The sequence below is a fragment of the Rhinolophus sinicus genome, chromosome 13, assembly GCF_057876585.1.
Source record: "Rhinolophus sinicus isolate RSI-liver-muscle chromosome 13, RSI-T2T, whole genome shotgun sequence".
Lineage (NCBI taxonomy): Eukaryota > Metazoa > Chordata > Mammalia > Chiroptera > Rhinolophidae > Rhinolophus > Rhinolophus sinicus.
The window spans coordinates 8,677,054-8,962,704 of NC_142513.1; the positions used below are offsets into that span (position 1 = coordinate 8,677,054).

At 47.0% G+C, this 285,651-nt stretch overlaps 8 protein-coding genes and 2 long non-coding RNA genes across 22 annotated transcripts in view; 4 read left to right on the forward strand and 6 right to left on the reverse strand.

Moving 5' to 3' along the window:
* Window positions 1-10,626: 10,626 nt before the first annotated feature.
* On the reverse strand, window positions 10,627-12,903 carry MOCS3 (molybdenum cofactor synthesis 3). Its single transcript, XM_019726085.3, has one exon. The coding sequence runs from the start codon at window positions 12,901-12,903 to the stop codon at window positions 11,527-11,529; it is 1,377 nt and encodes a 458-aa protein (XP_019581644.3). The 3' UTR covers window positions 10,627-11,526.
* Window positions 12,904-13,014: 111 nt separating this feature from the next.
* On the forward strand, window positions 13,015-33,448 carry DPM1 (dolichyl-phosphate mannosyltransferase subunit 1, catalytic). Its single transcript, XM_019726086.3, has 9 exons — window positions 13,015-13,387; window positions 16,193-16,292; window positions 20,735-20,768; window positions 22,349-22,425; window positions 22,510-22,535; window positions 24,577-24,672; window positions 27,525-27,593; window positions 30,421-30,535; window positions 31,458-33,448. The coding sequence occupies exons 1-9, from the start codon at window positions 13,227-13,229 to the stop codon at window positions 31,560-31,562; spliced, it is 783 nt and encodes a 260-aa protein (XP_019581645.1). The 5' UTR covers window positions 13,015-13,226; the 3' UTR covers window positions 31,563-33,448.
* Window positions 33,449-33,830: 382 nt separating this feature from the next.
* On the reverse strand, window positions 33,831-35,859 carry LOC109444578 (uncharacterized). Its single transcript, XM_088789486.1, has 3 exons — window positions 35,238-35,859; window positions 34,842-34,916; window positions 33,831-34,166 (listed from the first exon to the last, which is right to left on the reverse strand). The coding sequence occupies exons 1-2, from the start codon at window positions 35,857-35,859 to the stop codon at window positions 34,843-34,845; spliced, it is 696 nt and encodes a 231-aa protein (XP_088645612.1). The 3' UTR covers window positions 33,831-34,166; window position 34,842.
* ADNP (activity dependent neuroprotector homeobox) lies at window positions 35,380-68,545 on the forward strand. Of its 5 annotated transcripts, none has more exons than XM_074317461.2 (4): window positions 35,380-35,512; window positions 56,456-56,568; window positions 58,326-58,418; window positions 63,075-68,545. In XM_074317461.2, the coding sequence occupies exons 2-4, from the start codon at window positions 56,461-56,463 to the stop codon at window positions 66,180-66,182; spliced, it is 3,309 nt and encodes a 1,102-aa protein (XP_074173562.1). In that variant the 5' UTR covers window positions 35,380-35,512; window positions 56,456-56,460; the 3' UTR covers window positions 66,183-68,545. The 5 variants fall into 5 exon arrangements, with proteins under 5 accessions (XP_074173562.1, XP_074173565.1, XP_074173564.1 ...); XM_019726087.3 differs by lacking the exon at window positions 35,380-35,512 and adding an exon at window positions 37,532-37,697; XM_088789073.1 differs by lacking the exon at window positions 35,380-35,512 and adding an exon at window positions 38,681-38,699.
* An 8,508-nt stretch (window positions 68,546-77,053) lies between these two features.
* On the reverse strand, window positions 77,054-130,506 carry BCAS4 (breast carcinoma amplified sequence 4). The gene is made up of 5 exons (XM_019726091.3): window positions 130,258-130,506; window positions 116,830-116,901; window positions 107,644-107,745; window positions 104,340-104,474; window positions 77,054-77,584 (listed from the first exon to the last, which is right to left on the reverse strand). Exons 1-5 carry the CDS (start codon window positions 130,435-130,437, stop codon window positions 77,462-77,464), a joined length of 612 nt encoding a protein of 203 aa, XP_019581650.2. The 5' UTR covers window positions 130,438-130,506; the 3' UTR covers window positions 77,054-77,461.
* An 18,547-nt stretch (window positions 130,507-149,053) lies between these two features.
* PARD6B (par-6 family cell polarity regulator beta) lies at window positions 149,054-165,585 on the reverse strand. The gene is made up of 3 exons (XM_019726092.3): window positions 165,114-165,585; window positions 160,385-160,607; window positions 149,054-152,059 (listed from the first exon to the last, which is right to left on the reverse strand). The coding sequence occupies exons 1-3, from the start codon at window positions 165,177-165,179 to the stop codon at window positions 151,230-151,232; spliced, it is 1,119 nt and encodes a 372-aa protein (XP_019581651.1). The 5' UTR covers window positions 165,180-165,585; the 3' UTR covers window positions 149,054-151,229.
* Window positions 165,586-168,458: 2,873 nt separating this feature from the next.
* LOC109444583 (uncharacterized) lies at window positions 168,459-188,211 on the forward strand. Its single transcript, XR_016018149.1, has 4 exons — window positions 168,459-169,442; window positions 173,642-173,748; window positions 183,338-183,509; window positions 186,914-188,211. It is a non-coding gene; the product is annotated as an uncharacterized LOC109444583 (long non-coding RNA).
* Window positions 188,212-195,585: 7,374 nt separating this feature from the next.
* RIPOR3 (RIPOR family member 3) lies at window positions 195,586-260,787 on the forward strand. Of its 5 annotated transcripts, XM_088789074.1 has the most exons (24): window positions 195,586-195,603; window positions 195,918-196,292; window positions 233,640-233,758; window positions 241,272-241,418; window positions 242,602-242,680; window positions 243,939-243,992; window positions 245,273-245,296; window positions 245,585-245,638; window positions 246,287-246,436; window positions 246,616-246,679; window positions 247,002-247,045; window positions 247,192-247,317; window positions 247,398-247,543; window positions 248,225-248,354; window positions 249,391-249,960; window positions 252,572-252,702; window positions 253,652-253,775; window positions 254,417-254,552; window positions 255,188-255,349; window positions 255,925-256,086; window positions 256,586-256,788; window positions 257,924-258,007; window positions 259,201-259,291; window positions 259,737-260,787. In XM_088789074.1, exons 2-24 carry the CDS (start codon window positions 196,290-196,292, stop codon window positions 259,835-259,837), a joined length of 2,904 nt encoding a protein of 967 aa, XP_088645200.1. In that variant the 5' UTR covers window positions 195,586-195,603; window positions 195,918-196,289; the 3' UTR covers window positions 259,838-260,787. The 5 variants fall into 5 exon arrangements, with proteins under 5 accessions (XP_088645200.1, XP_074173982.2, XP_074173983.1 ...); XM_074317882.2 differs by lacking the exon at window positions 195,586-195,603 and having other exon boundaries at window positions 195,668-196,292; XM_074317881.2 differs by lacking the exons at window positions 195,586-195,603; window positions 233,640-233,758 and having other exon boundaries at window positions 195,667-196,443.
* LOC109444585 (uncharacterized) lies at window positions 216,333-237,323 on the reverse strand. Of its 4 annotated transcripts, none has more exons than XR_016018153.1 (5): window positions 236,846-237,323; window positions 233,597-233,866; window positions 227,383-227,617; window positions 222,918-223,084; window positions 216,333-221,658 (listed from the first exon to the last, which is right to left on the reverse strand). It is a non-coding gene; the product is annotated as an uncharacterized LOC109444585 (long non-coding RNA). The 4 variants fall into 4 exon arrangements; XR_016018150.1 differs by having other exon boundaries at window positions 227,383-227,702; XR_016018152.1 differs by having other exon boundaries at window positions 229,709-233,866.
* A 568-nt stretch (window positions 260,788-261,355) lies between the features above and the next one.
* PTPN1 (protein tyrosine phosphatase non-receptor type 1) overlaps window positions 261,356-285,651 on the reverse strand; it is a 61,800-nt gene continuing 37,504 nt past the window's right edge. The window contains exons 2-9 of one of the 2 annotated variants that reach the window (XM_019726094.3): window positions 283,134-283,224; window positions 280,189-280,289; window positions 277,147-277,245; window positions 271,477-271,614; window positions 268,817-269,026; window positions 268,301-268,462; window positions 267,702-267,925; window positions 261,356-265,345 (exon numbers count right to left, since the gene is read on the reverse strand). In XM_019726094.3, coding sequence (XP_019581653.1) covers window positions 265,159-265,345; window positions 267,702-267,925; window positions 268,301-268,462; window positions 268,817-269,026; window positions 271,477-271,614; window positions 277,147-277,245; window positions 280,189-280,289; window positions 283,134-283,224 — 1,212 coding nt within the window. In that variant the 3' untranslated portion in view covers window positions 261,356-265,158. The remainder of the gene's footprint in view (window positions 265,346-267,701; window positions 267,926-268,300; window positions 268,463-268,816; window positions 269,027-271,476; window positions 271,615-277,146; window positions 277,246-280,188; window positions 280,290-283,133; window positions 283,225-285,651) is intronic. The other variant, XM_074317887.2, reaches the window with a different exon arrangement.

Genomic DNA, 285,651 nt, shown 5'->3' on the forward strand with positions numbered 1-285,651 from the left:
TCCCCAGATGTAAGAAGGTAAGGCCGTGGTGAGAGTCTTAATGCTGAATTTCTGAGCTCTACCCATTCAAGGCCGGTCTTCACTTTGCATTAATTCTGGCCAATTTCGCTTGTGCTTCCACGCAAAAGACTGAGTCAACCAGATTGCAATTCTTACAGCCCGATGAGCTGGGGACAGCAGGCCCTAGCTAGAAAAGTATAAGGGGGTGGGGGGTGGGAGATGAGGGTAAGGGGGATCAAATATATGGTGATGGAAAGAGAACTGACTCTGGGTGGTGAACATACAATGGGATTTATAGATGATGTATATCCAGGGTCATCTCACCCCAAGATCCTCAACTTAGTTCCATCTGCAAAGATCCCATTGCCATAGAAAGTCACATTCGTGGGTTCTGAGGGTTAGGACTTAGACATATCTTTCTGGGAAACACTATTCAGCATACTACAGACATCCAGGGAATTATTCTGAGTGAAAAAGAGCCAATTGCTCAAGGTGACATACTGTGCAACTCCATTTACATAATATTCTCGAAATAACAAAATGATAAGTGCTTGCCAGGGGTTAGGGATGGGAGAGAGGTGGATGTGGCTACAAAAGGGTCCCTGGCGGGAGCCTGGTGATAATGGAAGAGTTCTGTATCTTGACTGTGATTCTATGAGTCTACGCTTGACAGAATTGCCTAGAGCTGCACACACACATAAATAAATACATGTATCATAGGTGAAATCTGAATAGACCCTGTGGATTGTATTAATGTCCTTTCCCTAGTTTTGATAGTGTAACATAGTTATGCAAAACAAAAACTTGGGAAGCTGGGAAAGGGTACATGAATTCCCTGCACATTTTTTTTCACCACTTCCTATGCATCTATAATTACTCCAAAATAAAAAGGTTTTTGAAAAATAATTTTACTTACTCGAAGTTAGGTTATTGCAAACTATAGCTTCTTTCTTCGAATAAAGAATAGACCAAGGCAATTTTTCTTTTCATAATTTTTCATCAAAAACTATTCCATAGCCCAATAAAAATCCATTTCACTTTTGTTGTCCAAACAGAAGGAAAGTCATTTCTGGACATTTGATTTCTGGAAATTTCTGGAAATTACATGATGGTTCATTGATATTTCTAAAGGCCTGTCTTAATGGTTTTCATATCATTCTCCTAAAGCTCTGCCTCTGGGGGCATCTTCCATGTGGGTTTTCCTTTCACCCTTGTCTGCCATCTCCTGTAGTGCCTTTGGGGATTTCAGGTAGTTCTCCAGCATCTTGTGTGTTAGCCTTATGAAGTCCCATATCTTTTGTGAGATTTGCCATAGATTTGATTCTCTGGATGACTGTTGTCAGTCACTCTGTTGCTGTCAGATGTTCCCAGCATCCAGCCAAGTAAATATGACGGCCAGGAGCCGCGATGGGCATGAGAGGGGATTTGTTTCTCCCTGGCCATTTCATGACTGAAGAAGTTCGTGTTAGGAAGACTTCTGCCTCCCTATGCAACATTGTGGCTGGGGGGCCCAGATTTGGAGGGAGGAGTCCCAGCAGAATACTCTGTGCTTTCTAAGCGCCCAGGAATAAAGTTCCAGAAGAGAAAAAGTTCCAGTTTCTGGCATGCAGAACAAACTGGAGTATTTAGGGGGTACACAAAACGTCTTGCAGTCCATTCGGATAAAAAACCTCTATGTACAAAGACAAATAATATTCTCGATTTCTCCTGTTAAAAAGTAAGTCAAAACAAAAACAAGAAAGGAAATCCCAAGCTCCCATGCAGGTCCTTCACCTGTGAAACATGCCAGTGTTTCAGCTGCCAGAAGCATTTGTTTAAATGCTTTCTGGGGACCTGCTGAGTGTCAGGTCATAGGAGAGAGGTGAGTGAGAGGAATGGGTCCCTGAGACAAGAATCTGAGTACAAGTTGTTGATTTGGGAGGAGATCCCAGGAAACTCCGGGAGAGGGGTGGAGGTGTGAGACAGGGAAGGGGAAAAACGGGGTTATTAATGGGTAGGTTGTCACTGGGGCCACCTGGAGCTCGATCCCACTGGGGACCCCTGAGAGACTGAAAAACACACGTCAGAGTTGTCTCACTCTAGGTGCCGGAAGATGGGGGCATTTATCCACCAACTCCTGTCCATCATTGGCTGGGCGCTGCTCTCCCAGCATTAACTTGCTGCATTCCTGTCCAGTTCTGCACACAAGCACAGCTTGAGGACCCGTTTTCCATTACCCTTAAAATAAGATCCAGACTCCTCGCCATGGCCCACTGTACCTGCATGATCTGGCACCTGCCTTCCTCTCCCTCTCGTTCATTCTACTCCAGGCTTACCTGGCTTTTCTTGGTTCCTCCAACTCAGGACGCTCTTTCCAGCCTCAAGACCTTTGTACTTGCCGTTCCCACTGCATGGAATGCTCTTTCCCCATCTCATTTCCTGGCTCCTGCCATCTCCCCTTCATACCTCTCACCTCAAATGACCCCTTATCAGAGGTCTTCTCTGGCCACCACCCCAGCCATTATTCACTTTTCATAGAATCACATTGTGTGATTGTATATTTGATTGTCATCTCTCTTTTCCACTAGAATGAGTTTGTACGGACAGAATCCAAGTCTGTCTTGTTCATGGCTATATTCCAGGCACCTCTACCCACCCATTCATAATGCACGTTAAATAGTTCTTGAATGAATCAGTTGTGTTACTCTGACATGACCTAAGTGAATCTCCCTGTTGCGTGTCCTCTACTGATAAACACACAGGCTCTAGTTCTAATAAAGTGGATGCAAACAGCCTGGAAACATGTGCCTTTGCACTGGGGATAGATAGGCAGATGTTTCTCTACAAAAGGGTGGACACATGAGACTAAAATATACAGCAGCTGTTTGATTAATGAAATGGTCTTAAGAGCTTTTCTATAAAACTTTTCTAATTAAATCTTCCAAAGAGTCTTTCTACGTAACTCTTTGGAAGAGAAGGCAAAAACAAACACAAACTTCCAGGGGTAAAGCGGGGAGGCTGCTTGCCGTCCCTTTCGTTGAAAACGATGAAGGGAAATATGACAGTGTGAGAAAGAATAGGGTACCATCCATTAGCAGTTCTTCTCTATTATTAGCAAACTAATTTGTGATCTTGGCCCAATAGATTAATTTTTAAGGTGGTCAAATTCAGCAGACATTTTCCTTTTTACTGTTTTCTCTTTTTCTTTGGATGTCAGGTGCACATAATTGGATTAATCGTAATGGTTTGTCGCAGATTCTCATTATTGGTTGTGCATGATCTGTCCTATTTATTAAGTTATTTTTAATTATGTAACATTAGCCACAAACTAACCGCTATCAGATGGGTGTGGTAACGTGCATCTAACCACATGGTTCCCCTTTCCATCCCCTCCCTCCTCTCATCCAAGGTCACTAGATCCCGAGTCTTGTGTTCAACTTTTCTTTTTTATATCGTGTTATTACATGTGAGAGTTTCTAATAGCAAAACTTCACAATTGGCTTGGACCTGGAAAAGTGTTAAGAGCTGAAGCCATCCAGCTTTCAGATATTCAACCAGGGAGAACCAATTGCCATGATATGCTTGTTTTCAAGTCAGGAAACACAAACATGAAATTATAAACATGTACACAGAGACTCTTAAATAAAACAAGTCTATACAACCCATTCATTGGGAATAAGGAACGTGTATCCGACACATCTGCACTTAGCTAATGGATGGTCTAGGTGTCCCACACGCCCTGACTCCAACCACCTACTCTGAAAAAAAAAAGACCAAAAGGCCACACTGAAGTGAGTCTGACCCCATCGGGAGACCATCAATAATGGACCACCGGGATACGAGCCTCATTATCCTGGTAATTCATTCTGCTCACAATGTCTCACCACGGCTCCAAAGAAAAAGGTTTTCTGAGGACCATCAGGACACATGAAATACTTAGGAACAGCTGAAAAACTCGCCCCTTCTACAACAGAACCTTTTCTAAAACGCTATCCAGGAACAAGAGAGCCTAATTCCACTTTGAGACCAAGGCTCCCTGACAACGAGGCTATTTCAGGGAACGCTATTGTTGGCGAGGACGTATAAGAGGAGCCTATGAACAAGAGACAGTTCCCTTTATCTCAGAGCTGTTGAAGGATTAAATGAAATAATGTAGGTGGGAAAGGGCTCTGTAAATTACATGTATAAAGTTGTAACATGAACACCCGGCAAGCAAGCCACACATCCTAATTATCTTGTATCCCCAGAACTTGGCCAATGCCTGGTATGCAGTAGATTTTCAATAAATGTCTGAAGAATGAACTAATTCAAAACTCTTTTGCTGAGGAACACAGATTTTTTTTCCCCCAACGTGGTTTTTCTGAACCATATACTTCAATAAGAATGAGACTATATAACTCAATAGAAAAATGAGCTAAGAATAAACAGCATTTTTATTTGAAGACTTTTAAGCATATGAAAAACATGTAAATTACATGTATAAAGTTGTAAAATCAACACCCGGCAAGCAAGCTTACTTATAATAAAAATATAAATAAACACAATGAGATTTTTTTTTTTAAACCTTCAGAATGGCAAAGATCTAAAAGTTTGAAAAGACTATGGAGGCTAAGGTGTTGGGAAATAGCCTTTCCTGCATAAATATTAAGCTATTCTTTGAAGCACTATTACTAATAGCAAAAAGACTGTAAAAATCCTAAATGTCCTTCAATGGGGAAACTGATTAAAGAAACGGTAGAGCGTGTATGTAATGGCATTCTAAATGTTGGTTAAAAAGAATGAACTGATAGCAAGTGGAACAGTAGCCAATGTAGACTACTTTTCTAAAAAACCACAGTGTAGAAACAGTGTAAATACCACTTGTATGAAAATGGTATATGTACACATAGGCATGGATAAAAACAGAATAAGGCTGGTTAGAGAGAGTGTCTCTGGGAAGGGAACTGAAGGAGTGGGAATTAGGAGTGGAACGGAAGACTCACACCTTCTGTAGATACTATTTTTCATATTTAAAAATTTTTGATTTTTGAAATAATTCTACAGTTGCAGAAATAGTCGAGTTGCTATATGTCCTTCACCCAACTTCTCCTAATGTTTACATCTTATATATAGCCAAGTAAGAAATTAACTTTGGTACAAAACTGTTAAACTACACTACAGACTTGGTTAGAATTTCCCCATTTTTTCCACTGATATCCTTTCTCTGTTCCAGGATTTAATCCAGGATGCCACATTGTATTTCATGTATATATTTCCAAGCTGTAGGATTTTACCATAAGCATGAATTACTTTTTAAAACTGAGCATTTTTTTTCATCTAAATGTATGACTATCATGTTCATATGGTATTAATGCTTCAAAGGCATGTTTTCCTTTTTAAAATTAGAAGTTAATGTCTAAAAGGATAAAAATCTCTTTTTCAGGTAATCATTATGAATCATCTTCCAAGTTTTTTTAAAACTTAAAACTTTTTTATAAACTCCATTTATCACACTTTTTTCCTGCTGTTATTACAGGTTCATTTAATCCAGCCTAAAACACCACAGATGCAACCTTCCAAAAGAACCATGTATAAACTCTCATTTTCATCACTTACACTGTTCCATCTTCACTCTGATTATCGATTTGACAGGTACATTTTTCTAAGAAATGACATTCGATCACCAATTCATCAAAATGCTAGGAGAAGCCAAACGTAGATTGACTGATATTTCACCTATCACCCAATTCCAATTTTTCAGCCTTTTGAAACATATTAATCTCAAACCACTTTACATGATATTAAATTTCCACCTAAAATGATTAGCCTATAAATACAGCATAAGTGAAAAACAAAATACAGGTGTTAAACAAATTGTTAAAACTGCTTTAGGCTTCCCTTGACACTCAGTGACCTCCATGTCCACTAAATGAAATAAGACCCAAATCGTGGGTTTTTTTCTGATTAAGTCTAAAGTCTTCATCCAGACTATGGGTATGTTTTAGTTGGTAAACAGTTTCAGAATTTTTAAACTTGTATTCCCCATTTAAAAATTAGATCTTACACAAAACTCCAACTGTTCAGATTTTCTTAAAATACTGCAAGGTTTGCCAACACTCCTGCATGGCAAAGTTAGCTGTGTGGTAGCTTTGGATATGCCAGGCACCCTCCAATTCACCATGGTCCTTAGCTGCTCATCCTGACTCATTTCTTTATTTAACTAGCCCCTGTAGGGATTACGTTTGCAAATCCCTTTAAGCTTTATGCAAAAGATATTTAATTATTGTTCAGTATGTCATCAAGAGAAACTTGTCATCTGAAAGTCCTATTTTCCTCCACAGCTCTCAAGAATACCAAAAAGGGCATTTTTATACTTATCAAAACCCTCTCGAGGTGGTAGTGCCTGCTATATGCACACCTCTTTTGTTTTATCTTAAGACCTAAGATAGATAGTGCCCTTGGTACTCAATGATGCAATTGATGGTGTGTGCGTGTTCCGGAAAAGCTATAAATTTGATGGAGAGATGGATTGACTACCGTGCTTCCCCCAAAATAAGACCTAGCCGAACCATCAGCTCTAATGCATCTTTTGGAGCAAAAATTAATATGACCCGGTATTATGCTATTATATATTATATTATATTACATTATTATATTGTATTATATAAGACTGGGTCTTATATTAAAATAGGACCCGGTCTTATATTTTTTGCTCCAAAAGATACATTAGAGCTGATGCTCTGGCTAGGTCTTATTTTCAGGGAAACATGGTAGGAAGCAGCACGGAGAGAGTGAAAAGTGGACAGATTAGAACTGTATTTGATGGAAGAAATTGTTTGCAAGTGTAGCTTGCTCAAAAACTGCAAAGGAGGCTGGGAAGCAGTCTGACATTTTCACCCTGCCAGCAAGGAAGGGGTGGGAGTGGGGAGGCTGTTGGGTAGACAACCCAGAGTCTACCCCAGGTGACAACTAAGTCAAGGTTGTAAAAACACTGCCTCCCTTGCTCTTACACATAGCAAGCCTTGCTTGAGTTGTATTGTACGTTAAGTCAACTATTTCAACTCACCTGCCCTTTTATCTGTTAAATTCCAATTTGTGTCAGGCCTCTCTCATCTGGAAGCACTGGGTAAGGAGAATACTGCTAAATAAAAATCATGCCCAAAACATCTTCAGTTAGTGTCGCCCTACTCTGGCACCTTTTTAACCAAGGTGTCACCAAGAAAGGAAATTTTAAGATATAAGCCTTTTTTCTTTCCTTACCTTCAGCAACTTGTTCAACAAAACACCTAGATAATGCACAACTTGTTGTTTTTCACTTTTTGATAATCCACAACTTGTTGTTTTTCACTTTTTTGAAATTTCAGGTTTCACTGAAATCACAGTAGGTGTCAATATGTAGGACTTTATAGTAAACTATGTATCTGTACAGTTATATCTAGATTTCTATCTATCCTATTTATCATCCAAATTCTGGGCTAGTTTAGCTTTTCTCTCACATCCTGAGCAGTTCAGAAATTATAGTTCATCGAAAGTATGAATTAACCCCTTTTCCCATTTTATTTTCAAAATACTTTCCCACTCCTGCACCACAGTAATTTTCCTAATATTTCAAACGAACTCCAGAATTATCCTGCAAGTCAGGTACATGATTTCAAGTGATTTACTATTTCCTGGACAGGGCCACCTCATGTTACATATGGAACCCTGAGAAGGTTCAACCTTTAAGAGCAAGAAAATCTTTTCTTGGTTAAACTGGGTCATGTACCTGACCTCAGGCCCTGAGGAAACCCTCTGGTGCCATGGAAGGAGCAGCTAATTAAAAATAAACAAGCTTAAATATAATATATATTATATTCACAATAGATGTAATATTATATATAGATATATAGCTGGATATAGATATATATCCTCCTCTCCCGTGGGAACTCTCAGACTTACTGCCTTTTTTTTCATACTCCCCCTCCTTGGCAACCCTTTTGGTTACCAGCAGTGACTCCTTATGTTAAGACTTTCGTTCTCGCTTGCCTTGACCAGTGGCTCATTACTAACTGGACACTACCTCTGTGACACATTCGAGTCAGAATGCTCCCAAGGACTTCACTCTGAGGTTCCTCCCCTACAGAGAAATCTGCAACCCAAGTACATCAGAGTACATTTCTATTGTAACACAAACACAAGCTCTATTCGTTCTGTGATTATCAGGGTGTAGTTTTTCAACAAGGAAACATATAAAACTATTACAAAGTTTTCATTGAGAGTCAGCACGGTGCTTAGGGCACTGGCTCTTCAGCCAGACCATCTGGGTTCAAATCCAAATCACATAGTAAGTGCTCAATAAATGTTAGCTGTAATTTTACTTGGAATAAACACCAAATTCCTATTATGGTCTATAACCTGCATGATATATTCTGTCTCTCTCTCAAACCTTACCTTGTTCTACTTTCCTCAATTGTTCACAACCCAACAACTTACCTCTTGATCATTCCCAGTTTATATGCCTCTGGATCTTTCCACTTCTTTTTCTCCCAGTATGGGATGTTCTCCCAGATTGAACTGGCTCCTCACCATTCAGTTTTTGCATTTTTCAACCCTTCTCTGAAGACGTTTCCCCTAATTAACGTATCCAAAACAGCTCCTCCTTCCCCATGCCAAAACATTAAGTGTGATTTCTTTTATAAACGCACTTATCATTAATTTACTTGATTTGTCCCCCATCCCCCCCTTTTAATTGTAAACTCCATGACAACAGGAAAGTTCTTATTCATCTTTATCCGAGAACTTAGAATGGTAACTGGTACACTTAAGGCACTTATCATTTGTTAAAAGGGAAAAAATTACCAAGTTCAAATCCCATCTAAATGTAAAAAACCTAGCCACAATCCCCAGAGAAAAAAAGGATTTCAAAAAATAAAATGATCTGGGTCCATTGGTAGATAACCTGTCATATTCTTGATCCTGACAGCCCATCTTTTGAAAATTCTTTCACTAATTGGAAAAAATCGCAGATTATGAGTTTTGCCTCCCTTTTGTAGCTGTCAGAACTCAAATTTTCAGCTGCTCTTGCAGCTAGAATGTAGGCAAGTGACTAGGCTCTACCTGCAAGACACACCCTCCTCAGACTCAGAAAAGAATATAAAGGGACGCTGCTTCCTGCCCCCGGGCTGTGGATGAAGTGTTGGGCTTTCTGGGCGAGCAGTGGGGCCAGGCCAAGGGAGATTAGCAAGGCTCTGCTGGCCATTTCCTCTAGCACTAGACAGGGCAACACAACACAGGCCGGTTCTGTGCATGGTTTTTGGGCTTCGTTCCTGCAAGTACAGCCTTGGGTCTGTCGCCAATGACAACCAGTTTTGCAGGAATTATCAAAACTGCCAAACTGCCTAACTTTAAGGTATTAGTCTTTACGATAAGAAATAGTTCCTGTCTGTCCACTTGATTGTTTCCTGATATGTATCAGAGCCAGCTTTGGTCCTGGGAATAAGACACAGGCCAGCCATCTTTGTCCGCCTCTCCTGGTCTCAGTCATTTATTTCCACAACTCCCTGGGAGACGCAGTTATAAGAAACCTGCACTATCTTTATAATAGAGAAAGGCCTATACTTATTCAAAAAAATGAGTTAACAATGTTTCAGTTAAAAAGTGATGACTGGGGCCGGCGTGGTGGCTCAGGCGGTTGGAGCTCTGTGCTACTAACACCGAAGGCTGCCAGTTCGATTCCCACATGGGCCAGTGGGCTCTCAACCACAAGGTTGCCAGTTCAATTTCTCGAGTCCCGCCAGGGACGGTGGGCTGAGCCCCCTGCAACTAGCAACGGCAACTGGACCTGGAGCTGAGCTGCGCCCTCCACAACTAAGACTGAAAGGACAACTTGAAGCTGAACAGCACCCTCCACAACTAAGATTGAAAGGGCAACGACTTGGAAGAAAGTTCTGGAAGCACACACTGTTCCCCAATAAAGTCCTGTTCCCCTTCCCCAACTGAAAAAAAAAAAAAAAATGATGACTATCCTAACTAATACCATCTATTCATAATAAAACGAAAGTCCATACCAGAGCTTGCAAACTGGTAAATCTGATCTGCAGAGGGTTTTGTCTGGCCCACAATGCTTTTAAGCTTCTTTAAAAACTTGTAGCCAGAGATACAAAGATTTCATTTACATCTGTGATTTCTGATGATTACAGGCCTGCATGCAACAATCAGTTGGAGTAGTGGCCTCCTTTTGACATGGCATTTCCTCTTCAGTTTGCCACTGAAACAGACTCACATACCAAATTTCTACTTTTCATTTGGTTGTATATATTGGAAATTGTGCAGACTAGATACCATTTCATGAAAAATGTTAGTTAAGAAACATAAAAACACCTACATTTTTTCACTGTTATAAAATACTGGAATAAAACAGATTAAATCAAAATAAAAAAGGCAAATGTTTGGTGGGTGTCGTTTCAGTCACACAGGATGGGGGGTTCTGGGATCTGCAGCACAGCATCTGCAGATGGTCGACAATATTGTACTGTGCACACTTGGAAATTGCTGGGCGACTGCTTTTCTTTCATGATAAAAAAAAATCAATGTAATTCACTACATGAACAGAAGAGAAAAAAACTAAGCACGTTATTTAATACAAAGAAAGCATTTGATGAATTTAATGAAAACTCTTAGCAAACTATAAACAGAAGGAAATCTCTTTAATCTGACAAAGGGTGTTTATCCACAGTAAAGCAGCAACAAGCAATACTAGTCAAATAGTCAAAGTCTTCCACCTGAGATTGAGAAGGAGCTAAGAATGTTGACTAGTTCATTTTAATTCAATATTGCACTTGGGGTCCTAGCCATACAGTAAAGCCAAAAATAAAAAGAACAGATTGGATAAGCTACGGACTTGGACATGAAGATTCTAAAGCAAGTCAAAGCACAGTGTACAGTTTAGAAAATGTTCCATGTGTACAGCATAGTGCAGCCTGAAAAAATTAACTGTGAGAAAAAAAAATCAGCAATTTATAAGAGAAACTGACAGACTACACAGGTGATTTCCTTTATCTTGCTAACCTGTAAACATTTCATTTTGATATTCATTCAAAATATTTAACAGAATGGTCACTTCCTAGATAATCAGAACAATTTACATTTTAAACACTTATTTCTACGGAATACATTCTATCATTTGTAGAAGTAAGACCCAAAGAAGGTCTTAGTAAACAACTGATCTTAAGCGTATCTCATCTGTGATCAAGACGGTATAAAGTTTACAACAACTTAATTCTCCAGGCATAAAACGGACAATTTAGAGAGCTTTTTGATTGGGGGAGGTGGAAAAAAAGCAGGGCAGGCAAATGACCTGCAGTTTAAAACACAAAATCCTGTCACATTATATCTCACATGTTCAAGACACCCTCCATCCAATAAATCACCATTAAGAAGCCTCTTATAAAAAGCAGTCCGTGTATTCACAGATGTTACAGACTCCCAGTCTTTTCTGTACATTACTGAAAAAAATAATAATAATAATTATGTTTAAGGAGCTACGGCAATCCACATCTTTCTCTGGTTAGACTGTGTGTACCAGCCGCCTCAGTACTGCGGAAATGTTCCATCGATTTTGGCAGCCCAGGCCATGAGGCCCCCCACAACGTCCTGAACTGTGAGAGAGTCTAACTCTTGCACTGCTGTCACGGACTGCAGGATCTTCACGGCTTTCTGGGAGTCATTGCCCAGTTTGCAAATCACATAAATGGGGAGAACTCCTCCGTCCTGCGTGCTTTGCTTCCCTTTCTGGATTGCTTCTCCTAAGAGTCTCAGGCTGCCTGCATCCCTCTGCTCCAAATGTTTCAAAGGGATGTGTAGGGCATGCGGCAAACGACAGATGTCCACTTCCACTTGAGGCCTGACGTCCAGCAACAGGTGGGGTGACCCAGAATCCAGAAGTCGCTTATAGTCCGTGACAGAAATCCGCTCCTCCGGGCTCAGCAACTGCAGGGAGAGGCACTTATCGGTGGCCGAGGAGCCACAGAAGGCTTCATAGTCCTGCAGGTCAGTCACAGTGGGCCGCTCCCCACAGGCTGCACAGTCTGGCCTGCGGCTCCGCAGCTGAATACAGCGGAACCGTCCTCTGAAGGCATCAAAGAGCAACAAGCTGCCACTGTACGAGGGGCCCAGACCTGCGGCGATCTTCAACACTTCCAGCGCCTGCAGGCAGCCCAGGATCCCAGTTACAACACCAAGCACCCCGCCATCCGCGCAATTGGTCACCGTCTCCGCTGGAGGTGGCTGCGGGAACACGCAGCGATAGCACGGCCCGCCGTCATAGTGGTAGACGGTAATTTGGCCTTCGAGGCGCAGCGCGCTGGCCGACACGAGAGGGCGGCCGGCCAGCACACAGGCGTCGTTAACCAGGTAGCGAGTGGGCACGTTGTCAGAGCAATCAGCCACCACGTCATAGCGCCGTACCAGGTCTAGCGCAGTGGCTGGCGTAAGCGCCTGAGCGTAGGGCACGCACTCCACGGCCGAATTGAGACGACGCAGCGAGGCGGCGGCCGAGTAGACCTTGGCCTGGCCGGCCAGGGCCTCGCCGTGCAGCACTTGGCGCGCCAGGTTGCTCATTTCTACCACGTCGTAGTCCACGAGACCGAGGCGGCCGACGCCGGCCGCTGCCAGGTACTGCGCCAGTGGGCAGCCGAGCCCACCGCAGCCCACGATTAGCACGGACGCGGTCGCCAGGCGCAGCTGTCCGTGCACGCCCAGCTCGGGCAGCACTAGCTGCCGGCTATAGCGCAGAATCTCATCTCGGGACAGGGAGGTCTTCGGCGGCAGGGGCGACACCGGAACCAGCCGTTCTGGCTCCTGCTCCGCCAGGAGAGCCGCCGCCAGCCGCTGCTTCAGGGCACTCAGCTCCTCCTCACGCTGGGCAACTTCAGCCTGCAAGGCGAGTACCTCCTCCCTGGCAGCCATGGCGGCCTCTTCCGGAAGGGGTCGTTAAAGGCATTTCCGTTTCCGGTTTCCCGTCTCCTAGCGACTGGAATAAACTAAAGAACTTTATGGAGCTTTGGAAAAGTGGATACGTAGATACGTATTTCCTGAAGTACCCTTAAGATTCAACTTGAAACATGCATGAGGCCTAAATATTTCCCATGGAGCCATACAAAGGGCCTCAGGAGAACTAGCTCTCAGCCACACAGGCCATTCCCCTCTTCCCGAACTTGGTACGGTCCGACTCCTGACTTCGCGCGCCCTGTCCCCGTCATTCCGCTTCCGGCGTCTCGCGCAGTTCCGCCATGGCCTCCAAGGAAGCGAGTCGTACCCCTCCGAGGTCTCGGCGGGAGCCGGGTGGGCGCGCCCCGCGACAGGACAAGTATTCGGTGCTTCTGCCCACCTACAACGAGCGCGAGAACCTCCCGCTCATCGTGTGGCTGCTGGTGAAAAGCTTCTCCGAGAGGTACGGTGCCCGGACGCCCTCCCCGAGGAATGAGATGAGCTGGCTTCCCTGGCCTGGGTGTCGGCCGTTGGCTGCGCGAGGCAGTCCTGCCCGGCCTGTCTTCGTCTGGAGGGGGAAACCTTGGGGAGGAGGCCACCCTGCGAGGGAAGCAGAGGCGGATGGTTGTAGGGTTCCCTCCGTGTCTCGGGTTCTCCTTCCTGTCCTTGGTTTTTGCCAGACGCGCCTTTATCTTAATTATGCACGACTCGGTCTCCCCCAGCCCCCGCCTTCCCGCCGCCTTTTTCTCACGGGGTGGCCACTCTTACTGGGGCGACGCTGTGAGCCTGACCTCACTCCTCCCTCTAGGTGGTCAGGATCTGCGGCCGGGCGTCCCAGCGAGCACGCTCACTGCCGCCCCCGTGCCGAGTGCTTATGTAAGCGTGAGGTTTGGCGTCTGGGTTAGGAAGCCGCTGTGGGGCTGGGACAGCCTTTCTGGAGAGAGCAGAAGAGCAACTTCTCTGATCACCGGTGGATGTTTGTTGTGGTCGTTAGTACCTGGGCGCTTAGAGTTTGAATTTGAAAGTGTTGATACAATTTTTTTTTTTTAACTTCAGAAAATGCTGGAATCAGTACAAAGTAACTTGTTGTATGGTTACATTGATGAGACTGTGTTGTAGAGAAGGTCTTCCTATATCAGCACATACAAATTTAGCAAATTATTTTGGAAATTATGTACTATGGCTGTTGTAATTTATCTAACCGGGTCATGTCAACGAACACAGATTATTTCCAGAGTTTTTTAGTGTGTTGTTGTTTTTTTTTGACTTTTGCTTTACAAATGAGAACGGGGAACTTTGTTCACGCCACATTTTGCAGCACTTAGAAAAGTATTTGACACATAGTGCTGCTTTATTAGGTCGATGTTGCAACAGTCATACTTTTGCTAGTATGCGGAGGATAAAGTCTTGATGGTGATATTGCTGGATCGTCAGAGATGTGCTTGAAATTGCTAGTTATTTCCCAATTGCTCTCAAAAAAGACGGTACCCCCGTAGGACTCCAGCGTTCTTCAGACACTAGTGTCCCTGTTCTGCCACTGGCCAGTGAACCTGGGCATTATTAAACTTATCGTTGGAAATGCTAATTGGTGAAAAACATTCCTGTTTTGATTCTATTCCTTCGACTGAGATAGCTATCTTTTCATACATAGCTCTTCAAAAATTTTTTAGATCTTTTCCTCGTTTTTAGTTTTAGTTACCTTTTTTTGATTTCTACAGGCTCTTCCCCATTTAGAGAAATTGTCACGTAGCTGATCTTGTTCCCATCTGTCTTCTGATTCTACCATACTTTTTGCTCTATTTTAAAATATTTTATGTAGTGTAGTTTATCTTTTTATAGTTTTTGAGTGGATTTTCCCCACCTCTTCTGCCGCCCCCACCCCACTTCAGTTCAAGCGGTTGTTTCTCAGTCTAGTTGTGTGGGACACAGCTCCCTGGCCCAGGCTGGTGTTATGAGCCTTGCGCTCCCCCCGGCTGAGGCAGTCAGTTGCTGGTCATTGGTTGGCCACTCACGGCAGCTCTCGCCGGCTGCCAGCCACTCACACTGGCTGCCAGCCCTGAGTGGATTTTTTTTTTTAATCAAAATGAAATTTAATGAAGGAAACAACTTCTTTTTAGATGCAGTCAAATTACCTAATGTCAGCTCAGCTTGATTCCTTTAAGCTACCTCACCTTAGAGCTCTGTGGGTGCTTTGAAATGGGAAAGGGGCAGTAATTTTGCATATGAATGACTCCTGTTGCTTATGAAGTTTATCTCTTTCAGCACATCAGCTAGAAACAACATCTTACATGTTTTGGCTTGTAAAGCACGTGCCCAAATTTAAGGCGCCGTGGGAAGCTAAAGTCTGTCTACTCTAGAGGATAGGTTGAGTCTAGCTTTCTGGCAAGTTTGCTGGGGCTCGCTTTCTTAAGCCTATAACAGTGGAATGTTTTCTGGGTGATTTCTTTGCATGTTTCTTAAAGTAGGACCAAGAAGAAACTGAATGTTGTGTGGTGAGGGTTTGGCTGGCCTCATTTTCTTTCCCTTAAGTTTCCCAATAAAGTTAACAAAAAGAATGTCTTTTAAGGGGGACTGGGGACAGACATGACAGTGATCACGCGTACATCCAGCTATCGTGTTGGCTTATTTCTAGAGTAGAAACCATCACGTGAAGATAATGGAGAGCAGCAGAAAGGTGTTAATTTTGAAATCTTTTGTAATTCTGTGCTGTTTCTTTTTATTTGATAGTGTGGGTACAACTATTTGAAATGGTAAAAGATTTATGTCACCATTCTAAAGTGGGTTTTCTTAAGGGTAAAATTAAATCAGATTTATTCCTATGTTCTTTATATCTATTTGGGATTAAATTAAAAAGAATAATCACTCAGGTACTCAATCGATATGAGCTATCTTTTAAATATACTTTTGAAATTATAACTAAGATTTGATATTACGGTTCCACAATTCCATTTCCAAAGTAAATAAAATTTCATATATCCTATTATGTGTGCGTGTGTAAAATTACTGATTTTTTTTTTTAAGCTGGAGAGTATGTTTTCTGTGTGAGAATTTTTTAACATCTCAGGACTGTATAATAGCATTTTCCAGGAACGTGCTGAGTTTGGAGATGAAGTACTGAATAGCTGACATTTCATTTGATAATTGAAGTTTTCTTTAGTGATTACAATGGCAATAAATTTCCACTACTGATGAAGAATGAGTAATTTAAAAATTATTTTTTAATTCAAGAATACTGTCTCCAAACAATACATATTATTTTATTTTTTAGTGGAATCAACTATGAAATTATAATCATAGATGATGGAAGCCCAGATGGAACAAGGGATGTTGCTGAACAGCTGGAGAAGATCTATGGGTCAGATAAGATTGTAAGTCATGTGAACATTGTTCTGTGTTACCAGTTGTGTTTCATAGGGGAAAAATGAGAGATGAACAGTGCTTAAATTCAGTCTGTTTGTGAAACTGAAAAGATAAAGAGCAACTTACACGCCAGGGATTTAGAGGCATTTTTCATCGTGCTTGAGGTTTTACATCTTTTTGATATATTGGATCAGTAGTAATGTTACAGCAAAATAGTAAGTCTGGATGAACACTGTTTTTATGACTGATTCTACAGATGATAAATTTTCTTGAAGGGCAAAATTAAAGCATGATATTGAATTGACAAGGAATATTATAGGACTAGGTTGCAGTTGGTAATGTGTGTCTTGATCGTCTTGCTCCCTTTCTCTAGATATTCTCGTACTTTCAGTAGAGAACACTGCCTGCAGCTAAAATCTTATAGCTGAGAAAGGTGACTTTTTATGTGAAACATGAGTGATTTTTTAGAGTACTTGGCATTTTTTTTTTTTATCTGTAGAACAGTCTTGTGGGGGTAGATTGACTTTCTGAGTCTTAAACTTTAGGTTTTCCCACTGGACCTTGAAGCCTGTTCATCTGTGGGAGTAACTTAGGCAGATGTAGAGTTCATTTTATAATGGCTTCATAATCTTTATTTTTGGTCACTGACTTGGATTTTAAAATGTTTGAGCATTCTAGTGAGCTTGACTTTGGCTAAGTCTTGGGCCAAAGGCATATAATTAAGTACAGATTTAATTAGAAAACACATTATAGGCATTGGATCTTGTAATACGCCAGTTTCTCAGTCTTGGCACTATTGACATTTGGGACCCAGTAATTCTTTGCAGTGGGGGGCTGTCCTGTATGTTATAGGATGGTTAGCATCCTCCCTGGACTGTGGCCACTAGATGCCTGTAGCTACCCTCTTCCCAGTGTGGCAACCAAAAATGTCTCTGGATATCCCAAAATTGTTCCCTCCTCCCAATAGAGAACCATTGGCATGACTATAAAGAAGTCTCTTGGAGAAACTTGATTGACATTTGCGTTTCAAGAAGTGGCAGCATCATAAAAATATGTCACTGGGTCCAAATATTCTTGATTAATCTAAATAATGAAAGGATTTCTATTTAGTTGGAAGAGATAGGTATTGGTTGGTGGAAAGAGTTTAATTAAGGGAAACGTGTTGTTCTTATATACATGGTCAATCTATCCTATATTAGAGATTCTTTCTATCTCACAGATGAGCATCTCACAGAAGTGCTCACACCTCCAAACCGCTCTGACTGTCTCCTGCTGTGTAGACGTACAGGAGACACAAAGTGGACAGATTTTCAGCCTTCTACCATGACTGCCAATGATGCCAGGTTCACATCTTTGGCAAGAGTTCCCCAGTTTCTCTTTTAGAATTTCTGGGTCACGGCCATTGATTCACATATATGTGTATAGAATTCTCTTGAGTTATGTGCTGCCTTTTAATTCGGGAACATCAAGCTAACTTTTGTCGTAGAAGTTCAGCAGAGGTGTAATTGATTGATTGTAGGGAATGCCTACTGAATTTACCTTTGCAGATTCTAAAACAACATGTCCTCAGTGGGTTCCATTTTTCCCCATCAACCCAATAAAATTCAAAATTATAAGAAAAAATAGCATTTACTTTCATGATTTCCCTGTAGTACCAGGAAAATTTCCTGTTTGTTCATTATTTTATGACCTTTAAATCATTTAAACTAGAATTTTTTTTTCAATGTCAGGCCTTGCCAGGGTGGCACTTACTTGCTTTTAAGTGACATGTATGTCTAGTTGAGGGGAAAGACGGAGAAAAATAAGTATTGAAACTCTCTGTGGTTGCGGAAACTGAGACAAGAGGATTAATTCACTTCCCAAGGTCACACAGCTAACTAATAAATGGCAGAGGTGGGCGCATAGAAAACTTGGAGGCACAGATTCCGAGCTGTTAACAGTGGTTACAGGGCAAGGAGATTAAGATTGTAGAGGGCTTACAGCTTTCTGTGTTGAATACTTGTATTGTGTTTGGTTTGCAGTTTGTTTTGTCCCCCAATTTGAGATTGGATAAGATCTTGGACAGACTGGCCCAGCAGTTTTGCGCAAATTATTCTTTACCAGTATAACTCAGGTACTAAGCATTGAAAAGAGACAAAGGGACAAAGAATGCAATAGCGCCAGAGGCCATACCTTCTGGTGGTTGACACTGTCAGTTTCATACTCATCTTCGTTGTCATCCTTGCCGTTATTTACAAAATTATTTATGGTTTAGGTGGCTTTGGTATGCTTACTAAAGACTGAGGTGGGTCAAAGGTCGCAGCAGGAAAGGACAAAAAGATGGAGATGGTTTTGTTCACATTTACATCTGTGTAGTAACATGTTCATTGCTTTTAAATCATCAAATATAAATGTAGGATTAAAATATTCTGTTTATCCCCAAACACCAAAATATCTCTAACAAAAAGATCAACACCACAATCAGATAATTTGTGAAACAAGAACTACAAGTGGCTAAAAGTGAAAAAATAATGAGCCTCACTGATAAAGAATTGCGAAATAAGAGTACAATTAGCCTTTCTTAGCTGTAGATTGTCTTATTTTCTTCTTTTCAGTTGTTTTTGAGAGTATGGGTTCACTCAAATACTGTTGATCCTAGTCCAAAATGATACAGTTTTTCTGCAGTGTTATCAAGGTTTTCTGTGATAAAAATTTTTACAAAAGTTTTTTATCAAACAAAGTATAGTGTCACATGAAGTAATTCGTTCGTAAGCAGCTGTGTTGTGGTGAGCGCACTTCAGAGCCTGTGCCCAGCAGCCTTGCACTCCCTTCCTGTGAATTCCCTGCTGTTCTCATGGCAGCGCAATGAGTTGAGCTCCGTTGAGTCCCTCACTGCCCGGGTCACACAGCAAATTAACAGGGTGGCTTCGGAATGAGGAGGCCAAAAAGGCGGGTGGTGAAATTAAAGAAAGGTTAAACACACTGAAGGAAACCAGGCGAACTTTTCATTAAGTAAGACCTAAACAAGTACATTCTTGGTGTAAAATGTAAACGTTACTAATTAAACTGAAGTTGCTTTACATGAGCATTTCCTGATCTGCAATCCCGTCTCTTCCGCAGGGTAAGACCCGGTCAGCAGTTTGACTTGTTACCTCAGACCTTTTTGTGCATATATGTGTATGCGTCTAATCTGTAGAATTAGTTAAATGTGCTGGTGGTGTTTGTTTTTAAACAGAAATGCAACCTTCCTGTACCATTGTTACTTTTTAGTTATATCTTGGAGATCTTTTGTAACCAAAGAACCTCATTCTTTTAAATGCTCCATAGTAGCTATCATATGCAACATTGTTTCTACTTTATATAAACTTCGGAACATTCTGCAAGTTATAAATAACAGAATTATCTTTTATTTGGAAAAAAGATTTCAGCTGAATGTTGCAGCTGAAACATAGAAAATCTAAAAACGTTAAAAGATTGGCTTTTTCAGGGCAGATATCAGATGGGATTAGTATTTTGTCAGTAACTATCACAAAATCAAATAAAATCTGACATCTTTTTTTTTTTAAACCTGACGTCTTGTTTGGTTTTGTTCAGCGAATTGTAATTAGTATAGATGATTAATCGAATGTCTTGCTCTCTATCTAAGAGCTTATTGGGCAGGAATGTGTTTTATCTATCTTTGTTCCTCCCCAAGACCTAGAGCAACGTGCATATCAAAAAATTATCCTGGGTCACTTGACCTGAATATGCTTTGTTTAGAGATGTGCAGTCTGAGGCAGCCTGCTTATACCCTGGCAAATGCAGAAGGGGACAAGATATCCTTAGTAGTGCATCCACTTGAGCCTTGTTCCTCAGAAACTTAGAACAGAGTCCAAAACTTGGCTTTCTACTTTCTCAGAAGTTTTCAGAAAAAAAGAAAAGCAACTAAGTCAAGGTTTATATATGAAGCAAAAAAAAAAAAAAGGTCGACTAAATAATTAAGAAACTGTAAGGAAAGAGAAAGAAGTTAACACCTTGTCATTGGGCCCGTAGAAAATGAGATGCGGTCATCCAAGCATGAAATCGAGATAAGTTGATGGAGGAAGAGTGATACCAACATTTAAAATCACAAAGGGAAGTGAGAAAACAAGTCTAGCTACCAAATATTCCAAGAAGGTATAGAATAAGTGATATTGTTTACATATTGTTTTCTGCATAGCACCAAAAAAAAAAAAAAAGAAGTTTAAAATTTGGCTTTTATTGTGAGGTTGGTGAAAGAATACTGCTTTTTCCTTAAAAACTTAAATTATTTGATTTGTTACTAAGCGCTCTTTTTTTACTTTGGCAAAAAATGTTCGGTGTACTCTGCTCTAAGGTCTAAGAAATGCAGTTATTTCTGTTAAAATGAGTAGCACTTACATGAATAAAAATAATTTTTAATAGTCAGATTTTTTACTCTTTGTGTCACAAGTGTTGTTTCTTATTCTTACAGCTTCTGAGACCACGGGAGAAAAAGTTGGGACTAGGTAAGCAGAATCTCTCATCCTTTATACCTGCTCCTGGCCTTGGTAAGACGATCCAGTGTGTATTTTCCTAGTTTGGAACGGGGCCAAAATACAGTAACCTCCTGTGATGGTTTTTAATGATTTTAATGACATTTAAATGACTTGACTTGAGTTGCCTGTGTCAGTCAAGGCCCACTTGGGAAAACAGAAACCACTGTAAGTCTTTCAATATAGGGAATTTAATACAGAGACTTTGGTTACACAGGTGAAGGAATTGCTGAGGAGCCAAAGGGAACAGTGAGGCTGCTCAGAGATTAGTAGTAGCTAGAGGTTCCTACCACCCCAACAAGGAGCAACAGTAGGAGATGTTGCTTTCAGAGTCCAGGAACCAGGCTGCCCAGAGCGGTTAGAACCATGGAGTTGGGGATGACCTGGCAGGAGCTGGACCACGGAGCATCTGCCGTCAGTGCTGGGAGGCAGAGGGAGACAGGAGGACACTGAGACTGTCCCCTTCTCTCGCCTCAGGCTCTTCCCCCTCTGCCTCCCGAAGCTGTTTGGAAGCCAGATGACAGGAGAACCTGGGGAATAGGTTCCCTGCAGTGTGGAACAGGGTAGGGACCTGAGGGCAAACGTCTTGGAGCAGAACACTGCCTTAGCTGTAAACCTTTGAACAAGTTCTTTAAGTTATGTTTTAAAAAGTTACTCTTTATTTTTTTAAAAAGACAAAGCTTTTCCAGCTTTTAAACAGAGAGAGTTATAGAAAATCTCAGATGAACTCAGTTGTTCTGAGGTGAAAATCTGAATGCCTTTGTTTCTGTTGTTAGTCACAGTTGCTTATGTTAAGAATTGGTATAATTTCACTGAAAAATTGGAGGGAGCATAGAGAAAGCACAGTTCTTAAAAGTCACCGTCTGCTGTCCTGAAGACCATCAGTTCCCTGGCATCATCAAATGTTCTGCATCTGAATCCAGAACATTCTTTGGGATTGAAATAATCTGGACACTGCCATGAAAGCAACCAAGAATTACTAACTGGTCAGTTGTATATCCAAAAAGCTCTGATAGAAACTTCTGAACAAAAGAAGTTAGAAGAGAGCAGCCCTGCCAATAAGCTACTGTGGTGGTTTGGGGCTAGAAAATGCAGGAATCCCCAAATCCTGCTCCTGACCAGTCACCTTCCTTACCAGGTCCCTGAGGAACTTTGGGCATGAAAGATGGCTGAGTAATTGCTAGCTGCACCGTAGGCCCCAAATATCAGAGTAGTGCTCTAGTACCCCGGCTTCCTACAGTGTAAAAGACAACTCACGGCAGAACTTTTCATGGAAATGGGCCAGGAGTGACGGGAAGAGCAGAAGCAGGGACTCTTGTTAGGGAGGGTTCCAAGTATCAAAAGACGGCGTCTAGGACTAAGGTGAAATGGGAGATGACGAATGGGATTGAGAGATGCTTCTGACTGAGAATAAGCAGTATTTCATTATAGTTCAAGATCGCCTTTAGAGGACTAGGGCATGCTGAGTGCTTAACAAGTTCTTCTCTTCAAATGGATATGTAAGCATTTCTGGTGATTTTCTTTAGTGGCAATAAAAATATTTTCATTTTTAGGAACTGCATATATTCATGGAATGAAACATGCCACAGGAAACTACATAATTATTATGGATGCTGATCTCTCACACCACGTAAGTGGTATCTTGCTTTATTAACAATTTATAATAGTCTTAGCCTATTTTACTGACTTACTGTTTATTCTTTCTAAATTTCAGCCAAAATTTATTCCTGAATTCATTAGGTAGGTAATTCTAATATTTGAAAAAATGATTCAAATCATTTATTTTATATTGATTCTGAACCTATTTTCATTTTTCATTCTTCATTAATTAAAAATGAACATACTATTTTGTTTGCTATCAAAAATAAAACCAACGTATAGATTTGAGACTGATGAATATATACATATATAACTAAATGATGTATTTTAGGAGCCCTAAGGGACTGGTCAACAGATAAGTCCTTTATGTAGCTCCTTCCAGACGACAGAGAAAGGTGCCTGCGTCGTAAGGATAAACCCCATAAACAAGTAGGCTTTGTTACAGGAGTGCCAGAGTGGTTCATGTTCAGGAGTCTGTCAACGTAATGCATTTAGCACATAACAAAGACAGCAGTGTGATTAAGTCTGTAGATGCTAAAAGGCATTTGATAAAATTCACTAGCCATTTCTAATAAAAACTTTAGAAATAGAAGGAAACCACTTAAACATGATAAAGATGGCCCAGTCCTAATACAGACATCTTATTACATGGTGGAAGGTGGAATCACTTCCAGTAAACTCATCAAGATAGGCATATTAGCTACCATTAAACATGGAGATTTTAAGTAACGTTGTAAGACAAGAGTTTAATATAAATAGTGGTAAAGGATACAAAATTATATTTATTTGTAAGTGATGTTATATTCTTAGAAAACCCAAGAGACCGCAAAACCTCTCAGAATAATAATTTGGGAACTGTTCTAAATATAAACTAAATATACAAAAGCGAAGTCAGATCATGTCACTCCCCTATTTCGATCCTTCAGGGAGTTCCATTAACACTGCTGTCCTTGCCCCTCAGACCCTGCCTCCCTTTCTGAACTTACCTTGTACCTCCCCGCTTTGCAGTCTCTGCTGCAGGCATACTCCTTCCATCTGCTCACAGTGCTGTGTTCTCTTTGCCTGCAGTGCTCTTTTCCTGCTCCTTAGTGGCCAACTTCTCATCCTTTGATCTCTGCATAAAGTCATCTCAGAGATACTGTCTCCGCTTATGTCTCCAACACACAAAAACCCCTTTGACCTGATAAGAAAGTGGAACCAGTGGAGTAGAAAATGGGTGAAAGATACAGGCCACATGTAGAAGAAATCCAAATGGCTCATAAACTTAAGATAGTCACCCTGGGGCATAGTCAAGGAAATGCAAATTAAAATAATTATGTGGTACTATTTTATTACCCATTAGTTTATCAAAATTAAAAATTTACAGAGTAATACACCCAGTACCAATAAGATGGTAGAAAACAGACACACTTAAATATTGGTAGAGGAAGTGAGTTGCTACAGCTTTTTTAGAAAGTAATTTATGGTGAGATCCATTAGAATTAAAAACACTCATAAAGCTGTATTTTAGCAATTCCATTATGTTCCGCTTTGGGTAGTCTCCACACCGTTTATAAGAATGCTGCAGCACTGTTCACTGTGGTGTGTTGTTGAGTGGGTCCCACTATGGAAACCAGCGTAGGAGTATATGGGGTCAGTATTCTATGGAGTATTTTTGCAGCTATTAAAAAGAATGAGAACATTCTCTGTTGACTTGTAGGGATGTCGATGATTCCATTATGTGTATTGTTAACTGACAGCAAGTTGCAAAATGAACTACTTTGGATTCCAATTTTGTAAAGCAACCCAAAACCCTAGTGGGGGTGTGTATCTTTATCTTTCTGTAAAGAAAGAGGAAGGTCTGGAGAGTTAGCAGGCTGTTTTAGCATTGTTTGCTTAAGGGAGCTGAGAACAGAATGGAGGGGTGTTGGGGAAATTTATAATTTTCTTACTACATTTTAGGATGGTTTCACATAGTGCAGTCAGCAAATGTACTGTTTTGTAGTTTTAAATATTAATAAAGGAAAAAAGAATCAGGTTTGAAAACCTTTGAAAGCTCTCTCAGTAGTATAGTTCATCTATTTTCTTGGCATTGTTTTTTCTATGCAAGTCTTAAAAGTTCTGTTTGTATATGAGTAGCTCATGAAAATAACTATTAAATGCTCAATAGCTTTTTCTAATTGACAGCTAATTTATTCTACAGGAAGCAAAAGGAGGGTAATTTTGACATTGTCTCTGGAACTCGCTACAAAGGAAATGGAGGTGTATATGGCTGGGATTTGAAAAGAAAATTAATCAGGTACATATGTGCCATTTCTCTATTTTTTAGTGTAACTACTAGAAATATGTTTATAACAGGTATATTTGGGTTAAATTACCATGCAGCCTTGGGATTTGTGGGTCAGTGTAATTTCAAATAAATATTTCCAGGTAGCTTCCTACCCACAATATTTCCTGTGATTAATTTTATTTTAGCTATTTTCACTAAGGAAAAATCAGCATATACCTTGAACCTTTGTTAGAAATGGTGTAATTCAGGACAAGTTTATTCTACTAGACTCTCAGCTTTGATTTTAAGTGAACTATTCATCTATATTTTTTAACTATATAGGTAGTTTTTTTCCATATGTGTGTGTGTATATATATATATTTTTTTTATCATTTTCAGTAAATAAGACATCTCATGATTTCAGCTTTCACTAAGCAAAATAAAGTGGTGAGGCTTTGGAGTCAGAACTGGGGTAAAATCTTGATTGTGTCATTTAATTACCTGTATCACCTTGCATGTTTCACCTTTTCTAAGCTTTACATTCGTCATCATAAAATGGAAATAAAACCTGTTTCAGTTTCCTATTTCTGTGTAACAACCCTCCAAAAACTGAGGAACTTAAAACAATGATTCATTATTTCTCACAACTTTGTGGATTAGCTGGTGTTTCTGCCAACTGCACCTGGGCCCATTCGGAAGCTGCACCTTCCAGCTTCCTTTAGCTGGAGGGTCAGCTGTGCTAGAAGGTCCAATGGGGCCTCCTCATTCATTCGTCCAGCAGTTGGTATTGGTTGTTGGCTGGGACATCTCAGTTCTGCATGTGGCCTCTCACCTTCAGGAAAGCTAGACCAGCTTTACATGTGTCCCAAGGGCAGCGTCCAAGAGTACCAAGGCTGCAGCAGCAAGGCCTCTTGAGTCCTAAGCTCTGGGGCTAACAAAGCATTAATTCTTGGTCAAAGCAAGCCCTAACTAAAGGGGTGGGGAAATAGAGTCCACCTCTTGATGCAAAGACCCGCAAAGAATTTTTCACCATTAGTATTTTTCTCACTGTGTTTCTTTTGAAGATTTTGTTAAGTTAATCTCAGTTTTACCTCTTTAACTGTGAACCTTGGGCAAGTCGTTTAAAACATGTTAAGAGTCTCAGTCTTCAGAGAAATGAAGGGGTTGAATAAAACTGGTTTTCAATCCTGCTGAACTTCGGAATCATGTAGGGAGAAAATTACACACAACTGCTCCCTATTCATCGCCCCTTTCTCACGCAACACACAATGCAGACCGTTTGCTCTCCAGAGGTGGGACAAGAAGCATGAGTATTTTTCACAGGCTTCCCAGCTGATTCTGTACTGCAGTCAAGGTTGAGACCAACAGTGATCTCTGAGGCCTCTCAATTTGGTCACGACAGCTATTATTTAAAATGAGGGAGCCCCAGCCAGAGACAATTTACAACTTTCAGTTGGCTCATCAGTTGTGTCTGTCATTAGCTATTAATGTCTGTACTGACTTAGAGTATAAACTCCTGAGAAAGATTGTTACCACTTGCTCAAGGTGTTATTTATGTCGTCCAGAACCAGAATTTGAACCTAAGTCTGACTCTTGCTGCATTTTTAAAGATCCCACTTTAAAAATACCTTAAATAGATGTATAAATACATACCAAAACACGCACATTCCTTTGATTAAATGCATTTTGGAGGGGTAAACTATGTCCGGGGTTTGTTTGTAGCTATTAAGCAAATTGAGGGGGGACACGTTTTTGTTAGCCATTATCCATTTTTGACAGCCATTACCCTGAAAGTATTGGTGTTTGGAAGCGGGGCCTTTGGGAGGTAATTATGTTTAGATGAGGTCCTGAATGTGGGGTCCTCATGGTGGGATTAGTACTCTTCGTAGAAGACCAGAGAGCTGGGCTTCCTGCCTCCCCCCACCCCCTATGTGAGCACAGCAAGACGGCAGCTGTCTGTAAGCCAGGAAGAGGGCTGGTACCAGGAACCAAGTCAGCAACACCTTCATCTTGGACTTCCCAGACTCCAGAACTGAGAAATCATACCTGTTGTTTCAGCCAGCTCACCTGGTATTTTGTTATAGTAGCCCAAGCTGACTACCGTGTTCCCCCGAAAATAAGACCTAGCCGGACAATCAGCTCTAATGCGTCTTTTGGAGCAAAAATTAGTATAAAACCCGATCTCATATAATATAATATAGTATAATATAATAATATAATACTGGGTATAAGACCGGATCTTATGTAATATAAGATCTATATTATATTAAGATCTATATTACATAAGATCCGGTCTTATATTAATTTTTGCTCCAAAAGACGCATGAGAGCTGATTGTCCAGCTAGGTCTTATTTTCAGGGAAACAGGGTAAGTCTCGGAATGAATATTTGGTCAATTTCCAGACATTGCCAAAAACCAAAACCCTCTCCCACTTGCGCACCTTCTTTAAGAAATAAAAGGTGCCATTTTTATGTAGACTGACCTAATACCTACTTGAAAGTCCTATCCCATTGTGCTTATTAGAATCTGAAAAGAAAACTCCAAATCTCTGATCTCTTTTGCTGGCTGACTGATGTTCTGAATTCTAAATGATGGCTATTGGCAAATACACCAGTAAAAAAATCTGTTATCATTCATAGCTAAACTTTGAAAGAATGTCATATTCAATGAATAAAACTCCCTATTTTCTGAACAATCAGAAATGTCAGATCTCCTTTCACTGACTAAAAATTTCCTTGTTCTACAGAATGAACATTTTTGTGAAATAGTGTTGCATTTATTTATAAAATTAGTGTAGCATTTTTAGTACTCTGCTCTTGGATGTGTTTCTCTTGTTTAGAAATGGTATTTATAAAGAAAATCTGATTGTTGTATTTGACAGCCGTGGGGCCAATTTTGTAACTCAGATTTTGCTGAGACCGGGAGCATCTGATTTAACAGGAAGCTTCAGGTACAGTGAAAACGTGTAATTTTATATTTTCTACTATTTATAACTTCTTGCCTAAATTTCTTGGCTTTACAATGGCTTATTTTAAAGAAATGCTTTTCATTTCTACCCCATTTTTTGTTCTGGAACATTAAAAAGAGGCAGACTGAAGTTCTTTAGAAGCTGCTGAGGAAGCCATAAGCCTCATCTTAAGCAAAATAATTGTGCTTTTTACAGAGCACCGTGGAAGGCAGGGCTTAGGTTAACGTCTAATGATCAGACCCTGGGGTTGGAGGCCCTGGGCCCACGGTGACCAGTCCCTGTTCATCCTGCACGAGGCCTCACTGGTGACGTGCTCCAAAAAACAGCACCACTTCTAGGAATTCTCTGCACTTTCTATGAATATTTATAGCATTGTCTCTACAGAAAAGTTGAAACTCTTTAATGTTTATGTAGAATTTTTTTTGGTTACCTTGGTCTCCATATGTTTTTCATATTAAAAAAAACAAAATTCTTGTTTAATTGGGACAAAGCCTCCTGCTAGGTCTCTGGGGTTTCTTAATTTTTGTTGTTCTTGTTTAATGTGAGACTTGCTATAGTAGATGAACTGTTTTCCATGACCATGCCAAATGACTAAAGACTGCCAAATTCTTTTTATCTCTGAAACTATAAAATGTTTGTTCATCTATTTTAAGGCCCAAACCCTATGCATTAATAATTTATATTAGTTGATATTTGCTTTTTCCACTAAATGTTGATTCTTCAGTCCGTCGTTAGAATTGACACACACCAATTAGGAGCTGGCTGTTGAAGGTAACTACCATGTTTCCCTGAAAATAAGACCTAGCCGGACAATCAGCTCTAATGCATCTTTTGGAGCAAAAATTAATATAAGACTGGGTATGATATGATATGATATATGATATAAGACCGGGTCTTAACTTATATTAATTTTTGCTCCAAAAGACGCAATAGAGCTGATGGTCCGGGTAGGTCTTATTTTCAGGGAAACACGGTAGTATTTGTAGGACAGCTGTAAGTCTGTTAAATATCAGTTCCAGAGATGGCAAGACAGAAGTGAAGAGAGAAATTCTTTTTAAATGTCCTTACTTGGTAAAATGAAAGTACTTATGAGCCAAGAACAACAAAAAATGAAGAGAGGAACCATCACAAATTAGAGGTCAAATAATGAAAATGAAGCCTCTCTAGAATTAAAATGTAAACTTATTAGAAAGCAGAATTTGGTGTATAAAAGACAGATTGGGGCCCATAAACACATCCCCTTAGTTCCGCACTTCAAAGCAAAGGAATAGAATGTTATCTGATTAAGATCGCTGATTGCCTTGGAGCAACAATGCAGAGAATACTAACACTCACAACATGTCTACAGAGGGAATGGCCAGTGGGCTTCACAGCCACAGGTCTGATGAGTGAATGAAAACCCTGGGTGGCTTCATGGGTTGGGGAGATAGGGGCCTTGCTTTTAGGCCTGGTTCACCTAGTTACTTCATCAAAGGGCCCTTTCACCTATTGAAAGCTCTGCAGATGCTTTTAGAAAAGCTAAAGGGTGATTCATTTTAAATCCAACAAATACTTACTGCATGCCAAGCATTGAACAGTAAAGTCCCTGTCCTCATGGAGTTTACACATTCTAATGACAAGAGATGACTACATAAAATACATGCAGCATCATGTGGGGAGTGTGCTGTGGAGAAAACACAGCGCGGAGCGGAATGGCCAGGGTGCCTCACAGCCGCCATCAGAGTCCTCTCACTTCAGATATGTTCTAAACTTGTTCTTTTGAATTCTTAAGGAACTTGTGTGGGCAAAAGAATGCACACACTAGTCCACCTCAGGTTCTCTAAGGAATGTGCTTCTGTTGTCTTATATTCACTTAAAAGCTTGAAAAGCCAAAAGGCAAGGTGGCCTTAGAGGAAGCCTGAGGGGGGGGAAATGTGGGTTCCAGGTAAAATCCTCGGGCATTGTAGATCCAGGTGAACTTAACTCCAAAGAGAACAGTTAAACCAAAATGCCTCTCCTAACTTGCTCTGAAAAGGGGACGGGAGGAGACTGCTACCTTCCTACTGACTGAGACTGATTTTGGGGGCTTTTTGTTGTCGCTGTTGTATTTGTGTTTTGTTTCACTTCAGTGACTGAAAATGGGCTGTGTTTGGTCTGCAGTGTGTCTAAAGCTAGGCTGCATATTTGTCCATTATAAGTATCTAACTGGGACCTCGATTGCTGATATCTGTGTCCCACCAGGATGGCCTCAATCCTGTGGTGCCAGGTTCCTGTCTTAACCTAGCTTAACCAGGTTCATCCTGGGGAGACTTCGTTTATCCCAGGAATTTATTTAGTGGGCCTTAGGAAATAGAAACTCACCATAAACATTTATGAGGAAACACTTGTTGATTACTAGGTTCTTTCTTGTCATCTAATTTATATTGTTGTTTCATCACCTATCACCTCTATTATTCCAATATTTGAAACAGTTTCTCTTCTTTCAACTTTAAAAGTAAATTTTGAGAAAATTTAAAAACTCAAACAATGAGTCGTTGTGCTTCAAATGATCCAGTTTACCATATTTTTATTTCTGATAGTATGGTAGAAAAATAATTCTCTAAAAGATGCTAAACTCATTTTCAAAATTGTTCTAAATTATTTACAAAATAGTTCATGACCTTTCTGGTTCAGGACAAATGTATCATGTCTACTATGAGAACTTTTCAATATCCAAATGGCTACTGAAAATTTTAGGTTTTAGAAATACCAGTGAACTTTTTGAAAGGTCAGGATACATGTAGGCAGGTGTATTGACTCAGGTGTTCATACATATTTTGATTTTGTACAGGTTATACCGAAAAGAAGTTCTACAGAAATTAATAGAAAAATGTGTTTCTAAAGGCTACGTCTTCCAGATGGAGATGATTGTTCGGGCAAGACAGTTGAATTATACTATTGGGGAGGTATGCAATTGATGGTAATTAGTGTGTTGTATTCCTCATAAAGAAATAATAAGGTTTAGGCTTTGGTGATAAAATGTTTAACTTTCAGAACTGCTAAGTAAATTTGGAGGGCTTCCAGTTGTTTAGAATTTGTCCATACACTAAAGAGTGAACAATCACATCCCTTTCAAATTAATACATTTGACCTACAAGATTTAAAACAGTAATGGAAGGTAGCATTCCCTTTTAAAAATTTAAAAGTTACTGGTACCTTCTCCATCCTTGCCCTTCTTTCACTCAGCATTCTGGGATGAGTTGATTTGTTGCTTTTCCTCTTGCCATACAACAGCCACCCTACTTTAAAATGGATGATGACACCCATTGCCCATTTCCTATGAGTAAGTGAAAAAGACAGGAATTACGGGGGGCAGGGTCTGTAATATTTACAGCTAGCTAGTGAACTCCGGGCAGACTCTCCTCGTTTAACACTAAAACTCTTATGCAGAGCAAGAAATAGCTAACTAGAATACCACTTCTCTTGTGGAAATTATAAGATTTTTAACTTAATACTAAAACATAGTGACAGCTGAATTTGATGGACTAATGAAAAAAATTAAGTGAAAGGACATTTTACTTTTGGAGTATAATTTTTCCTTGAAATGCAGTCTGAAACTTGGGTAAACCAACTTAATCTGCAGGATCAATACTCCTCAAACAGTTGTCGATTTGGTTCATATGGTCTAGTTTTAGGTGATAAAATGCATGTTTGAAGACTTGGAGGTGTAACAGTTGCTGTAAGAGCCCCTAGTTCTGAACTTAATTGAAGGACTTGCTGTTGTAGGACTAATCTTGTTTCTGTTGTATTAGTAATTTTTGTATGCCTGCTATGCTTTCTTTCTAATATTTTTGAAGACTGACTTAATGTATTATTTTTTTTAACTAGGTTCCGATATCATTTGTGGATCGTGTTTATGGTGAATCCAAGTTGGGAGGAAATGAAATAGTCTCTTTCCTGAAAGGATTATTGACTCTCTTTGCTACTACATAAAAGAAAGTTATGTATTTATATTATGTTCATTTCGATTTAAACATAACGGAGGCCTGGTTGCTGAGTTTTATAATATGTACTCTTAGAGCAAAATCATAAGGTAAGGTAAATTTCACGCAAATCTTTTTTCTAAAGAAACTCCATTTTACATGTCAAATTAGAAAAATGAGCAGTGTTCGCAATTTTCGTTTACATTTTGCTGTATTAAGACCTATAAATAAATGTATATGGGGTTTTTGCCTAAAACATTGCTTTCGTAGAGTATGTGAATGCAGAATTTATTATGGGAGGAAGATTTTGAAATATTCTTTACAAAAACGATTCATAGCTCTTTAGCAGATGTCAGAATAGGAATGCTAATTATATTCATGAAATATTATATGACTTTCTGTATGAACTGAAAAAGCAATAGACATCTCTGCCCTTTCTTTAAAAATGAACCTCAAATTTCTTAAATGGATAAAACAGTACATTTAGAGCATAATTTTACAATTTGGTTCTTTGTAGCTGTTGAATTGCCGAAGCTATTCATCTGTCAAAGCAGGTCTTTAAAATACATATTGTGAATTAGAAATAACTTGACAGCAGTTGATAGCACAGCTGCTTTTTTTTCTTCTGAGCAATAACTTCTATCAGTAAGGGAAAATATTGATGGTATTAAAACATAAACTTCAGTGGCTCGAGTAATTTTAAAACATCTTACAAACTATGTAAAGATTTTGTTCTCAAAATATTTGTTTTCATATTATTTCAGGACCCTCAACATCTTTACTAACAAGACAAAAATTCTTTCTCTATAGTTCCTCTCTGTTCAGAAGTGTTCTGACAGTTAAAATGCAGGTTAAGTTGTTCAATAAAGCCAGCGCAAATATTCTGTTTGCCTTGTCTAAAGTAGGTATTTCAAAAAAGATCTGTTTCTAACTAGCATGTTTTTGGATCATGCAGTATCTTTTACATTTTTGGGTAATACATACTGTGAGCAAATAAGTTTAAGATCAAGTTGACTTTCCTTTCCAAGTAAAAGGAAGAAGCATCTCTTAAGTTATTTAATAAGCATATTTAGTGGACAGTATTCCTAATTACTACACTTTTCTGGCTTAATTTAGCTGCTAAAGTCAAGAAATTTAAAGTCTGATTTTTCCATTTGCATTTCTAACAGATCCTACCAGAAATGAATACCAGAGTATAAAACCTTTGGTGTCATTTTGAACATTACCTGTTCCATTGTTGAATCCACAGGACACATTCCAATAAGAGCCTCTACTATTATTTATTTCCTGTTTACACTGAGCTGGGTGGCAGCCCACCAGGTACTCAACTTCCTTGGGGAAGCAACTTCTCTCATTAACTAGAAAATTCATCACTGTTCAATGTAAAATTAGTTTTAAGTGAACATAATAGTAATACAATCTTTTTTTTCTTTTTTTAAGTGTTTAGAATCTATTCTTTTTCATGTAAACCAGAAGTTCAATTTTCATTGTCAAGTAGGTGTAGCAGAGATGAAGTAACTATTAAATACCTCAGAGAACCCACTGTGACTATTGCTTTCTCAGACCTCACTCGAGTTAGATACCTTTTGCCTTTTTAATCTTTTTGGTTCTTATTCTTACAAAACAACACTATCACTATTGGAATTTACAGTAAAGAAAGTATTTGAGCATTGAAGACTTTCACCATTTGGAAGTTATTTAGAAAAGAATATTGAACTATTTAGATTCATTTTTGTAGTAAATGTGGTGACTTAAACACTGTAAAATCATTTACATGTGAATCCAGCATCCCTTTTTACTTTGTAAATGAGGCCAAGGATGAAATCCAGATGTTCTCTCTTTGTATTTGTGTTATCACTGTATGAAATCTAAGATAAAATTATTTTGCTTATTTCATATTAGCTTTTGCCTGTCTTCTGCAACATGTAATTTACAGTCTTCATCTTTGTCTCTAAATCAGATGCTTTGCCCCTCCCCCCTTTTACAGTTTTTTTCAGCTTTTGTTTTCCTTTGAAATACTGATTTGGCTTTTAAGGATATTATTTTATCACAGTTTCAAAAATTAATGGAATATTGTGTTTGTTGGATGAAACAGCTTGTTAAACCTGCTAACTGAAGGCAGTAGGCATTGAGATACATGTAACCATAATTTGTACTATTTTTCAATTAAGATTCTTTAGGGATGTTAAGTATGGTTTGAAACTATGTTAACTTGAAATTTAGAGAAACAGCAAAGATAAGTGTGTTTACAGAGCACATCTTAAGAAAACAGGCTTGGTTAATCCTTCACAATTGGCATTTACTACTTTTCAGTATGTTTAGTCAATGATACACTCTCAGATGCATTCTGCTATTAAAGGTGGGTTTGTTATCTCAACGTGTTGGTTGGGGTTGCCTACATTTACAAAGGCAAACTGCCTAGATGCTGTCTTACGCTGTCAGATTGTGGGAGCACTGAAAGTGACTGTCCCTGGGACTAGAGTCACAGTGTGTTTGTGGGGTAGGTCCATTGGCAACACCATTTCTCATCCTTAGGCTTCACCAGCCCAGTGGCCTCAAGGCGCTAGGGATCCCATTCGTTTTCTTCAGGCCAAAGAGAAGAGCCCATCACTGCCTTGGAAGAATGTCAAGTCTCAGGGCAACAGCCTGCCTTCTGTAAAACACAGACCCTGCCCACTGAACAGCCCACCCTACCAGGAAGGGGTCAGGTATCCATGGGGTAGTGTCTCATCTCAAGTCGGTGTGTGAAGCACGAGGCCCTCACACCTCATTAAGGCCAGGTATCCCTGCCGGCCGCCGCTGCCCAGCCCGTGAGAGCCCTGGCCGCGCAGCACGTGGAGCCGCAGGGCTGCCCGCTCGCCCCCTCCCGCCAGATGTAGTCCAGGCCCAGCTGGGCCCGCGCAGGGATCCCCAGCACGGCCACCTGACTGAGTGCAGGGCGTGCTGCGGCCCTCTGCTTGTGCCTCCGCCGCCGGCGCTGCGGGCAGAGGAAGGCGCCCGCCGTGCGCACGGGCCCTGGAAGCGCACTGCGGCCATTATCCGCGGCGCCTCCTAGTGGGTCAATGGCAAATTGTCCAGGTTCTCGCGAGAGTTCCCCCTCACTGGGGATTATATAATTTCCCTTAGGCAGGGTTAGGGGTGTCGGTGCCACCCTCCCTCAGGAAAAGTTAGGTGCAAGCACAGGAGAGCGAGAGAGTTGTGCCTGGGGGACATGTGGGGAAAGGGTACTGTCCCCCACTGCCCCCCCACTTCGCTGGACAATGAGTCCTTATGCTAATGAGGTACTTACGTCACTTCCGCTCTTTCTCGGCCGCCATTTTGGCTAGGGCAGGTTCGGGGACTCGCTCCGAGGCGCTTGTATTGTCTGCTGAGGGGAGACGCGGGATCAGCCCCCTCCCCCGCCCGTTGCCGCCGCCGCCTCCGCCGGCCCGGTCTCCCCTCCGCCGCCCGCCGGGATCCATGAGCTGAACTCCCGCCCCTCGGCCGCCGCCATCTTGTGCCCCCTCCCCCTCCCGCGGGCAGCGCTAAGGGGGATTTTGGCGTCTCCTCAGACACAGCTCCCTCTCTCGGTCCCCGCAACTGAGGAGCGAGAGGAGCGCGGCCACCGCCGCCCGCCTGCCCGCGCCGGTGAAGCGGCCTCTCCCACCCCCTCCATCTCGTCCCTCCGCCCCTCCTTTGTCTGCACCGCTCGACGACGCTGCTGCCGCCGCCGCCCGCGCGGGGACTGGAGGGAGCCGCTCGCGCCGCCGCCGCCGCCCGCCGCTCTGCTGCGCCCGCCGCGCCCCCCGGCAGCAGCCGCGGCCGCGGCGCGAGCCGGAGCCCGACGAGGCCACCGAGCCAGAGCGCGACGAGGCCCCGGGCGCGCCCTCGCCGCCGTGCCGCCGCCATCCGCCCGCCGCCGCCGCCGCCGCCCGGCCCCCGAGCACGCCGGCCCCGTGCGCGCCTCGAGGCCGAGTCAAGGTAAGCCGCGCGCGGCCCCGCGATCCGGCCCTGCTCCCGACCCTCGGTCCGCGCGGCTCCCGCCGAGCCGGCCCCGGGGGCGCATTGTTGTTTAGCTTGCCAGCCCTCCAACCACACACGCTCCTTTGCACACTCCGGGGCGGACGGACCGCCCGCTCCGTGCGGACCGCTACCCGGCTCTGCTCCGGGGGCCAGGCGCCTCCTCCTGCAGCCCGACCCCCGTTCCCCGCCCCGTGAGCCCGCGGAGGCCACCAGCCAGCCTGGCCACCGGAGCTTTTGCCGCTAATGGCATCTCCCTCCACCCCGCCCCCAGCAAGAACCGAGCTTCTCCCATCCCTGGAACTCATCCCTTCCTCCCGCCCCCCTCAACGAGTCCCCCACGCACACCCCCAGTGCCTGCGACGAGCCTCCTGCCTGGTCTACCCACCCTTGGCTGGGGTGGGGGGGAGGGGGACAGAATGGGGGGCGGGGAGCATGCATGGCACGGAGTGAAAGTCTTTACCTCTCCCGTGCAATCTTTCCTCCCCAACATGCCAGCTCCCCTCCTATCCTGACCACGGAGTCCACCACCACCCCTTCACTCAGTCGCAGCTGCCTGGTCAGCACGACCTCTTAGAATCATTGTGCACCCCAACTTTGCAATAAGATGGTAGGAAATGGAAATCCAGAACGCTGCAAGAAGATTTTCTTTTTAATGCAATGAATGGGAAGTACTTCTTTGAGCACCCTTTTATTCACCTCTTCTTTCCTCTGGGCTGCCTGCCTGCCTTCCCCTCCCCACCCCCAACCTGGATGTCTGTCTGCTGGAAAAGGCGCGATTGCTTCTCTTCCTCTTCTGCCCAAGACCAGGCGCTAAGGTCTAATATCCTTTTTAGCCACACACATGCCCACACTAAGTCTTCTTGATGTTCTTGCATTCACCAATTTCTCTGGACAGTTCTTGTCATAACCCCATTTCTCAGACAAAGGCTTAGGAGGGAAAAAGAACCAAACTGTTTCCTGTGCTTGCCATTTTAATGCTGTCCATCCACACACACCCAATTCCTATTCCTGATGCTTCTCGTGCCAGTGCCTTGAACCTTCAAAATGAAAAAAAAGAAATCTCCTGGGTAGCTTGATACAGTTTCTTTATAAATCTGCATTGTGGCTTCTGGTTTATGGCCATGAAGAAAATACCAGCCCCCACCCAAAATGCACCGCAGCCAAGTCGGCTAAAGGCGATGAGTGTTGGAGTCAGTAGGGGGCGCATTCCCTGCACTGGGTAAGGCTGCAGAGGGGGGAAGGGCCCCAGAGCTAGAACAGGATGTGCTTCACAGCGCCTTCTACAGACCATGGGAAAATGGGCCCAGCAAGACACATTCTGCACTCTTAGTTGGTGAGCTGACAGCAGCAACATGGCGAAGGATTAAATGAGTCAAGAGCAGTGATTTTTATATCTTTAAAAGAATCCAACCTACACTTTAGAAGTTCTGTCTTTTTACTTTTTCCAAACTGTTGACTCCAGACAATCCACATTTGTTCTTCACGAATCACCTTGGCACATCCTTGGTACACAGATTTCCCCTTCTCTGGAATTCTTCCACCCTTAAACTTTGAATGTGTCACCATATCTTTCCAAGGTCAGATGGTAAAGGGGAAAGTTGAAAGCCCGAGTTTGGGGTATTGCCGATTACCTCCCTTCTTCATGGCCCAAATCTTTCCAACTCTTGGAGAGTTAATTATTCTTGAGGGATGTTAGTGGGGTAGTAATTTTCATAAGCCTGTAGATGGGTGTCATGATTTGCAAAGCCTTGTTGGTAAACATCAAGCCCATGTTGAGTTCTTCATTGTCAAACTCAACAGAGTTTATTGTAAAATTTTGTTTCCTTCCAACTTTGGACTTGTAATTACCACTCATTATCTCAGTAGCCAACCACCTTTGCAAAAGTGTTGACACTGGTCTTCTGTGAGCACCCACCTTCTTAGGGTGTGTTGATTTCTATAGATTTTACTCCTCTTGTTATTTCCATAGGTGTGAGATGCACAATGCGAAACCTAGGCCCCAGCTTTTGCACCATGATGCACAGGGTTGTACTTTTTGTACTGAACTGATAGGTGGCCTAGTGGTTATGCCCTGTACTACCATTTTGAGGATCTGGACTCCGTTCCTGCTTTGCTCTTTGGACCACATTGTCAATTCACACCGGTGGGTATATTCATTTTGGAGGGTGGGAACTGCAGCAACAGGGAAGCCAGAGATTTCCTCCTTGGTCACCACCAAAGCCAACACTTCCAAAATTTCAGCCTAGCCACATTCCTCAAGGAACCGGTTAGAGCTGGTTGCAGTTGTGGGTTCTGAACAGAGAAATGACTTATGGCTTAAGAGAGAAACTTTAAATTGCTAATATTGTTTTAATAATTTGCATTCTGCACTCTTGTATATAAACTATGTTAAGTTTTCTATTGTGTTATTTTGATGATCTAATCGGAAGAGTTGTTAAGCTTCTAAAAAACCTTAAAGATTCTCTGATCAGAACAGGCTTTTCCATGAACATGTACTTGCTACCAAAGATTGACAGTGGTTGTTGATACTTAAGGATATTTTTAAGACTTTGTTACAAGTATTTTATATAGATACACCAAGATCAATTTATGGGAAAATGAATGGATGTATATTTTGAGAATGGGTGTATTTTTTGATACATAGTTAACCAGTTAGTGCTTAAGGGAGAATTTTCATTGGACATTTGCTATCAAGTAACATTTTGGTGAGTGAACAGGAGGCAGTTTGGTTCAGGTATTCCATTAGAGACTTAACTGTATTGCTTTTGCAATTATTTAATAATTGCAAGAATCGTATATTTAAATGCTTGTGTTTGTAATTTTAAATACTTAGTATTTGTTAAACAGATATGATTTTGACCTGTATTTGGTCTTTGATGTACAGTACATGAGTTTTTAAATGAGTAATTTGAAGACAATTTCTTGTTTGAGATGAAGTTTCTGAAGCTTCTTTTGTTTGTTTAGCAAATTATACATAAGATACAGTGTTAACTGATGTCCGTAGTGGTAATAGCCATTTTCCCCTTACAGGAAAAGTTGCTGTGAGCTCTTAGGAAAGCATGTATTCTACAGTTTCAAAGATTTCCTGGTTTTGACACTCAAAAAAAAAAAGGTGAAACAATTGGGCTTGAAGGCTGGAATTTAGGTAAATTGTGAGAGTTCATTAAAGTATAGTAAAAAGCCTCAGTTAACTAGATGGTGGGGTATGGGTATCCTGCTTAATTGAACTTGAAGTAGAAATTCCTTCTTTATCTTGGTTCTTGTTGACAGTTTCTTAAGACTGTCTTACTAGAGGTGCTCTACATTGAACTAGCTAAATCTGTCGTTTGGGTTCTTATAGTCTCTGTACAGAAAATGTTGGCGATTGGCCTCGCCCTACCTATCTGGAAGTCATTGGTTATAAACATACCCACTGTGAATTTGTTTTGCTTAAATTTTCTCTTTTTTCCCTTAAACCAGAGTGTAGGAAAAGTTCTAATGCTATTTATGTTAAAATTAACCATCAGCATGTTGAACAAATTAAGTTAATTACTCTTATTTTGAAGCCCCAATCTCAAGAGTTGATAAGCTTCTAAAAACTTTATAAAGTTTCTCTGATCAGAACCGGCCTTTCCATGAGTGTGTACTTGCTGCCAAATAACCAACCCAGTAGGGTTTTATCAAGTAAAATAGCTTTTGATTTTCATTATAACATACACGCATGTATTATTTATATTTGATTACTAAAAGCATCATTATATAAGATACACTACGAGTTAAATAGTTGCTTCCTTGTAACTATAAATTTTGAAAAGTGTGTTAAAAATAATTCTTAGTATTTTGAAATTTTAAATACTCAGCAATCTGTTGATATATTTAAGATATACACATGTTGGCTACACATTTATTGACAATTAGTTTAATAAGGAAGATAGAGCTGTTCTGTTATAAAAGCAAATAAGGATCAATAGAGAAGAGATAAAATCTTCAGAATTTAAGTGTATTTTTCTTTTGAGAAACACAAGAATTGCATAAATTGTAATAGATCTTGGCAGACTAATTCCATTAATCAGGGTTTGTATGTATGTACACATAAAATACATTCTGCTTTTTTAGAGTTGGAAATGTAAGTGCAGAGGAAAACATCAGGATTAAACATTATAAGGTTTTTTTAAATAACCTGTTTAAATCTTAGTAAAATAAACTTTTTAAAATGCTGTGGAAGTATTTGAAAATTGACATTTTTATTTGATAAGATTAGAAGCTAATTTGTAGTTTACACTAAGATGCCCAGTACTATTGCATAATAAGCTCTTGTTCATCCTCGACTTCCAAAGGACTTTCGCTTTAAAACAATGTCATAAACTTTGTTATGTCTTCCAGAAGGTAAAATACTTTCCATGAGAGTGTAACTTTCACTTACTTGCCTAAAGAGACATGAAGATTAAGAAAAATATTGTTCCCCTATGTGAATAATTTAATTACAGTTAGATTCACAGAGCTTGATGTGTTGTTATTGGCATCATATAAACTTAGTTTTTCGTCCTTTAGTTTCGTAAGAGCTTGAGGTATTAAATCTGAAGCAAATGCCGTATTTTACTGATGGGCATCACTGTCAGTTGCACATTTTATGTTGTTAGTTTGGAAACTTGGCATTTGAAACTGTCATGAACCAAAGCCCTACACTAATTAACTGAATTGTTATTTTGAATGCAGAAGCTGTTTCTTGTTTACACATTGGCACTTTCCACCTTGATTGTTGAGACACTTTATAAAAGAAACCATCCATGTTTTGTCCAGCATGAGTGGCCATAGTTCCTCTGTGACTTCATGGGTTTTTATTGCCTGTTTGCCTGATCCTGTTACTTAGAAAGTGGTAGGAAGGATGATGGTGCTTCCTCAGTCTCTCCCGGGCTTAGTACTCCTTACACCTCAGCTTTGTACGTGACCTGTATACCTTTGATATCTGCCAGGTTAGGGGTGAGCTTCAATGAGATCCATATTCTGCTTCACTGGGAGAAGGCTCCCCTCACATGTTACCAGGCTTCTCAAATTGGGACAGCGTATATATCGACTTGATTATATGGAGCTGTGTGTAAATTTGTGTGTATATATATGTATATATATATACACACACATAGTCACTGATAAAATGTGAGCGAACTATGTAAAGTGCCAGTTTTGATTGGAAGTGCACATTTTTATTCTATTAGTGTAAAATGCAAAATTCTTTGCAATTTTTCTGTTCCGGGTTCCTTCATCTCCACGTGTGTGTTCACTGCTCTTTGCCTTTAGTTGTTCTTTGAGATGCACTCATAAGCTGCCTTGGTTTTACTGATCCCTAGCATTGTTCTAAGACAGCAGTGAGAGAAATCCTAAAATCTTAAGAACTTCAGCAGTGTTCCAGGAAATAAAGGTTTGGAAATTAAGAGGAGGGCATAAAATATTTTTGATAAGAGTTCACAAAGGGAAGACTGCCCTGAACATATATTGCAGTTTAAGATTTAACTCAAAAAACATGCGCATAATCTATAAGAAACTCACGCTGTTTGACCCGCCCTTAGAATTGAAAATAAATCCCTACATGTCCTAATTCCCTCTCCAGTAAGAGTGTGTAGATTTGTAATTGAGTCGCTCAGCTTTGGGTTGTGTTTATGTGACGTTTCTCAGATGACTTGGTTGGTGCCTTTAATGAGGATGAGCTGTCAGTGTGAAAGGCCCCCTTGCTGGCCTTTATGGTGTTATAAAATACTACTGCCAGCTTGCCCGTTTTGTTTTCCAAGTATCTTATAAACCATTCTCAATTCTCTCAGGACTGTCCCTGTTTCACAAGTAGGGAAATGAAGGCACTACCACATGCAATGATGAAGTGAGCCCGGGAATATGTCTGGGCTGGTTCCCAGGCCTGTGCTTGGAACACAGGCGTTTATAATGCTCCTGTGAGCTGTTTGATTAATGAGGGCTCAGATGAATGCTTCATAACTTCGTAGTGATGTTTTGTGCTTGTATGTCAGCTAACACCCAAGGATCCCTAATGGGCTCCACAGTTAAAGGAGCGAGCTAGCCATACCCCAAGACAGTATAGATGAAAATTGTGTTGGTGGCAGTGAGTTGAAGTAGCATATGTCTTGTTTGAAATTACTTGTATAAGGATCAAAAAAGAAAATTTTTATAGGGTCCCATTGCTTTTCCCAGTATTTTAGTTAGGGCAGCCTTGTTCTTTCTCCCCTGTGAGCAGTTATTTTTGCTTAGACAGATAATTGCTGGCTTTTGCCCTTCTGCCATTCTGAATGCTTTATACTCCATGTAAGAGCTTGTGTAAACCTGTGCTTCCCTTGAAAACCTGTAAAGCTTTCCTTTTCTGGTGAAAGCTGGCAACAATTGAGAGCCTGTATGAGTGGTCTTTTTTGAAACCTGGTGTATCTAAAGAAACTTCTAAAAAAAGAAAAAGAAAAGAAACTTCTATCTAGTAGAAATATGGCAGAATTTGTCAGATTTTTAAATTCGAGTTGTCAGTTTAAGTCAACAATTAGAATTCTTGCTCTTTTGAAAGAGATGAACTGAGACTGGAAGTGTCCTAAACACAGGGAGTGCTCAGTTCTTGTTCAAGATCAAGATAGACTTAAAAACAAGAAAAACAAAAATAAAACTTCTCTGCAGAAAATGTAGCCATCAATTGTCAAAACCTGCTATAAGAATAATGTTTTTGCTACAAAGAATAAATGCTTTGGCTAACTAAGCCTTGACTCTAGGAAATGATTTAGGAAAAACTTAAGATGATGATTTAAATATGTTTTTTATTTTTCAAGAATGATGAAAAAAATAATTTCTCATTATGGGAAAATTATTTCTGAGTAGTTTTGCTAGAGTGTAGAAAATTTTTTAAGGGGTTGAAAATAATGTACCTTTGTCTTATGCCATATGGATGCAAAGACCAGCAACATGCTTCTGAAATGATTCCAGAGGACTCTTAGGCCCACTTGTGAATTAATTTCCCTTTTTCACATTTCTCTTAAGCCAGGTTTTCCACCTGTATTGACAGCAAGCCGCGCAGAGCCTGTGGCATTCTTATGTAGGCAGCAGAGTGCTGAAGTCACTCCCCATGACACGGCCCTGCCTTGCAGGAATGCCTATTTCAAAAGGAGTAAATTGGGAAATGCTCCCCATCTCGCACTCCCTAAAGCTAGATTGCGATGTTAGAGATATTCTCAGTCTTTTTTTCTTTTTAAGCAGTGAAGCGTCTTTCCCCCTTTCAAATAAAATTTTATGTGAACTCTAGTAGATAACATCGATTAAAGGTTAGGGGGCCACACCTCTGGTTGCAGTTGTTCAGCTTTCATCTTTTCCCTCAGGCATCATCTCCATCCGTATACGTATCTTATAGTCTCTCAGCACTCTCAAGTATATCCTGAGAACCATTGGTTCCCTTGGTGTTCTAGAAATGCTCATATTGACAGCTAGGATTCTTGTCTGAAATCTTAAAGTAACAGGATAAGCAGCAACATAATAGCATTTTCCAGTTGTAGGCACTAATCTTTTAGTCTGAAAGTCTTAAAAAAGGAATGACCCACATTTTTTTAAAATAAATATGAAGAATCTAGATCATACCTTTGTTTCTACATCACTGTAAATCACCTCAGTTTATTTTGGGTATTTGCAGATGTTCTATTGCATAAGCATTTTAAGTGCCACAGCACCTGTAAAGTTAAGACTATGCTTACTGTATCTAACATGAATGGTTCACACAAATGTATAAAAATCCTCTATGTATGTACGTTTGCACATTATAATGTGTACAACAGAAGCAAGTGTATGGCAAACATCTGATTCTCAGGAATAATAATAGTTCATGCTTTTTAAAAGATTTTACCCTGGTGTGAACTCAACAATTTTTGAAGTGATTATTCCAGTACCTGATCTAGTTTAAGCTATTAAATTGGTGCAAAAGTAATTGCGGTTTTAAAAATAAAATTGCAAAAACTGCAATTACTTTTGCACCAACCCGATAATAATGATAACTGCTTTTAAGCATTAACTGGCATCATCTCATCTAATCCTTCTGACATTTAAACAGTAGTGTCCTTTTGGTTGTACGATAAAGAAACAGATCTCCAGAGGTTAAGTAACGTTTTTAGGGTCACAAAGATAGTAAGTGGCCGAGCGAGTATTTGAACACAGATCTGCCCAGCTCTAGGGCTGTATTCTTGATCACTACATCATACTATCTTTCAGCAGAGGAAAGCTTTACTGTGATATGTCACCTTCTTGTTACAGAAGTTTGAAGTGAGGAGGTCAACATTTTTACCTCATAGGTCAAATTTTTACCTGATAGGTCAGCTAAATTTTTTTCCATGGACACAATTTAATCTTATTTGGAAACATAAATTTTGATGTAGTCTGTAGGCATCACCCTTGAACCTTTTTCTCCTTCCTTTTGCTGTCACTTCAGTATCTTATACCTAAGGCTCTGGTGATTTTGCATACCTTTCAGACTGAGTAGGGCTGAAATGCGTGTAGTCTTTTTCTGTACTGCTAGGTACTCTAGAATCACTTAAGTTTTACAAAACTAGAGAATAGTTGAACTTCTCATTAAAGTAACCCCAGCTGGATTAACTCTGTTCAGTTAAGGCAGAGTTAATTGGGGCCTTTGACACTGACAGAGTGATAAACAGTGGGTCCTCGAATAATGTCATTTCATTCACTGTTGTTTCTGATGAGATGCCGAACGAACTTAACTCTTGTTTATATCAGTCAGCCTATGGTAACATTGGTTTCTTTATACGTCGTTTCACTGCAGTTCCAAGAACCTATCAACGATGACTTTAAGTGAGGACTTTCTGCGTCCCACTGTTCCTGGCCTCTTGGAGTGGAGCAGATTTGCCAGGAAAGTGAACTCTCTGCTAAGACTTTTTTTTTTTTTTTTTTTTTTACAGACAACAGTTTGGGGGCCATTAATATGTTACATTGAGTCACTGTTTAATGTTGTCCAAAATGGTTTGGAAATTTGTGAAGGCCTTCAAAGTTGTTCAAAGAAATCTAAACAGATGCTTAATATTCGTAGTTCTGGCAAAGAGACCCATGAGTAACAAATGCCTCTAATTTTGAACCCACACTACCCTGCTGATAAAATTGCAGGCAAACCTTATCTGGTTCCATATTCACTACTATTGCCTTCAATTTTCCAGTAGCCACATTTTTAAAGTTTTTTATTTATTTTTAATTGTAGAATATACATAACTATCATTTTAACCACTTTTTAAGTGTACAGTTTTGTGACATTAAACACACTCACACTGTTGTGCACCCTTTATCACGTCCATCTCCAGAACTTTTTTCGTCTTGCAAAACTGAAACTGTACCCATTAAACAATAACCCCCATTCTCCCCTCCCCTCAGCCCTTGCCAACTACCCTTCTTTCTGTCTCTGTGAATTTCACTGCTTTTAGTGTCTCATGAGTGCAATCATACAGTATTTGTCCTTTTGTGACTAGCTTTTTTTCATTTAGCATAACGTTTTGGAAACATCTGTTTCCAGTAGCCACATTTTAAAAAATAAAAAGTGAAATTTAACATTTTAGCCCAGTTATATCCACAGTATTGTTATTTTAACATGTCAGTATTTTTGAAGAGGTATTTATGAGATACTTGTTTTTTTTAATACTAGACCTTGGAAATCCTGAGTATATTTTATACTTAAAAGCATATCTCAAATGGGCAAAGGACTCGAAAAGACATTTCTCCAAAGATGATACACGCAAATGGCCAATAAACATAGGAAAAGATATTCAACATCACAAAGCATTAGGGAAATGCAAATCAAAACTACAATGAAATACTACCTCATACCCATTAAGATGGCTACCATAAAAAAATGTGTGTTGTGAAGCTGTGGAAAAATTGGAATTCTTGTGTACTGCTGATGGACTGTAAATGGTAGAACTGCTATGGAAACAGTTATCATGTGATACGACACCAGGGTCTAGAAGACTCGTGTACAGCCATGTTCATAGCAGTATTATTCACTATAGCTAACAGGTGGAAGCCACCGAGGTGTCCATGGATAAGCAGGTGAATGAATAAGCTAAATATGCAGACATGGTGCAGAATATTAATCAGCCTTAAAAAGGAAGGAAATTCTGACATACAAACATCTGACCATTAAGTTCACAGATTTGTTGGAACGATGTTGCTAACTTTTTTTGATATCAGGGATTTTGATACGAATTTGTATCAACTGGACAGTTAACCAAGTTGACTATTTGGAAGTGCTGAAAAGGGTGTGTGATAAACTTAGACGACCTGAACTTTTCACCAACAATTCATGGCACTTGCGTGACGACAGTGCACCAGCTCCCACGGCACTGTCTGTGAGGGAGTTTTTAGCCAGTAAACAAATAACTATTGGTATTGGAACACCCTCCCTACTCACCTGATCTAGCCCTCAGTGACTTTTTTACCCGGAGAGAAAGGAAATATTAAAGACATTCTGATGACATTCAGGACATCAAGGATAATACGACGATAGCTCTGATAGCCATTCCAGAACAAGAGTTCCAAAATTGCTTTGAAGGGTAGACTAGGCGCTGGCATCAGTGCATAGCTTCCCAAGGGGAGTACTTCGAAGGTGACCATAGTGATATTCAGCAATGAGGTATGTAGCACTTTTTCTAGGATGAGTTAGCGAACTTAATTATCTATCTATAATATGGATAAACTTTGGGGATATTATGCTAAATAAGCCAGTCACAGAAAGACAAATACATTATGATTTCACTTATAAGAAGTACTTAGTCAAAAGCATAGACTAGAATGGTGGTTGCCCGGTGCAGAGGGGGAGGGAGAAATGGGGAGTTATTGTTTAATGGGTATAGAGTTTCAGTGTAAAAGATGAGAAAAGTTCTGGCAGTGGATAGTAGTGATGGTAGCACAGTATGACTAATACTGAACTGTACATTTAAAAATGGTTTGGTAAATTTTGTTAAGTGTATATTACCACAATATAAATAAAATTATTTTAAAGCATATCTCAGTTCAGACTAGCCACATTTTAAGGTTAATAGCCTTACTGGCAAACACAGTTCTTAAAATAAAAATGTATAAAATTTTCAAGCAACTTTGGTTTTCTTCCTGCATGTATAAACAGTGAAATACATAGATTCTGTTTATTTTAAAAGAAAAACAAATCATAGGTGCATAAAAATCTGGAAGGATAAATATTACCCCAGTGTTAACTATTGTCTTTACATAAAATTAAGTTATTTTATGTTTTTGCCTTATATTTTGTAATCTTACACTAGGTCTAATAGCTTTTTTTGGGGGGGGGGTAACAGCTTTACTGAGAGATAATTCATATACCATACAATTCACCTATTTAAAGTGTACAATTAAATGTTTTTAGTTTTTAGATATTCAGTGTTATGCAACTATCACCGGAATCATTTACAGAATATTTTTATCACCCCACAAAGAACCCAGTAGCAGTCACCCTCTATTTTCTGCTCTAAATTCTGTAGCCCTAGGCAACTTGAATCTGCTTTCTGTCTCCTAGGTTTGCCTTTTCTGGGCATTTCATGTAAATGGAATCATACAATAAGTGGCCTTTTGTGATTGACTTCTTTCACTTAGCATAATGCTTTCAAGGTTCATCCGTGTTGGAGCATGTATCAATATGTCATTCCTTTTTATGGCTGAGAAATATTCCATTGTATGGATAATACCACGTTTTATTTATCCATTTATCAGTTGAAGATTTGGGTTGTTTCTCCTTGGGTGTTGGGTGTTATGAATACTGCTGAGAACGTTCATGTACAAATTTTTGTGTGGACCTATGTTTTCATTTCCCAATTGCCTATGTAACAAAAACGAAAGGAATTTTATTTGGGAAAAGGAACTGAAGAGGTTGTTCAAAGCTGACTAACCTCCTGCCTACCCCTGCCCTCCAGAAAAAGAAAAAAGATCACCAAAGCCTCTGCTTTCCCAAGCAATTTTCAGAATATGCTTTGAGTCTTGATAATGGGAAGATGATAAAGGAGAGACATATAGCATACCTGTTTTTTGAAAACCTGTTGTTTTATGTAAGGATACCAAGGTTGTGGATTTCCTTTTGCAAGATACTGCAATTACAATTTGGATAGAAAGATGTGTTTCAGATATGACTAGTGAATGTTGGCAGCCATGGTGATTTCACGTAAGAGGACTTTAGAGCAAGTGGTCTCAGAGCTGAGTTGTTGCAGTTCTCTGGATGGAATAGGGCTGTCTGACCTGAGATGAGTGTGTATTCTTAGTCTCTGTATCACCACTTGAGCTGGTTTGGCTGAACTTTTTTAAGGTCACTTCAACCTGTGGTGTTGAAGCTCTGGCACTTTTGGGTGTATGTATATAACATGCTATTGTTTGTTTGTAATGAATGTCAGATCACAGCTTCATCTTTGTGGGTAATGAGGGGAGTAGTGCGTCCTAGATCTGGAGATGACCTTGAGACCCAGCTTTGTCCTTGACAAGCTGATCATCCTTGGACCAGTTGCTTTACCTCAGTTGCTAATCTGTAAAATAAGAGTTTAGAATAGGTAACCCATGGGTTCTTTGAGTATTCAGAGTACTGCTTTTTCATAAAATTGCAGTTGATGTTGTGATTTGGAATGTGAATCTCAATTTCTTGTCTTTCCTAAGGACTGTACTGGATATTCTTTTTCATTTTGGAATGAGAATGCTCATGCCCCTTCAATTGAGGGGCACTTAAAAACTGTTGATAGTTACTTCTCTTCTAACCAGACATGGATTGAATACAGAGTATCTGTCTTTCTCACCAGCTGAACCAGCTAATGCTGAACATGGCAGCACATAGGCCAAAAAAAAAGATTTTGGTTGATCAAACGTATGAAGTGGCTGCCACCAACACAGATGCATCTTTTAGGAGGATTAATTTAAAAATAATATCCAGAATTAGAGAAGTGTTGTCCCACTTGACTTTCTGCTTGTGTCACACCTGGAATAACTGCTTACTCAGGACATCAAAGAGATTGACAAACTGGAGCCCATCCATTGGTGATTGGCTTATGCGAGAACAAGGAATTGTGAAAAGATTGAGCATGGTTTACTTGGGAGAAGGGGGAACACTTGGGCGGGAAGGAGGAAATATCTTAAAAACTTGAAAGGCTGGCTACGTGATTCAACTTCTATAGCTGAGCTGAGAGTTGTGGGCAGGTTACAAAATGTAAATAGTAAACTTGTGAACTGAGCTGTGGGGTTTCTATAAATTCCCTCACTTGAGGGGACCAGGCAAAGAGATAGTCTCTTAGAGCAGGGTTGTTTGTGGAAGGGATTCATTCACATGTTTATAGAAAGTGGCCCAAAGTATTCCTATGGCCAAGTGTTTCTGTACAGGATGCTGTATTTAGATAAATATACTCACTTTGCCTTCATAAATAGTCTACCTACCAGAGAATTCACTATGAAAATTATACAGAATTTAATAATTGATTTGGTTAAAAACTTGAAGAAAATCAAAGGTTTTTTTCTTTTCCTGAAGTGGAGGCAATTTTGTGTTTGACACTTAATGAACTGGGTTTCTTTATTATCGAACAGGAAAGTAAAAGTCAATGCAGTTAGTAGTGAAGAAGAAACCAGACATAGGTTACGTTTCCTGCCTGCTTGTCTTCATTAACAGTGTTCCGGTGATTCTCCTAAGCAATATACGCCGTGTTCACGTGTAGCTTTTGGTATAAGTATGTCTTCACTTGGCAAAGTACTTTCTCTTTCCAATCCTCCTGGACTTTCCTAATGTCCCCTTTTTTAGCCTCAACACTGCTGCACATTTTCTGGTAAGATTGAGAGAGGAGACAACTAAACTCTTTTCTTACCTCTGTCATGCTGCACAGTTTTATCTGCTAATCCAGAAAGGCATTCTATGCCTGTAGATAATCAGACAATTACTTGTTCTGTAGTATTTGGGACTGAGGAAGAGAGCGGCAGAAGACAGAGCTGCCTTTTTATGAGGAGCTTCTGGCATATGGAAGGTCTTTTACCCGAATTTATAGGAAATTGAAAGATCAGCCGCTTCTGTTCAAGACCGTGTTTTAGAAAAAGATTGAGTAGGCTTGCTTCCAGACTGAATGTGGGTTCTGGGCTCTCCATGTGCTCACTTGTTGGAGGGTTGTTCCCGCATGGCTTTACAAATATATAAACCTTTTTACAACTGGTTTAATTTAAAAGTAGGATTTAGTGACACGCTTAAAAGCAAATAAGACGTCTGTTTTCACCACTTCAGATTTCAGGAAAGATAAGCGTTATTGGTTATAAAAAGAGAATAGTGTTTTATGATCACTACAGTTTTACTCTGAGTGATATTGACAGGTATGAAATCTGTCGCTGAGGAGGTGGGAGGGAAAGAGAGTGCATAAATATGGGAGTGGTGTTTTCGTTCTGCCTAGTTTTTATCTTATGGGTCCGAAATGTTCCACAGAGACATCACAAAATCAGTTTTTTAAAAAGTACCATCATGGATAACAGTAAGTAACTGATGCTTTGGTTCTCTTCATGAGAATCTTCTTAAAATGCTTAGCTTTTTAGAAAACAACATAACTTAACATTTCTTCAGTTAGGTTGGGAGTTTAAAGAAACTTCAAATACCTGACTCTTAAACCTCCAATCTAGGTTATAAAATTTTTTATGTAAATACTCATATCAGCATTAATTGGAGGACAGTTGATGCTTGAACAACATGGGTTTGAACTGCACACGTCCACTATACACAGATTTATTTTTCAATAAATATGTACAGTATTGTAAATGTTTTTCTTAAGATTTTCTTAATATTTTCTCTCACTTTCTTTTAAGAATACAGTATATAATACATATAACACAATATATGTGTTACTCGACTATGTTATCTAGTAAGACTACTGGTTAACAGGCTATTAGTTAAGTTTGGGGGGAGTCAAAAGTTATACTTTGATTTTTCAACTGCACAGGGCGTCAGTGCCCCTAACCCCCTCATTGTTCAAAGGTCAACTACCTATACTTTGTTTTAGTATCAAAGATCTGAATTTCTTAAATATTAATTTGGGTTGATCAGGTTACCAAAACTGAAATTGTTTATATTGTAGTTATTTTAATGTCTTCCTAATTTTTATTAACTTAGAAAACACAGCAGCCATTTTCTTCACTGGTAATGGCATCATTTCTAGCCTTTGCTTTTTTTTCTCCATCCCGGTAAAAGATATTCCCAGAGAGACTATATTTATCTTTACAGCTTTAATGCAGAAATATTTAAAAGACAACATCAAAGTATAAACTATGTTCTGATCCTTGTGCTTACTGTGGGCTTCTTATAACCATGTTCTGATCAGACTAATTTTATTTAGGGGAGATTTTCACTAAACTGTTGGAATTCTGCCACACCTATCCAACTTCCTATTTTGGTTGATTGCCCACTAGGTCCAGGTTTTGTTTCAGTAGACTGCCACCTTGGCATAAGTCTGTATTATGAGCTTAGTTTAAACAAGTAACTATTTCAAGGAGATATTTGAGGGCAGAGAATTTTTTCTTCCTTTGTTCATTTAAATCTGAGCCCCTCCACTTTTATCTTTTTTATATTTCAACTAAGTTTTCTTTAAAAGCAAGAGTCTCACCTCTGGGTGGTGGGGCAGGGTTGAAAACCACTGGTATAAGCAGCTTATGTTTAGGTGTCACCAGGAAGGAGTGTAACCATCCTTGTATAGCTCTTTGTACATTGTCAGAAATGTGGGTTTGCATTCACTAATGTAACAACTGATACATTAGTTGTCACTCTGGTATATGTTCAGATTTCAGTTCCCAGATATTAGAAAGTAGCGGTTATACCAGCAGGTGATGGAAACTAGGACACATGATCATATTTACTTTGTATTTCCTGGCATGTTAAATTGACACATTCTTATTAGGAACTTGGGAAATACCATATAAGAATGCATATTAAAAGTATGAAGAATTGTATAGTGGAAAATGTCAAGCTAGATCCACACTTGCAGTAGCTTAAAACATTATCTAGAGAAGTTTGATTTGGAAGCTTTTTTTTTTTTTTCTCTTTCCTGGGTTGATTATCAGTGCCTGGTCAAAGGTTTAAGGTTGGGTTTTATTTTGTTTTGTTTTTTGTTTGTTTGTTTTACTTTTTGATGGCACAGTTACAGATGCTTTTCTGCTACCCCTAAAAATAGTGACTAAATGATGCCACCTTTGATTGGTGGCTTTGCAGAGGGACTACCATATAGAGAGAAGCCCTGCTGACTCTTGGTGTGTTGGGTCCTGCAGACCTTGCCTTGAGCCTGCTAAACTAGCATTGCCATCTGTTGGGTTTCCCTCCATCTTCCTGACCCAAAAGATTCTGAGTACACCTGACTAGATCCCAGACTTTTGGCAGAGCTGGGTTTTTTTCATAAATGATTATAATTATGTTTCTCAGTTAATGACCTCTTTGCTTCAGTCAGGTCCGCAGTTATTGATGTTGTATCATCTTCCTTCCCCCATACAGATTCAGCCTACAGATACTTCCTCATGAGACAGGCTCGCTCTGCCTTTATGCTAACCCTCTTGGTACTTGGAGTAAAGGAGTATTTTTGCTTTTGGTATTTGGAGGGGAAAGAGGTGCATGTATTTGATCAGTCTTACGTGTATATATTTGTATGGTTTTAAATCATCTGTACCCTAGGGCTACAGTTCGTAGATTTTTGTTTTGGTCACCTGACTCTTGCTTTCTTAAGAAAGCATGTGATTAGGAGTTTGGTCCAGGATTAGTAAAACTTCAATGTTTTGGCCCCAATCAGTAGTGTGAGTATAATTTGCAAAGATTGATAGGAAAAAGGAGTGTGGCTGAATCATTCAACAATAAATTTAAATCATTCTGGAAAAGTAATTGTTTAAGTCTAGTTCATCAGGTCTTATATGCTTACCAAAAGTTACTTATCTTCAATTGTTAATTAAACACTTGCAAATGTTAAACTGTTATTATTAATGGGCTGTTGAGCTTTCCCCAAATTCTTTTAGCATTTAGAAAGTGTTTGACTCTTTCCATATAGTGTTTTGTTTTTGATTAATGAAACCAGGGGCCAGAGCATCTTCCAGAATAACTGTATCTTCCTGTCAAACTCCTATTCTTCCTACTAGACCCAGTTCACAAGTACAATTATTTTGCGTGAAATTCTCCATCTTCCCTCTTACTCACTTTGTCTTCTATGTCCCACTATAGGTCTGACTTTAGGTGACAAGTGACATGAACCAAAGCTTAAGCAAAAATGATCGTGTGTGTTCTCGTATTTCTGAAAATTCACAGGTGGGCGTGGAGGCTCTTTCAGGCACAGAGTGCAGCTGGATTGAGGACCTTACGCAGTGTCAGCAGGACTCTCCTTCCCTCTGCTTTCTCCATGTGGCAGCAGGTCCTGCCTCTGCTTGTCAGCATCGCTGGCAGCCCTGTTTGAATCCCATGTCCCACTCTGTACTAACAGTGTCTACAGAGATCGAATACTCTAATTGGCCTACCCGAGTCGTGTACACTCTGCTCTAATGGACGAAGGGCCTCCTAACTGACTGCACATCAGTAGCGGCAGGAGTGGGTCCAAGGGAAGTTGGGCAGGCAAAACAAACACGTGTGTTCTTTCCTCCCGGGACCTCGTGCCGACTGCTCTAGATCCCATCCCCTAGAGTTGGTGGAGGGTTGAACGGGAAGAACTGTGTCCTGTTTATCTCTCTATTCTAGTACATTGACTGGCAAAGTGTAGGTGCTCTGAAAATGATTGGTAAACAGATGAACAATGATACTGTTCTATTAAATTGGATATTTCCCCTTTTTTATGCCATGAGCTGAGAGATTACGTATGGTTTGGCTGCAGGGAGCGCTCCTTGGTATTGGAGTAATGGTGCTGCCCTTGTGAAAAATAGCCAGCCTGCTAGCCACAGCTACTCGAGAAAGGACTAGCCACTTGGGGACAACTAATAATTGTAAATATTCTGTTTTTAGCTCTCTTTCTATTCAAAAGTAAGGAAACTGGCAGTTGATTTCCTGTTTACTCTGTTCTACCCTTTAGTTACTGAAGGTATGGACCCTTCGTCTAGATTCCTAATTCAAAGGGTTTTTAAGGAGTGGGGAGGAGGTGGGGTAATTCTTGCAAAGGTATTTAAATAAGAATCAAATAGATAACATTAATGAACCCTGGAGCCAGCAGTTAATTTGAAGTGGTTTCTTCACAGCAAGCAGTAGGGAGTTCTTTTTCTTATCACCCATAATAAGTCTAATGTTGACTGATAAAAGTTTGTTGGAGGCTTCCTTTCAAGGAACCTTTGGCTTGTTACTACCATAGGAAAAGCTCAAGAGAGAAACACAAGAAATGGTGACAGTAGCCCTTTCTGGGAAGGGGAGCTGCTGTGGCTGTAGAACAGGAGTAGGAGGGAGCTTTCCTTGCTTATAGTCCTGTACTGTGTGCCTGTTTTATATACTGAGAAAATTGTTTAAAGAAAGAAAAACGCTTTGTAAATGTTTTTGAGGTCGGTAACACATACTACGAATGTGTTATTCCAGCTCTAGATGAACACAATATTGGAAAAGGCCTCCATCAGCAAATACATAGAGAAGAGGGCACCTCCATCTGGGAAAGGGGGCAGATGATAGAATTCCCAAGGTTATTAGAAATGTCGTGAAGACAATTACAATCTTAGACTGTTCTACTTCTTTCAGTGTAAACTTTGGTTCCTCCTAGTTGCTAATCACAGAACAAAGAACCATTTTTTTATACAGCATTTTCCAATAAGCAGTGTCACTATTTTATTTATAAGCCTTTTAAACTCAGCCTAAATAAGTAAACTTGAGATTTACTCTGTGGCAGAAATGTCACTTTTTATATTATAAACTGTAAGTTTCTTGTCACGAAGCTCCCTTACGAGCTTACTCACATTTTCAGAGCTGGGTGGATAAATTGCGTGCCTGCCGTGCGCTGAGGTGCTTCCTTTGGAGGTCTTCACACAACGTTGTTAGTTAGCCGCGGGTAGGCACTGAGAATGCCTGGTATTTTCCATAGGAAAATTGGTTTTCCTTTATCCTGAGCTGCAGTTTGACTTCTTTGGATGTTTTCTATATAGACTGGTGGTTTTGATGGTGGCCATGTACCCAAATCTTTGTGTATTTGTTTTGCTGAGATGTTGGGCTGCTTATCCAAGATACTGGGAAAATCAGTAATGGTTGCCTCCTGGGCACATCTCTGCTCTGAAGTGAAGCAGGATTAACTTGAAAAGTTCCAAAAGAACTGGATTTTGGCCTCCAGAGAGTTTATGAAATGAATGGAGAAACAAGATGTCTCTTCTCAGGCTTGGGTGTCTGTGGCATCCATTTTGATGCCTGGTCTCTTCATTTGATGACCTGGTTTGTGGAACTGTTTTATTGAGCAACTGATTAAAAATTTTCTCTGGTTTAAAATTGTTAATCTTTTTGATGGTTTAAAACAATTTAGCAATCAAATTTCCATAAGGAATAATAAATTTGGTCTTGAATGCACATCAATTTGTATCAGAAATGACTTCTAAGTCTGCTATTAGCTAAATGTTACACAGGTTACTGGGTGGCAGAGAGTACAGAGGACACTGTCCCTAGTCACGTTTCATAGCTAGCAGGAGTTCTGCCTTAAAGATGAAAAGGCTGATAAGTGTTTTTCTCAGTGAAATACATTTCTCTTTTGGCCTCAGTTACACTTTGGTTCTTCATATAGAATATTTTGAGACGTCTAAGTTCTGGTAACATCTGGATTCAGAATTTCTAGGAGTTATTGTCTGTTTTGGTAGGCTTCACCCTTTTTTTCTTCCCGTTTTATATAGTTAATGTTGACTTTTGGCTTAGAATGATAAATGAGGTAATGTGACATCTTTCTACTTTGGGATTGACTTTTTGATTGTGGTTTATAAATGGTAGGGTATTAAAGAGTAACAGCCCTTATTTATTAGAAAAGCAGATTTGCATGTATTAAATTTTAATTCCTGATGCGTTTCTTTTTGCCTTTGCTTTTGGTTTTTAGAACTACTCTATATTCTGTAAAATTTAGATTATTAAATTGATGATGACTTGTTACCATACTTTATAAGAAACGTTTATGCTCTTATTGGACGCCTTATGAATTCTCAACCACCCAAGTTTTACTAATTTTATTTTTTCAACCTTTGTTTTTAAGGAACTTGGGGAAAGTGAATCTAAATTTCTTCTTTGGTATATTAGGTCATTTAAATAATCTTTCAATTCCCTCACACACATACATTTTTTCATTTTTAAAAGGATCCCCAAAAATCTATAATAATTACCATTATTTGCCCTGGTGCTGAGTGCCCAGCTTTCCCCTTCTCAGCATTCATTCCATGACTATAAGTGAATGCTTTTGCCCAGGTATGGTGCTCGCTGAGGGGCAAATTACACAACTGTTAGTGTCTTTAGTTTGAGTAGTATACAGAAACTTTGAAGAATGTTTAAGAATACCATAGCAATGTGCAGGGGAGTTCCCAGACAACAAAAGCTGCTTTTCCCTGGCACTCAAAATTCTGTGGTAATGATGCGGAAGTGGTGAGCATTTTCTGTTTTCAGAGGTTCGACATCACAAGGAGAAAAGCACTCACACTTGATTTTAAAATAATCTGTTGGTATTATTAACCTAATTCTTAACTTTAAAAGTTCATCAAAAATTTAATCAGAATTGTGCCAGATTAGATTCATAGCCAATCTGTAACATAAAATGTCCTGTTAAAAATAGAAAAGATCGGAGAGTACTTATTTTGCCTACCTGCTTTAAGTATTCAGAACATGCTAGATACTCACCTTTTTTGTGAGGTTGGGCCAGGGTTTTTGATCCATCAGTGGAATTAGTAAATATTACAAGTTGTACATGTTTTGACTTGACTTAAAATTTTTTTTTCCAATAGAAACTATGTTCCAACTTCCTGTCAACAATCTTGGCAGTTTAAGAAAAGCCCGGAAAACTGTGAAAAAAATACTTAGTGACATTGGGTTGGAATACTGTAAAGAACACATAGAAGTAAGTAGCATGTCATTTTTTAATTTTAACATAACTCAGCTTTTGATTGGTTACGTTGTGTCAGAGGCCAGGATGGTTAATTCTTAGGCGTGATTCTTAATTTTGACCACAGCATTAGCTTCACCAGAGCTTTCTGAATTAGCCTAATTGTTCCCATCTCCCTAAAATGGGCTTTTTCATCTTCGCATCCTGAAGCAAAAGCAGTTACCATTGAGGGCCTGCCTACTCATATCAGACATTTTACTAGATACTTTAAAATTATCTCTAAATTCAAATCCTTAAAACAACACCTTGGGGTGGGGGATGCGTAGGAATTCTTACCTCCACTTCACAGATTAAGAAAATACGTCCACCTCACAGCTAAGCATGTGGCAGGCAGGGTCTGTCTGTGGGACTCCAGAGCCTGTTCTCACTCTGACATACCTGAATGTTCTGGTTGACCTTCTGATTGCTGAGGCCTGGTGGTTTGGGTGCTTGTTGTCTCTTTCCTTGGGATTTGAGCATTTGTTGGCCCTTTTGACCCATCATAGGCTATTATCTTCCCCTTGTATAACAGTTTGGACTTGACAAACTGTTTCTCTAGCCTTCGTAGTCTATGAGCTGGGTAATAGCCCTGTGGGGTTGCCAGTGCGTTGGTCTCCTTTTTTAGGTCTCGTTGCTCCAGGTCTTATGGTTAGTTGATCAAAGCCTCTGATTGAAAAGAAATGCTTAAAACTGTTTTCCCCACTAGCCTTTTAGTTCCAGCTGGTCAGGGACCATAACTACCTTGCCCATCTGTGTACGCCCAGCACAGGGTGGACACATATAGGCACTTAGTAAGCAGTTGGATGGAATTGAAAGTAAAAAAGCAATTTGCTCATTCAACAGGTTTTCTTTTCCTTATTACCACTAATAATAGTCTAGGGGTTTATCACGTAGACTGAAGCTTCTCAAACGTGGGCTTCTCTCTTAGCTGTCCCTAGTGTGGAAGTTCACTCCACTCCCTCTCCAGCCCCTCAGGTTCAGGTAGCTCTGCCTGATGAAACAGTCCGTTCACACTGCACTCAGTGGGGTAATCGTCTCAAGAATAAATAATGCAAATGATGAGGTACTTTTTCTATCCTGTATTTGATTTGTTCCTCCCATTATTATACCCATTGATTGTCCCACACTGAACTGTGAACCTTTTAGGAGCAAGGGGAATTATACCCTAAGACTTCATATCTTCCTAGCCTGGGGGGAAGCAGGCCATTAAATTTTTATATAAGAGTATAAATTTAACATAATACTGTTTCTTTAAATAGTTTTCTTCCTTTTGGGGTTCAGAAGTCCTGTGTTTTCTTCCCAGTCCAATCCCCTGCCCCACCCCCAATGTTATTTATTGCACAAAACCGGAATATCACATGCGTAGTGCTGTAAGCAAACATTACGGTCCGTTCTAATCCTACAACTGAAGAGTTACAGTACTCTGACGAAGGGTACTTATCAGAGTATGTGTTAGTATGGGGCTCAATTTTTTATTGAATTAGAACCGTCAGCGTTTTCCTTGGAAACCTGTCTAACCACTAGGGGAATGTTTGGTTGATACAAAATGTTCAGTGCGACTTCCATACGCCTTTTTGTATTTCCTCAGAGCCTTACGGCTCCTAATTGAGTTGTCGGTGGGGTTGGTTTTCCGGTACATCACTCTAACCCTAGTTAAGAGATAGGATATATATGTAAGGTTGGGTAGAGTTGATACCACTATGTTTTTGTAAACTTCTTTCACTGTTTTCTAGGATTTTAAACAGTTTGAACCTAATGACTTTTATTTGAAAAACACTACATGGGAGGATGTAGGACTGTGGGACCCTTCACTTACAAAAAACCAGGTAAGTGGCACAGGAGGCTTCCCCAAATGGCAGCATCCCTGGCATACGCCCTTCTCACCTCTATCTAGGCCTTTCATAGTGATGGATTGTTTGTAGGCAACAACCTAAAGTGAAAAATGTCAAAATTAATTAGTCTTGCGCCGCATGATGTTTTCGTCAATAGTGGGACTGAATATACAGTGGTGGTCCTATACGATTATCATGGAGCTGAACAGTTCCTGTTGCCCGGTGATGTTGAAGTTGTTGTGAAGGCAGTAGCGTAACACGTTATTCTCATGTTTGTGGCGATGCTGGTGTAAACAAACCTGCGCTGCCAGGCGTGTAAAACTACAGCATGTACAGTTACATACAGTAATAGTCGATGATAATAAACAACTGTTACTGGTTTGTATGTTTGCTATACTTTTTATTATTTGAGTGTGTACTTTCTACTTACATAAAAAGCTTTCTGTAAAACAGTCTACTGTATTACACCAGCAGCAGCCTCATACATCTGTTTACAGCGTCTCTTGCTTGCATCATTTTCTCTTGTGCTTGATTTAATCTTGTGTTGTTTTGTTGTTCATCGTGGCCCCTTAGTATACAAAATCCACTTCTAATGTTTACAGTAAGAGGCCACATTAAGTGATTGACCTGGAAACAAAATTAAGAGTGATTAAGGACTACGAAGGTGAAAGTCTGTGATAGTTATTGCTCGGCAGTCAGGCATGTCCCACTCCACCATAACTACAATCTTAGAGAACAAGAACAAAGTGCCTGAAGCTGTTAAAGCACCTGCTTCATTGAAGTCAACGAGACTAACAAAATTTCGAGAAGGGCCTATCTCAGACATGGAGAACCTTCTAATAACCTGGATTGAAGACCGCACAGCACCATGACGATCATGGCCAAAGCAAAATGTTTGTGATGTTGAAAGAAAAGGCTCAACCCAACTACAATGTTGAATTTACTGGTAGCTCTGGGTGGCTTAAAGGATTCAAGAATGAAGTGAGTGGTAAGTCTGCAAGTGCTGGTGTGAAGGCAGCTGAAGAATTTTTGGAATCTCTAGATAAGCTGATTGTGGAGGGAAATTACTTGCCAGAGCAAATATTCTATATGGATGAAACCTCCCTATTCTGGAAACAGATGCCTGAAAGGACTTTCATCCATAAGGAGGCCACATCAGTGCCAGGTTTCAAGACTTCTAAGGACAGGACAAACTGTTGTTTGAGGGCAGCGTTGCAGACGACAGTGTGAGAAACCCTTGTGATCTGGCACAGCGAGCAGCCCGGGTCTCCAAGCATAAACTCTGCCATATACTACAAGGGCAGTGAGAAGTCATGGAGGCCCCAGCTCTTCTTCCAAGATGCCCTCCTGAATTGTTACATCAGCGAAATGGAGAAGTACTGTGTGGAGAATAACATACCTTTCCAGATTTTGCTTTTTGTTGGTAATGCTCCCGGACACCCTCCTTTTATTGGGGATCGTCATCCCAATAACAAAGTGGTGTTTTTGCCGCCAGTCACCACCTCTTTGATCCAACCAATGGGTCACGGAGTTATAACGGCTTGTAAGGCCTCCTGCCTGTGGAACGCCTTTGCCCAGGCTGTTGCTGCATCTGAGGAAGACACTGACCCAATTCTGGAAGGATTATGATATCTATGACTGCATAAGAAACTTGCCTGGGCTTGGGGTGATGTCAGCCCAAGGAATGTATGAAAGCATTTAGAAGAACACACTCAAAAGGTTCGTCCATAATTTCAAACGATTTGCCAAGGATCAAGAGGTCGCAAAAATTCAACATGGTGTGGTTGAGGTGACAACTTTAATCTGGGTCTGGATAAGGATCACATTGAGGAGCTTCTAGAAGTGATTTCTGAGCAGTTGTTAGAACTGGAACAGGAACACATAGCTGAAGAAAAGGCAAGAAAAAAGGAAACTGCAGGAGAAGAAAAAGAACCCTCAAGAAAATTCACAATGAATGATTTGGCAGAAGCTTTTGCAGACCTCTGCGCACTCCATAAAAAGTTAGAAAGTGTGGACCCAGACACCGAAAAGTTCTCAGTAGTAGAGGAATATTCATGGTGGCATTATCTGCTTAGAAGCAAATCTGTAACGAAAAACACAAACAAACCAAGCAAACCACCATGGACATATTTCTGAAAAGAGAAACACCTCCTCAAGAAGAGCCTCAGGGCAGGTCTTTCAGAGGGTGTTCAGAAAAAGGCTTTATCACCATAGGAGATGACAGCTCTGTGCATGTTATTGCCCCTGAAGACCTTCCGGTGGGACAAGAGATGGAGGTGAAAGACACTGATATTGATGATGATACTGACCCTGTGTGTGTCTTCATGTTTAACAAAAAAGTTTTAAAAGTTAAAAAAATTCAATAGAAAAAAGCTTATAGAATTAAGGATATGAAGAAAAAATTTTTGTATGGCTATACAATGTGTTTGTTTTAAGCTAAGTGTTATTACAAAAAGTCAAAGTTCTAAAGTTTATAAAGTAAAAGGCTACAATAAGCTAAGGTTAATTTATTGAAGAAAAGATATTTTATAAATGTAGTGTAGCCTGGGTGTCCAGTGTTGAAAAGTCTACAGTAGCATACAGGAATGTCCCCAGCCTTCTCACTCACTTGCCTCTCACTCACTGACTCACCCAGAGAACTTCAGTCCTGCCAGCTCCGTTCATGGTAAGTGCTCTATATAGGTGTGCCGTTTTTTTTATCTCCTATACCATATTTTTACTGTACCTTTTCTATGTTTGGGTATGTTTAGATACATAATACTTAACCATTGTGTTAAGATTGCCTGTAGTATTCAGTACCTGACATGCTGTACAGACTTGTAGCCCAGGAGCCACAGGCTAGACCATACAGCCTCGGTGTGTAGGCAGCTGGACCATCTAGGTTTATGTAAGTGCACTCTGCGACGTTCGCACAACAAAATCGCCTTACGATGCAGTTCTCCGAACGTATCCCTGTTGTTAAGTGACACATGACTATATTTCATATTTTCTTAAGTGGCAGAGAAACCTAGGAAGAACTTTGTGTCTTTTTTGTCATTGGATAAAATTTCAAGTGTAAAAATTAGAGATTTTGTTACTTAAAAGTTCTGAAGCCCATTGTATACCAGCAGGCCACACACCCCCCTCCCCCAAGTGCTTTGGCTTCTATTTCTAAAATGTTTCCCCCAACATTCTGTTCATCTAGGTTATCCATCATTTTTCTGTGTCTGTGTTGCAATCCTTGTTTTTTCTGGAGAGAGGAGGATCAGACTTCTTCCATTTAAGTTTTCTTATTTTTCTATGTCGATGTCACCCAACCTCCATGAGGGGAGGGGCTTAGTGGCTCTGTAGGATAGCAGTGACAGAGAGGTATAACTTCAGTTTTTACAGATTGGAATTAAAAACAATATCGACTAGTCCAGCGTGCCAGCAGTGCCAACAATATCATCAGGTGAAGATATGACAGAAAGAGGGAATAAGTAGGTGGTACTTCCTTTGCCACAGGGAGAAGTGACTGTCACTTCAAACTTTACTGTTACCTATTTCAGTGATTGTAATTCTGGGTTATTGATCTATTCATCTATCAAAGCATTCTTGGCAAGAAATTAGTACTTTTAAACTCTACCTCAGAAATGTGATAGTATAGTTATCTGGTTCTTTCTGATTACTACCCCAGGAAAAAGTATTAACCTACAGGCTTACAGTACAGAAGCTTTCCAGTGCGACACAGTGTTCAATTTTATGAATCCCAAAGCCTCTATTCTAACACGAAAGAAGGATTGAGCTTTAAGGAAGAGCAGAGTATCTCATTTTGATTCAAACCAATATCTAAAACAAAGTAGGTTTCTAGGGAAAAGAGATCATCTCTGGCCAACCTTGTGTCTCACCTGTCTTCATCAAAGGACCAAGTACACGTGTTAATGAGCACAATTCTGGAAGTTGCTCTTTGATACCAGTATATTCTGCAATGCTTCATTGGCTTTTTAACACCATGCGCTCCTTACAGTCTGTAGGACATTTTCTTATTTAACTTCTTAATTTAAATCAAAGAATACTTCTTTTGGAACTGCTCTTGCTTGAGAAGGAACCGCATGGCTTGTAGAAGGTGGCCTGCTTTTCAAATCAGTAGTTTTTTGGTCAGCAATGAAATCTGAATACTGCACTGTTTGATCAGAGGGGGAAAAATGAGATTTTTGAAGATGTGCCTTGTTTCTATGAAAATTTTTCCATTGATGGGAAGGATAAAAGGTATAAGGTATATATTTGATTGCCTAATTGTACTACGACATTCTGGGCCCTGAATTTTACTATAAGCCTTCCTGATTCACAGAGTGAAAGTGATTACACATAATTTATTCTTGTTGTTTCTAACTAGAATATTTGTCTTTGGTTTGTCTAAAATTAATCATCTAATGTGACTCTGGTCTTTTCTAAACACTGAGGAGAACTTACTGAGTTTTTTATTTACACTGTAGGACTCAGAAGTATTTAGTTTAAAACAGCTTTCTCATTTGAGTTTATATTTCATACATTTATTTTGCAGAAGAAATTCATTAATTTCAGTCCTGAAAAATAACATGTCTGTTAAAACAGAATGTCTGGACAAAAACCTATAACCTGTCATTGCCTATCTGAGGTGGCATTCTGATTCCAGTTTTTTCTTTTCTTTAGGACTATCGGACAAAACCCTTTTGCTGCAGCGCTTGTCCATTTTCTTCAAAATTCTTCTCTGCCTACAAAAGTCATTTCCGGAATGTCCATAGTGAAGACTTTGAAAATAGGATTCTTCTTAATTGCCCCTACTGTACCTTCAATGCAGACAAAAAGACTTTGGAAACACACATTAAAATATTCCATGCTCCGAACGCCAGCGCACCCAGTAGCAGCCTGAGCACTTTGAAAGATAAAAGCAGAAGCGATGGCCTTAAACCTAAACAGGCTGATAGTGTGGAGCAAGCTGTGTATTACTGCAAGAAGTGCACTTACCGAGACCCTCTGTACGAGATCGTTAGGAAGCACATTTACAGGGAACACTTTCAGCACGTGGCAGCACCTTACATAGCAAAGGCTGGCGAAAAATCACTCAATGGTGCCGTCCCCTTAGGCCCAAATGCTCGTGAAGAGGGGAGTATCCACTGCAAGCGATGCCTTTTCATGCCAAAGTCCTACGAAGCTTTGGTACAGCATGTCATCGAAGACCATGAACGCATAGGCTATCAGGTCACTGCCATGATTGGCCACACAAACGTGGTAGTACCCCGCTCCAAACCTTTGATGCTAATTGCTCCCAAACCTCAAGAGAAGAAGGGCATGGGACTCCAATCTAGAATTGGTTCCCTTGCTTCCGGAAACGTCCGGTCTTTGCCATCACAGCAGATGGTGAATCGACTCTCAATACCAAAGCCTAACTTAAATTCTACAGGAGTCAACATGATGTCCAATGTTCACCTACAGCAGAACAACTATGGAGTCAAATCTGTAAGCCAGGGCTACGGCGTTGGTCAGTCAATGCGACTGGGTCTAGGTGGCAACGCACCAGTTTCCATCCCTCAGCAGTCTCAGTCTGTGAAGCAGTTGCTTCCAAGTGGAAATGGAAGATCTTATGGGCTTGGGTCAGAGCAGAGGTCCCAGGCACCAGCGAGATACTCTCTGCAGTCTGCTAATGCCTCTTCTCTCTCATCAGGCCAGTTAAAGTCTCCTTCCCTCTCCCAGTCACAGGCATCCAGAGTATTAGGTCAGTCCAGTTCCAAACCTCCTGCAGCTGCCACGGGCCCTCCCCCAGCCAATACTTCCTCAACTCAAAAGTGGAAAATATGTACAATCTGTAATGAGCTTTTTCCTGAAAATGTCTATAGTGTGCACTTCGAAAAAGAACATAAAGCTGAGAAAGTCCCAGCAGTAGCCAACTACATTATGAAAATACACAATTTTACTAGCAAATGCCTCTACTGTAATCGCTATTTGCCCACAGATACCCTGCTCAACCATATGTTAATTCATGGTCTGTCTTGTCCATATTGCCGTTCAACTTTCAATGATGTGGAAAAGATGGCGGCACACATGAGGATGGTTCACATTGATGAAGAGATGGGACCGAAAACAGATTCTACTTTGAGTTTTGATCTGACATTGCAGCAGGGCAGTCACACTAACATTCACCTCCTTGTAACCACATACAACCTGAGGGATGCCCCAGCTGAGTCTGTTGCTTACCATGCCCAAAATAACCCTCCAGTCCCTCCAAAGCCACAGCCAAAAGTTCAGGAAAAGGCAGATATCCCTGTTAAAAGTTCACCTCAAGCTGCAGTGCCCTATAAAAAAGATGTCGGGAAAACCCTTTGCCCTCTTTGCTTTTCAATCCTAAAAGGACCCATATCTGATGCACTTGCACATCACTTACGAGAGAGGCACCAGGTTATTCAGACGGTTCATCCGGTGGAGAAAAAGCTCACCTACAAATGTATCCATTGCCTTGGTGTGTATACCAGCAACATGACCGCCTCCACTATCACTCTGCATCTGGTGCACTGCAGGGGTGTTGGGAAGACCCAGAATGGCCAGGATAAGACGAACGCGCCCTCTCGGCTCAATCAGTCACCGGGCCTGGCACCTGTGAAGCGCACTTACGAGCAAATGGAATTTCCCTTGCTGAAAAAGAGAAAGTTAGATGATGATAGCGATTCACCCAGCTTCTTTGAAGAGAAGCCTGAGGAGCCTGTGGTTTTAGCTTTAGACCCCAAGGGTCATGAGGATGATTCCTATGAAGCCAGGAAAAGCTTCCTGACAAAGTATTTCAACAAACAGCCCTATCCCACCAGGAGAGAGATTGAGAAGCTGGCGGCCAGTTTATGGTTGTGGAAGAGTGACATTGCTTCCCATTTTAGTAACAAGAGGAAGAAGTGTGTCAGGGACTGTGAGAGATACAAGCCTGGTGTGTTGCTGGGCTTCAACATGAAAGAATTAAACAAAGTTAAGCATGAGATGGATTTTGACGCGGAGTGGCTGTTTGAAAATCATGATGAGAAGGATTCCAGAGTGAATGCTAGTAAAACTGCTGACAAAAAGCTCAACCTTGGGAAGGAAGATGACAGTTCCTCTGACAGTTTTGAAAATTTGGAAGAAGAATCCAATGGAAGTGGTAGCCCTTTTGACCCTGTTTTTGAAGTTGAGCCTAAAATCCCTAATGATAATCCAGAGGAGCACATACCGAAGGTAATTTCTGAGGATGCTTTAGAATCTGAGGAGAAGCTAGACCAAAAAGACGAGGATGGTTCAAAATATGAAACTATTCATTTGACTGAGCAGCCAACCAAACTAACGCATGACGCTTCTGATAGTGAGGTTGACCAAGATGACGTGGAATGGAAAGATGGTGCTTCTCCATCTGAGAGCGGCCCTGGTTCCCAGCAAGTGTCAGACTTTGAGGACAACACGTGCGAAATCAAACCAGGAACCTGGTCCGATGAGTCTTCCCAGAGTGAAGATGCAAGGAGCAGTAAGCCAGCTGCCAAAAAAAAGGCTACCATGCAAGGTGACAGAGAGCAGTTGAAATGGAAGAATAGTTCCTATGGAAAAGTTGAAGGGTTTTGGTCCAAGGACCAGTCACAGTGGAAGAATGCATCTGAAAATGATGAGCGCTTATCCACCCCACAGATTGAGTGGCAGAATAGCACAATTGACAGTGAGGATGGGGAGCAGTTTGACAACATGACTGATGGGGTAGCCGAGCCAATGCACGGCAGCTTAACCGGAGTTAAACTGAGCAGCCAGCAGGCATAAGTGCCGGGTGCTCTGGCATCAGTGACGTGCTGCAGCCTGGAACTCGGCTCTCCTTTTAGTGGGACTGCAAAGCTCTGTTCTAACTGGTACTACCTTCTGAGTGCTGGGTCATCAGGCTGTAGGGACATGTGGCCACTGCAATCCCAATGGTTATTTCTATGACACGTGATTGGCTGATGATCTTACTTCCGAACTTGCTGTGGCAGACAGTAACTAAATGTGAGTAAGCTCGTGGCTCACGAATGCACATGAGGAAAAGCAGAGGTTTATTTTATCTGCCTTCTCAATATTTCTTTCCCTCTGTAAAATGTTTGGTTGGATGTCATTGAGAAGTGTTATTCTGATTCACATGGTAGTGTAGGGCCAACATACAAGCTACCAGTCCAATGTGTATAGTAGACTTTGGGGAAAATTGATTTTTTTCATGTATTCATTCTGAATAGTTGAAATGTATATTTGTACAGTCTTTTAGACCTATCCAAGTGATGCTTATGATATTGTTATTGTGTACCCATCATAGATTTGTTTCTTTTTTTAGTGTTGCCCTTGCTGTGTAATAAACGCTATATCTAGTTTACCTAGCAAAAGCTTGAAATTATGCTAGTATGAACTTTTGGACAGACTTAGTTTTTGCACATAACCTTGTACAATCTTGCAGCAGAGGCCAGCCACATAAGATATATATCTGGACTCTCTTGTATTATAGAATTTTTCTTGTTCTGAATATCCCTGACATTACAGCTGACAAAACAAAAACTGGTATTTCAGATCTGTTCTCTGAAATCTTTTAAGCTAAAATCACATGCAAGAATTGACTTTGCAGCTACTAATTTTGACACCTTTTAGATCTGTATGAAAGTGTGTTGTGTTGAAGCAGCAAACCAATGAGTGCTGCATTTTGGATATTTAGTTTTATCTTTAGTTAAACGCCACCTGGTGTATTCATTTATACCATCTAATATATGACACACTGTTGTAGTATGTATAATTTTGTGATCTTTATTTCCCTTTGTATTCATTTTAAGCATCTAAATAAATTGCTGTATTGTGCTTAATGTAAATATTTGCTTTATTACACATGACAGTTCTGTGTGTCCATTATGTCTTGTGCCAGTTGATGCCGTGGCTCTTTCATCAGAGACGGAGGCCACAGCCACGGAGGAAACTTGTGGAAGACCAAGGTCTGCCGGTGGCATAAAGAGTGCTTTCTCCCAAGGCACCTGTTACACATTCTTTTGGTTTTGTTTGGTCTTTTTCCTTTTTAACTGCTAAAATAAACATCCTTGAGTTTTTCAGTTCCCCTTTTGTTAAGGAGCAGAGCCTGCTTATATATGTAAATGTCTCAATGATAAACAGATGTTAAACATAAATTGGCATTAATTTGCAAGCAGAATCTTAATGCCCTGATGTTCTTTCTTCTAAATGAAGTAAATGTTAGTTTTCACCTTATAATGGGAACAATTGTACTTACTAAACAGTCAACTACTCTCTTTTGTTATAATTCTTACCATCTTGCTATTAAGAAAAAGGCTTTGGAGATCACACGTTTGGAGGGCTTTCAAGGTGGAAGAAGCTGGTATATTTACTATGCATAGATGCCCAAGAGCACCTCGTCCTAAAGAACAGGAAGTTACAAGATGGCCAGTTAGGGTGCTCTCAGCAGTTACAACAATGATGGGATCTCCCTCTGATCCTTGCAGAGGGCAGGGGCTGGTCCGTCACCTCCCAGGTGGCCTAAAGAGTTAGGAAGTGGCTGGTTTCCGTAATTTCTCTTTCCAAAAGATTTGTCTTGTTAATGCTTTTGTTACCCGAGAGGAGAAATTTGACCAGCCTTCCCCTAAAATGTTGGGCTACTCAAAAACAATACAGGAGAAAGCGCAGGAATCGAATCTTCAGGGTGTTAGGGGCTGGCGTGGAGCTATTCTGTTCTATAGTTAGGCTATAAAGTTCTGTGAACACCAGCTAATATTTAGGACAGGATGTCCCCAAATACCAAATCAGAAAAATGTGTTGAGAAGGTCTTTCTCTTACTTGAGGATAGTAATACCAGCTAAAATTGAAGCCATCTCACATTTGTTTTGAAATTTTACTCTGCCTAAATTAACAGGTGGGAAGAACGTGGCCTGTGCTTAGGAGTCCCACATGGAGTACTAATGAGAGACTTGTGCAAAACAGTGTGTGGGGGGATTCCTGGTTGGACATTGGAGCCGAGACATGGGTATGCGTCCTTGCTAAGGTGGTGGGAGTGGACCTTGTTGGCATTCAGAAAAGAGTTTAGCCACCTGAGAATTGGAAATGAAGATTCCCAAATAGAAATGTTGCAGAGCCCTAAAAGTGTCTCAATAAAAGCCATTTTAAAAGAATCTGTTGCTACTGTTTGCTTTTGGAATAACCTGAAAATAAAAGCTGTGGCAAACGGCCACTTTCTAATTAGAGAATGTAACTAGCTTGAACAGTCCTGTAGATTTTATCGAGGAAGAACATAATTCCGGAGAACTTTCCTTTTTGCCCTTCAGATTTTCTTGTGACCGTGAGTTCCCGAGTCAGACCGACCAGCCCTGGTTCCCCTTGGTGCACCGTGTGCAGCACTGTCTGGACCATCTTTGGTTCCCTGTCATTAAGCAGTTCCAGGGTTCCTATCACATAGCTTTGTCCCCTCTTAAGATCCAACTAGAAAAGGATCTCATAATTTATTACCCTGTAGTTCGTTTGGCCCACGTGCCTGCCCATTTGTAAAAATGCACACGATTTCAGAAGAGAAAACGAGTATCAGGTCTGAATGATCTCGACAAGCTTGGGGCGTGCCCTGTCTGAAACACTTCCCTAGAAGCCATTAGACTTGCTATCGCCAGGTGGGTACTGCCACAGGGGGTTGTTCCCCTATCTTGAGTGCAGGCTACTGCTACCAAACCCCCTCCAGATGGGGCCCCCAAATGATCTTTGGGTGACTGCCACTAAAGCTTGAGGACCACTTAGCTTAATGATGGACTACACGTTACTCAACAGTTTAGTAGGACTTAATGAACGTGTTGGGTTTCACAGCTTCAGGTGAGCCTCCTGCCCCTGCCTCCCACAATGGTCATAGCCTCCCTTCTAACCCACCCTGTTTGCTCATTGGGTTGGGACCAACTGCAGACATGTTTCATCAGGGTCGTGTAAAAACTCGAATCCCCAGAAGACAAAAGGAAAAGGCTACTCCCACCATTTTAAAATGGTGTTCCAACAAATCAATTGGCCATCGTGAGGTGTCCTAGAAAAAGACTCAACTGAGATAAACTTGATAGTCAAGCTAGAAAATAAAAACAAGGTGTTCTACCAACTACTGAAAGTTGCACTTGAAGGCATCCAAACTTGCTCCAAAGGAGGGTCACCATTTAGTAATGCTTTGCATCCTGCTCCTTTTCCATCAACTTACTCCACTTGAGCATTCACTAACTTGAAACTAGTGCAGTTACAATGTAGACAGGGGCTGTGTTCAAAAATCAGCATGTAAGGTGCAAGTTGCATATCCTAAAATGTAAGGCACCATTTCAAAGTGCTCCAGCTACGGAAGACAGGAGAAGGAAGATGCTGGTCATTTCCAGGACATGCTCTGAATGGAATAAAGGGCAGAATCTTCTGCTCTATTTAAATGAGTTTTTGCAAGTGAGTGCATTTTTCAGAGTACAATGTTCATCTGTAATACCAACCCCTCCCCCCACGCTCCCCAGTACACCGGAACTTAGGCGTACGCCCACCTAAACCCAAACTGGTTCTGGTAATAAAAACCTTGCTGTGCCTTTATTAATGTCTTACTACGAAGTGAAGCAAAATGGGTATCCTAGTAGGCAAATTGTTCACCTTTTGGAAACTGATGAGGCAAGAGACTAGAAATAAAAGGGCTTTTCCAGTGTACTTGATGTAAGCACTGTACTGGCTGCCGCGTCTCTAGACGGGCAGAACGTGACAGCTGTGGAAGTGAAGCAGCCGTGTGGAAGTCCAGGAATTGAAAGGACAGACCCTGCCTTGGAGACTGCTGCCTGGCTTGCTGGTGGCCACATCTGCCAGCACAACTAGGTGGCTCCCCTGAGAACGGAGCTTAGAGCGGCTCACACAGCCCTTTCCTCCCAGGAGGGGACATCAGGCCAGAGGCTTGATTGGTCACCTTTCCTAGGAGTAGGACCTCCTTCCTGAGCACTGCCTGGAGCTCAGCACACAGCCCGAGCGCATATTGACTCGAGTACTTCCTCAAGTTACTGGGACCGGCCGTCGCTGTGGGGCTGTAGGGCACTACATCTCAAGATCCTTCGAGTCTTCAAATCAATCCTGCTACTCCCCCAAATAAAAGTCCTATACAGGGAGGATTAGCTCCCGGTTTCAGGACGTAAAGGTGCAAAGAAGCTGGCGTGTCCCAAGATGCCAGCTGGTACAGGGAGATGCCAGCTTGAGCCCAGGCTGTGTGGGTCCACAGCCACCAAAATTCCCAGCCACACTTGGCTCAAGACTCACCTCCTAAGAAAGCCTCTCTCTGCTATGAACGCAGACACGTGAGCTCCCGTCTCCAAACCAGTACATCATACTTTCCCTGACACAGCGTTTCCAAACCACACTCATTCACGCTGCCATCTTCATCATTTTTGCCACATCTGCCTAACAACTGCTTTACGTACTTAGTATGTTTCAACTCCCTCTTTTTAAAAAGGGGGGGGGGCTGTCTCTACAAAAAAGAGACAATCAGCTCTATTTGCCACTAATGAAGGCATCCATAAAAGCAAAGACAAGACAGACAAAACATGATACTACATTTTGGCCACCTGTGATTACTTGCCGAAAGCTGTGAGCTGAGACTTGCTCTGTTTGTTAAAAAGGAAACTCGGGCACAGGGCACACCAGCATCAAAATGCAACTTTCTCCTTGGCCCAGGCAAGACTGAAGGAATCGGATGAGCCTTATGTCTCAGGGACTTGTGTGACCTAATGCATGCAGGTGGCACTGAACTAGCAGTTACGATATGGCCCTGGCCTGAGCTCTGGCTCAGAGTGCTTTCCAGGAAGGAAGTCTTTGCGATTACCTAATTCTCTTTACCCGGCTTTAGACTCCTTTTTTATGAAATAAGATTCTCACTGGCAGGTAACAGGAATTCCAATTCAAACTGGGCTTAATAAAGGGGACGCGCAGGTAACCAGTGGTGCCTGAGTGGGGCAAGCTGCTCAGTGACACCAGCAAGGGCTCAGGTCCTCTGTCCTGTCCTGACACCCATGTGGTCACCTTCATCCTAGGCAGGGGCCCTGGTGTTCGTCAGATGCTTCCATTCCCCTTCCCTCAGAGAGTGTTTCCCTTCTCTCACCATTGAACTCGAGTCCTAAATGCAGACCCAATGAAACCATTCCAGAACCAGTTTCTGCGGCCGGGGGGCTTAGGCCAGAGCTCTTAGTGAGTCTCTGAGCTAGAATTACGTTGATCGGCTTAGATCAGTCCACACCCATCTCTGGAGCTGCAGTGGAATCACTTCAAACCAAACCGGAAACCAACTCAAACCCAGCTCCACACCCCACTCAGGAAGGCGTGAGACAGACGTGGAGGCCACTCCACTTTTCAAATGAAACCTTGTGCCGTGTGGAAAACGGAAGGAAGGTGCAGGTGTTAGGACTGAGAAGAGGTAGCAAATCCTTGAAAATCTCTTGTCTGCTGTTCCCTGAAAGCACTGGACTCCAACCCTGGGCACATACAAAGTCACCTGGGAAGCGTTAAAACCTGGCCGTGCCGAGGACCCTGCCCACAGGGCCTCTGCTGTGACAGTCGGGAGTGACTCAGCTGATTCCAGTGGCAGCCAAGACTGAGAACCACTGTTTCAGACACACACCAGGGAACAGCAGGAGCCTTCCCCGGTTAATGTCACCAGTGATTTCCTGTGTAAGGCCATTTTCTCTCTTTCTCCCACTCAACAAACACCAGTGGGACAGCCTAAGCACCCCCATCTCTACTCTCAAAGGTGTCACCTGTGTGTAGAAGACAATTTTATGCGTGCAAGCTAGTCCCCTAATGTCTCCACGGTTCACCGGGGGACAACGAGGAGACCATGGGCCCAAACAGATAAACTTGACTCCCTGGCTGGTCACCACTGCAGCCACACTTGGCTCCTGGATGTGCCAACAGAAGAAAAGCACATACCTTGTTCTCGGGGCGCTCCACCACGTCTCCCTCTCCTACGCCTCGGGTCCGGCTCTCCCAGAACAGTCGTGCTGCTGAGATGCTGCTGCTCCATTTATAACGGAGCAGCTTCCTGGAAGACCCAATGAGGAAGTCCTTCCAGGTGAAGCGACCAGCCTCCAGCACTCAGGCTGGGCTGATTTGGTTCTTCAGGGGAACCATGTTTATCCTGACCAAATGCATTTGTCCGCTCTCCTTAACTCCTTCCTCAAACTCACATCTTGTGTAGCCAGCAGAGCACCCTCACCGGAAGTCCCAGTGAAGAAGACAGAGGCCAGCCTCCAACCCCACAGCCCCTACCCAGTGGCTTACAAGCCTGAAATGCATCCAGCTGACGATTACTTATGAGAACTTTGACGCTTTCGAATTGACAGCACGCTCATAGGACTCACAGAGTCAGCTGCAGAGTCAGAATTACGTTGAATCCTTCCAAACCCAAAGATGGTTGTGTCTTGACCATAAGACAAAGTGGGATTTTGCTTTAAGATGGGGAGGAAAATGCCTTGATGCGCCCACCTGCCTGGGTCAACAAATCATCTCGAGAGAGTAGGTAAACGTGTAAGTAGACACCTGTGGGGGGTGTCTGCTTAGCCTCCAACCCTCCTCTCTGAGAACTCCCCTCTCCACCCCAAGAAGAGCTTTTATCATGATGCAGGATTTTGTCAAATGCTTTTTCTGCATCTTGAGGTGATCGCGTGGTTTCTGACCTTTATTAATAGGGTGTTACACTGTTTGACTTTCAGATGTTAAACCAACCTTGCATTCACAGAAGAGCTCCTACTGGGTCGTGGTGTGGAATCCTTTTTGTATATTGCTGGACTCAGTCTGCTAATATTTTGTTGAGGACTTTTGCATCTATATTCACAACAGATATTGATCTGTAGTTTTCTTATGATGTTTTTGTCTGAATTGGCATCAGTCACTCCCAAAAGGAGAGCTGTGGAAAGCACACACTTCTATGGTGAGATTCCACCCCCTGTCCCCAGGGAATTTGGGATTGGGGCACAGGGATGCTTGCTCGCCTGCCAGTGGCTTGAACTGCAGTGACCATGCAGCTGCCATCCTCCACCCAGCTGCATTTCTTCACATACCCCATATCCTGGGAGTAAATTTCAAGGGTCTCAAAGGCAGATGCCCGCAGGGACCAAGCAAGTAAAATAAATTAGTGAAATAAGTTGGATACAAGAAAAACCTGGAGAGCGTGGCCCCTCTACAGTGACTCAGCTTTAGCTCACGGGTGCCTTACAAGAAAGAGAGCCCCGTATTGCCAGATATTCCCGTTTTTGAAGAGAAACTGGGAATCAATTCTTTATCTAGAATGCCCTAATCTTTAACTGCTGGCAATTGATTTTAATTGAATTTTTGAAAAGGCAAACACCAAGACATCAAAAAGTATGCAAAATTAAAAAGTAAAAAGCCCACTTCTCACCCAAAATAGATATTCACTGTTCTCAAGTTTCTGTTCATCCTTCCAGAGAATTTTAATGCCTTTCTTTCTCACACAGATGGCATATCGTGCACCTTTTTATGCATTTTGGCTTTTCACAGCTTGGTGGTATTTCCACACCAATTCATAAATGGCTCCTAATCCATTTTTACAACTTCATGAGATTCCATCCATCCATGTATATGTGGACTGTCCCATATTGATAACTGCCCCGTCCGTATTGATGGTCACTTGCGTTCTCTCCAATCTTCTCCTATTTCAATGCACGATGAATCACCTTTTGCACTTACCATTTCTCTCGTGTGTGTATGTTGGGAGGTTAGATCCCTAGGGGTGGAATTACTAGGTTCAAGGGTATATACCTTCCTAATGTTGATAACTATTCCATGACAATGGTTCCCCACCAATGTATGAGAATGCACATTTTCTTCAACATTTCATCAATGGTGTCATCAAAAGATTTCATTTTTGCCAGTCTGCTAAGTGAAAATTGAGCAAATCTTGTTTCATACCTACTGGTATAGATTGTGGTTGACTATCCTTTTCAAATGTTGAAAAGCCCTTTGCATTTTCCTTTCTGTGAAATGCCTCTTCACATCCTTTGCCCATTTTTCTTTTTTTGTTTTTTCTCTTACTTCTCTGTAGGAGCTGTTTCTATATTAGGGAGATTATCCCTTTGTGATACAAGCTGCAAATATATATTTTCCTGTTTGCCATTTGTCTTTTTGGTCATTTGCCTTTTGAATTTGCTTAGGTTTTTGTTTTGTTTTGTTTTGTTTTTGAGGGGGGTGAGTTTTGTTTGTTTTTGCCATGCAGAGGATTTAAAATTTTTTAATATAATTTTATCTATCTTTTATGGCTTCTGGATCTTGTATGATTCTCTAATGTTTCTGTCCCCTTATAAATTCATTTTATACATTTAACTCCTCCTTAATCCGTTTGGAATTTTGGAACGGTTCCTGGTGTACAGAGTGAGGTATGGAACTCACTTTATTTTTTCCAGATGGTTACCCAGTTGTCTCAACATGAAAACAATTTAAAAACAGTTCAGGGCAAACCACACATTTCTGTCAACCTGTGGGCCATCGTCTGGAAACCTCTTGCTTTGACAGACATGGAGTTCACATCCATTGGGGAAGTGGGGAGGTGATTGACCGAAGGACCTTGCTCTTGTGAAAACTCGCAATGGCCTTTGTACTGGCATCACCGTCCAACAAAAGCCACAAAAGAAAGAAGCTTGCCCTTTTCTAGGCTGTAAAGTGACTGTTGCAATGCGCTCTGGGGCCTGCTCGACAGTAGTCAAGGCTTTCATTTGCTTCACAAGGACTTAAGTCAGGCACTTGCTTTAAAGGGGATGCCTGTCAGGTCAGCTGGCACGAGGACAGTGTCTCCAGAATCCCAGCAGCTCAAAGGACCGAGGTCGGGAGTTCCTGGCGGGCTCTGTGTCCTGGCTTTCCCTTGCTCAGCTGTCCCCAAGTCTCCCTAAAAGTTCATTGTTTGGCACTGCAACTCCCAGAGATCTTGGGATGGCCAATTCTAGTTCATTAGTCACCTTTTCCTCATATCTCATGCAACCTCACTGACGGGGGCGGGGGCTAAAAGAATCCACGGACAGAGAAACCCAGACAGAGCTAGTTGGACTTTTGGCAGCTCTCACTCTTCATGACTTGTTCTTACTCTGAAATTTAAGGACAATTCCTAAGTCTCTGCTGTTGAGGCTCTTAAATGCCACAGGTCAGCTGAGAAACACAGCCGGGTCACCATAATAACAGCCACGTCCTGTCCAGTGCCTGTTGCCAGGCCCTGAGCCAAGCACTCATACAGGTCCTCTCATTTCCTTACAACAACCCAACAGGCAGGTGCCATTATTCTCTGCATTTTACTGAGGAGCAGGCTGGGCTCAGAGAAGGTAAGCGCCTAGCCCAGGGTCACACAGCTGAGGCATGCAGGAGACGATGGTGCCACCAAGACAGGCTGACCTCAGAGCCTATACGCCCTTAGCCTCCGTCCTGTGGGTCTCTATTTTAGGACACTTAAGTTGCTGCGGCTTGGTGACAGGACCTTCCCTTTCACTTCTCCCTGGTTCAGGCTCTGGAGGGAGATGGGAGCCTGGGCTTTGCCAGCAGCCAACATACACTCGGCCTCCCGGAAATTGGTGTCCTCCCCACTTGTCTCAAAAATTAACTTTCCACAGAATCCTTGCTCTCCCTGAGCAGACTGGGCACAGTGAGTATCTGGCCTCCTTCACTAAAAACAGTCCCGATCAATACGACGCAGCCATGAGAATGAACGACCCGCAGCTCTCGCCAACAGGGACACCCCCCCACAGGCACAGTGCCAGCCAGGGAAGCCAGACACAAAGGCGACATACTGTGTGTGCGTCTCCCACTCACCCTTCAGTCCATAGAGGGCAGAAGCCAGCGACACCACCTGCACTGATAGGGGTCAGGGGCGCTGGCCTGGGCAGGGGGTGGGGCACTGCCTGGAAGGGAGCACGAGGGCTGCTGGGCGCTGACCACAGGTTTCGTCGTCTCTCCATCTGGGGGAGGGTTACTCAGATGTGTTCAGTTTGTGAAACCTCGGTGAACCATCCACGGAGGTGCACCTTTCTGTATGTACATTAGACGTCCATAATTTAAAATAATTTATAATATAAATCTTTTATAAAAGTTTACAGAAACTACCTACACAGAAAAATGTCGGCTCTTCTTGAAACCAGGGTTTCACCACTATCTTTTAATTCTAAAAATTGTCCTAATATTGGCAAGACTCAACTTCTGGCTGCTGTCCTGCCTGATATATTAGTTAGATTTCCTTGAAATTCTAATGCAGGTCTGCAGGTCAGGGGTGTGTGTGTGTGTGTGTGTGTGTGTGTGTGTGTGTGTGTGTGTGTTTCTTGGCTCTGTGAGGAATTCCAGAAAAACTAGAAATAGCCATTCCTAAAATGAGGACTATGGACTTTCAGGATAACAGCAGGAAACTCATCTGCAGGAGAAGAAATGAAGGCAAACACACCTTTGAAGCTGGGGAAGTCCTAAGGACCCCTGCATGCCTGCTGGGAATCTAAGCCACTCCTCCCCCGGCAGGTGCAGGCCAGGGGCTTCATCAGGAGCAGATTCCCAGGGGCAGGCTTGTCCAGGTGACAGGAGGACCCTTCAAGGAAACATTTACACAGCATAAAAAGCAATAGGTCATCAACGTCTCCCCACCCCCATTCTCACACCCAGACCACACATGACCTCTTGACATCTTTATTGACACAATTCATAGGCCAGTGGGCACTGGGGTTTGCAGACAAACCATCCAACACGGATGGATGCACCTGGAGCCACACAGCCCGGTGGCACCAGGTGAGTCCCCCATGATTCCCATGCAAAGCCCTTCAGAGAGAAAGTCCCCCCTGTCCCTCAGGTATAGTGACTTGTCAGACCTGACCACCTCATCCTAAAACACCAGGCAGGCCAAACGTTGGTGGGAAATGCCTTCCCCAGCTCCTCCCGGAGGCACTGCCACACGTGGGTTCCAACTGCTTCTCCAAGCCCCGTGGCCTCACATGAGGGAGGAAATTCAGCAAACAAATTGACAACAATAAATAATATATGAAAAACAAAACCCGACGTCTGTGATGGCAGGACTGCAACGCTCACAGACGCTGATGGCCTTTGGGGGTCTGGGGAGCTGCCTTCCCGGCGTCCACAGGAAAATAATCCTCAGTCCTGTACAACGTGGGCAGCTTATACGTCGGGGGCGTCGGCGTAGACAGTTTCTGGAATGACAGAAAACGGGGTGCCCTATCAGCCATGGGACTCCACTTGCTCTGTGACCCAAGAATTCCAGTTGGAGGAATTCATCCTACAGGCCAGTCGCACATGTGACTAAAAACTGGGTGACACTTTGGCAGCTGTGCCTGTGAGAGCCCAGGCCGCCTGCCTGCGGGGAGCTGGGCCGTCGAGTCGGTCCTGGTCCTGGATGGAGCACTTGCAGGTGTAGCTACAACAGGCAGACCCGGCTCTCACAGAGAATGGCTGAGAAAGTAAGGCGCACACGTGAGCAAAGGGGCCCGTACACCTGCAGGCATGTGGCACAGGCAGCCCTGCAGGACCCTCACCGTGGGAGCCTGGGCACAGAGCCTACTGCTGGGAGAAGAAGAACCGGGGGGCAGGCTGATTCTTCTTTCCCTCAGGACCCATCTGTGCTGCCTGAAGTTTATGCCAGATACATGTGTTACTTAAAAAAAAGAGAAAAAGAAGAAAAAAGAAAAAGAACCATTTTAAGACGTGCTTACTTATTTCTGGTGTGGATTTTGTTGAGGGGAGTTTCCATCAAGCACCCCTTCCTGAGCTCTAGTTGGCAGAACCCTCCAGGCTACATATGCATTTCGAGGAAAAACCACCTCAAACTTGGCCCCACACGGGAATCTCTTGGGAGAGTTATGAAAGCTTGTGCCCAGGCCCCGCCCTGAGTCTGATGTCTTGGGTCAGGGGTGTGGCCCCGGCATCAGGGTGCTTCCAAGCTCTCAGGCAACGGTTCACGTAGAGCCAAGGCTGAGCCCAGTGACTTACCACCCGGGGGAGGGAGGGTCTGCCAGGCTGTGGGACTGGGGCTCCATGGTGAACCAGCAGGGGCATGGGCAGGTATGTGGGGCTCACAGGGGTGCAGAGGGAGGTTTCTGTATGTCTCTACCAGCTACCCACTGCCCTGCCCCTCACAGCTCCAACTGTTCCATGTCCTAGGCCCCTGTGGCACCTCTGGCTGAGACCCGGCTCTGGCCCAGCCTGTAGCTGCTGTCACAGGTGCCAGGGCAACTAGCCCGTGGGACTCCAGCCTGTGGTTAGACAGCGTCCATCCTGTCAACCACTACCTCACTCAGCGCCCGTGCCCGGCCAGGCCCTGTTCTGTGCGCTGAGGACACACCTGCAGTCCCAGCCACCATGGGACTTGCCATCTGGTGGGGACACAGGAACCACAGCACCATGGGACGAGGGCTATTGGCAGGAGGCACAGAGGCCTACAGAACCCAGACGGAGGGTTCAGGGAGCCACTGAGGAGCTCACCCACCCTGTGGGACAGATGGGGTTCCAGGCTGCAGACTGGCGCTCTGTGGCACACTGGTCACTGAAACCCCTCCATCTAGAGTCGGGTCAGTGTGTGGACAGGGACGAACTGAACCCAGGGCCAGGTCAGCTGGGCTCTTGAGACCTTGCTAACTTCCTAGGAGACCAAGGAGCCATTGAGCCAGTAATTGGGTGAGAGAGAGAGAAAGAGAGAGAGAGAGAGAGAGAGAGAGAGAGAGAGAGAGAGAGAGAGAGAGAGAGAGAGAGAGTAATTGGATATATGATTTAGAAAGAGCAGAACAGAGAATGGACTGGAGGGAAAGAAGGAACCAGGGAGGACGCTGTTGCAGATGTCCCTACAGTCGAGAACAGCTGGGTTTAGGGTGGGAGAGGAGAGATTCTAATGTCTGAGCCCCAAAGCCCTGAACTCTTTGCCCACCAAGCCCTCTCTGTTGCAGAAGAAAACTATCAAAAGATTTTAAATAAGGCAGAACGTGGTCAGGTGTCCAGGGAGCACATTCCTCCCTGTGTCACCACCGCACATCGGGAAAACCAGGACGAGCAGTTCACGTTGGCCAAGGGGCCAGCCTCACCACAGGATAAACAGAACATTCGATCCACTCAGCCCTGCACTCAGCCCACCTCGGCTCAGCCCACGGGGGGATCTTTGGGACATAGGCCTTTCCCACCTTCCCCCCCACAGCACCTTCCTGAGCTGCATCCCACCCCGCAGATCAGACACAAGTCCTCTGACAGCACCAAGACCAGAACACAACTGGGAAATGAGCCACAAGGTACATACACCTCACAGCCAGGAGGATGCAACGTGTGGATGACCCATGGTTTTCAATGACCTTCACCCTGTTTCTCCATGGCCGTGTCATCTAGAAAACACAACATTCAAGTGAATTATGGCAGTTCAAAGACCAGCTCCCTCATCCTGACACGAGGCTTGGGGGCCAAAGAGCATTTTGCGATCCTGGAAAGACAGGTTTAGGACCTGAGCAAGGGGAGGGGCCCATGAGGTCCCCAAAGGTCAGAGACCAGGCCAGGCCAGAGACAGGGTCCCAGCCCAGCAGTCCTGGGGCTGCTGGGCGACATCCTGACCCCCCTGTTCTTTTTGAAGTGATTCTACCAACAGGGAAGGGGACTTTGCCTCCTCCCTTGAGGAGACAGACTTCCAAAAAAGGAGGACAATCAGTATAATTATGACGGAACCAAGGAGAAGTGGTCAGAAGAGATTTTTAGCAGCTTTAGATGTAATCATGTCTTTAGTTCCAGTGAGATCTAATGCAAGAAATGGTGGCGTCTTTCCTGGGGATGGAAGGAAACATCACTCCTGCCTTCGGAGAGCGAGGAAAAACAGGGTTGCAGGAAGAGGGGAGCCCAGCCAGATGGGACTATTGGGTTATCAAAGAGCTGCTTGCACGTACACTATGAAAAGAAGTCTTCACAAGGAACCCACAGGGGCTCATGAGAACAAGCCATTCCGAACAAGCTCGCCCTCCCTTTTTGAAAGGTTCCCCAGCCTGGATGATGAGAGAAAGGCTGGGGAGGCTGGGGAGCTCCATCTCGGCCCTGGACCAAGCCACTGACATCTTGGAGCACGTGGAGAAATGTGGGAAAGTGACTCACAGCTGGTTGGAGCACTGGGCCTGGAGTCAGCCATGGAGCCACAGCCTGTGACGAGCCAGCGGGCTCAGAATGTGGCCCTTTTAGCCCCAAACTGCTTTTGGAGAATGGGTGGGTGTGGGGTGGGCGTGTGCTGTTTCTGCCTGTCCAGCACCCACCTCCCCTTCTGGTACCTGCATTTTGATTTCCCTGTGGGATCACTCCTATCAGCTCCCATCCAGGCTGCTCTCCCCACCCCACCCTACCCCATGGCTAAAGGAGGGGTGAGAGGAGGCCTGACCTTCCTGAGCAATGATTGGTCTAGGGATAAGCATGTGATCCAAGTGAGGCCAATGAGAAACAACCTTGAGTCTTGTTTTTGAGACAGGGAGTTTCCCCGTCCCAGGTTCCTATGAGGGTGGGCCACGAGCCTCAGGGCCACTTCTGCCCCCACACTGTGGGGCCTGCCTGAGCAGGACGCCAACCCAGGGAAGCAAAGTTGGGAGGTGGAGCAAGACAGAGACCTGACAATATCATCTGAACATCTGAATCGAATGTTGCCTGAGGCTAGAGTTACCCTGGGATTTTTCCTGTTCTGGAGCTGTGGCATTCTCCTTGCTTCAGCCACGTTGACTGGGTTGTTGGCACTTGCAACCAAGAGTCCGGCTGAAAATGAATTATAAACCCACAGTGGTGCCAGTGAGCACTCGGAAACCAGCCTTTGAATCAGCAGGTGGGGGCCGACCTGTGAGGCTGAAAACAGCCCGGCACCCCAGATGCTGCCGGGAGAACAGAGCTGCCGCATGAGAGGCCAGGCCCCACCACAGGCACACTAGGAGGCCGTGGAAAACCAGCCCTGCCACAACCCTCTTCTCTGGATTCTCACGGCGACCTGCAATGAGAGGGGTCATCCCCATCTCAGAGGTGGCAGGAGCCAGGGAACCATGCAGCTGGGTCCATTCAGGCCTGTCTGGCTCCATCACCCCACAAGGCTCTTGCCACTGACTCGATTCCTGGAGGACAGAGCAGGAAACCCAAACCCTTGAGAATCTCAGGGGACTTCAGAGATCGCCACCTCCTAACCCTCACCCTACAGCTGTTACTGAGTCCCCTTCTAGGGGCGGCCGGGTAAGCAAGGAAGGGTGTCCAACTCTGGGCTCCTGCCCAAGTCTGCAGGCAGGAAAGTTCCCCCAGCTCAGGACAGGATGGGAGACCTGGAAACCTGATACTGCAAATCCAGGGCTCTGCCACAGCCCCTCCCTCCCTCCGCCCCCTTTGTCCCCTCCCCCAGCTCAGAGTCTGACTGCTGGCCTCTGCCAGAGGGACGTCTGGGCGCTGGGCCGGTGTGCTGCCCAGGTCTACCCCCACGGATACACCTTCCTCACTTCCACCCTGGGTGCCCGAGTTCCATCCCCCACAGCCCACACATCACATGCACAGGAGCGTTGTGATGTTTTAAAAAGGAATTAACTGCACGCATGTGAAAAATCAGGACATTTCCCATGAAAACCAGACTGCCAGCTTCTCTTGGAAAATCGGATGCTCTGATCCCTCTGGGCTCACAGCCCTTTGTGGCCCCAGGTGGCCGAGCTGAGAAGCAGCAGGGGCTCTCCTGTGGGCCACCAGCCCCACCAGGCCACTTTACCATTTCTTTAACCTGCCCTCCAGCAGTCTGCACCCCCAAGCAGTTCCTTTTCTGATAAAGACCCCAAATGGCTGCTGCAGCATGTGTTTCCAGAAACTCCCCCACAGACTCTTGTAAGTCCTGGCCCACCTTCTTCTCTGTCTAGCGAAGCCCCAACTGGACAGCCATGGTCCTGGCTACTTTCTGTCCAGGCCAGGGAGAGCAAACTTGTGAAGAGCCAGACAGTGAATATTTGAGGCTATGCAAACCCTGTGGTCCGTGGTCTCTGTCACAACCACTCAACATGGCCCATGTAGCACAAAAGCAGCCACAGACAAAAAGGAAATGAATGGTATGGCTGTGTGCCAATAAAACTTTATTCACAAAGATGGGGGCAGGCCAGATTTGGCTTTAGGCCATAGTTTGCCCCTGAATTAAATCTGACTTCCTAAATAGAACAAGAACTGCAAACCCTCCCCTCTATCTCCCATACAAGTGGGCAATGAGTAATAGGTCAGCAGACACAGGCTGCAGGATTCAGGGCCAGGCCTGCTTTGCTGACTGTCCCCAGGCCTGAGTGGTATTTGCTGGCTGCTCTTAGGCCATCCCTGCAACTGCAGCCTGTCCTGGCTCACCCAGCATCCCCTACCCTCAAAGAAGCAGGTCACATGACTGCCCCACTCACAGGCTGGCTCTGAGGTTCCACAGGGCCAGCCAAACGGGCTCTGAGGCCCCAGGCTGATCATGTGCAGAAGCCCCGGTGCCCAGACGCCCACCCTCATCCCCAAATCATCAGGCACCCCCAGCCCCAAGAGACTTGGGAGAGGCCCTTCCCACTGAGAAAATAATTACATCTACTGTGCCCCAGGTCACATACATCATCTCTGACCCCCATAGCATTCCTTTAAGATAAGAGTTTCTCATCCTCTTGAGCCTCACTTTCCTCTCTGTAAAATGGGGATGAAACAATCCACTTCTCAGAGTCCTGCCTGGAACACAGCAGTGAGGCTGGAGCTACTGCAGCCACCTTGGGACCATGAGGGTAAAAGCCACATGCTAAGGATGGCCGAGTGGCCTCAGTCCCTGAACACTTCCTTGAGAAGACCCATGAGCTCAACTGGCCACCTCGGACTTCTTGTCACATGAGGAAAACACACAAACCCTATTTGGTTAAACCACTTTAGTCAGGTTTCTGTGACACAGACGAACACAGCCTGACTGACACATGCTGCTATTATTCTCATAATAGCAAGTTGCCCATGGTCACACAGACAGTAAATGGTGAGAGCCAGGACTCAAACCCAGGTTGTTTAGATAATGGGATAATCTCCAAAGAAAGTAAAAACTGCTAGATGTAAGAACAAGCAGACAGGAGGAGATACAAATCTCAAAATAATTCCAAAAGGTACAAAAGAAATCCAAGTAATGTATGTATTACCCCTGCCAGGAGCTGGAGCCTAACTGCTGCCCCACCCCTCGCTGAGTGGGGGCAGAATTTGGTGACTTGCTTCCAAAGGTAGAGTATGGAAGGTGGGCTGAGGAGAGTAACTGCCCAGCGGAGAAATCTGGCCAGCACTCCCTCGGCCAGGTGGTCAGGCTTTCATCAGTGCGATGTCATGCTGCCAGCATGTCCCCCGGATGTGATGTGATGAGAAGGGTACTTCACTTCTATGGTCCACCTCCCCAAAACCCATCCCAGTCTAAACCACAAAAAAAGTCAGCCGTAATCGAGGGATATTGTAAAACATACCTAACCAATGTTCTCAAAATTGTCAAAGTCATGCAAAACAAGGAAAGTCTGAGAAGCTGTCACAGACCCAAGGTGGCCAGGAAACATGATGACTAAATATAATATGGTTGAATAAACTGCAGAGCTAATTAATAGCGAGGTATCGATGCTGGGCCCTTAGCTGTGACGATAAAGTAAAAATAAGATGTTAACAATAGGGGAAGCCGGGTGAGGGGTATGGGGGAAATCTCTGTATTATCATAGCTACTTGTCTCTGATTCCAAAATAAAAACATTGGATTAGGGGGAGGGTGTGAGAAAAGCGAACAGAAGAAAAGGCTCTGGCTCTCTGCAGAGACCAAGCCCCCAGCCTCTCTTAAATCAACCCCAGTGACTGAGTGGTGAGCATTTCCTGAGCGCCCCGTCCATGGCGCACTCTGCCAGTCCAGCACCCATTCATTCTCACAGCCACAGAGAGACGCACGTGTCCATAGTCCCATTTTGCAGAAGAGGAAATTGAGGCTCAGAGAGGTACTTGTCCAACATCACCCAGCTAGGCGTTGGCAGAGCTGAATTTGAACCCAGGCCCACCCTGCTTCAGGATGTGCGCGGCCCCAGCACGGAGCCAGGACACAGGTGGCCCTGTGGCTGAGCCCGGCTGGGGGATGAGCTCTTGTCCAGGACTGAGGAGGTCCCTTCAGCATCTGCTTTCCGACACAGGACCCTCAGGAGCACCCCCTTCCAGCTCCCTCAGCGACCACAAACTGGTGGCCTTTGGTTAGCATCTGGCCCGCAGACACGGCGGGTTTGGCCGATGCAAATTTAAAAATGAGTAAGCTGCCAACATGGAGGAACTGGGATGTTTCAAATAAATATCGAGTTCCTATTTCTCTTGAACAGCAGAGCTATCTGGCCACACTGGCTACGTCCCTGCGGGGTGCAATGAGCTGGTCCCTCTAGACAGGACAGTTGCTGTCTGGTTTGCCACTGAACCCTGCACGGTCTGACTCACTCATCCACACGACCAGCGGGCATCTGAGCTGGCAGTGGCTCCAGGCTCACGTCACGTTGCTCAGACAAGTCTCCATGGGCTTTTGAGGGCTGGACGGAGAAGGCTTTGCTTCCAGTCCCGTGCCTTGGGCCCCACGAGGTGGGAACTGCCAGCTTGCGGCCACCGCCAAACCCAGCGGCTGCTGCCTTTTACCTACGGTCTCCTCTGGTGCTCACAAGAGCCTAAGAGGCAGGGGCTGCCATGGTGCCTGTTTCATGGAGAAAGCTCAAAGAGGACAGGGGAGGGCCTGTGCCAGGGCCACACAGCTGGTACAAGTCAGAGCTGGGACTCAAACTGGCTCTTCTGAGCTCCTGGCACCGGCCCCCTGCCAAGGGTCAACCCACACGACCTCCCCCTTGGTCCCTCTGGCTCCTGCCTCAGGGCTTTCTGCACCTCAGGCCTGCCTGGCTGTCCTGTCTGTCTGCTCCAGGGCCCCCAGTCTTCCAGAAAGCTCTGACAGCTGTAAGCAGAGCCCCTCCCATCTCTCTGTAAGCAGCCCCTGCGTGTCCGCCCTGCCCTCAGGGTTGAGCTGGCCAGCCTCACGATGCCTGCTTGAGAGTAGTCCCCCTTCCCCTCAAAACCCTCCTCCCCAGCCTGGCCCCCAGCCCCAGCCTCTACCGGCCTGATGACCACAGCAGCTGGTGGCAGTGGGAGGCTGAGGCCCTGGTGACAGAGGAACAGATTCGGGGGCTCTGAGTGGGAGGACCCCAGCAGCAGGAAAAGCTGCTGTAATCTTGTTATAGGCAATGCTGACCCTGGCAGCTGCTCTAGAAGGTTCTCGGATCCCCATGGATTCTGCTTTTAGCTGGAGGAAAAGCGTTAACATGGAAACCAGCAGAGGGGGAGCCCTCAGAAGTTCTGCCAAGATGCCGGCTACTAAATCCAAACTCACACATAGTCAGGGAGGAGAGACAGGACCACCAGGCAACTAGGTCTGTCTGGGGGCCCCAGCTCCTGACTCAGAGTCTGATCTCTCCAACCTTGGCCCCTCCTCCCTCAGGCCCTCTGCCCTCTCTGCCCCACCTCCTGGGGGGCGGGGTCTGACTTCTCTCTAGTTGATGGCTTGCACTGGAGTCACCCTGTTTGAACACCAAGGCGCCTGGGTTTTTCTTCTCATCACACGGCCACGGGTTGCAATTGTCTGATTACAGACAAGATATATTTACATGAATATATTTAATTGAGAACCTGCTACGTTCTGGAGACCCAAGTCTACATAGGTATCACAAGCCCTTTTACAGACGAGGAAACTGAGGCTTTAGGGGTTAAGTGACCCCTTGCAAGCCCAGCTGCTGACCAGAACCTCTATCCACCCAGGCTGCCCAAACCGGACACCTGGGCGTCACCCTCGACTCCCAACTGCAACATCCAACCGTCCTCAATCCCTTCTGCTGTTTCTTCCCAAGCCCCGTCCCCATGGCCACTGCCACCCTGTGTGTTCCCCCTCTCAGCCTCTGCTCCTGCCCCGACCCATTCTCCACACAGCAGCCTGAGTGATTGTCCACAGAAACAAATGGGACCCTCTGCTAAGTACCTCCTTGTAGTGAGACTACAATCCGCCTCCTGGACTGGTCATCAGGCCCTGTCACCGGTCACCAACGGGCAGTCGTCAGGCTAAACCCAGACCAGAGGTGTGTTCCCTGCGGCCTCCACTTGGCTGAGTTTCTTTATTAATTAATATCGTTGCTTTTGTTTGCTTGTTGGTTTTATTCTCACATTTTAAAATGAAATGCCATTTTTCTTGAAAAATGGATTTCAAGCTTCTTTTTAAACGTCTAAAGCCCTGGCATACTGGGCAGAGACGACAAGCCAGCGCTGAGCAGTGGCCTCCCCTGTACAGGGGACGTGTACTCTCGTCCCCTCAGAGCTAGAGGTTTTCTACCCCAAATCCACATGATCCGCCGCCCTCTAACTCCACCTGTCACCTCCCATCACCCACAGCTTTCCCGCTCAGGGCCCGAGCCTCACCAGGGTCGGTTCTGACTTGGGACATTTTTACCTGCTGTCCCCCATCAAGGCTGTTCTGCCAGGTATTTTTGTGCTGGTTCCTTCCTTCCTTCACACCCTGAGGGACTCACAATCATGGGTGTCACCGTCCCTCTTTCACTGCATATACTTTGTTTACCTTTTTTCATGGTTACTACCAGTCTCCACACCAGGCTGAGCTTCAGGGGGACAGAGCCACAGCCCTGGCGACAGCCAGAGCCTGGCACACAGGAGACACTCAGGTGATGAGAAACGCGTGGGCTCGAGTCTGCTCCATGCCCCAGGTGGAGCAGAAGGGTCTGGGGGCTGGCTTCCTGCCAAGTCAGCCTCAGGAGCCCAAGACCAACCAAGAACCATCGCCTCCAGATAAGACCACCTGCAGGGTTAGTCGTTCTGGAGTCGCTGGGTGGCTCAAGGTTGGTAGCCCTGCCCTGGCCAAGTCTGTGACCCACTATTGGAGACACAAGGTCACCTAAAACGAAAGCACACGCTAAAAGCAGTGTGCTCCCCTGGCTGGGAGTCTGGAATAAAAAATAGGTGTGAAAGAAAACTGGTGAACTCCAAACAAGTCTGGAGTTTAGTGAATATTCTAGACCAATGCTGGTGTCTTGGCTTGAGGACGGCCGTGGTGATATAAGACAAGGACCATGGAGGGTACTGAGTAAGGGTCCCTTGGGGACTCTGTACTGTCTTTACAAGTTTTCTGCAAATCTACAATTATCTAGAACAGGGGTGGCTGGTTAGCTCAGGTGGTTAGAGTGCGGTGCTGATAACACCAAGGTTGCCGGTTCGATCCCCGCATGGGCCAGCATGAGCTGCGTGCGCCCTCCTTACAAAAAAATAAAAACAAAGTAAAATGATCTAAAACACAAAGGTCATTTAAAAATAAGTAAAGTGTATCCACAGTAGCATACGCAAAGCAGAGGCAACAACACAGATAACAAGCTATTAAATAATAACGGAATCAACATCATCGATAATGACAGCAATTAAACCTTACACGATCTCAATTACTGCTCACGACACCCCTATGCCGAGGATATGACTGTAAATCCCATTTTATAAATGTGACGACTAAGGCTCCGCGGGCTTAGAACTCACTCAAAGCATGATGCGTACAAGTGACAGACAGAGCCGGCCTCCTGGCATGCCACCTGTGGTCACACAGGCCCAACGCCTGGTCTCATGCCCCGCGGTCACTGTCCTGAAATTCTTCAGAAGCTTTGCAAAGGGGTCTCGCATTTCCATTTTGCACTGGGCCCTTCAAAGTCCGGAGCCGGATGTGGTGACAGAGCTGGGTTTCCAACCGGGCCCTGTGTGTCCCCAGGGTGGGTGTTCTCCATCTGGCATCGTGCCTCAGACAGATCACACATGGACAGCATGGGGAAAGCACTCCCGGCTGAGAAAACACCGTGGGGCGAAGTGGTGGCAGGAGCAGGGGTGGGATTGGGGGGGCGGCCTCAGTGGATGGAGTTGGCTGGAGCTGGCACTGACCCACTCTGGGCACAGAGCAGGAGAAGGAGGGGTCGTTCCCAGCACAGGCAGCAAACCAGCCACCCACACCCAGCCGCCTGCTCAGTTCAGTGGCCTCCTTGTCAAACGGAGATGACAAGGAGATTCTGCCCGGGTACCCTGCCACCAGAGTCCCACCTCCTGGTGGCGTTCATGAGCCCACACCAACAGCTGGCTACTGTCACACCGGAGTGTCCACTTCTCACTCTGAGGCTGGTTATCAATAGACTCCCTGGAGGTTTTGTGGGCTGGCCTCAAAGGTGGCTGGCTCCACAAAAGAATGTTGAAAATAGCACCAATTAAGCTCTGGGAAGCAGAAGGCAAACAGACACAATCAACTGTTTTGTCGGGGTCCCTCACATGGGCAGCCGTTCTCCATTAAATAAACAAGCCATTCGGGCAAAAACAGAGGCATCCAGCAGAACCCGCAGGTGATAAGGAGTGGCCTGCAGCCCCCACCCCTATCCCACGCCAATGCCCAGGCTGGAGAATGACTCTTCCCAGGGCTCAGCAGCCACCTCCGGACAGCTGGACGAACCTGCTTCAGAGGCGAGGCCCAGACTGTCACCTGTGCCCTTTCTCCCCCGTTCTAGGCGTCCAGGCCACCCTGGGAGCCTCTTCTCCACCTAACCTTTCCTCAGACACAGGTGCCCTCAGAGCTTCTGTCTGGGAACACGAGCAGCCAGGCTGTCCTGCTCCACCACACGGCCTGCACGCTGGTCTGTGAGCCTCGGATGGCTACCATCCCCACACTGACTCCATCCTCACGGCCTGGTCCTTCACCAGAGGCCCTGGGCACTCATCTTGCCCTCATGTGCTGACCTGGTCTGATTAGGACATTTTATCCATGGGGCCCCTGAGAGTGAATGACCAGGGATGGTTTTCAAGGTCTGAGGAATAAGATTTGAGTGAGAGAGAAGGACAAAGAGGGAGAGGTGGAGAAAGCATGGTGGGAACAGAGATGAAGATATGAAGAGAATCAGAGACAGGAGACGGAGACACAGAGAAAGGTGGATGCGACAGAAGGGAGACAGAAAACAACATAAGGAGAGAAAGAGGAGAGAGAGAAAGAGAGAGGAAAGAGAGAGAATGTAAACAAGATAAGGGGGATTCAGAAAGAGAAAATAGATGGAAATAAGGAAGGGGAAATGGAGAACAGTGAAAAACAGAAATGGAGGGATGAAGCGGGGGGAAAATGAGAAAATAAGAGAGAAAAGAAGAGGGAAGGGCTGAGTGGCCTTGATAGAAAAGTGAGGTGGGCCGGACAGAGGGTGGGAGGGAGGGCACAGGTTGGGGACAGGAGACAGAGGTGAGGAGACTGGTGGGAGCTGGGTGCCTAGGTCCATAGATTCAGGGCCGCTCCAAACCCAAGCCAACTCACTGCACCTGGCAAGGACACGAAAAAACTCCCTCCTCCCCCCTCCACCTCCTGCCAACCTCATCCCTTTGTCAAAGAAATAATATTCTTAAAGGACAAAGGCCATCCCATCTCAGAAGACAGGTCAGTCTTTGTTGAATGAACTCCATCATCTGGGGACCTCTCGTCTAACCCTCTACCCAGGACCTAGCCGCTGGCCTCAACAGGGCCCCAGCCCTCCATGGCTGCAAAGAGAGAAAAGGGGAGGAAGACAGATGCTGAGCACACTCCCCCTCCCGCCAGCCAGGCCTCCAGTCCCCTGTCAGCCCCACGCCACCAGCAGGGACCTCATCCTGCTCATGGGCAGCTGTATCCCCTGTACAGCACTTGGTACGCAGTAGATGCTTAATCAATACATGCTTAGTCATCGACCAGGAACCCCTCTGCCTCCCTGGGCAATTTCATTTAGCCTCAGGGCTACAGCCACTGGCTCCACGCTGGCCTGGCGGCCTCCAGCCCTGAGCCCCACCCTCGAATCTCCACCTGGGGCTCCACCTGCAAAGGCAGCGGGATGGACTCTCTCCATTCTTATAGCAACTTGGACAACTCTCCAGGGAGTTCTACAGCACAAAAGGTTACATGCTGTATGATTCCATTTATAGAACATTTCTGAAAGCCAAATTGTAGCAATGGAGGGCAGATTAGCAGTTGCCAGGGGTTGGAGGAGGGGAGGTGAAAGTGGAGACACCGAACCTAAATAAAATAAAATTGTATAGGACTGATACCACTGTATGGAGCTTAAAACACACAAATGAGTACAAGTCAAACTGGGGAGAGCTGAGTAAGATCAATGGATTGTATCCATGTCAATATCCTCGTCATAATGTTATATTATACTTTTGCAAAATGTTACCACTGGGGGAAACTGGGCAAAGTGTACAAGGGATCTCTTTGTATTATTTCTTACAACTGAATGTGAATTCACAATTGTGTCCATAAAGAATTTCAAAGACACGCACACACACACACACACACACACACACACACACACACACAGAACAGACCATGTTTCCCCACCTCCACCCTGGCCACCCTCGTCCATGCCACCAGCATCTCTCCCTGGACCATCCCATCAGATCTAACCTCCACCTCACACACCCAGCATCTTCCTCCACACCAGCCAGACGCAGGGCACAGCGCATCCCAGAACCCTCCACGGTGGAGTCCCTGCCCTGTCCCCACCGCCTTCTCCATCTGCTCCCCCCACCTTCACCTCCCACTCCAACACGCCACACACTCAGGCCCCAGACACCTATGTACTGTGCTCCTGTCACCTTCCCAGTAAGGCCTTCCCTGATCCCCTGACACGCCCCCCTCCATTTCCCTGGCCTTCTTCACTTTTCTTTCTCCTCTGTGGCACGTTATATATTATACTAGACCATCATTCAGGGACATTCTCTGTCCTCCCTGGGTTCTGAGAATCTGAAACAGCGCCTGGCTCATATGGGTGAGTCGGTGATAAGTATTTGTTGAATGAATGAATGAATGAATGACAAAAAAAGAGGGGAAGAGAGTGGCTATTTGGCATCAAAGGCGTTAAGCCCAGCCCAGGGGCTGGGGAAGGACGAGGTAAAGGGCTGGGGTCACACAGGTGGCAGCTCCTGGAGCAGCCAAGGAGAATGTGGGGGGAGGGAGAGGTGGTGTGTGAGCACAGAGGGGGGATGGGCGGGGCTGTGTCCAGGCACAAGCTCGCCAGGTCTCCAGCAACAAAAGGGAAGAAGCCCAGGCCATGCCATGCAGCCCACCCCACCCCCACCCCACATGCTCTCAAGAGAACAAGAAACGGGTTGGGAAGCATCCCAGAGGCCCAGGGGCCAAGCTATGGGGCTTCCCACCATCTCTCTATCCATACCCTCCCCCAAACATATGACTCACACTGCTTGTGGGAATGAGGGTGGGAATAGAGGTGGGGGTCACAGATGTCCTCAGATTTGAACTTGTGACATCTGCTCCAAAGCCCCACATGGAACGGCCAGCACGGAGCACAGGGTCCCTTCGTTCAGCACAGGAAACTGTATCCCATTTCCAAACCCTCAGATAGCAGTGGTCCTTTCTAGCTGGGTGCCCTTGGCAAGTTACTTAGCGTCTCCGTGCCTAGGTTTTCTCATTTGAAAACAGGGCTAGGGTATTCTGCCCATGTAACTGCCAAGTGCTTAGAAAACAGTAGTGCTCAACGACTGCTGGCTAATTTCATTATTATTATGGCCCCCAGAATTCATTTTCTTTTTAAATGCCACCATTAGCTTGCGAACAGCCCAAGTGTACAATTTCATAACATTGCATTTTTTAGTATTAAATTCATTCAGTTCCAAAACATGACCATTTAAACGAAGTCACAATTGTGGGAGCCAATTCTAGTAGAGCTTTGATTTTTAATCACAGGAGCTTCAACAATTCTAAATGCCAGGAAATCGCTCAGCCACCAAGCAGCATGGCTCACCTATCAGTTAGGGCACGTGGCTCACATGAGGTGCTCAATAAATGCCCGCTGGTCAGATAGTGACACAGGTTACAGGAGGCGGCACTGGGCACAGACACGGGCAGCCAGAGCCACGAGCAGCCTATGGTTTCCCATTTCTCTCACAGCAATGACTACTGCCATCTGAGCCCCTCCTGGCCACCCCGTGCCTGCCCCCCCACCACACCCCACACCCCCACACACTCTTCAGACCACTGCCTGAGACCTCTGGAGCCAGGTCTAGGCCAGAGACCGGAAAGGAAAAGTCGGACCTGGGGCCGCAATGCTGGGATCCCCTTTCCAGGTCACAGTGGGCACCTCCCAATCGGGCTCACGGATGTCCAGCTGTGAAACAGCCCCCTCCCTGCCCCAGCTTCTCGCTCCATTTAAAAGCCAGCGTTACCCCTCTCCAACTGGGTTCCCGGGTTAATTATTAGGACTCTCCAAGTAACGGGAACTTTGGCCTTGACTTTGGGTCTGGCAACGTGACAGAGTGTGATGGTATCAGCCAGACCAGGCACCTGGATGAATTTACTGCTTAATGAGACGTGGTTTATTTTCCCAGCAGAAAGCTGACCATGGACGAAACCAAGCTCAAGAGCTTTCTAGGCTCCTTGGGCATCCAAAGGATCACCCTTTCTCCAGACGTCCCAACCTCAGCCGCAGGTGTCACTCGGGTACCTGTATTCATGAAGGACGCACCTGCGCTCATCACATCACCCCAGAACCTGAGATGGCTGATTGAATCTGCCCACCCTCTGCCCAGGCCACCTTCACTCAGTGACAAGCCAGTGCTAAATGAGGCCTGACAATTATGTTCGCGAACTTGTTGCAACGATGTTGCTAACCTTTTTTGATATCAGAGGGATTATTCATTATGAACTTGTACCAAACTGGAGAAACAGTTAACCAAGGTTACTATCTGGAAGTGCTGCAAAGGCTCTGTGAAAAAGTTAGACGACCTGAACTTTTCACCAACAATTCATGGCTCTTGCATCATGACAATGCACCAGCTCACACTGTATTGTCTGTGAGGGAGTTTTCAGCCAGTAAACAAATAACTGTATTGGAACACCCTCCCTACTCACCTGATCTGGCCCCAATGACTTCTTTCTTTACCCAAAGATAAAGGAAATATTGAAAGGAAGACATTTTAATGACATTTAGGACATCAAGGGTAATACGACGACAGCCCTGATGGCCATTCCAGAAAAGAGTTCCCAAATTGCTTTGAAGGGTGGACTAGGCGCTGGCATCGGTGCAGAGCTTCCCAAGGGGAGTCCTTCGAAGGTGACTGTAGTGCTATTCAGCATTGAGGTGTGTAGCACTTTTCTAGGATGAGTTCGTGCATAGTTGTCAGACCTCATACCTCGTGCCACACAGTTCCCTCCCAAAGTCCCTTCCTTACCTACGTCACTGACTCCCCCGACCTGTCTTCTGTCTTTCTCTGTCCTTCACAGAAGTCAGAAGCACGCTGCCCTCCTTATAATTACCAGCTAATTGCACCTGCCTGTGAGTGTTACTTTTTGGGGAGGCCGGGAGCTTAGGGAGGGACCCAGTATCACCATTTCTTTGTCCTTTGGTGCCCAACTCATGGCTGTTATCATTAACAGCTCCCACATACCAAGTCACCTACACACTAAGCATGTCACCCTGGCGTGCACACAGGTACAATGAGGACACCAGGTCTCCAAGGGGACAGTGGGTGACGCCCGTGCCACCCAGCCAGTGGACACAGACCAGACTCAGACCTGATGGTCCTTCCACACAGATAGGTGGCCCACTGGGGCCCACAGCCATCTGAGGAGGGAGGGGCCCTGATGAGAACCCTGAAGGCAGCAGAGGAGATGAAGGGGGAGGGACAAAAGGGAGTGGGGTGCACAGGGAGGTTTAGTGACTGTGTGTGAGACACAGGGAGACAGACAGGCATAGACGGAGACCCAGAGACACATGGAGAGAGGCAGACATATGCAGACGAATGATTCAGAACAGGGATCCAGGCAGACACACGAGGAGACAGAAACTGGCAAGGGCTGAGATCTCCATGCGGCGGGGACCACAGCCTGTGTGGCCCCCAGGGTGTCACATGAACATGTGGTCCATGGTCGGGAGGACCCGGAAGAGGGGGACTTGGAGGGGACCCAGGATGCCCCAGGGCCTGTCCCCTGAAGACCAGCATCATCTGAGACGTGGCCTCAGGCAGGACCTCTGCTGAGGGGCCCCAGTGCAGAGCCACCCCCTCAGCCAATCCAGCCGTGGTCCTGGTGTGAGCAGCATGGGAAACTGGCCCAGGGAGGGGTGGGGGATGGCGGCTCAAGGAGCAGTGAGCTGGTGGGATGGGTGGTGAGATGGGTGGTGGCTCCACATAAGCCCACGGGTGGAGGAGGAAAACCATCAGCCCCTCAAAGGGAGCTTTCTACAAAATGATCCCAGCAGCCGATACTCACTTAGCACATGCTGGGTGGGTGCTGGGATCTGCCGAGCACCGTGTGAAGACCTGGTCATGCTCTGGGGTCGGGTAACAGGGACATCTGGGCTGCGTTTCTTCCCTCCCCCAGCTGACAATGCGCAAGTGATCTCCCCTCTCCCTGCTCAGCCGCTCTTGCACAAAATGGGGCCAGTGATGGCAGAACCTACTGCTAAGTAAACGAGGACAGTGGTCAGCCCCAAGGGCCTAGCGTGATGCCTGCTGTGAAGGGAGTCCTGGCTCTTCCACTCATGGTCTGTGAGCCTCGGCACCCGGCACAGTGCCCACAACACAGTAGGTACCGGAGAGAAGTTCGCCAAATCAAGAAGGAATCATGCACGTTTCAAACTCTCAACTGGATCCCAGGAGGCAGGAGCACTGCTCCCCCATTCCACAGGGGAAAGGTGAGACCCTGTTCCAAGATCGTAGAGCTAGCAAGCAACCCCGCCAAAGTACACACCCAGAGCCGTCGGGCTCCAGAACCCAAGCTTTCCTATATTTTTAAACTTTTTATTCTGGAAATTTTCCATATGTATAGGAAATGTGCAAACGCAAACAGGAAACAATGCTGAGCGCCACACAGTACTGCCCAGTTTTGGCAATTATCACACATCTGGACCAGTGGTTCCTAACCAATTTTGCCCCCAAGGACATTTGGCAATTTCTGGATACCTTTCTGGTTGTCATAACAGGAGGCGCCTAGTGGGTAGAGAGCAGGGATGCTTGTAAACATCCTACAAAGCACAAGACTGCCCCCACCACAGAGAATGATCCGGCCCAAACGTCAATAGAGCCGAGGTTGAGAAACCCTGGTCTGAGTCCAAATTCTCAACTACTCCTTCTCCGAATGCTGCAGGCACCGGTCTACACTCCCATTAGAAAGGGGGGGTGGGGCCTGCATTATCACACGGAGAACTGGGAGGACAGAATCTCTATGAAAAGTGACCTTGGAGTGACACTCTGGTTAGAAAAGGGGGCTCTAGATGCTGCATTTGTCGACATGTTGCATAAGACTGAGAAAATACTGTCTGGCTCAAAAAGTAGGGGTGCCTGAGGGAGAGTATCTTGGGGGTTGAGGGCCCCCACCAACCACCTTCCTTGGCACTGCATCCATGGAGCCAGCCCTGGCCATTGGACCCTTCACATCCTAGGTGATGCCCCCCACCCCAAACGAGGAGACTCAAATGGCCAGACTGGGCCGAGAAAGGCAGGTGCCCCACCCAAGCGGTTCATGTTCTGGGCTCTGTGAGGTGCTGTCCAGTGGCTGCCACACCCGCACTGGGACCCATGTGGCCAGAGTGAGCTGCCTGAGCAGGCTGGGGTCACAGGTTCCACTTTCCAACGTCCCGCAATGGACACGGAGCAGCTAATGAGATGCTGGCGGTGAAGGCTAAGTAGGATGGCTAGCCACACAAGCCATGGACAGGACTGGAGCCAGCCATGGTCCTCAGTTCAGAGTCCAATCCTGCCTGCTCAGCGTAGCCCCCCACTCGAGTTCTCAAGGCCAATCCCCCACTGTTCCCTCCCTCCTACCCTCCCTCCCTCTCTCCCACCCTCAGGAAACAGGCATTGGATCCATGCCCACGCCACGAACCAGGCTAGGCACTAATTCACCACAGAGCTTTGCCAAGGCAGAGATGGAGGCCTGTGAGCCGACAGGCCCCCCGAGATTTCCGTGAGCCTCTCAGATTTGTCTTAAAAATCCACTGATTTCACATACAAATCTACATCCTCAATCTCTTTTTTATGAAGAGCAAGGTCAGGCCATTCTGAGCCTTTATTCCTGGCTGGAGTTGCGGGAACCTGCCTTCTCTGCTGGCCACAGTCCCCACCTAGCCCCTTTGCCTCTCCCTGCCTGATCCTGGTGAAGACTTGACTTCCGATGCCTGGGGCACGAAGATTGTGGGGCTCTGGAATCAAACATGCCACTACCTGGCTAAGTTAAAATGTTCTAACTTCTGTGTGCCTCAGTTTCCTCATCTGTAAAGTGGGAATGGAAATAGTCAGTGGGCATGAAAATGAACCAAGCTAGGGCAGGTCAAGTGCTAGCATGTGTCAGCCCAAAGAAGAGCCCAGAAAACTGTTCCTGGTGGCATCATCGTAAGTAGTAAGTCAAAGACAAGACAGTCCCTACTCCTGAGAAACTCTTGGTCTGGGGCAAACAGGTGACCCCACAGTGACTACTCCTGCAAGGTGCTGTGTCAACAGGGAAATGGACAGGGGGTTGGGGAGCCCAGAGGAATGTTGCCTGGGGAATCCAGGCGGCTTCCCAGAGGTGGTGACATTCCTTTGACTTGGCCTTGAATCATGAGTAAACATTACCAGGCAGGGAGCAGGAAGGGTATTCTAGGCAAAGGGATCAGTATGTGCAAAGGCCACAGGCAGTGTCCACCAGCTCCGGGGACGGCAGAGCCCAGGCTGAGGACACTGCTGTCACAGTGATGCCCCCAATGGTGGCAGTGTTTGCGAAAGGGTACACTGAGTGTGTCCCACCAACCAGGGAGAAGCTGGAGCGCTCCCATGTAGGCCTCAACAAACAGGGCCCCCAAATAAAAGCCCCTCCTTATCAAAAGGAACTTCCTCCCCACACACCCTCAAAATCTCAACAAGAATACACGGCATTAAAAAAAAATCTGGTTCCCAAACCAGCTTGCCAAGAGCCCTCTGTCCTGCCCAGCACGCATGCCACCGAATATCCATTAATGTGTGAGTGCTAAGTAACTGCTGGGAGCCATTCAGTGGGGGCTGGTGAGGGGGGTGCTGGGGACCAGCGCCACTCAGCCCTCCATTGTCGCATTAATATTTGCCATCTGCTCATGTTGCATTTTTACCGCAAGGGATGACGGGGCAAAAGGAGAAGGCGCCATGGAACCTCCTCTGCCTTCTTTGTGTTGGTGCCTTGCTGGTCTCCACTACAAGATAAAGCCCCAGCCAAGCCTGCCTCCTTCCGGGAGTCAACCTCCAGGGGAACTGGGCAGAGGGAGGGGGAGGCGGCCCAGCCGGGCAGAGCCTTTCTCCTTCCCTCCCTCCCTCCCTCCCTTTCCGCTGAGCTGGGCGGGTGGGGAGGGAGCTGGGGGGGCACAGAGGAGGAGGGGAGGAGACGCCAAGCCTGGCACTGAGGACTCCTGCAGGCCAGCCTGGGCAGGGCAGCTCCGCCCACAGCCTCCATTACCTCCATGAAAGCCCTTGAGGCAGCCCCAAGCCGCAGGGAGAGAGACAGGCGTGGACACTCCCTCCCAGCTCTCCAATGCCTGGAGATGGCCTCCGGAGAAATCTGGAGAGGCCATCAAGGGCCAGGGAAGTCATAAGAGTATCCGTTGATTCATATTTACCACGCACCTACTATGTGCTCCACCTGGGTAGGAAACTCAAATACCCACAGGTAAGAACTGAGAATGGGTGACCTGGGCCAGATGGTGGCTCGGCAGGCATGCTGCTCAGGGGCCCAGACCTCTGCTTTTTCAAGAGAAGCCAGAAGTACAGATTCTTACGTGAAATTTGCTTTTTAATTCAAATGAAATGAATACATATCCCAAGCTGGCCAAAGAATACATATTGATGGGGTAGATTTGGCCCAAGGTTCTCCAGTTTGCAACCTTGGCCACCAAGGCTGTGGTCCCTGCCCTTGGGAAGATCATAGAGGGAGGGGAGAGACACACTGAGCAAGGTCAAAGCTGGATCAAAGCCTGTATCTGTCACTTATGCTGTGTGACCCTGGGCAAGTGAACAGCCTTCTCTGAGTCTCAGGTCCCTCCCTCATGAACTGGAATAATAACACCTACCTCGGGGACTGTTCTAGGAAGTTGGAACAGGGCACAGAAAGCCCTTCATGTACATGCTCGATATAACTACAATAGTTGGAGCAATATCAGATGTTCAATGAAATTGCTGGCCATTAGTCCCGCTGCTGCTAAGAGCTGAAGGCTCCTGCTTGGACAAAGAAGTGAGGGAGCTGCCTCTCCCCTGTTCCTTAGTCCCAAATGCCTCTGAAGGTGTGGGCCTGTGGGGTACAGGCCATCAGCCTAAAATCCAGAGCTGGGGAGTGTGCTGGGTACGACTCACAGGTGCAACAGATTTTTCCCACAGTGTTTAACATCTAGGGGGAAGAATCCCAAAGAGATGTCCAGCTTCTTTCCCCAAATAGGAAAATCTGGCTATACTTGGCCCCCATCTCTGTAAGGCCGCTGCCGGTCCACGTCCATCTCTGCAATTCACCACAGTCCGCACCACTCTTCCTGTGTTACACCTGGCAGACACACTCATTTATGTTACCAGATCGCCCTGTGGGCATTTGTGGGGTAAACAGGTGGACCGAGCAGGCCCAAGTCCAGGCCAGGCCACAAACCAAACCCCCAGTCCGCCTGGCTCTGTAAGGATGTCAGGACTTGGCCCCAAGAGGTTTTGGTATTAGCCAAAGAGACTTCCTTGGTTAGCACCACACTCTTATCCATCAGGAAAATTAATCAAAATGACACCTCATGAACAAGATGCTTTGGCTCGGCAGAAAATAAACAGTGGTTTAAACAAATTAGCAAGGCTGTTCCACGCCCCTGGGCACACGTGCCGAGGGGTAGGCCTGGCACAGTCAGCAGTATACCCATGGCGCTCACCAGGCCTGGGCCAAGGGGACACGGCCACCCCTGATGGTCTCCCGAGCCTTTCCAAGGCCTGTGGCCTGCGTGACTAGCTCCATCTCACACTTTCACTTCTGCACACATCTGAGATCATCTCCATCTGAGACGCCACAGACCCTCTGTGTATAGGCGCGGGGCTGACAGCCACCTCCTCGGGCATGATCTCTGGGACTCAGACCCTGGTCCAGGAGACCTGTCCCCTCCCTCACCTGGAGCCTCTTTTGTCTCTTCTGGTTGGGCAAGGGCCCTGAGACCCTGAGAGGCAAGGATAGCAGTGAGCTCAGGGCACAGAAGATGTTTCCAGGCTGAGGAAATACAGCCCTAACGACTGAACTCTGAAGCCTGAAGGGCACCCACGCACCCTGCTCTGCTTTCTCGTTCAAGTCTCAGCAAGACAACGCAGACCCTGAATGCCAGCCTTAGCTCGGGCCAGAGCACGAGCCCTGGCAATGCTCCAGGCAAAGCAAATTCGATCAAGTCACTCCCCTCTATGAACCCTTCCATGGCTCCCCACTCTCCTTAGCATAGTCTTTAAGTTCTCTGCGTGGCCCGAGGCGCTGCCCAATCTGGCCCTGGCCTCATGTCGTCCCCACTCCCCCCCCATCACTCAGCCAACCCACTTGGACTTCCTGCTACTCCTCAAGCAGCGGGCTGGGTCCCACCTCCGAGCCGTTGCGCTTGAGGTTCCCTCTTCTGGGAGCACCTGTTCTTCCAACTTGAGACTGACTCTTATTCATGACCCAGGTCTCAGTTTACATGGCCTTTCCTAAGAGGTCATCCCTGATCCTCCTCACAGCAAGCCAGGGCCCTCTTTAGAAACGACTGTCTACTGACTTTCCTTAGGATTGGGTTGTTGTCTGTATTCTCCCACTAGACACAAGCTTCCTGAGGGAAGAGATGACAGCTCTCTCGCCAGACAGTATGGGATAGAGTCAAGAATGCGGGTGCATACCCTCATGCCCAGCCTTTTGACCTTGGGTAACCTTTCTGTGCCTCAGTTTGCTCACCTATAAAATGGGGATAAAATGGCCCCTCACCCATGGGGTGTTGAGTTGACAACAGTGCCTGGCCCTGCAGGGCTGGCTCTGTGTCACCACTACCACGACACTTGCTCACCGCTGAGCGATGAGGCATTCTGTCTTGTACCAGGACATTCTTGACAAGCAAAGCTGGCTTTTCAGTCCCAGCAACGCTCAGAACCCTCCTTTGGAGACTTCTGGAGTCTTTTTCTTCCCTTGTATTCCCACTGCTTTAGTGGAGGCTCTCGTCACTTTGCATCAAACCCAGACCAGTTTTCTAGCGAGCATATAATTGTGCCCAGATCAGCGGACAGGTAAGCTCTCTGAGGCTCACAGCAGCTCCATGAGCTGCCCACAGTCACACAGCTAAAAAACGTCACAGTGAAAGAGAAGTACAATTCTTAGTTAAAATCTTAGAACGTTATAAGGATCAATGGAAAAGCACAACCAAAATCTTTGCTTATATGTAGTGCAGCATGAAAATGTGGACCTTTACCATGAAAACATGCACATTTTGGTATCTGGGCGCTGAGGGCCCAGGACACCAGGCTGGCCCTCCCTCTGAGGACTGACCACAGAGCTCTCAGGCAGCTCAGCTGGGCTTGGGCTGGGCTTCAGGGGAAGCTCGTCAGCAGGTGGTATACGGGCGTCCCAAGGCCACCCCCTCCACGGCCTCCTAGGGCCAGCCCAGGCCACAGCCAGCACCCAGTCACAGGGACAGGTGTGTCTGGGTCCGTGTGCTGGGGCAGCGGGTGGGGGTACCCTGCCCCACTTAGCTGCCCCCCACCCTCACCACTACATCTGCAGAGTGAGGAAGTAAAGAGAGAAAGGACGGAGGCAAGGAGGGAAGGTGGGTCTGGCAAGGCAGAAAAAGCAAGGACCAATTTTCTCCCATCCCCCCAAAGGGCCCCTGCCCAGCTCCAGGGTCCCCACCCATTCCTGACTCTGGGAAGACCATGGTGGGGGCAGCGATGTGTGGCCTATTTCCTTTGGGGAATGGGCTTCCAGGGGAGTGGTGTGGCTCACACCACAGGGACAGGACCCATTGCTAGCATTCCCCTGGTGCCAGGCGATGCCCAAGAACCCCTGTCCCACCCCAGCCTCCACTCCACAGGAGCCTTGGAGGGCGGGTGGGGGCAGGCGATGGAATCTGGGTTGTGAGGAGCAGCTTCTCACTACTGCATGGGGCAGAAGGGCTGCTGCAGACTCTCTGAGGGTGATGGCAGTGGTCAGTGAAAGGCAGTGTCCACCTCAGGCCGGCACTGAGGGGAACTGACTTGAGACAGTGTGAAATCCTGGCTCAGGGAAAGTCCAGATGCAAGAAACACAGAACCATCTGGGCGTTCTTTGAGGACTCCACCCCCTAGACAGCAGTTCCAGTTGTTGAAACCAGACACAGGAAGACCTGGCAGAGCCAAGCGGTACAAAGCGCTGGCTCTGGGACCAGGCCTCACAGGTTCAAACCCCAGCTCCACCGCTTCCGGGTGGGCAAGCAATTTGACCCTTTGGCACCTCAGTTTACCCAACTGCAAAATAGGGATGATGACGAGACCTACTTCTCGGGGTGAGGTGTAAGGTGCCTGCAGAGTCAGGGCTGCAACACAAGCCGTGAAGACAATGAATCTAGAAGGTACCCTCAGCTAGCACCCTAGGGGCATGTGGAGCCCTGGAAACCCCCAGGCCTACACACACACGTGTGTGTGTGTGTGTGTGTGTGTGTGTGTACACGCTCACCTGCACCGTCTGCCCCAGACAAAGCCCTCCTGGGACTAAGATCAACATGCCGGGGGTACAGAATGACTCACCACCCCTGGCTGCAGCGTGTTTCCTGGAACAAGTCACCACAGGTAGGCCTGGGGGCCCCGCGTCTGGCAGAGATGAGAAGGTGCAGGTCCTGGCACGTCCAGCCACACCCTGGTGGGATCCTGCTGCAGGAGGGGGCGGGGGAACCCCAGTTCTGGAGCCCCATGGGCCTGAGGTCCAACCCTAGCACTGATCTCAGATACGTGACTCTCCCTGTCCAGGCCTTGGTCCCTGCCTCTAAATGGGGACACTAGTGCCAACCACATGGGGACAATTGTGCAGATCACCCAGCAGGCCACAGGCAGCCAAAGTCCCCTGACCTTCCTCCCCTAACGTGCTTCTAAAGGCATCAGTGGGCAGAGCACTGTGTGACTGGGGCACTCCTAGACACCCAGGAACAGTTTACCATAACTCCAGGGAGAGGCGGACAAAGGGAGCAGCTCATGAGTTCACTGTCATTGGAAAGGAGAAAGATTGCATTTATCCAGAGGGGGCAATCCCAGAGGGTTTCTCAGAGGAAGTAGTATTAACTTGGGCTCTGAAGGATCACTAGGAGTTTCTAGACCATAAGATCTGCGAGTCCACTGTCTAGCTGTTACTGCCTTGGGCAAGTTACTCACCTTGAGGCAGGCAGGTGAGCAGCGCATGCCTCAGGCGGGTATAAGACAAGATGGAGCAAAGGGTCCTGGCAGGGACTAGAGAGCGAAAGCCCAGTTAGGTATCACCAGTCACGTTGTTTAAATAACATTGGCTGGCCAAACGGAATGAATTCACACATGCCAAGTTCTGTCTTGGGCTGCATGAGCACAACCCCTGAAACTTTCTACACTTCCATTGCCTCATTTGTCAAGTGAGAATAATGTTACTACCCCACGCACATGAGGACTGGAAAAGGTAAACGAGTCAACACACAGGAAATGCCTAATGCAGTGCCTGGAACACTGTAACCACTCCACACATGAGCCTCTGTGGTAACACAAAAGGGAGATGTGGGAGCAGACAGGAGGAACAGGGGGAACACAGCAGCAGAGGGGGGCCCACAGGAGAGCCCAGGAATAGTGAGAGACCCCACTGGGGCCATAGGGTGGTCGGCTGGGCAGACATGCCCGGGACAGGTCAGCCAGGGCTGCAATCCAGCCTTGTCACAGCAGGCTGTGTGTTCCCAGACAAGTCCCTTCACCTCCCTGAGCCTCAGTCTCCTCATCTATAAAATGAGAGAGATGGTAAAAGTGCCTTCTTCCAAAGATTAGTGTCAGAATTAGATGCCATATAAAACAGCACACAGAGCACTTAGAAGAGACCTAACATAAACCATCATTATAATTATCAAATACAGCCTAGGACAGGGTTTCTCACACTCAACACAACTGACATTTAGAGCTAGATAATTCTCGGTTGTCGGGGGCTGCCCTGCACATTGTAGGGTGTTTAATAGCATCCCTGGCTTCTACCTGCTAGATGCCAATAGCACCCCTCACCTCCAATTGCCAACCAAAATGTCTCTGACATTGCCCAGTGTCCCCTGGACTAGCGGGTCAGCACATGATAAGTTGGAACAACAGACATGGTTTAAACACTAGAAGTCTTAACTGCAGGATGAGTCTTGCCTCAGTGTTTCCATCAGTAAAAGAGACACAATGATCCTTCCTTTTTTACGAGGTGGTAGGGAGAATCCAGGAAGCAGAGATGGAGGCAGGAGAGGCCTTTGCAAGTCACAAAGAGCCACACACAGTCTGGACACCCCACCACTGTCCCCAGGCCCTCTGGTCTGCAGGAGGGTGACTTGTGCCTTGGGAAGGAGGACCTGGTCTGAATTCTGGATCTTGCTCTGAGCACGTCCTTAGGTTTGTAAGGACAGGACAGGAGGGCAGGTTCTGTTTCTGCTCAGATGGCCCACACCACTCAGCAAACAGCAGGCGCTCAATAAATGGTGGATGAATAAGTGAGCAGTCACAGCCCTGAAACTCAAAGCTCACAGCAAGAAGAGGTGCCCAAGGGAGGGACTGAGCCACCCAGCCACCTGGGCCAGCCCTTCCCTGGCCAGCCAGACACCATTTCCTGTCTGCAGAAATGAGACATGCCCTTTGAACTCTCATTTCCTGAGCCCCTCTCCCCACTCCAGGGCCTGGGAGGAGGTGGGAGGTGGAAAATACTCACGTTCCTGAAGGAGGGGAGCCCAGCGGATCCCAGCCACCTCCGCAGGGCCTGTGAGAAAGGCCCGTGGTCCCTCTCAGCCTGAAGCACGTGGTCTTCCAGGAAGGAGACATGGTGCCCCACCATCTTGACGAAGGCCTGGTGGAGAGAGGGGAGAGTGGGGGTGCCGCATCTGCCACGGACTGGAGCACATTCCTGGCTGCGCTCCCTCGGCCAGCAGAAACACCAGGCCCTTAATCACAATCACTGCCGCCAGCGGGCTCTTGGAGAGGTCAGGCCTGCTTAGCTGGGAGGTCACCTTCAGGAACCCTGACTGACAATGACAGTAACAGCTCCCACTGGTAACCAGGCCTGACCAAGCCTCTACTTGTGTCCTCCCATACACTCCCCATAGGGACCCTGGTTTATAGAGGGAAGCCAAGGCTCAGAGAGGTTGAGTCATCTGCCCAAGGTCACACAGCTCTCTCTAGTCCTCACTCTCCACAGGGCCTTTGCACCAGCTCTCTCCATGCCGGCAGCACCCTTCTCTCTGTCCTTGATGGGATGAGTGCTGCTCATCTTTCAGGTCCTGGATTGACTGTCCCCTCCACAGAGAAGCCTTCCCAGACTACCTGATTGAATACAACCCGAGTCACTGTGGAGCCACCCAGTTTTCTGTCTTCTTAGCCTTCCTCGCCCTCTGAACTTCTTTCTTGTGTATTTATTCACAGTCGACCTCCCTCTAGAATGTGAGTTCTGAAAGAGCAGGTGCTGAGTCAGTGTTGTTCACAGGCCAAGACCAGAGCCTGGTCAGCTAGAAGGGGTTCAGCTGGATGGTGAATGTATGCACACATGAATGAATGCATGCATGCATGCACGAATGAATCAATGCATCCTTAGCAAAAAGACACTGGATGAACCCAAGATGGCGGCATTGTTGTGCCATTGCCACGCCAGGGCTCTGGCAGGAGCAGAGGTGAAAGGCTGAAAAAGCCACATCAGGGGTGTGTGTGTGTGTGTGTGTGTGTGTGTGTGTGTGTGTGTGTGTGTGTCTGTGTGTATAGGGTCATGGGCTGGAAGCTTCCTCTAACCAGGGCTCTGGCCCTAGAGCTCAGAGGCCTCACTCGGCCAGCACATCTGGTTGTAAAACACAGAAGAAAGTCCTGCGGTCCCCTTCCTCCAGCCGATTCCAATTTTACGCTCCCTGCGCTAATACCAGTCTGGTGGGGAGTGAGGCCGCGGAGGAATGCGCGCTCATGAGGTCTGACCAGCTTCCAAAATGCTTGCCAGCAAGGGCAGGCCGGCCCAGCCAGGCCAGGAGAGGCCAAACCTGGGCTGCCCTAGCCTGCAACCGACTGGAAGAGATAAGAGACAGGGGACACACATGCATGCATCCCCACAGATGGGGGCTGGGGGACAGAAAGAGTGTGACAGCTAATCATAGCCACCCTGGTGGATGGGTGTCGGGAGTATGGGAGTATAAAATAAAAATTCTACATATTTTTCACTACAATGAAAATGTATTACTTTTATTATCAGGAAGGAAAGAGGGAAGGAGGGAGGAAAGGAAGGAGGGAGGGAGGGAGGGAGGAGGGAGCACTCACCTCCCTCTAAATCACCCTCGGTAATTGTGATCGACAGAGTGACACCCCTCTCCCCCAAAGATGTCCATGTCCTCATTCCCAGAACCTGTGAATTTATCACCTTACATGGCAAAAGAGACTCTGCAGATGTGATTAAGGATCTTGAAATGGGGAGAGGATGCTGGCTCATCCAGGTGGGCCTGCTGTAATCCTAGGGTCCTTATAAGAGGGAAGTGGAGTGTCAGAATAGGAGAGAGGCTGGAAGATGCTATGTGTTTGCAGGTTTTGAAGATGGAGGAAGGGGCCATGAGTTGAGAAGTGCAGGCAGCCTCCAGAAGCTGGAAAAGGCCAGGATGAGGATTCTCCCCTAGAGCCTCCAGAAGGAACCCTGCTGACACCTCAACTTCAGTCTGTAAGACACATTTTGGACTTCTGACCTCAGCAGCTGTCAGATAATAAATTCATGTTTTAAGCCACCAATCTGGTAATTTGTTATAGTGGTCAAAGAAAACTACTGTGGTCATGCTTTGTAATCGTGTCTCTCCTGCTGGAATATGGACGTAGATGTATCTGTCTTCACATTGTGAGGGCCCCGCAGTGGCACATAGTAGGCCCTCAAAAAATGTTAGTGGACTGAATGCTAAGGAAATAATTGGGCTTCAGAGCTGGGCTGACCCAAGCAAGGCAAGAACCAGGACTGCAAATGCTCACTTTTCCTCCCTTTCAAATGTGGAATAAAATTCAAATGAATCAGCTATTCCAAGGGCAAAGTTTTAATTATACTCCTGCCTCACTCTCTGCTGACAAGAATGCTAATTCCTTGCTAACTCCAGTGCCAACTGCGATGCTCCTTTCCTCTGTGCTTCAGAGGGGCCCCCGTCCCCTCTGTCCAGGTGACTACCATTACATTGCAAGTTCCTCCCAGCCTCCGGTTCTTTCTCTGTGCAAGGAGCCAAGATCCCAAGCTGAGAGCCCCAGTTCATTTAAGAGCTTAGGCTCCAGTGGATGGGAGCTGAAATCCCAGCTTCACGCCTTCGCCATGTGACCCTGGGTAAGTGGCTCACCTCTCCAAGCTTATGCTCCTCCTCTGGGAGACGGGCAGCGAGGGGGCAGATGAGATACCTTGCAGCTTATCCCAGTACCCACACAAATGACAGATGGGGAAGATGAGTCAGCAGGGAGGCAATGGGGCATGGTGGGGCTTGTGGGGAAGCAGAAAGCACACACCCCACCTGAGGGCAAGAATACAGCCCAGGGGTTGGAAGTGTTCTATTTCTCAGTATGGGTCATCTTCACATGGAGGTTTATATGTGTAAAAGTGCACTGAGCTGCCCTGAGCTGCAAACTTAGATGTGGGAGTTTTATGTATTTATACCTGGAACAATAAACAAATGAAAATATTCGGTTGGTGCAAAAGTAATTGCGGTTTAAAAGGTCAAAAACAATGACAAAAACGGCAATTTCTTTTGCACCAACCTATTATTTAAAGGGTTAGCAAAGCTTCTGAACTTCCAAAAGCAGCTTACCATTCCGATTTTTTTTATAGAAAGCAAATGGGATGCTTTACATAAATGCACATTTGTCACATTTTTTAAATGTCGTGTGAGGGTCGACCCCCTTTTGCTACTGACCCCTTCCACTGAGTCGAACGCCTCAAGGCCAGGTTGGCATCTTGGAAGAGAGGACGCAAGAGCCAGAACAAGCCCACAGGATCTCACACAGAAAGCGCATGAACCTGGACGCACCTCCAGCTGGTCCACTTTGGTGTAGATGCCACGCATTTCTGTCACCTTGGCCTTAAGGAGTGGGATGTTTTCCTCCAAGATCTGTGAAGTGTCACTCCTGATCTGCAAGGAAAAAAATATCCCATCAGGCCCTCTGCGCCCTCCCCACGACCGGAAGCCGCCTGCCTGCCTTTGGGCTCAGTCAGGGTCTGCAGCGACCTCGCTGATGGTCAAGGCACTGAGTGGCATCCTGCCCAGGGACAGGCCCAGGAGCAACCCAGAGTCCCAGGTGGGGACTCACACCCCCACCTCTCAGGACCCAGACCCACCCAGGTATTATGTACTGAACCCCAAATTGTTTCCCCGCAAACACCCAACAACACCCGTCCCAAACTAAGTATCTTCATTTTCTAAACTACTGAACTGGATAAAATGCAAAGACTCAAAACCTCTAAACCAAAGTCAAGGTGAGTGGAGTTTGCATCACCCTGGAATTAATAATACCGACGAGTAAATAACAATCACTACCATTAAGAACGAGAGGGTGCTTCCTCTGTGCAGACACTGCCGAGACCTTCCCGGGCACCATGCGTCTCATCTCATGTTCAATTTCTTCTGCTTGGAAGGACCCCCAAAGCAACTAGGAACATTAGGAAGCTACAACTTTCCCTTGTTCACTGAAATCGGACACTTAAGCCTCCATTTTCTTTGAGCTAAAAAGACCACGCCCAACCCTTCAATGTGAGAGATTCCATTTCCATGTCACCAGGTCCTTCCCTTGCAGAGAGGCGCTACACACACCGCTCTCAGATTCTAGGAGCATCCAAATCCCCTGGGGGGAAGCCTGTCAAATGCTGATACCCAGTCCCCTCCGAGCCTGGTCTAATTTGTCTGGGGTTGGCTGACAATCTGTGTTTTCAGCCAAGTTCCAAGGCTACGCTGGAGTGGGGGGGGGTGGGGGGGGTGGACGGTGAACAACCAGAGAAATACCAGTGAGTACACTAGGAGCTGGACTCGGGACTCAGACTGGAGTTGGAATTTAGCTATATTCACCATGAGCTGTGTGACCTTGGGCAAGTCACTGCACCTCTCTGAGCCCACTTTTGCTTACTTGGACAGGAAAGCAATTACGATGGCCCTGGCTTCCGTGGCATGCTGTGAGGATAGGACGTTTGGCAGAGTGTTTGGCATGGTGTGTGCAGGCAGCTTCTGACAGGGTCCTCAACAATCCCTGCCTCCTGGTGTTCATGCCCTTGTGTGATCTCTCCCCTACACTGTGTGCTAGACCTAGAGACTAGCTTCTAATGAAGAGGAGTCAGCCAAAATGAGAGCTGTCACTCCTGAGACTAGGCTATAGAAGACTGTCCCTCTACCTTCCTGGCGGTCTCTCCCTCTTGCCCTCTCTCCTGGTCCCGGGCTTGGATGAAGCAAGTGGCCATGTGGCTTGGAACTGACGGTGACTTCCAGCCAACGACCAGTAAGGAACTGAGCCCCTCATTCCAATGACCCACAAGAAGCTGAATCCTGCCCAGAACCACTGACATGTCTGGACGTGACTCTGCCCCACCTGAGCCTGACCAACGTCCTGACTGCAGTCTGAGAGAGACCCTGGACCACAGGACCCCCCGCTGGGCTGCTCGCAGTTTCCTGACCCACCGATCACTGTGGAATTCACTACGTTGGGGGTAATTGGTTATGCAGCAATAACTAACACAGGTGATAACTCAGCATGAACCTCCAATTTTAAAAATAGTTTTGAAAACTACCTGTGTTTCCTCCTCTTTCTGGCTAAGTAGATGAGACTTCTTGGGGTTTTCCTGGAATTCTGCTCTCACCACCCTTCAGGATTCCATCTCCCTCCTTGCTCTTGGTTTCTCAGAAGCCACCCCATAGTCCTGAATGTCTAAAACCACACACCTCCCCCTGGCTCCCCGTCTCTGGTCATGGCACTGCCATCTCCCCGGAACCTGGCTCCAAGCCCACTGTCCTGAGGGACACTCCTTTCCCTGGTCCTCACCCCATGAGGCTGAAGATGGGTCCTGAGAGGGTGGCATCTGGCTCAGGCTGCCTGGCTTCAATCACTGCCCTGACATCCCTGTGCCTCAGTTTCCTCATCTGTAAAATGGGGATAATATTAGTGCTTCTCTTGAAAGAATGCTTTGGGGATTAAGTGGGATCATCTATGCATGTGGCCCACAGATATACCTGATTCGGCTCACAAAGTATTTTCATTTTTAAATTTGATTTAATTCCAAACTTTAAAATTCAAAAGGGGCTCCTAGGAGAAATGGCTGATGCTAGGGCTGGGGCAGGAAACATGTAAAAGCCTGGAGCATCTTGTAGTGCCAGAAAGTAAGGAAGCGTTTTAAAAAAATAAAGGATGGGAGCATGTCAAAAGAACACAGGAGTCAACCTGAAAGAGCCAAATGGTCAACTCTGGAACAATCTGAACAAAACAAATGATGTAATATTGGATTATAAGCCAAAGCATAAAATGAAAACACACAAGTCTCATAGGAACAACTGATTGAACAGGCAATGGAGTGGGGGACGTGGTAATGTTACTGAGGAGAAACCTGTCCAAGACTGACACCCCAGTGACGGCCTGTGGGTGACAGGTGTCCCCGAATACAATGTGATGAGAAGGCACCTCACCTCTGTGGCATTCTCTCCAGAAACCCATAAGCCCCGTCTAACCACACACACAATAACCACCAGACAAACCCAAACTGAGGAATCGTCTATGAAATACTTGACAAATATTCCTCCAAACTGCCAGTCACGAAAAGCAAGGAAAGCCTGAAACTGTCCCAGACTGCAGGAGACTAAGGAGACATGACACCTGAATGCAATGTGGTACCTCAGATGGGGTCCTGGAACAGAAAAAGGACATTAATGGGAAATTGGTGAAATCAAAATCAAGTGTGGAGTTTAGTGGGTGGCAACGTACCAGTGCTGGGTTCTTAGCTTGGACCAAGGTATGTGGTGACGAAAGATGTTAACAAAAGGAGAAACCGGATGAGGGGATATGGGAAGTCCCCATACTAGCTCTGTAACTTTTCTGTAAATCTAAAACGATTCCACAGTAAAACACATAAATATGGCTTAAAAGTATCGAAGTGATTTAGTCTGGATTTACAACTTCCCTGAAGAGCCAGCAGCTTTGGCAGCACTGGGCCAGTGACCCCCCAGGTCCCAAAAGCTGGGCTGAGCAGCGGCTGTCCCCTCCAGATGGGACATGAGTTCTCGGTTTCCACAGCCACCACGCCTCCCGAATGCCTCACCCTATCCCCTTGACTCCCGCAGGCACCTGCACTTGCTACTGTGACAGGGAAAAGTCCTCAATGTCCCCTTGTTTCCCCAAGGCCACATTTCTAGTGAGAACCCATCTCTCAACAAGGGTAAACTCAGCAGAAATCGCCATGATGCAAAAAAGGAGCGAGAACTCATGGCAAGGTCTGAACAGAGTGGATCAAATGCAATCTTTTCTTTCTGCTAATTTCTAAAGAAACAAATTGGTGGGGTGGGGAGTGCGACTTGGGAGGGATTAGGCTCAGCAACCCACAGGAGACACAGGAACGCTGTAGGGAGGAGATTTATGGAGCACTCCCCGGTCCTACCTAAACCTGCAGGGAATACAGGAGCAGGGTCTGTGGGCGAGCGAGAAGGCCCTCTATGAAGAGGCTTCTCCACTAGCTGAAATCGTAGGCAGTGGGGAACTAGATATACCTGCCCAGAAGGCAGGCTGCAGACATTGGGCGGGGGGAATAGATGGTAATCCTTAGGGTCTGAAAAGCCCCCAAACCTTTCTCTTGGTCCTTCCATGGGATGGGAACCGTAAGGAAAAAATGAGGGTACTTAATGCAGGCTGAGTCAAGGGGGGCATGATACCACTACCCACGAGCAGTGACCATGGGATCATATTGTAAAGAGGAAGTATTTTATCTTCAATCTTATTTTATGGGCAACGAAACTGAGAAATATTCAGAAAAACTAAATGAGCTGGCCCAAGGTCACAAAGCTACAAAGTAGGACATGTGAGGTTCCAAGCTAGGTTGGTCTGAGGCCACCACCCCCAAGCACCAGAGGTCTGCAGACACGTTCTATTGGGCCCACGCAAAGCCAGCCTACATCATGTCTAAAAAAAAGAAACACACACACAACCAAGTTATATGCCAAGTCTAACATTAAGGGATATTTCCCCTAGAGACCCAGGTTTCTGGCTACTTGTAAAAAAATCAGACACCTTGTCAGACTGAGCCCACATTCCATGCGGCAACATCAGCTAGAGCTGGGTGACAGCGGCCCCCTTTGTTCAGCCACAGTCCCCACCACTCCCTAGAGTCTCTCCAACATGGCGTGCGTGGACACCCCATGCACTGTTCTTCCTATAGGGGAGTCAAAGGAAAGCAAGCCATTTCTTTTCTCACACCCAACCCACTACGCATCATGACGTCAAAGGCCATCTGAGAACATGTGTTTCATACTTTACTGAGAAGAGCAAAGAGATATCAGTGAGGAATCAGTGCTTTTTGAGCCCCTGCCAGGACGAACCACCCAGCCAGGTTTATCGGCCTGGGGACCTGGCCGACCCTTCCTCAGCCTGCTCTCCCCCCACTTCCCAAGCTGTTCTCTGGAGCCCAAGAGTCTGAGCAGCGGATGTGGGGGTTATCACACAGCAAAGATGGCTGTCGAGGATGATTCAGGGCCCCCAGGAAGGAGAGCCAAATGCACTTGACCCAAGAACACACACCAATGCCAAATGCAACTGCTGGGCTGAGGCCAACAGGAAATTTTCCCCATTTATGTGAGCAAAGTAAGAGTCTGCTCCCTGCCAGAAGGTAGGCCCGAGGCCACTGGGGTTTCAGAGGGCCCGGACAAGCTGCCCAAACCCCAGAGGACACTGAGTTGGAAGGCCTTACAAATCCAGTTTCTGTGGATCACCTCGTCAGTGTCACCACCCTCTGGTGCTTCAATACTGATGGAAATAACGTCAGTAGCTACCTTGTAAGGGTCACTTAGTACATAGCAGGCACCGTGCTAAGCAATTGTTTTTAAGTGAGTATAAGTGACATACGGTAAAGTGCCAGGCCTTAAGTGGACAGCTTGATGAATTTGTACATGTGTTTACATTTCTGTAACTACCACCCAGACCAATGTACAGAGCACCCCACCACCCCATCAGGCTCCCTGATGCCTCTTCCCAGGCACGACACCCTCCACAGCTAACCACTCTCTTGATGTCCATCACCTTGGATTAGTTTTGCCTATGTTTGAACTTCATATTGAGGGAAATTTGTAGAATATATTCTCGTGTCTGGCTTCTTTCAATAACCATCACGTTTGCGAGATCGTTTTGTAGTTGTGCACATAGTTCATTCTTTTCCATTGCTGTGCATGAATAAACAATGTATTCACCCATTTCTACTGTCAGTGGACATTTGGGTTGTTTCCAGTTTGGGGCATCATGAACAAAGCTGCTCTGAACATTTGTGTATGAGTCTTAGTGGGCACTTGTTTTCATTTCTCTTGAGTAACTACCTAGGATTAGGATTGCTGGGACGTACGGTAAGTATATGTTTGACTTTATAAGACACCAACTATTTTCCAAAATGTCTGTACCTTTTTGCATTTCCACCAGCAAATGAATCAGAGTTCCAGTTGCTCCACCTCCCTGTCCACACTTGCTATTGTCTGTTCTTTTCATTTGGGCCACATCCCTGACTCACCTATTCCCCACAGTAGCTCTTTAGAGACCAATACCACTGGTAGTGGGTTAAAGATGGGCTCCCGTTCTTTATGTTCCTACCATGAAGAGGCGGGGTCCATGTCCCCTCCCCTGGGATCTGGGTGGGCTATGTGACTGCTTTGACTGAAAAAATATGACAAAAGTGACATTGTGTCAATTTCCATATGCAAGCCTCCAGATACTGGCATCGTCTGCTTCCTGTCGCTCTGGCGGCCAGATCGCCATGCTATGAGGCACCCCAATGTAGCCATGCAGAGAGGCTGCATGGAGGAGAGGCATGCCAATCACCCTCCCAGCCCAGACATCCGACAAGTAAGAGAAAGAGCCACCTTGGACATCCCCAACCCAGCAGGTGCCATAGGGCTCAGACGAGCCACCCTCTCTGTGCCCTGCCCTGGCCCACATCATAAATGAGTTGTTGTTTTACACCACTAAGTTTTGGGGTAGTTCAATGCAGCAACAGATAATCAGAAACATTACCGCCATTTTACAGAGGAGAAAATAAAGGTACAGAGAAATGACGTGCTGTGCCCAAGGCCCCACAGTGGGAAGAGTCAGAGCTTGAAAGGGAAGCAACTGGCATTAGTCTAAGGTCAAACCAGGTCGCAGGCACAACATAGTGAATTCCAGTCACAGAGAGTGATCGAGGACAGGCCGGCAGTGAAGTTAATGCATCAGACGGAAGCTGGGTTCTCATTTCTAATAGCCTGATTTTATCAGGAATGAAGTGGCTTCTCTCAGACCTCTAACTTGATCAGTGTTACCCAAGGCTATGGCAGGGACCCGGGGACAGGGGTCTATGATGTGATATCATGTCTCCAAAAGGGTCCCATACAGCCCTGGCTTGTATCAAAAAAGAAGAGGAGGTCCCCAGCCAGGAATGAGAGCTGGATAGCCCTCTCTGTGCTATGGAGCCCATGATACCTGGGCTCAGATACACCAGGTAAGCTAAGCATCAGCTGGGGCCCAGAGGACCCCCTCATTTAAACGGCATCAGCACAGAGCATCAATGTAGGGGCTGCAAATTCAAAATGCCTCCAGGGGCCACAAAAGTAGTGCCCTAGACACCCCCATTGACTTGCACAGAAACGGGCTGAGACAGTCTTCACTTCCATGGGAAGTGTACTCTCTTCGATTTCTTGAAACATGGGGCCCTCTGCGTCTGGTTTTATTTGCCCTCTTTCAGTAGGGCCAAAAGTACAGAGAAATGTTCTCTGCCATAAAACACACGAGCACACGATGGAGGTACCTGGCAGGTGGTTGTGGAGTCTGAGAGGCACCCACGGGAGCAGTGGGGAAGGTGGCAAGCTGGACAGCACGTGTGCTGCCCACAGTGGGTGGCCACCATGCAGCTCTGACACATACCGGCCAGGTGGGAAGAAGCACCGAAGGGTGGGGAGCAGATCTTTGTTTTTCTAAGAGAAGCCAGAAATCCAAATTTTTGTATATGACACAGGACAAAGGTCAGCAGTTAGTTCCCCTTTGTCTCCCAGAAACATCCCATAGCTGCAGGCAGGACCGGACCTATGGGTCACCTGTGTATGACCTCAGTATTAAAATCTTTGCATAAATGCATCTCCAGGTTTTGAGTTCAAAGAGAACCTTCCTGACGCTGCCTGCAAGCTTGGGCCTCCTAGCAACACAAACACTGACTTCCCAGCACAGGAAGCCTTGGAGGTTTTCAAGGCAAGCGTGGCCTGGGCCCCTCTCTGCCTGCCCAAGGTGACTCCCACCCCAAACTCTCTTCCTGGTAAACAGTGAGTCTCCATGCACACGAGGATGGGCTAGGACTTGATAACAAAAATGTCCCGGGATCACCAGTCCATGCCATCTTTCTGCCTACGGGTCCTCACTGTCCAGGCCGTCGCTGGCATTCCTTTTCTACAGGCCAGTCCATTTGCCTGGATGCCCGCCCTTCCCAGCAGCTGAATTCTTTCTGCTCCTCCTTCAACCCCCAAATTAATCACCACCTGTTCTGCAAAGCCTTCCCAGGCAGAATTTAACGCCTCTGCTCTTCAATTTTTTTTTTTTTAAGCAAATAAGGCTTAGGATTATGTGCCCAGTTTCTTCTAGAAGTTCCTTCCATATCTTCCAAGCTCCTTCCCTCTTTCCCTTTTCAAGAACCTCCACAGCCTCCCTTTGCACCTGAATACACCATCATGACAGTATTTCAACACTGGATGACAGTGACTGGTACACAAATCAGGCTCCCCCAACGGACTGGGGGCTCATGGGGGACAACGGGACCCAATCAGAGAACATGGCCAATGTTTGGTGATGAAGAAAGGACAGTCTGGGCTGTTCAAAGTCTGTCTTGTTACCCAGCTCCTACCTGGACCCCCATCTGAACTGCAAAATTGGCTTTCAAGAGAAAAGGTCTTTGTGGGAATGGTTCTGCGTTGTTCACGGCTGTGTCCCCAAGGCTAGTCCAAGGTAGGTCTGTTGAATGAATGGGGATGACATGATGCCCATCACACTGGGTTGCTTCACGGGGAAATGAGATGATACAAGAAACGCGCTTTGTACGGTGCCTGGCACAAAGCAGATGTTCACTAAACATCTGGGGCTGCCATTACTGTTTATCCCTTGGGCTCTCGCAAACACCCCTCCAGACCTTGCTTCTCAGGGTCACAAATCTACATCACTGGGCCCAGCCAGGCTTCCCCCACTCCACAATATGGAGTTGTCCCCTTTGGCCTTTCAGGCAGAAGCCTCAAACCCTGGTTGCTGGGAAGTTCCCTTTAATAAGTTTGGGAACGTCCAGAAAATTCTGTCATTGCTCCTTGGGACCTCCCCCTTGACTGGCAGCAATCCTGGAGTCACCAGGATCTAGAGGAGATTTCTAGAGGACTTGGAGGGAGCTCTTGTCTTCTGGGCCCAAGGCACCATCTTCCACATTCGTCCCCACCCAGACAAGAGGATTTGATCAACCCTCTCCAAAAAAATAAATAAATAAAACAAACAAACCAGGGTAAGAGGCAAAAGCAGAGAGAGCAAAAGGATTCAGGAAGGAACCCAATGCCAAACCCCGCCACGGGCTATGGCCTGGGCAAGAGGCTTCTCCTAGGCCTCACAGGCCTGCAGCCATTTCCTGGCTGTCTCCATGTTTGCCTGGTGAACTGCGCAGAGCTGAGAAAAGTTAAATATAGTCTTAGCATCCCCGCTGAACGGCTCCCTGCATCGGTGCCCGAGAGTGCCACCTGGTGGCCCACGCCTGGCTCCTCTGTGGAATAAAAACCATCTCAAGGGGAAGGACATTGTCAAGATGGCCGCCTCAGGAAGCCTTGGTGTTGAGAGTGTGAATGAGGGTGTGAGAGAGAATGCGTGTGAGCAACCGCTGGCCGCTGCCCCACTCCTCCTGGTTACTAAATCACCACCAAAATGGCTTCCCCAGAACACTCCAAGAAGGGCCTGGAGTCTGGCCTGGGTCTAAACCCACACCTCAGGCAGACACTCACCATGTCAGTCAGGCTGCAAAACTCTTCCAGTCTGAGGAGCATTCCCTCGATGGTCTCTTCCACCTCCTTCGCCTGGAAAGAGACAATATCCTGGAGATTAGCAAGTGGTTTCCAGGGAGACAAACGCCCTTCATTTTTCTTTTTTTAAAAGCAAACGAAATCTTAGGATTATCTGCCCAGTTCTCTCAAACCTCCTTTCCCTTTTCAAAACCTCTCATTTGAAAGAGTGATAAGCTGGCAGCAATCTTGATACCTGTGTACAGAGGACTGGTTAAAACCACCATGGACCATTGGTCTATGCAGTTTTCAAAAGAAACGAGATAAATAAATACCAACAGGAAATGACAAAGCTACCTTTACCATCCCTGTTGTTCAGATGAGGAAACTGAGGCTCAGAGAGGTGAGGTAACCTGCTCAAGATCACACAGCAGCCAGTGATGGGGCCAGGATTCTCATGTAGTTTTGAGTCCATGGCCTTAAAGCCTGCTCTTAAAAACACCGAGAAATAGTTCCTAAGAAATACCATGGAGAAGAAACACAAGTTGTAGAAGATGTCGAGTATCAACCTATCCTTGTAACACCACCAAAATACGTACGTGGTCAACAGACAAAGGCCTGCAATGATATGTACCAACCTGCTAATAGTCAATATACTTACACTAAAATATGATTCATTGTTTATCTGAAATTCAAATTTAACTGGGCATCCGGTAGTTTCTCTGGAAACCCTATTCACGGTGCTTACTTAGTCCTGGGGAGTAGGGATTGGGGGAGGGGTCTGACAAGGGAGGCTTGAAGGTTTTATGTTATTTGAAGGGTCCAAAACTCAAAAGTTATCAGGGCCAGCCATTAACATAAATGAGGGGAGCAGGCCACCGGGGCCTGTGGTGATCTGAAAGTGCTTGCCCAGTTCTAGCGCAAGTAGCCACTCAGGAAACAGGCTCAGGGGTGTCAGATCCTTCCATTTTTCAAGAGAAGCCAGAAATTCTAATGCTATGGGAAATGTCCCAATTTTTAAATAGTGGCACAAATTAAAGAAAAAAAAAATTTTTTTAACACTCCCTGGGCCAAGCAAAACATGAACGTGAAAAGGTCTGCCAGTTTATAACCCCTGCTTTAATCACTTGCGTAAAAATAAGCTTGAACTTTTTCCTACCTCAAGTATGTATAATTTTCATGGCTTATAAAATACCTGCATTTCTTCTTCTTCTTTTTAAATTACCAGGCATGTAGGAAGAAACTTCACCTAGACCATGAACCACTTTCTCTGGCTTACCAGGGCAAATTATTCTGCTCCAGGCAGGCAACACCGGACATTTCTGGGCAGGCCTGGTGCCCGCCGTCCCCCCTCCCCCCACACACACCTGAATGTTCCCCTCACCACCCACTTGTCCCCTGAGAAATGTTTATACAGTGTCAGAGCCTACTGCTTGCAGCCCCAGCCATCGCTTCCACAACAAAATAAACGACTGCACACACACACACACGCACACACACACACACACACATCTTTCTGGCTAGAATATAAATAGTACCCAGTGGCAAATTTAAACTCTGGAAGCTTCATCTCACAGCTGGGACTATTTCTGTGCCCGAACGGGGGAGGATTGACAGGGGAAGGCGACCTCAGTGGCGGGAGGACTGGGAACCACACAGGAAGTTCTCCCCACCCCTAAAATAAAATCATGGTAAAAAAAAGTCCTTGATGCACTCAGGCATAAAAAAGGAGCCGAGAGACCACTGAGGTGGGAGGGGGTTGGTCCTTCCTCCTGATGTGAAGGAAATGATAGCAAGAGATGGGAGAGGAACACAGGTGCGGAAGACCCCCTTCCAGAGCTCGGGTGCAGGCAACGCAGACCCCACCCCAGCTGACAGGCTGCCTCCTCCCCAAGGCGTGCCTGAAGCTCTCTGCTCGTAGGAAGCAAATCTTAACCTTCCCCAGCATGTGCAGAAAGGAAGTGAGTCAGTCCTGGGTTCAAATCCTGTCTTCTCTTTGGCCAGCCACGTGACCTTAACCCAAGGGCTTAACCTCTGCGCTCTGGTTGGTTCCCTGTGACAGGAACCACCACTGGGGGTCCTGTTAGGAGGTTAACAAGACATCATCAGTGTGGCCAAATCATTTAGTACAGTGCTGACACACAGTAGATGTTTAATAAGAGGTTGCTTTCTATATCTTCCACTGGACCATAAAAACAATGGCAAATCACTATATATATGGATTATCTCATTTGATTCTCAGAACCCCATCCAGTAGGTACTGTAATTTCCCCCTTTTTATGGATTGAGAAGCAAAGGACCAGAGAGCTTACGTCACTTGCTCAAGGACACACAGCTCATAAATACTGAAGCCAGATTTGACCCTGAGCGCTCTGACTCCCAAGCTGAAGTTTGCAACCACCAAGATGCTCTTTGGGGAGGAGGAATGCTCTTTGTTGCTGCTTGTCAGCTATGGCCTCCTCCTGGTACCTAGGGCAGTGCCCCAAAGCAGGAGAGAGCAAAGAAAGCGTTGGCTGACTGTCTGGTCAAGACATTCCCAACCAACAGGAAGGAGCTCAGGAGTAGCTACCCCTCCAGGCGCACAAACCATTCATGGCACAATTTTCTCTCCAGATAATCCCATAAGTGGCCTCAGAAATCAGAGTCCTACAGGCTGCAGCCCACACACCTTTTCCACCAGCCCATAACAAAAATGAATGCCCTCGCCGTCCTTTATAACTCCCTGGGCACAAATTGTCCCACTCTGAGGGCAAGGAAGCAAATAGCTCACTTTAAGTGACATTCAGGGCATGACAGGTGGACATTTCTTTTTAACACGTATGAATCATGACATTCACTCTCTTTTTCCACATCCCCCTTCCCCCCAAAGTGCCAATCCAAGCTTCCCAGTGGCATGACAAAAAACCAAAAAGGGGCTGGCCCCAGCCCACCAAGGGACTGGCACAAGAAGACACAAAACGACCCTCCACCCACAGTCTTCTCCAATTCAACACATGGAAACGCCACTGTCCAGGTGCTCAGGCCAGATGCTGGGGGCACCTTTGACTTGTCTTTCTTTCTCACCCCCACTCCATCCAATCTGTATGTAAACCCTCTCAGTTCTGTTTTCAAAATGTATTTCCAATCCCACCGCTTCTCTCCACCTCCCTCACAACCATCTGGGCACCCTCCTCTCTTTGCTGAGACTGTCGCAGTGGCCTGCTCACTGGTCCCCCGCTTCCTCTTTTGCTCTTTTCCCATCTATTCCTCTGAAAGATCCTGTTAAAACCAAAGCCCTCCTCAGCTCAAAAGTGTCCCCTGTACCACTAGGATGGCTATGACTGCAAAAGTGGAAAACAGTAAGTGTTGGCAAGGACGTGGGGCAACCGAAACCCTCACACACTGCTGGTAGGAGCGTGAAAGTGTGCAGCTGCTGTGGAAGCCAGTCTGGCAGTTTTTCAGAAGGTTAAACATAGAGTTAGCCTCTGATCCAGCAGGATATCCGAAATAATTGAAAACCTACGTTCTTAACAAAAACTTCTACGTTATTCACAATACACAAAACGTTAAAATAACTCAATGTCCATCAAGTGATGAATGGACGGACAAAATGTAGTCTATTCGTACAATGGAATATTATTTGGCAATAAAAATGACATCCTGACACATGCTACAACATGGATGAACCTTGAAAACATGCTGAGTGAAAGAAGCCAGACACAAAAGTCATGTAGTACACGATTGCTTTGATGTGAGTGTCCAGAAGAGGCAAATGCAGGGAGACAGAAAGTATATTAGTGGTTGGCTCTCCCTAAGGGATGGGAGGAGGGGGCAATCGGGAGTAACTGCTAATGGTTATGGGGTTTCATTTTTGAGTGATGGAAATATTCTGGAATAAGGTCACGGTGATGCTTGTACAACACAGTAAATGTACTAAAAACCACTGAATTAGAATACTTTAAAGTGGTCAATTTTAGGTTACATGAATCACATCTTAATTTTTTAAAAAAAATCATCCCCTGTTCTTCACTTCACTCAGTAATGCCAAACGGAGGCCTCCCAGCCTCACGCCATCTGGACCTTCCACCTCCTCTGCAAGCTCATCATCTACTGCTCACTCCCCCCCAACCACACCACATCCTCACCCCAGGGCCTTTGCACTTGCTGGCCCCTTTACTGGTAAAGCTCATCCCACACTTCCTTTGCTCAACTGTCTCTCCTCAGACAGCCCTTCTCTGAGAGCACGCAGCTCCCCTACCACTCCGTGTTCTGCTCCAATTTATCTGTCTCTTTAGTTTCACCACCAGCAAACATAGTATGTATTTTACTTGTTTCTTCTCATGTTCCGCCACCAGAATGAAAGTTCCTGAAGGGCAGGGGTTTTAGTCTCTTTTATTCATTCACCTTTGTACTCCCAAGGCCTAAAACAATGCTTAACACATAGTAGGCGCTTGTGTTCCTAAAGATGACCCTCCAACAGCCTCCTATCCTTTATACCTTTGCACAATATGACTTTTCCACTTTGCCCATGAGAAGCGGGGGATCCATTCTTCCCCACCCCTGAATCTGGCTGGGTCCGTGACTTGCTTTGACCAACAGAATGTGGTAGAAGCAACGCTCTGTGACTTCTGGGTCTACGCCTCAAGAGCGTTTGCAGCATCTCATGAACCCTCTTAAAAGCCTTCGGCCATGTAAAGAAATCCAGGCCACTCTGCTGGAGAGGCCACATGCAGGAGAACTGAGACGCCCCAGCCGACAGCACCAACTGCCTGACATACGTATGAGTGACACCACGTTGCCCCTCCCAGTGCAGCCAAGCCACCAGCTGAATGCAGCCGCATGTGTATGCCCAGCCAACACCATGGGGGCAGAAGGACCGCTCGGATGAGTCCCCCACCAGCCTGCAAAATCATTCGCCATAAAATGGTAATTGTTTTCAGCCACTAAGGTTTGGGGTAGTTCGTTACCTGGCAATTGGTAACCAATATTCATTGCAGGAAAGAAAGGAAGGAGGGAGGGAGGAAGGAAAGAAAAATGAGCCAGGGGAGGGGCAAAAAGTATACTCTCCTGGAGGACAGCGGCCTAGAGTGCTGTGTGGACTACATCTCGGGCCAGCTCCGTGCCTCAGTTTCCCTGTTCAAAAACTGGGGGGAAACAATCCTCAGACTGTCTCTGTCTCGAGATAAAAGCTGAGGAGGGTCAGCTAAGTAATTTCTCTGGGTTACTCTTGGTGAGATGCTGTACCCATAAAAGACATGACTGTAACTTGGGCCCTACTAGGATCTCCAAACTCAAAAGGACAGAGAAACTAGGCAGAAAATGAATGCAGGAAAGTGGGCCACGCTTAAGAATACGTTTTCTGCACACTGCTTATTTTCAGTTTCCCACTTCCGACAGAGACGTTTTACTTTTCTCTAAGAAACACAGCAGCACAAGCAAGACAATCATGGTAGCCGGGCAGGGAAACACCAGGGAGGGGTGGGGCCTGTGGCAAACAGGAGACCTGTTTCCCCATCTAAGGAGGGCGGCTGCTACTGGGTTCCAGTGGATGGTTCCAGGGGAAAACGTGCTACACCTGTTTTGTTCAAGAAAAATGTTGATCCAGATATTTACGCGAACCCTCCCAATTCAAAAGTGTTCAAAACTAACCTGAAAATTAAAAAACACTACGATGGCCACACAAACCTGTCTGCGGGCTAAACGGGGCCTTGAACCTCTGGCCTACTGGTGTCTTTTAAAACACAAACATATATGAAATGTCCAAAATAGGCAAATCTATAGAGACAGAAAGTAGATTAGTGGGGGGCTCGGGGGAGTGAGAGCTAAGGGGAAGAGGGTTTCTTCCTGATGAAAATGTTCTAAAATTGACTGCGGTTGATGGTTGTGCAACTCTGAATATACAAAGAACCATTAAATTGTACACTTTAAATAGGTGAATTGTGTGGTATGTAAATTGTATCACACTGATGCTGTAACACACACACACACAAACATACACACACAGGAGACTTCTAGAAACCACAAGGTCCTCAGCCCAGGCCAGGAGCAGGGACCCAGAAGACTTGCACTTTTATTGCAACATTTTTAGAGAGGCCAGACATCTGGATTTCTATGTGACACTCCCACTTGTTAGAAGTTGGCAACTACTTAGCAGTTTTTAAATCCCATCACTGAGCCAGCCAGAGGACACCCATTTACAGCCACATGCAGTTCCAGGGTGGCTTTTGGGCATTTGGGCAGCACCAAGTTCTGCACCTGCCCCAGGCTTCCTCCAGCCAGGCTGGGCCGTGAGTACGTGACAGGGGTGAAAATGAAATGGGCCCCTGCACCGAGGGACCTGTCCACACACAGGGCACGTAATTAGGGATGGCACCTCTTCCCCAAAAGCACACATGGTGGCCCCCTCAGATGACAGCAAAAGCAAAGGTCTTTTCAATGTCCGATGTGGGTGTTTACCCTTCCACCAGACTGACGGGAGACAGAAAAAGCAGCCTCACCCCTGCGCACAGGGTGATAGGGCTGAAATGATGGTAGAAAATACTGGGAGCTGGGACAAGCCACAAATGAAGGGATTCTCTAAAGGGCCTTGTGCTGGAATTGTCAACCAGGAAGGACCTGGCACGTTAGATGATAATCCACATCCCAAAAGGGGGGCACAGAATGCCTTCCTCCAGGCCCCCAAAGCAGGGTAAACAAGAGTTCCCATCACCCTTGACCTTGAAGTTTGAAAGTCCAGAAAGGGCTGACCACTCTACACTACAAGAAGGTTAACTTGGCAGCAGCAACCAAAAGTTAAAATGCACAAAGCCTTGGACTCAGGAATTCCCCCACTAGGTTTCATCCCGCAGACATGACGTGCACAGACAAAGGCAAAATGATGTGCCCACAGAGAAACTCATTGCAAAGACTTTGTGACAGCAAAAGACTCCACGTAATCTAAATGCCCATCAATAGAGGAATGGTTACCTAAATTATAATTCGGAAAGGCAATAAAATTCTGTTTAGCAGCAAAAATAATCGGGCAGCTCTCTGTGCACTCATATGGGAAGATCCCCAAGACACACTGAGTGAAAAAAGCACGATGCAAAAAGGGGAGGGGCGCGTGGCGGGGGAGGAGGGGAACCTGTCATGCCTGCCCCCAGAAGTGGACACAAACCTGAACAGCAGTGACCTCTGCAGAGAGCAGCAGGGGCCTGAGCACACAGGCTAGGAGGGGCTCACTCATCGCTCTCTGGCCACTGGGGTCTTGGGATTTTGTAGCACATGCATCCCTTTTTATTTATTTTTAAAGCAAACCTTATTAAAAAAGCAAAACCAACTCCAGTTTTAGAAGAACCCACAGGTCAAACTTCTGCCACACTTGCACCAAGGAATAAGTTCTGGTCCCGTAAGAGAACCAGTGGCTCGTTTGGACCATGCGTTCGTTCGGCAGCTGTGTTTTGCAAACAAAAATCTGGAATCTCTGGTTGGTCAGAAAGCTAACACGGGACTTCCAGGCCTACAGGAGGCCAGGCTGGTGAGTGAAAACTCGTGATCTTCAGCACCAGTGAAGGGCTGACGTCGTCCACTGATAAACATTGTCAGTCCCCGGCAGCTTCCCACTTGCTCTGTTTGAGCGCCCTAAGGACAAAAGTGCCCCACCCGCACTCTCACCTCCCAGAGCCTGGCACAGTGCCTGCACCTAGTACCTGCTCAGTAAACATCTGTAGAATGAATACATGAATAATCGTAGCTAATGTCCCCAAAGCGCTCACTATGGGCCAGACCCTGCGCCAAGCATTTCCCATGGATTAGCTCACCCACCCACAACCACTGTATGAGATGAGACAAGTCAAAGAGAGGCAGTGAGCACAGGGCCGAGATCTGAACCCCGACATGTGGCTCCAGAGCCCACATCCTCCCACCACTCAGCCCGCCTGACCAGGGGCAGGAGGGTTGGGGGTCCACACATCAGTAAAGGATGTTTCTTCAAATGATACATAGAGTCACTCAGTACCAGGCACCGTGGACACAGCAGCAGGCAGGACAGATGGGGTCCTGCCCCATAGGGCTGCCACTGGAAGTGGGGCATTCACAGAAGTGGGGCAGATCCCACTTCCACTGATAGGACCTGTGTGATCTCAGGCAGGTCAGGCCAGGTGTCCCCAAGCAGGCTGGGCATCAGAATCACTGGGAGGGTGTTGACAAGCCCAGATCCCCAGGCCTGGACCTCCCTCAGACGTGTCCCCACAAACAGTTTTCCACCAGCAGCCACAGTGATTTTCCAAAAGACTAATCAGACTAGGTCACTCCAGGCTTAAAACCCTGTGGAGAGCTGTTTGAGTCCCAGCACCCAGGTGGCACCCATAGCAGTGAAATCAGAGTATCCAGGGGTAGGAGCCAGGCATCCGTTTTTTTGTTTGTTTTGTTTTGGAAGATCCCCAGATGACTCCAACATTGGCAAAGTTTGGGAACCATGCCCTGTGTCAGTGCATTCAAACTCAGCTATACCCCACTCCACCCCACCCCACCCCATTCCACCCCACCCCACCCCACCCCACCCTAGCCCTAGAGATTGATTTAACTTCATCTCCTATATACAGATGTATGAAATCGAGGTTTTTTGCCTTTTTAAGTTTTCACGTACACCGCACACAACTCTGTGTGTCTTGCTTTTCTCCCTTGACGCTGGAACTGGCAGGGAGTGGCGCGTTCAGAGCTGACAGGCTGCCGCCGCAGCCGGCCACTGTGCTGAAGCATCGCTGTGAGCAGCCCCTGCAAATGGGCACTGGGGTCGTTCCCATGAATCGGAACCTGTCTGCTTTAAAGCTTCTCAGCTGGTGCTGAGGGTCAGCCAGACTGGGAAGCTTTAGCCAAGGTTCCGGGCTGACCCTCCCCCAAAGCAGGCTCATCCTGTGCTAAGAGGCCAGGATGGCTCTCTCCACGGCAGGTAGGAAGACAGGAACTTCCTCCTGAGGGAGGCCAGCCCACTTTGGCCGGGGCCTCCCACACCCTGAAGGCTGATTCAGGGGGCGTGGCCAGCTGAGTCCGTGTCCACCTGACAGCCGCATCAGCGGTCCCCCTGCTGTCACGCCAGCCCCTCCAACACAGTCCAGCACTGCAGACATAAGTCCATAAATCTGATGTCATCTTCCCCTGCTCATACCTGGCTGGCTCCTGCTCAGGCCTCCATGCATGACCCCAGAATGGGATCCAGACTCCTCCCCAAGGCCTCAGGTGCTGGTCCAGTGCCACCCACTCTCCCCCTTGATCACTGAGGTCCCCCCCAACTCGGGCACCCCCTCATATCTCCCCTGTGGCCGTGCACATGCTGCCAGATCTTTGCCCTGTGGCACCTTCTCATCGCAGCCCCTCAGGTGTCTCCTTTATGTCCTTTATCACAATTTAGTTACTCTGATCATTATTACCCTGCTAATCCCCCGACTGCCATGTCAGTCCTCCAGGGCAGGCACCACACCTGTCTCAATGGCCTCTCCCTGGTTGGTGCCCAGTGCAACGCCCGGCACACAGCACGTCTGCCATGAAGATCTGAAGAACAAATTAATACAGAAGCACAACTTAAGACAGAGTACACTGTGCCCCGCTCTACCTACAGACTCCTAATCGAAACGCCCAAAGCTTGAATGCCCAAAGGGGACCAGCAGGTCACAAGGACACGACATGTGTGGGGGACTAGGGGTTCCTGTGGGCACATGGTGTTTGCCAGGTTGGAATTCATAGAACATTCTTTGCCTCCACAAAGAAACAGCCTCTTCTACATTTTTCTTGAAACTCAAGAGCATCTTTGGTTAATTTGTTTTCCTATTTTAGTCCAGACACATGGTTTATAGAAATCGTTCCCTTTCCTCTTATGACGACTACAGGAAAATCGAAAGTTCGAGCACAAGGGTAAACGGTAACTGAAACCAGCCTCAGTACGGGGGAGACAAAAGGGAAACGTGGGGACTGTGGCAAACAGGGTAAAACTAGGAAACACAGACCTAGGATTTATCAGACTGTCCACTATTTTAAATAATCAAGAAACTCAGGTTTTGCATGAAAATTCTCCATTTTAAAAACTCTGTGGATTGAACCAATCACATCAGAGTGCTGGATTCAGCCTCGGGGCCACCAGTTTGTAAACCCCACATGTGGTTAAAAGACCCAGGTCCCCCATCCTTCTCTGCTCACTCAAGCAAAGACCCTGCAAGTGAGAAAGTTCTGGCTTCCTTTATTTCTTCCATCTAGGCCGTTAACCCCATCTGTGGGCCATAACTGTCCTGTGTCCCAGCACAGGCACCAAATGGAATTCTGAAAGAACCTGCTGAGGAATTCACCCGTGGGTGGGTATCAGTGCTCGGCCCTGCGGGAGCACCCTGAGCTCACCTCCTTGTAAATCACAGGCCACCAAGAGGCAAACATCTCTCTCTCTCCCTGCTACCTTGAAACAGCTTCCAGAAACCCCCTCGAAACTTCCCCCGAAAGAGGAAGTTCAAACCAGAGAAAGAGAGAAATCAAAACACAAAAAACCTGGTTGGACAAAAAAGCCCATGGGCACTGGAACTAGTAAAACATTCACCTGCCAACCAACCTCAATACACTGCCCTTCAGGGGCTCCTGGATCCTGGGAGACAGAGCGAAGTCCCAGGCACGGCTTCTGCCTTCCTCACTAACTACATCTGCCACTGCTCCCTCTTCTGTCTGCTCCTTTTCTACCCTGAAGAACACCTGCTTTGTCCCACTTGCAAGACCTATTTCTTCTGCTTGAAATATTTCTCTCCTCCTTCTCAGCCAACTCCTATTCATGCTTCAGGGCTCAACCCAAAATGATGCTGCCTCAGGGAAGCCCTCCCTGATCACACCCAGACAGGGTCAGGGTCCCTATGCTATTCACCCTCCTGGATCCTAGATCTGTTCTTCCTCTTCCCTGCACATTTCCCCATGGTTACTACTCGGGTCTCAGCTTCCTCAGAGAGGCCTTCTCTACCCCTTGTCTCACAGACACAGATACCTGCTATCACATCACCCCATGTTATGTTCTCCACGGCATTCATCACAAGTTAGAGGTTTTGTGTTACATGTTTATTGTCCCATGAGAGCAAGGCTCTGGTGTGTTTCACTGCTGTGGTATCACCAGTACACTGCACACAGAGGGGCTCGAGGTGTTGAATGAAGCAGGTCCACTTTGCCAGGAACCCCAGCACACCCCTAAGGCTGGAATGGGCTGGTCTGAGACTCCTACTGCTCCATTTAACAGCTAAAAGAGCTCTTATGAGAAGGGCTGATGTGGGAGGGACCTGCTGCCCAGGCCTGTTCCCAAACCAGACCTCCCTTCTCCAGCTCCCTTGCCCATCTACAAACAGCTTCAGCTCAGGGACCTGCTAATGAATTAAGCTTTAAGTAGAGGCTGTAAATGACTCTGCTGTAGCAGATTCTGCTTCTTTTGGTAAATAAACTTCAGTAAGTGCTCTACATGGGTTTATTGCCGAACGGAGCTACAGGGAGCGGGGCTCTTCATTACAGCTCTTACAAATGAGCGTGAGCCAACCCGTGTCTGAATTAAAGAGAGCCCAGAGTGAGAAAATGAAGCTAAAGCACACAGTTTCTCTTGCAGGCTGTCCCTAATAGAGACAAACTGAAGCTGAGGTTTAGCCACTGGGCACAGTGACATCTCCCTGCTGAGAGCAAGGGAAAGAAGGAACAAGAAAGACACTCAGGTTTCTTAAACCAATGAAAAACTGCAGACAACCCAAGTGCCCATCCCTGGGGCCGTGGTTCCTGAGTTACAGTACATCCATAGGATGTCCCTTATTCCTGGAGGGCCTCCGTCTTCTCAGCTATAAAACCGCCACGAAACCTCCTAGCCACTGACTCACTGCCAGGATGCAGTGTCACATTATCCGTGACCAGAGTTCTGCACATTGCCGCACACAGCCCGTGCCCAGGAAACGGGAGTCATTATTATTTGATTGTGGGATCCTAGGAAGGCAAAGAATCGTGCAGACCTACACGCGCCCTGACAAAAGCCACCAGCTTCATATGCCTGTTGGGCACTTAAAATGTGGGCGGTCCGAGCTGAGATGTGTTGTAAGTTCAATAGGGAAAACCTGATTTGGAAAACTTAGTTCAAAGAAAAGGATGGAAACATCTCATTAAGTTTTCTTACACTGAGTCCATGTTGAATTGATATACTGGATACTGTTATTTGAAATACATTGAAACTAATTGCACCTGTTTCTTTTTCCTTTTTTTATGTGGCTTCTACGGTAGAACATTTAAAATGACATGAATGGCTCATGTTTATGGCTCAGATTAGATTTCTATTGGACACCTCTTACAGATACATTCTGATATGGAACTATGTCCACACTATTTTTTTTTAAATTGAGATACATCGTTCCCATAACATGAAGTTCACCCTTTTCAAGTATACAATTCGATGGTTTTCAGTATATTCACAAAGTTGTGCAACCATCACCAATAATTCCAGAAAAATTTCATCACCCTGGAAAGAAGCCCTGTACCTTACTATTAGCGTTCACTCCCCATTTGCTCATGCTGTTTTGAGTAAAGAAAAGTGAGTTGCCGCACAGTATTACAGTGTCAAGTGGGGTTTTATATTATTTATATACATAACCACATCTGTAAACGCGTTTTTAAATGTTTGCAACGGTGTACACCAAACTCTTAATGACAGTTATCTCAGGGAACTAGAGTCGGGGTGGGAGAGAGAAGGAAGCCGGTGCTCAGCCTTTATTTTATATACTTCTGTACTGCTTTTGAGATTTAAAAAGAGAAAGAGTTGAATTTCTAGCCCTAAATAAATAACTCCTGGTGAACTGGGGTAAATAACTTTTTCACGGCACTGTCAAAAACTGGCTTCAGCTGGAAGATTAAAGGTCTAGTTTTAGATCTGTTTTTTATTCTATGCGTTCAAAATAGAAAGTACAGCCAGAGATTAGGTATTTTCCCTCCTAGCAACGTCCCCGCACAGACGCAGCCTGCCCGCTCCCCCCACCCCCCCACGGCATCTGGCAAAAGGCTTGCAGCGGGGCGCCTGAGTGGCCCGGTAGTGGTCGGCCTTCCCAAGAGTCCAGCCTGGCCAAGGGCGGCAGCTCCCAGCGCGCCTGGGTCCGGCGTCCCGGCCGATGCTGGGGAGTCCCGGCTGGGGATGGGAGCCGAGTCTGAGTCCCCGGAGGCCGTCGGCTGGAAGAGATGCGCGACCTGCCGCGGATCTCTGGGTGGCGCCAGGCAGTCACCACTCCGCAAGGGACCGGACCCTTCGGGCCTCCCACTCCAGGCCCGAAGCCCCTGCGCCGGGTGCGAGAGGATGCTGCAGGGAAGCGGAGGGTTCGTGTCCGGGTCCCAGACCGCTGGGGGCCCGCATCCGTCCACTCCTCCCGCCCGGGCGCGCGGGCTCCGGACCCTCAATCCAAAGACCCGTCTCTCGGACCTCCATCCCCCGTCCCCTACCTCAGCCCGGGGCTCGGGAGTCAGGAAGAGCGCGAGCTCGCGCGCTCCGCTGCGCACGGGCTCCGGCTGGTCGGCGTCCACAAGCAGCATCAGGAGCGCGGCAGGATCCAGCTGGCAGAAGCTTCTGGGGAGCGGGTCACCGCGCCCCGACCTCAGAGCCCCGCCCCCGGCGGGCTGCATGCCCCGCGGCCCGCCTGGCGGAGGCGGGGCAGGTGCGCACCCGGCGGCCGCGGCCTGTGACTCCTGAAGCAGCGGGCTGAGTGGGCAGCGCCACCCAGTGGCGTGCATTGCTCATTGCTCCCGGCCCTCGCACCACCTGGTAAACCAGAGATTCTCTAACTCGCAGATTGCAATCTCTTGGGGCTCTTATAAAACTTCCGACATCCAGCCCACACACAGTCTGGGGGGCTTCAACCTGGGCATCAGTACTTTTTGAAGTTCACCAGGTGATTTCAACATACATCCGAGTTTGAGAACCATCGCTATAAACGACCCCTTTCCGTTGGAATCCGGGGAAGCAGTGGTTCCCAGCAGCCCGCGGCACTTGAGAGCGCCCTGGGGAGCTTTTAATGGCCGGGAAGCCAGGCCTCACCCCAGGCCGATACAATCAGAATCCCTAGAAGTGGGACTTTGGCATTAGTTGTTCTTAAAGTTCCTCGGGTGAACCAGCGTGCACCCAGGAAAGGGACCGGCTATCCTAGAGAATCCTTTCATTTCAAGACCAGAGCACCCCCAACACACACAAGGCCTGTCCTCCAGCATCAGTGCCAGGCTGAGAGTGCTGGAAATTAGGGAAGGTGGGGGTGGCGGTGTTCTTCTTCCCAGGGGCAGCTTTTAAAATAAGCTGCCCAGGGAATTCTTCAGCGCCCTAAATCTTACTCCTCATACACCTCTAAGAGGCTTGTCTAGACCCAGTTTAAAGGATGCATAGGGTGGAGTACATCCCCACAAAGCCAGGCCAATAAAGTACTAAACAAGATAAAGAGGTATGGGGACGTCTAGAGCTCCAATTTTTCCCTTGATGTCTTTTCTTTAAAAAAAAAATTTTTTTTAATTCGTTTTTAAAAATCGGGCTGGGCTTAGGGTTGCAAATAAATATACAAGACGCCCCTCACCCTCCTTCTGTTAAATCTGAATTTATATTTTATCTGACAACCGTAGGTAGGAGGTTGTCAGCAATGCTTGATCTGCCTTCTGGGTAATCCGTCACTGCACAATTCCCACTTTCACATTTGCCCACTCCTAATTTCTCTACATCCCTGCCCAAACATTCAGGCCTTCCGGCCAGAGTCATTTTCCAGAAAATTCTTGGCAAAGACTTGGGCCTCAGGTGCTTAGGAAAAGGATTTGATAGGAACTTACTGAACTTGCACTTGGCCATTCATTACTGTCAGATCTCCCTGGTGCTCAGAGCCCTTCCCAGCATCACAAACACACCCAGGAACGGAGATCAGCCCCTCACCCCTGCAGGCTGGCTGGGCCCTCCCTTGGAAAAGTCCAGAAGTGGCCTCAGAGTAGCCAAATAGGCCTGAGTACAGCAAACCTCCCAAACCTCAAAAACATAACGCTAAGAAAAAAAGAAAAAAGAAAAAAAAAAAAAGACGAGTTGCAGAAGGCTGGGTAAGGCACTCTGCCATTAACATAAAGTTTTAAAAACATGCAAAAGCACACTATATATTGTTTATGGATACAGACATATGGAGTGAAAATATAAAGCTGTGCATGAGAAAGAGGCAGCAGTCAGGAAAGTGGGTACTTTGGGGAGGGGGGAGAGGAAATTGGAGAAGGATATGAAAGGGGGGTTCAATTATATTTGTAACGTTTTATTTCTTCTGCTGTTACAATATTTCAACTTTTCGAATGCCCAAAGTGACTCATTAAAAGCAAAACAAAAAGCCTGGGATATTCACTGAAAGTGCAGATTGCCCAGACCCCGTCCCTGGAGATGGGGTGTCTGGGGAAGTGACCTGGGCTCTTCACAAGCATCAAAGCGATTTATACCCTGGGCCAAGTTGGCTGGCCAGCAGTCATTTTGTTTCTAGTCTCTTTCTTTTTTTTATTCTAATTGTGGGATTATGCCTTAGAAATAATTTGCTAAGAATACAGATGCTTGGAGCCCTGCGCCAACTTTCTGCACCAGCATCTTTGGGGAGCTGGGCACCTGGATTTTAAAAGCTCTGCAGCTGAGTCCCATGCGCACCAAAGTCTGAGGGTAACCCCTATCTTGGGAGCTCCCTCATGTTGCTGGCATTAGCCAGGGACCCCTGTGGCAAGCCAAATCGATGATTTTAAACAGAGGACTGGATTTTTAAAAATCTCCTGGCCTCTCAGTGCGCTGGATTCAAGCCCCAGCGCCCTGCCCCGGGTCCCCTGCTCTTGGGGAGACCGCGTCTGGGGAGGCGGCAAGCCTGAGACCTGGAATGCAGCCGGCCAGGGCCGCACCCTGCCCAAACCAGTTTGAACCAGCTGCGGGGATGGAGCCGTGGCGCGTCCCCACGAGCTCCCTCTGCCGTCCAAACCCGGCTCAGAGCTGCTGCTCCAGCCTCCTGCTCTCCATCCCAGCTTGGGGTGGGGACGCGGATGGCCGCCAGGCCCTCAAGGAGGCCAGGAGCCCTTGTAGCCTTCAGCTGGGCCCTGAGGTCACACACCCTTCCACCCCCACCCCATCTGGCTGCAAAATGGTTGCCTGTCTGTGTCTTTTCAAGATCAGTACTCCCAGCTCAGGCCTCAGGCACACAAGGTTCTACGTTAGCAATGGTTCCCAAGCTTGGCTGCAAACTCCTGGAGAACTTCCAGAAAATACTGATGCCCAGATCCCACCCCAGAGACTGATTTAATGGGTCTGAGGTATGGCCTCGGTTTGGTGAGGTTTGAAAGATCTTGCAGGTGATTCTAACCTGCATTATTCCCGTGCTTGCTTCACTCTGTGGGGATCCTGTGGCCCCTTGGTCTCTACAACAGTCCCTATTGCTAAGGTGTCCTGAGCGCTTCCCATGTGCCAGGCACTGGCCAGGTAGACAGGCCCTGCTATCACACCCATTTTACAGATGAAGAAACTGAGACATGGAGAAGTTAAATTACTCTCCCAGGATCAAAACTAGTAAATGGAAAAATGTGGAACTCAGATAATCTGATTCTAGAACCCAAATCCTTACCTGCTAGCCACCCCAAACTGCCCCCCCCCACAAGATAGTCCCCTTTCGGTCCCTGTGGCCCCACCCTAACCCAGCCTGGCCTGTTAGGAAAGCCCCGCCCCCATCCCAGATCACCCTTTTCGCTGCCCTCCCAAAGCATATTCTAGTCATCTCCCTTCGTGCTCATAATTTTTCAGCGGTTCCCTAGTACCCACCAAGTGAAGTTCAAAGACCTGGCCCTAGCTTGCCAATCTGTCTCTCACTGCTTTTTTTTTAAATCCTAAATTGAAAATGGGGGCCCATGGAGCAGGGCCAGGACTCAGGTGAGGCAAGAGAGGCACTTAGAATACAAACTGTAAAGGGCCTCACTCTCAGGTTTTGGTACCCAGGGCTGAAGGTCTCCTTGCATTATGTCCTCTGGGCATCCTACATGCCCTGGGCATCCCACATGCCCTGGGCATCCCACCTGCCTCTCCCAAGTCCTGGCCCTGCTACATAGTCTGAGACTGAATGTTTGCATCCTCCCAAAATTCATATGTTGGACCAAACCCCCAAGGTGATGGTATTAGGAGGTGAGGAAAATGGGAGGTGATTAAGTCCTAAAGGTGGAACCCTAATGAATGGGATTAGTGTTCTTATAAGAGACCCCAAGACAGCTCCCTCACCCCTTCCAGCCGGTGAGGACACCGTGAGAAGTCGGCTGTCTGCAACCTGTAAGCGAGTTCTCACCAGACACTGACTCTGCCAGAATCATGATCGTGGACTTCCCAGCCTCCAGAATGGTCAAAAATAAACGTCTTGTTTATAAGCCACGCGGCGGAGGGTATTCAGCTGCAGCAGCCTGAATGGACTAAGACGCCTGCAGACGTGTCTGGTTTGAACAACGTGGTGTTTAAATATGTATGTCATTCAATGTGGTGGCCTTTTACAGTTCACTTGTGGCTTCTCTCGAAAAGAAAGGGAAGATCAGGAAACCATGGGCCTGCCCTGTGGTCTGGCAGGACTTGGTCGGTGAAGGAGCCGGCAACTTTGCCCGTGTCTTCCCCAGTTGGTCCCTGTTAGTCCCTGAAGGTGCCCGGTTTCTGACTCTCTGGTCCCCTGAACATGTCCCTAGGTCTGCCAGGCTCCACACCCACGTCCAGCGTTTCTGGTCTGGGGTGCCCCAGCTGCCCCTGAAAAGTCCGCCCCCCCTGCCCTCCACCCAGCCTCCAAGGTCTGTCTTCAACGGCCCTTTTCTGACCCCCAAACAGATATGCCCTTTAAGCTTGCCTTCTGATACCTTCCACCTTCTGCTTAGTTGTTAGTTTACTACCACACAGGAAGTTCCTGGGGGACAAAGAATATGTCTCGTGCCTGTTGGGGGAATTGCAATAATTCCAGCAGTCTGCCTTTGCACATAGTAAGTCCTCAATCAACAGGTATCTGTAAAAAATTTTTTTCCTCTTCTTTTTATTTTTTAATTTATTTTTGAAATTTATTGGGGTGACAATTGTTAGTAAAATTGCATAGATTTCAGGTGTACAATTCTGTATTACATCATCTATAAATCCCATTGTGTGTTCACCACCCAGAGTCAGTTCTCCTTCCATCACCATATATTTGATCCCCCTTACCCTCATCTCCCACCCCCCACCCCCCTTACCCTCTGGTAACCACTAAACTATTGTCTGTGTCTATGAGTTTCTGTTTCTCATTTGTTTGTCTTGTTCTTTTGTTGTTCTGGGGGTATCTGTACAATTTGAAGTCACTCTCCTGCTTAGCATCTCCATTTCCCCACTAGCAAAATCATTTCGAACACAACCCCTCTCCATAGAAGCATCGGGAAAAGCCAGGTTGTAAAAGCATTTTTCTGTCACAGTTTTGAGATGATCGCTCCGTAGAACAGGAAACAGCAACAGGACTTCTTCCCATTCTCTCCCTGAAAAGGAAAGTTTGGAACATTCCCTGTGGTAATTCGATCAGTTTTTTCCTACTCCTTTCCCTTCCACAGCAGAACTACAGAAAGGGCCTTGGGTGGCAAGAGGCCCAGGGGTCAAGTTTCAACAGCCCCGTGCATGCCAACGGTTAGCTTTGGTCTTGGGAAGTGAGAGGGGAATCACGAGTTCAGAGGAAAGAGGACTTGTTACCCCTCCCAACTACTGACATGTGGGCGTCGTCTCTGCTTCCACCTAAACAGACAGTGGATGGACCACACTGCCCAACACAAGGTCTGAAAGAGACAGGACTTAGGTTGTGGAGGCCCGAGCTTAGAACTTTCTCATCCGGGCTCACAGCCCCTCTGAGCACGACAGGTCCACCTCCTTGTATGCGAAACTGCTGGGGACAGATGTGCTTCAGAATGAGAACGCTGGCTTTTAGCTGGGGAGGGGGAGCATCCTGGTGTCAGACGCCGTGTCACTCAGCAAACTGTGAATATCCACCTGACATGAGCTGAGTAAACGCCTTAAGTCAACCTCATGTCAGTTCAGCTCAGGTTTTGCCGGCCGATGAATTTCTGTTGAACCGATAGGAGGTGGAAAAAGCTAATGGTTTTCGGTTTTCTGGATTTCAAAATTGCAACAAAGGAAGTGTGGACTTGTTTTCCTATTTCATAGTTGGGGAAACTGAGGCCCAGGCCTACGTGTATAACTGTTAAGTGGAGTTGAGCTTTAAACCTATTCTCATCCATTGAGATGGAGGAGAAGATGTCAGAAGATACTAGAAAGTAGTTAAGTGCCCTGGTGAAATACTATCCTTTAGACAATTTGAGACACTTACATATATGTTTTCTTGCTTCAGGAAACTGTTTCTCTGTTCATTGGGATTTGAGGGCCCTTTCCTGCCCTTGGAATACATGGTTTGGCATTGTGTATACAGTAGGTACTCCCTAAAGGAGATAGCGCTCTATGTGAAACCTGTAGTCATAGCAACAAGCAAAAAGCTGAGGGTGAGGGAGGGTGGAGGGAGGCCTCTGGTTTTAACGATGGCCGAAAGCAAACACAGTGAAATTTAATAAAAGAAAAAAAACAGCATTTACCTTAATGAGGATGTGGGAAACCTTGTCTCCAGCAGTTCAAAGACAAATACAGAGAATTTTAAAATTGAATTTGAGTCCATCTTAAGGCAATGATATAATACACCTGCTGAAAAGCAAATGAGAGTGAGGATGCTTCAACTAAAACATATTGAATTCAGTACAAAGAGGTAAAAGTGAGATGTCCTCTGGTCCCTGCTGGCCCCTGCTGGGTACAGAGGTGGCTTTGGGAGGGAGCCATTCATGGTGGCTAACTGCACGGGTTCTAGAGTCCAACTGTCTGGGTTCAAATTCTGGCTTCTCACCTAAAAGCTGCGTGAACTCAGCAAAGTCACTTACCTTCTCTGTGCCTGAAGTAAAGACTGAATTATTATTTTACAACCTCAGAGTGTGAAAGCATCTCTTATGATACGAAATTCAGAAGTCGTAAAAGGAAATTTTAACTACAGAAAAATTAAAAGTTTCTGCATAGCAAAAATTACTACAAGCATATTGTAAAAAGCAAGGGTCATAGAAAAGTTTCTTTATTTGGATTCAGTTACATAGATGTACGATATTTGTCAAAATTCATTGAACTGTACACTTAAAGTACCTTTTGTTGAAATAAATTATACCTCAATAAAGTTGTTTGTTGGGAAAAGTAATAGGACAAGGTGAGAAAAAAAATATTTGCCAACACATATCATAGTCAAAAGGTAATCTCCATATAGAAAGGGCTTCTGGAAATTATAAGAAAAATGTCATATGAGTAAACTATATGAACAGATAATTGGAAGAAAAGCAGCTCAGAATTTAAGGAGCTCACAATCATATGAAAAGATGTTCAGTCTCGGGGGGTGGGGGGTGGAGATGAGGGTAAAGGGGAATCAACTATACGGTGATGGAAGGAGAACTGACTCTGGGTGGTGAACACACAATGGGATTTATAGATGATGTAATACAGAATTGTACACCTGAAACCTATGTAATTTTACTAACAATTGTCACCCCAATAAATTTAAAAAAAAAAAAAAAAAAAAAAGATGTTCAGTCTCACTCATAATAAGATACAGTCTTCAACCAGCCGATTGGTGAAAATTCACAAGATTGACAAGTCTGTGGGGAAATAGGCACTCCCACTCTTCATTGTCTGTAGCATAAACTGGCAAACCCCCAAGGAGACAAAGCAGCAGTCGCTATCAAAATTACAAACACATATGCATTTTGCTTCAGTCATTCCTCTTCTAGGAGTTTACCTTACAAATGTGTTTCCACATGTGCAAAATGGCGTATGAATACAATGATTGATTGCCACATAGCTATAATGGCAAAAGCATTGATACAAGCTAAAGGTCCATCCTAGTGCATTGCCTAATATATTACATTGGTTACCTATTATGGAGCTGTAACAGTGGATGGGGATTCGATGCAATGTGACATCCTGGGTTAGGTCCTGGATCATTAAAAGGACATTAGTGGAAAACTGGTGTAATCCAAATACAGTCTCAAGTTTAGTCAATAGCACTGTACTTTTATGCACTAAATGTTTGTGACCCCTGGCCCCCAAATTCGTATGTTGAAGCCCTGACTCCTAGTGTGTGTTTCGAGATGGGGCCTTTAAGGAAGTAATTAAGGTCAAATGAGGGCCTAAGTTGTGGCCCTGATCCCATAAAATTAGTGTCTTCAGTATCCATGTGTGAAAAGACGTGAGAGCTTCCCTCCACCTCTCTCCTGCACAGAGAGCACACGCGAGGGCGCAGCAAGAAGGCAGCCATCTACTGGCTGGTAAGAGAGATCTCAACAGAAACGAACAGGTAAGCACCATGACCTTGGACTTCCAGCCTTCTGAACCGTGAGAAAATAAATTTCTGTTGTGTAAACCACCCATTCTGTGGTGCTTTGTTATGGCAGCCCAAGCAGACTAATACATGTACCCATGTTAATTTCTTAGTTTTGACAAATGTGCTAGGTTATGCAAGATGTTAACATCAGAGGAAGCTGGCTGGCACTGTACTATCTGTGTCCCTTTCCTGTAAATCTCAACTAATTCCAAAATTAAAAGTTTACTTTAAAAAAAAGGAATGAGAAAAAAATGAATGAGGAAGAATTTTAACTAGTGATATGGAAAGATTACCAAGATATATGAAATTAGAAAAGCAAAGGGTAGAACAGTGCTGCTGTTTTTATACATTAAGATGGGGGAAAAGAATAGATTTTCATACTATCCTATTTACATTTTTAAAAATCTATGGAGAGAGAAGTAAGAAGCTAATCATAATTATTACCCATTGGAACAGAATGACAGATGAATTGGGGACAAAAAAAAGACAAAGTGTTTCCACTGTGTACTATTTAAAAACTTTTCCTTCTTGTTTGAGCCACATAAATTTATTTACCATTCGTATAACTATTTTGTGAAAAATAAAGAACAACTGGGGAGGAAGGAGAGGATTTGTGCTATAGATATCAAAATGTACTTTAAAACTTCAATAATCAAAACAGTATGAAATGGTTCCAAAGTAGACAAACAGATCAACAAATCAGAATGAACAAACCCAAGATCATGTAAGAAATTAGTAAATGATAAAGGTGAAATTTCAATTCAATGAGAGCACATGTGAGGGCGCAGCAAGAAGGCAGCCTCCTACTGGCTGGTAGCTTCTTATCCAATACATTGTTAGAACAATTAACGAAGCATTTAAGAAAACATCAGACCTCTCTTACTTTCACCTGGAGGCTAAATAATTTTCAGATGGATTAAATATTTAAATGTAAACAAATCATGAAAGTATGGTATTTAAGATAAAATCTTGATAAATATTTATATAATTTTGAAAGGGAAACTATTAGAGACAATAATAAAGGATTTTATTATAGAAAACAAGAAATTCCTACACAATAAATACAAAAGCCAATGATAAACATAGTAAGAAGCAAATGGCTAATTAGGAAAAAAAATTGATATGCACAAGGTTGACTTCCTTGATACATAAAACACTTCTACGTATTAAGAAAAGCTCAATACCTCAATTTTTAAAATGTACAAAGGACCCAAATAGAGAACTAATGAAAGAAGAAATACAATAAGCAACAACAAAAAAACACTTTCCAACTTATAATCAAAGGTATGCAAAGTAAAATAACGACACACTTTTTTCCCCCTTACTGAATAGGCAGAGTATAAAAGTAATAAATCTGGTGGCTTGGAGGGGAAACTTACTCATACACACCCCTAGTGAGGATAGAAATTAGAACAACCTTTCTGGAAGGAAATGGGTTATATTCGTGAGTCAACCCCCCTCCTTTTCCAAAAAGTGAATGTGCTGTGACCTAATGATTCCTCTTCTAGGAATGTGTCCTAAGGAAATAATTGGACAAAGAACAAAAGGGTGTATTGACAAGCTGTGCACCACAGCACTATTGATAATCCTGAAAAAATGGAAACAGCTCACAATAAGGGTGTTACCAAATGATAACTCACCTGTACACTGAAATACTATAGACGATGCAGATATTGACAGAGAAGACATTGACAAGCTATTGTCCGCTGGAGAAAGCAAACTGTAGAACGATTTGTATGTATGCTATGATCCTGTTTTGGTCAAAACACGCATTAGGTAATATACATTGATCTGCCCATGTGCCAAAAATCTTAACAGTGGTTATCTCTGAATAGTGATTTGGGGGTGGCTTTTTTCTTTTACATACTTTTTTTTTTCTAAAATGTCTCTGAAATCATATATTACTTCAGTGGACACACAGCTTCCTTAACCAGCCTACTCAGAAACAACATTTATATGTACAAATATTTTTCTCCTTCCTGGGTATGTCTCTGAAGCTCAGAGTAAACCCTAAGGTCCAAAAACGAAGGGGGAAAAAAAAAACTTGCCTACAGTTTTTACTTTTGTTGTCTATTGATGAAAACAACATCTAGGAATGAGCACTTCAACCAGAAAATGTAAAAACAATTAGCTTTAGGAAAAAAAGAGTAAAAAGACGCATCATGTCAATTTGCCAGGGAGACACAGTGGTTCGATGTGCTGAGAAGCCCTAATTGAGAACCATTGAGCTGGAAACGTGCATCAACTCAGGAATAAATTATGTATGGCCACTGTTAAATATTTCATCTATCCTTAACCATTATTTGTGTTCGCAGAGCTAAAAGAGGAAAGACAGAAAATACCCACATCGTAAGCATTCTCAGTCTTCTCAGCTTTCCTGCACCCTCGAATGGCCCCCAACATTCAAACACAAACCCCTCGAAAGAAGATTGAAATAAGGGATCAATGTGGCGGGCCAAACTTCAACTTCACGCCTTGAGGAAGGGATGTCAAGGTGACCTCACCTGCTGCATCCAATTTGTCAACCCCTCAAAATCATGAACATTTTGCTCTACTTGACATGCTGTTTTCAAAACGAATGTTTATGAATTCTTGGTGACATCCAGGCAAAGGGCGGGGGGTGTTCCCTAGGTACCCACACAGCGAGTGGGAAAGGACAGCAAGGATATTTGAGGAGTTGTCAGGAGCTGATGTAGCCCATTCAGCCTTTCACCATTTGGCTTGCTTCCCAGCCACTCTGCCTCCTCTCCTGGCTCTTCTCCCTTTACTGTTCATTTCCTCCCTCTCCCCTGGCCCTGTCTGCTTGGCTGTTGGAGGCACATGCCAGCCCCACTGGGCACGGGCCCTGTGAACACCAGCCAAGGCACCCTGGGGTTGGAGGAAGGGCAGCTCACTAGAAAAACCCTTGTGTGTTGCAACTGAATTGCAAAGGTTTTACTATTGCCTTCCACAGGGGCCTGAAAAATGATTACGATGGCCATTTTTGGGTGAGATTTGCTTGGCATCATTTTTCAAGTATTGTTTGGCGTTTTTTGTTTTTTTTGTGTGTGTGTGTTTTGTGTGTGTGTGTGTGTGTGTGCGCGCCCGAAGTTTCATTTCACATGCAGGCAAACCAGATTTGTGTATTTACGTGTGTATGCACGTGTAGGTGGCAATGCAAATACCCGCTTTAAAATCAACTAGTCAGGAGTTGTGTGTATGTGTGCTCTGAAGCCACATTTTTCTGCTTTACCAGATAGCGATTCAAACAAACGAAATCTGCATTCTTTGTAAGTTGACCCACGCGGATTGTTGCTCCTGAGAAGGACTGATTGGAGATTCTTTCTGATTCCAGAGGATTCTCAGGTTAGTCACTGAGAAGCTACACTGCTCAGGAATGCTCTTCTCATCTTCACCGGCATAACGGGAGGCCCACATTCGAAAGCCCTCTCCTTGAAACCTCCTTTACCCAGGCTCAGCAGGTACTTACCAAGTTAATGATTTAGTTTCTGAGTCACTAAGCATACAGAGTTTCGCCTGAGTCACCTGGAGTACATACCTGAGACAGCAGCCGAGGGCCTCTGGGAACATTAGAGAAAACCTGGTATGCAACTTTTTCGACGATAGGTGTAAGGCTAGCACACACAGGCAGGGCAGAAAGCCTGGGAACAGAATTCTGATATTCCACACGCCCAGGGCCGTGTTTCCTCGGAGTGTGACCTACTCCAGGTCTTAGAAACGGTGCCATGAATGCTATTTCCTTGTCATTTTATGCGTTGCTAGGAGATGGAATGGAACAGGAATGCTGACATAACCTGTGGGTTGTACTATTCATCAAATTCTAGCCTTTCTCTTCCTTTCTTCTGGCAGATAACCCAGCATAAAAATCCAGCCTGGAGTTTTTAGAGGCTGATTTTCTGTACACCTATAATGATTTGTGTCGGGGAGTCCCAGGATTTGATCAAAAGTGCAGTTCTGGTAAGTCGGGTTCTAGTAATTTGGGATGTGGGAATGACCCTCTGCCCAGGGAGACCGAGACTGAAATTACTTTGGCCAAGTGAGTTGACAGTACAATATACACAAGATGAGTGTATGGAGGCCTTCCACACATCTTTATGAATTTTAGAAGAAATTATAAGCCACGCTCATTAAAGCAGCTCTGCTAAGAGAGGAGAGACACAGATGGGCAAGCTGGTTTCCAGAACCTCCCAAACTTTTGTGGGCACAGGAAGCGCCTGGGGAAATCTTGGTAAAATGCACAATGCTGGGCGCCTTTCTAGAGAGTCTGTTCAGTAGAACCAAGGTGGGGCCTGAGCATCTGCATTTCTCACACACTCTCAGGGGCTGCTGTCTGGGGACCACACTGTGGAGTCACCCTGAGCTAGGAGACTGCCTGGGGCAGCCGCTTTGGGCCTGTCATCTCCCTGAAAAACAGAACAGCTGGCATTCACGGAGTACTTACTGAGCCTCAGGCACTGTCCTAAGCCCTTCCTAAACCCTTTGTACACATGACCTTGTACAAGCCTCACAGCGACCTTTGAGGGCTTGAGGGGGCGGTTTCACAGCAGGGGAATTTGAGCCATTGATTGTGGTCTCTATTGAGGTTCCTCAACTGTATAGAGCTTCTGAGACCAGGGCTGGCTGGCTGGGGCCGGCAAGTGTGTTTGGTTGTCTCATGAATTGGTTTTTTGCTGTTTAAAAAAAATTTTTTTTAAATTGGGGAATATTGGGGAACAGTGTGTTTCTCCAGGGCCCATCAGCTCCAAGTCGTTGTCCAATCTAGTGGAGGGCGCAGCTCAGCTCCAAGTCCACTCGCCATTTTCAAACTTAGGTGCAGGGGGTTCAGCCCACCCTCCCATGAGGGAATTGAACCAGCAACCGTGTTGTTAAGAGCTTGCGCTCTAACCAACTTTGCCATCCGGCTGCCCTCATGAGTTGTTTGAAAAATCAGGATGCTTCACGTGGCCGGATGGCTCAGTTGGTTGGAGCGCGAGCTCTGAACAACAGGGTTGCCAGTTCGATTCCCACGTGGGCCAGTGAGCTGCGCCCTCCACGACTAGATTGAGGTCCAGTGACTTGGAGCTGATGGGTCCTGGAGAGACATACTGTCCCCCAATATTCCCCAATAAAAGAATATAAAAAACAAAACAAAAAGGGCTTCCCTTTAAATAAATAAATAAATAAATAAAAATCAGGATGTTTCGCCCAGGCTCATATGGTTAATTAATCTACGACAAAGGACTAAGAATGTAAGTGGGGAAAAGACAGTCTCTTCAATAAATGGTGTTGGCAAAACTGGACAGATACATGCAAAATGAAACTAGACCATTTTCTCACACCATATACAAAAATAAACTCAAAATGAATTAAAGACTTGACTGTAAGACCTGAAACCATAAAACTCCTAAAAGAAAACATAGGCAGTAACTTTTTTGACATCAGTCTTAGCAATATTTTTTTGCATATGTTTCCTTGGGCAAAGGCAACAAAAGCAAAAGTAAACAAGTGGGAGGATATCAAACTAAAAAGCTTTTGCATAGAGAAGGAAACTTTCCACAAGATGGGCAGAGGACCTGCGTATCCATTTCTCCAAAGAGGACACACAGATGGCGAACAGACATATGAAAAGATGCTCAACATCACTAATTTTCAGGGAAATGCGAATCAAAACCACAATGAGATTTACCTCACACCTATCAGAATGGCTGTTATCAAAAAGTCAACCAATAACAAGTGTTGGCGAGGATGTGGAGAAACGGGAACCCTCGTTACCATTGGTGGGATTGCAAGTTGGTGCAGCCACTATGGAAGAGTATGGAGATTCCTCAAAAAATTAAAAATAAACTACCAGACGATCTAGCAATTCCACTTCTGAGTATTTATCCGAAGAAAATGAGAACAATAACACGGAAAGATATATGCACCCCTATGTTCGTTGCAGTATTATTTACAGTAGCCAAGACATGGAAGCAACCTAAGCGTCCATTGATAGACAAATGGATAAAGAAGATATGGTACATACTATGTACAATGGACGATTACTCAGCAATAAGAAATAATGAAATCTTGCTATTTACAACAACATGCATGGATCTAAAGAGTATTATGTTCAGTGAAGTAAGTTGGAGAGAGAAAGACAAATGCCATATGATTTCACTTATATGTGGAATCTAAAACACAAAACAAATGAACAAACAAAACAAAACAGAAACAAACTCAGATACAGAGAACATGGTGGCCAGAGGGGAGAAGGATGGTGGTTGGGTGGAAAAGGAGACGGGAATTAAGAAGTACAAACTTCCAATTATAAAATAAGTCACGGGGATATAATGTACAGCATAGGGAACAGAGTCAATAATATCTTAATAACTTTGTATGGTGACAGATGGGTACTAGACTTATCATGGTGATCACTTTGTAAGATATATAAATGTTGTCTGAAACTAATACAGTATTGTATGTCAACTATAACTGAAAATCAATTTAAAAATTTTTTTAAAAATCAGGATGTCTCGTGAAATTCTGGATTTCTGACATCTGAAAAGTTTAAAGAGCTGACAACATGGCCTACACATTGTGTGTGTGTGTGTGTGTGTGTGTGTGTGTGTGTGTGTGTGTGTGTATGTGTAAAGGGAGACTATTTAACAGCCCCATGAACCCAGCCCACTCTGGCTCCTTGGAAATTTGAATTTACTCGTTGCGCTAAGATCTACCATTCTCTCATTTCCATATTTCAAAAGTAATACAATTTGAACTTTCTGCCTTTTCAGATTGATGTTTCTATTGGATTTGTATGTTCTTTACATATTTGACTTGTATCAGATCTAATTGTTAAATAAAATAAAAATAAACAATACTACCTGAAACACAAGTCCAAACATTGTCATCATTATATTTAAACTTTTCCTTCAAACTCAGAAAACTGCCACTAGACCCTAAGTTTTAGTTCCACCTTCACCATTTTCCTTTGATAGAGGACTGCTTGGTCTTCTTTTTTTTCATAGTACTTTATGCTTTTAACTCTCTCCTTTCTAAAAATGTATACCCCAAAATACTTCATAAACTGAGCTGCAGCTGATACCACTGAGTTCACTTTCCTGTGGTCCTTCCTTTTTCATGGGGTGACAGCACCCAGATTCCCTGATTCTTCTTGGACGCACCACCCACCGCCAACCCAGTCCAGAGTCGGGCCCATGACCCAGACAGAGCCAATGAGGCAGCTCAGAGACCTTGGCTGTGCTTAGTGGGGAAGACAAACTTCCTTCTGTGTGGGCTGCTAGCATGACGGGATGTGCACTGAAGTTGGTGGAGGCCATTTTTGCCACCACAGGGGGGTAATGTGCCTGAGAAGAGGAAACAGAGGAAAGCAAGGCAAGAGACGGAGACAGAGTGCAGCCTGTGCTGTAAAACACGGTAGCCCGTAGGCCTACGTGGCTATTTACATTTAAATGACACGAAATTAAAAATGCAGTGTCTCCGCTGCCTTAGCCACATCTCAAATACGCAGCAGCCTCTCGTGGGTCAGTGAGTACTGTTTGGACTGAGCAGATATAGGACAGTGCCATCATCATGGAACGTTCTACCAGACAGCCCTGTTCGATAATTATCTGCGCCGAAGTTCTAGCCTTGACTTTACAGCTACATGAGCCAATAAATCTCTTTTTTTATTTACGCATTTAGAGTTGGGGTTATTCATAATCCAACGAATCCAAAGGCAGACGCCTTCGATCAACACTAAGAAGATGATTGACCATGCACACGATTTGGTTTCATGGGGGTGTTTTCCTTCAGTGCCAGAAAAAAACATCCCTGGGCCCAGAAATGCAGTCAAGCAAATGACACTCAAGAATACTGGTGCCGTTTCACCATTTCCTGTTGTCTCTTCAATTAGAAAACAATTGAAGACATAAAACAAATGGATGATGAAAACAGATGTCTTTCCTAAGTACCCATAAGTGTTTATCAGTATAAGAATTGCAACTGGAATAATGGGCAACACGTAAGATACAAGAATAGTTTTTCCCCATCAGAAAGTGTTTTACTATCAACAATATGGAAACAAGCTGACACGATGTGCCTCCTGACATGGTCCAATGAGGATATAACATCACAGACGTACCATTCGTACATAATGCCTACGATGAATCTAATTATGAGGAAACAAATCTAAATTGAGGCACTGGCTACAAAACGTCTTTACTTTTCAAGAATGTCGATATTATAAAATATAAAGAAAAATTGAGGAGCTGTTTCAAATGAAAGGAGACCAAAGAGAAGTGACACCTAAATGTGATGCGTGATTCTGGATTGGAGCCTGGATCAGCAGAAACATTTTCTGTAAAGGACATTAGAGAGACAATTGATGAGATTCTAGTAGGGCTTGTATATTAGATAATATTATTGTATCAATGTTAATTTTTTTTGAATTTGATAACCGAACTGTGGTTGTGTAAGGGAATGTGTAAGAGACTGTCCTTGTCCTTAGGAAATACATGCTTTAAGGGGTTATGCGACTATAATGTCTCACAACCAATTCTCCAGTTTCAGGGAAAAAATAGAGATAAAGCAAATGTGGGTATGATTTGGGCAAAGGGTATACACTGTACGTTTCATGCAGTTCTTTTCTAGGTTTGAAATTATTTCACAATAAAAAAGCAAGCAAGCATAACTGTTCCCTCCCCACCCTTTAGGGAAAAAAAATACTAGTATTTTTCCATGGCAAAGCTCTCAAATAGAAAGCAAAGTACTTCAGTGTTTTTCAAATAGTACATCCTAAAATTGTCTTGGGATGTCCCAAAAAAAGTTTTAAAAAATGGAATAGAAAACAAGAGCATTTGTCATTTAATACTTACTTTGTGAAACTTCCAACTGTATATAGGTATATGTATGTGTATGTGAGCACATACTAAATCACAATGTTCAATGCATTTCTTACTGTGGGTTGAAAAAAATGTTTGAAAGCCATTCTACTGCAGTATCTTCAATAGGATGACTCAGATGACAGTTTACCTGAGACAGCTTGTTTGTGCCCATTGTGGCATAACAGTAAACCCACTCTCTCTCAAGTGTTCTAATTTGGATTATAAATTAGTCACTCTTATTTTAAACCACTTGAATTTCTTTTTATAACAAAGCACAGTAGGTATAAATATGCTAGGTGGCCAAGAAAGGACTTTAGCCTTTTTTTAAGGAGAATGAATTTACATATTATTTGTATGATTAAAAAATTTTTTTTAAAGGTTTCCTTACTAATACTGTATTAAATGTTACCCATCCCGTGGGATTATAATGAAGTAGACAATTAATAATGAACTAGAAAATAGTGATTTTCTATGACATGGAGGAATAAATACTCATTTTAGAATAAATACCAAAAGAGAGCTACTTAAAACGAGAAAACACCTACATACAGCTTGTAAAGAAAATATGAACTCCACTGAATTTTAATATTCATTTATAAACTACCCATCAAATGTTACAAAGTAACTGGATAAACGTATTAGCTTTTAAAATAAGTCTTGCTTGTTTTTAGGGAAGAACTTGGCAGATTACTACACGCTGAGGGCTTTTAAATTACAAAATCTAAGATTAACTTCCTACTTACCTCCCAATAGCCAATCAGACATCCACCCAATCACGGCATTTTCAGTAGTGTAGCAGGATCTTGCTACAGCTGGGAGGACAGACAGTTTGTGCTTGAGCCAACAGGTCAGTCACCATCACCAAGAGACACGCCTTCACAAATAACAAAGTCAAGATTTTCAATGTCTCCAAGTAGGCACTCACTCCCAAACCTGCTCTGAAAGTTCATCATCCACATTTAAACCCTCCATCAATCTAAAGATGGGAAATCAAAGCAACCATCAGTTGCTAACCATGAATTTGAGCAACTTATGGCATAGAACCAGAACACAGCTGGCCTTTCCTTTTAAATTTCTGACTTCCATGATTTTTCCTCAACATCAAATTTAATTCCTTTCCCAGACTGGAAACTTAGAAACAGCAAGGATTTCAGATACAAACAGCAGCACTGGGGTCACATTTTGGGGAGAAAGGGATGTTTTAGTTCCGTACACTTGCTTCACGGACCCTGAAACCAAGATGAATATATGGTATTGAACGTAACACAATCTGTACCACGATGTGAAGAATTCCACGGCCAGGATGTTGAATTCTTATTTCGAGGGTATTTCAATCTGTTTTTAATTGGGGGAAGGAATTAGAAGGATTATCCTCCACACTGGTTGAAGAGTTAGTACTGAGATCAACTAGCCAATGACAGGGCGACTAATTTGGGATTAGAAGTGGCTCAGGAAGACGGTCAGTTTTATCTTGGGCCTTTCTAATTTTTCAGTATAAATTGAATTCAACACATATAGGGTGGCAATGAAAAGTATAACTAAGTGAATTTGAGTTTCAGAAGATAAACTCTCACACTACATCTTAAACAACATAAATGATAACTCTGGGTATCAAGCAGTTTCTCACATTATCAGAATTAACTACATTTTAAATGCTATCTTCCAGTCCACAGCCACACGTGCACACAACTTGCAGTAAATGTACATACAATTCGGTGTTTATCTTTTATAAATTAAAAGCTAAAGAAGCCAGGACCTTGCTGTAACTTATGCAATAGGGTAAATGATTGTTGGGTGGCTTCTCATGTATTTGCAAACAAGAAAGTAGCCTTAGAGAAGTCTATCTTTATTTGTAAAAAATAATATACAACTAAAGCTAATTTGATTTTTAAAATCAAAGTTCATTTAGTGATAATGTACATTTTATAATAAAATTGTAGTAAAATACTGACATTTGATAGTTTAAACAAAGTATCATTCATGTAAAAATCATGTTGTCGCATGTAAAATTTAATTAGAAAATTCAGTTCATAAAAGTACATATATTTTGTTGATAGCGCATGAGAACATTATCATAAATTTACTTAAAAGATACAGAACAAAATTCACAGTTAGGCTTGACATTAAGTACTATAAAATTTTATGCTGAATCCACCGATATTTCTGTTAATAAGATACACTTGAATTAATTCTGACTACCAATGAATTGACATTTTATTGTAGAACCAAGATCTTTGGTTCTACAATACGTCTAGTAATCAATTATTTTACCAATAATTTAAATGAGAGCTCTAGTCGAAAACACCACTGACATATACCCTTAGTAGGATAATTAAAATAAAAAGCACTAGCAGCTTTGATTTCTACTTTCATGAATACATACAAGGAAAATCTGTATTTTACAGTTAAAATTTGTACAAAAAGTCAAGCCCTGTAGTATTTTTTCCCCATGAGAAAAGTTCTGATGTTAAAACTTTGTTTAAAAAAAGAGAGAGAGGTAGTGTGTGAAAGTATTTTTACTTAAAATGTTGAACCCCTGCACCGCTTATAATATAAATGAAATGTAACCTTCTACATAGTAACATTTTTGCCATTCAAGAGCCAAATTTACAAAACTCACAGAATGTTAAAGCTGGAATGCCATTAAAAAATAGTGGTACAGAAGTGGAAGAACTTGGGTGAATTCAACAAAAAGTACATTGTATGACATGTTGTGCAGTTAACAGTTTAGTGACAATATGTTTAGTGGTCATGTGAACAAAATACATTTAAGTATTCTGAGTCAAGTGAGTTTCATTTAATCCAGACTTTGCTTCTTCATATCCTTTGACCATATAGTGAAAATATCCTTCAAAACGGAGTCCTTTGATTCTTCATTGTTTTCATAGCACACAATTGTTATAAAGGTGTCCATCCTAGCCCTACCATAAAATTAATCAATAAATAACTCTGAGAGAAATATCCATAAGCCACAGGGAACTTACGTACTTCATCCTCGTCTCAGCTTCTATGTACAAACATACTGTAGTGTTTGGGCACAGTGTACAGTGAAATCAGGCAAGGAATGAAGGTTAGCAGCCTTACTCGTAACTTGTTCTAAGTGGATGCATTGGAAAGTAATAAATAGCCTCATAAAATTAATAGCAATAAACTCTACCTGTCAAAGGTGAATACTATATAATTTTCATAAAGTGTAGGCAGTGTTCCTAGAAATCCCATTAAGGAAACCCAAATTGTTCATATAAAAAGTGCACAAGTTTGTCCTGTGTGTAAAAATCTCTTAATTTGGGTGCATTTTTTTTTATCCAAAATGATTCGCACTATTCAAATACATTACAAGAGTATAAAAGCACACCAAAAACACACACACAAACAATAAAAGGAATGATTTCCAGTAAGATTGGGAATGCAGATGAGAACAGGTTAAGGTTAAGGGAGAGTCTCCCATGTGCCCAGAGTCCATGGAATTGCTTTTCAGAATAAGTTATACCCACATGGAATGAGTTTGTAAATCTGAAAGCAACAGGATGGACAAACATGAACTTAAACAACGGTTAGTTTCTTACTTCAGGAACATCGTTTCAATGCTTTATAACATAGGAAGCAACTCCTAAAAACAATCGGGTTGATTTCTTAGAAATTAGAAAGAAAAAAAAAAAGCACTTGAAAACATTACTTAGTTACAATTCACAACAGAAGAACACTTAAAAAATGAAAATAAAATACAGGAACATAGGAGCTGAGGTCCCCAAGGTACCAAAAGAGAGAATCAGACGTCTTCACATTAGAATTTTTAAAAATATAAAGAAAAAATTAACTGGGCTCTGCACAGCAGGTTAAATATGCAACCACTTCAGACGGAAATGATCTAGTCCTCTCACATAGTTCTGAGAATGTGCTCTAACATCCAGTTCTCTAGAGACAAAATAGCAAACGCACATCTATCATTAGCAAAGGCCCCTTTGTTTTAGACTTAAATTCACCTCTGACCCACCCAAGTTCATATTAGCAATGATCAAACTACGAATTTAGTAACATTTTAAGCTTACAATATTTTTTCTCATGCCTATTCCAAGTCGCTGGTTCAGAGGTATATATGCTTTAAACTAGCCAAATGTACAAGTCCCCATGGCACCCTCACACAGAAAACATTCCAACAATGGTTTCATAGTGTTATGATGGTTCCATCTTCTTCTAAGAGTTTCTGATCCGGAGCACGTGTTTCAAATTCTGTATTTGTGCCACTTGCTATGGGTGCTAAGCTCACTTCATTAGAAGGAATAAAACCATTCTGCCCAGACCCCACACTGAGTTCTATCTGCGTTAATGATTCCAGGCTCTCGGTAAGAGGGACGGCTTTAGGGATCTGCTGTGGGACCCCATTGTTCTCGATAATAATGTCCTCTTCCTCGCTGTCTTCATCCTCGGGCTCAAAGCTCGGCTCCAGCTGCTGGGGGTAGCCGAGAAGGCTGTTATCCGTGGACTGGCCGGAACTGCCCGAGGTCCGACTGTTCCTAACAACGTTGTTCCGCTGGTTTGCCGGTCTCACCGTGATGATGAGGTTGCGGCTGTTTGCGATCATCATGTCTGTCACTTGATCCAGACTCTTCCCTGAAACTTCTATGCCGTTGACTTCCAAAACTTCATCATTAACAGCTAATAGTCCTGTGCTTTGAGCCAGACCTCCGGGGACAAGTCTGGAGATGAAGATTCCTGGGACCTTCTCTAAGCCGTGCGGTGTTACCCTGACACTGGAGCCATCCCGGATGTAGAATCCTAGGGGTTTCTCGGTGCCGTATTTGTAAAGACGGACCCTACGATGTGTTTCTGGGAGAATGTCCACATCTATAATAGATGACACAGGTCTGAAGTCCTGGGGCATGCTAATGACTAGATGGGGCTTTTTCCTGTGGTTGTCAGGACGCAACACATTGGTTAAAACATTCTTCTTCTTTATTAGCGTGTCTGTACCAAAGGCACTGTAGTCTGCTTCTTCTGTTTAAAAATAAAATAAAATAATTATGGAAATGCTGTAAAAACACCCATTTATCTACGGCTGAATCTGTACAGAAAAGATAGCTAAAATGCATTTGGTACATAAACACACTAGTTAAATATTAGCTTATTCTAAGCAGATGAAAATGTAGTGCAGCAGTCAGGCGATATCAGAAACGACCACTAGGTGGCCCTCTCAAGTACACATAAAATTACCAAATGTTGAAGTTAAATTTGATAAAGCTCAACAACTATGAAGCAACATTAAGCATGGCAAATGAAATTCAGATAAGTTTTACAAACACATTCTTAAGCATTATTTCACACAAGTTACTTAAAATATACTTTTCCTTCATTTGTTTAAAACACCTCCAATTTGCATGTTTGTCATATTCAACTCAATGACAGGAAAGGGGACACTTTGGATTCCCAAGGCAGATCAACAGCACAAACTCAAATACCTGAGGTTGGCTGGGCAGATAACGTAATTAAATAAAGCAGATAATACACACTAAGTGATAATGTAATTAGATGAATGCATATCAAACACAGGAATTTGGGGATTCTGCAAACACACTCTCCCTCCGTTTTCTGAGGGAGTTCTTAATTTTTCCACTTTTGAAAGAGGCTGAGGTATACGATTTTTAACTTTTTTCTTCACTGTGTGAAAAACAATAAAGTGCAGGGACATTTTGTCTCAGTGGTGGTGACGGACAACAAGCTGGAGAGCTCCTGCCCCATTTAATGGCACAGCGGCTCTGCACCCAGGAAGCTTTTCTTCACTTGAGTGGCCAAATCCAATTTGCCCGAGAGTGTTGTTTTTTAGGTCAAAATCTTCCCATTTTTAAATGCTGACACGCAGTTAAACAACAACAAAAACTTGTTTGCGCTCAATGACATCTGGGGGTTGAATTCATTCTTCAAGCCAACAAGTTATAATCTCTGATGCAAAGTAAGGGAACACAGGGCACCTAAAACCAGATATTCTTAAATTACATTGCTGAAGAAAGACAGTCTACAAACAAAACATCTTCTCATCAGAGAATGAGAAGTAGAAAAGGAAATGAAATTAATAGCAGGCACAAAAGTGGAAGTCATGTTTTAAAAATAACAGGATAAACTAAACACATGAGTCTCCCCTCACCCCCATCTGCAAAGAACTAGTTCAAAATCCTCGACTCAGCTACTGCTGCAGACAATAGTAACATCACCCTTTGTACAGGCCTTTGGTATTCTCTCGCCTGACTCTCACTCCGCCTTATTGATAAGTATTATCATCTTTACCTTGCAGACCAGGAAGTAAAGGATACAAAGGAAGTTACAGAGAAAAGACCCGATCCAGGTCTTCCTAGGAAAATACCTTGGCGTTCCCAGGTTGTATCAACTGTGTGCCGGAGAATGGAGAACCTCAGTGTTCTTTTCTCATGCTACGTGGACATCCTTCAAAAGCTAGTTTCAGAGAAATATACAAGACTAGGGGTCCTTCATTTTTGGCATTTTCCCCCGAGGATAATTTTGTCTTCATTTATAAAGTGTTTGCACTTGTTCTTACAAACACAGAAATTTATTTATAATTTCGCTTTGGCAATAAATCCACTGACACAACAATCTTTTTGGCAAAATTTGGCCAAAAATCTAACAACAATCATCCTCTACTAAATGTATTTTCTCTAAGTTTTGTATATTCATTTTCAAACAATCAATGAAGAAAGCCCACATATTTATAAGGGAAATTCCAGACCATACAAACTGAGAACAAAATTAAATTGCCTACATACCTATTCATGGGAAACCTGACAAAACCCCCAAATCTGCATAATTTGGCATCGCATCCAAACTGTTTGAATGCTCTCTGCTAAATTCTCAGAAGCAATATGCCCAGTACAAAGCCTCCTTTGTCCTCCCATGGAGCTAATCAGTTTCCAGCCACTGGGAAAAGAAATATTTTGGCAGAAAGCCAGGGTGCAGGGTGTTAAAGTGTAAAGGTGAATGTCCACAGGGAATGGGAGTTCACTTTCTACCTGAGTATGTATATCAAAGCACTGAACTCAATGAGATGGAAAGTTTGGAAACTTGGTTCATAGCAACCTTCCACTTGTATAAACCCAGGCTTATGCAACAGTGCATGATGTCGGCTCACGCAGCAAAACCTCCCTTACCGAGCCTGGCCCTCAGCCGGCGTCTCCGCTAACTGGAACGGACAAGGATCCACCTGGACGGCCACTGAACAGCCACATTCCCTGCAGGCCCTCCCTCCGAACCTTTTACTCTTTAAACGTTAATTCTGAAAAGCCTGGTTATTTCATTCCTTAGCTCAGAGTCCTAAGTTACAGATTCAGAGCGGGGACGGGGGTGGGGTGGGGGGGTGGGGGGAGGTCAGGGCCCACTAGTGAGTGGCAGGCACAGATACGAGAAATAAAAGCCTACAGTGGATAATAAGCAAATCTAAAAAAAGAAAAAACTTTACATAAACACCGTCAGCATCTCTGTACAGTAACAAAACCGTAACAATTCATGTTGGAGTCATCAAGAAAGTTCAAGATTATAATGTTTGAAGTTTAGCAGGAAACAGGGAAGAATGAAAGAAGTTTTGAAACTGTTCTAATCCAAGGGTTATGACCTTCCCTGTAAGGAGTGATATAGCAAATATAGCAGGTCAGTCTGTGGCAAAAGCAGCCACAGGCAATCCATAAAGGAGAGCATGGCTGTGTTCCAAGAAAATCTTATTTACAAAACAGCCAGCAAGCCTTCGTTTGCCAGCCCTTGTTCTAATCCAAAATGGTTAAATGAAACAGATCTGGCAACTTTAAAAGGATAAAACGTCATTGGAAGCAATATTCAAATTTTGCAGATCCCCTCTTCTTAACACAAGTCAATCAGCGAATGTCCCAGAAGCGCCTGTCTGTAGCCAGGCTCCCTGGGCTGCTGACGAAGGGAACAGAACAGGTAAGGCGCTTACTTTCACGGTGCCTACAGTGTAAGTGACGAGATGGCAACTGACAGTGTCAAACCATCACATCATTACAAGGATGCCGAGGGCCGCCGTGTCTGCTGTGCCCTGGGAGCCTGTATGTAAGTGGGAGCCCAGCCCGGTTCACAGGGGAAGGCAAGGCTTCCCCAGGGAAGTGAGGCTCACGCTGAGACTGGAAAAGGAGCCAGCAGCTAATCAGGGAGGAGGGAAGGATGGACTTTCCAGGCACAGACTACAACGAATAAAGAGAGGAGCGGGATGGGGGAGACGCAGGAGTCCAGGTACTGACGGGCCGCTTAGCGTTTGGAATGCAGTGAGTTCATGGGTGTGCGAACACCAGTGCGCTCACACAAACCTCTAGTCCAGCCGACTGCACACCTAGCTGCATGGCCCAGGCGGTGGCTCCTAGGCAACCAACCTCTACAAACAGGAGACTAACTGCAGCACAGGACAAAATGATGTAATCAGGAGACAGGAGGGGAGGCTGCTGGTGTCCACAGCGTGGACTGTGGACAGCACAGGTAATAATAAGGAGGAGGAGGACATTCTAAAATAGTGATAACAAGTATAGTAAATACGCAAGCCAATCACATATTTACTATCAGTCAGGGATCATGGACTGTACATAATTGTATGTTCTATACTTTATACGCCTGGCAGCACAGGTTTGTTTACACCAGCACCACCACAAACACGTGCGTGACTCGATGTGCTACAACAGAACTTTTCAGCTCCATTACAATCTTATGGGGTCACCTTTGTATATATGGTCTGCTTCACTGACAGGAGCCCCATTATGTGGCTCAGGACCCGACTGCAGTGAGATTAAAGGGTGGGTGGGGAGGGAGGAGTAGTCCAGAGCCAGTCAGAGGCAGCCAGGGGCCAGGCCGACACCCAGGGCCTGCAGGGAAGTGTTAAGGCGGATGGCGGCCTTCTGCCGAAGGGCAACGGGAAGCAACAAGGATTCTGGTTGCTCCGTGAAGCTCACGCTGGCTGCAAGCTGGAGAATGGACCTGAGGGGACGGGGGGGAGACCACTGCCGGGACAGGATGCTACCTGACCTGGAGCAGGTGGTGGAGATGGGGAAATACATTCGAAAAAAAATCCAAACTCAGTTTTAATCGGCTGGTGACTGAAAAGTAGGTATGTGTCAAAAGCGACTCCCAGGTTTCTGTCTTGAGAACTGGTGTCATATTCTGAGATGTTGCGCCACAGTTTCTTCTATTTTATTTCACTTTTTATTTTTGAGGCCATATCTTTTGTTAAATTATCTTCTTACAATTTACTATTAAAGTGTATATCCTTTAGACCATTTCTAAATTAAACCCTGATTCATTAAAATATAACCTTATGATACATTTACAAAATAACGTCCACTGCACAGGGAAGTTCGAAGAGATTATTCAGGTGCCTGCCCAGTTTCAGGTGTCTGGGCCGTAAGGCCATGTCTTTAGTAAGATGATGTTTAAAGCGAGGCCCTTCTAGTGTTTCTAACAAACTCCTCTGAATAAAGCCAAGACGTAAACGTAGTTGTGTAATGCCATACAAAAACAGATGGTGATATATATATATATATATATATAGCAAGAAGCGGTGGTGTAGATATTCTGATCCGATCTGGCGAGGAGTCTGAGCCTCTCGACGGACCCAGACTTGGCTAATCATCAGGACGACCTGGAAGTTTTTAACAAATGCACATTTCCCTGGCTGGATGCCACACCTACAGGAATGACCTATATTTTAAACATACAACCTTTAACTATTTTCTAATGCTGTTTACTGCACAATAACCTAAACAAGGGAAGGAAAACTCTACTCTGTGCCTCCTCGCCTCCCTCCCTCAAATGCATGAGGACACTCTAAACTCCAACAGGGAAGGGGGTTGGCAAAAGGCCTGCGTGTCCTCTTTGTGAATATAACTTTTAAGATATTAGGTTTTTTGTTTTGTTTTTACTTCCATGATAACAGCCCTAGAAATAGAGTATGGGGTTTTTCTTCTCACAGAAAAAAATTATTATAAAACATAAAACTTTTCATCACTATCTTCGAGTTCACGCAATAGTCATTTATGTATTCAATTGTGAGCTTTCACATCAAAGAAACTTTATTTAGTAGAGTGTATCGGATTTTAAAAGATCATGTGGCTTTAAATTTTTAAATGGCTTTGTAATTTGTTTTTAAAAAATCACTTGGTACTGCATCAACTGTAATGGCTGCCCTGTTGATTCCTAAATTGGGTTCAATAAGCCAAGAAAACAGAAAATGTGTTATAACTAAGCAGTAAAATGTTAACTATACTAAATGTCATGCTTCATGTTAATTTCTTGAATTTAATGTCCATTAAAGCTTACATGAAATCAGCTTTCTACTTAAGCATCTGTTGAGCTTTGACAGAAAAAGTATTACCGTGAGTCACAGGGCACTGTGTAAGTCTGTAAGACAGAAAGTTAACTCATACTTAAATAAGGTAATTCCAGGTCTTCAGAGGTAATCTGCTGAAGGCCGGGGTGTGGGGGGATGTGGGGGTGTGAGGTGTGGGGGTAGGGGTGGTGGTGCTTTAGCCAGGGTGGTCAGAAGAGACCCCTCTGAGACAGTTATTTGAGCTAAGATCTGAAGTAAGAGGAGGCAGCCATGGGAAGAACTAAAGGGAAAGCTTTCTCAACAAGAAAAAGCCAGTGCAAAAGCAGAGACAGCAACCAAGTCTGAGGACAGAGAGAAAGCCAGTGTGGTTGGCTGTGATGAGGGGGAGGGAGCCTGGAGGGAGTGGGAGAATGGAGGACGATGAGCTTGTGACGTCCAGACCAGGAAGGCGTTTATTCCGAATGCACTGAAAAGCCAGTAGAGGGTTTAATGCAGGAATGAACTGACCAACTTAACATTCATTATTTGCTTAAGCCATATTTGTATTAAATTTATATTTTTAAAAACAAAACTTCACTGTTGAAGGGACTGCCTATTTCTAAATCAAACTCTAAGGGCTATTGATTGTACTGGACGTTCACCTTCACGACACAGAAAACTTGTGTTCACATAGATACATATTTAAAAAAGAAATAGCGGAAGATAACCCACCTTAAAAGATGTTAGGATTAATCTCATGATCATGTAAGTGTTACAATTCCAGTAACAAAAACAGGTGGTGGTATAAACCAGCTCCTATACTCTGTCTAACAATTTCGTCAGGTGGCAGTAGTTAAAAAGTCATTCTACATTGGCATACACATTCCAAAGAGCAACTAAATTTTTAATGAAAATTACAATTGCTAACCAGAAAGGCCTACTAATCAACAACAATGATTTAAATCCTTCTGCTTACAATGACAAATTCCACTCGAATGTTTGGTCCTTCTCTCCTCTACCTTTCTTCTCAGGGTTCTGTACACAGCTTTCCAAGCGTCTATGCCTGTCTTCATCTCTGCTAATCCTGATGGCTACTGAAAATTTCAACTCTGACAGACTCTAGATTTCTATCCGAAGCTCCAGTCTACCATTTCCAATTTCCTAATGACATGGTTGAAATTCACCAGCCAGATAAACTTTTTTGTTCTAAAACCAAACCGATTTTCTTTCCAAGTCAATCCTTCTTCCAAATTCTGCTTGTTTCCGGCACCGTCCCCGCACCAGGCTCAAACCCAGAAAGCAGCTCTCTGTTGGACAACTCTTCAACGCGGCACCATCCAGCAGAGCACAGTGACTGTCAAATACTCCCGCTGTATTTCCACAGCTACTTTCCTCACCTACCGCCTTCCCTGGGGCTCTTCCCAGCTGCCTCTTCACCGCCTGCTTCTTGCTCTCTCCTCTAGAAAGCGGCTCACTCCAATTCTTCCCAACAGCCAAATTAATATTTCTAAAGTAATACTCTAATTGTACCCCACCAATTATCTACAAAATCCATCTCAGGGGTCTCTGGGAAAACTGTGTTTGTCAGTATTTTGTAAATAGTCAAGGGGAGGTTTATTCTGTTGGTGGACTTTAGTTCTTCCAAACCCAGAAAAGCAAAGATACATGACACATAATCAGTGGAATTTCAAAGCCCTGGGAGTGGTCCAATGCTTATCAACTGGCTGGAAAGAAAGTTTCATCCTCAAGGGTAATCCCTCCCATTCTCCCAAATTGCTTTCTGGGTTGGTTTACAGACATGGTAAAGCTTTAATTATCCCACCAATACTGGGGGCCTGCTGCTCTCATGCTGGCTTTCTAAACCTCTTTATTTACCAAAGACAAAGGAATAAATGGCACACGACATGCCCATCTGCAGACAAGACACACACACGAAGGAGGCCATGAAGTTAAAAAAAAAAAGAAAGAAAAAGCTTTAGGATTCAAAATACATTTGAAAATGCTTGCCATATAGAGTACTTATTTCAAATGTTCATTGTAAGACTAATATCAATGTTTACATTCCTCCAAAATAATTTTCCAGAAAATTAACTAATTTAATTTCTGTGAAAAATATTCTAAAAGAGAAAGGAAACATTTACTGCCTGCCTGCCTACTACTACGTGCCAGGGCACTGCACTTAGTTCATTTGATCTTTCTAATAATCCTATGCGATAATATGTTCAGTTTATACAAAAGGACACTGAGATGTAGGAAGCATAACTAACTTTCTTTCAGGTATCTATTAAGTAGTAAGCACAGCACTTGAAAGTGGGTTGCCACCAAAAAATTAAAATGTTTCTCTGACTCCAAAGTCATACTCTTCCTACCACATCTTTCCGAATGGACAAAATTCCATTCAATGAAGTGAAGATTCAATACATGGGCCGGCCCCGTGGCTCAGGCAGTTAGAGCTCCATGCTCCTAACTCCGACGGCTGCCGGTACGATTCCCACATGGGCCAGTGGGCTCTCAACCACAAGGTTGCCGGTTCAATTCCTCGACTCCCGCAAGGGATGGTGGGCTGTGCCCCCTGCAGCTAGCAATGGCAACTGGACCTGGAGCTGAGCTGCGCCCTCCACAACTAAGATTGAAAGGACAACAACTTGACTTGGAAAAAACTCCTGGAAGTACACACTGTTCCCCAATAAAGTCCTGTTCCCCTTCCCCAATAAATTAAAAAAAAAAAAAAAAAAAAGATTCAATACATTACTAATTTCTATTATAAAAAAATCTAAGAGGGTTAAAATTAAATTAAAAACACAGAGTGTCTAAAATACACTTAGTGCAGTGTAAAGATAATCATTAACCCAACAATATCACAAATGTTTTAAACCCACTTATTAGTTAATATGGTAAGAAGATTCACACAAAATGTGTATTCATTACGTCCACGGCAAAGTCCTTATATCCAATATTAATGAGGAAAATAAGCTTCTATTTCTCGAACTATTTTTGTAAGCAGCGGTACTTACCCTTTTTTTGTATAAAAATCCTAAGCAGTGGATTGGCCGTTGAAACAGCTTTGTGATAATTATCGTCGTTATTTATCGGTAGTAAGTCTCCATGGATGTCTGCATAGCCGACTAAAACATCAACATTGGGGATCTTATGAACATGTTGTAGTAATCCATAAAACTCCTCAAACTTTCCAGGTTTTGATCTTTCCAGTGAAAACCGACGAAATTCTGCTCCAAACTATAAATATAATAAACATATCCATTAAAAAAAAAAGTAACAGGACCAAATTTTAAAATGCATGCCATAGAAAAATCAAGAGGCATATCATTTCCCTTAATAAAGACGATAGCTGCAGTGACACAGTCTCTTGTCAGAAACCTCATTCCCTGGTGATAAAACAGCACTAAGAAAGGCACAGAAATGTGCCTTCTCACTGCCTCGTCTCTGAAGGGCACCCCCTTCAAGAGATGCAGGCTCCACTCAATCCCTGGGGTAGCCAGGCCTCACTGGGGACTGTCCTGCACAGTGCGTGACTCAGCTCAAACCCTGTCTAGGGCTTGAATCTTGACAGCAATACTCTCCTCACTCAGGCCACAGGGTCACAAGATGTGCCCAAGTCTTTATTTCGACTGTTAGCAAAAAGCATCTAAGTTTCTTCCCCCATAAAAGGAATTACAATTTCACAGGAAGTGGCAAGAAGTAACAGAAACATATACAAAAAACTTCGAACTTCTTGGGATTTAAGGTATGATACAAATGGAAGTATATCATGTAAGAAATAGGTCTAGAGATAAGATGCATCTTCCCTATGTTAATACTGTAAAAAAGCTTTATTAATACATCAAATATATGTCCTACAACTATCCAATTAATGTAAGAAGTGTTTATGTGCTTGGCACCGTGCTAGACCCTAGAGATTGAAAGGCTGAGGAATACACGAGCTCACCAATTAGTGAATAAAGAGAAAAATTACATCAGAGAGGTATTAAGGGATCACACAAACAGGGAGTACCAATATTTATCTTCCCAATTCTGCTTCTGAGGTCTGCTTCCCTACTCCAGAATCACAATTCTGCTCTCCAAATGTTAAATTATTAAAGTGGCTCTTATTCAACACTAAGGGCTGGCTTCATTTAGTCTGTAATAAACAGGATCTATCTGACTTACTACGGGACTAGCATGGCATTTCCCCCAATGTGGAAACCTACGAAAGGTTCTCAACCTGCCTCAAAAACGCATACCAGCCAAGTTTGGGAAATGCTACGTAACTACAATCACACTCTTAGGAATCAGTGGAGACCACACATTAAAAGCTCAGTTAACTCCTGTGGTTGATTAATAAAAAATTTAAAAAAAAATTTTTTTTAGACAAATGTTTGCTGTGTTCGGCCTTTGAACTCATTTTCCCTCTAAATATCTATTATCAGCACCACTAAGACAACCTTAAGCATCATGCAGAGAAAGTCCCTATCAGAATAATTTGAGGTTACAAATGTGTCAATTCATTCTCCCAAGGACCCTATGGGATGTCTGGTGTCACAGCTTTGTCTGTACGAAGTTCATCGGCCTTGCTTATACCCACGCTACTCACTAGTTTCAAATTAAAATAAAAATTCACTAAAACTACCTCTTACCGCTAATAAATAATTAAGTTTCCAAAATACATTCCTGAATCATAAACATTAATATTTGTCAAGAAAATAAGGTGACTCATACCTAAAACTCTCAAAAAGTTTAGTCACACCTTCTCATTTCAAAGTAAATAAAAACTCAGGCACACCCTTCATATCAGTGAGCGTTATGATGTTATCAAAAGTCATAGTTTCTCCTCCATTTTCTTTATTCTGATATCACAACTTGAAGTTCTTAGTGCTTTCTGATTCATCCCAGGGTTTATCACCTCCCCTGATACACCAATGGAAGTAACATCTAATAATTGAACAATTTAGGGCTTCAATGTTTTTCCCAAAGCTTTTGGATGAAAATTCTTTGCTCAACATTTTTTTCTCTTGCTTAAATGTTATGATAAAAAACAATGTATGGATTCAGTAGATGTGCCCTTTTGCAAATGTTAGCAGGGAAAAAAAGGGAGAAATTGTTATGCTTCTTGCATCAAAACAACAGGATTAAGAGAACTGTTTACTACATGAAGAAAAATACTACAATCGAGATAAAATCAAGACTAATCAAGAACTATTCATTATGGGAACTTTACAACTTTTTAGCCTGATCTACTTTTTCCTGGCCACCCAGAATGTGAATAAACATCCTCTTCCTATCTTCTGTTGGTACATTCTAGAAATGCAAACTTAATTTTAATATTCTGTTTGTCCATGAATAATAATTAGGAAATGTACAGCGCAAAGACTGTTCCAAGGTTATTAAAGGACACCACCTTGATTATTGATTAAGAACTTTCCCAACTCTGTAGAAACAGGAAGATAAATAAGTTACCAAAGAAAAGTCACATGGTACCCGGTATCACAATTTAACTATAGCTACATTTGCATTATCCATTAATTTATTTATACCATTTTTCCCTTCCAGGAGCAAAGATAATAAAGTTGACTCTTTTCTATGCAGAAGAGATCCTGAAATGTGGATTTGCATATCACCTCGTCGTGGTTACACCCTAACCACTTACGTAGTGATCAGTTTTATAAAAAGCTGTGATACCACTAAAGCAATGAAAAAGGAAATATTGTTACAAACATCTATCCAAATATTTTTAAATGGTAAAAATGACAAGTGCCATTAAAAAATAAATGTATCAACAATACATATCTGAAACACAAGGTGTCACAGACACACTAGAAAGAGTATCTATACTGTGCAGATTTAGCGCCAGCTAGAACAATAGTGGGATGACACTTCGTTCCCTGCAGGTTCTCAGAATGCCTTGATTCTATTTAAGAGACATGGTTCACTAACAGTACAGCATGGCAGGTCAAATATTTAACATATAGTTTAGACTAAGTATGGGAAAGATTCATAAGTCAGTTGGCAGAAGGGCAGAAAGCCTGAAATTCCAGTCCCCCAGTGCTCAAGGTTTCCTAGCCTGAGAGATAAATTACTATTTGGTTGTATTTATCAGTGCACCTAGAATTCCTACTCATTTTCCCCTATGATTAAAAAAATTACTGACTTGCTACCAAGATTAGGACCACAAACTGAATTTTAATATCACGCAATATCATAAATGTTTTTCTTTTCTTAACCTCAACTCCCACAAAACCAAACTAGATTTACAACAAATGCCATGAGAAGGTTCAACCATTGGGCATGAACCACCAGCACCACTATACTGCTGGAGGAAAAGCTCTATTTTGAGTTATCTTAACCCTTAGTTCAAGTACTGTCACTTCAATTTGTTTTGGCAGGTCCATGCAGGACGCCAGGAAGAGCATATTCCTTAGTATCCCTTAAATTATTGCTCTAATCACATTTCTATTCTTATTAAACAGAATAGTTTCTGAAACTCGGGCCTATCCTGATACAAGTTAAGTCACAGATAACATTTTAAAACCATGTTAAAAAATGAATGTTGATATTCTTGATGTGATGATCTCAGTTACAACAACTTACAGAACTTTGCTTATCAACTCTAGATAATAAAAACCATTCTACCCACAGGCTCCAGGGAGCTTGCCTTACCCCACTTCACTCAAAATCACTCCTCGATTTTGCATTCTTAGCAGTCTTACATTCACTGATTTCATTATTTTTGAAGTTGGTATGCTTTTACTTTTCTCCTACGCTTTTAAGTACTTTGGTCTTCCCAACTCTTATGTTAAACGTTCTCAGGGCCCAGCCAGCGTCCTCGTTTGTATTCCAGAAAGCCTGAAAGTTCCTCTGTAAAACGGCTTTAAGGTTTTGTCTTCAAAGCAGAGCTTGGGGAAGTCATACTCTGTGTTCTCAGAGAATCACACTAGATTATCTCAGCTCCTTTTGGCTCTTCAATTCATAAAAATCTTGCTGAAAACGTGCCTGTGGCTGCCGACCACCTTCAAATTCCATTCCCTACCTAATCCCTATTGACTACTCTTGCAATTGAGGAATTCAATGGCTACCGACGTTAATTATCAGCAGCTTGGCATACCGCTGGTCAAGAACGAAAACACTTGATGTGAAAAGGTAGCATGCTGGAATGAAAAGAGCATCGAGACTCGAACTGTAAAGTGCTCCTCAAACGAAAGGTGATAGTGCTAATTTTACAGATTAAATGCACACCGAAGTTCGCGCTAGGAAAACCCCTAGCAGGAAGCAAAGCTAACTTTCAAAGGGCTCTTTAGTTCCCTGGGTTCTTTCTCTCTCGTTCACCACTCGAGGAACCCCTGCACCACAGAAACGGGTAACATGTTGTGATCGCGGGTGCTCCAAACACCTTGTACTCACAGGCCAGGAGGAAGAACTCCCCCAAACCTTTAGAAACCACGCTGCGCTCAAGCGCCTCGGTGGTATCTTGGCCCCTACTCCCATCCTTGAACAGGAATGAGATTTAAGGAACGAGATAAAATGCTCCACTGGTCTTTTTCCTACCTGGGCCAGGAGCAGACACAAGGCCCCCGCCTTTCTCCCCTCCCTTCTCAGCAAGTTTATTATCCACCATCTCCTGCCTCCAAATCCCACTACCGCGCCTCCACCGTCCCAGGCTCCCCGGCAGCTCCTCAGGCCGCCCCCGTGCCTCCCCCGGGCCCCGGACCCCATCGGACGGCCGCTCCGCCCAGCCCGGGCCCCGCGCACCTTGCTCTTCACCTCCATGGTGCCCAGGCAGCCGCTGCCTGCCCCGTGCCGGTGGCTGCGGTTCATGCTGAGGCCGGGCCCCGCGGCGGCCTCCCAGCCGGGCCGACCCCCGGGAGCGCGGGGAGGGAGTGCACGGTCGGCGGGCTCCGGACGCGGCAGCGGCCCGGGGGCCTCCTCACAGGCACCTGCAGAGGAGCGCCAGCGGCTCGGGTGTCCGCACAGAGATCCGCTCGGCTGACTCCTCACACGGCGACACCGAGGGTCGGACTGGCGAAGCGGCGGGCGGGGACGCGACTCTCCCTCCGGGCCTCGGCGGCTGCCGCGACGGCGGAGGAGGAGGCGGAGGGGGCGGAGCAGAGGCGACAGGCGCCGCAGCCTCGCTCTCGGCCGCCTCCCCCGCGAGCCCGCGCGCGCGCACCCGGGGCGGGCGGGAGCCGCGGCGCGTGCGCGCGCTCACCTGCAGCCTCCGTGGAAGACTCGGCGGCTCGCGCTCCGCCCACACCCAATAGGAAGCGCGCACCTGCGCCTGAGGCGCCAGCCAATCGACACCCGTCTCGCACAGACCTTGGGCGGGCCGCCTCCTAGAAATTCCCGCCCACCGCCGCGCGATTGGTCTTGCGCTGAGAGGGAGGGGCGGGATCACCTGAAGCTGTGGGCCTCTGTGACCGAGCAGGAGAGCTGGAAAGCGCATGCGCGGGCTCTGGGGTTTCCGCCCCGGGAAGGCCGGCCGGAAGCGCGAGCGCACCTGAAGATGAGCGGGAGAGGGTGAGCCTTTCGCGCACGCGCAGGCGCGCGGCTGGTTGCCGGGTCCCGTCTGCAGCTCGAGCCCCGCTTTGGGGGCTGGAGCGCGCGGCGGATCGCGTTGCCGAGGCTTCGTGGATCTGCTGGATTCCCTGTCCTGCTCTCGGCTTCCACTTTGGGATGCTGCCGCCTGAAACAATGCCCATCCACCGCCCATTTGCATCGTTTAGGTGTCAGGCTGCGACTCTGTTTGCAAAATTCAAGTTTTCCCACTTCTACAGCAGTTACTGAAAACCTAACCTCAGGGCTCTTCTTGGTTTTGTCGGTAGAGACTCTTTCTGCAGCCCGGCAGGTCCCAAGTGGTAGAGCAGGCGCCTGGAGGGAGGGAGAGTGGGCTGAGGTCCGGATGGTTTCTCGCCGGCCCTGCCCCCCTGAGGATTTCTCCTAGACCGGCCCTGGTCCAGGGCTTTCTTTTTCCCTTTTTTATTTTTAATTTCTAAAGTCTTCCTCTCCCTTCCTCCAGTCATTTCTTGGCCATTTGCGGTTTCCATCACTGACAGCCTCTGGATTGTGTTCGCCAGTGACGAAACTGTGTCCCAGATGACAAAAGAGTGAACCCTTCTCTCTAAATGCCCCAGAGCCGGGTTCTCCTCGCAAGAACCCTGTTTAGCACTGGTCCTGTTGGGAAGGTGAGGAGACCCCGTAAGCCCCCCACTCACCTGCAGAAGGGACTTCTCACCATGGGTCTACTGCTCAGCAGAGCTGTTGAACACCCCTGTGAGCTGGGCCTGGGCCTGCGGGTGGGGTTTCTAACCCGAGATGGCAGAGAAGAGCTGGTTAGGGGGCGTCATTAGGGCCTTCCTCCCCGCATCTCAAACCCCTCCTAACACACTTCGCACACCTTCCCAACACCTGTAACAAGTTCCAGTTTTCCCATGTTTTTCTGTGAGCAATCCACCTCTGCCCTAGAATGAAAGCTCTAGAAGCAGGGAATACATCTGCTTTGCTCACTGCCAGGCATGTAGCCTGGTACCTCACTCCTGGCAGGTACTCAGGTGTGTCTTCGCTGGGTGCTGGAGCTGAAGGAGTGTGGTTTCTCCATGCTAACTTTGCCCCACTTTCCCCCTAAGGGGTTCACGTTATCAAATGCTTGTGGGAGAATTTAAGGTTTTCTGGCCCTTTTGGGTGGCAGTACAGATGGAAAGGATACCATCCCAAGGTGAATAACAATAAGGCTGCCTTCTCCACCACCTGTTCAAAAGCACCTACTATGAGGTGTGATAACAAAAATTGGTGATTGTTTAAATTTAAAAAAAATGTATTACAGTAAAAGACATATTGACATTAATCCCTCTCAAAATACTCTCCCTCGCTTCAAACATACCCCATCATTCTTGCCACTTTCTGAAGCAGTTCTGGAAGTCCTCTTTTGTGAGTGTCTTTAGTTGTGTTGTCATGGCTGCCTCGATGTCCTGCATCAATTAAAAATGTTAACTTTTCATGGTCATTTTTACTTTGGTGAGGAGCCAGATGCCACATGATGCCAGATCCAGTGAATAAGGTGAATGAGGACACAGCGTACTGTTTTTATTTGACAGAAACTGTTGTACCAGAAGTGATGTGTGACACAGAGCATTGTCATGATGGAGGATGAAGTCAAGACACAAAAGAGGACTTCCAGAACTGCTTCAGAAAGTGGCAACCACGATGAGATGTCTTTGAAGTGAGGGGGAGTGTTTTGAGGGGTATTAATGGCGATGTGCCTTTTACTGTAATAATTTTTTAAAAATGTAACTATATCTTTTCACCATATTTTTTTTTATCATGCCTCATATGTGATTCAAGCTGAGCTGGGAATGAAGTGTGGTCCTGTGATGGGGTCAGCATGATGGTTTGGTCTCAAGACCCCCTTAATATGCTTAAAAATTATGGAAAGACCCCAAGTATTTTGTTTCTGTGTGTTATGTCTTTCAATATTCATCGTATTAGAATTAACACTGAGAAATGTTTACACAAGCACACATTCCAGTGGTCATCAGGGTGATGATATCATCAGATGTCTTGTCCCTTCTAGAAAACTCCATTATAAACCTGTGAGACGAGGAGGGTGAGAAAAGCCAGTGACATCTTAGTATTGTGAAAATACCTGTGGCTTTGAGAATCCCCTAAGAAGGTCCTAGGGACCCCACGCTGATTAGACAGAGTCACAGCCTTGAAGGATCTCTATTCTCAGCTGTCACTCTCTTCTCCCCATTTACCAGGGTCACACCCTGGGAGTGAGGGCCCCAGTTTTGTGTGAGCGATTGTTGAGTGGCTGAGCTTTATTACTGTTATCAGTACTGATTTATCAGGCGTTTTTAAAAAGGAAGTTCGTGGGTGCCAACACACCTGCGTGGGCCCTGCATTCCTGGAGGTGTTGTCATATCCTCTCTGCCCTCCCCCGGGTGTGGCATCCCTTTACTTGGACTTTCCTTTCTAGACGAAGGGAGGGCCAGGCCAGAGCTTCCTGGATCTCCTAAGTGGAATTTGCTCTGAGGCCTGCTTCACAAGTGCGGCCTGGGCTGTGTAAAGAAGGAATGTGCAAAATAGTTTGAATTTGATAAAGGTGCTGTGGAGGAGGGGAACTCTTTCATTCTGAGAACTGTTCTGGCCACAAGTTTGTTTGCAGGGCCTGAATTCAACCTTTCTTGAGAAGCATGAAGCCCAGAGAAAAGCATAGAGCCGGGTTTATATTCCAGTTCCTTTGGTTTGAAGGCTGAATCCTAATCTCATTTCTCTCCATCATCCCTCCCCACCCCCAAATCCTCAAGCTAAAGCTGATCAAGACTGCACGTGTGGCATGAAAAGCTAGTCCCATGCCTGCGAGAATTCATACTCAGTGAGTTAGGGAGATAAGTAAGGTGAGTGTATGACACGCACTCTATAAAATGATAGGTTCCCCAAAATCATTAGTTGGGAACTGGCTACCACTGATTATTACACCCACACACTGTCAAATCTCTCCAGGCCATCTCCACCCTCTGAAAGAAGCTAGTGAGGGTTACATTTCTGCTTTAACCTCCAATTCACTACGTTCTGTCTTTAAGTTCTTCTGTGACGGAACACACTGTTGCATTCATCTGGAACCTCTCTCTCTTGGTGGGGTGAAAAGAGTTTGTAATTTTCCACAATTCGTTTTATTGATTCATGTCATGCATAATTATACTTTTTTCTTTCCTTCTTCCTCCAACTCTTAGGGAAAAAAAAAAAAAAGGTGGCAAGAAGTCATATATAATGGTGGTGAGATTTTTTTTCAAGAAGTTTCTCTTGCCAGCTCTTTTTCTCCTTGATTGCTCAAGTTCCAGTTTTGATGGAGCTGGTTAATAATTCTTTCAGAAAGAGTTGAAGTGTATATTTATGAATCTCAGACTACTCACCAAAGCATTTTAAGCTCTTTAGCAGAGATGGAATTAAGTCACATGATCTGTTTTCTGGTTAAGAGCTTCTAACACTTGAATACTTTGTGTGGGGGCGGGATGGGGGTGCTTACAGCTCCAGAAACCACTGGATTATCTCCTGTAGGATTTAAGAAGCAAGGTGCCCTTTAAGGTAAAAACCATCTTTGTGGGAAGCAGTATGTGCCGGGCACTGTACATAAGCCCTGCCCTTGAAGAGTTTGCTTTCTGACCTTTTTTCTTTCCGGGACTCAATTTCTCCGTCTGTAAATGCAGGCACGGGAATGAGATCATCTCCACAATCCCTTCCAGCTCTCAACATTCTACGGTACCCGGGGGGATAATGGAGATTGATCATTATTTCAACAATATCAGGGGTGAACTGGAATGAAAAGGGTAATCTTTCCTTCAGGGTCGACAGACAGGCTGCAGTCATCAGCTGAAATATTCCAGTTCCTAGGAGGTGTTGCCGAAGATGATAACTAACATCTATGAGGGTCCTACCAGGTGCCAGGAACTGTACTAAGCTTCTCCAAGGATTACCTTGTGTACTTTTAAGTAGCAGCATGAAAGAGCTTTATATATGATCTCAAGATTTTTTAAAAGTGAGAGGTGTTAATTTGAGCCCTTGCTCTGCTCCTTTGCTGGCTGAGCGACCTTGACCCTGCTCTCTTAACTGCTCAGAGCCTCTGATTCCTCTTCTGTAAAAGGAGATGGCAGTGCCCACCTCATCACATTGTTGCTGGGATCAGATGAGAAACTACATGAAACCATCAAGTGTGGTGCAAATATTAGTGGTTACTATTTAGCAAATAATATTATTGCTTATGAAAGTCTTGGAAAAAAATTCCTTGAAACAATACAGAAATGTATAATAAACCCTTCTTTTTGTTTTCACACAGAGCAACCTTTTAATGGACATATTTTAGTTAGAGAGGCCAAGAGGCAGCCTAGGGTAGTCGTTGAGAATGTGATTCGAGCCAGACGCCTACATTCAGACCCTGCCTCTGACTTTTCTTAGCTGGGTGACCTCGGGCAAGTTTTTAACTTTTCTGAGCCTTGGTTTCTGCATCTGTAAAATGAGGATAATAAGATAATTGTCTTAATTCATGTACAAAGCACTTAGGATAGGGTCCAGCATAGGGTCAGGACTCCATAAATGTACCTTTTATTGTCGTTATTACTAATTACTTAAAAAAAACTTTTATTAAACTATAGCTAGCGTACAACATTATATTAGTTTCAGGGGAACACCATAGTTATTCAACATTTATATACCTAAAGAAGTGATCACCATGAGAAGCCCAGCAACCATCTGACACCGTACCAGCTATCACAATATTATTGACTATATTCCCCATGCTGTACGTTACATCCCCATGACTTATTTGTTTTATACCTGGAGATTTCAACCTCTTATTCCCCTTCAACTTCCCCCACCTTTTTAAAATTTTCAATTACAGTTGACATTCAATATTATTTTATATTAATTTCAGGTGTACAGCATAGTGGTTAGACATTTATATAATTTAAGTAGTGATTCCCCTGACTAGTCTAGTACTCACCTGGCACTATACATAGTTATTATAATACCATATTATTAACTATATTCCCTATGCTTTACTATACATCCCCATGACTATTTTGTAACTACCAATGTGTACTTCTTAATCCCTTCACCTTTTTTACTCTGCCCCACAACCACCTCCCATCTATACCCTGATAAATCTAGAACCCATCTGACACCATACATAATAATTACAATATTATTGACTATATTCCCTATGCTGTACTTTACATCCCCATGACTACTGTGTAACATCCAATTTGTACTTCTTAATCCCCTTCTCTTTTCACCCACCCACCCCCAAGCCCCCACCCATCTGGCAACCATCAAAATGTTCTCTGTATCTATGAGTTTGTTTCTGTTTTTGTTTGTCTGTTTTGTTATTTAAATCCCACCTATAAGCGAAATATGTCAGCTATGACATTCCACTTGGCACAACACCTTCCAGGTCCATCCATGCTGCCGCAGATGGCAAGAACCCATTCCCTTCCCTGGCTGAGCAATATTCTATTGTATATATGTACCACCTATTCTTTATCCATTTATCCATCGACGGACACCCAGGCTGCCTCCACATCTTGGCCACTGTAAGCAATGCTGCAGTGAATATGTGGATGCACATGTCCCCTTGAAGTAGCATTTTGGGTTTCTTCAAATAAATTCTCAGAAGTGGGATTACTGGGTCCTTCCTTGTCTCTTGTTATAGCCTATGTTTTAAAGTCTATTTTGTCCAGTATAAGTATTGCTACCCTAGCTTTTTTTTCATTTCCATTTTCATGAAATATTTTTTCCCATTCCTTTACTTTCAGTTTGTGTATGTCTTTTGATCTGAAGTGAGTCTCTTGTAGGTAGCATGTGTAAGAGGCTTGTTTTCTTATCCACTCAGCCCTCCTATGTCTTTTGATTGGAATATTTAATCCACTTACATTGAAAGTAATTGTTGATAGATATGTAGTTATTGCCATTTTATTATTCATATTTTTTATCTTGTTTTGTTTTGTTTCGTTTTAAAGAAGTCCCTCTAAGATTTCTTGTAATTCTGGTTTGGTGGTGATGAACTCCTTTAGCTTTTTCTTGTCTGGGAAGCTTTTTATCTGTCCTTTTTTTTTTCTAAATGATAGCTTTGCTGGGTAGAGTAATCTTGGCTATAGGTCCTTACTTTTCATCACATTGAATATTTTGTGCCAATCCTTTCTGGCCTGCAAAGTTTCTGTTGAGAAATCAGCAGACAGTTTTATGGGAGCTCCCTTGTAAGTAACTGTTTTTCTCTTGCTGCTTTTAAGATTCTTTCTTAGTCTTTAACTTTTGACATTTTAATTACAATGTGTCTTGGTGTTGGCCTCTTTGGGTTCATCATGTTTGGGACTCTCTGCACTTCCTGGGCTTGTATATCTGTTTCCTTCACCAGGTTAGGTAAGTTTTCAGTCATTATTTCTTCAAATACATTTTTAATTTCTTGCTCTCTCTCTTTTCCTCTGGTACCCCTATGATGCAAATATTGGTATGCTTAATGTTGTCTCAGATGCCCCTTAAACTATCCTCATTTTTTTGTATTTTTTTTTCTTTTTGCTGTTCTGTTTGGGTGTTTTCTGCTACCTTGTCTTCTAAATCACTGATTTGCTCCTCTGCTTCATCTAATCTACTATTTATTCTCTCTAATGTATTCTTCATTTCAGCTATTGTATTCTTTATTTCTGACTGGTTCTTTTTTATGTTTCCTATCTTAATTTTTATGTTTCCTATCTCTTTGTTGAATTGTCACTGAGATCATTGAGCATCCTTGTAACCAGTGTTTCGAACTCAGCGTCTGATAGATTGCTTGTCTCCATTTTGTTTAGTTTTTTTTTTCCTGGAGCTTTGTTCTCTTCTTTTATTTGGGACATGTTTGTCTCCCCATTTTGGCTGCCTCTCTATGTTTGTTTCTATGTATTAGTAGATCTGCTATGTCTCCCAGTCTTAGTAGAGTGGCCTTATGTACTAGGTGTGCTGTGGGGCTCAGTGGTGCAGTCTTCTTGGTCATCTGAGTTGGGTACTCCTGATGTGTCCCTTGTGTGGGTTGTGTGTGCCCGCCTCTTGTAGTTGAGCCTTGATTGCTGTTTGTACATCAGTGGGTGGAGGGATTGATCCTCGGGCTGTTTGGTTGTAAGAAATGATGTGACTACAGTGGAGGAGCTATGGAGCAGCAGCTGACCCTATGGAGCAGGGTTCACTTTAGCAGGGCTCTGGTGCCTGCTCAGTGTGCCCTTTGGGTGTGTTGTACCTGCAGGCGGCCAGGTGATGCTCTGGCTGGATCCAAAGTTGACCACCTGGCATGCCAGCCCTGGGGCCTCCTGGGAGGGGCCCCACTATAGGCCAAATTCTGCCATGGCCTGTGCCCTGCCTTGGGCCACCTGGCATGAGCCACAAAGCAATCCACAGATGGCCACCACTCACACTGTTCTTGGAGGTGCCTTGAATGGCCAAGCTATGAACCGAGGCTGGCTGTCACTAGTGTCACTCAGCCAGAATTACGGGACATGCTGAAGCCAGATGCTGCTTGTCTGGGTTTTGTGAACCTTTGAGAGATTTTACGAAACTCCATAGCAGGAGTCAAGACAAACTATTTATACGGAAAAGTCACTGGAAACGGCTTTGGTAGGCCCAAAAGTTGGGTGGGATGGGATCTCTGGAATCAGGGCAAATGAAAGGTGTTAGCCAGTTGATGGAGACTCAAATATGACAGCTGCTTGCATCTGCACGCAGGGAAGGGGAGGGCTCAACAAAGAGACAATTTGCTCCCCATCCAGGAGAAAGCTGCCCTTCAGTCCGCGTCTTGAAGCCAGACAATTCAGTTCCTCCCCAGATGTCCCTGGTGCCTTTCGAGTTGTTGCCTCAGTGCTGGAGCTCAGAATGGGTAAGTCCATCAGCAAGTAAGTCTGTGTGCAGACCCTTTAAGAGGAATGCCTAGGATTGCAACCACCGTCCATCTCACAGCCACAATCTGCTCATCTTCACAGTCAGAAGTCATGGGGACTTCTATACCTGACACTGGAACCCTGGGCTGGGGAGACTGGTATGGGGCTGGGACTCCTCAGGGGGACCTCTACAGCCAGGCTATCCCTCCCAGTTTTTAAGGGTTACATGTGGGACCAGCCCGTTCCAAGTCTCTGCCCCTCCTACCAGCCTCCAGGTGGCTTCTTCTGTATGTTCTTAGTTGTAGGCTTCAGTTCAGCTAGATGTCAGATGATTCCCAGGGATGGTTGTTCTATAGTTCATTGTAATTTTGATGTGGCCATGAGAGGAGGGAAGCACAGCATTTACCTACTTCGCCATCTTGGCCGGATATTCCTATTGCTAATTATTTTTATTACCTAGTGCCATAATAGAATTCACTAATGTAATAAGTATTTCATAAACCCCAACTGTGTATATAACACTGTGCTCGACATAGAAATAAAGGACAATGAAAAAAGAGAATGAAGTCATGATTCCTACCATCTAACACTTCCCAGTTTACATATAGATGGACTCAGCAAACATCCCTTGAGCTCCTAGCAAGGCTGAGGCAAAGAGATACAAATATGAATACAATAGCGTTCTTGCCGCCAAGGAACTCAGGTCTAGCTGAGAAGTCAGACCCATGGAAAGATAGCTCCTGGAAGTGGAGGGCACAGTAGTTAAGGGTGGTGGTGGTGGGTGTTGGAGTTGACTACCCAGAGATCACATCTGGCTCTTCCACCAACCAGCTGTGGAACTCTAGGCACCTGCCTTAATCTCACTAAAGACCACTTTCTGCAGAAGTAAACTGAAGATAGTGATAATATCTACCTTCTTTGAATTAACAAATATTTATTGAGTGTCTGTGATGTTCCAGGCACTATTCTAGATGGTAAGGATACTGTAGAAAAGAAGACATGACAGAATTCCTGCCTTCCTCGAGCTGACATTCCAGGGGAGAGAGGCAGAACGCCTCTTATTAGCAGAACGCTAATTATTTAATTAAAACATATAGTATGTTAGTGATAAAAGCCTTGGAGAAAAATAAAGCAGGGAAGGGGGATGGGGAGGGCCTAGGGGTGGGGCAAGGTGTGGAAGGAGAAAGAAAATTTTAAATGGGGTAGCAGGGATGGCCTCTCAGGAAAGCTGGAGGTGAGAAGTGACCCTGGCATTTTTCCAGTTGTCCACCCCCTATCCCCCCTTGCCCTGCGGTGGCTGGGGAGCCTTCCAGGTGGGTGAGAGGATTAAAGGTGATAAAGCTCGCTCAGTGCCTGGCACATAGCAAGTGCTCAGAAGACACCAGCTGCTATTTTGAGCCTTACTCAGTGCAAGGCCAGGGTATGAAACAGGTGGGTGGGAGCAGAAAAGAGAGAATGACTAAGTCAGCTCGGGGAGGTCTGGAGAGTTTCATGAGTGCAGTGCCTTTAGTTGGAACTACGGCAAAAGAATGAGTAGGAGTTTGCTAGAGGGATGGGGTTGTGTGGCGTGAGCTGGGGGAGGAGGCATTCCAGGGAGAGGGAGCTGCGCTGCAGAGGTGTGGGGGTGGCAGAAGAACATGCTGTGTCCCCTGAGCCACTGGGGCGTGGGTGTTGGCTGGGTGGGCGCTCTCTCTGGAGACGGGGGCTGGAGAAGTAGGTAGGGACCAGATGACAAGGGCCTCAAAGGCTACAGCGAGGAATGTATGCTTCCTCCAGTTGGTGCTAGGAGAAAAACCTTTAAAAGTGGGCACTGAAAGGATCAAATTTGTGTTTTCATAAGCTCTAGCGAGGAGGTAGGCACTGAGGGCAGCAAATTAATGAGTTTTGCAGGGAAGGGTGTGATTAAATGGCAGAATGAGTGGTGTGACCTGTGGGACTTAGGGAGGAGGCAGGATATCCACCCATTTATTCATTCATTCAGCACATCTATACTGAGGTCCAGCTTTGTGCCAGGCACAGGCTGGAGCCTGGGGCTGCACTGGGGATAAGATCATCTCTTCCCATAAGAGAAGCAGGTGATAAGCCAGACAACTCGTTTGGGGGTGGGGGGTGGGGTGTCAGGGAAGTGTCACAAGGAGATTGCTTTGTGACCTCGGCAGGTAATAACTGGAAGGAGTGAAGAGACTGGGAGGGGATGGTGGAGGCGAGAGCTCCAGCCCAAGGAAAGAGGTCACTACTGGCTGGTGTGGCTGTGCGGGAAGACGGGCTTCATAGGGCAAATCTTCTGATCTTTAAGACAGGCTGGATATTTGTATGTGGAACTTCCTGAGTTTTTAAATAATGGCAACTGATCGAACAGAAAGCAGTGACTGAGAATAAGTGGAGTGTGTGTGTGTGTGTGTGTGTGTGTGTGTGTGTGTGTGTTCTACTTAGGATGGGTTGTGGGGCAAAGCTCTGAGGTGATATTTAAATCTTATAAGGTGGTGGGGTGGGGGAAGGGAAAAGAGCATATGCCAAGGGTCCTGGCAGGGAAAAACTTGGTGTGTTTGGAGAATTAAAAGAAAGCCCATACTTGGAGCTTTAAGATCAAGGCAAAGAATGGCTCCAAATGAGACTGAGGGTGAGGTGGGTAGGGCTGGCCCTTGAGGTGGGGTTTGGATTTTATTTACACTGAAAAGCCATCTCCGAATAATTAGAAATAACTTGAAGGTCTGTGGCCTCTGAATCTAGATCTAGAAGAGGGACAAAATGAAAAGGTGTCCTAGGGAGGAAAACGGCAATGACAAAATAGTTCTCCAAGTACTCATCATCGTTGAGTAGAGGACGATCAGTTTGCAGGAAACTGAGGCAGGGAATGCACTGGAATGAATTCCAAGACCCTGGAAATCCTTGGGAGATGACATGCAAATAGGGAGGATGATACCATTTTATGGAAATCATTGAACCAAGGTTTTTTGACCTCTTCTGGATTTTCTCTTATAGGCCAGGGGGGTCCCAAATGTGCCTGAGGATAAGAATCGTCTTGGGTGCTTATTAAAAGTGAAGATTCCAGGGCCCCCCTTCTGTGGTCCCATTTCTGGAGGTCTGGAATGGGGACCAGGAAACCTGTAATCTTAACTATCACCGTGGGCTTCTTACCCTCAAGTGAGTTTGGGAAAAGTTGACATGGGCATATCATTGCAGGTATCTGACCTGGGAGTCAGAAACCAGTGTTTTACAACAGGTTTGAGAAAAGAGGTCCTTGCATTTGTCAGGACACAAGACAGGGAAGGTCTGGATTTGGGTTGCAGAAGGAGGCTATATTAGTTTTCTAGGGTTGTCGAAACAAAGTACCACAAACTGGGAGGCTTAACACAACGTAATTTGTTCTCACAGTTCTGGAGGCCGAAGTTCTAAAATCCAGGTGTCGGCAGGGTTGGTTCTTTCTGGAAGCTGAGGGAGAATCTGTCCCAAGCCACTCTCCTAGCTCCAGGTGGAGGCCTGTAGCCATTGGCACTCCTGGGCTTACGGGGGCATCACTCAAGTCTCTTATGTCACAGTCCCATGGAATCGTCCCCATTTTAACTTTGAAGTTAGATATTGCCTGAAAGTTGAGGAAGACGAAGAGAGAGGAAAGACTAAAGGATTCGTTTAAAAGTTGCTTGCCTGGCATATAATAATTCTCTCGATGCTTGTCCTACAAATGGACAGAAACATTTGTTGGGGTCTTTGGGGTCCGTGGCCCTGAAGTCCCCTGAGTGGATAATGAGGAAACGAGGGACCATGGCAGCGCATGGAGGCGGCTACCAATAATAACAGCTGGAGAGTACGGAGCACGAAAATGGGCAGGTGCTGTTTCTACAGCGTCCACATGTCCACCTTCATTTCATCTTGGGTCGATCAACAAACCCAAAAACTGGGACTTTCCCGGTTTTAGCCCCGAGAGTTCTGGAAACCCCCAGAAAAGTCCTGGCCAACACGATTTTCATCTTCACAAAAACATGTCATCACCCTCATTTTACAGACGAGGACACTGAGGCACAGAGAAGTGAAGGGAGAGGGAGCTGGCGAGGGTAACTTGCCCAGGGTCCCACAGCCAAGGGGCAGAGCTGGTACTCAAACCCAAGCAGCGGAATTCCAGAGCCCTCCCCCGCCTCTGTGGCCCTTCATAGGGTCAAGTGAATTTCAATTATTGGTTTAAAAAGATTTCTTCCTTTATGAAATACATCATTTTGTTTGGAGCAGAAAGCACGGCTGTGTCCTTTTCCCCCTGCCCTGAGACAATCCTACAGGTAAAAAGTCAGTTAAGAGTCAGGTTGCAAGACTTATTGCCTTCTAGGAGCCTTCTAGAAACATGATACCCTCCAAGGGATCTGCCCCACAGCCCCAGCGTCTGATCAGAATTCCTCATGAGATTTTTTTCAGGGGGAGGGAGAGTGGTTCACTATGGAGAAGAGTTTCCAAAATGAAAATAAACCAGCAAACAACCCAACTTGTTAACAGACATCCAGTAACTTAGCCTTAATTAAGTTCAACATTAAGGAGAAGAGAACTGAATCATTTATAGAAACCTTTTGCTCCCTTGGGAGACATTTAAGAACTGAACATATTTTTTTTTTAATTTAAAGGGATGCCAAGTTTATGTAAAATTATACCAATGATGAAAGAAGCTTGAGAACAACAACAAGGCCAGCCAAAGTCAATGGCCACAATCGTATGCTCTTGGGAAACACAGAAGCAAAGCCAGAGCGGAGAAGCCAAGAGAGGGAGCGCTGGGTAGTGGGGAGCACAGCTGGGGAGGCTGGGTCAGTTCCTGGCTGGCTGGCCCTGAGCTGGCTGAGCTGGGACAGGGGACCTCGCCTGTCTGAGTCTCGTCTCCAAAAGGGGATGCTGAGTAGCTAGCTACCTCAGACGGTTGTGTTAGAAAATCCAGCAGATTATGAATGTCACTTAACTGTTTCTGGCCCAGGGCAAGTGTTGAGTAAATGGTACCTGTTATGCCCAGGACCCCTTGGGTCTGTGATTAGAAAGAGGCCTGAGCTAGTGTTTGTTAAAGGCTCACGCTGTATCAGGCCTCAGCTAAGAGTTCTACACACATCCTGTGTTTAATCCTCACATTCTCAGATACTATTATTATTATTATTATTATTATTATTATTCCATTTGCAGATGTGGTGAAGAAGGGAGGATAAATGGTTTGGCTTCAAGATTTGCACAGAGAGGAAAGGATTAGGACCCAGGTCTATTCTGACTGCTTTCTACTGCACAACTTTACAGGGAAACGTGAAAAAACAAAAAGCAATGTCATTTTTCTAGTTCCCGGCCTCTTTAAATATAAAGATCTATCTGTTTCCAGAAAGTGACAGTGGGAAATTTCAAGATGGAGCAAGGTGTGCCCGGCAACCTTCTAAACTGGGAAGTTTTTGCCTGTGTTCAGAGGCAAAAGCTTTAGGCTGAAGTTGTTTTCCACACACATGAAGAGCTTCAAGGCGGACTTGAACCTGTGCCCCAGAGCTGAACCCTGCCCTCTCCTCAGTTTCTTCATCCTGCAGGAAATGTGTCCAAAAGCCGGCACTTATGCAGCAGTCCTGAAAATAGGATCCTAGTGCATGTTTTTACTGTGTTTACTGTTACTTGTTTAGGATGGTAAGGAGAATGTTTATCTCAGTCTACTAACCCTGTCTGATTTTTGTAATCATGAGCAATGAGTGTTGCTTTTTATTTGTGTGTGGCTCTCGCCGGTACTTTTTCTGTGTTGGTCAGTTCCATGACTTGGGGGAAAAAAGTGCCCCAGCTCCATCTTTAAAATCAGGAGCATGAGTGTTTTGTGATATTCCTATTGAGTTTCGCCATGAACTCGAAGTCCTAAACTCTCACCCTTTGCATGGCCCTGAATGAGAAACCGCGATTCTGGGCATTTTTTTTCTTCCTGTGGCTTACTCTTGCTCATTCATCCAGCCATTCATTCGGCGATTTACTCATTCACACACCAAACACGGAGGTTCTGCTGCACTGTCCACCACTCCCTTCTCTCCAGCAGCCCAGTGCTTCTCGGAGAGCGTGCTGAAGGACCAGTTTCTTTGTTTTACTTTTCCAATCGTTGCAGATGGATACTTTTGTAGAATATAATAAAAATGAATTATCAGAAAAAAATGAAATTTAAAAATCCCAAAGACATACAAAATGCAAAACCCATTTTTTTTTTTTAGTGTGAGAGAGTCAACATTTTGAGCAGCACTGTGCTTGAGCACAGAATTATAATACAGTGTGACAAATGTCCTCATAGATGTGAGAGCCCAAAAGATAGGAACATAAATAATTTTGTAGGAACCCAAAGGGTTCATTCACATGTATAGTAGAAATAGCCCTGAAAATCAGAGTCTGGGGCCTCAGTTTCCCCACCTGTCAAATAGTCTACTCCATCAGGTTGTTGGGTGTAGCTGACGTATAAAGCACTAGATACACCTGATTCTGAGAAATATTGTGCAGATCTCGTATGTCCTTCCGGTTTTTCAAGAACTCAAACTGTTTAGATCAGATCCATCTGGACTTAACCTTATGTAGCACTCTGATTAAAATACTTTAAAAACATTTTTATTCTAAAAGTAAAGCCTTTCGTAGGAGAAAAAGAAATTTCCCCCTTCGCCTTCCTTCTAGGTCTTTTATTATACACATGCCAATATAGCAATGGGCTCATACCATACAGAATTTTTTTTTTTTTTTTTAACAAATCTTGCTTGTTTCACTCAATAACATATCATGGTAATACTTCCACTTTACTACTTAGATACCTTCCTCATTTTTTTCCAGGTTGCATTGCTTTCCAAGGCATAGGTATGCCATGATTTATTCAGGCAGTCTTGTGATGGTTGGCACTTAGTTCATTATTTACTCATGTTGCTTGCAGTGAACGTGCTGTGTGTGTCCTGTGCACTTATATGTGTATTTCTGGGACAGATTCCAGAAGTCAGTGGGTATGATGCACACTTAACAATTTGTGGGAACTGCCAACATTGTCCTCTTGAAAGACAGTACCAATCATCATCAGATTTTTTAATTTTATTGGGGAATATTGGGGGACAGTGTCTCTCTCCAGGGCCCATCAGCTCCAAGTCGTTGTCCTTCAATCTAGTTGTGGAGGGCGCAGCTCAGCTCCAAGTCCAGTCGCCATTTTCAATCTTTAGTTGCAGGGGACGCAGCCCACCATTCCATGCGGGAATTGAACCGGCCACCTTGTTGTTGAGTGCTCGCGCTCTAACCAACTGAGCCATCCGGCCGCCTTCATCATCAGATTTTAAAGTTGGAAAGTACCTTGTCTAACTCACACCTCCTTTTGCCAATCAAGAGGCTGAAGGGAGAAGGACGTGATTGTCACACGTGAGCTCAAGATGGAGCCAAGAACACAGACTCCTGACTCTGCCCAGTGAGGTTCCAACGTTTTTATCAACCTCTCTCAGCCCTAAGGCCATTGACCTTGTCTGCTAGGGCACCCTGCACAGAACCAGGAGTGAAGGCTTTCAATGACTATACTTGCGTCACATTTGAACCTCGGTCCTTATAATTGTGTCTCACGTCCCTTAAGAAATGGATGTGACTTGGGTGCCTCTGTAGCCCCTGTGTGAGGAACATCTGATTCCCATTTGACCCAATGACTCTTGTCGTGTTCAAGGACAGCTGAGGATAGTGAGGGAAGCATGGAACTGGGCCTCCAAGCTTAGCTCTGCTTCGACCTTGTGGTTTGGGGCATGGTGGCGAGCCTCTGCGTGCCTCAGTTGCCCCATCTTGGAAATAGTGACCTCACAGAGTGATCGTGAAAATACAAGAACTGTATGGAAAAGGTTTGGGAGGCTCTCGGGAAATACCGTTTCCTTCTCGTATCCTCTCCTGAGGAGCTTAAAGGGATGCGGATTTGCGGTGGAGGAGTCCAACAGAGGGCAGTCTGAGCTGGAAGTGGGATCCCCCGCCACACAGGAGCATTAGTAAGAAACTCCTGCGAGGCTAATTTAGTCCCAGAGTTTAGATCTAACTGAGGTCAGAGTCCTTTTCACTTATCACTGGTGAGTTGCTTGGAAGAAGTTATTTAAGGACAAGAAGTGGCCACGTCCCAGAATTCCACGGACGCTCGCTTCCCTCTAATCCCTCTGTGAACTCTCGTCTCCTGCATAGCGTCCTGTCCTCACTTCTGTATCGTCAACGCAATCCGTCTCTGCGAACGGCCTCACTCTCTCTCTGGCCATCCAGGGCTGTAAGTTTGTTCTGGATCATCTCTCTCCCTTCTTCCCTGTGTCCATGTAGCGACCTGGTTCAAAACGTCTGACGCACGCACGGGTTTTCCCAGTGGCCATGCAGCAGCGCCCCCGGGGAGGATTTTCATGACCTCCTGTCGAAACTACACACCCAGGCAGACCGGTCTGGGAAGCCCCCGTGTAAGGGCTGCAGCCACAGCAATCCGATCCTCTCCGGAGCCCCGCCGGCAGGGCAGTGACCGCCCCTCCCCACCGTCACCTCACACTCAGCCCTCTCCAGGGCCCGGCCCCAACCCTCAGCCTTCACTTCCCATACTAATGGCTGCCATTTATGGAGAGTTGCCGGTGTGAAAAGAAGGACTTCACAGACATGATGTCATTTAATTCTCAGGAGATCGGAAATATTACGATCCCCTCTTGATGGACGAGGAGACCGAGAGCCAGCAGAGTGTAGTGACTTGATTAAAGTCACGCAGCCAGGAAGCAGTGATGCTGGAATTTGAAGCCCCAGAAGTTTTAACTATGTTTCCCAACAATGGGGCCTAATGTCCCCTAGGGGTGTGTTAAGAGAGTCCCTTGAAATGTCCAAAATGGCAACCGTTTCTGTCTCCATTTCTACTTTAAAAAGATGAATAGAGTGATTATTTTTAAATTTCTCTTCAAACACCTGGCAGTGTAGGAGCTTCCACTTGCCCAGCGAGTGCAGACAAATGAGCACGGCTCATTTGCGCCTGGCTCAGCCACTTGCTTGGTTCCAGGGACACTTCCCCAGCACCGTGCAGCCATAGCATATTAAACTGCTTTCATTCTTAGACCTATATTGCTTCATTTCTACCGTAGCAGAGCAATGCCGTTGGAATCTAATTCAGGAGTGTTACTGAAAAAAATCAACATTAAAAAGAAAAATATAGCAAAGCTTCTACATACTTTTGTACTCATTTTAGTAGAGCAGTGCTTACAAATAAAAATCTGAAATGATCTCTTCTCACCTCTTAGAAACAAACGCAAAAACTGAAAAAACTAAAACAAAAAACCTTTCAAAAACACAAACTGCACGGATTCCAAGAGAAGCAGGTGTCCATAAAAGGTGGCTGCTGGGCAATGGTCCTTTCCCTAGAAAATAAGCTCTATGAAGGCAGGGATTGTGTCTACTTTTACTGCTGGGTAACCAGTTCCTGGTCCATTGGCGACTCTCAGGAAACGTTTGTTGAATGAATGAACATCCATGATATGGTTGGACCTGGGATGAAGTGGGGATTTCTGGACTGGGTCCCTCTAGGAAGAGCTAAGTGATGACCAAGATTTTCTGCTCTTTAGAGTCTGTGGCTCTCTCTCTTATCACCATCTCATTTGATCCTTACAGTCACCTGGTGCTGTGGTTGGGGAAGGAGCATTCCCACTTTTCAGAGGAGGTTGGGAGAAGTGAAATGCTGTGATCAAGATCCCATCGCAAGTGACAGGGGCTAGGTCTTTTGAACCTAAATCCAGTTCTCTTTCCAGTATCCTCCACCCTCAGCAGGTCAAAGGAGGTCCAGGTAAGCTCAGATTCTGCAACTGTAGTGTGGAAGTTTTGATTGGCCCCCATTTGTACATCTTGAGCACAACAGAGCTCAGTGCTTGGACCTCTTCTCTTCTGTGACTCCTCCCTCCAGGTGATCTCATCCAATGGCACGGCTTTAAATACCACCAATGTGCTGACGGCCTTTGCATAGGTATCTCCTGCCCCAATCTTTCCCCTGAACTCCGTAGCTGGATATTTATTTTGCCTTGGCCCTTCCATTATTTATATCTGTGAGGCATCTCAAACGTAACACAGTCCAAACTGAACTCTTGATCTCTCTACCCCCTGCTCATCAAGAAACTTTTTCCATCGCAGTGGATGGCAACTCCACCACCACTGGAATTATCCATGGCTCCTCTGTTTTGCTCGCACCCCACATCCAATCCTACCCTGGAACAAGTCACCACATCTCTCGCTGGGACTATTGCAGTAGCCTGCTGTCTGGTTTCTCTGCTTCTACCCCTGACCCTCTACAGCTGGTCTCCCCACCAAGCCAGAAGGTAAAACCTGCCAAAACCCAGGTGACATCATGTCCCTTCTCTGGTTGAAGCCCTCTGAAGGCTTCTTACCTCACAGAGTCAGTGCAAACTCCTTACAATCGCCTCTATCTGTCCTTTCCCCCAACCTTATCTCCCGCCAGCCTCCCCTCATTCAGTGCCTGTGCGGCTCCCTCTGCCACTGCCTCACTTCTCCCAGCTGTCTGCTTCCAGCGAGAAAGGGTCAGATTCTGGACATAACTACTTGCTTTTTTTTTGTTTATGATTTGCCTCCCTCACGAGAACATGAGCTCCATGAAGGCATGGACTTTGTTTTTCCTACTTTGTTTCCAGGACCTAGAAGAGTTCTGTCTCAGGATCCGTGCTCATGAGTGAACGAGGGCAGTCAATCAAAATCTGTGTAATTCTAAAAGGCAGCGACCACCTTAGACCAAAACCGAGGCAGAAGTGCTCTGCGTGACCTGCCCAAGGGTGAACTGTGGCACAGTTTGGTGACATCACCAAAACACCAACAGGTGAAATATATTCATTCAGGTTTGATCACTGTGCAGACTGACTCTGCAGAGACTCTACCAGTAGCCACCTCTTGACATTGAGGTTGGCGAGGCTGATTTTGTAGATTTGTGCCTTACCTGAACAGAACATAGGAGATAAACAGGTAACAGTTAGCGAGGATTCACCAGGTGCCCCACCTGCTAAGCTAGCTCCTCGCCTGAATTCCCTGATTCAAGCCTCACACAACCCCGTGGCTCAGTACTGCTCCTATCACTATTTTGAGATGAAGATACAGAGGTCCCTATGAGCTAAGTAACTTGCTCACAATCACTGTTAACAATTTCTCCCGGACATTCTGTTTCACTGGATTTTGGGGTAAGGCCCTTACACCTGCCTTTTCAAGGAGTACCTGTGGCTATTTTTCTCCCGACGCAAGTTGGGCAATACTGCACTTTCTGGAAAGGGATGGATAAACAGTGAAATTAACTTTGGAAGGCAATTCTGCCGTTCTTAGGGCTGTCGCCCCTATGTCCACTGTAGCTGCCCAGAAGTCCTAGGGTCGCTCTGCCCCTCACACAGGCCCCCTTTGAGTGTCCCACATTGCATAAACACTCGGGTGGAAAGCAAGCTGGTGGCATGTGCTGGTGGCGTGTCTTCATTTTCCTCCCTTGCGGATGTCCCAATTGTCTCCAACTCGGTTCGTTACACTGGTTCTTAAGTTCTGATCATTGTATCTTTTATCCCTGTCACCTCCCCGCATTCCCCGCCTCACCCCTTTCCCTTTTCAAATATTTTAAGACATTTTCCACAGCTGTTAAAACCATAAGGTAAAGGTTCAAGCACATTTTTAAAAAATGCATTACCTAAAAGAAACAATACTAGCTCGACAAATGGAATCCAAACAGAATTAAACACAAATTCAACAAGTATGTGTTTGCTGTTGGTGCTTATTGCTCAGAGCAAAGCCAGGGAGTTGAAGTGGCAGCAAGAACACATGGCTGCTATTTAGTATTAGGCCGCTGTCATCACCCCATTGATACAGAGTTCACAGGTTATGGTCTCTCTGGCACTTAAACGACACACACCCTACACAGAGGCGTCAGGGGTCCTCAATCATCTCCTGTGCTTTGGTGAATTACCTTCTCCAAACAATGAGCACAAATTCTCCCTTAAGGAACTTGCCATCGAAAGAGTCGCGGGATTGGAATGTGTAATACAAAACAGACATGCAGAGAAGACTGACTTTTCTAACTCAAAAAGAAAAAGAACGACTTTACTGACTATAAAACAAAGTCCCCATGCTACAAGTTAGCTTGACCCCACCTTGTGCATCTTTTTTTTTCCCCCCCCAAATAGACCTGAGATTAAAAACCAACCAGCGCCTTTGTAGCTGCGGGACTTCAGGTATAAATCACTTAGACCTCTCTGAACCTCAGTCTCCTGAGAAACGGGGTGCATGCCTCCCAGGGAAGTTGTGAGAAATGGGAGGACACTCCACTGGCCAGTATTAATGGGGTTCCAGCTGTTCACAGGATACTTGGATCACACTGGGCAGAAATGACGGCCTAGTATTGTCTCTATGAGACATTAAGTATGGTTTAAGGAGATGCGTATGGGAGTTGACAAGGGGGAGCCCTGTGATAATAAGCTTTATGTGTCAGTATGATGGACTAAGGGATGCCCAGGTCGCTGGTAAAACACTGTTTCTGGATGTGACTCTGAGGGTGTCTCTAGAAGAGATTAGCATTTGAATCCATAGTCTGAGTAAAGAAGATCACACTCATGAGTGCTACCTTGTTTCCCCGAAAATAAGACCCAGCCGGACCATCAGCTCTGATGCGTCTTTTGGAGCAAAAATTAATATAAGACCCGGTCTCATTTTACTATAATATAAGACCGGGTCTTATATAATATAATATAATATAATATAATATAATATAATATAATATAATATAATTATAATATAATACCAGGTCTTGTATTAACGTTTGCTCCAAGACTCATTAGAGCTGATGGTCTGGCTGGGCCTTATTTTCAGGGAAACAGGGTAGTGGTCATCATGTCATCTGCTGAGGGCCTGGCTAGAACCACAAGGCACAGGAAGAGCAGCTCTGCCCTCTTTGTTTGAGCTGGGACATCCATCTTCTGTCCTCGGACATCGGCTCCCCTGGTTCTCGGGCCTTCAGATTTGGACCAAATCACGCCACTGGCTTTCCTGGTTCTCCAGCTAGCAGAGCACAGGTTACAGGACTCCTAGGTCTCCATAAGGGCATGAACTGATTCCTATAATAAGCCATATATATATATATGTATATCCTACTGGTTCCGTTTCTCTTGAGAACCCTGACTGACGCATCGCCATCATTTTTGTTTCCCTTCTGACCAGGCTAAACAGAACCCCATTAACCCTGGGCACCCCTACCCTCCTCCATGCGTTTGCTCGTACGATTCCTTCTTCCATCACACCCCTTAAGTCTTCGTATGCTCTAAGCCCACACTGCAAAACTCTACACAAATGCTGCCTCTTCCAAAACATCTTCCCAGATGCCACCAATCAGAAGTCACTTCTCCCAACTCTTGTCTCATCAAGCATGCCTGTGCCTCGGTGACAGCTGTCCTCACAAACGGCTCTCAACATGGCTGCCTTCCAGCCTTCCCGCGGACGGTGCCACCTCCATCAACTTGCTCAAAGCCCCAAGCCAGGTGTTATTCCAGACACCTCGCTCTTCATCACCCTTCAAAACCACCCATTTTTGTCCCTCTCCCGTCCACTCGTCACAGAGATCTTTCTAAAATGCAAACCTTTATTGCCACTGTGATGCCTCAAACCTCCCACGGCTCCCATGCGTCTGAGGCTGAAGGTAAAAACTCCTCGGTATGGACCACAATGCCTTGTGAGGCTGCCTATCTCTTCAGCTAATGCCATAAAATCCGCCCTCTACAGTATACAGTTCAGTGGTTTTTAAATATATTAACACAGTCGTACAATTGTCAGCACTATTTCTTTCCAGAATATTTTCATCACCCTGAAAAGAAACCTCATACCCATGGGCAGTTACTCTCCATTTACCCCTCGCCGCCACCCCCTCCCCCATCCCTGCCGCTGTTGTCCCAGCTCCAGCCCCTGGCCCAGCCCCAGCCCCCCCATCTCCCTGCCCCCCCGCAATCACAAATCTACTTTCTGTCTCTGGATTTGCCTCTTCTGGACACTCATATAAATGGAATCGTACAGTAGGCCTTTTGTATCTGGTTTCTTTCACTTAGCATAAAAATTTCAAGATTCATCCACATTGTAGTGTGTGTGAAAAATAAAGAAAACCTCATTTAAAACGGAGTCGGGAGGCCCTGAAGGGGGAGCACTCATGGACTGCCACCCAGACCCCAAACAGGAGGACATACCACAGCAGGAAGAAGGAAGACCGTCTCCTTGACCAGCAAACGGCCTCAATGGCCACCTGAACCTCTTCAGCTGGTTGCCCTCAGCCTGGTTATAGCCCAGCCAATGAGAAACGGACACACTCAGCCAATGAGAAGCCGTTACCACCTGAACTTTCTGGAAACAGCCCCTCCCGGTTTCCTCTTCTTTCCCTACAAAAGCCAATCCCTCTCCTCTGGTCTCTGTAGTTCGCTTGTCCCCAACGGCAATTCCTCTGCTATTCCCAAATAAACACATTTTACTGGTAAGATGACTCTTTCTTTTTAAAGGTCAACACATGTATTGGTGTTTCATTCCTTTGTATGGCTGAATAGTATTCCATTGTATGGATAGACCACACTTTGTTTATGCATTTACCAGTAGATGAACATTTTGGTTGTTTCTCCTTTCCTGCTATTATGAATGCTGCTGCTGTGAACATTTGGGTTCAAGTTCTTCTGTGAATATGTATTTTCATTTCCCTTGGGTATATTCCTAGGAGTGGAATTGCTGGATCGGATGACACTCTATGTTTAACCTTTGAGGAACTGCCAGACTGTTTTCTATGGCAACTGTACCACTTCACATCCCCTCCTGCAGGGCCTGAGGGTTCTGATTTCAGCACGTCTTCCTCCAGCCTGCTTCTGCCTGTCTGGGCTCTAACCCCACACCCCATTAGTCCCCCCATCAGTCTGATTCCCTGTCCCACAGCAAAAGAAGGGTCTTGAAGATGCCTGTGGTTCTAACCCTATCAGATCCCATGCCTCTGTCTACCCTGACATGAAATTCATAAACAATATAACCTACCTACTCATGTAATGAAAACCTGCATATGTAATTCTCAAACTATAAAATAAAGGAGAATAAGTGGAAAGTAATTTATAATAAAAGCGTATGCATTATAATGCTGGAAGTCCTAATGAAATAGCCAGGTGAAGCTGTGAAGGTGACAGCTACAAATGCAGGTAGATCTAGGTCTGTGGGGTGCTGGCCACTCATGCCCTGCCAGCATGCTGAGTGGAACTGCTGCCAGTGCTGTCTGTCACTCCAGAATGATGACCAATGGAAATTCCTATGCAAGTAAAGTTCAGTGTTCTCTCAATGGACACGGTCATTGCGTTCTCGGAACAATCAGTATATATTAAAACCATGCAAAAAAACCACTCTGTGTTTACATGTAAAATGGAGTTGAGTTCTAGATTACCCTAACTGTGAGAACCACTGCCATCTGCTCTTTCCTGGGCCTGGAACATTCTTCACCTCCTCTTGCACCTGCTCTTTCAATTCTTAACTTGAAGGCCACTTCCTCCAGGAAGGCTTCCTGGCCTCCTCTCACCAGACTACTTTTCTTTCAGAGCACTCTGTGCTGCTTCTTCACAGCACTTAACACCATTTGCAATCGTACATTCATGTGTTTTCTTTTAATCAATGTCCAGGTCTCCCACTAGGTCTAGGTTTGGGACTTTTCTCTGATGGTATTCCCAGCCCTTCACGAAGGGCCTGGGACTCAAATATTTGCTGAACGAATTCTCGTATAATAGTGTTCTCGTCCACCTTCTCTGTTGTCCTAAGAGGTCTTAGGGGACGGTTCTGCGCCAAATTTATTTGGGACACTGGTGCTAAAGATAGCTCTTTTATGTGGAAAACAGTGGTCAAATGTTTTATAAGCAAATAGAAGCAAAATCATTATTGGGCTACCAGTGTCCTCATAAATGAGCTGAGGACACATTAAGAGGTATGTTTCAATAAATTCTCCAGAAACTGCTACGTTAGAGTAAAGGGTTGTAGTGGAATTCCCTTTACAGCTGTGGTTGCAGCAGAGAACCTTCGTGGTAACCGTGTTAAAGTGACGACATGTGTATGACAGCCATGAAATCAGCCACTCTAGCTGCTGTGTATAGTGATGAGTTGGTTGTGCCTCACGATTCTGTGGGTTGGTAAATCTGCTGGCTTCACTTGGACTCACTCATGTGCCTCCAGGCATCTGACAACTTGACCGAGGCTGAAGGACCCAGGTGGCTGCACTCACATGCACGGCAGTGGTCTGACTGTCAGCTGAGGTGCCATGGTTCCCTTCCACCTGGGTTTCCATTTTCCAGGGGACTAGCCCAGGCCTCTTGGTGGCCTTGACATGCCAAGAAAATGAAAGCAAAGACAGACGTCCTGGCTCCAAAGCTGGTAGACCATCACTTTCGCCTCATTCTGTAGGTCTAAGTAAGTCACAGATCCAGGTGGGTGGAGATACAGGCTCCACCTGTCAAGGTAAGAGCGGCATCCAACATACAGGACAGTGGCGTCCAGGGAGGCACATTCACTGGGACCCTTATTATAATGAGCCGCCACAGCAATCTCTCTAGGGTACACGCTTCTAGTTCCTTGTTCTGGAACCCAAAGGGCAGCTCTGGGTCCTTTGGGACCCCGAGTGTCCCCTCTGAAACTGGCATCTCCTATCTGGGCCTGGAGATGGATGTGGAGGAGGTTAAGGGGCTACGGTTAAATACGTTCTTTTCCAGTTTTTGTTTGGTTTAATTTGGGGAGGAGGATCTCATCTGTGCTTTGGTTAAGTCATGACTTCATTTTCTTGCCATTTACCCTGTTTCTCTTCCAACGCAGCTGCAATAAAACATCCAGTTAATAAACCATTCCGGCGAGTTGTTCTGTAGATTTTACTAGAAAAGTACTAAGGATTGAGAGCATTGATTCTAGAGCAAGACGCCTTAAGTTAGAATCCTGGCTCTGTCAGTTGCTTGCTGTGACCTTGGGAAAGTGACTTCACCTTCCTGTACCTCAGTTTCCTCCTTTCTAGCATAGGGACTGTGATGCTTAGGATGGTTGATGAGGACGGAGGGAGGTGGGCAGTGGGAACCACTCAGAGTGGTGCACAGGACAGTCACCTCCCCAAGGCATCTGGGAAAGAGCCAGATCAGGGCATTTGCACAAGGGTCAGGCATGCAGGCTACAGCTTCTGCCCTAGATGCGTCTGGGGATGGGGGTGGTGAAAAGAAGGTGGTGCAACTAAAACGCCATTCATAATCTCTCTTAGTGCCCCCAGGAAAGAGCAAAGCCTGCGTGTGCAGTGCCTCCTAACTGTGTCTCATTCTAGCCCTGTTATGAGATATTTGTGCTTTCCGTAGAATTTATAAATCTAAACATATACTGGGTTTGTTTTCCGCCCCAAGCAGATTCCAACCAACATGCGTCCAGCCAACCCAAATAAATTGTGCGCTTAAGTCCATTGTTTGCAGCACCCTCTACACTGTCGGGTTGCAGAGAATTGCTTTGAAGAGGGAGCCCCATTAGTGCTCCTAGCATCAGGGTTCAATTTAGATGGAGCATTTTTGAAGACTTTCCTAGAAATTTGTGGCAAAAAAAGCATGCACGGGGTGGGAGTGGGGGGGGAGGGTGTAAAGGGCTCTTATCAAATTGTACAGGATGTGTTTAGGGGTGCTGTCATATAAGACCAAAATAAAGCCACGGCCCTGAACTCAAGGAGGGTCACAGAATTCCTCAGCTGGGGAAGTCATCCTGGGAATGCAAAGATCGCTTTCAATGTTATGTTTGTAAGGGCACGACAGTCACCAAGTGGAGAATGTCAGGTCCTCCGAGAAACCCTGTGCACACTCACATGTGGAAAACTATTTACTTAACTGGAGTTGGTTTTGAAAATATTTGACTCTGGAGGGTCCCTAAGGGAGTGTGGAGGGTGTCTGGGATTTTCTTTCAGGTCAGGACTCTGCCGTTGCTAATCCCCCCAGCTGATAGGCTCCCAGGTTTCAAGGCAGATTCATTCCCCGGCTGCACCAAGGTTTATGGCGCCGGCTGAGGCCCCAGGGTGAGCCCGTCATTCCAAATGCTGCCCCAGTTTGGCAGAGCCCACGTCTATCTGATGAAATGGCAGCGTGTCACTGTGGAGCAGAGGTGCCAGCAGTGAGGCTGTGGGTGGAAATGAGAGCGGAGGAGAAGCCTGGAAATAATGATGGATCGCAATGTTTATCTCCAGGAAGAATCGAGCTTTCTCACGTTCTTGTCAGCACTGAAGGTTGACAGGGTGGGTAAAAGAGGAGACTTCTGATGCCTCCATCGGCAGGAGGATGATGGATTGTAACAAGTGGGATGAGATTTGGAGACTGTTTCTCCTGCTAATCTCACCGCACCACCCCCTTCCCGAGCAGGAGGCTTGAGGAGGATTAACATGCACCCCAAAGGGGACAGACAGGCTCCACAGGGCCCCCGAGAGTGCCAGCTTGGCCTTGCCCTGAGGGCCCGAGAACAGAGGTATTCTAGAAAGATCACGTACTCTTTCTGCTTACTCATTCTTCCCTGGGGCATCCCCTTCATTCTCAAAGGCAGAGGCGTCTCCCTCATCGCCCCACCGGGCGCTCACTACCTGGGCTAAAGTTAGCACGTGGCATTGCAGGTCTCTATGTACATGTCAGTCTCCCACTAGGACATTTCCTCCTTCTTCATCTCTGTCCCCGAAATGCCCAGCCTGGCACGCAGGGTGATGACACCTGCCCTGCTTATGTCATGAGGCTGCTATGAGGGGAACACGGAGGCAGATGGGAAATAGTTTAAAAGTGTTAGAAACACTATGCTGTTTGGAGGTGTGTGCCTGTGGGGGCTGCAGAGAAGATTCTGGGGCTACAGGTAGTGGGAGTGTGGCCACTCAGGAACTTGAGAGGTCATTTGAAGTCGTCACAGATTATCTCCCTGCCAGACCATCTCTTAGCCTAGTGTCCCCCAAATGCCAGCAACTCAGGCGCCACCTTGACAACTTTGGCCCAATTCATTTGCCACCTGGGCTCTTAGATACTTAATATTTTTCTTTAAATTGATTTACTTTCTCTCCTAACTTTTTGTTTTGACAAATTTCAAACCTGCAGGAGAGAATAGCTCCTAGAGCACCGGTGTACCGCTCCCCTAGATTCCCCACCTGTTCATGGTTTTGCCACATTTGTTTTCCCTATTTCTCCCCATCTATACATTAAAAAATAAATAAAAAGAGCATGGAATTATTTATTGTCCATGCTATTAAATATTTCCATGCTATTACATATTTAAAGAAATTTTCCATTTTAGAATAGTTTTAGATTTAAAGAAAAGTTACAAAGAGAGTACAGAGAATTCTTATATACCCTATACCTAATTTCTCATTCTGTCCCTTACTGTTAACATCTTACATTGTGATGTTACATTTGTCACAACTAATGCACCAATAGTGATACATTATTATTAACCAGACTCTGTGTTTTATTAGGGTTTATTAGTTTTTCTCTTACCTAGTAGAATCACTTAAACTTTTTAAAAATTGGAAAGTGTCAATGGGAAAGCCCGATCACTTGCCAGACACAGTTCTAGCTGTTGGCTGCTGAAAGACACAAGCCTGAGGCTTGCTTTCTCTTTGTCAAGAAAGAAGATTAGTAAATGTTAGAGAGGTGTGAAAGACAGATTAGCACAAAGCTGAGCCTTTCTCCCAGGCCAAAGGGAATTGGAAGAAAATTGCCACAGGAGTAAAATGACTTTCCCACTAAGTGAGTCAACCTTATTTAGTGACCAGTCTGTATGTCATCTAAAGTTCTGTTGGGCACCGCCTGTGTGAGCCCCAATTTGGGAAACCGCATGGTCTAACTATACCACACTCCCTCAGACGGCTGGAAACCCCAAGTTCGAGGCTACCAGGCTCCAAACCTGGAGCTTCCTTCTGCCCTGGGGGATGAGGGTGGGGGCTGGGTGCCCCCCTGGCTCAGGGCTGTGGAGAATGTCATTTGCCTTCTCTATGTAACTCCCCCCCCCCCCCCCCCCCCGCTGAATTCCTAAAGCGTACGTTTGACAAGTGAGGAATAGAAGACAGCATGCTGGAGAATTCCATCCATAGCATGTGAAAAAGCACCCTGCATCGGACACAAGGTCTGCTTGCACGTTGTGTCTGTGACACGTGGTCCTCTGCGTAGCCAGCGAGCAGGAGGGAAATGGCTAAACTGAAGCTGTGCTTTCTCGGCAGTCCTTTGCATAATGTCTGAACTTGTTCACATTCATTCCTTTAAAATGCTTCAAAATGGTTTTCATGTTTTATAAGTTAGAGTAAGGGACATGGTTTCCTGAAACCAAGTCATCGCTTTCCAATACTTTCCTTTCAAGTATGTATCTGCTGTCCTCATTGCCAGGAGGTCTAATCCCACTCCAGCATAACTGGACAGCTCCCATGCTCTTAAGGAATTTCACTCTGTGATAAGTCACTGTTGGCTCAAGGGGTCCAAACAGCCAACCGGAGGTGATCCAACTGGAGTGTTTGCAGAATTTTGGGGTTCTTTCCTCAGGAATGCTGTTTATTTGTCTGCTGACTTACTGTAGAATTCTTGGAGTTAGTCTATGGAGGGCAAAATGGGTGGATGAAATTTTCTCCATGTGTCGGGTTCAGTGTCCCCAGAGAACGGAACTGGGACACGTGTAATAGACAAATCCATTGTCCTTTTTTGAAATGAAACTATTGCAGGTCAGAGCACCACCCTTAAACATTTTGCCTCCCTCTTTCCCAGAGGTAATGACTCAGTTTGGTTTATATCCTTCCAGGCTATTTTCCTGGCTTTATATGTGTTTCCATAGTATTTTGTTTTATGTCTGTGTAAGGGGGAGGGTTACACAATCAGGGTTATACCGAATTACCACTACGGCCCCTTTTTCACTCAATAATAGGTCTTAGAGATCCATCTCTGTTGTTACATACAGACACAGTTCACTTTTTTTAAACCGCTGCCTGGTAAGGCATACGACAACACTGCTGCATTCTGTTTGACCACTCATTATTTGGTGGATATCTATTTCCAGTTGTTTCCTATGATAAACAATTTATTGTAGCAAACCTCTGTATATGGCGTGATGTTTAGAGTGACAGCTCAGTTCCGGTTTTCAAAGCTCTTGCCAACTTACCCTTCAGAGTATGTGTGTGTGTGTGTGTGTGCCTGTGTGTGTGTGTCTGTGTGTGTGTGTGTGTGTGTGTATGTGTGTGTGTGTGTATGAGTTGGTTGGTAGGGGTGTCAGTTTCTGTTCTTTGGGGCTGTTTAGTTTTGGTTTCTTGTTTGCAGTGGCTGCAGGATGGAAAGGAGCCAAGGAGAGGCAGAGAGAAATTCATCTCTAGGTGTTACAGGCTGGGAGGCACTGCAGGACTGGCCTCTCCCTGGCGGCCTCAATGGGGACTTTGTTCCTGGGTGCATCCCTGAGCAGAATCCAAAAGCGAGCCTTGTTGAGGTGACAAAATGAGTCATGGGTCCTACAGGGACCCACTCCTTGACTCAGAGATACCAAGTTTGTAGGAGTCTTACACACACAAATGTAACAGGAGTGTGTGTGTGTGTGTGTGTGTGTGTGTGTGTGTGTGTGTTGGGGGCAAACCCTGAAATAATTAGGTTATAAAAACAAACGGAGGGGAAAGCAGTAAAAGAGGCTGATCACTAACTATAAAGATGTAAAGGAAAAAGGCCAAGCCAATTCTCATCCAGGAGAAGTGGGAGGTGTAGAGGATGATGGGCTTTGGGGGGAACCCAGGACCAGAGGAAGGGGCTTTGTGGAGGGTCAGATCTGGTCAGAGGAGGGGCACAGATGAGAAAGAGGGAAGAAAGGAGGGAAAGGAGAGAGTGTGAGGAGGGCGACGCTAAAGCGGCAAGGTAAGAAGAGGAAGAGGGGGAGGGGCGAGGGAGGGGGGAAGCGGCGTCCCTGTCTGTTTGTGATTAGCACTCAGCCCAGTGCAGAATGGAGTAAACAGAAACTTCCAGGCGTCCCCACACCCCCCTCTGAGGCAAAGCAGAAATCAGATGCTCCGTGATTAATCGCGGAGAGTTCGGGACATCACCACAAACGCTGTGCGGACTTGAAACTAGCTGCCTTTCCCAGTCCCCTTGCCAAGATGGGAGTGGGGGGTGGGACGTGAAGGGGTGGGGGCCCCGCCTGCTGGGGGCCAGCATGGAATTCTCCCTGGCAGAGCTCAGAGTGACACTGACGGGCAATCGGCAGCGGCCAGAGCAGCAGGCAGCATCCGGGGGAGCAGGGCCTGCAGGGGGGCCCCCAGGCGGGCTTCCTGGAACCCGGGCTCCACGACCGGCTGCACCCTGACACAGGCCAGATAAGTATCCAGCTGCGCTATCAGAGCCGGCACCGCAAGGAAGACGGGGGACAGTGGGCTCTTCGGATGCGAACACCGGAGTGGCTAGACTGGACCGGCTTTCTGAGTCCTGGCTCATCGCCTGAGTCCTACAGCGGATGAGAGCCGGTCGATGCGTGCTTCCGCGATGGAGAAAGCCGGACTGCTTTGAGTAGGATGGTGTGACACGGCCCCGAAAGTCCAGGTCTGCTGATGGTGAGTGCCCAGTGTCCCGTGTGCGCTGGCCTGGCGTGCGGACCAGACTCCAGAGGGAGGCGAGGTGTGAGGAGGGCAGCATTTCCTCACTTCCCAGCCTGAAGCTCCCAAAGCCTGAGAAGGGAGCCTGCGTGGAGGCCAAGATGACAAGGTAGTTATCTTACTATGTGGCCTTGGGCTGCTTCTCTCCCCTCTCTGGGCCTCCCTTTGTCCATCTCTAAAATGGAATGGCTGAAGGAGGCGATCTTTAAGGGGCTCTTACTATGACTGCTATTCCTTGTGTGTCTCTGCTGTGTGCCAGGCACTCTGCTAGGTATTATGAAGCTTTAGCTCTGGGAGTCCTCACAAGCCTCCGGTGGGGTAGGTCTTCTTCTTCTCATCCTACACGGAGCAAACAGGCTCAGAGAAGTGAAGCAACTTGCCCAAGATCACACAGCTGGTCAGTGGCAGAGATGAAAATCAGACCTCACTCTTTCTGACTTCCGCTAAACTCTCCACACCCAGTAGTCTGTATTCTGTGTTCCGTGATTCGCAATTACCCCAGGAAGCAGGGGTGAAGGAGGAGGGAGTATTATCTGTAGGAGGGAGGCAGAGAGGTGGGACAGAGGAAGAAGCAACAGGTCGCACAGCCTTCAGCTATTTGGATAGAATGACAGCCCAGGGAGGGGGCACGCTGTCCTGGGATGGGCCGGGACTGCTGGCTTGAATGAAGAGTGCCTGATGTCATTTGCCGTGTTTGCTGCCCTGTCCTAGGAGGCTCCTGGGTGTGAGAGAAGAGGGTTAATATTGGGCAGGCGTGGAGAGAGCTGGGGGTGGAGAGTGTGGCACATGCTTCTACTAGGTTTTGTTCCAGTTTTATTTTGCCTTTTCAAAAATCTGTTTCAAATCATTCAGGGCCCCCACTGCTCCTCTGGACGAAATAGAATTGTGAAATACATACAGTGCTTTCCACATGCCTCCCCAGGGGAATCACACATTAATATTATCGCAGGCTATTTGCATGTACATCCCTGCAGCTGTGGCTAGCAGCAGCCAGATAAGAAATGCACAGCAGGGCCGCGGCAGGTGGGAAATCCCTCTGGTGCCAGGCATCTGGCCAGAGGTGGAGGTCCCGGCACCCAGATGTGGCCTCCTCTTTTCTCTTCCCTGGAAAATTCCATCCTTCGGTGTACTGACTGAGGCCTCCTGTCCTTCCAGGGACTGGCTCAGGCCCTCTCCCTGGGGCTCGAGCCAAGACCTCAGTGGTCCCAGGTCTAGGGTGACCAACTTGCCCCAGAAACCCCCCTCAGTCCTGGGCAAATGGGACAGTTGGTCACTCTACCCAGTTCTACCCTTGATTTTTCTTTCTGACTTTGAGCTACTCGCTTCCCTCTCCTGGCCTCCGTTTCCCCATCTGTAAAATGAAGGGCTTATTTTAAGAAATCTCTAAGATCTCTTTGCAGCTCTAAAATCCTATGACTCTGGTTGGAGAGCACTTAAGTTCCAAACTTGGGTGAGGGTGTCTGAGGGTACAGCTTAGGGAGGTGGAAAATTGCTCTGTGGATCCCCATGAATCTGGCATCAGAGAAGGTGCCGGAGGAGGTTGGAATTACGGTGGGCTTGAAGATGTAAGTGCCACATCACTGATGCCGTGATATCAGTCCTACGGTCCCACGATCTTCTGCAGAGCCTCATGAGTTGCTGAAAGCCCAGTTCCGTCTTGCAGCTTCGTTTTTGTGCAGAGTGATGTAACCCAGATGTCTGTTGGTTACAGAGCCCGCACCTACTCGTCACCAGAAGCTCAGCAACCCCCCCCCCCCATGTCCTCCAGTTCTTGTTCCAAAGGGGCGTCTCCCATGGGCTCACAAACTGATCTCTTGTCCTATTTGTCCCCTCCTGCATCTGTTCCCAAGGCCACTTAGAGAGGCTTCGCTGTTGCCATTGCCCATTCTGAGCATGCCCAAGTTGCTCCGGGTTCTGGGCAGAGGTGGAAGGCATGGCTCCCTCCCCAGCCTCTGACACTATTGCCATGTGGTCCCTACACAGTAGAGTGTGGGAGCCAGCTGGAACTGGCTTGCGAAAGCCGGTTGTCAGATTTTCAGGAATTTGGTGAACTGGTTGCTAAACAGAGCCATTATTGAAAATTAAACTTCAGAAACTTATAGTTAAGTTACTTTAAAAACAAAGATGATATGCCTTCAAAACCCTCACTTTTCATGTTTTAAACTACATTTTCCCGTTATCTGTGCTCCTGTAGTCCTGGGGCTATGTCTGTCAATGGGAGGTGTCTGGCAGAGATTCTGTGTAATGGTGTGCTAGTACTACCGCTCCCCACTTTCTTTCTTTCTTTCTTTTTTTTTTTTAAGCAACATCAGGTTGGTAGCCTGATGTCGGCCACCTTGGGAGTCGGCAAACAGTACAACTCAGGGCTTGACTTACTGTCTAGCTCATTGTCTAGATGTGAGGAACTGAGGGAAAACATTAGCGGTGCAGATTAGACATAAAAGTGTGTTCGCTCTCTCTCGCTCTTACACGGCGAATAGCACCAAAAGTCAAGGAACTTGCTCATTCTGTTGACAAATGAGTGAAGTTCCGACACGCTCTTTGGTGGATCACTTTTGTGTCACTCCTTGAAGTCAAAGGAAATATCCGCCAACATTCCCGAGGAACTCCAGGCGGTCATCAGTCATAACCCCAGGTTGGCCCCAGATACAAGCATTAGGGGCGAAAGTCAATGAAAACATCCTGTGTGAATCAAGTGATGATATGAAATTCGCAAAAAGGGGTATTATAAATTTTTATTTGTAAATTCTGTGCTACATGTGTTTTACATCAATACAATCTATAGTAAACCTAAGTGTATGTGTATGTAAGTTGCCATAGATTTGTATACACACATGCGCACATATGTACACACACACACACACACACACACACACACACTTTCTCCTGGAAAGCTGGCTGTTAAACCTTTACCAGCACACCACTGGCTCCACAGCATATATGCTTGTGCCCAGGGTCTCAGAAGCCCTGTCACAGACCACTCTCATCCCTCAGCCCAGGCTCTGGGCTGTGGACACAGTTCCCTCCACTTCCTCCTCTCGGCTACAACAAACCAACAGCCGGACTCCTCTCTCCTGCTAAGCTCTGGAATGATTGCACAGGTCGGGTGGGATAGAAAGCGTCGTCTCCACTGGCAGCATTTCTGGCGTCCTCTCAGTGGCAGCTCCCTGCTCAATTCCATTCCATGGCAGGTCTCACTCCTGCCATCCTGTATTTTTCATGCACAGCACGTGACTCCCTAATACAAACGACATCTTGGACCGAGTAGAAGGAACGGCTAAGCCAAAACTATAGGCAAGTTAAGACAAGTTTCTATTTTTAGAAACTTTAGGAGCCAGGTGGGTCCTTTCCAGTTCTCCCAAGCCAACAAGCACGAGAGGAAAATATTTCTCTTTCCCAAGTTCCGCCTCCCCGTACAGTCCAGGCCAAGGAGGGGGCCTAGGTGGGGACATTGGCTAAGAGAAGCGCACTGTGATGGCAGAAGCGAGACAGGCCCACAGAAATTTTAAAAAGAACTGAAAACAGGGTTTATTATTAATTTATTTTGTGTGGTCGGAAGGGCATTCTCTAGTTTAAATACCCGTGGCTCCCACTCCAGGTAACCACTGTGGAGTCAGATATGCCTATTCTTTCAGACTATGCATATCTATTCATGTTCATGTTTTAATTTTTCAAAAATGAGATCATTTTCCATTTTCTTCTACATATTCCTTTTTGCACTTGCCAATATATCCTGGGTGTTTACCCTGTTAGCCCACGAAGACCTAAACCGTTCCTTTCAATGCCTGCGTAACACAGTGTCAGCAGATTGTAAAAAGGGTTCCCTTTTGATAACCAAGCCTCTACTTTCTCACCAGGTCTCAAACTTTCTTGACCCCAAAACACACAAGGAGAGCCCGGCTGCTTCCACTTTTCAGTAAAAAGGAATTTTATTGTCTCTACCCTCAACCTGAATCCGGAAGCTGACCGCTCGCTGTCGCCTCCACTGCCCCCACCCTGGGCCAAGTGGCCATCATCTTTCTCTGGGCTCTTGTAGCTGCCCCTCATTGATGTCTCTGCTTCTCCTCTTGCCTCTCTGACTGTGTATCCTCCACTTGCAGCCAGCAGGGTCCTGTTAAAATGAAATCAGGTCCTGTCCGTCCTCTGCTCAGGACACCCTCCCCTCACCCCGCAGTCCTGGCTCCCATCTCACGAAGAGTAAAAGACAAAGTCCTTACCACGCCCACAAGGCCCTGCCGGATCTGGACCTCATCTCCCTTCTTCTCCCCCGTGCCACACTTGCTGTTCTCAATTGTGCCAGGCACAGTCCTGCCTCAGGACCTTTGCACTTGCTTTACCCCTCTGCCTGAGACGCTCATTCTCCAGATCACCACATGGCTCACTCCTCACCACTTATCATCGTCCAACAGACGATTATTTTTCCTTTTCTTAAATGTCTTCTACTAAAATGTGACTTTCCTGAGGGCAGGGATTTTTTTTTTGTAGTTTTTCTTTTGCCTGTTTTGTTCAATGCTGTATCCCATAGTAGGCACTCAGTGAATGCTTGTTGGCACATAGTAGGTCCTCAATTCATACTTGTGGAAATATTTGCTTTGCTGTGTTGCCAAGGATGACAAGACAGCCAGACTTTTGGGGAGAATCCTGAATCAGAGTCACAAGGAACCTCTAGCCAGGGGCTCCATTTCATTTCCAAACACAGTGGTACCTCGGTTTTCTAACGTAATCCGTTAAGGAAGCCCGTTCGAGTTCTGAAACGTTCAAAAACAGCAGGCAGCTGGGCCCTAGGATCTTGCACTCAGCGGGAGCCGCGTGACATGTTCGACTTCCGAGGCATGTTCGAAAACCGAAGCATTTACTTCTGGGTTTACGGCGTTCGTGAACCAAAATGTTCGTCATCGGAGATGTTAGAAAACCGAGGTACCACTGTACACATTTTCATAGCCTGTGTTGCCTCACCAAGGGGCCAGTGTCTGCATAACAATGAGAGTCTGTGGAACTGTGCATCATCAGAGGTACCTGTCAGGCCAACCCCAGGCCAGGGTGGCCAGCCCAGGGCCCTTTCATGTGGTCCCTGCACTCACCTCCTTGTCTGTCTCAGGTGGGTTCGGAGGGTCCTGAAAAATAACACCCTCTTCCTGATCCAAGTCCAGAGAAACCTGGGAGTCAGGCAGATTATGGGGTATAGATTCTGTTGTGGTCAGGTAGCTGTTACCGTATTGTCTCCTGAATTGAACCCCCCACCCCCACCCCAGTCCTCCTATGAGGACCTTCCCAACATCACCTTCCAAACTCATCCCACAGGGGAGGACTGAAGGGAGGGAAGACGTGGCAGGTGGGGGCATAGTGTTCCTTTCAAATGCACCACTGGATGCCTCCACCCACCAGGGACCAAATAGTCATGTCCCTGGTTCACTGCAAAAGGAAGGGCCTGAGAATCCCAGGGAGAGCGTCCACATACCGTCTTTCCCTGAAAAGAAGACCTACCCCGACAATAAACCCCAGTTAAGATCGTCAGCCAGATGGACGCATTTAGTACGTTATGACGATGTTCCAGAAGAAGATAACATGACTGTATTTGAATAAATATAGATTATTGTACATGAAAAAACAAGACATCCCCTGAAAATATGCCCTAATGTGTCTTTTGGAGCAAAAATTAATATAAGACCCAGTCTTATTTTTGGGGAAATACGGTATAAGACCCAGTGTTATTTTCGGGGGAAACACGGTAGCTCCCTGGTTCCACATCCAGGTCCAGAGAGCTTTCCTCAAGACTTCAAAACTGGACCTCAGGTAGAATTGAATTAATCATCATCTCATCATGACATATGGAAGGAGGCACCCAAATGGCCCACTTTACCCTTCCTTCGGAGTCTCACTATACCTACTTCTAACATAAAGAACACCTGTATTCCTGTCACCCACCCAAGACCTAGAACTCTGACAATTACTTGTATCTACTTACGTGGTCCTCCCCACTGCAGAGCCACTCTCTTGAATTTTGTACTTGTCACCTCTCTGCATCTCTAAAATGGCAAGAGCTCCCTTTTTCAGAAGCCTCATTAAATGTTCTCGTGCCTCCTTGTTTCTGGTGGGGTTATACACCCATTCCTGAAAGGCCTGGAACATGCTCATTGGTGGGAGCCTGCCCGGCCAATTCCCTGCTTAGAGGGATGAATGCCACTCAGACCAGTATCTGCAAATCAGGGTGTGAGGACCCCAAAGCCAACGGCTGGCCCTGGGAGGAGGGAAGTGGTGCTGGGCAACAGGGGAGCCACGTCCACTCCAGGCTGGGCTGGTTTGGGCCGTTCACCTTTGTGACCATCTCATTGAGTGGTAAGCAGCCCAGGTTGGCTCTGACCTCGTCTGTGTGAGGCTGATGGCTGCGTGTGGGCAGTTGCACACAACATGTCTGGAATACCTATTCCGTAGGGTCATTCCCAGGGATAAAGCATGTCGACTTTTTCAGGGGAGAAAATTCCATTTCTGTTGCCAATTAGTTCTGCTTGAGAACAGCTTTTCTCAACACCAACACGCTGGCCGCCTGGGCTTCAGTTCTGTTGATTAGCTCAAAGTGGGGGAAAAAAGTCATTTTTCTTTCCTTCCTCCACCCCCAACAGTGAAACCCGGCTGTTCGTGATGAAAGGGGTCCTGTGGATCATTTCGTTTTCCTTGTCATGACTCCAGGAAAGGCTATAAAAATAATCAGTGGGCCCCGCAGGTTGTAATTGACGGGAGAGAGGAGTTGGCTACCACCGCGTCTGAGTTATCACAATCTGTTCCAGTCAAGCCTCTTCTGATGACACCTGCTCCCCCAGGCCAGCGTGGTGGGACGTGCTGAGGGCGGTCTGCGTGTTTCTCTTCTTTCCCAGCTTCCGGGGTGCTCCTGGCAGATGGGGACCTTGGCAAGATGGAGCGGCTGGGAGGCTGTGTGGCAGAATGGTTCTGAGTGTGGCTCTGATGCCCACTGCCTGCTCCAAATCCCATGTTCACCATTTATAGCCATGAGTCTGGGGCCAGGGACTTGACCTTTTGGTGCCTCAGTTTCCTCATTTTTAAGTGATGATCGGGGTCCCTCCTCCTGAGTCTGACGTAAGGATCAAATGGGTTAATCCACTTGGGAGAGGCCCTGACCATGTGTCAAACGCTTCACAAACGTCGGCCTTCAGTATTTGCTTGGGACCCTCCCACTCTTCCCCCGCTGACACGTGAGTCCTGTGTGGCTGTGCCAGAGTATCTCCACCTAGTCTCCTGTTGATGGACGTGAGATCAGTTCCAGCCTTTTGTGATGGCAAATAATGCTGCATTGAATAACCTGTGGCTTTGTGTACCCAGCCCTCCCCTAAGGTATGCGAGCCCCACGATAAGCTTGGCTCTGGACCTTCCTTCCTGGGGCCTGCAGAATGAAGAGAGGTGTGCGGGCGAAGGGCCAGCCCTGGCCTGGCATGCAGGCAGGCCTGTGTGGAGGGGCGGGGCGGGATGCGGGACAGATTCCTCCTGGGTCCCTGGGGAACTGCGGTCCCAGGGTGGGTGGCGGGAGCCCTCCCACCCCCAGCTACCTTGTAAATGCCCTGAAGTGGTCTGGGGAGAGGAAAGCTGTGCCACACAGGTGTTGCCTATCCTTTGTGATTCTCTACCTCTAAGACGCCCCCTAGGATCTTTGTTCCAACACCCTTGACTCTCTGTGTGCATTTAGCACCCAGGTATGCAGCTCCAGTTTGGAATGGGGGAAACGAAACCCTAGATGTGGAGTCAGGAGGGCCAGATTTTGGCCCTGACTTCTGAGGGCCACCACCCGTGTCACTCCTGGGCCTCCGTGTCCTTATGCACACGAGCACGATAATAATCATGGTAACAGCCTCTCAGGAAGGTGTTTTGGGGTCTCAGCGATGTAACGTGTGCATGGTCTGACCTTGTATTGGGCATGAGAACTGCAAGCTTCTGTTAGGAATGTCACATCTATGGGAGGGGCCGGGTCTCACTTGAGCCGCCCTCTGGGCCGTGGGTACTTGCAGGCAGCAGCGTTCAAAAGGAGTCCAACCTAACTGTGTGGCCTTGGGCAATTTACTCCCTCTGAACTGAGTTTTCTCTTGAAAATGGGAATTCTAATGACATGTATCTTGCTGGTTTGTTGTGAGAATTCTATAGGCAAAGCACCTAATGCTTTGGATCTAGCGAGTGCTCAGTCAGTGGGCGTTAGTGCCGATATGCTAATCAGTGGAAACAGTTGTACATATCCTCCCGGAAACCGGCACGGTGTCGTGCATGCCGTCTGTGCATCTGACGGACAGGGCCAAGTCCCCTTGTTATAAAGTAGGGTCTGCGGAGGCACTGACAGAGGGGGCCCATTTCTCATGTTGCTGACTCCTTCGGGAGAACAGAGGAAAACAGCCGGATATGAGCTGCGGTTATCATCTGGGCCCCTCTGTGAGATGGTGGGCCAGAGGTTGTCACCCCCAGTATACAGATAAGAAAACTGGGGTCCAGAGAGGGGCCCTCACCCTGAGCCACATGGCAAGCATGAGGTCCAGTGAGAGCCGACCCACGTGTCCCGACTCTCAGAGCACTGGTCTTCCCCCCGACTGACCCTCAGCCCCATGCAGGAAATGGACCGTGGGGGCGAGATCCAGTGTCCCTCTGTGGCCAGAGCCCTTGCACATTTCTGACATTTTTGCATCTTGGGACAAAGGATGAAGAAACTCAGATGAACTTTCTGGTTTCCTGGTGGAAAAACACTCCTGACCCGGGTCGTGGAACTTTATTGCTGGGTTGCATCGTAAGGGTGGTTTTGCCTGTATTTTGTTACTTTCCCTCCATCCTATTGCTTAGTGGCAGCAACTGCAGACAATCCAGAGAAGGTAAATCCAAGGATGACCTTAGGAATTGTCTGAGGACATCAAATGGGCCAGAGGGCTCCTTGCACATCGACGCTGCCCTGGTCCCTGCCCCGTCTGCTACTGGATTTGCCTTGAACGAGGAAGCAAATGAATGGATATTTGCTGCCTTCACCTGGCCTTCTTCTGCGTGTCCTCTTCTCCTCTTACAAGGACACCGGTCATGGGATTTAGGGTCACTCTAATCCCATGTGACCTCATCTTAACTAATTACATCTACACAGACTCTGTTTCCAAAGAAGGTCACATTCTAAGTCTCTGGGGAGACATGCATTTTGGGGGCGACACTGTTCAATTCACGACACCACCTAATACATATTAACTGTTATTAACGCTCCTCTTACCACAGGGTTTGTGCAGCACATACTACGAGTGGGCACTTTTCTAAGCTCCTTTCTTTCCTTCTCCCATGTAGCCCTCTTTACAACCTTGCAAAGTGGGTTCTGTGGATTACCTCTGTTTGAGGCCCAGAGAGGTGAACTGCCTTGCCCAAGGTCACACAGCTGGTAAACAGAAAATCTGGACTTCACACCCTTTTGTTTCTGACTGCAAAGCTGGGAAGGTTTCAAGACGTCCCATCTCCACCTAGGAGCTTGGAGTCACCATACTTTCTGTCTCAGAATCCCAGCTATCTGAGACCTACTTTCTCCTGGCCCAGGAGAAAGATAGGCTGTGCTGCTGGTGGAGCATAGGGAAGATCCAAAGCTAGGATAAGAGGGAAGCAGCACTCCAGCCTCCGACTGTGGGTCGCGGGCCAGGCTCCTAACTTGCCTGCTGCACCCTGGGCAGGAGCCTGCTCCTGGCACCTGCTCCTCAGAGCAGTTGGGAGACCAGTACCGATGATGGTTGTTACCATCCCTCCAGACACCTCTCCCCCAAAGAGGCCATGAAAAGGGGGAGGAAGGGAATCCACACGTGAAGTTGTGTTCTTCCTCGGATCACTGGTGCCCGGCTCTCCTGTGGGTAGGCAGCCGGCGTGACCCCTGTGGATGTACGAGCATGCCAGAGGCACACATTTCATCCCTAACATCTGGTAACATTTTAGGAGTCTTGACTTGGGGCGACAAATTGAAAGATGGTCCATTAAAGTGTGATTTATTCGACACTGAGACAACGCTATCAAATGCTCGCAAAGTGGTTCACTCTGTCGGGTCCGCAAACCCTGACTTCTTAGGCCAGGCCTGGCCAAGGCCCTCACAGGGTGACAGTGAGGGGAGAGGGGGCCTGGTGGGGTCGGAATGAGGTCTGACAGGGATAAACAAGCGTGCTGCCATACTATGTACGGCAGTTTACATTTTTACACGCCTGGGTTGCGGCCGTGGAAAGAACTTGCTTTGGTTAATGGGAGGCGTGTGCATTAGGAGCCTCTTGGAGCCATAAGCTCAGAGTCAGGAAGGAAGGATTATAGTTTCCAACATCTGTGGCTTTGGGGCCAAGAAATATTGTGCTGTCAGCAGGGAGAGCTGGGGAGCCTTCTCCTGGCCAGCGAGTGGATTGGTGGCCTCTGGGGAGATCAGGGGTTCCCGAAGGACACCGCCAGCCTGCAGAGCTTTGCTGGGGATGGCTGGCCAGTATGTAGGAGCCGGCCATATCACAGAGAGTGCTGCCCCAAAGCCAGACTGCCTGGGTTCAAATCCTGCTGCCTCTACTGACCAGTAGGGCCTTAGCCAGCCCCTGCGTAAAATAGAAATTTTCACATAATCTACCTGTGTGTGGGGGGGCGGGGGGGGGTGTTTGTGGGGATTCCCTGAGCTAATGGCACGGAGCGAGTTCTCGTTAATGCTGACCTTTGCTGTCATGGTGAAGATAGGGTGTGCTGCTGGTGGAGCATGGAGAAGATCCAAAGCTGGAATAAGAGAGAAGCAGCACTCCAGCCTCCAACTGTGGGTCGAGGGCCAGGCTCCTAACTTGCCTGCTGCACCCTGGGCAGGAGCCTGCTCCTGGCACCTGCCCCTCAGGGCAGTTGGGAGACCAGTACCGATGATGGTTGTTACCCAGCTGGGGCGGCCTGTGTGTCTAGCAGCTGAGAAGCTGGAGTGGGGAGGACCAAGAAAGGAGCTAGGGTTACCCCCCACACCTCTACCTGTTACAGGTGAGTTGCTTGTGGGCTGCCAACTAGTCTCCAGGCCTGTGAACATCAAGAGTCTGATTCCCCAACTTAGGAGGGAGGGAAGGACAGACACTGGCCACATGGCCCCTGTGGCACTTCTGCTTCGGTGGCTCCAGCTCCAGCTGAGACAGATGTGCCCTCTCTGGGCAATCAAGCCTGGTTACAGGTGGGCAGCACGACGGGTCCAGCTCAGGTCTGAGTGTCACACAGCCTTTCGTTAAGGCTCCCAGGTGCTGTGATGTGTGTCCAGGTCGAAAGTCGGTTCTCCCAACTGAGAGTCAGGCATCTGTTACCATGTGAAGGCTGAAGTGTGACCCCTCCCCTTTGTCCCTGTCACCCCCCAGGACTGACTGCCCAGGGGCTGTGGCCAGGCCGTGGTACTCATGCCAGCTGGCTGCAGCTCTCCCACGAGGGTCAGTTTCTGGGGCTATCAGATATTGTGGCTATCAGCTTGTTTGTCTCCATGGCGCCAAGCCCGGCCAGCTTTTGGGCAACAGCAGCCCCATAGGGAACATAATCCATGAAGAAGGGACAGCAGAACCCAGTGTGGGGGTGGCAGAGGATGCTGAGCGTCCTGGCAGCTCTGAGCACTGGTCCTTGGGAGCCTCAGGAAGAACTGGCTGGTGAAGTGAGGACACAGGTAGGGCTTCCCCTTGGCGAGGAACCTTCCCAGGGGTGCAAAGGCCTCATGGCAGCTGCTCAGTGAAAGCTCTTCACAGCTTCATTCCGATCGGCCCCTTGGGTTTTCTTTCCTGATGCTGTGATCTTCTCACTGCTCCAACCAGTGGTCTCATTCACTCATCCATCCATTCATTTATTCGTTGTATTGGTCCTTGTAATGGACCTATTAGGTGAGGAGGTGCAATTCTTATGCCCCTCTTTAGATGAGGGCACACACATAAAGTAACTCGTCCATGGGTGCAGAGCTACCGAGGGGCTGCCTTAGTCTTTTGCAGCTACATTCCACATGACCCCAAAATGTAGCAGCTTAAAACAACACGTGTTTATCATCCCCAGCTTCTGTGGGTTGGGGGTCCAGGCGTGGCTTGGCTGGGTCCACTACTTCAGAGGCTCTCACAGGCCGCAGCCAAGGTGTCGGTGGGGCTCCAGCCATCTCAAGGTTCGACTGGGGCAGGATCCGCTTCCAGGTTCACTTAGTGTATGGACAGGATTTAGTTCCTTGTGGGTCCTTGGACTGAGGGCCTCAGTTCCTCTCTGGCTATTGGCTGGAGGCCTCAGGTCCTCTCTGACTATTGGCTGGAGGCTTCAGTTGCTCTCTGGCTATTGGCTGAAGGCCTCAGTTCTTAGCCATGTCGGCCTCTCCAGCGTGGCAGCTTGCTTTGTCAAAGTAAGCAGGCCAAGAAGGTGCGTGTGCATATGTGCATGCGTGCATGCGTGTGTGTGTGTGTGTGTGTGTGCGTAGAGAGAGAGAGAGAGCTGAGTCACTGTCTTTTAAAACCTAATCTTAGAGATGACATCCCATCACTCTTGTCATATTCTAGTCATCAGAAGCAAGTCACTGGGTCCACTCACACTTAAGAACTTAAGAAGAGCGTGACTGCCAGCAGGTGGGATCACTGGGACCATGTCAGAAGCTGCCCACACAAAGGTCAAGCCCAAGTTGGGTTTGAGCCCAACGGGGTCTGAGTCCAAAGCCTGTGCCCCTGAGGAAGCCGAGACAAGAATTTTTGCTTCCCAGCCCCAGTCCTGGCTTCCTGCCACCCAGAGTCACAACGGAACCTCATATTCACTTCTTCCGTGGATGTTCACTGAGCACCCACTACGGTTCGGACAGTGCTGAGCGGACAGGTGTGGTTCCCGCCCACAGGAGCCTCCTGCCTGGTGACTAACACGGGGCTGCCCATTCCTCACATGCGTATGCGGAGAAAAATGTCTTTTCTTTATTTCTTGTAACTGATCTGAGCTTTCTCACAAACCCCAGTCCTAGCGCTATGAGGAAACACACCAGATTTAGTGTAATCTGGTCAATTGAATCTGACCCAGTCCTTTAGGCCTTTCGGTAATGCTCCGCTCAGATTTCCTTCTGCTCCCTCCCCAGCCCTTCTCCAGGATGGCATCTCCCGGGTCTGTGTCTGGGAGGTACATTTATGACAAGGCTTCCTGGTGGGGGGTGGGAGCGGATGCAGTGGGGTCTGCAGGCATGTCTGTTGCCTAAAGTCGATGCTCGCCTTTCTGGCATTTGTGACTGCAGCTGACGGCTGGCAGAACTTGGGCCTTGGAGCCCTACCTGGCTCCCTTGTCTCTACCTTGGCTTAGATACCCCTTATCTCCACTGCACCTGGCCCCTCACCCAGGCTGTCACGGCCAGCCCCTGCTGCAGTCACTCTGCCTCTTGCCCCAACAGTGTGTCCCCACCTGAGTAGGAACGTGTGGAGCTCCATCCTGGCCATGGGGGTGGGGGGAACCCTGTGAAGCCAGAACAGCAGAACAGCAGAGATTCCTTTCTTTCAACCTACTGCATCTCCAGGGCCCCTCCCTAAACTGGTGCGTGGTGGTCCCGATGCAGCTTCCTCCTCGCGCCCCTGGAGGCTCAGTGCAAACCCCTGCCTTTGGAGCTGACTCTATTTGTATAAAAAAATACAAATAAATAGAAGCAGGCAACACGTAGAATGCCGATTATACACCAAAGTCCATTCTAAGCACCTTACGCATTGATTATTTAATACTCACAGCAACTCTGTGAGGAAGTCCTTTAAGTCTCATTTTACAGATGAGGAGAGTGAGGCCCAGAGAAACGAAATAACTTCCTCATGGTGACATAGCTAGTCAGTGGCAGAGCTGGGATTTGAACCCAGGTAGCCCTGAGTTCACCACTACCCTCCTACATGCTTTGGTCCTCTCTGAGCTAAAGCGAGAGAGGGGATGTCCTGCCTTCATCTATGCACGGGCCCCTTCTGCCCTAGATAGCACCCCTGGGATCATGGCTGAAAGGAGACCTTCTCTACTTACCCAAGGACTTGGGAAAGGTCTGTGCCTTTGCCATGTAATTGGGAGCTAGAGGACTTTTAAAAAATGTTTTCTCACAGTGGTGGCTTTTAAGTCTGCTGTCTAGTGGCAAAATCTATTTTGACTGTGAGGAGTTAAATATTACCACCGTCCTGCTCTGTATTCCTCTGTACAAATCCAAACCTTCCCAGGCAGATAGATATCTGAGGACCAACAGGGGAGGGCTGTCCACCCAGAAAGGCAGAGAGGAAAGTACAGTAATATTTTTCAAACTATTACCTGTTAGAGAAATGATCACACGCTTCATTAGTCACAGTTGTGCTAACTATGCTGAGGGGGGAGACAAACAGCAGCGAGGGTGTGTAATAACTGTCACAGCCTGGTAAGGCTGCTGTATCAAAGTCCCATAGACTGGGTGGCCAGAACCTCCGTCACAGCTCAGCCCCTGTCAACAGACTCTGGACCCTGGGTGGAGGCCCAGCCTCAGTTTACCCATCTGGGGAAGAAAGAGATCGATCTGTCACCTTTGAAAGGAAGAAGCTGCTAAGCAGCTGGCTAGGGGCTGACCCAGCATGCTGAAAAGGCCAAATCTCAAAGGAGGGACGCTGAGGAGAGAAAGTCATGACCCCCCAGGATGGAATGATGCAGGAATTCTGAGGGCATCCCAAATACCCTTCTCTCTCTCCTCCATTCTCCTCCCTTCCCACCCTGGTCTAGGGTGATCTAAATGAGAATGACATGACTGCTACTATAAAGACCATTTACTAAGTCAGGTATTGTGAAAGCATTGTAACATCGAATTCTCAGAAACGGCCCTGCTCAGTGGGTAGTATTATCATCCCCATTTTACAGAAAGAAAAACTGAGGCTCAGAGAGGTTAACTTGTCCATGATGACACAGGAAGAATGAGACAAGCTAGGATTTGTTCCCACGTCTATATGACTCCAAAGCCTTCACTGTCCTCCCACTGCTGCTATGCATTTCAGGTTTCTGGATGGTGGGGGTCGGGGGAGGGGGGTGTTGTTAGGGCACAGAAGAATTTGCCCCAGAATAAAACTTCAGAAACCAGTCTCCAGAAGTGCCCAGAGCTGTTAGTTCTGTATCACAGTCCATGCCCTGGCCTCACTGTGAAGGAACCAGGCCAGTAAGCTGAGCTTGGGTGAGGATATGTTAGGAACTTAAAGCAGAAACCCAGTGTTGCAATGTTCTAGGACAAGGCAGGGAAGTTTCCTCTGGGGATGGGGTGGAGGTTCTGGTCTATTGAACTGGAGGAGACGGGTGTGCAGGGACGTTAACTTTGCTAGTTGATGGTTAATTGTTCCCTCCCAAGGGTGTGTGTGCGTTATGCCAATGTTTTTAAACAAACTTTAACCAAGTTAGATTCAGTGCCCCAAGAAGCTAAGGTAAAAGCATCAAAACCTTGTCTTGGGGGGAACAGAAGGATATTCCAGACAACTTGCCCCCTTTTGGACTCTACTCATCCAAACCAGAGGCCGTCCTTTCACAGAGACCCTTTGGGAGGAGTCTCTCAGACTTCTACATTTGAAGAAATTGGTGTCCTTTCTCTGTATTCTAAGCTTCTCGTCTTGGCTGGGTTGAAGAAAAAAAACAAAGCCCAGATGTTCTCTCTGTCACGTTAGCCAAACCCTTCTTTGGTGCCCATTCTGGGTCTGAGTGGGAAAAAGAAAGAATCTGTGTGTATTAGGACTCCTTGAGTTACAAATGATGAAACCCCAATTCATACTGGCTTAAGCAAAAAAAAACCCAAGAAAACCAATGTATTGGCTCACAGAATTTAAATGTCTAAGGTTAGGTGGAGCTTCAAGGATAGCCAGATCCATTGGGGTGGCTGAGGGTAGGAGATCTTAGGGCTGACTGTCAGTGACCTGGCCTGGAGGACATTTCCTTGTCTGAACCCGTCACAGTGGCTAGGAGATGTGGAGGTCTGATGGGCCTCAATGGTGTGCATTGAAAAGGGGTAAGGGGCCACTGACCATGAGAAACCTGGGGTGCTCTTAGAAGAAAGGTCAAATCAAAAGAGAGATCTTAAGTTTCATTTGAGCCAACAAGCTCTTAAGAATCTGAGCCATTTCAAGCTTTGAGGAGCATCTGGGTTAGGTTGGCAAATACGTGATGCCAAAAGTACCATGCTTCCCCATCATTCGGTTTATGGCAGACATTGCCAATCAATCACAGCACCCTTCTTAGTGAGCAAACCACAGCCTCAGAATCCATCTCAGCGCTACACCGGAAGCAACCCGTATCCATCAGTTGGTGTTAGAACTTGAGCAGAAACCTATGTGCAATTTCTGTTCCAAGCCAATGGAGTCACGGAAACTGAAGCTCTGAGATTTGGCACGATTTGCCCCATGTCACACAGGAACTCAGGCACCGACCCTCCCCACTCTCGGCCAGCTTCCTTTCCTGTAGGATTCTGCCTGATTCGAGCATTGAGAGGAGGTCTCTCCCTCAGGGGAGTTTTCCACTCCAGACAGCTGCTGCACGTGGAAGAGAAATAGACTTGAGGTCAGAGGCAACCAGAAAGCTCGGCCACTGAGCTGGTTCTTGCTGAGTTTTGCCTGGAGCTGAACACAGCCCGGTGGTCACAGAGGCAGGATGGCACACGGGGGACGCACCAGTCAGACCATTTGTCCGTCCACAGAGATCTTGGTGGGCGTTTGGCGCCTCACCTTAAATACAATGAAAGCAGGTACCATGCTCTACCAAACACACATTCTCAAAAGGGGGTGATGCTGGAGTTATTCCATCTGGGGGGGGCGGGGGGTTCAGGGCTGTCTTGGAGGGGAGAAAAGATGTCTGGCAAGCAGTCTAAGGAAGCCATAAGGTAGTAAGTCTCTAGCTAGTATTCTCCCAGCTCAGCCGCAGCCAAGCAGGCAGAAAATAGGTGCCAAAGTACCAGCTGCTTATTTGGCTGTAGGAAGGTATGGAGGGGTGTCTTGACCCCTCAAGGAGACTGTTGTTTCAAAGGGCTGCCATTGGGCTCCCCGTGTGCCCCTCACAAAGCTATGGGCTTTGCATGCATTACATTAATTCCAATTCACAAGACAATCTTATGACGTAGGTGACCTTATTCCCTATGGACAGAGGCTCAGAGAGGTGGAGCAGTGCTGCCCATGGCCACATGCCAGTGAGGGCGGAGCCGCGCTCCAATTCAGGCCCGCCCGACCCTCGTTCTGACCGAGCCACACGCACGGGCTGGCAGGCATCGTGGAAGAGAGGAGAACAGAGTGTGTGAGTCACTTAAGAAGCATGGACCTCGCTGTGCCCACCAGCAGCTCTGAGCAGGGTACCGGGTGGCATCAGAGACGTACATGGTCGTTCCCACAAAGGACGGGGTGTGCAGTTGGGAACACATCACCACGGAGGCGGAATAACATAAGTAAATGCCTGTCCTGACTCCCTCAGTGGAGCTCACAGCCCTCAAACAGGTGTGGTCAGCAGTTTGAAAACTTCTAGTCGAGCACAACCCCCAACCCCCACTTGACAGGTGAGAAAACGGAGGCTCAGAAAGGAGCACTGACTTACCCCAAGGCACACAGACAGCGAGTGTGGGACCAGGACTGGAGTCCGTATCTCGGTTCCGGTTCAGCTGACTCCCTGGGGGCTCTGAGAGACAGCAGGAACTGAATGGTGGAAAGTCATTGCTGGGGCATCCGAGAGGAGGGTCCTGGGGGAACCCTGGCTGGAGAAACGCGGACGGGAGCTGGGCCTCGACGCCTACAACTGTTTCCCCAGGGGCAACATTGCAGTTATTATGGCAGCACGTAGATATCACCACCTGGGCTCAAAACCAGGCCCAGGGCCTGGCACTCAAGAAGCATTCAGTTTCACAGATGTGATCACTTATTACTGCTGATTTATTTCCTTTTGGAAATTTCCTTTTAATTCTTTTTGGCTTTCCCCCGTGTCAGGGGATCTGATCCTACTCAAGGCAGACCCATCTGACGACAAAAGCAGACCCTCCCAGGTAGGCTGGACACACCGACGCCTCCAGTGGGTCTGGCAGGGGCTGGAGGGAGAGTCAAGTTTGCAGCTAATCCTTTTCCTCATCAGTAGTCAACTCCTTGCAGCCTCCGAGGGACGTCTGGAGGGGGGGCTGCTGATTGCAGGAACAGCTGGAAGGGAAATGTGAGGGCACGTGTGGCCACAGCAAGGGCCTGCAGCCGGCAGAGCATCACTACAGTGTATTGGAAAAGGTACCACACTTGGAGCCCATCAGAAGCAGGTTCAAATTCCAAGGCCACCTCTCACGGCTAAGCCGCTTTGCCTTAATGAGACTCGATTTATCCCCGGTAGTGCCCTGGGCACCGGATCACTGCCTGTCGCGTGAAAGCTATCCGTCTCCATTGTCAGCTAAACTCACTGTGGACAAACAGCTGAGCTGGGGGGACCCAAGGGAAATGGAAGATGTATTTCTGCCCCATCTCAGCCTGCCCCTTCTCTCCCAGGCCCCTGACCTGCCTTTCAGCGTCAGCTGTTCCTGGCTTCACCCTTTGTCCAACCTCCAGAGACATCCTGATAACAGCAGTTCTGAGACGAGAAGGAGTCGTGGTGAGGACAGCATGTTCCTGCAGCAAAGTCCTGAACTCTGTGCCCCTCCTCCAAGGACCTTGGATCCGGAAAGGGGGACTCGTCACTGGGATGTACAAGGACGCTGCTTGGAATCCTAAACTCTCCCAAAGGGCTCCCGCTGGCTTTGGTGTGGTCTGCGTGGGCTCCGGGGATCCTAAATCTATTCCAACAATTCCAGGTGAAAAAAAAAAAAGGACGCATTTTAAGGTTATAGAGACGTTCCTTTTAGTTATTAGAAAAACCCAAACACACCAAACCCTAGACAATCTAATAAAACCAATTTGAAAAGTCCAGTGGTAGGGTGGGTTTCAGGTGAAGTTTGATCCAGTCACTCAGTACAATAACTGGGATCCAGAATGCCATAGCATCTGCCCCCTCTTCCACCTACATCTGCATGTTATGCCCCCAGAATGGCCATTCCAACTCCAAATATCTACACTAACTGGAATGTCCTGTGTCTCTTGATTTGCATTCCTGAGGGACTGAATCTGATGCCCAGGCTCATGCTTTTGAGCCAAGCACCAGAAGTTGTATGTTTCTGGCCAGTGAATGGATGGTCTCTCCTGGGTGCTTGTTCCAAGGGGCTGGTCAGGTCATCAGTGGCCAGACCACGGGGGTCATGTGCCTGCTCCACCTCAGTGGAGGCAGCATGTCTGAGAAGGGGTCATGGATAAGTCAGCTACCCCAATACCGTCCCAGAGAAGGGGGAACTCAGCCTGTGAGTCCCCAAAGACCTTGCATTTCCTCCCTGGCCTGGAGACTATCTAAAGAAGCCTAGTTTGTTCTTAATTAGTAATTTTAGGGAAATATTAAGTCTGGTTCAGGGTAGAAATTTTTTTGCCTAGTTATTTCCCAAGGCTCTGTTTTTCTGGTTCATCCTGTAGGGGAACTTCAGGCGCGGGTTCAGGAAATGGGTCCCTGAGAAATCAGTCAACAACCACATGTGTCTGCCATCAGTGAGCCCAGGATCATTCTCAGATGGCTGCTAACAGGCGGCCAAACTGCTTTTCCAAACAAACTCTGCATTATTTTATTACTTTCATACCAGGAAAAAGGTTTGATCTTCAAAACAATGCACCCACGTCATTGATTAGGCTGGAAGAACCTGTTTGGCCATATTTAGAAACCACAAGAAGGTTAGAGAATAAATTTAGAACTGAATTCTGAACCTTGAGGGCCAGCAGCTCCATCTGGCACAGTGTACTTGCTAACTCCACGTGGTACCTTGAGTTTGGTTGAATTTTCCCTCAGACTCCTGCATTCACAGAATTCTTGTAGGACAACATAGCCTTCAGGAGTATGACCTGGCATCTAAGCCTATCTCTGCTACTTATAAGCGGTGTGATGCTGGGAATGTGTTTTAACCTCTCTGAGCCGCAGTTTCATCACGTTTTAAAGGAGGAGGGTAATAAAATCAACCTCATGGGGCGTCACGAAGATTAAGATTTTTTTATTGCTTTAAAACAGACATAACCTTAAATGTACCATTTTAACCATTTTTAAATGGACAGTTTTGTGGGATCAAGTCCATTCACACTGTTGTGCAATCATCACCACCATCCATCTCCAGAATTTCTTCATTCTCCCCAACGGAAACTCTGTCCCCATGAAACAATAACTCTCCATTCCCCCTTTCCCCAGCCCTTGGTAACCACCATTTTAATTTCTGTCTCTCAGAATTTGATTATTGTAGGTATCTCGTAGAAGTGGAATCATGTAATACTTGTCCTTTTGTGACTGGTTTATTTCACTCAGCCTAATGTCTTCAAGGTTCATCCATCTTATAGAATGTGTCAGAATTTCTTTCCTTTTTAAGGCTGAATAATATTCCCTTGTCTGCATATACTGCATTTTGTTTTTCCACTCATCTGTCAATGACTCTTGGGTTGCTTCTACCATTTGGCCGTTGTGAATTACACTGCTATGAACATGGGGGTGCAAATATCTGTTCAAAGCCCTGCTTTCACTCTTACCCAGAGTGGGATTAAGATATTTTACAGAGATCTAAGCCCATGCTTGGCATAGAGTAAACATTCAATATATTGGTGCTAATAAAATCAGTATTAGAAAAATAGTAAGTGAAATTTTAAAAGTGCAAATTAAAGAATGAGATGACATTTTTTGCCTGTCAAATTAATAACAACTAAAAGGTAAAAATCCTCAGTGGGACACGGTGAGATGGAGTCTCTCATACAAACCTGTGATTATCTTTCTGAAAAGCAACTCATCGGGCTAAATATGATATAGTGAGGTTCTTGGAAGTGTTCGTACCATTTGACCCAATAATTCCACTTCTGAGAATTCGTCCTAAAGACAGAATGTAGAATGCAGACCAAGATTTGAGTCTACAGAGGCTTGTTACAGCAACCTTTGTAATAGTGTGGAAGCCACCTTTATTTCTATCCACAGGGAACAGTTAAAAAAATGCTGGTGTAGGCCTGCAATAGAACATTTTGCAGTTATTGAAAATGCTTATGAGAATCGTGAAATGGGAAAATGTATATGCTATACTGTTATATGAAAACAAAGGTATAAAAATTGTATACATTTATCCTATAAATATAGGTACAATTTATTGAGCATTTACTATGTGCCAGAAACTCTGCTAAGCTCAGTATGTAATTTCTATCATCTACCCCTCCCAATGACCCAAAGAGGTAGGTACTATTATTGCTCCATTTCCCAGATGAGGAAACAGAGGTTCCAAGTGGTGACGTGATTTTCAGGATCACTCAGCCAGCAAGTGGCAAAGCTGGAATTCAAACTCTTAGGCTCCAAAAAGTAGAAAAGGAATGAAAAGACCTGTGTACTAATAGCTAATCGTGGCTCCTTGAAAGAGTAGGAGTGAGTTTTACTTTCTTCCTCAGACTTGTATTTTTTTTCCCAAACCAAAGAGATATATATATGGCAAATTACACTATATATATATATATATATATATATATATATATATATATATATATATATATGATAAAAGGGGAAGGAAAGATAATTGTCTCTTGCAAGCAGACATCTTTACAGATAAAACACCCAAGTCTTATGTCTCATGTCACAAACTCAGTTTGTGTCCGTTTTTTTCTGGTTAAAGTAGAGCAGAGTGTCCTGGTTGTGTCTTATTGCTGATTGCTTAATAATCTTGGACACACACACACACACACACACACACACACACACACACACACACACGGCCCTAGACAGGAGAGGAGACAAAAGCCAGCAGTAGCCAAAACTCTGCTAGATCGATGCAGACTGTTACAGGCGCAGGTTTCCAAAAAGCAGAGCTCAGTGAAATAAATATTTTTCCTGTGAGAAGAGGCTTAAGTCAGAGATCTTAACAACCTCCCAATTCATTCCAGACCCACTGTGAGTGGCTGGCGTCAAGACGTCCATCTTGATGTACTTAGGGTCACTTAGTAACTGCAGCGTGCCTGTGTGTCTGGCTGGCTTCTCCCACTCAGCAGAGTGCCAGGGGCGCTGGGCAGGAGGGACAGGAAGACTTTGTCTCTGGGGGAATACTCTCCCCACTCCTCCATCTCCCCACAACTTTTTGGGGTCCCCAACTTTCTTTTCCTGGTCAATCATCATTATTTAACCTAAACTGGAGGCCTGAGAATTCAACCTCTTTTCTTGGCAAAGGTTCCGTTCTTTTAGTCCTGGAGACAATCTGCAGGAGGAATTTAGAACTGGGGACTTTGAAAACATATACACACACGTATTGGGTTATGGCAAAAATTGGGAGCTTCACTATCCAGGCAAAAATTGACGGATGAATTCATTCATTCACTTGCTCACGCAACAACTGTTTAAAGCTAGTGTGAGAGAGTCCAAAGCTGCTGAAGACACAAGATTCATTCATTCGTCCATTCGTTCATTCAGGAGCTGTGTACTGAATGCCTCCTAGAGACCAGGCATTTTCTGGGCGTGCCGGGCCGTGAGCAGCAAAACCGCTTCTTAGAGCTTGCACTCTCGCTGGGGTGACATGACAGACAATAGACGAGGACAATGCAGCGTATAGGGCATCCGAAGGTATCCCAGAGAGGAAATTAAAGCAGGAATGGGGTCGAGAAATGGGAGGGGAGACAGGGGTAGTCCCACTTCGATGAGGGGCCAGGAAAGGCCTCAGAAGGAGGTGATAGTTAAGTTACAACCTGCAGGAGATAAGGGGAGATGGTTTAGGATGTGCAGGCATTAAATAACAGTGACTCACAGATCATGTAGGTGCCTTTTCTACGATCTTCCGGTGGTGATTATGCTAATGAGAAAGTCTGTTGTTACTATGTCTTTAATGCCTTGCTAAGACCCCCTCACCGCTCCCCCTCCCCCAAAATGCAGAGGCTTCACAGGCAACCATGCACTTGAACTCGGTTTTATGTCCAGTGTGACTATTTTGCGGTTCCTGTTTATGTTTATTCTTGATGGCAAATTACACTGGCCCTTCGTTTACAGTCATGATTAACGTGTCCTTTTCAAATACACCTATTTTTTGAAAAGTGAGTTGATTTAAAGACAAGTGTTAAGTAACTTATGATACAGTTGGTACCCGAATATGGGGAAATTGTGAAGGTGCTAAATGAATGAAATTTGGGATACACTAACATAAGACATGACCCTTCTGAAGCTGCTCAGAGCCTGGCCTGGGAGATGAAAGGACCGGGTGTGATTCTGCCTGCCATTAGCGCCTCCCAGCAAGGGACTCGGGAAGGGGACAGCATTCCCTAGGGCTCTGCTGGGAACAGGACAGCAGCTCAGAGGAGGCGCTGCTGGGCACAATAGAAGACCACACAGGGCATTCAGGGTGGAGGGAACAGGGGCTGGACAGACGAGGAAAACCAGCCTGGCAGTGTGTGTATTAGGGAGCAGAGCTGCTGGAGGAGGCAGACCCTTGAGAGATCACCCCAACTTTCTACTTTTCCAGCGACTAATCTGGGCACGAACACTCTAACATGTCCCTTTACTGAGCACGACTTTCCTGCATTTTCTTATGTGATCTCAGCAGACGCCCGTGGTAGTGCTGTGGTTATCCTACCCTACAGACGAGGAACTGGGGGTTCGGGCCCAGTCATCTGTCCATGCTCAAGCAGCAAGTCAGTAACAGTCAGGACTTGAAAACAAAAATCTGTTTAAAAAAATTGAGATCGAACTCACATACCATAAAATTCACCCTTTTAAAGTATACAATTCAGTGGTTTTTAGCGTATGTACAAAGGTGAGCAACCATCACTACCCTCTAATTCCAGGACATTTTCATCGCCCCCAAAAGAAACGCGTGCCCATTAGCGGTCCCTCCCACTGTCCTCTGCTACTTAATCCTCTGGTCATTAATCTACTTCTTGTCTCTATGGATTGGGCTGTCCTGGACTTGCACAGCAATAATACATGGCCTTCTATATTTGGTTTCTTCACTCAGCATAGTGTTTCCGGATTCATCCATGTTGTAACATAGAGCAGTACTTCATTCTTTTATAGGGTCGAATAGTAACCCATTGTATGGATGGGTGACCACCTTTTGTTTATCCATCCATTGGCTGACGACATTTGAATAGTTGTTATGTTTTCACTATCACGAATAATGCTGCCAAGAACATTTGTGTGCAGGGTTTATTGGACAGATGTTCATTTTCTCTTGGTGTGTACCGAGGACTGGAATTGCTGGGTTGTCATGTAACGTTATGCTCGCCCATCTGACGAACTGCCAGACCGTCTTCCGAAGTGGCTGCACCACTTCGTGTTCCCAGCAGCAGTGTCCGAGGCTCCCAGTTTTTCTACATCCTCACAAGGACAAGGCCTTGATCTCAGGCGTCAGACAGAGGCTTAGCAGCAGAATCCATAAAAGATTCCTCCTCAGGAAAGTCAGTGCAGAGGGGCTCTTGAGAAGGGAACTACCCCTGGCCCATGCCAGACTCTGCGGGGAGCTCAGCGCTCTGAGGCCTGGTCTTTGCCCCACTGTGCCCACAAAGACTGTTATGCACGTGCCACCTACTCTCCTTAAAATTGGAGCTTTCTTTTTAGTGTCCTGATTCCCCAAGTGGCCTGGAACTCCCAGGACACCGGGTCAGGGCTCGCTCCCGTCCCTGGTGCACGGCTGTTCTGTTGTCAGTTGATTCTCATCACCAACATGTACAATGCTCATGGCTCCGGGGCACTTACTATGATCCCTTACGACATACCCTCTCTGATGCTTTACACACATTTAATTTCCCATAGTACAGATGAGGAAACTGAGGTTTCTGGGAGGCCGGGGAGGTAGACCGGCCAACGTCCCATGCGAGCGGTATAGTCAGGATTTGGGCCTGTCTCTGACCACTAAGCAGCACTGGGAGCTGGTGTAGGAGCCTTCCACGTAAGGCTTTCTTAACAGAGCAGGTTTTGGTTTTCTATTGCAAGGTCGCAAATTACAAACCTGGCCGCTTCATACAATCCCAGGGTTTGAGTTCCCAGTTCTGCAGGGCAGAGGTCTGTCATGATGTGGCTGGGGTCTCTGCTCAGAGTGTCACAAGGCTGAGATTCAAGATATGGGTCAGGTTGAGTTCTTGTGTGCAGGGTCTGGGACAAATCCACCCCCAAGACCCTTCTTGGTGGTGCCATCCAGTTGCGTGTGGCTCTAAGACTGAGGTCCTGCTTCCTTACCAGCTGTCAGCTGGGACCACTTTCACCTTCTCAAGGCCTCCAGTATTCCTTACCATGTGGTCTCCCATCACCAAAGCCAGAAATAAAGAATCTCCCTCACACGAATCCCTCTTATGCTTTAAACCTCTTTTGCCTGCAAGAGTAAAATCAGAGGAGTCATATTGCATTATAGTCACAGGTTCCACACACTCCCAAACAGGAGAGGATGGCTCAAGGTCAGAGGTCACCGGGCACCCTCTTTAAATGCTTTAAAGCCCCAGAAGGCTTTAGGTTCTAATAACCATGGCAATAATAGCTACAGCCGTGTTGGTCCTGCCTCTCATTTGCATACAGCCTTGTGGTTTGCAGGCTGATTCTACATCTGCAATCCTGTTGATGCTGCGAGGTAGCACATTTACCCACAAGAGACAGGCAAACGCCTCTTAGCCGCTGGGGCTGGAGCCCAGATCTTCTGACTCCCAGCCCAGGGCTCCTGGTGCCCATGGCACCTCTGCCTCCCATTAGAACCCTCAGACCTCAGTGCTGTCCTTGCAAGGGGCGTAGCATCTGTTTGCAGCCAGCCCAGCCCTCAGGGAGCACGTCCTTGTAAACTCAACACACTGGGTCATCCAAACTTGCTTTTACAGGGATTGCCACTGGGCTGGGTGAACCTCGCCTCATTAAGCAAGAAAACCAATAAAGCCCAGGGGTGCAGAATCAAAACAGCATGTGTGCAGGAAGTCCCCGCTTGGCGGGCCACAGCCCAGCCCGGAGCTGAGGCTGTGATGCACAGGCCCAAAGCAAGGGGCCGTGCTCTCCTGGGGGCAGTGTGTCAGGGAGCCGTCACCGCTCTCCTGCGTCTCCACATGCCGGCGTTCTGCTTGAGACTCGACATGGAGGCCAAGCGTCAGTCCCTGGGAGTCCACAGCTTTCAGACTTCGTGCGGGGTAACCCTCCCTTTAATATTTAAGCCAGGCTGACATCCCAGTGAGAAACCCAGGACCTCGCCACTATCCCCAAGGATGCTTGAGGGCCTTAACATTTCCTGTAGGCACCTTTGGCTGAAATGTTCATTTTTACATTTTTCCGTGCTTCCCCTAAAATTGCTCTTCTTCCCTTTTATCCCACACTGGACGCTGCTCCAGTTCTTTCATTCTTCCTAAAGTATTGCTGACACAAGGCTGCTGGGAAAGCAGACTTTGGAGCTATTTGCTGTGAGCTGGTATAAAAGAATCTGGCTCATTGCAGCTCACAGGGTGTCTTGGAAGGCCCCTGGGGTGGGGTTGGGGGTGGGAGTGCAGGGCAGCTCACTGAGAATGGATCCAGAGAGTCAGGCCTGGAAATGGGGCTGAACCAAGGGCTCAGGAACCCAAGATGGGTGATAGCAGACAGACATCGCCGTCAGCGTCCTACTGTGGCCACCGTGAGCGCAATCCAGTCTGTTCTGTCTTCTGTCATTCCTTTTCCAGAACGGCTGCATCTGCTTAGCTTGATTTGGGTCTTGTGCCTCCCTTTGGTGAGGGGTCTGTGGGGCCCCAGACCAACCCATCAGACGGACAGCAGTGGTCAAGAACTGAGTCCTCAAAAGGAAAATGGGGTACCATCAGGAAGGAAGCCCATAGAATTTGGGGCCATGGGAACCCAGGGGGAGCATATTTGGAAGTAAACTCCAGAATCCCCATCCTAAAATTTCATTGCCTGGAGAATTTCATGTGTCATCCATCTCCCCTCCCTGCTTCTCCAGCTGTCAATCATCAACACGCACATTTCTGTGTTTTCTTATTCAGAATAGTCTATGGTCTCCTCTTCCACCCACCAATGCTTGGGGCCCACCTTGGCATATCCAAAACCTCATTGAACTGCTGGGCTAAACAAAGTGTTTTCTACCTGATATGGGTTGAATTGTGTCCGCCTAAACTTAGATTGAAGTCCTATCCCACGGTACCTGTGAATGCCACCTTTTTTAGAAATAGGGTCTTTGCAGATGTCATCAAGTTAAAATGAGGTCATTATGGTGCGCCTTAATCCACTATGACTGGTGTCCTTACAACAAGAGGGAAACGACTTGTGAAGACAGAGACACATAGAGAGAATGCCAGGTAACAACAGAGGCAGAGGTTGGAGGGAGGCAGATATCAGCCAAGGAATGAATGCCCAGGACTGATGGTACCACCAGAAGTTGGAAGAGGCAGGAAGGACTCACTCTTTCCTCCAGTCTTTAGAGGAATCATGGCTGTCTAGCCTCCAGAACTGTGAGACAATGCATATCTGTTGTTTTAAGCCACCCAGTGTATGATCTTTGTTACAACAGCCATGGAAAACGAATACACTACCTCATGTCTCTAAACTTAGCAGCGCACAGCAGTGGGAAAAGCTATAAATTCTAGTTTGGTTTGTCCTTCAAATGAGGAGAAAAACACATGTCCTTACAACTGTAAAGTAACTTAAGGGAATTTCAATGACTTCCATTTTAAAAATAAGGAAACTGAGGCTCAGAGGATAAGTGACAAAGAGGCAAATACTGGACTTGAACTTGGGTTTTTTTCCTCCAAGACTTACACTCATCACCTTCCCTGTGAATCTCGATGTGTACCTCATAGGTTTTTGCAGAGTCCCAAAATCCTGGTCCCAAGATGTCACGTTTCTTTATGACATGAGCTCCAAACTTAGTACTATCGTTGTCCTTGATCTTGTGGGAACCACCTGGCCTGGCCACATTTTCAGTAATGTGAGCCTCTGTAAAGCGAGCTCTCTTTCATTGCAAAATTTTAATTGCAAAATTGGAGGCTATCATTACAAAATTGGCGATTTTCATTACAAAATTGGAGATGCATTCCCACCGAAATCATTTCCCAATAGACCCAAGCAAGAATGTTTGGCAAAGAGGGAATTAATTGATAAACAGCTTGTAGTACACAAACTCCAGAGTCAGCCTGCAACACTGTCAGCCAAACACAGTTTTGCAACACTTTCGGAAACTCCAGGATGACAATTCCAGCACAAGCTGTTTACTTCAGGCTAAGCCACATACATACCCCAAATTCATTAATTCATCCACCCATCCATCCATCCATCCATCCATCCATCCATCCATCCATCCATCCATCCATCCTTTGCCTCTGTCTCTGTCTCTGTCTCTGTCTCTGTCTCTGTCTCTGTCTGTCTCTCCCTCTCCTTTGTGTGGGCATTTGCAGAGGCTGGTAGAGCAGGGCTGCAATACCTGGGGGGACCAGTAGGGGTCTTCTTCCAACAGGAAATGGATTTAAGGCTGAAAATTCTGGAAATTTCAAGGTTTTGGATTCTAGAAAATAAGTCTGTTCCTTTGGGAGACAATCCACTCTCCTTACAATGTGGGTTAACCATGTGGCAAAAAGAGGTGTGAAAAAATCTGACTCTTCCTGCCTCCCTGCCCTAAGGAGGCACTTGAGCTGGGGCCAGCGTGCCTGGGACAGTCTCTCTCTTTCTCTCTCTCCACCCAGCACCCACAGGAAAAGGAAACTGCACATCACATTGTTGAAAGAAAAACCAGAACAGCAGGCTGGTTTGATTTATCTCTTGTAAATTGTTTACCTCGGGACGACCAGATGGCTCATCTCTTGTTGAACCCTTGACCATTTCCCGTGCTGTGAACAGCCTCTATTAGCAAATAGTCCCCTCTCCACCAGACCCACAGACCACGTGTCTGTGCAGGAGTCCCAGGGCCTGCTGTGGGGGGAGCCTGGGGCATTCCAGAAGGTTGACTCAGCACTGCTGGGCTATGGAGCCTCATGAGACACAGGGTCTAGGTTGGGGTGTGGTTGAGATTGAGAGCTACACCCACTGGTCTCCCTGGTTCCAGCCCTAGCCCCTCACTCACCAATGGGCTCCTCCAGTGCGGTCCGTCTCCCCCCCCAACACAAGTGTTCAAAACATGTCCAAATGCCAACATTTCCCTCCCGACCTGCCTCTACCTGGCTGTGCAAGTGTGGAAAAACCACTTCCCCTCTCTGAGCTGCAGGACTTCAGCTATAAAAGTGTGTGTGTGGGTGGAGTGCGGGCATCTCTTCCTGCCTGCTTCACAGGCTGGGTGAGGGCAGGTGGAAATTGGATGATTGTGTAAACTCTCATCCACCTCCACCCGCCCTGCACCTGCCTTTACTCTGACAAGCCCCAGTTGTGATTAATTTTTGAGGGGTGGGAAAGGAGCACAGTGGGACTCTCGCTCTTGCCTTTCTGGGCAGTTGGTAGGGAGCGGGTAGGAAGCTCTTGGCCGTCCCTGTCTGGGTTCCATCCTTAGGCACCTCTGAACGTGGCCTCTCTGGAGGTGGCATCTCCTTAAGGGACTTCTGGGTATAGTGAAGGGGTGAGATTTTAATTCTAAGAGCGCCCAGAAGCCCCGAGCCTGGGTGGGGTACCAGAAAACTGATGGACATTTTTAAAAGCTTACTCTGCTTTCCAGTGAGGGCAGAGGGCAAGGTGGAGAAGGGAGGACCAATGAAGACCCCAGAAGTGGTGGAGGCTTGGTCCTGGGGGAGGGGGTAGAAAGGAGGGGTCAGAGTCAGGGTGTTTCTGAGAAGCAGAGCAGACACTAAAATCTCTTGGAGTTTTGTGGAGGAGATGCCCTTGAGGACTTTATAGCCTGGGGCAGGGGGGCGGGTGGGGAGGCAAAATTCTCACCAGGGAGCTAGGCTTTAGTGGTCCACAGATTAGAAACCTCATCTTAAACGTAGACAATGTAGCTTCAAACTTGGAGACATAGAAGGAAGGTATTGACAGACCTGGGCACATAAATATTGGAAGCTTCCATTACACACACACACACCCATTAAGAATGAGTTAAAAGGTGAGTGAGGGGCTGGCAGAAAACTGAGAAAGGATTGCCATCCAGGATTTATAGGTGGCTCCTTGAAATCAATAAGAAAAATGTAGGTAACTGAACAAAGGAATGTGAACTGATAAATTCCAGAAGAGGAGATTCAAAGACAATGAGCATATGGCTCCCATTAGGGATCAGGGAAATGCAAGTGAAGAAGTGAGCCCCCCCATGGAGTGGAAGCCAGGCTGAGGGGGGCAGGGGGCTAGGAGGGTAGGTGGATGTGGGAGCTTGAGCAGGGATCCTTGGGGAAGGAAAGGCCCCCCCTCAGGGCACCAAGTTGGGGATGACAGTACAGGCATGACTCCTGTGTAGGTGTCCCCCGACCCATTTTACAGACCTGGCAGTTGAGACCCGTGGGCCTGTGGTTGAGGATTTAGGCTGGAAGCCAAGCTGTCTATGCTTAAACAGCCTCCCAGCTAGGGTCCTGAACGGGGCAAAGTAGGTAGAACCTACAGCACCACACCTTGGTGAGGGTCAAATGAGCTAAGTCAGGTCAAAGGCAACGTCCAGCCTGACTCCCTCAGCAGCTTGGTCTCTGCTTGGCCAGGTGGAATTGGGAATAGAGAAAGTGGGAGATAAAAGGAGAGAAGTGGGGAGAAAGGCACAAAGGGCTAACTTGATCTGCATAATAAGACGGGTGGGGAAGGAGCTGGAGAGGGCACCTGTGGGCCGGAGGGAGACAGATGGGAGGGAGGGAGGCCTGGCAGACAGCCACAGGTAGGGCCGTGATAACTTTCATGGGCCCCGAGCACCTTGGCCTTCACGGGACTTGTCTTCCATAAACAACGTTACATAGTGTATGTCATGGCTGAATTGGTATAGAAATGGATATGTTATACAATGAAATATGCTATTCATATGTGGTTAATAATATGTCCAATATCATATAGTAAAACATTCTCTTTGACCTAAAAGTTCTTTTTTTGCCTTCTGAGTTTAGAAGTAGCCTGACCATTTCCGTGGGTCCTATGCACTGGGCCCCCTGTGCCTGGTGGAGAAGTGGGCCCTGGGAAAGGAACCTACCTGACTGTTCTTCCAGAGACAGCAGGCGGGAGTGGCCTTCTCTCAGTCCCTTTGGCTGTAGAGTAGAGAGATGCTGCTCTGATGTCCAGCTGTGGTGGGGGAGGGTCTGTGTCCCTGAGATGATGGAGAATTTGGGCGGTACATCCTGTGCAGGCGTCGGCCAGGGTAGCCTTCAGGATCCAGCCTGCCCGGCTTTGAATCCCACACCAGTGTGTGCTCCTCCAGGGTGGGCTTCCTTTGGATAAAAAGGGTAGGTAGCCTTTGGGGGTCTCCTTGCTGCCAGTGGGGGGTTACCATGAAAGCAGGTCTCACACAGAACTCTGTTAGAGCAAGCAGACTTCAGTCAGCCTCTTCTCTAAGCTCAAGGTCTGGGTCTCAGGCCTCCCGGCGCTTGTCCGTGCCCTAGCATGTATATGCGTGTGCGTGTGTATGGAGGGTGAGATGGCAGAGGCCCGGTGGGAGCTGCAGGCCCAGGCCCCCTTCCAAAGATGTCAGGCTGCTGGAACCCCCCAGGTGCCCATGGCCTACTCATATGAGGGGGAGAAGCCTGGACAATATTTGTAGTCAACTGAATATAGTATCTTCAGTAGGACTCCTTTCACCCATGAAAATGATCCCTAACACCTTCACACTAATTCATGGACCTTCTAGAACAGATTTCAAGAGCTGCCTTTCACCCGGAGGTGCCCACTGGAGGTGATTCTGCCTCCCAGGGGACATGTGGCGTGACTGCAGACATTCTTGGTTGTCACGTCTGGACAGGGGAGACCTCCTGGCATCCAGTAGGGACGTTGCTAGCCTCCACAGCAAAGAATTTCCGGCCCCAAATGTCAGCAGTGCTGAGGTTGAGAGAGCCCACCATCGCTTCTGGAGTGACTTGGCACATCGTAAGTGCTCTCGAAGGGTGGCTGCATGAGCGTTACTACTGGTTTTAGGTTTTGACATCCCACAGAGGTGCTTGGCTTGGAACACTGACCAGAGTGTGGTCTCCTTCTGTCCTTCCTGGGGTCTCTGTGCACTGCCCCCTCCTCTGCCCCCTCACTTCATCTCAGTACCTCTTGTCTGGCCCCTTTTATATCCCCTGTCCTACAGCAAAACAGGGTGGGGGTGGCGTTTGAGAGGGGATTCAGCTGCCCCACTGTATGTCCCAGAGTGTCGGCTTTTGTCCCCACCTCTGTCATCTGCCATGTAGGCTTTGTCTTCCCCATCCTGCCCCCCACCCCCGCACCCGCACACACTCCCACGCCCCTGGCAGTTCAGGAAAAAGCTTTCTTCCCCCAAATGTAGCTGTCTCTTCCAGGAGATCCTGGGCCAAGCCGCTGGTGATGGGAGTGTGTCGCGGTGATCAGGGCAGTGACGGGGGCATGTAAATTAAACATCCTCTGGCTAGTTCACAGAAATTCACAAGTCATCTCTCCTGGGTGAAACACCAGTCGATTAGCTGGCAGTGTAGACGACAGTATTTGTGAACCTTTAAAAATACATGTTTTTTTGAAAAGGAAACTTTCTCCTCTGATCCCAGGTTCATCGTGAAAAGCAAAGTTCTGCAGGTTGGAGGATCCTCCCTAGCCCCTGCAGAGTCAGCTTTGTGGCTTAATTACTGTGCAACAGAGGACAGCTTACTCAATGTCTCTGTTTTCTTCAAATTAACATTCTTTTCTAATTATGAGGGAATTATGTGTCCACCGAAGGTATTGTTTCAAAATTAAAACTGAGACCATGTTGGATATAGTCTACATTGCGCTCTTTTTTACTCAACATCTTATTTTGAACATTTTCCCATGTCATTACTCCTCAAAGTCACATCCCCAATGGCCACACAAAGGTCCTCTGTCCTCCGTATGGCTCAGCCAGGGCTATTTACCCTTCCCCTTGCATTTGGCTGTTGTGGCTGCACCCAGTGTTCTCATCTGTGAAATGGGCACAGGTGTGCTGTGAAGTACAATGCGATGGCCCACCTGTGCACTCATGCAGTCACTCATGTGACGGGTCCTTAACGAGCCTATGGGCCTGAGCGGGAGCAGGACATCACCTGCCCTGAGCAGGAAGGTCACAGAGGCTGTAGACTCTGGACTCCATCTGGTATAGACCGTCTGGTTCGCAGAGCAGCCTCCTTGGGATGTCTTATGTCTAAACCCACATTCCTCTCCTGGGCTATTTTGCTATTTCCTTTCATGCTAAACCAAAGGGGCTATTTTGGAAACTCCTGTAAGCAAACTAAGCCCCGGCTGGCATTTGAGCGGATATAAGAGAGCCCTAAGTGAGGGGCTCAGGCATAAAAGCTGCCCAGCCCTAAGAGCCCAGCCATTAAATTTAGAAGCCTTACCTCCAAATGAGGTGAAATTGCAGGTTCCCTCTGGAGGGCGGGTGATTTTGGCCAGCAGTGAGCAGGACAGATTTAGTGGAGTGGACTCCAGCTCCCTCCAGCCACACCTTGGGGGAAGACGCCAAAGGACAGTCCCCAGAGTCTGGGGAGCAGCTGGCTGTGTGAGAAGCCCCTTCAGTTGGCCTGTCCTCCCTGTGACCACCAGCTGCATCCAAGTGGCATTGTCAGCAAGTGCTGCCCAGGTTTCCAGGCCAGAGAGAGGCAGCGAGGGACCCACAGGAAGAGGTAGTTTTGTCTGCCACGGAAGGTTTGGGACCTGCATGACTTCTGTGCCTCTCTCCTCTCCCAGGGACCAGCGAGGTCTCTGGGCTGTCTTTCATGCCCTGTGGGGTAGCTCAGAGCTATCCTGAGCCACCCGAGTGTCCCTCTCCAGGGACTTCCCAGACCTTCACACAATCCAGCAGCTAAAGGGTTCATGCCAGCCACAGCAGGGGAGGAGCGAGGAGGGGGCTTGCAGGGGGGTGGGGGGATGAGGTCTCCCAGGTGCCCAGCCTCTTTTCCCAGTGGTCAGTGCCCCTGTCACGTCAATGATTAAACTGGAATATCATCCTTGGTCAAAGGGACCAGCATTCACTGGGGCTGGTCAGGAGTTGCCCACTGAGGGTGCCTGAGATGTCAGGGGTCTCAGCCAGGCCATCCCATCCCATCCTCAGTCCTCCAGCTGAGTGAGATGGCAGTGGAACTGACTCAGGTCCAAAGGGGGCCACAGGGACCTGGGCTCTCATACCCTGAAGCCTGCCGGGTATAAGGCTTGATTTTTCTCGGCCACCTCCCAGTGCCATGCATCTAGCTTGGCAGGTCCCTTCACGAACCTATTTCCATCTGGGGCCCCATTTTCTCCCCCTCAGCCTGGGTCTGGCTCCTGGGGGAGGGGTTGGGTAGCCTCTGCTTAGCCCCTGTGATGTCAGTGCAGCGTAGCATGAAGTGGCCAGGCTGTGGAGTCCATCATGCCCAGGTTCAAATCCCAGCTCTGGCGTTTCCTACCTGTGTGACCTAGGAGGAGTCATTTCTCTTCCTCTTGGAGACTCGGTTTTTTTATCTGCAAGATGGGGATAATAACAGCACTTGCTTCCTACAGTGTGGGGAGAGTTGAATGAGATTTTAAGCCCTTAGAACAGGTAGCAGGCAGAGTGCTGGCTACCCAGGGTCACCCATCAATAGCTGCTCGTTTTGTAATTAAAGTTTTATTGGAACACAGCCGGCTCATCATTTATGTATTGTTCGTGGCTGCTTTTGCTCTAAAACGTTAGAGGTGAGTCACCATGACAAAGACTGTATGGCCTGAAAAGCCAACGATAGTTACTATCTGGTTCTTTGCAGAAGGCATTTGTCTGCCCCGTGGAGTCTAGCGCGTGGCGGAAATCCTTATTTTTGTTCCCGGTCTCCCACTGCCTGCACCTCGGGCTGCGTCTCAGTCCTTCAGTCATTATTCTCTGCTCTCATGAGGATGTGTTGCGAATCTTCCCCCAGTGCTGGGCCTGACTCCAGAGTTCGGGCCGTGGGGGTCTCCCTTCCTGCTCCTGCCTCATCCCCTTGCTCCGCCTGGCTGGCGGCGGCCAAGCAGTTTGAGAAGGTTCCCAATGTCACCCAGAACAGGAGCTAAGAGTGGTGGGGGGCGATGGGATGCTCATAAAGGTTTAAAAACCAGCAGGAATAAAAGCCCTAATTTGTCAGGCTTGCTGGTTTCCCTGGTGTAAATATTGCTACTGTGGCTGATTTCAAGCTACCAAAATCCCTGAAAATGTAACAGTCGATTCACGTGAGCTGCGGTCTGTGGTCCAAGCTGCACGGTCCAAGCACCGTGCAAGTGGGGGCTATGGGGACCACCCTGCGGGGCTGGGGTACATCGTAGGGTGCAGGACGCCTGACCTTGCACAGTGAGTCTGCCTGGCTCTGCCGCTTCCAAGCTGGGGTCCTTGGACCAGGCTATCACCTTTCTGAGCCTCAGTTTCCTCACCTGTTGAATTAAGTTAGCCATAGCTCCTCGGCCTAAGGGGATTGTGTGGGTTTTAATAAGATAGGTTACATAAGTCATTTAGCCAGGGCTGGCTTAATAAGAAGCACTCAATAAATACTGTCTCCATTACCAGATTACCTCAACCTCCCCATATGTACGCAGTGCTGTTCATGGATTTATAGGTAACAGTCCCCAGCACTGGGGCTTGCCACACAGTGGGCACTCAGCAAATGCTTGCCAGCTTCCACTGTCAGGGTTAGACGTCACCTCCATGGCAGGGGTCTTGGTCAGAATGAGGGCACAGGGACAACTAGCTCTTTCTGAGTGTCTTTTGCATTGTGTGCTCTCAGCACATTGTCCCCTTGGTCCTTTTCTGAATTCCCATTTTACAGATGTGATCACTGAGGCCCTCAGCCGGGATTTGAGCCCAGCTCTGGCTTTTTTGTTTCCAGTGTTTCCCTATGTACAGCACACATGGGGCAGTGGGGTGAGGGATAAATAGGAAAAGGGGAAGGTTTGTGGGGGCTGCACAGCTCTGCTGGGGGGTGCTCAGAGGGTGGGCTCTGGAGTCCGTGGCAAGGGCTGACTACAAACAAAATGCAGGACTGGACACTGGACAGATGTGGCCCAAAGGAGAACCCTGTTCCGGCAGAGACCCCAATATGAGCAAAGATGTGGAGACGACTCAGCTAGAGGTGAAGGGGATGCTGGAATGCAAGGGCCTCACCAAGTGGGAACAGGAGGGAGTTGGTGGAGTGGAGCTTTTTCATAGGTTTGGCCTGGGCAGTGGGGTCCCTGGAATCGTTGGACTGACCCTACCCTGTCTGAGGAACAAGGTATGAAACTGTAGCAGCAGAGATTTAGGTTAGATATGGAGGAGAACTTTCCAATTGTCCATGCTGGAAGATGCTGGGCGATAGTCCCAAGGGATGTGGTGGCATTTTTCCAATCTAGAGGTGGTTTGGAAAAACAGAGAGTTCCAGGCTGGCCTCATTGCAGGTTGGGTCAGAGACGGAGCAATGGATCAGGGTGGGAGTGCTTCTGAAAATCTTTGATGCCAGCAGCCTGGCCTCATGTGAATTGGGCTTCGTCACCCCCTGCACAAAACCCTCTCGTGGCTCTCTGGTACCTTTGCCCAATTGCATTGCCAAAGTCCTTCCAGGGGGCTCCCAAGGCCCCCTGACCTGTGCTCTGCTGGCCTCTCTGCCCTCACCTGGAGCCACACCTCAAGCCCTTAACTTCTTTCCATGTCTGGATTACACCATGTCCTCTGCACCTTCAGGCTTTTACCATGCTGTTCCCTGTGCCTCAGATACCCTTCCCTCCTTTCCTGTCTCCTTCTCCCCTCCTCAGCCTCTCCTTCTCAGCTCTTGGTTGCCTCCTCCATGGCTGGGTCAGGGAGCGCCTGGGCTTCCCCATCTCTTTACCGTCCACTCCTAACTATAATGGTCTGGTGGCTCGTTGGCCATCCTGCTGGACCGGGCGCCCCGGAGGGCAGGGACTCTGCCTGTCCTGCTCAGCGTGTGTTTCCAATGTCTGGCATGCAGTAGGTGCTTGCCGAGGCTGTGTGGTGGTGATGATTGTAGGCAGAGGTGTAGCTGAGGGGAGCTGAGAAGAGCTGGGTTCCGGGGGAGCTGTCTCTCCCTGCAACAGGACACAGCGTTGCTCAGGCTCTAAGAACCCCAGACCCGAGTACCGAGACCTGGCTTCCAGTCTCGCTCCTGCCACTCCTGCAAGCAGGTTCCCTAACCTCTCGGAGACTGAGTTTTCTCATCGGGGAGCTGGGGACACTACCGGCCGCCCCATGTCGGCGGCTGTTGTAAGGACCTTGGGGGCCACGGTGGAGGGCAGTCAGCCCGGTTGGCACTCACCGGGCAGCGATGTGAGGCTGACTGTCCTGTCCTCTCCTTGTAGGTGACAACCATGTCGGTGAGGGTGCGCTTCCTGTCCTCCAGGGACACGGGGGCCGTGGGCGTTGTGGGCCGGAGCGCCTCCTTCGCGGGCTTCAGCAGCGCACAGAGCCGCAGGATCGCGTAAGTTCTGCCAGTGCTGTGGGTGTGGGGCTCTTCCAGGGTGGGCGGGGCGGCAGGGACATCCTCTCCACACTGCCAGCGACTCCGAGGTTGGCTCTCATGCCAGGCCTGCAGCCGAGAACAGAGAGAGGGAGGGAGAGATTGGAGGAGGCTGGTTTCTGGTGTTGGGAGAAACCCATCAGGCCCACTTGCAGAACAGAAAACAGGCTCAGAGAGGTGGAGCTGTTCACTCAGGGTCACACAGCAAGACTGATTTAGAGTTGGAACTTGGGCTGCTGGGGGTGGGGTTAGGATGGAATGTTTGTCCTGTTTGACAGAATGGGAAATGGGGCTGCCTATCCTGGCTCTGTGACCTGGGGCAAGTGACATCACCTCTCTGAGTCTCTGTTTCCTTATCTGTGAAATGGAGATCACGACTGTCCCTCCCTCGTGGGGCTGTCATGAGGGTACAAGGAAGTGACACATGCTGGCACACAGTAGGTGCTCATGGAAAGTTTTCAAAGGAGGCGCAGCTCCTGCAGAGATGGCCTGGGGGCGGGGAAGTGCTGATCCTCTGGACATGAGGTCATGGCCTTGCCACCACGTGTTTCCTGTAGCCGTAGGTAATTCCCAGGAGGAAGGTGCGTTTCTGTGCCTGGGGGCCCCAGCCGAGTCAGCCTCAGCCTGCCTGGCTCTCTGACTCCAGGCCTTCATGTCGGACACTGTGCAAGGCCCTGGGGAGCCGCCTGCCAGCTGGCAGGCCTGAGGGTGGGGCAGCCAGTCAGGCATCCTGAGGGGCCCAGACACCTGCCGTCTGAGCTGATGTGGGAGGCAGGTAAGACTCACAGCCAGAGCAGGGCACAGAACCTGGTGGTCAGTGAGTCAGTCAACAAGCAAATCTCGTCATGGCACTCCCTCCCACTTGGAATGCAATCAATCCCTTCACGTGACATCCCTGTGACCTGGCTGGCCAGCCTAATTTTAACCCTGTGCTTTAGCCACATGGCCCTCTCTCCCCTTGGGAACTTTGCCAGACTGGGCTCTCTTCCTAGAACTCTCCTCCCACCCTTCACCTGGCCAGTTCCTGCTGAATCTTCTTCAGACCTTGGCTTCAATGCCATGTCCTGGGGGGACCCCGCTGAGCCCCAGACCAGGCCCTCCCATAGCTTTTTCCCTCCGGTCCAACAGCTGCACATTAGACCCCGTGATGCCTCGCCCAGTGGTCAGGCCCTCCCAGCTCACTCACCTTCTCCTGCTGCTCATTTCCAAGGTGTGCCTGGGAGGTGGGGCGTCCCAGGGTTGAAATCCTGGAGTGTCCCAGCTGGAAGCACCCTTGGGAATGCCTAATTCATTCCCTATGTGTGGAGCACCTACTCTGGTCAGCCCTAGTCCAAGCTCTAGAAAAAGACCCAGGCTCTGCCCTCCTGCCTGGAGAGCAAACAACAATGTGCCGACAGGGTGTGGGGGTGGGGAAGGCTGTCAGGTGGAGGGGACAGCCAGTGCAAAGGTCCTGAGGTGAGAATAAACTTTGAGGGACAGGAAGTGGGTGTGTGGCCAGCACGTGGGGCAGTGATGAGAGAGAGAGGAGGATTCTGGTCAAAGGCCCAGAGGGAGTTAGCACCCAGTGCCCCGACCCCAGCTTCGGAGACGAGAAAGTGTGGATGCCAGTGTGAGGAAAGCACCCAGCAGGCATCCATAAAGGCTGCTGACAGTGGCTAAGTATAAATTGGAATGATGCTGCCTCTTGACTGAACTGTTCCTGAGCTGCCTCTTTCTGGGCTTCATCCAGGTCCCCCGCCCTAGGGGGTTGGTAACCAGGGCTGCTAAGGGCAGCTGTGCAGGTCGCCGGGTCAACGGGCGCCTCCAGCCAGTGCACCCTGGCATGGAGCTGGTCCACCCGGAGGGCACCTTTTCTAATCGCATAGAGAACTATGGGGACTTTGCCCCTGGGATCTGGCATCAGGGAGGGGCCTGCAGACTGACACAGGGTCCCTTGTGTAGATTTAACGTTCTGCTGTCTCCATCCAGACATTTTCAATAAGTTTTGAACAAAGAGCCCTGCATTTTCTTTTGCACGGGGCCTCAAGAATTCTGTGGCTGGTCCTGCCGGCAGCTCTTCTCCTGTCAGGACTTTGGGGGCCTCTGGATTTCCTGAATCCATGGGAAATGTCTCCTCAAGCCCTAGTCAGGAGCTCTGCCCAGAAAGTGCCCCCAGGTGGGCCCCAGCCTCTTGCCCTCCTCTCCCCGATTCCTGGGTTCAGCACTCGAGGTAGGAAGAGAACAGAGGGGATGTGATCCCATGACACTCAGGCTCATGGGTCCGCAGCAAGGGTAAGCGGCAGGTCCTGCAAAGCCTGTATCCTAGGCTGAGGAAGCGGGTTCCTCAAAGCTGTTCCTCTCCTGGACACCACCTGTGGGCGCCTCCTCCTGGGGGTCCCCCCTCAGGAGATTCTGGAGGAGGCCTGGCCCGGGCAGGTTCTGCGGTCCCTGAGTGGCCACCATCTGCCCTCAGCCTCTCCGTGCAGTCCCGTCCATGATGAGGAAAGACGTGCCCACCACAACAGGGAAGGAGCACATCTATTTGTAACTTCCTGTCTCTGTCCAACTCCCAGGGGTCTGGACCCTTGGCTCTGGGGCTGGAAGGCCTGGATTGGGTTTCAGCCCTCACCTTCCCAGGTAATCCAACCAGGCTGAAACACAGCAACTTTGCCAAGGCACTCAGCCGCTGGCGTGGGTCAGGCAAAATAATCTTAGACGGAGAGCAGGAGAGCAGGGCTTTACTTAGGTGGGGTGGTTATATACCCTTTTTGTCCCTCACTCTCACCCCTGCTCTGACACCTGAAACCCCTTTGACCCTGGACATGGCTTTTTATTCCATAATCAAAGAATTCACTTGGGGAAGTAATCTGGTGGGGGAATTTTACACTAAGGTGTGAATGGTTGCTATAATAAAGCCATATATATATATATATTCAGGAAGGGGGTTCTAAGAAGAGGCCAGACCCAGACACTGTCCCTTTCCGCCCTGATTGACAGGCACCACTGCTCTTAGTCCCTTCTTGCCACTCCTCAGGCAGATCTCCCCTTCCCCGGCTGTTAGGTACCTACCTTCCTGAGCCCAGAGACACTGTGATATCCTCGCCACCTTGGAATTCCTCAGTTGGGACGGCTGGGAAGTGTAGGTGGGGAATCTCAACAGCAGGCCTTGGCTTTCAAGGTGAGGATCCTGAGGAGAGCGGACACAGATGAGGTGCTCAGACTGCCCCGTGGGAGTGGAACCAGACTCCAGGGACCTCAGAATATGTCAGGAGAAGTAGCTTAGTCCCTGGGAAGCACCCAGAGCAGTTTGAGCTTTGCGAGTGTTTGGCGTCACCCCCGCCCAGCTAGGACCACCAGACCCAGGAGGAAAGGTGGGATTACACTGTTGTTACACTGAGTCCTCACCAGTTGGTCCTGTAATTGCCCCATGCCCACCCCAGCCCCACCTGAGAGCAAGGGGCAGGGGGCAGGTGCGGACTTGAGCCCTGCCTGCCTCCAGACCCTGCACCTGCAGCAGCCACGCACCAGGTCCTCTGGTGAAGCGTTTCTCCACGACACCAGACAGAAGGACATGTGAGGGCTGGGGCCAGTGGGTTGCACGTGCCCATCTGGAATCTCGTCTGGCATGCCAGGGGCTGTTTAATATTTACTGAGTCCTCCCAGACTGGTGAAACGTCTGCCCTAGAGGTGGCTCCCTGCCCTGGCAGTTGTGACACCGGGCCAGACATGCAGTCTGATTTCACCATCCGGGGGCTGCACTCGCATCGCCTCCCCTGGCTGGACCAGCCCTCAGAGTGGCTGCCACACCTGCCCTGTTGAAGTACAGACAAGAGCACTGGGCTCAGAGCTTCCCCGGGAGCTGGCACTTCCAGGTACAGTCACAGCAGCAAGAGTGAGGAGGCTTTCAGGTAGATGGAAGGGGGGCCTGGCCGAGGGCATGCACCTGCTGGGGCCTTGGGGCCTCTGGGAGCTGGCAGGTGAGCACGGCTCCCACCTCAGAGCTGCTTGCTCACCTGACCTGCCTGCCTACCCACCTGCCGGGGACCCTAGCCTGTGTAAAACCTGCCTCTTGCGAGGCTGCAGCCCTGCCTGCCTTTGCCGGCCTGGAGATGGCAACTTGGTGGAGGGTCTGTTCTAAGAGGGAGGGGATGTGGCCTCAGGCAGGGTGAGGGCCGAGGAGCACAGCCCCTACCGGTCTTTGGAAAGTGTCACCTGTCATATAATAACAGCAACAGCAGGTACAGGAATGAGCACTAATGATGTACCAGGCTGCAAAGCCCTGGGCTCTGCACACGTGCCTTTCCTCCAACATCACCTGCTTGGGGAGCCTTTCCTGTTCACCCTATTTAAACTCAGTATCCTGCCTTTACCTCTCTCTCCTCAGCACTAGGCATTATCTGATATGTGATTTTTAAAATGATCTTATTTGACTTTGACACATACGTGGCACTTACTCTTTGCCAGGCACTGCTTGAAGCCCTTTACATTTATTAACTTATTGCTATGTAACTCTCATGGCAATCCTTCCTCTGGTCCCCATTTAACAGATGAGAAAATTGAGGCACAGAGAGGTTTAATAACTTACCCAAGATCATACAGCTTGGAAGTGGGGGAGCCGGATACAGACCCTGGTGTCTGGTTCCAGAACCTGTGCCTGTTACACCTTCCCACGGTCTCCCCCAGCTGGCACGGCAGCTCACGGAGGCAGCGGTTTTGTCTGTTTTGGTCACTGTTCTGCTGCCAGCCCCTAGAATGGCTTCTGGTGCACAGTCGATGCTCAGTAAATATTTGTTGAATTGAATGACATCTCATGACAATTCTGTGGGGAAGGCACTCTTATTATCCCCATTTTACAGATGAGAAAACTCAGGCTCCAGCAGGTTAAGTACCTGTGATCTCTGGGGCTGGGATTTGAACAGGGTGGCTGACCAGGAGCTTATGTCCCACGAGACAGTACAGGCTCCCAGCTTGGTAAGTCCCCTGAGGGTCCAGGGTGGGGTTCCAGAACCTTCCTTGCTGCCGCGTCCGCTGGGACCAGCTCTCAGCATGCCTGGACAGGGCCTGGGGTCTGTATTTCTGGCATGTTGGTTTGCAGTGCGGCTGTGCAGCATGACGGGGAAACACAGGTCTTGGGACTTGGTCCCATCAGCAGGGGTGGCCAGGACGGCTCCTCTCTGTTAAGTCAACAGCAGGTGTCTGCATCCGTGTGTGGAATGTGCAGCTTCTGGCTGGGCTGGAAACACAGCTTGCGGAACCAGGGCATAATAGTGGCCCAGTGGCCCTTCTCTCAGGCCTGGCGAAGGAGTAAGAGCTGTGTCCCGCTTGCTCTCTGCCTGGCTCTCCAGACTGCAAGGCCCCCTCTCCCTGTGGACTGTGAGCCCTTGAGGGTGGGACCCTGGCCCCTTGGCCTTCATCACGGCACCTGACCCGGGAAACCCCGCTCTGTGAGTGTTTGAACGAATGAATGAATGAATGAATGAATGAGTCCTGTGCCCCTGATTTTAGACCTCAAATGTACAGCAGACTGTGAAGGCATCCCAGGGAGACATGGAGCTGGGTTTCTGGCACCAGGACATCTCCTGAGTGAAGCAGAAATGGTGACTCCCCTGAGACCCTGCTTCTCAAAGGGTGGTCCCTGGACCAGCAGAATCACATTAAAATGCAAATTCTCAGGCCCCACCCCAGACTCTTCTCTGAAACTCCAGTGGGCTAGGGGGGGTCAGCAATCCAGGTCTACGTCCTCCAGGTGATTCTGAGGACCCTGAGAATCCTGCACCTCACTCCCAGCTGCATGGTCAAGATCCCAGCCTGAGGACCTGAATAATACATTTGGGTGTGGTCCCAGCTCTGCCACCTACATGATCTGGGGCAAGTCACTTATCTGAGCCTCAGTTTCCCTACCTTGCAATGAGGTTAAGATGAACACCTGCCTCCTAGGTGGTTGTGAAAGTCCATATTTGTAGAGGCGAAGTTGCTTTGACAAAGAAACCCCCCAAAATACAGGGGCTTATAGAAGATTCGTTATTCCTCCCTCTCTCTTAACAGCGTTGAACCAATGTGTGGTCTGCTCCCCAGGCTGGTCCTTCTACCTTGTGGCTCAGGCATCCCCATGGGGGCCCTAGTGTAAATGGTGGAAGCTGGCTCCTCAGCGCACCTGAGGAAGAAGGAGAGAAAGGGGGAGAAGTTGGAGAGAAAGACTAGTTTCTCCCCTTTTAAAAATTGACCCAGAGCTCGTTTTAAGTGTGCTTTCCACCCTTGTTTCTTGTGAGAAGATAGTCATGAAAGCCAAACCTGCTATAGGGACATCGGGGAAACACCGCCTTTAGAGGGATACGATGAACTTAAACATGTCTGATGGTAGCGTCAGCCAGCCCTGGCCTCAGCTTAGCAGACAAGGCATAGGATTATAAGATGCTAGAAGAGGCTTAGATGCCAATGAAAGCAGTTCTGTACTGTAATGAGGGCACCCTGACCCTGTGCTACTGCACTCAATCCTGAAATGCCTGTAAATCCCTAAAGAACTGAGAGACACAGCTGTCACCGCTGAGCTCATCCAGTCCACACTCCCAACTCCCATAGTCCTCAGCAAAAAATACAATCAATGGTTCATGTATCTGAAAGTCAGATGCTTCAGAAAGTCAGGCCTAGCTTCAGGCATAGCTGGATCTAGGAACTCATTGTCTTATGGTTTTTGTCTGCTTCCATCCACTTCATTCTGTGTTGGCTCCATTCTCCCTATATGGTGGCAAAGGAGGTGGCTGGAAGTTTCAGGTGTGTTCCCCCAGATTAGCATGCTGGCAGCGAGAACCCTTCTCCTTCCTATGAATTTGGAACGAAACTCCTAACAGAGTTACTGGGCAGACTTGGTTCCCATGCCTGTCCCTGGGCCGGGCGAGTGGACTATATTGACTAACCTGGGCCTGGGACATGGGTTTGTCTCAGAATGCCCGTGTATGTGTGTGCATGCATGTGTGTGTTTGTGTGTATTGATTTTGTCAGGCAACCTCCCTCCAAACCACACATATTAAAAGCAGGGCTGGGGAGGTTCCCCAAAGGAAAACTGAGGTACTATTAACAGAGGGAGGTGGACGGATGCTGGGCAGGCAAAGCCAACATGTGCCCACCCCATGGGTATACCACAGGACTATGATTTGTCTTCCCATGTTGCTTTGCCTGCACAGACAAAGCATGCTGAACAGAAAGCCTTGGCATTTGGCTGCTTGATTGTATTTCTCACTATAAGATAATTTCTCATATCAGGTTATTAGTATTAGCATTCTTTTAATCCTCAATCCAAGCCCTTATTTTACAGATAAGGAAACTGAGGCCCAGAGAGTCTTGGCACCTTTCCCAAGATCATGCAGCTTGGTGGCAATTGGGTGGGATTCAGCTGGGTCTCCTGACTGATTAGGGCTCTGGCCACTGTTCCCAAAGTGTCTGTGCCTGGGAAGGGCTCTATCCAAATCCCTGCTCTGACCCGCATCCCTTCTCACAGAAAGTCCATCCAGAGAAACTCGGTGAGGTCTCGAATGCCTTCAAAATCCTCCAGGATGTACGGCACGCTGCGGAAGGGGTCTGTCTGCCCAGACCTCAAGACGCAGCAAGTGAAGAAGATCTTCGAAGCATTGAAGAGAGGCCTCAAGTAAGAACAGGCTGTTTGTAGCCTTTAACAAGTGCACTCTTCGTCCTTGCCTGCCTGACCCTCTCTGCCTCTTCCTGGGGAACATGGTTGGATCTTATCTGAGGCCACAGAGGGAGCTCCTGGTTAGTCATTTAGATGGGAAGCAACTTGTCCAGGATCCCATGGCCAGAAGGCAGGGAGTGGGGCTCAGGGCCAAAGCTGACCTGCCCTGTCTGCTTTGGGCTCGGGATTCATGCCACCTCCCCCCACCCATTCCCCACCACCCAAAGGGCATCCCTCACCCTTCTCCCATGATGTAACTGGTGCTGGTGTAGAGTGGGAGCTGGGGGTGTGTGTCTGGAGGCTGGAAGCCTGTCTCCAAGGCACTCACTTCCCAGGACAGCTTCCGGTGATTTCCATAAGACTGCACCTTTGAGAATTGTCTGGGGCAGCATCTCCTTCTTTCTGGGGAGTGCAACCTCTGAATGAGCAGGGCCTGGCAGAAGGTGGTATAAATGGGCCCTGAGAAGGTGAGTCACCTTCCTGGGGTGACCCAGCAAGTTTATGATGGAGCCCCACCTCGGCCCCCAAGTACAGACCTCAGGTTTCCTGTCCAAGCTTCTTTGGCTAGAAAACACAACACGAGATGTTCCCTCCGGGCCCATGGCTTTTTCTGTGTTTTCCAGAATGGGTTTCCCAGGCTCTTGTCTGGTCTTTGGCTCTGGGCATCTGAACAGCAGAATGGCCTGCCCTTGTCCATGATGGGGGCATGCTCTTGCTGATCTCCGCAGGGGCTGGGGTGAAGATATTGGCCTCTGGATGCCACTGCTGGGTTTCAGACCTGGGTCAGCTTCTTCCCTGCCATGTGACCCTGTGCTGGGTTACTTGCCATCTTCAAGGGTCAGTTTGTCCATCTCTAAAATGGGTTTAATAACAGTAGTACCTGCTTGTGGGGCTGTTTGGGGAATTAACAGAGAGATTCCCCGTTTTGCACAGCGCCGGGCACGTGGCCCAGTGTGTGGGGTCTGGAGGCCGAGCGGATGGGGCCAGGCTTCCAGGTGGGTGGGATGGCTCTGCCTTCTGCCCTCTGAGCCTGCTGAGAACCACAGCTGTGGCTGCCTGCACTCCGGGACACCGGGCATCAGCCTGCTTCTTTTCCTCTTCTTGTTGCTTTCCAAATTCCTTTCCCTTGTTCTCCTTCCAGGGAGTATCTGTGCGTCCAGCAGGCTGAACTGGATTACCTGTCAGGACGCCACAAGGACACCCACAGGAATTCCAGGCTGGTGAGACCCCGCCCCAGGCCCTTCCTACCCAAGCAGCCTTGGCTGGGGCGCAAAGATGGACCCTTCCCTTCCTCACCCCCTTGCCTGCACCATGGGTGCAACTCTGTCTCGGAATTCAGAGGCCTAAGGAATGGATTTGGTTTATTTGGCGATGACTTGAGCCTCACAGGCTGGTGGGAAGCTCCCCGCGACAGGGTACAGAGTTTACACTTCTGACGCCCACGTCCATTCTCTCTTTGGTTCTAGAAGTAATTAACGAAGGCAGGCAGGTGTGGAGAGGTACTGTTTTAGATGGCCTTGTTTTATAGACCTTGGCCATCCGGTGACCTGAATCAAGGCGGCTCATGTGATGCCAAGAAATTGGGTCAGGCATCGAAGCTAGGGTGTGTCATAGTTGCCTGTGATGGTGGCCTTGATCAAGCCTGCGTGTTTCCCCATCACCCAGCGGCTCCGCCGTTCCTGCCATCTTGAGGGCAGTGTCTTCGGGGCTGCTCTGGGGCCCGCCTAGCCCAAGACCCATGTGCTCTGGGCTTTTGCCACCCCCTTAGCCCAGCCGGATTTAGCCCAAACCAAAATCAAAACAAACAAAACACCAAAATCGAAACAAACAAAAAACAAAACAAAAAAATCAAGACCAAAAACAAACAAGAAAATAGGATGCCCAGTTCAGTTTGATTTTCAGATAAATCCCCAATAATTTTTCAGTGTAAGTATGTCCCAGGCAATCTTTGGAACATACTCATATTTAAAAAAAATACTATTCATTGTTTATTGGAAATGTATTTGGCTGTCCTATATTTTACCTGCTCACACTATCAGAATCTACTGCTGGGGCCTTCCAGCCTCCCAAGGGGGAGGCTCTTCCTTTCTGGTTTTTGAAGTCCCAGCCCTTCTTCTCTACCTCAGCTTTCTCTCCTTAATGGAATTAGAAACAAAAGCCAAGAGGTCTTGCTTCTCTAAAGAACCGAAGTATAGAACAGGGGTTGGAAAAATGGGACGGGGAAGGGATTCTTTGTATCAAAGAAGCAGCTGGCCACCTCTGTATCCTGGCTCCATTGGAGAGGATGTCGGAGGTGGGCAGGGTGGGAGACGCAGGGCCTCTAGCCTCACGAATGTGCCAGGTGCTTGGGGGAGGGAAGGCGGGCGGCTCAGCCAGGCCTCGCTCGCCCTTGGTGGGCAGGGGGGCCACACACTGCCAAGAAGATCCCACCCCCAGTCCCCAGCCCTTCCCAGCAACCATCCCACCCCTTCCACACAGATACAGCGGTTCTCACGTCCCCCAGTCTCTCTCGGTTCTAGAAGAAACTGTAAGGTAGGCGAGTGTATAAAGGTTCGTATGTTTTAGCTGCTCCCACTTCATAGATGGGCACACTGAGGCCAAGCAAGGGGTTGTGACTGCACTGGGGCCGCACGGTGGGGTGACGGACGTGGGTTCCTGCCTCCCTGATTGCTGCTGGTTCTTGGTTTCCGAGAAGTTGCTGTGTGGCTACTCTTCTTTCCAAAGGCTTGGGACTTTCCTTGTTCTTTATTTCTTACAGGGAGCTTTAATTTCACAATCCCACACATACAATTTCACATAAATGCATATATGGCAAAACATAGGCTTTGGGGGTTTTAACCCATCTTCCTTTTTCCTTGACACCCCCGCCCTCCAACCTTCTCTGGCCCGCCCTGTTTAACTCTGAGGATAATCTGGTACTTATCTTCCCATGTTTTTCTCCCTGGTCACAGAATCATGTAAACATACATACAAGTGCGCAGAGAGGGTTTTAAACAAAGAGTCATAAAAATGAAGTCACAATTTACACGCTCTCGCTAGTGAATCTCAACCCTGTGGAAACTCCTCCAGGCTCAGATACAGTGATTCTAATCTCCATGGGCAAACTAGGGCCTCTTTCGGAAATAGTTGATCCACACACACAGCCACACCCGTCATCTACATATTGTCTGTGGCTGCTTTCATTTTACCACGGCAGAGACCATATGGCCCGCAAAGCCTGAAATATTTACCATCTGGACCTTTCTACACAGATTTACCCGCCCCGACAATATCTTATTTTCATTGGTGGCACCCTGGTCCCTGGCGGGGATAGACCAGTCTGGAGTTGCCATTTCCCAAGGCCTGAACTCCTGGGTGGTGCCAGCTCCTCTCCCTGCTCTCAGTTCTTCTGGTCATGGCTGAAATCATCCCTTAAACAATCACATCACAATGGTCCCCGTTTTGTTGAGTGCTTACTGTGTCCTCTACTCTTCATAGCAACCCTATGGGGTAGATGCTATGGCGATCCCATTTGACGCGAGGAAATGGAGGTTCAGAGAGGTTGAGTAACTTGCCTGGGAGACAGAGCCAGGCCTAGAACCCAAAGCGCATGTGTTTAATCACTCTTCCTCCTCAGCCTGGACCACGGGCCTCAGAGGATGGAGTGGCTGCTGGTTTTTATTTTGGGGGGGGGCATAAGTGCATCTTATTGGTTTTCTGCTGCTGGCTTTTTCTCCTCTGAGCTCAGGTGGCCCTGGAATGTAGCTTCCGGGTCTTGGAGGAGCATCCGGAGCCCTGACATTTTCTCTCTCCCTCCCTTTCCTCCCCCACAGGCTTTCTATTATGATCTGGACAAGGTGAGTGAAACTTCCTGCCTGCACGTGGTAAGCGAGGTGGCTGGGCCTGGCGGGATGAGAATAGCTTCTTTGCCCCCATTCCGTCCTCTGGCCGTCTTATAGGAGAACCACCTGGTTTCCTCCCCATTTCACAAATGGGGAAACTGAGGCTCAGCGATGAGCCTCAAGGATGGTGAGGGGCTGGCCTGGCTTTGAGCCCAGTTCTGTGTGAAGACCTGAAGGAGGGTGGCAGGAGCTGGCAGGTGGCCCAGGCTACTTTTAAAGCATCTTTTCTTTTTCTGGGAGAAGCAAACGCGTTCTGTGGAAAGGCACATTCGGAAGATGGAGTTTCACATCAGCAAGGTCAGCTTGGTTCCCGTGGTGTCGCAGGGTACAGTTGGGATAGTCTGTCGCCTTGCTGGGTCTCCGCGGGCGTAGCAGGAGTGGGGACACCCCTGTGAGCAGGGGGCAGGATTGCCTGGGTGCTCAGTGGCTGGAGAAAGACAAGGAGGAGCGGCAGGGGCTGAGCCGAGAAAGATGTCATGCTCGGTCTTAGGGAGCTGGGAAGGCTGAGACAACCACCCAATTGTAGAGATGGAAGAGTCCAGGCCCAGAGAGGGACAAGGATTGGCCCGAGGTGGCACAGCATGTCCTTTAAGCTTTGAAGTCTGCAAACTCTTCCATGATCTCACTTTACTCCTTAGCGGCCCAGTGGGAGAGCAGGATATCACAAACCCAACTCCCCGTTTACAGGTGAAAAATTGGGCAGGGAGAGATGGGATGCAGTTTCGTTTGTGCAGTGATTGCCTGCCAGCGGCTGCCAGGTGCTGGGACGTGGAGTAGATGAGACAGGCGTGGGTCCTGACCCTGTGGGCTCCCATTCCATGGGGGCCAGCAAACCAGTGCAGGGTGGGGATAGTAGCTCAGGGTGGCCTCTCGCAGAGGGTGAGAGTGGCAGGCAGGTCTGGGCCCCTTGGCGTGGGCAGTGCCCACCTTCCTGTGCCCCGGCAGGTGGACGAACTCTATGAGGGCTACTGCATCCAGTGCCGCCTGCGTGACGGCGCCTCCAACATGCAGCGGGCCTTCTCCCGGTGCCCGCCCAGCCGCGCCTCCCGAGAGAGCCTGCAGGAGCTGGGCCGCAGCCTGCAGGAGTGCACCGAGGTGGGCAGGCAGTGGGAGCGTGGGAGAGCGCCAGCTGGGCCCAGCTTTGGGGGTCGGGGGTCCTGGGCCCTGAGGAAGCACCTGTCCACCCGTGGGCCTCTGTATGGCAGGGGCTCTGTGTGTCCCCGTGGCCTGGCCCTGGGGGCAGGCGCTGAGCTACCCTGTGTGGGGCTTTGCAGGACATGTGGCTCATCGAGGGGGCCTTGGAGGTCCACCTGGGCGAGTTCCTCGTCAGGATGAAAGGTAACAGGGCTGAGAGTGGGTGGGCAGCAGCGGTTTGAGTGGGGTGTCAGGCCTTCTTGGGGGCCCTGGGACTTCTGCTGGGTTAGGGGGTCAGAATCCAGGGGTCCAGGCCCAGCTCTGGGTTTGTACTCGTGGGACATGTGACCTCAGGCAAGTCCTGTCCCCTCTGAGTTGGATGGGAGGGCCTAGGCTTGTTCACTGTCCATCATGATGGCTTATCCCTCCCGGAAGCTGATCCCCAGACTAGGACAGGAGGTCCCCAGTAAGGCCTGTGGCCCATGGGCAGGGGCAGACAGGAGATTTGCCCGTTTCTGTGTTCCAGGTTTGGTGGGCTACGCACGCCTCTGTCCCGGAGACCAGTATGAGGTAGGGCACCCTCCGGGTCAATCCTCAGAGCTCCCCGCCATGCCTTTGGGGGTCCCATGGTCCCAGCTGGCAGGGAGGGCCCCCAGGCAGATGGCTGGGGTGGGTGGCGCCCACCTGGGCGGCTGACCGCTCCTTCTTGCCTACAGGTGCTTATGCGCCTGGGCCGCCAGCGCTGGAAGCTGAAGGGCCGGATCGAGTCTGATGACAGCCAGACCTGGGACGAGGAGGAGAAGGCCTTCATCCCTACCCTGCACGAGAACTTTGAGATCAAGGTGGGTGGGGCCTAGGGAGTGGGGACAGGATACCCAGGGGCTTGGCTCAGACACCACCCACAACGCCTCACTGCCCCCAGGTGACAGAGCTGCGGGGCCTGAGCTCGCTGGCCGTGGGCACAGTGACGTGTGACATCACCGACTTCTTCACGACCCGGCCTCAGGTCATCGTGGTAGACATCACGGAGCTGGGCACCATCAAGCTGCAGCTGGAGGTGCTGTGGAAGTGAGTGGGAGCCATTCTCCTTCCAGGCCTTGCTGCCTCTCCCTGGTCAGCTCCAAATTCCCACCGAGAGAGCCAGAGGGCCTCGCCAGCTCCCCCTGGTGGCCTGACCATGTCCTAGCATCCACCCGTGGGCATTTCTGCTCTCATCTGCAGTGCCGGAGTCACAGGCTCTTGTGGGCCGGCTGGGCCCTACACACCTGGAGCCAGGCCTGTGTGCAAACGACACAGAACAGGTTTCGGTGAAGCAGGGAGGGTTTACTAGACCTACGTGCTCCAAGGGCAGAGTCGGCGAAGCCTAGGGTCCCCAGCCTTACCTATGCCTGGGACTGACACACACATCTTTCCAGAACAGTGCCCTTTACAGACGAAGAATCTGAGAGGGGTGGTGGCGATGTTTAGCGGAAATGGCACCACTGAGCATCCACTGCTGGTCTGCTGAGCTTCTACAGGGGATGTCACCCATGTGTGTGGTGACGAATCGCTGCCCCATGCCACCTAAGGGCCCTCAGGGTGCTGGGCGTTTGAGAGATGCCTCCAAGAGGGTCGAGAATGTGGAGCTGGAGCCCCAGGCCTGGGCCTGTAACCCGGGGCCTCCTTTTCGTCTTCAGTTCCCTGGGTCCCTGCTGTGCTCGAATGTCCTCCCGGCATCATGACACCTTGACCTTCTGTTCTCTCCTCCAGCCCATTTGATACGGAGATCTTCCTGGTGTCACCCAGCCCCACAGCCAAGTTTGCTGCGGGCAACAGGAAGGGCTCCTTGTACAACTGGACGCCCCCGAGCACACCCAGCTTCCGGGAGAGGTACTACCTGGTGAGTGGGCCAGGGACACTGGGGTCACGGAGGGCTGGGGTGACTCCCCAGGGCCAGCTCGGAGACTGGCTGAGCAGCCCGGCACCTCTGGACGTAGCAAGCTGGGGGTGCAGCCTCCCTTGCTCTGGGTTATCCTGGGGGTTTTCTGTACTTTCTCCCTCGGTGCCAGCCCCTCCAGTCTGGGGTGCTCTAGGCGTGGTTCTCCTGTGTGCCTGGACTGGGGTCTTCTGGATTGTTCTACCACCCCAGCCATGGCCGTGGCCTCCAATTTATTTGTTTTAAACTTAAATTGAATGTATGTTTCCAGTAGATAATCCCTCGACATAGCATACAGTAAATCATTTCTTTCCTGGGACCTCCTGGGAGCCAGGCCACCCCCTTAGGCTGTTGTCAGCTTCTTCCGTATTCTTCCTGAGACACTGTACGGCGTCCGGGGCAGATGCCTCTCCTCCTCCACCTTGTACTCACGGCAGCCTTTTCAGCCTGGCGATGCATTTGGAGACGGGAGGTGTGAGGGATAAATGAGGTGGGACTTGACGGCCTTTAGCTCAGGGCGTGTAAAATGCCAAACGCTTAGTGACGAGCTGCCCTTGCAATGAGCACTCATCGTGTATCGTATGTCAGGTCCTTCACTCATTCATCCACTTCACTCATTCAAAACGATGTGCCAGGTTCTTCTCTAGGCCAGGTAAGGACTGTGCCCTCTGGGAGCACTGCCTGCCCCAGGGGCAGAAGGACCATGGGAAAATAAAGCAGGACATTCTTAGGCGGAGCACAGTCAGTGCAGAGGTCCTGAGGTGAATGAGCCTGGAGGATGTGAGCAGCGGCAAGGAGGCCCGCTGGGGCTTGAAAGGAGCGAGGTAGAGAGGTGATGGGGATGAGGGCAGGGAGGGTCCGGTGTGCTACGAGCACCTGAGTCACCTTGGTGGGCCTGTCATCCCAAGAACGTGGGTATGCAGAGCAAGTGTCTGTGGGGGGAGCCTCGCTGGGGTCCCTGGGGTGGCCAGTGAGGCTGGTCCTGTGTCCCCCTCTCCAGTCTGTCCTGCAGCAGCCAGCGCAGCAGGTCTTGCTGCTGGGTGGGCCGAGGGCCACCTCCATCCTCAGCTACCTGTCTGACAGTGACCTTCGGGGCCCTGGCATGTGGAACCGGAGTCAAGAGCTGCCAGAGATGGACTCCTTCAGCTCCGAGGACCCCCGAGACACTGAGACCAGCACCTCAGCGTCCACCTCGGATGTGGGGTTCCTGCCCTTGGCCATTGGCCCCAATGCCTCCATCGAGGAGGCCCAGGAGGTGCCCCCATCCCCGGGCCTCCTGCCGGAGGTGGTCCACCTGGCAGAAGGCTCGTTTGTGGAGCAGCCTGGCTGGAGGAATTTGGGAATAGAGAGCCCCAGCCGGCCACGGGGCGCCACATTCCACAACCATACGATTCCGGGCAGTGGGAAAAGCCAGGATGAAGAAGAAACCAAGGATGGAGTGGATAAGCCTGGGGTGACCCTCGAGAGGCCCCTGCAGGAGGTCCTGGATTTACTGAAGTGCACAGACTCTTCCCAGCCCCAGCTCCGGGAGCTGGAATACCAGGTCCTCAGCTTCAGGGACAGACTGAAGGTATGTCCACTCCGCTGGGTGGCAGCCCTGCTCTGCCGATAGCATAACGACTGGGAATGGGCTTTGGGGGCAGCCAGCCTGGGCCAGCATCCTGGCCTCACCCCTGCAATGACCTGGGTCGGCAATGTCTCCTCCCTGGCCTCAGTTTGCTCATCTGTCAAATGGGGATAACAGCAGCCCTCATCGGGCTGGGAGGAGGACTGTAGGAGGAAGTCAGGAATCAGAGTGGATAACTTGCTCACGTCCGGTCAGAACCGGGCCCCATCTTGCATCTTCTGACCCAAGCAGGTGAGGCTGGGGTTCACCATTAAAACCTCAAATGTGGGGTGTTCTCAGGGTCAGAGCTGGTGTTAAGGAAGAACCCATGTGGCCCCACGCCCCACACTGAAACTTGACAGGGCCCACTCCATGGGCAGTTCTCAGGGGGCTCTCAGAGATGCTGGCCTGGGCAGATTATCCTAGTTTTGTGGTTTACGTAAACTTAAATGTATGCAAAACAAAATGCACAACCCCACAACCTGCTTACACATCAATTAATCTATGAAACCACTGTCTTTTGTGTAGGGCACTTAGCACGGAAATAGCTCAACAGCTCCCTTCAAAAATTCATTTTGGTGTTTTTACTCCAACCCCCACCCCTAACATTACAGACCAGCACAGGTGAAAGAAACTTGGATTTTCATTTTATACGTAGTAACTTATAAATGTCCACTATTTACCACCGCTATGGTCTTTAAAAAGGAACTACCTGAAAATTTCAAGAGAAAAATGTAATAGTCACCTTTTTTGTATTTCTTAACAGCGTTTTCATGTAGAACAGTTTGAGTCAGCATGCACGCAGCTTCTGTCACATACCTGTAATTTGAAAAATTATACCCACTTTACATAAAAATCTTAAAATAATACCACCATAAAGCAATCATTTTAAACATCTTTAAGGAACTCTTTTTTTTTTTTTTTGCAAACCAAGTCAGAAGAATACAAATGATTATAGGCCATGGTTTTTAGTTTGACTTTCTAAGAGAAATTATACACATATGCATATGTGTCTGAATGTGTACTTACATATGTACAGTCGATTCCCATTTTTCATAGATTCTGGTTTTGCGAATTCACCTACTTGCTAAAATTTATTTGTAACCCCCAAATCAATACTCATGATGCTTTCACAGCCATTCATGGGCAGGTGGAGAGTGACAGAAAACTTGAGTCATCTAACATGCACGTTCCCAGCTGAGGTTGAACACGGTGACAATGCTCTGACTTCTCGTGTTAGTTATGCTCTACTCAGGTGTCCTTTTCGTGGTCTATTTAGTGCGACATTATTCACATGTTCGTGCTTATTTCTGGTGATTCTGGTGTTTTAAATGGACCTCGGAGCGCAGGGCTGAAGTGCTGGCTCGTGTTCCTGAGCGCAGGGAGGTTATGGTGCCTCCCGGAGAAAACGTGTGTTAGATAAGCTCTGCTCAGGCGTGAGTTATCTGCTGTTGGCCTTGAGGAATAACTAACATGTATGAAATAAGATGTCTTTAAACAGAAACACACATAAAACAAGGCTACATACTGATCAGTTGATGGAAATGTTGTGACCAGAGGCTCGTAGCATTTCCCCAAGGAGCAATGGCTCCGTTTCACAAATTCAGAGGTCATGGCGACTTTATACAGTACGGTGAATAAGGAGACAGACTGTGTGTGTGTGTGTGTGTGTGTGTGTGTGTGTGTGTGTGCACGCGCGCGCATATGCACATATCTACACACACTTTTTTTTTTTCTATCAGGAAAGGAACCCTCTGCATCTTTGGGCTCAACTTTTCAGAGCCCGGTTCTGGTTTGCAGAGCAGCGTCTGCTTGGGCTGTGTCTTGTGTGGGACGAGGCCCAGACTAGCTGGGCTTGGGGACCATATACGGGGACAAGACCGACATCTCCAGTAGTGGATTTCTAGATGCCAAGGAAGGGAGCTGCCATTAGCAGGCTCTGATGACTTGAGCAATGGCTCTAAGGCCGCCCCCCCATAGTCCCCTGTCAGGGGCTGCCACCAATCTCCTTTCCTTGCACGTTTCCCTGGGAGACGACACACCTGGAGTCCAGAGGCTCACCTGGCAGTTTTGAGCCTCCTGAAGAGGTGTTTGGCCTGACTCACACCATATTTTAAAAATAATTTCATATTGTCAATATTTAAAAACTGGGCATCTTCCCATAGAAAACCTAGGTTCCCAGCTTTTCTTAGACAACTGAACAATCTGGCAACACTGGCCCCACATTCCCAAACGGCGGGTGTCAGCTAAAGCAGCAGCTTGTCCTCCTGGGGGAGGGCACCCGTCTCCTACCTTTCATAGTCCCCCCCACACACACACCCCGACCCCACCGCTCACTCACTCTTGTCACTTGCCCTGTCCCTGTGGTTTCTGTGACTGGGTGAGGCTTTTCAGATCTATCTCCCTTGAGCTTCTGCGCCATACCTGGTCACAGGCCATTCAGGGGGGACCTCAGGGAGTGCGGTGCCCCTGTCCTGACTTGGGGCATTGCAACCCCACTGAGGGACGCTGTGCAGGTGGGTGTGCCGGGCAGGGGGGTGGGGCCGGCTGCCCTGAGGTCTTGCTTGGTCCACAGCCCCGCGGAGGCCGCCAGGAGCACCGCTCGGCCGAGAGCCTGATGAACTGCATCCTAGAGAGTTTCAGCTTCCTCAGTGCCGACCTCGCCCCACACGAGCTGTCCCTCTTTGGGAGTCCCCAGGGTCCCCGGTGAGTGCACCCCTCCCCCCCCAGTGCTGACCAGGTGACCAGCTTTAGCTCCCTGCTTCCTGTCAGCCTCCTGGCCTATGTCTCCCATTGTCTGATTGGTATCCGATCATTTATTATGCCCCCGCCTCCTGTCCCCATATGCCCGCTGCCTGGCACAGGGCAGGTTCTCAGTGACCACTGAGTGAGTGCGAATCGGTCCGGTTGGCCCTGAGCCTTTTGCTCCAAACAATGGGCTTCTGTTTGAACCTTAAAAAATAATGATGGAAGATGCAGTAGAGCCTCTGACCTTGACCTAACCAACGAGCAGCACTAACCGTGTTCCCCGTCCCCTCTGCACAGCCACCTTCCTTCTCCGTCAGGCAGCCCCACCTGCCCCGCTCACGTGCTTGTGAGCGCTTCTCCTCAAAGCTCCGCAGCCTGAAATGCACCAACAGTCCCGATGTCTCCTCCTCCTCTTCTCTCAGTCCCAGGGGAGGGCGTCGCAGTCCCACCCAACGTGATGATGTCACTTTGCTCTTGCCCAGGCCTCAGGCTCTGCCTCTACCATGGAGAGGTTACGGTGCCAGGCATGCTGGCTGGGCACTTACCCCTCACCGCCCTGAGCGCTGGGTGTGCCTGTCCCCACTTCACAGATGAGTAAACTGAGGCTAGGGGAGGCAGACTTGGCCAGAGTCCCAGAGTTAGGGATTAATCTGAACTGCAGCTGCTTACTTCAGACCGCACGCCCTGGATTGTCCTCTGCCTCCCAGGCCCTGGGCCGACGCCGCCTCACACGGGTTTTGAGCTATTGTCGCCTTTTGCTGCTTTTCCTTTTCTCTTAGTTTTTCCCTCAGTTTAACTCCATTTCTCTGGGACTCGGAGTTGGCCTCCCTCTCAGAACTCTTCAGGGAGGGAGGGTTTTCTCTACCCTCACCAGAATGGTCACCCAGTTCTTCTCAATCCAACTCAGAAAGGACAGGACCCTGGCCCCACCGCCATCGCTGAAAGAGTCATCCCGGGAGCTCACGGCTGGCGCCCCCGAGCTGGATGAGCTGCTCAAGGTCCATCTCCAAGTCTGCAAAGCTCTGCTGCAGGTGGCTGAGGGACCTGGGTGGGGGCTGAGGGTGAAGAGGGAGGGGCTCGCAGGGGCCCAGCAAGGGGGCAGTTCACTCTGCAAAGGGCTGGTTCTGAAGGTAGCGGAGAGCATGGTGCAGGGATGAGAGGCCCATTCCTTGGAGCCAGTGAGACTGAGGAGGTTCCCCTGCGGAAGGTTCAGGCCAGGCCTGGGTGAAGCGTCTTGTGGCTCTTATGCAGCCCAAGCCCTGAATCAAAGGCGATAGTTGCAACTCTTTCAGTTGTAGATGCCAGAACTCCAATCCAAACTGGCTCAGCCTAAAGGAAAACTTACTGGCTCATGGAATTGACAGGCCCAGAGGTGGGCTTCAGGCCCAGCTGTATCCAGGGTTTCAAATGTTATCATGACTGGGCCTCTTACTCTCTCAGCTCTGCTTTCCTGTGTGGGTTGGCTTCACTTTCAGGCAGGCAGAGGCGGCCCCTGGCAGCTCCAGCCAGTGTCCCATCGTCTCAGTCACCTTGGTGAAGGGGGAGTCCCCAGGTGCCAGTCAGGGAGCTGCCACTGGGATGGAAAGGATGGGCACAGGGCAGGTGGGGGCAGTCATGAAGGCTGGCAGAGGGTATGTCCGTGCTAACACAGAGCACCGTGGGCTGCTTCCAGAAACTGGCCTCTCCTCATCTGTCGAGGATGGTCCAGGAATGCCTTCTAGAAGAAGCTGCACAGCAAAAACAGGTTCTGGAGACTCTTTCCATGCTTGATTTTGAGAAGGTCAGCAAGGCGACGTGCATTGAAGAGAGTAAGTAACTGCCTGCCACCATGGGCTGCCTGCCTGTGGGAATGGCACGAAGTGATGGGCTTTGAAGTACAGGGGGACCTCGTCTCCCTTCCCGACGTCCAAAGTTAACTGGAGCCCAGGGGTGCGATTAGGGACAGTGGCTGGGTTGGGCTCAAAGACACACTGTGGGTGCAGAAAGGGAGGTCACACAGCACATGCTCTGGTCCCCTGTGTGCCTCTGGGCGAATGATTCACCTCTCGGAGCCTCAGCTTCTCCATCTGTATAATGGGGAGGCCACTGGGTAGGGTTCAATGAAATAATCCCCGGGACACACTCCAGGCCCACAGCATGCGCTGAAACAAACAGGAGGTGTGACCCCAGTTCTGCCTCGGCCCACCGTGGGACCTTCCTTGTCCACAAGGAGAGGCTAGTGACAGTAGCCACCCTAGGTGGTGGTGAAGGCTGTGGGTGGTGACCTGGATAAGGCATGTGAGGTGAAGCTGCTCATCACATATGTGTCACACTGGAGTGTGGGGAAAGGACGCTGCATGTCACCGCTCAGCTCCCAAACCTCAGGTCCCAGCAGAGGGAAATCTCTGAGCCCCGAGTCGTGCTTTCCCCACTGCCAGTCAGGTTTCTGAGCCCGGGCTTTCAGTCATTCCGCAGGCCGCACGGAGGAAGGGCTGCCTGAAGCTGTGGAAGGGGTGCACGGAGCCCGGTGGGGTCCTGGCCTGCCCCGCCACGGCACTCCTGCACCAGCTCAAGAAGACTTTCCTGCACAGAGTCAGGGGGAAGTACCCGGGACAACTGGAGATAGGTAAGCCCCTCCGTCCCCTCCAGAGACGCTGTGTGTCTCGGGCCCCCACTATTGTCACAGTGGCCTAATCATAGCCCTAGCCTCGCCTCCCCAAGTGTCTTCATGGCATCAAATGGGCGCCATTTCTCAGCGTGACTACAAGTCACTTCCTGTTCCTGGGGAGACGAACAAGTGGTCTGTGAACCCCTGAACTGCAAACATTAGTGGGTTGGTGCATTTTCTAGGGACAGATTCCATAGCTTCCGCCAGAACCTTAAAGGGGTGAAGAAAGAACTTTTATGGGAAGGTGGGCAGGACTTCATCTGCTCAAAAAAGGTGTCTTGACACTTCCTCAGAATGCAGAGTATTTCTCTGGCAACTGAAAGGTGACAGTCACACTCCAGGCAGTGGCTCTGTAATGTAAGCCGCTCTAATCACTGCCTGGGCTGCCTGGTGGCCTGCATATTCCCAGGCTGCCGAAGCATGCTCCCACCACGTGCCATTAGAAAATATTGAGCTGACCTGGCCACACTGCAGAGGCTCCCAGGGGGTGAGGTCTCAGTTTCTCCTCACGGCCTTCTCCTGTGTCCTGCCAGCGTGCCGCAGGCTCCTGGAGCAGGTGGTCAGCTGCGGCGGGCTGCTCCCCAGTGCTGGGCTCCCTGAAGAGCACACTGTCACCTGGTTCCAGTTCCACAGCTACCTGCAGAGGCACAGTGTCTCAGACCTGGAGAAACACTTCGCCCAGCTCATCAAGGAAGGTACGGGCTGGGGATGGTGGCAGGTGGACTCAAAGCCACAGTGACAACAAAGTGACTTCCATCTGTGGAGCCGTCCCGGCGGTTGGAAGTCAGTTTCCCAGAACCACTGAGCCTTTCCCCTCTAGCTGTCCTTTAGAAGCTGATTTAATTCGATTCCTCCACATAGGGAGATTAGCTAGCTGCAGGGGAAGGAGGTTTCACAGAGCACAGAACTGAGGTCAGAACTGGAGGTGACAGTGATCCTCGGCTGGGCAGAGTCCCTGTATGGGCTGGGGTTTTATTAATTTTCAGGGTGTCTGTGATCCCTTGCTAGAAAGCCTTCCTGGAGATTCCAGGAGGCCCCTCTCACACCAATCCAGACTGGGCCTCAGTGATCACATAAGCTTACTCCGGGATTTGCTTCTTCATGGCTAATGGTAGTGGGCAAAACACACCTGCAGCTGTACAGACCACGCAGCCAGAGTGGGGACTCTGGGCCCACTTCTTCCATCTCTTCTAGTAACACTCGTCGAGGAGCTGCAGTGCACGGGGCAGGCCAAGACGGTCAGGAAGCTGCAGGGCAAGCGGCTGGGCCAGCTCCAGCCCCTGCCCCAGACGTTGAGGGCCTGGGCGCTGCTCCAGCTGGATGGGACCTCGAGGGTGTGCAGGGCAGCCAGCGCGAGCCTGGCCAGTGCAGCCAAGAACAAGAGCTTTCGGGAAAAGGTACGATGTGAGGAAGGGGGCGGGGGGCAAACCCCTGGCTGCAGATGTGCGAGTTGGGGGGAGGTGAAGGGAGGAAGGCTTTCTTAGAAAAATACAAAGGCTCGTGAGTGACTGGGGGCTGCTTTTGCTGCAAGACCTGTGGATTTAGGGGAGACCCAAACGTGAACACAGCTCTGCTCATGCCATCACCGTCACCATTGGCAGCACCAGCCCTGGGAAGGGATCTGGGCTGGGCTGGGCTGGGGTGGCCAGGCCACCCCCACCTGAGGAACCCACAGAACCACATGCACAAACTTACCTCACTCATCTCAGTGTTTCTAAAACAACGTGTCTATTTCGTCTCTGAGATGTCACTTGCAGGCAGGTTTTTCTTAGAATTCCAATGGTCATCCTCATTTACTTGCAATTAATGTGTGGCCGGCTGGTTGGTTCACTGTGTTTGGTCCATTTGAAAACCAAGAAATTGGACCCCTCTGCCTTTTAGGTTCCTGGACCTGTGACTATTGTAGATTTAAGGTACCAGCCCCTGAGCGTGCAGAAGGGCCATGTTGGGGCCTCACTCGTCTCCTGGGCTCACCTAAGGGCCAGGCACACCCCCACGTACTTACAACAATTTTGTGAAGTGCCAGCTTTATTTTCCAGCTGAAGTGACTTGGCTATGGCCATGTGACCGATGGGGACGGGCTCAGAGCTGTGAGTGGAAGAGGGTGACGAAGGGAAGGGATGCTTTTCCTTCAGGCCTGAAGCAGCGGCCTTGCCTCTTTCGGCCTCCAGGGTCAGCTCCCCGCCGTGTGTTCAATTCTTCTTGTCCCCGCTGGACATCTGATCTCTCTGGTTTAGCATTTTCACTAGATAGCAGTTTCAGAATGTATTTCATAAACATTAAAATGTAGACAAAAAGAGCTTTCTGGTTACCGCCAGCCCAGGCACCAGTGTTTTTTGAGATAAGCAATACTGTAGTATCCATCTCCAGGCTGTACACCTGGCCCAAAGATGAATGGATCACGGCCTGATGTATGTTTAGAGAAAGGTACGAAGGACCTGACTGATGGTCAGCGGTCGGAGGACACGCCGTGGGCAGCACGGACTTTGCTCTCGGCCCCCTCCCTTTGTTCACAGCGGCCTTCTTTCCCAGGCTTTGCTCTTCTACACCAACGCCCTGACAGAGAATGATGCGAAACTCCAGCAAGCCGCGTGCGTGGCACTAAGACATCTCAGGGTGAGTTCAGCCTGTCCTCGCTGGTCATGGATAGAAGCCTGCTTGTGGCTCACATTAGTTCATTTCAAAATGATTCCCCTGGAACCAAAAAGAAAATCACCGCTGGCCAGAGAGCAGCTGAAGAGCCGGTTTTAGAGGAGCAGGCGTCCGCTCTACCAGCAGGGACCCCTCAACAGTGAGCTTTTGCTCCGGCTCTGCGTGAAGCAGCAGCTGGCCCCAGGGAGTCACTTCTGAGCTCTTGAATTATATGTTTTAATATCAATTTAAAAACTTCTCAAAGCACAATAAGCTCGTTGTAGAAAAGAGAGTAAAGCATAAAAATGTAAAAATTATCCCTCATCCTAATACATAGCGAAAATTACTGACATTTTGGTGTTATTTCCTTTTTTGTTGGTGGTTGTGTGTGAGCATTTAAAATGGTTGGTAATATTATAGTTTAAAAACAGTGAACAACATAAGAACTTTTTGTGTTAGACTGATAGTGCTTTGCATTTCCTTAGTAAGAGTCTCTCAAACGTATACCTTAATTAAACCTACTTCCCACTCTCGTACTATAGAACATTCAGGTTCCTCATCCATTTATTTTGTCATTATGAGCATTTTTGTGCATAAAAGCTTCAACCTCACTTGCATTTAGAATTCTCATTTTAAAAAATAATTGCCAATTTACTAGATGAAAATAGTCCCAGACAGAGTAAACTCACCCCATTCATTCTGGAATGGATCAACAGGAAATTGCAGGACGATCTGGTTATAATAACTAGTAAGAGGATAAGGGTGCCCCGTGGAAGGAGCTGAAATGCGCTCTAGTCCTTTGCCCTGGAGAGCGGTCTGGGGGTCAGGGATGCCTGAACTGGGGCCCTGACTGCACCCCTCCTCGTCTGACCTGGCGGCGAGGGTTGGGAGAGCAGGGAGGACACAGGGAGATCCAGAGGGCAGTGGGTCCAGATGGGCCTTTCAGAAGTTGTCCACACATCATTGCTATTGGCCTGGTTGCTGGCAGGCGTCAGGCCTGAAAAGATGAGATGCTCCCGGTGGTGCTTTTGATGAACCTGAGGCCACATAAGGAACCCGGAAACCTTCAGAAGAGAGCAGGGCTCAGGCCCCATAGACCGTGCTAGGGCTGGTCCCGCAGGGCTTGTAAAAGTGGATTCCGCCTACTGCTTAATGGACCTTCTCTCCCCCAACCTCAGGGCATTGAAAGCATTGATCAGATCGCCAGCCTGTGCCAATCTGACCTGGAAGCCGTGCGAGCAGCAGCCCGGGAAGCCACGCTGTCGTTTGGTAAAGAACAGCATCAAATGTCATGTGCTGTGCAGTGGGGATCCTGGGTCCTTCGAAGGGTGGTGCTAGAGCGGCCATGGCCAGCTCTCGAAAGATGCGAAACAGCCTACCGATGGGTACTACTACCAACCCGTGTAACTGCCTTTGGCTAAAACAGGTTTCCTTCACAGTTGAGGTGGCAAAAAATGCTGTTTCCTTCTTAAACTTCAGTTTGTTCCCTGGGAATGAAAGCAGATGCAAGGCACACAATTAAAGTTCAGTAGACTCCATCTTGGACATAGGGGCAAGCGTGGCCAGTTAGGACCTCCCAAATGCTCCCGCCCCTGCCCTTTACAGGGGCAGCCAAGACCCAGGCATCGGGAAGCGCTAAGGCCACCTTCGCTTGCCAGAGTAGGAATCATCGAGGCAGGGGACAATCCAGTGACAGATCACCTTAATATTTCAGGTGAAAAAGGACGCTTTGCTTTTGAGAAGATGGACAAACTTTGCTCAGAACAAAGAGAAGCCCTTGGCCAGGAGGCAGATGTGGAAATCACAATATTTTAAAAAGCCTCAGCCGATGAGCACACATCTGGCATCCTTGCTTTGCTGCTGCCGTCTCGACATATGGACTGAGCTGCGGGTGGGGGCATGCTGTGTGCCCCCCAGAAGTGTGAGGCGGCCAGAACTGCTCCCCGAGTCTCCGGACCAGTTACAAAGCCCCAGGGCACAAACATGAAAGTGGGACTATTGAACGGGAGCAGAACAAGGCTGCACAACTTCAAACCATCATCAGCCTCTGGTTTTGAGAATCTGTCTGCCCTTCCCCAGGATGTAGAGCTCGCTCAGCCCCAGCCAGTCACACTACAAAGGGGTTGAGTCCAAACAGGACCAGGCTGGGCGCCCCCACAGCCTTGGTAAGGAAAGAGCGGTGGGTCAGGTCATTTCAACTGCAGCGAGTGGTCAGCTGAGTGGGCTGGGGAAGGTGGGAAGGTGCAGAACCAGGGTGTCTACGATTCACTCTTAACCTGAGCTGTGGCCCAAATGCCTGCTGGTGGCCTGCTGCTTGTGGACCTTATTTTCATTGTGTTCAACAGCAAAAACGAAAGAAGCCCTGAGTCTCGTAGTAGGAAAAGCGTTCACTTGGACCTCACTAAACAAAATGGAATCCAACTTTTGAAGCAAGTCAACGTAGGGCCCATTAAATCAACTGCTTCAGAAGCCATAAGCTGGTGTGGAGAAAGATTTCACTGAAGAGCATATTGCTTTCAAGAAAATTGAAAGTTTCCTATTTGTCTATTAAAAAAACTCAAATGTGTCCTGTGTTACAATGTCAAGACAACCTGGAGTTTGAATGTGACTATCGGCGTTGGTATTGGAGAACTTTGTAACTTAAACATTCTCATTTCAACTTCCTGTATATATTTTGTGCTTTTCAGTTTAACTGAGTATTTATTTGCCTTGTTTATATGTTCAATTTTCTGAAATTCCAATTAAAAAAACGTTTTTTATTGGTATTTCATTTTACCTGAAAAAAAGTGGAGTGGCTGTTTTCCCAAACATCGTGCTGGGGGGAAATTCGCCCCTCCTGTTCCTTTGCACTCTCTCACCAATGTGCTACCGAGAGACGTGTGCGCAAGGTATTCACGCGCTCTCTGAAGGCTCCCCAGGTGCCCTCTCCTATCCAGACACCATGCGACATGGCCCAGGTCTGGCCTTTGGCCTCACTTGAGTTCCGTTTCCAAGTTACAAATTCAGTTTCTTTTTTTCCTTCACACTGGTATTCCAACTCTTTGTGAAAGCTCAGATGCCAATTTTTGTATGAGACAAAGACTGAAGTGACAGCGGGCATGACAAAACCATTCTGGTCCCCACAGTCCTCTATGGCCGTTGCGTGGTCACGTGACCCTGCCTGTGTTTGTTTCCTAGCTCCATGGATCCTGCCAGGAGACCAAAGCATAAACAGTTTAATTAGCAGCCAGCTTTGTAAGTTATAAAACCTTGAAGGACAGAATCCTTTGTACGCCTTTCGCAATATTTTGCAAGTCCGCAATTATTTCAAAAATAAAAAGTCAAAACCTCACATTAGGGGAGATTTACATTTAATTTGGTACAAGAAAGGAAGACTACACGGATTTTGCGTATCTCCTATTTCCACGTCACTTCTCCATACGTGACTGTGTGGGGCTACTGGGATGTGGTAACAACCATTGTGTCTTACACGCAGTCGGCTAAGGACACGTTCTGGAGGCCTGAGCAGTTCTTCAAATAGCTCCTGTGGGTTTGTTGTTATCCAAGGGCCCTATACGTTCCAAAGGTGGGTTTTGTTGTTCTTGAAGGAAACGGGCTTGAGGCCTGACGTGTTAAACACCCTCACCAGGAAGGGGAACGCCCCCGGCTCAGAGGCGCTCACAACTCCAGGAGGCCCGTAGACCCTCAGATGTGGGAAACTTATAACCCTCCTCGATGGACAACATGCACTTCACATCAGCAGGGACGGAAAGAAACAGGAGTTGCCCATCCTGGTTTAGGCCCGTTAAGCAAAGAAATGGGAAGCACCCCAAATCCATGTTTTTTAGAAAAAAAAATTTTATTGTTGCAACTAAAAGGCAAACCTATCATTTATATGGCAAGTTGGAAAACTGTACAGTTTGACAGTTCTGTGAGGTCACAGAAGACCCTGAGACGCGCCCCCCACCCCACCCCGTCATGCATCCACGTATACACACACCTGAAAAGGTATTATACCAAAACACCTTGTTTTTTTGTTTGTTTTTATTTTTGTACAAATGGTTTATTCCATGGCCATTGTAAAAAATAATGACCTGCTGAGTAAATATTGGCTTAAGGCATATAGTAGAGCAGCTCGCTACTTCTCTAACATGTGTAACAAGATGGAGAGCCATCTGTTTTCCAAGGATACAAGGTTAAACCAGTATATCCATTTTGAAATGCTACTATATATACACACCCAAACTACTACATACATATACAGGACTTCAAAAACAAACAAACAAGCCAACTCAAAAATGCTTACAGCCTGGCACTTCCGCCTGACCCACACCTCACCAAGGCTCTGCGGGGCGATGCCTCTAACGTTCCCACCACAGGATTTCTCTGCACCGGCTTCTAACACGTGAAAGGCAAAATGTGAAAATGCTGGCAAAAGAGCAGCTCGTGAGCTACAGCTGCCTTTTTTGTTTTTTTCTTGTTAAAAAAGCCACTTAATGTGGAGGTCTTTAAGTTCCCCTCGCAGGAAGAGTCGTGAGCACCATCGGGCCCCAGGGTTCCAGGGCAGGCGGGGGCAGACACGCCGCTCTCAGCAAGGCCCTCCCAAACGAGGCAGCAGCAAGCTGATTCTAAGGGACCGTCGCCATCCAGGTGGCTTCAAGTGTGGTTTCCAATAGTTGCCTTGGCTCCAAATTACAGTCTGCTCAAGAAGAGTGTGAACTTGGGGTAGTGGAGGCTGATCCCAAAGGTATGTGTCGGGAGCGGGGGGAGGGCCCTGCTTGCCTGAATGTCCAGAGCGTGAGGTGTGATCACAGCTTCCCATCCCCTTGGAATGTCTGAGTTACAGCGGGACCCAGCTGGACCAGGACAGGCCGGGCCTCACAAGGAAGTCACCAGAGTGTCATGCCAGGAATCAGGCAAGTATCTGTTGCTGGAAAACATCCCTCCATTGCTGAACGGCGATCAGATCAGCAACAGTCTTAGGAACCACGGCCACGTAATGATCTGATCATGCAAAGGCAGACCGGGCTTGCACACGGGGCGCTTCAGCAAGCAGAGATCTAAGTATTTCAAGCACGTCGTATTGGATAAGGACACAAGAAGACGGGACATGCATTCTAATACACACAGGGAAAGCGGTGACTGAGATAACCGGGGAGGGGAGTAACGGGGACAAAGTATCTCTTGTCACGTAGCTTAAATATCCAAGTGTTCATTATATATTATCCCACTGTTCTATAAACATATGCCAAACCTCTTCTCACATCACCCACAGTGTCACGAAATAACCAGCTTACACTGTCCTTCCTAGTACTGGTCTGACGCAGCAGGCTCACTCACGGCAAAATCAACGTTCCCAGCACTACCTGAGGGTTTATTATTGTACTTTTTGAGAAAGCCTTTGATTCAAGGCTGACACGAAAAGTTTTAATACATTATTGGTTTAAGAAAATGCTAGTGCACAACGGACACTTTTCGGGAAAAAAATAAAAATAATAAATATGGAGTGGAGAGGCTCACAACATGCAGTCTCCGTGAGGATGCTGTGTCGCCCGCCTGCGATGCCCCAAGAGGGTGCCTGGGCCAGGCCAGCCTCTCGACTTGCACCAGCGCCGGCCACCTTTCCTGTGTTCCGCCAGCACGGTGCTTTCCTTTGTTCTCCTCAAAAAATGGGTTGTGGATTTGGTACTTGAAGGAAGGAGAGGGGGAAAACAGAAAAAGGAGAATGGGTAAGACCAACAGCCCGGGGAGGGTGGCCTAGTGCCGAGCAAATGGCCGCCTGGGTCACGCCCGGCTACACTGTGAGTGGGCCCTTACCTACCAGCGCCCACCTGCTCGTCCAGTGCGGGCTCTACGAGCAGAGGCGGGCAAGTGGGGTGGAGGTAAGTCAGATTCTGTGCTGCTACTGAACAGGAACTGGAATGAAGCCAAATATTTTCAGATGAGCCCAGACCCACCGCATGGAGCCACAGGCTCACGCACGATCTCGGCCACCCCCCAACCCCCCGCCACTCCAGTGAAAGGGGTTTTGATTTTGTTTTCTTTTTCTACAATAGACCCCTTCCCAAAAATCACCCCCAAGGAAAAAAACTGTTTACAGGTTCCTAAACCATCTGATAAACTCAAGGACGGTCGCCTGAAAAGAGGTGAAATATTTAAAATGATAAAAAAAGTCTTGTGAGGTGATCTCCACGACCAGAGTTTGGTAGCTAATCCTCTTTCTCCTTAAAACAGCAACACACTTCTCATGTGATTTCTGCTCAAATGGCATTTACATTCCCAATCAAGTGGAAACTGCTCCTCTTGGATCTCAATGGCAGGGTGAGAAGCCGGTGGTCACCATGGTGACCTCTGACCCTGAGGCAGGGACTTCGAGGAAGCCGGTTTTGGGGGACGGAGTGATGAGGGCAGGCCAGAAGTGAGATGGCTGTGACAAGAGTGGATGGATGAAGACGTGAACCATAGGAAACCAGTGGGGGCACCCTGAGCAAAAGCACAAGCCGGGTTTTGTTTTCTAGAGACGGCCTTTTGTTATTTTTCTTCTTCAAATGCAAAAGCTGGCAGGTGCTGCGCAAGCTCAGTGCGTACACAGCAAAGGAAGTGACTGAGCCAGACAGTGCCCTACACCCTTAAACCCTCTTCTTCAGAGGACTTTTCTGTTCCTCAAAGTGTGGGAGTCTTTCCCTGGGAAATCAAATAGAAATTGTGTATCAGGCCACACCACGTAAGGGTACAAGAAAGTTTCATTAAGTGCCTGGTCTTTTTTCCCCCCAGAAATAACAAAAAGCTGCTTTTTATAAAGGTTAAAAACAACAATGTGTTGTAATTCTTTTTTTTTTTTCCAAAAACAAATGAACACAAAAAAAAAAAAAAAAAGGAAAAAATAAAGAGAGAGAGATGTATTTGGCATTTTCTCTACTTACTCCTGAATAGGTTAAGGCCCTGAGATTAGACTCTTGTATTCTTGGGACCACAGGGCTCCTTAAAACCCCAGTGCATCAATCCTCAATTCTCTCTTGTTAGCCCTTCACAGTTCCAGACTTTAAAGACCTTTGATGGGTTTCTTCTGAGACTGGCTCAGATCCTTCCACAGCACTGGCTGCTCACGCCAGGCGTGGCCGGTGCTCTCTGCACACGTGCTCTTGCCGACACATCGGTCAGTGGAAACACACCCTATAGCACAGGTACGCGCCAGCCGTGAGGAGTGTGGCCACGCACATGTTCACCACCAAGGGCTTCCAGTGAGTCAGCGCCTTGTCCTGCTCCTCCTTGGGTGACGACGGCTCCTCCTGGGCAGGACTTGCCCCCACAACCCGCCTTCTGACTTCAGTGTCTTGACTCGTGCTGAGGAACGAGAGGGGCAGAGGTGGGTTACTCATTCTGGGGAATACAATGGCAAGGACGTTATGATGACGGGAGGCATTCTAGGAAAAAATGAGCCACATGTAAACAGCTTGGCAATGCTGACACTGGCCTGCAGCCTGCTTGTCTACCACCCCCCCACACCCCCAGGGGCCTCGGTGGCCCTCTCAGCCAGGACAGGCTTCTGGAAACCGGTGGACTCCTTAGTGATGGAGGGTGGGTAAGGGTCTGAGGAAAACTATAGGCACTAGTGCCAAGACACGTGCTAACTTTGCCCTGAGGTCTGCTTGTACAATATTCCCGTCAATCAGGGAACGCAATGGTGTGGCCTGCATGCTTCCACTCCCTCCCTGGGCACCCCGACAGATGCTGACACACAGGGGGGCCTGTCACTGCTGGTAGAAGACAGCGTGCATTCCCACTGACCCTTTGCCCACCCCGGGTGTCCCAGGCTCGAGTCCGCAGTGCAATCCTACTGGGAGGACCCTTGCCCAGGAGTCCTGTGTGCGGTCCACAGGCTGCCTTCATGGTGGTGAGCCAGAGACCCAGTGGGGACAATGTGCAGTGTTCTTACTCCAGCACTGTCTCAGGAGAGGCCAGCAGACGCCCACGGGCCCATGAGAAGCCAGGCCCTTCTTCGCTCCCCTCCTAACCAGGCCTTTCCCTGTCCACCCTTGCCTCCATCAAGAAGGCCCTGGCCACAGGAAGTCCAGCCTCACGTGTGCACCCATGGCCTTTCTAGCCCACATGGCATCTTGTGACAGACAGGATCCCCTGAGGCACCGCCTCCCTAGGAGACAGAAGGCCGCATGAAGCATTGCTTTTCCTCCCCTACCCTGCGAGGCCCTGGCTCAGGGCTGGGGCCTGCGTGCATATGGGCTCCCACTCATGCCCAATGGCACCTACATTCTTGGTGCAACCCCACTTTTTCCTGGAACTCTCTGGCTTTTAGCTCCCCAAATCTACACTTCCCTATTCACCATCTTTACGCACAGAGTGTGAAAGACACAAGTCTCAAGTAATAAAGAAAACAGAACACATGGCGTGAACGCGACAAGTCATTTGCAGCTCCATTTCTCTCATCCTCAGCCCTCTGTGAACCTTGGATGGAGCACGCTGACCCATCCTGAGAACATCAACAGAGGCCCTGGAAAGCTGGGCACAGCCTCGCTGAGGACAGTCACCAAACTATTGCTCAGCACATCACAGGGCCTGTGCTCTGGGAGGCCCCAATGGATAAGTCTCTCCAGAAGCAGCTCTGGTGTACCTGTGATAAGGACCATTGCATGAAGGGCCCTGGCAACTCAGGTTCATGGGTCAGGACTAGGGCAATCAACATTTAGCAAGGTGCCCAGGTGAGACTCTAATGCTCAATTTAGCCAGAGGAGCCCCTGGGGTACATACTATGTGTAACTCGCTTTCTCAGACACTGCCACTCCAATGTCTGCCACATCGGTACAGCCAGGTCCCTTCTTAAACAGCTGCAGTGCATCCCAACAGAGAGAAAGCAGGATTTATCTAATCCCTGGGTATATAATCGGCTCACTGCTAATTTCTCGCCATTATAAATGATGCCACAACAAACACTTCTGCTTGTACAGCTCTTTGCACACTTGTTTCTGAATTGCTGTAGGCTAATTTCTTGGATGCATACAAATACAGGGTGAAAATGGGCACTCATCTTAAACTGCGCTCCAAAAAGCAGGTACCAAGGGCCCCGCCTCCATAGTCTCAGGCTCGAGCTAACTCCCATTCATTCTTTAAGCATCCACATAGGGCCACCTCCTGCAGGCAGCCTGCCTTCCTTGACCACCCAGGGAAAGCTGAGTGTCTCTTCTGTAAGGCTGGTCACTTCGGGGTGGACCCCCACCACATCACTGTCCACAGGCTCCCACTACAATCTACTATCGCCGTCCCAACAAGATGGTCCAGACACAGATGGGGAGCTATAGTCTAGCTGCCTCAGTATTTCAATGCACCAATAGGTGCTCAACGATCTTGTTAAACTGTGAGGAAGCAAAATGGCAATCAATTTCATCCAGACTCCGTGAAAAGGTTCAGTTCCCGAAAGGACCATTCTGGGAAAGCCGGAAGCCTGGGGCAGGGCAGTGTCATCACAGGGCGGGAAGGTCGGACTCCCAGGGCTCTGAACTTGATCCCAACGAGCACCACAAGGTGGGGCTAGAGCCCCACTGAAGTCTGTCACTGCCCGGAGCCAACACTGGGCGAGTCGAGGCCAATCCAGAGGCCCCATTCCCACAGGGTTTCAATATTAACGTGTGTTTCTGGAACAGGTCATCTCTCCCACCCCCAGTAAGCCAGCACCCTCTTATATTACCTTTCCACACTGCAGGGGACACTTAAGGGTGTTCTGGTTTCCTCCTGGATGGGGCCGTCGTCTTTATCCTCCTCAGACTCATCCTTTACCCACTGGTGGTTTGGGAAGAATTCCTTGCATTTCCCATTGTGTGGCTCCAGGATTCGTTTGGGTGGTCGGGGAGGTGGGGGGACATGCTCAGGTGGGGGCTCCAGGTCCTCGTGGGAGAGCTCCTTCCACTGCTCCTGGAAAAACCCACAAGAGGAAGTCCCATCAGTGTCATGCTCAGCTGACCTGTCAGAAATCTGCTCCTCTTTCAGTGAGCAGAGGTGATGGCTTGGTGAGGGGCTCTCGCTGCTTCTTGGGTCTCCAGACATACACTTGGAAGGTGAAATCTTTTGAAAATAAAGTCTATTCTCTCTATTAATGCCCTCTATGTGCCCACTTCAAAGGCAGAAACTGGAAGCCTGTGAACATTTCCACAACTGTCTAGCTATTTAACCACGAAGGACAGCTATTTGCTCTGACACATGACAGTGTTTGAACAACTGACAGCCCCCTTCTTCAGATACAAAAATAGAAAATTTACACACCTGCATGAAAGCAAAAGCAATGCTGACCTGCACTGAAGAGTCTCCCATGATGAATTTGGCACCTTCAATCACAGCTAGGTAGGAGAAACGGAGCTGGTCTGCTGTCTGGATCAGCCCCATCCGAAATTTCCTCATTTCTAACAGAACTTTCTTGATATCAACAGAAGAAGGGTCTTTCCTTTTGTCCATCTGAAAGCCAGAAAGGAGACACTGAGACAGCCCCGACTCTCCAGTGCCTACTCAGGGAAAATCAGAGCAGGGAAGATGTGAGCAAATGCAGCCAGACCGGGGCCGTCTGAGCACAGGGGAAAGAATGACAGACAAGGGCTTCTTTGGATCTTGCTAGATTCCTCTTTAAAATTAGAACATCCCTCCAAACAAAGCTATTTGGCATAAAGTTATTTTCAGGGGAGGGAAGTTGTTAAAAAGTGAAGATTGAAGCTCGTTTACTGCAGAGACAATACCAGAGGCGCTGTGGCCAGGCCAGAGCGGAGATTTAAATGTGGTCCTGTCTCTTCCTGGGGTCTCCAAGGGCCTCCTTACCAGCAAGAGACAGGTGTCGGCCAGACAGAAGGTCCCCGACCTGCCGATGCCGGCGCTGCAGTGTACCACGATGGGGCCGTGCTCCTGGCTGAGTGACCCTGACTCACGGACTTTGAAAAGAAAGTTCAGGAATGAGGCTGGCGATTCGGGGACTCCAAAGTCAGGCCACGTGGTATAGTGGAAATGTAAGATCTCTCGAGTTTCTTTAGACTGAAAGAGAAAAATACTCATGGCGACTCTAAGAGAATCATCTGGACAGCAATCACAAATTCCAAGTCCACACCAAGAGCCCTTCCACCCGCTCACTCTGAGGCAGCTGTAACGCTCAGCCTTTTTCCTGGGGCCGTGCACCCGGTCCACACACGCCACGCACCGCAGTGCCAGGCGCCATGCTCAACACTGGACCACAGGCTGCTCCTGCTCTGACTTGACTTCCATTAGGATGAGCCAGTCTCAGCCCCCTCTTTTCTCCAATGTCCCTCTCACCTTTGCTGTCGTCATCACAATTGATTTCTCTCTGCCCCACAATGATGGTTCATCGCCACCCACGGTAACCTTGTCATAAAAATAGCACAAGGTTTCTCACGAAAGAGTGAAAACAAAACTGTGTGGCATCAGCTCTGGGAAACTCAGGGCTTCATAAGGGTTGTCATTTTAGAGAAAAAAGTACCCAGCTTGGTCTGCAAAGACTGGAGGTTGCCATGTGTGGCTCAAAACCCGGCTAAACAGATGGACGCCCGAGCACTGACTTCATCTTAGCGCTGAGCACATTAACTCACTGAGTTCTCTCACCAATCCTTCAGGCACATATGGATTCCCAGCATTCCCGTTTTCCCGAGTAGGGGCCTGCGGCTCGGAGGCCGGCCCACTACTAAGTGGGGAGGAGGAGTTCCGATCTAAGTTTGCTTGACTCCAGGGCCTGTGCTCTGAGCCTGTTGCAGTAACTTTTGAAAGGAGGACCGTGGCCCGTGGCCCTAAGTGTTTCTCCCTCTGGCCCCGTCTGCTCCCAGTGAAGCAGAAAAACGAATGGCCTCTGGTGCCGTATCCAGCCTGGCTCCTTCCTGAGCCAGAGAGTCCACTCGCAGAGTGGACACCTGGTCTCCAGTCGCAGCGACCAAAATGTAGTTCTCACTGGGAGGAGAGCACTCCAGGTCTTTACTAAGCGAAGGGCACACAGTAGATGGGAACCAGCCACTGGCTCAGCAAGGCCTGCAAGCCTGGCTCAAGTGGGCACAGGAACAAGGTTGGAAGGTAAGGAGCCGTGCCAGCCTGGACGGTCCCCCGCGGTGCTGTGCCAAGGGCCAAGGCAGTGCCTAGGGCATCTGGAGAGCAGCTGATGGAGGCTGTTGCCGGAGACCCGCTTACCAACACTGCCTTCCTTCATTTGTCAAATGTCCGCAACGTGCCTATCGTGTGCCAGGGACCAGGCCAGGCACGATGAAGTAGCGATGGCACCCTTGTCCTCCCAGAGCTTACAGCTTAGTTATGACAACCTTCTCTAACCCGAGTGTGATGAAAATGTGTGGAAGGACCTTCAATACACACCAATGACCTAACATCAGAAGAGAACATACACATTCGACCCTGCACCCGCTGTTACGTACACTGGTATCTTTCTGCAGGACTGGGAGAAATCTGCATATGACATTAGGATAATTTATAGAACCATACTCAGCTATTTCATCCTTTCCTCTCTAGAAAATGGTTTCCCAATACTTTAATGGTTTAAAAGAGAAATACCTCTTCTAGTTTGTGTATATTTTGAAAACCGAGTAAGCAGAAAACATGCCACAAATAAGTTCTTTCTTTTAATCCTGAAGGTGTGGGTTATCTCCTGTCTGTGCCCTCCCTCACACTTGCCTACCTTTTTCTCAAGGGATTCATTCTAGACCTGCACTTGAGCAGGTACGCATGTCTGAGGAAGACTTTTTAAAAACAAAGTCTGTTCAAGCAAACAGATCCCAAAGTCAAGGCCTCCAAGCGTTGCTATTTGCTCTGCCCCCCAGATAGCACCCTCTTCTGCTCAGTCCGAATTCCGTTTCCCTCAAAAAGCAGGAGAAATATTCTCAAAAGTTTACCAGAAGTCATTCTTAGTATGTCAGGCTTGCAGATGCTAAAAAGCATGGAAAAAAGTCTACTACATAATCCTCCAGGCACATTCCAACCTACTGCCAACATTATTCCTGAAAATCCTCCATCTAACCCCTCCATAAATCACTCCCTTAGAGTCTCAGTGCATGGCTACAGCAGGGCGCATGTCTCCAGTGCTGAGAGAGAGACACACAGAGAGACAGACAGAGAGAGAGAGAGAGAGAGAGAGAGAGAGAGAGAGAGAGAGAGAGACAGCGAGACAGAGACAGAGAGAGACAGACAGACAGAGAGACAGACAGAGAGACAGAGAGAAAGAAAGAGAGAGAGAGAGAGAGAGAGAGAGAGAGAGAGAGAGAGCGCGAGCGCTCTGTGGCGAAGGAGGTACCTAAGATCCTCCTCCCGCTCCCCAGGTACCCTTGTCACCTGGTAAGTAAGCAGGTAAGCTCTGCTCACCATAGTGCCAAAACCTCACCTTGTTCAGAGAAAAGTGGGCGTTAGGTAATGTCACTCAAGAGAAAAGACACCTCAACCATTAACCATCTGAGTACTTAAGTGTGTGCCATACTTACTGTAAGGTTTTCCAATTCTAGTTGTCGTACTGTATAATATGACTTAATATCTTCAGAGATCAATGTTAATTTCAAATTTGTATCTTCAAAGATCATTTCTTTTTCTTCTTCTTGTGGCCAGTACTGTGCACATTTTAACTAGGGGAGAAAATAACACTGAATTATTGTGAGCAACTGACCATTTTCTAATGACTGAAGGTTTGGGGTATCTTCTACAAGCTTTATGATACCCAAAGCCCTGGGGTTTTCTGACCTTGGAAGTCCCATCAGCATAACCTGCTTACCTCCTGGGGGGGTGGAGGGGGAGGACTAGTTGTGCACACAGGGCGCAGACTTCCAAACCCAGCAGCCCCCTGGTCATCCACACAATGAGGTGTTTCAGGGCCTGATCCTTTCCCTGTCATTTACGAGGCGAAGCCAGACTGCACAAAAGGGTTAGTCTCTCACAGGTAGCTTTATGCAGCCATTTTAAAGATTGGCAAGCACCTGAGCAGTGCTGTTGGCATAATGTAGACTCCTGACCCTGGGGAACATATGGGCTAATTGAAGATACAACTAGAAGAGACTCCATGTGAAACACTCTGAAAGGCTGAAGGGCTGCCATCAAACGAAAACTATTTGGAGAAGGCTGGCAGAGGGGCTCCTCCAAGGCCTCGGGTCACCCACTGTCTCATCCCACCTTTTCATTCTGGTTTTACTCAGTTCAGAAAAACACATTTCATGTTCTAGTTTCATAATTTCAGAAACTACTTGATGGTCTTGATTTAAGTGTAACGTTACCTTTAAAGCAAGCACACGCTCAAAGATTTGGTTTCGTTTAGAGTTTAAGGAAAAGAATTTGACTCAAATTTTGTGGCCTACTTTACTTGAGCTAAGTTTCCGCGCCAGTTACTTACAATTTCTACTTGCTGATGACTGATGGACCAACGCAGCAGGTGGATGGGTGGATGGGGGCTAAGCTGCAAGGTCTGTGAGCCAGAGGACTGACCGTGTGGTGCGCCGAGGCAGAGGGAAGCTCAATGTTATAACTTCCATCAAATGAAACATCAGTGTGTGTGAACAGCTCTTTGGGAAATAATACAAATTCAAGACACTTGTAATTGCAAATGCATTCGCCCACTCTACACCTCCTCTGAGGCCAAGGATGGCTGTGTCTGAAATGCCACAGGAGGTGCAGGGAGTCCCTGCAGGGCCAGCCTGTCTGTCAGGAGAGATTGTTTATGCCCAGCAGTGACAAGGTGGCCTGAGGGAACTGCTGAGGGGGAAACGCTATGGCTGTGCCTTGGGAATTCAGAAGAGGTCAATGTTTCAGGCCAGCCGGGGTTACAGAAGAGATCAGAGAAGGCTTGATGGAAGAAGCAGCGTCTGACAAAGGCGTGTCTGGAAGGACGACTAGGATTTCCCAGGCAGTGAAGCCCATGTCAGAGGAGCAGCGGGAAATGGGGCCAGTGGAGGCCTGACCACAGCGACTCCGGGAGCAGGTGCAGGAACCTGTGCATCACCTGGGCACTGAGGAGCCAAGAGGCTCCTGAGGAGGGTGAAGAGAGCACAGGTGCCCACTGGTCCTGCTCTACTGAAGCTGCACACTGCCCAAGAAACAAAACAAAAACAGAGACAGCAACAAATCAAGGAACACCAGGAAGTGATGGCAACACAGCATCAAACTTCATGGTCCCCAAACAGAAGGCTAATGGGCTTTCTAAAGAGCCTGGACCCAGGCCTGTGTGAACGTGTGAGCCAGTGTCACCCACGTCACCCTCCACATTGATGATGAGCTGCGAAAGACCACCCCCTGGAATGGGGCCAATCTGTCAGCCTGGCGGCAATTCTGCCACTCAGGACACAGAAGCATGAATGACATGGCAGATCCCCCGCTTAGCCAAATGAGTGGGGCAGCTGGAAGCAAGACTTTTGAAGACCTTTAAAGGATGCATTTATTCCCACACTTCAAATGATCAGACCTGTGTAACTCCTTAAGACCCCAGAAACAAAGAGACTGCCAGGTAGGTTCAAAAACAGGTGTGCTGGGGTGGGCACTCAACAGGGCAAGCAGAGAGAGTGGGGCAAAGAAGCAGAGATGCAGAGTGGCCAGATGCCACCCAAGAAGAGGCCCATGTTTTTATGTCTCATGGGCAGCGAAGGCGAGTCTTTTCAATCCCACCTCCACACAGCAAGCACTCACTTTCAAAACTGAATATAAAGCCTGGTAAATCTCTGTAATCTGGGTAAAGACCAAGACTTTGGAACGCTACAACGGGAACTCTGGCAACGCTAAGCGTCAATCAACTGATGTTTATTTTAGAGAAATCTTAGGCATCGCCAGTAACATGCCATGCTCTGCTCTGTCATTTCCTGTAGACAATTTTGTTTTAAACACACAAAAGAAAACGAAACAAAAAAAATAAGCACAAGATCACTGCTTCCTCTTATCCTATTAAATTGATACAAATTGACCTGGACAGGAGATGTATTTCATTAGAAAGCAGTCCTTCACCAGGATTCATATCGGGGCACGTCTTGGACGGGCACCAAACAGCAACGTGGCAGTGTCACAGCTGCTGTTACTGCCATGAAGGTGGATATGAGCGAGTCCTTGGCAATCTTAGGAACAATGTGTGAAAGTCATCTGAAGTGACCCTGGGACGGACGATTTGCTGTCCCAAAGAATGATGAACACAAAACTAAGCAGAGTACGAGAGAGATGGATGAGGCCTCAGGTACCTCTGATACAAAAATCCAGAGTCTCAAGCACAGAAGTGGCTGAAATCAAATAGCATCTTTAGTAGAGATTTCAGGAGAGAGACCCGGACGACACTTTGGGAGTAGCAGTTAAACTCGCCCTGTGTGTTTCCCCTGCCTACACGACAGTCCTAACCCTACTAACATGCATAATGCATTCCACACAGACACGCCTCAAGTCAACATGGAAACCAAAACCAATGGGAACTTCGGCTGTTTGGAGGACCACAGCCTAACACACAATCATTTTCTGCACAACTGTTTTTTAGGAAGCATGGGGTCCCAAAAGGGTAATAGGCAATTTGCCAAAAATAAGAGGGGAACATCCTACACTATTTGGTGAAGGAAGGAAACCAGAAAACAAATACGCAGTAAATGGAAACGCTCTGTAAGCTGGTTTTTACCAGGGGCTGTGTGGATAGTTTATAATTAGATTAGCTGAGCACATAAAATGCTGTAACTTCTTATAATTTTTCCCAGTCAGCCTTTAAAAGGGTGATGATATTGATGTTGAATTGAAAATGTCAAACCATATGTGGCTTTTCATGCCAATTTTCATGCCCAAATGACCCTGAGTGAAAAGAACAGTTACAAAGGAAAATAGGGACTACTTACTGTCACGCTATCACGGTCAAGTGCAGTGAAACCAACCAGCCATGTGTTTTTATGGCCAACAGCAATCCAAGAGAAAAGACTGTTTCAGTGGATCTATGGTCCACTGATGGTCAGCCTTGGGTGGGAGACCACCAAGAGCAAGGCCTGGTGACGAACATGTAACTACAACACTCCTTGTACTATGACAACAGCAGCCAAAGCAAACCTTGTGCAAACAACAGAGGTTTTACTTGAACTTTTAGCAACAAACAAATAAAAAGCAAATGCTACCATATCTGACGATTTTTGAATAAAGAAGTCTTGATTTTAAAACTCCAACCCGTAACACCATCTAGAACAGTGGTTTTCAACAGAGGACAATTCTGCCTCCATGGGGACACCAGAGAGACATTTTTGGTGGCCACAACTGGGGGCGAGAGTGCCACAGCTCTCTGGAGGGTGGAGGCCAGGAAGCTGCTACACATCCTCCAATGCACAGGACAGCCCCAGAGAATGGCCGGCCCAAATGCCAGCAGTGCCGGGCTGAGATCCTGAATGCTGACTCGTGGGGCACACCCTCGCAGGTCTCCCCTTTTTTTCCTTGCAGAATGTGTACTGTGGGAACCTCATGTTTTGTTTCTTTATTCAAAATTACTGACAAGAGTGGTGACAGGTGGGGGTTGGCTTCACATTTGCAACTTCACATTTTATTAATCAAGCCACTGAAGCAGAAAAAAATTAAAAACCACTTTCAACGAGAACATTTTTTTCTAAGCAACCTTATTTCATCAATTGAACACTCAGGTAAGCTCTTTATTATTACTGAGCAAAGAAGTATGTTCCTTTAAGAAAAGGGGATAGAGGCAAAAATATATGATTTTAAACATGTGCTGTGGTAGAGAATTATCTGCTGTGAGTAATTGAGCCTGTGTCTTTAGTGGCGGGAGCGAAGAGGCTTTGTGGTGAATGCCTCCTGTTTTCACTGCTCAAGTTTCCTCCGATGTGTTACTTCTTTGCAGTTTATTTTTACCCTTTAGGGCCACCACTGTGCTTTCTTTGGAGGGGTGGCTTCTCCGGAGCCCTCATGTTCTTCTGGCAACCAGGCGGCCAGGACAGCTGTGAGAGCAGTGACCAGCCGAGCCCCGAGAGCACAGTGCCAGCCCCTGGCCAGGCCTGGGCACACGTTCCCGCTGGTCTCTAATCCTCAGCTCACCTTCCCCCAGGGCCTCACCTCTGAGGCTGGAGAGCCCCGCAGGTGCCGGCGGTGTCGGAGGAAGAGGGAAGGGCCCGGGTAGTGGGGATGTGGCATCTATTCGCTCTGTTGAATGCCACACTTGTGCCGGGCACACGTGCAGCCTTCATGGGAGACAGGCCTTTGACAGGCCATCCGGCAAAGCGAGCCGTGTGGGAAGGGATAGCTCACGCCGTGGCTGCCCAGAGGGAAGCAATCTGAGGACCTCTGGAAGTGGGGTGAGGGTACATACTGTGATTCAGACCCTTAGCTCAGAGAACATGGCAAGATGGCAAGAAAAAAGGTCTGTTCTGACTGGAGTATGGAGTCAGAGGTGGGAGAAGGGTCCAGGATAAGTAGGGCCCAACCCGCAGCCACACTGCCAGCCCCATTGGGAGGCAGTGCAGAGCCCCGGGAGGACTTTCCACTGGGAAAAGGTGTGTTGAGGCTGGCTTTAGAAAGATCATTTGAGATGCAAGGTCAGAACAGACAGAGGGGAGCAAATTGAAAGGCGGGGGGTAGAGGTGTGGCTAAAGGGACAGGCACACACAGGGTGACGACCTGAACAAACACCTCAGGTCCACATACAACCCCAAGGGCTGTTTGAAGAGTTGCACAGAACTTGGATGGAAGGATGACACAAATCCTACAGTAAATGCGCAAGCACACAACATCCACACTGAAGAGAATGGCCAGGAGCCACAGGCAAAACCAGCCCGCAGTGGCTCCCACAGCCAGAAAAGCCGGGATGAGGAAGGCACAGCAGACACTGGCTTTTCCAAAGAACACTAGGCCCACACACACAGCTCCTGATGCAATGGCAGCCGTGCAGGAACCACAGGTCAGGGCGAAGCTGAGCACACACACCAAACCCAGAGGCTCACGGGTGGGGCTGACAGGCCAAGGGCAATTTTATTTTTCCCTCCTTTTAATGCACTTATGTATCTGACTTGTTTACAATAAACATGTATTTATGTAGTGCTTCTTTAACTTTTTTTTAAACAAAAGACACTCTGTGAGAGAACTATAAAAGCAATGGAAAGACAGTAAACTCTGTGGACTGACGCGCGGACAGCGCCCCGGGAGCAGGCGGAGGCACGACTTACCGACCCTTTCTCCATCACTCTGTTGAGCATGACCACGCCCCTGCTCTTCTGCTCCCACACCATCTCCCAAAAGTGACCACACGTGTTCGGCAAAGGGCCCTGCAAAACACAAGCCACAAAGCGCATGGCATTTACACATAAACCTTTCCAATGCGAGCTCATCTTGGCAGTTAGCAGATGTCAGTGCTCTGAAGCAGGGCGGTGGCAGAGGGTGGGACAGGGACCCAACCCTCCGTGCCCAGTGCTCAGTGACCACAGTCCTATTTCCTAACATATGGTGAAAGGTCAGTGCCGCATCTCAGGGCTGGTTCAGGGATGACCAACGGAGCGCAAATGCTGATTCTGTTTCTGGTTTGGCCTGGGTGGCTGAGGGGCTGGCTCCAAAAGGATCCGTCACTAAGGGGGGTGGAATATTGGACAAAACTGCCGGGTGCAGGCGACAGGCAGCATGGGCAAGTGATCACCAGGGAGGCTTCTGGCGGTTCAAGTCCCAGCTCCAATCATTTATCTGTGTGACCTTGGACAAGTCATTTCACCTCTCCCACGCCCGTTTCTCCACTTATCTCACTTGACTAATCACAGCACCCACTCACAGGGTTTTCAAAATGAACTATGTTCGCACATATAAAGGCCTTCCCACAGTACCTGGAACACAGTAAACAACCAATAAAATGTCAGCTATTATTATTACTATTAATGGTAAACCTGACCAAGGAACGTAAGAAATGTGGACACAAAATGGTCAGTGAAGCGGCCCAATGTGTCGCTGGGGATGGGGTGGTGACTACCAAGCAGCTGGCCCATCTCACTCTCGCTGACCTGGCAATGAGCACAGGTGTTTACTGCACACAAGGGTACGAAGGCCTCGAGTTTGTCTCAATTCTTAGTATGCCCTGGCAGGGACATCACCTGTCACCTCACCAGAATGGTTTCCATTCTCACCCATTTTCATCCAAATGTTCCTTATTCTTTACACGTTTTGAGTGTTGCCACGTTCCTTGCCCACGCAAACCCTCAGTGCCCTCTACGTCTTCCCTGAACTCATCTCGATCCTGCTGCCTGAACCAAAAGTCCGCACTCCACATACGTGCTGTAAGACGCAAACAGGGGTTACACGTCAAACTTTCCCCCAGGCAACAGAAAAATGGCTCTGGGAAGGCAGGCATCACATGGCCTCCTCGCTGGGCAGCTGGGCCTCTCGTCCTCCGAGCTGGGCATGAGGACCCGGGGTATCACTGCGTCTTCCACAGTTGCAGCCTCTGTGGCTCTCATCAGTTGCTAGCCTGTCGCCTTCCCTACCCAACATCACCCCCGTTTGGAATGGGTCTGAGGGATTCAAAATCACGTAAGGTCTGAAAGGATACACACCAAACTCAGCCAATCCTTCATGAAGGAGGTGAAGGTGGGCACTTCGGACATTATTTTCTATACTTCTATATCTCTGGGTTGTTTTTTAAAAAAAAATAATTAGACTATAGATGTATATTATTTGCATAATGAATGAAAATGAAAAATGGGTAGGGTTTTCTTGGCTCCGTGGCTTGGGAAACGTTTCAGTTATACTATCCAGGGGTGCAGCTTTGGGGTTAGGCTGCTTTAATCCCTTTTGTAAATCCCAGGGCAAAGGGAGACCATGTCAGCAGCTGCATATCTATCCATGGTACCACCTGACAAAACAGACAGAACTTCAGATGTGCCAAGTAATTGCTAGGGCATGGGTGCAAAAGTTTCCATGGTGATTTCCTAATGCTATATTTGACTTTATACACCCTATCAGTCTTTGCTTTGGGCTTCCTGACCCCACACCGAAGTTGAATGGCTGAAATCAGGAAGTAAGACTTGCCTTCTAAAAAGAGAAGTTCCCACGAAGCCACTTTGGCCTCCGCCTCTTCCCACCAGCTTGCCACCACCAGGGACCTCCCTCCTCGTCACCGGCCCCAGCCTCTCCCACCACCCCAGACGTGCCGGGGGGACCATGAGCTGAGAGCCTGGTAAAGGCCTGCCCCCTACTCATACACCTACAACTTCCTCAGCAGCACCCCCAGAAGCGAACATTGCGTGGCTGACGGCCCACACACTGGCTGGGAGGCATCTTGGGTTGGTTTTGGTCATGGACAGAGAGGAACTGGGCCAGAATGAAAAGGGGCAGGAAGAGGGACCGCGGCGAACATGCCCTCATCTAGCTTCCTGACCCACAGCAGCTTTTGTTCCTAGCACTTTGTGGCTTCACCATCATTTTCATTGCCAAATATTAGGCAGAATTATGTTCAAAATCACCCTATAACCAAAAGCCATACATAAGATGGACAAAGTGATATGGAATGAGAAAACAAAAATTATGAATTAAAAAAAGAGAGGAACTTAGACTGATTAGACCACTTATGGGTAACAGATTATTATTTGAGAAAATTAACCAAAAAGAAATTTCTTTATCCCCATTCCCAGATACCCATTGTTTTGGGTCATATACCAGTAAGTGTTTCACAAGAAGGTCAATTATTAAACCACTTTTATGATTTTTTTCCATAAAGATGCCAAAACCAATGGGAATTTTAAGTGATTCTGCACACTTGTTCACGTAATCTAACGATTTTTTTCCTGAAGAATGAGGACCATGCCAAGGAATTCTGAGTGGGTATCTAGACAAAGGCTCCTGGTCTACTGCTAACCCTCCCAGATTTCCTAGAGACGCACCCAGTGCTCAGAGGCAAACACTTAGGGAATCAATAGAAGCACAGGCCCTTCTCTAGCCACGGCTCTGCTGCCTCTGTCAACAGACCATAGGCAATGCTGCCATTTTAATGCTGTTTTTCATAACCTAGCAATACTGTACTTCCCAGAAAAGATCAGTGTTACAACCCAACGGAATCTCTGAAGGAGGATTTTCCCCTACCTTGCTTTTATGGGTTATTTAAAGCCTGACCTTCTAAAGGATGTGGCAGATTTTATTTGAGGTGTAGGTAACAACACTCGTAAACGCTTCAATTGTCATCAAGTAAGGCAAAAACCATTAGAAAAAATTTCAGACAATCCTGGGTTTACCTGGGTAAGAATGTAACTTCTTTGGGCTTCTTCCATTTTTATCAAACTAGCATTGATATAGTCATTATCTTCTTGATGTAGTTTAATCCGACTGTGGTCAACTGAAAGGCAAACCAGAACTCAGAGGTTAATTCTGGAGGACCAAGTGTCTCCACAGGCAGTGTACCCCATAGGGAAAGCAAAGAAGGGGAGTTGGTGGCATTGAGGGCGTTCCAACTGGCTGACGCTCTGCTTTTGTAACTGAGATTACTCATTAATATGGGGATGACTAGTACTTTCAGAAAGATTTTTGAAGTGTTTGAAACTTAACGCTAAATAGCAACAGAGATAAACTACACTAAAACATGATTCCGTCCTATTTGGGAAATCTGTTCTTAGGTCATATCTTCCTATGACACTTTTTACTGCCCTCACAACTTAACTTGGTAGGCTGCGGGAGAGGGGGTGTCAAGAGATCTGTCCTTTGATGCCTAATATATACTTTTATAGGGTAAGATTTATGAGCACACCTCAATTTAACCTACGTCTAAATGTCTGAAGATTAAATGACCTAACTAAGTATACAACAGTGTGAAAAGTCACACCTTGAATTTCTTTGCACAAGGTTTTTTAAAAAGTTCAAGTATAACATATTCACATGATTCTAAATCTTTCAAAGTCACAACCTGTCATGATCAAAGACATTGAAAAGAGACTTTAACTGGAAAAAATAAGCTTTGAATCCAAAACACTGAAAGTATATAAAATATAACTTTCAGAATAGTTTTTAAAAATAAACCCTCCTTTGGAAGTTCCGCCCAGGTTATTGAAAAAGCACGGCCACTTTGTTTTCCTTTACCATGACTTTGTCACAAAAGCAATGGTTCCCTGACGGCCACTTTCCTTATCCTGCTAGTGCAACTAATAAGAGCAGGTGAATGTTTTTATTTTTGGTACAACACAAGGGATGGTGAACTCTGATGACGACCCATAAACAGTATCTTCTCCTCCAGTCCAGTGGGAAAGGAGAGGTTAATGGGGATAAGAGATTTGGGGCTTTTTGTTCTAAAGGATTCCAAAGAGATATTTTTGAAAATTAGCTACTGTTTGGAATATGGTTTCTCATTGTGGAAGGTTCATACAAATTGAAATACTTGGGTAATATTTAAATGGGTCACAGAGATAAAAGAGCTCAAAAAAGTTACGTGACTGGCATCGGTGGGTTATGTGAGCGGGTTCAAACTCACTGGGTGACCTTGGGGAAACAATTCCTCCTTGGAGCATTGGGTTTTCACTTGCCAAATGGATAACAAGATCCCCATCTACCTTGCATCATTCTCCCATTACTCCTATAACCTAAAAAGCAAATTACTTTTTTCTACTGGAAAGTGGAGGTAGGGGAGAAAAGAAAAATATAAGGCGTGAGATTAAGGGCGACAAGTTTGGGAATGTTTCCCTGGAAAAATATTTTAAATGCTTTTTTTCCCTCTAAAACTGGTTCATAAAACCATAGAAAACAAAAAACTGAGCAAAGATGTAGAAAAGGAATGTTGAAGACAACATTAGTACCTCATTCAGAGCAAGCAAAAGCTAGAGACCAAGGGTAACTCCTGGCACTGGTGAAAAATGTGAACAGTGATTGCTCTTTGAAGCTCAAGGCAGCTGGCCAGATCTCACAGCAAATCACCCAAGGAGAGGCTCTTATAAAAAATAAAACCTCCGAGGTGCCACAGCCTAGACATGCTAACTCAGAGTGTCAGGTATGGGGGCACAATCACGTGTCGCTTGACAACGTAGAATTGCACGTCAGATATTCCGGGTATGCGTCTGAAGTTAACGACCATCTCCGCCACCACCGACATTTATGAGAGAGACACTGGGCTAAGTGTCTACTGCTATTTTACTTCATCTTACACAATTCGACGAGATCAGTGTGACTCCTGTTTTATTGAAGGTCAGAGAACAACTTGCCCAAAGCCACACAGCTGTCAGTGGCAGGCTGCTCTGTCCCAACCCAGGACCAGTTTGACTCCTCTCCCAGGAAGCCGGGCACTGCCGACTCTCCTGCAGAGAGCACCGACAGCCCCCAGCCACAGCCATGGCGCAGTGTGCTTTAGGCGGGAGGCAGGAAGTGGCTGCTTGAGGGATGCCCCACAGAATCTACGTCCCTGGCAGAGAACACTGCCACAGGAGAGGTCGGCAGCTATAACCCAACCCTCACTGACTGACAAGGTCTAAGAACCCTGCAGGTTGCGTCAAAAGGCTTCTGTGGCCTTGAGGAGACGGCAAAGTTCACGTGCTTTACTCAGTTCCAGCGTTTCTTGCTTCACAGACATTCTAACACGTTGACTTATTTACTTTCAAGATATCAGTAGGTTGAGAGCCAAGTACTCAAAAGGCAGAGGAGGTTGCCAGAGGCCAGCAGGCACATTGCGAGCTAAAGGCAGGAAAGAGCTAGAAATGTGATGATGGCGGCAGGGTGTGGGGTGGGCAGAACTCCACAAGCACGCTGACCGGTGTCTTCAGGAGGAGGTGAACAGCTCCCACCCCTCAATGCCCGCGCAGGGCATCATTACAGTTCAATATAATGCTTGGGGTCTAATAATACCGCTGCTGAGTCATCCAGAAAAGGTTGTATTATGCCTGCTACACTCTGCTTCAGCTGGTAGGAAAATGATTCATCAGAAAAATTGTCAAAGCTAAAAAAAGTGCTTTGAACTTAGCTGAATTTTCCAGAAACTGAAACCTTACCCCTTCTACAATGGTAGAAAAATGAACCATTACTATAAGTCTCTAGTGCCTTTATAATAGGAAACAATCAAGTCATAAATCGCTATTGCTACTGATTTATTACCAAACCCCGGGGCCACAGGAGTCTTGACTGAGAGGCCCTGCAGCTGAGGAAGAGCCCACGCAATGGAAGCAGGGAGACCAGTGAGACCAGTAATGGCGATATGAATACTTACAGGGACTGACATCTCTGTACCTGTTTCGGTTTTTGTTCTTGGGAAGCTTGGCCACTCTACATGGGAAGTCACTGGCTTCGTGTCGGATATCCTACAAAAAAAGGATCAAGAGTTGTCTTTTGAAATCTCTGGTATCAGGAATTCATCTGGACATTTAACCAAACATGGGCTACATGCCAGGCATAGGAAGACCCACTGCAGAAACACATCAAAGAGAGCCAGGCAGTGTGGGAAACTCAAGGTGATAATTCAGAGGCATGTCCAAGGTCATGAGAGAAAAACAGAAGAGCAACAACCCTATGCCTGGGGCAGGAGGAAGTGGTGTGGGGCTGGGAACTGGACTATGCGGAAGAGGCCAGGGAGACAGCTGGGGTGTGGTATTCCAGTGAGGAACACCCAGCACAGCAAAGGCATGGGGGCTGCAGCTCACGTTTTTGTTTCTGCTTTTTAATTTTTATTGGGGAATATTGGGGAACAGTGTGTTACTCCAGGGCCCATCAGCTCCAAGTCATTGTCCTTCAATCTAGTTGTGGAGGGCGCAGCTCAGCTCCAAGTCCAGTTGCCATTTTCAATCTTTAGTTGCAGGGGGCGCAGCCCACCATCCCATGCAGGAATCGAACCGGCAACCTTGTTAATGAGAGCTCGCGCTCTAACCAACTGAGCCATCCATCCGCCCTGGAGTTCACATCTTATGCAAGTGACAGGAGTGGGCTGGTGGGGAGGGATGACAGATGGCTGGCGCACACAGGTGCGTAGGCCAGATCTTGGAGAGCCTGGAATGTCACGCCCGGGAGTTCCATCTGTAACCTGTTATATAACTACAGTAAGAACAGATAAAACGCACTTTTACGCTAATAAACTATCCAACTGCTTTCTTAGGAGACGATAAAAAATCCCATTACACTAAACTGTCAGAAAGCGGAGGTGCCGGGAGTAACAGAAACCTGAATTACGCCTCCTGTCGACTGATCATATGTATCTAATTTGCCCCCTAAAATCCCACTATAATCACATAAAAATTACTTCCTTTTTAATTTGTTGATTATTAAAAGACAAACCCACACAATAATATGAATGCACTTAATGACACCAAACTGTACACTGAGAAATGCTTACAATGGTAACTTTTTTATGTATATTTTACTACCATAAAAAAAAAAAAAAAAGCCAAACTGCACAAGGGGAGAACAGGAGAGAAGACAACAACAACCAAACTTTGGAAGCTGGAATCATACTGATTAGTATTGCTAACTACCCTGATTTCCACCACAGAATCCTTGGAAGGCTCAGGCAGCGCTGCCTCTCTGGAAGTCGGAGGTGGGGGGATGAGGGGGTGGGATTCGCTGCAGGGGATGGCGTGGAGCTGTCTGAGAGGACCTGGATCTCCACCCCCACCCCCCCACTACCCTCTTTCCTGCTGCTGCGTGACTGCCACCTCAGCCTCAGCAGAAACCTGGAGATTTTCTGGAAAACATAAATCAGGAGGCAGCGTGTTCTCTAGATGATGTGAGCAGACAAGAGGAAAGACCTAAAGATGTTATCATCAGGATGTGCAACTGACAAGCCACCTAGAGGCCCCGTGGCCAGATCAGCAGTGACAAGCCTTTTACACCTGCGCAGAGCTCTCAGTCTGCCTTGTAAGTTCCTGGTCTTCCACCTGCAGACAACCACTGGTTACAAACGGATTTATAAGACCAAAAAAAAAAAGGAGAAAAATGGAGGAAATAAACTGCAGAAAAAAAGAAAGCTTTAAAAATGTATATTAACATATTCAGGAAGATAAGATACTGTAACCATGAATTAAGAACAGGATGTTACGTAAAATAAACAAAAATGTCACCTGGAACTTAGAAATAAGACAGCAGAAATGATAAGCTTAATTGAAGAGGCAGAAGATAAAGGTAGAAGAAATCCCCCCAGAAAGTAAAGCCAAAAACACACACACAAAAAAACCCACCCCAAAACAACCACAATAGAAAATTAGGCAAAACAAAATACAAGCAAAGAAAACATCAAAAATAGTTCAAGGAAATCTTCCAGACCCTTCAAGTGCTCATCATGATAAAAACAGACCATACTAAGCACACTAATTTGCAATTCCAGAATCCTGCAAAGAGAAAATTCTATAGGTTCCCAAGAAGAAAAAATAGATGACTTTCAAAGGACAAGGTGATCAGAATGGCTTCTGACTTTGCCAGAACACTGAAAGCTAGACGGCAATGGGGCGATGGCTTCAAAATTCTGCAGAAAAAGGATTTTCAGCCTAGAATTCTACACCCAGCCTAGTAATCACCAAGTGAGAAGGGACAATAAAAACATTTCCGGATATGCAAGGTCTCAAAAACACGCTCCCTTTTCTCAGCAATCCACTGCAGCATGTATTCTCCTTGAGGGTTCTTAAGAAATAAACCAAGAAAGAGAAAAACATACAAGGGGAAAAAAAATGTGACACATGAGCAAAGGCAAAGGGAATTTCCACAAAAACTGTGAAAGCAGGAGGAGCTCCCAGGATGACAAC

What these genes read in the sequence shown, in the direction of transcription:
- MOCS3 (XM_019726085.3), bottom strand. Translation starts at nt 12,903, where the DNA reads ATGGCTGCCAGGGAGGAGGTACTCGCCTTGCAGGCTGAAGTTGCCCAG.
- DPM1 (XM_019726086.3), top strand. Translation starts at nt 13,227, where the DNA reads ATGGCCTCCAAGGAAGCGAGTCGTACCCCTCCGAGGTCTCGGCGGGAG. An exon ending in GTGAAAAGCTTCTCCGAGAG is followed by an intron (nt 13,388 to 16,192) that starts GTACGGTGCCCG and finishes TTTATTTTTTAG; the next exon opens with TGGAATCAACTATGAAATTA. An exon ending in TTGAAAAGAAAATTAATCAG is followed by an intron (nt 24,673 to 27,524) that starts GTACATATGTGC and finishes TGTATTTGACAG; the next exon opens with CCGTGGGGCCAATTTTGTAA.
- LOC109444578 (XM_088789486.1), bottom strand. Translation starts at nt 35,859, where the DNA reads ATGAGTTCCAGGGATGGGAGAAGCTCGGTTCTTGCTGGGGGCGGGGTG. An exon ending in GGCAGCAGCGTCGTCGAGCG is followed by an intron (nt 34,917 to 35,237) that starts GTGCAGACAAAG and finishes TCCCCTCAGCAG; the next exon opens with ACAATACAAGCGCCTCGGAG.
- ADNP (XM_074317461.2), top strand. Translation starts at nt 56,461, where the DNA reads ATGTTCCAACTTCCTGTCAACAATCTTGGCAGTTTAAGAAAAGCCCGG. An exon ending in ACTGTAAAGAACACATAGAA is followed by an intron (nt 56,569 to 58,325) that starts GTAAGTAGCATG and finishes ACTGTTTTCTAG; the next exon opens with GATTTTAAACAGTTTGAACC. An exon ending in CTTCACTTACAAAAAACCAG is followed by an intron (nt 58,419 to 63,074) that starts GTAAGTGGCACA and finishes TCTTTTCTTTAG; the next exon opens with GACTATCGGACAAAACCCTT.
- BCAS4 (XM_019726091.3), bottom strand. Translation starts at nt 130,437, where the DNA reads ATGCAGCCCGCCGGGGGCGGGGCTCTGAGGTCGGGGCGCGGTGACCCG. An exon ending in TTTGCAGCCTGACTGACATG is followed by an intron (nt 107,746 to 116,829) that starts GTGAGTGTCTGC and finishes TTTTCCTTGCAG; the next exon opens with ATCAGGAGTGACACTTCACA. An exon ending in CCAAAGTGGACCAGCTGGAG is followed by an intron (nt 104,475 to 107,643) that starts GTGCGTCCAGGT and finishes TCTCTCCACCAG; the next exon opens with GCCTTCGTCAAGATGGTGGG.
- PARD6B (XM_019726092.3), bottom strand. Translation starts at nt 165,179, where the DNA reads ATGAACCGCAGCCACCGGCACGGGGCAGGCAGCGGCTGCCTGGGCACC. An exon ending in CCATGGAGGTGAAGAGCAAG is followed by an intron (nt 160,608 to 165,113) that starts GTGCGCGGGGCC and finishes TTATATTTATAG; the next exon opens with TTTGGAGCAGAATTTCGTCG. An exon ending in GATTTTTATACAAAAAAAGG is followed by an intron (nt 152,060 to 160,384) that starts GTAAGTACCGCT and finishes ATTTTTAAACAG; the next exon opens with AAGAAGCAGACTACAGTGCC.
- RIPOR3 (XM_088789074.1), top strand. An exon ending in GGGAGTCCCCAGGGTCCCCG is followed by an intron (nt 252,703 to 253,651) that starts GTGAGTGCACCC and finishes AATCCAACTCAG; the next exon opens with AAAGGACAGGACCCTGGCCC. An exon ending in GGAAGCCACGCTGTCGTTTG is followed by an intron (nt 259,292 to 259,736) that starts GTAAAGAACAGC and finishes TTAATATTTCAG; the next exon opens with GTGAAAAAGGACGCTTTGCT.